Below are 211,327 nucleotides of genomic sequence, written 5' to 3' on the forward strand. Positions count from 1 at the left end.
AGAAAAAAATATTCGAGTGGTCACCTAAAATCTAATATTGTTGATCTACTGAGCTGATGACTAGCGTGATTGGGTACATTAGCAAAATGTCCACTTTATCACTAGGACATTTGGGACTGTTTAAAATGGCACAATCATATCGCCAGTCGATTTTGTAGAAGTTTTTCAGCATTGCAATTTTTGGTGACAGAACTGCATACTTGACTCACATCTCATTTCTCGTAGACTTATCTGATAACGATCTGGACAATCGATATATCGTTGCGCGTCATTTCAAAATCCTCGAGCCCGAGCCTTTACAACGGCGGTCTCGGTGAAAAAAAAATCTTTGTAATTAGCGTAAAATTTTTCAAAATATTTACATTTATATTTTGAATACTTTTATCGATATTAATGAAGTATATATATTTTAAATCTACCTAGGTGTCTAAGGCAAAGATGAACATAGCTCTATGTATATTGTTTTCATTTGGGCGCGCCCATATAGAAGTACGGCCTGTTTATGCTTAATTCCATGTATTTAAAAAGTGTAAAATCCCACAATCTCACACAATATTAGAAGCGGAAATAAATAACCTTTATAGATAAATCACTCATCAAAACGAAACACTTTATTTTGCATTTTTGTAATAAAAAATTAACAAAACGGAGCTCTGTTACCCGAATTACATAAATCATCTTAATTATGTATATTAAAATTTTAAAAATTGCCGAGTATTTATGTAAGTTTTTTGCATGTAGCGTTGCATAGTTATTATAACTATTTATGATGTTTTACACAGCGCCATGTTTGTGAATATCATCTCAAGGTCACTGACGATGCGTGTTATCTTTTTCGTTGATTCATAAATAAATAAATTATATTCTAAACAATTAACAATTTGATTGTTTAAATTCAATTTGATTTCTTCACACCCGTTGGTTCATCTGTTACATAGGGGTAAAGTGATCAGCCTTACGCTTCAAATGTCAGTCCAGGAACATATAATATTGGAGTGTAGAACTGCCTTTTTAATCAATATTTCATGTCAAATTTTCCAGGAATCACGGGCAAGTGTGTAAAAATACTCCATGGTAGGCAAATGTGCCAACCGCTACCCTATGAGGAGACCTGTCTTAGCTCGATTTCCTTATTCAGGATTTTTACCCGGGTGCAGCCTGCGAGTCGACAACACTCGTGCTTCACGTATTCGTATTTCACGCGCACGTACAAACTGACCAACGTATCGAAGATTATTAAACCGTAGAGCGATGAATTGTAATGTTTGCTGTTTGCACGGTGTAAAGCAAAGACAAATTTTAATTATAATCGAAAGAATTTGACAAAAAAATATTTAAACAATTTTGATATATAGGGTCGGATTATGTAAAAAAATGAAATCAGTATGACGATTATCAAAATAGTTATTGAAAAGTATACACTCCTGAGGATTCCTAGATACCCCTCTTGGGCCTGGATGAGTTAAATAAATATTTCATATCAACCATTTCGGGAATCGAACTCGAGACTTCTCGTATTTAAGTAAATGCGCTGACCGCTACACCACGAGGCCGGCAGTCGCCGACAGGCCTACGAGGCATCAGCTTATACCCTTATTCAACATAACGATTTCTCTACTCTAGTTTTCAAATGTGAATTTATTTATGAGTCGACCAATTCAGATCACAACCAACGGTGTTATTATGCATCTAGATAATTAATGCTTCTCTATATGTCTCGGTAACTTGATTTGTGAACGCAGGGACAACCGAGCTCCATCTAATTTTAGCTGCGAAACGGAGCAGTGATATCCGATCTCCGGGCAGATAAAAAATGCCCCTTGTTTTGGTACTTTTGTATTAAAAAAATTAATATACACAACAGTGTTACAATGTAAATTCTCTTGTACAAAGCATCGGTTCTTTCCCAGCCCGCATATTGTAATTAAATGTAGCCAATACGTTTCTGTATAGTTTTTTTAAAACCATTATTACATTTAGGTAGACTTAAATTTTTGGTCCATTTGCGTTTTGTATGTCGATTTATAGAAATTAAATGAAATGTACGTGTAAAAAAATTTGTTAGAATTTAGTCTGTAAGCGGTCTATTTGTGCATAATTGTTACCGGCTGTCACAAAGTTGGCCGAAAATCATCGGCTTTTGCCCGACGGCGAAAGATAAAATGACTACAAATATTTTTGAATAAATTTTATCCATTCAATTGATCAAATTGAAAATAATATTATCAAAGTAGTTTTTCTGACTGCATTAAATTACCCCACACATTATTGGGAGATCAGTTTGCGACGTAATCTATTATTACGCTGTTACGACAAATAAAAATGTGCTAAAAATTAAAGATTAAATTATTTTATTTTGAGTTTGTCCAAATGTTTGCAGACTAAAGACTGGGTTTCACACTCTGGGAGTCATTAAGATGAACAAATTACAACAGCGATGGAGAACATTTTAGAGAAGGGAATATGGAAGTCTAGGCATCTACAGGGCTTATGACCTGTCATTGGCTGGTTTAGGTGGCCACTTTACACACTGTGACATTCACCATTTTACCTATTATTATGGATAACTTATATAGCGCCATTTTTGTAATAAAATACCTCAAGGGGCTTCACAAAGTGATTATATAAAGAAATAAATTTAATTTTAACTTTTTGAATTTGTAATTTAAGAAAAACAATGTACTTTGTCATCACATACTAAGGATTCATTCAAATGATTTAGAGAACAAGTGGGTTTTCAGTTTTTCTGAAACATCACTTCGCTCTCACAGTTTCGCACCTCTCCTGGGAGAGCATTCCATGCCGTAGACCACAGATGCGCGTTCGCCAAATTTAGTACGCTGTGTGCGTAGAGGTATAATAACTTTTCCTTTCGACGTAGATGTAGCTGATATAAGCGTAAGACGTCTGTCAGCTAGTTCATCTGGAATGCAGAGTTCCCTTAGATATTCTGTAGCAGAGCCTATGCTCAAACATCCGTATTTCTTCCGATTCTTCAAAATGAAGTTAACTTTTAAAAGACCGTGGTAAATAATCTCCTTGCGCGTGGTGATGGAACATCGTGTTACCACTAGTAAAAGACGGAATATTCTAAAGTTCAGCAATTGAAAAAAAAAAACATGGACGCATACTGTTTTATAATTCCTATTCCATAATTCATGCAAATAAATATATAATTTAGCCCCAAAATAGATTAATTATCATTAATACGCCGCTCATATTACGCGCGGGCGTCCCTCATCCCTGTCATCAACCGACTGAAGACTCAAATCTGTTTTACACAACACTTGCCACAGAACAGTGTCTCTGTCTTCCTTGTTACGAGTTCTATCTTTGTGCTCTCTCTTATACAGATGTGTTGCTGAATTAGCGGACATTCATTCTTCGCGTAGCAAGGATAAATATTTTTTTGTATTAAAATCCAGCGCAGTTATACAAATTTTACTTTCCAAATCTGGTGTCGAAATGTCCATTTGAAGATTACAAAAATAAAACTTTATCATTTAATAAAATAAGAGAGTTATATCGAGTCTTGTGTCCTATGTCGACTAGTGTGACATCACAGCCACACAAGAGTTAAACAGCTGGTAAGGAGTCGACTGGTCCAAGAAAAAGTTTAAAAAATTTAAAAATTGTTTTCAGGCGTTGCCCAGTATGTGAAATAATTCGATCAGACGAATCTCTTCGCAACAATAAAGAATCAGCTCTTTAACTTCACTAAAATCAACACATGGAAGAATTGAAGAAATGTGGATGTTTAAACATAGGCAAAATAGTGAATGTCACACAGTGTTTAGAGTAGCCACTTTAACCGGCCAATGACAGGTCATAAGCCTTGTAAATGCCAAGACTTCCATATTCCCTTCTTCAAAATGTTCTTTATCTCTGTTGTAATTTGTTATTTTTTTAGTGGTTATATCTGTTTGGTTTCTCGAGCTCATTGTCAAACTTTCGAAACGAAACATTTTAAATCATGAAAACAAACGTATTCTGTCGCAAATTTTTCTTCTTCATTTTTAATTGACTATGCAATTCTATATAGTGCAATAAAATATTATTTAAAACATCTTTTCCTTCACTCGGCGCCCGGGCGCGAGTCGTTTCATCCGATCGGTCGATTCTCACACCGCGGTGCGCCCCGCCCCGGGCTGAGTGCGCGCGCGGCGTAGACGTTTATAATTTAAGTTACACGTAAGTATTTAAGCGGGAGACTAAAAGAAAGAAAATGAAAAAAAATATAAAAAAGGGCCATCCAAAAAGAACGCGGAAGGCGGGGAAAATTGTAAAATAAAATAAATAAATATTAAATTATAGTCAAATGCCCCGCTTGGCGTTATTTTTCGATCGTCTGTACAAATGTGTTCCTCGTTTTCCATTTTTTACAATGTTGTTTGAATGAGAGCGTAAATGAAATCATTGCATAGATTTATACATAAATATCTAGCGCGGTGCGGTCGACGCCATCGCATCTGTGAATGCGGATATCTAAATTGTTTGAAAGGTTTCAGTGTTCGCTGTAGCGAATAACCGATCCCGTGCGCATCTTGTACGCGCTGATCCTAAAAAAATACATTTAAAAAAAACTAAAAATATGTTTATTGATATATTTTGCTTAATTTGACAACTTGTTACGTCGTGTAATAACGCTTTTTTAATGCAATGTTCCGATGTTATTTTTTTAACTAAAAAAATCTATTGAAAGATGGCAAAACATGATACAGTGACTTGTTATAAATTTTTATGTTAATTCTAGCGTCAATATGCTTCTTTTTTGCTACCATCGCAGGAGCCATCTTCAGGGTAAGCCGAGTGGCGGCCGAAACGTCGGAACAAATCCATCACACGGTATCACCAAAAAATGAAGCATATTGATAACAGTGACCGTGAAAACCTTCGCACCTAATTCTAGCGTCATTGAAAATTTGTTTATCCGATTTTTTTCTCACCATAGCGTGTTTTTACACAGTGCTCAAAAATTGCTGAAAAATCCGGTAAAAAATACTTGCACCAGGTAACTTCCACATTAGGATTCTTGAGTCACTAAAAAAATATATTTTATCTTCCTCCAAGACTGCCACAAATAGACAAGTCGTGATTATTATTAAGGATAACTTATATAGCGCCATTTTCGTAATGCCTGTAATGTAATTCTCAAGGGGCTTTACAAAGTGATTAAGAACTAAATTTAATTTTAACTTTTTGAATTTGTAATTTAAGCAAAACAATTTAATTTGTTATCACATGCTACGGATTTATTCAAATGATTTAGAGAACAAGTGGGTTTTGGGTTGTTTCCGAAACATCACTTCACTCTCACAGCCTCGCATCTCTGCTGGGAGAGCATTCCATGCCATAGTGCAAATTTATAAATTTTAAATATCGCAAATTTAGTGTGCTGTTTGCGTAGAGGTATAATAACTCTTCCTTTAGACGTAGATGTAGCTGATCTAAGCGTAAGACGTCTGTCAGCCAGTTCATCTGGAATGCAGAGTTCCCTTAGATATTCCAGAGCAGAGTTGTGCAGTGACTAATACATGAGTCATCAGAGTTTGTATTCCACCCTCTGTGGAAAATGTAGCCAGTGTAATTCTATAAAAGTAGTGGAGTGATATGACTGAACTTAGAGATTCCAAAAATAAGTCTCGCTGCGGCATTTAATACATACTGTAGGCGAGTCATTTTGTTCATTGGTAGACCTGCCATTACAATAATCGACTCTAGACGCTACAAGCGCATTTATCATTTCAATATTATGATGATTTGAATGCACGACTCATCTATTTGTAGCATCCATGGAGGAGGAAACGAAGATGTGTTTTTAGTAATTACGAAGATGTGTTTAAACTCGGTATGCGTAAAAAGTTCACGTCATATTTAGCCATCTTTCAACAGAAATATAATTTGTTTTTGCATTATTACTCGAGTACGTCACTAAACACGTACATATTATTGTTTTTAAATTGCTTATTCGTGAGAAGCGCGTCCGAGGTTGCTCGCACATTGCTACTTTTGTGCCATCCTTTGTCCAAAATGTGAATTGAAATACGGCTGTGGAGTTTCTAGAGACATTCTTTACCAAAACACGATCGGTTATTCGAGACCTCACACCGAAACCTCGAATTAAATTGTAAATCTTTTTAGTTTGGTAAGTGTATGTTAATTATTACAAAAGTCTACATCTACCATTTGGTAAATGATAAACATTATTATAGAAAGTGTCACCACTACTGCGATTGTAGGAAATATTCATGTTTGTCAGATGTTTTAATTATGAGCTTATTAAATAAAGTAGAGATATTTTGAACATTAAATAAATGTGGTGTTATTGTTTTAATTATTTACCCCTTTTTTTATAATACTCAAATTCATCAGTCACTTTTCACTATAGCTGCCCCAGTGCCTCGATTATGAGCGGACTAACTTAACTTCTGTACTATCTGTATCTACCTCGGTATGTTCTACCTACTTGTCATATCGACATCATATGATCGAAACAAGCCAATGGAATGACCGCAAACAATTAGTCCGCATTCCTTACGTCATTAACATTTAAAATTGTTCTCATTTATATTTTAAATAGGCTTCTGTAATAAAAAGTGCTCATTTCAAAGCGATTATAAACTCCAATAAATCCCAATTCAAGCAAAAAATACTCGCTTGAATATGAATTTTGCATGACTTTTGGAAATCACCTAGACGGTACGCTTAACAATCGTCTGTATGTATCTATCGATCGACTACAATGCTGGCTCCTTTAACGCCTCGATACATACACTCGGAAAGATAGTAAAACAGATGGAAAAAATATAATGACTAAATATTTTTTTTAGAGTGGTAACTTTCTGACGCATATAATCTGTGTCTGATGCCTAGATACTCTTATTTGTTAATAGGACAGAACCTAGCGACATTATTTTCACAACTAGGCGTTCGTTTTATTAATGTGACAGTTATGTCGGAATTTAATTCGACTTCAAAACTTGCTTATTTCTCTCTCATATTTTTAATACGATCAAAAATTTTAATAAATCATAATCAATTGAAAAATTGCTCGGTGGAACAAAACTTTTGACGCTTTTAATGCGTAGATAAACGTATCGAGGGGTTCTAGACCCGTCGGTATAAAACGATGTACTTGCATCAAAACTTGATGGTAGGGGTATCGGTACCATACCTTTGTAGTCGGTCGGGAGACTTTTATCTTCAACTATGACGTCATACTGAAGCTATGTCATTTTAGAGATATGTGTACCGTGACGTACGCTTCCCCTTGTTTCATATCGATGTACCTACCCAAAATTGAAGAGGGGGTCGGTAGTATATCTTTGTAATCGCTAGAGGGAATTTATCTTTAACTATACCGTCAAGGTGAAGGTATGACGTCTTTATCTTCTCATCATAATCGAGGCCCAGGGCCGCGATTACAAACGCTATCTTCATCGGCACGTATCGAGACGGTAAAAACTAACATCGATATTTATGAACGAAAATTCAAAGTATCTTCGTTGGTAACCTGTAAAGAGAATTTTAAGCCCTTAGTGGGTACAATTTTTGTTTTCTTACGCGTGGTAAAAATTAAGGCATTAAATTATGCAGCATAGTTTCTTGAAAACGGAGATATTCTAAATCAGGTAGAAGAATTTGTGTATCTGGGAAGTATATTTACTAGAGATGGAAAGACTGAGAAAGATATTGAAAGGAGGGTGAGTGCCGGGAACAGGGTGAACGGTGCACGGAAATCTACTTTGGCAAACAAATGTTTATCGCAGGAGGCAAATCTAGCAGTTCGCAATGGAGTCCTAGTGACAACTCTAATGTATGGGAGCGAAGTATGGAATTGGAAAAATGATGATGAAATTAGGTTGAATGCTGTCGGGATGCGATACCTCCGGCGAATGTGTGGTAAAACGATGTATGATAGGTGCATAAATGTCGAGATCCGTGAACTGTGTAAGGCTGAGACATGCATTATCGACAGGATCAAGAAAGGGGTGCTGCGTTGGTCTGGACATGTAGAGCGAATGGACAGCGTAAGAACGGCTAAAAGGATCTACAATGCAAAACACTTGAAGATGGACTTGTCAAGAGTAGGAATAATCGGCGTGCGTGCATGAGAAGATGTATGAATGTAGAGGAAGCGAGGTCTGTATGTAAAGACAGAGTGATATGGCGTTTTATACTCTGCGTAACCCCGCGGAAAACGGCGTGATGGTTTGTTTTCTTGAAAATGTACAAAAAAAATATTTTAATAAAAACGAACTACTTTGAACGACGTCACCAGTTCATACGAATCAACCAATGATAAGAGAGTTGTGGAAGATTTCCGGTTTACTTACCGTCAATGGACTAATCAGCAGAACTGACCGAGAAGAAGCGGAAGAGAACTTGAGACGTCACACGCGGAGTAATTTGAGAACTACAAAACTTTAAAAAATCGTAGCGCTGAAGAAGCGATACATAAAAAAAAAAATTGGCTTAATTTAATAGTCTATTTTAGAAATGTCAAATACGCCTACAACTAACTCGTTGAAATAGATTCAAGCAGTGGTGTAGTCGGGCCGGAGCGCACCGGAGCGGCGCTCCGGCACTTTTTATCTGAGCGGAGCGGCGCTCTGGCTCTGGTCAGGGACAAATATTACGTTTCATAAAAATACCTACTCAAGTCTCTTCAAACAATTCGAAACAACAACAGACGTATTTATTGCCGATAAAAGTCTAAACACGTGTGTCCCCCCCCTCTCCCCGCCCACTTCCGTACAACTTCGCCACAGTGGTGGCGGTGCGCTCTGGTACTTTTTTTATTTAGGACTACACCACTAAATTCAAGCTCATCAGTTTTAAGCTACTCCTTGCTGTACGAGGTATATTCAGAAAATAAGTTTCATTTGTATTTCTTGCCATCGCGGCACTTACCCTGACTACTATGAAGGATTTATTTATTTTATTCGCAATTTTTTTATTTTTTTAGTTTTAAACCTTTTTTCTTTAAACCCTGTCATCCGAAACTCCGATGATCAGTATGAGCAAGAAGACATATTGGCATATTTCAAAAAATATTTAGAACGAAGAAAGTTTGTAAAAATTAAATATTAAAAAGAACAAATGGTTGCTTACTTCTGCAGGGGAGCGGTTAACGGTGTATCAGACTCCCCTTCCCCCCTTTTTTCTCCCCTGCAGAAGTAAGCAACCATTTGTTCCTTTAAATATTTTATTTTTGTAAATTTTATTCATTCTAAAAATGTATTTTAATGTGTCAATATGTCTTCTTGCTCATACTGATCATCGTGGTTTCGGATGTGACAGGGTTTAAAGAACAACCTGTATTTGGACCCCTGTATTTAGTAGCCTTACGTGTCATGTACAATAGGGTAGGCCGAAATTTTTTTTCCGAATTTAGAAATTAAAGTGGTCTAAAAAGATGCCTTTTGGATTACTCAGAATGCAAAAAATATTCGATACTACTTTTGGGCCTCAACCAGAGCTTGAAGTTTTCGAAAATGTCGATATTTTGCTCCAAGCCGGCTGTCATTTCGAATTTGAGTAAGTAAATCAGTCCTTATAATGTGCATTAAATCTTATTAATTAAGCATCTAAGGGCGTGAGTTGCACTTTGTTTCGTAATAAATGGGTAGTATTGTTTTAATGGGCCACTGTTTTCGTCAATATTAGTCAGGCGCTCGACGGAATCAGTTCCGCGGAGTGTAAACTTTTTGCATTTCGGTAGTTTTAAAGCGTGTTCGAATTTGTAATGTAATTAAGTTATTTATTTACTGACAAAAAATAATTTTATCGATATAGATAATTAACAAAATGTTCAGACAGTGATAAACTTCAAACCTCGGTTGAGGGCCAAAAGTAGTATGGAATATTTTTTAAATAATTTTTACGTTCAATGTGATCTAAAATGCAACTTTTTAGACCCCTTTCACTTTGATATCAAAAAAAATAAAAAACCTCATACATCATCGGCCCGCTATAATGTACAAGGCTAAGGTACTCGGAAAAAATCGTTTTTGTTTGTCTTGGAAATGGGATGTTCGATCACTGATTTTGGCTTATTACCTTTATGAGTCCAATCACCATTGTTGTAAAGTCCAAGAACAATAGCGCGTGATAACTACTTTTAACTACAGTGTGGATATCTGTTAAGGATATTCCATCTTTCCTGCATTCTGCTTCAGGATTATGGCGTTGCAAACTGAAAAATGGGCACTGAAATAACAGATGTTCGATACTCTGAAGAAATATCATCGCATGGACAATAGTCATCATTCCTTAATTTAAACCTATATAGGTAACTTCTCATAGCTCCGTGTCCGGTAAAGATTTGGGTCGTTTCGAAAGTACTTTGGTGATGATGACGAAGTTTGCTGCATCACAATTTATTTATGTAACATTAATTGAGACAAAACTTAACTCCATGCAACCCAAGTCCTGTGTTGAGTTTGGGAGAAATTGACGTCAGTTGTCGGAGTGTTGTGTATGCTTCGCGGTGCTTGTTTTAAATATCAAGTAAAATTTATAAAAAAAATGTTATTTATAATCCGTTCCCTTAATGTGAAGAACATTAAATCAGTCCACATTCATCAGCAGATCTGTGAGGTGTGCTTATTATTATGGATAACTTATAGAGCGCCATTTTCGTAATATGATACCTCAAGGGCGCTTTACATAGTGATTCTATAGATAAATAAAATGAATAATTAATAAAACATTTATTTTGGTATAACACGCTACGGATTTATTCAAATGATTTAGAGAACAAGTGGGTTTTAAGTTTTTTCCGAAACATAACTTCACTTTCACAGCCTCGCACCTCTGCTGGAAGAGCATTCCATGCCATAGGGCCGGCGACCGCAAATGCGCGTTCACTGAATTTAGTGCGCTGTTTGCGTAGAGGTATTATAACTTTTTTCTCGCCGTAGACGTAGCCGATCGAAGCGTAAGACGCCTGTCAGCTAGTTCATCTGGAATGCATAGTTCCCTTAGATATTCCGGAGCAGAGTTGTGCAGTGATTTATACATTACCCAACAGAGTTTGTATTCCGCCCTCCGTGTAAAACGTAGCCAGTGTAATTCCCGAAGTAGTGGAGTGATATGACTCGACTTAGAGATTCCGAAAATAAGTCACGCTGTAGCATTTATTACAGACTGTAGGCGAGTCACTTTGTACGGGGATTACATGTGATAAAAATTATTCAATGGTAAGATGTTCAATCGGAAGAACTCGCCGTAGAGAACTAGTGACGTCACTCGCGGAGTAATTAAAAAATTCAAAACATAGAAAATCATAACAATGATAATACTCTAAATAAAAATAAATAAAAAAATAGTTTAGTTTGATAGTCGATTAACAAATAAATATATATAAATAAAAAAAAACATTGAACTTCATAATGAGGAACTTTAGCCCTACGGAAAATAGGATACAATAAATGTTTTCTTGCGCGCGGTAAAAATTGGAGCATTACATTATACAGCAAAGTTTCCGGAAAATGTACGAAAAAAATACTACTTTGAACGACGTCACTGGTTCATATAAAACAGCCAATGATGAGAGAGATATGGAAGATTTCCGGTTTGCTTGCCGTGAATGAATGAACGTGAATGGCAGAACTGCCGAGAGTAACCAGAAAAGAACTTCTGACGTCACACGCGGAAAAATACAAAGCTTTAAAAAATCGCTGCGCTGATAATACGATGTAGAAAATTAAAAAAAAAACTTGGCTTAGTTTAATGGTCTATTTAATAGTCGATTTTTTTTTAAACCACTGTATTTCCACATTGTCAGATTTCTTGTTATTAAAATATAAAATTAGTAGATTAAAATCAGTGTGATTTAATATCTATTAAGAGAACTGTATTCTTAATACCGCCAGGACACGGGAAACTTTAAATTATTAATAATAATTTAATAATAATACTCCAATAAAAATGTCTTTTGTCAAAATAAGATCCGGGCTGGATCGTTGGATCCTCCCTCATATTGTGTAAGGCTCCCATAACACGCAAATAAAGAAAATGACCTATTGTACTAATGTAATATTTATTAAAACAAAATAATCGAATCGAACATTTGTCAATAATTTTACGTTTCTATTTCAGAGGTTATGTGATTGAAAACGTAGGTAATGTAATTTTTATTGTAATAATTTGGACGAACAATGCCATGGAAAAATGCAGCCGCCGAATTATGCAAATATTCAACCGATTGTCAAGATGGCGGCGCACATTACAGCCAGAGGTTAGGTTATGTCATGTACTGCGGAGTATTGACAGGACAATTTTCCGCCTTGGTAAGCTTTATTGGATATTAACCTTGTCTGAAACCCGCCCACATTTTATTTACCGACAATTTGGAGGCCGCTATTCACGGCAAGAATGAAACGCCGGCTCTGAATTTAATTTGAAGACAACACGATTCAGTTAGGTTTGATTACTGACGTATAGGCCATATAGTACCTACGTACAAAGACACCTTATTCTTTTATTTATTTTTTTGACATAAACGGCATGAATTCAACATGATACAAAAAAAATGTTTGGTATCATAGAATTAAGAATAGAAGGAGCGTAGAAGCATATTTGAGTACATCGGACTGTGTCCAATAATTCCCCCACTATGCCCTACTTTCGCCGCGCGCATTCGTGAGGTCGCAGAGTAATGTTGCTTGATAGGAAAAAAAATCGTAACACAAGGGAAAAAAAAGCAATCTGTTAATTTCTCTAAAATTTTATTGTGCACGCGGAAATATTGATCGACACAACAGAGTAGATAAGTAAAGGGTCATTTAATAAAAGTAATTTAATTAATGAACTTTAAACTTAAAATATAAAACAAATTTTATTTTACATAAAACGGATATTTTTATATAATTTTAAATAATATTTGATGTTTTGAAGATAATATTGATCAAATGTCCACTACAGAGTTGTTTAATCCGAGATCCAATTTCCATTAATTCTCTCATTAGATGAGCAAAGTATGGTAAAAAAAATTACTACCCTGGCAACACTATCGAAATTTCCATTTTGTTTCTTCGACAATCTGACAGATGGAAAAATAATTCAATTTTTAAATAATATATTTGTTACATACACATTAATTTGCTAATTACACATGAAATGTGATTGCATCCTGTTTCTTTAAGATCCTAACAGTATTTCTACCCTTCAAACGGACACAACACTGCATAGTTAGACATTTTCGAGACTGGTATCATTATTTATAATAAATCCAAATTTGTTCATTTCAATAACATTCGTCTTTTATTTCTATAATAAATTATTATTTGTTATAAGCATACAGCATTTGCTGGTGCGCTTTTATACCGTGTTCTATCTTCCATCAAAAAAGCTTCAAAATTGTTTTGAACGTTGACCTGAATAATATATAATGAACTCCTAGAACAGTGTTTCAATTTGTGCGAAGCCTTCCTTGGGGGGTCGAGGGCACAGGCGAGGCAAAAAATAAACTGGGTTGTGGTTCAAATCCCACTCTACCACAACTAGTAGAGTGGGATTTGAACCTTCAAGTATTTGTCTTTGAACATGGAAAATTCATATCAACAATTAAATTAGCAAAGTGGCGACATTATTGAGTCTTTTTTAAATCAAAAATTTTGTTCCAAAAACGGAAAAAATTCTAATGTATGAAGCCTTTGTAAAAACTAAAATATGTTATATGCAACTACTATGAGGAACAGGAAATCATAATGAAATAAACAGACTACAAACGCTTCTCTTCGGACATCTATCTCCCTTTGTTAACCATGGAGTTGAAACAGTGTTTGATTTATTTAGTTTTTTATTGCTTACTTCTTGGCATGAACACTTGACTAATTTACTATTATACTCTGTTTTTTATAAATTTATTGATATTGTTTTAACTTTGCTGGAATTCCTCTCGTCTTGTAGCTGCACGATGATTGGTTATCTAGCTTTCATAAATCAACTTTAAAATACCTAAATTTTGTAAATGGGGTCTAGAATTCCAATCGTCTATGCGCTTAGTAGCTGCAAGACGTGTTGTAATCTTACTCCCTTTTATTATTCATATTATTATTATTTTTTAATACACAAAATTTATTTGTCAATTTTTAAAATGTGTAAATGGGGGCTAAATTTCTAACTGTCCATGCGCTCTGTAGCTGCAAGACGTCCTGTAATTTAGCTCCTATCTGTTATAATTTTTGATTGATCTTAATTAAAAACGAGGAACTAGAATCCCAACCGTCCATGCGCTCTGTAGCTGCAAGACGTACTGGGATATTTATTAATTGTACAGCGCCCTTGAGGTGATTTTCACAAAAATGGCGCTATATAAATTATCCAACTATATATATATATATATATATACAAAGACAGCAAAATAAAATGCTAAAGTTGGTACATGACCTCCCCTATCTAACAGCAACTAAATAACTCTTTATACAAACTAAGCAATGAAATATAACTGAACTCTTGAAACTAGAATCATTAAAATTCATTCATAAATTAGCCACCGATGTAATTGTAGACGAAGAATTAAAACTTGAAAAAAATGTAGTAAACATGGACACAATACGAGAATATCAGAAAAATATCATATTCAACCTTCTAAAACGAGACAAGGATAATTGAGACTAATAAACCAGCGACTAAAATTATATAATAAACTACCAGACAAAACTAAACAAAAGACTCAGACAATCTTATCAAAAGATGTAAAGAATATTATAATTAACAGAGTATGAATAAAAAAAAAGTATTATTTTTGTAAAATGAATAATCCGTAAGGGTTAATATATAAATATTTAAAAAAGCAAAAAGTAAAGAGTAAAGGATGAAAATCTGGCATCCAGGAGGGGGGGGGGGGTGTGATAGCATTTTTAAACTTTTGCATTGCTAGTGACAGCGGCTTGAGCGAGGCAGGGGGTCGCCAGCAATTTTTTCCACTCGTATGGGGGCGCGTATGAAAAAAGGTTGATAAACACTTTCATAGAATATCGCATTTGCGCCTGCTAGTAAGCAATACTCATAGCTGTCAATATTTATTTGTTTAAATCTGTTGCAACAGGAAAATATTTTTGAGAAGGAAATATGGAAATCTAGGCATTTACATAGCTTATGACCTGTCATTGGCTCTTTTATTTTTCTTTCTTTTTTTACAATAGAAATAATAAGAGGCAAAACAGAGTATTAAAAAAATAAAGGATAATTACATATCAATGAAATATATTTGACAGTAAAAATAATAAAAATAAAATCCCACAAAGGCATGGCCTGTTCGTGGGTATACAAGAAATGTTTATGAATAAAAGACAGTTATAATATTTTCGTGTAACATAAAAAAGAGAAAAGAAAATATTCTGTAAAAGATTTAAGGTACCTATTTTCTTTTTTTTATAGTAATTAAAAAAGGAAATAAAAAATATAAAAAAACACACAAATATTCCTTATTATTAAAGGGCAACAAATTAAGTGGCCACTTTGCACACTGTGTAACATTCACATTCTGCCTATGTTTAAACATCCACATTTCTCCAACTCTTCCATCTGTTGACTTTTATGAAGTAACTTTAGAAGATCGCCGTCTACTGTTGGACATGGGGGTGCTTCATGACATACTCAGTGGACGCCTTGATAGTCCGGCTCTTTTGTCGGAGTTATCATTAAATGTCCCCGGCTACCGCACCCGTCACACGTCGAGCTCTCTATTTCATGTGCCAGCAGTTCGTACGAACTATGCCCAGAATTCTCCACTTATACGTTTTGTTAGTGAATATAATTTGAAATTTCCCCCCATTTGATTGTAAAAAAATAAAATTCATTTAAAATGCGCGTCTTAAAACATACTTTTTTGTCTTATACTTAGTTTCAATAATAAAGTCTTATTTTTTTAAATTATATTTTATCTATAATTCTTAATATTTAAAATATATTTATATTTTCGACACTTGACACTTGTGCAATATTTACACACATGTCTACCCTCATTCCAATATAACACCCACCCTCTCACTCACTTACACTCACACAAACACACTAGTATGTATTGTACGTGTATTTAATGTATTTCTGTGGATATCTGTCATTGGTTTTATTCTCTGTATATTTTATTTGTTGTATTTTTGTTACATGTATTACTGTTGATATCCCCAATAAAAAAAATAAAAAAAAATAGAGGTGAAACCTTTATCATGCGGGTGAGATTCATCCGGCTGAACCAATTCACCTACTAGGTAACGCCCTCCCTTCTCAAAAACGTTTTCCCTTCATGTTGCAACAGATTGAGATCTAAATATGGAGTCCATCAAGAATGGATGACTATGCTCAGAGGCGGCTATTATCTTGTCACCAGCTCTTACGATTAATTAAAAAAACTCCAATAATTATCTCCCCAATTAAATTGAGAGCTCTTAGTTAATGATTTTACGTTGTTCTAGAAGGTTACTTCAGATCACCCACAAAGTTGTCGTTCTTCATTACAGAGTGGTATGACCAATAAAATTAAATTACGCAATTGGGGAAAAATATTGCAATATTCCATAACACGGAAATGCTATTATTACGTAATGGCCGTTTGGTTTTGATATACATCTTTATATATATAATTCCTCTATACGTGTGATGTCACTGAACTCCTCCTGAACGGCTTAACCGATTTGCGTGCGATTTTCGGAGAAATATAAATCTTTGCGCTGTGTGTGTTCGTAGATATTAAAATCTTCAATCGAATATGTAAAAAAGAAGTTAAGAGCATAAATGTTTAATACATTGATCTAACAGGGCTGCATTCAAGGAGAATGCATTTACAAAAAAATGGAAAGTTGTTTTTTGTGTATAAAAAAAGTTTGTTTTTGAATGTTTACAAACAACATTTGTATTTTGTGGATTGTTTCATTAAATTCCTCATACTTTCTACCCATTTATTTGTTTTTATTGGATTTTTGGTTATACTAAAATAATAAAAAAATCAATACACTTTTAAAGATCTATTTCTTAGATAAGTACACCCCTCTGTTGGCGAGAAGACCGGCGTTTGACGTTTGCAAAAAGAATGCCATATTTGAAAAAATATTTATTTTATGTTTTGGAATCAACCATAAACAAGTACCTACCTAAATTAAATATTTGAATATTAATATTTTTTAGTTTTGGAACTCTATCACAAACAAGTACCTAGGTACTTATAAGTAAATTAATAAAAAGTTTTTTCCAAGGCAAGCCAACGTTCGGGCAGGACAACGTCTGACTGGTTCGCTAGTTATATATATAATTCTTCTGTACGTGTAATGTCACTGAACTCCCCCAAAACGGCTTAACCGATTTATGTGCGGTTTTCAGAGAAATATAGATCTTTGCGCTGTGCGTGTTCGTAGATATTAAAATCTTCAATCTAATATGTAAAAAATAAGCCAGGAGCATAAATGTTTTATTAATCGATCCACCAGGGCTGCATTCGAGGAGGACGCATTTACAAAAAATGGATAAATGATGTTTTTTGTGCATAAAAAAGTTTGTTTTTAAATGTTTACAAACAGCATTTGTTTTTTGTGGCTCTCAATCAGATTCTTTCCTTAAATTCCTTATTTATAATTTCTACCCATTTATTTCTTTTTACTGGATTTATGGTAGTACTAAAATAATATTAAATTCAATACATTAAAAAAAATCGTATTCCTACATAAGTACACCCCTCTATTGGTGAAAAGAACGGAGTTTGACGTTCGCAAAAAGAATGCCATATTTGAAAAGATATTTATTTTATGTTTTGAAATTCAACCATAAACAAGTACCTAGGCACTTACTTTTAGTTTAGGAATTTAATCAAAAACAAGTACCTAGGGACCTACTTATTAATGAAAACTCATTTTCCAAGCAAGCCAATGTTCGGACAGGACAACGTCTGTCGGGTCCGTTAGTATATGCATATTTTAGATAACCTTTGTGAAAAAAATATGGTGTACACTAGAGGTGGTATAAAAAATGGAAACAGATGTAATTGATTGATTCGACATTAACTTTGTGGAATAACATGATAAAATATATATATATATATATTAATTAACTAGAGGACCCGACTGACGTTATCCTGCCCGAACGTTGGCTTGCCTGCAATTAGACTGAAAAAACACTTTTCATTGATAAGTAGGTACCTAAGTACTTGTTAATTATAGAATTCCAAAACTGAAAATTATTAATATTCAAATATTGTATTAAAGTAGGTATCTGGGTACTTGTTTATGGTTGAGTTCCAAAACATAAAATAATTCGTTTTCAAATACTGAATTCTTTTTGCAAATGTCAAATTTGGCTCTTCTCATCAACAGGGGTGGCGTTTAATTTTTAATTTTTATTTTAATATTTATAATTTATCATTAATATAAGATTATGTTTGTTAATATTTTGATTATTTTGTTGAAATTTTTCTAGTTTTTAAGTTCTATCTTCCTTTTAATATTACTGTAAGTTTCTCTTTTCTGTTAAATAGGCACTATCAGGTTTTGGTGGGTTTTTCTGTTAGTGCCATTTCAATTTATGTTGAAATTTTGTTGGTTTGGTTATATGTTTATTATTACAATTGACATTTTGATGTTATTCTTGTACTTATATTTTTGTTGTCTATTGTTTGTATCTATTTTGTTATTCCTTTCTGTATATGTTGTTCTTATATTTATTAATGTAACTTGTTTTTAGCCGATGTTATCAAGTTTTGGTAGAAAGCAAGGAAAAAAAAAACGGCTGCACCTACCTCAGGAATGCGATTTTCAAAAATGTATTGAATGTCAGTCAATATTATTTCAGTATAACCAAAATTCCAGTTAAAAGACATAAATGGGAAGAAATTATAAAAAATGTAAGTAACGAATCTGATTAGGATCCATAAAAAGCGAATTTTGTTTATAAAAATTAAAAAACATTTTTTTTTCAAACACAAAAAAAAAACAACATCCGAACATGCGCATCGCAAAGATCGACATTTCGCTGAAAACCGCACGTAAATCGGTTAAGCCGTTTAGGAGTTCAGTGACGTCACACGTACGGAAGAATTATATGTATAAAGATAAAGCACTTTTGCAGATTTCAAAGCACTACTAGTTTCGGAAGGCACAGTTTCTTCCATCTACATGTGTTATTATATGTTATTATGTTTCTTCTTTGGCTTAAATGATTGATGTGTGCGTGAATCAGCAATATCACAAATAACAAATCCCACGTGTCACTAGAGCGGATGAAATTCGATCAAACAATTATGGCGTAATTATAATTTAACGGAGAGTGGCGTGTTAGTAATTATTTCCCCTGTTATGTGACAGTAATTGATCCGAATGGCTACTTAATTACCGTTCGATATTGAAACAATAGCCAATCGAATTATGTAATATAGAGGCGAATAAATAACACAACATTTTAGAAAACAATTTTGTTCAAGGTATACTTAACTAATTAGTTGTGATATTTGCATTGCTAATAAGTTATTTTTATCTTTATATAGGATCAAAGCACCAGTTAATGACCACCCCCCAGTAAATGACCATTGGTTAATAAAACACAATATAATAAGAATTGATTCATGTGTCCAATTAAAATAGCTTTGTCTTCAAAGGTATAAAAAATTATAATAATCTTCCCAATGAACTAAAAACTATTAAAAATAATATATCAATAAATAAATTTAAAGTTAATCTAAAGATTTTTTTTAAACACGTGTAAAAACCACATTAAATTTAAATTAGTATGCATGTATTATTTTTTTATGTTTTTTTTTTATATATCCTATGTTTTTATTTTTCTTTTTCATGTACTCGTATTTAAAATTATATAAACTCTTATAAATAAACAACGAAAACAGTGTAGGTCACTCTCCAAGCACAAGAGTTAGTCTCTTTTTTGGAGAGTTACAGTGATAACATTTACTAGACGTGTAAAAGTAGACATGTTTAGAATTTTACAAAAACATGTACTTTTGATGGGATTTATTAATATAACTTTTTTTTTAAAAAAAGATACTAAATTTTCTTCAACAAAAATATTTTTTTAAAAAATTGACTTATTGCGTAATATATTTATATACCAATGAAAAATGCGCTTATAATCGCAACCCAGGAATAATCATTATTTATTTTATTAAGAGGGTCCAGAAAGGTGCGTGCGGACAGATATAATGATGTGAAATACATTCAAAAAAACATATTTTGCTACTTTTACAAACTACTTCTCTCACATATTTAATTTTTACAGTCTAAATCAGAGGTCCCAAACTTTTATGCCCCGTTGACTATGTGTCGACTTTTTCTGGTAAGGATAGAATCCCCTGCTTTCCTAATATTGAATTTATACAAATTCATAAATTTCAAATGTGTTTTTAAAGCTACACAGAGCTCGTACGTATATTTTTTAGTAGTCCCGGGTAAGTTGGATACGTTCCGCTGTTTCGGATACCATTGCAGGAGCCATCTCCAGAGTAAACTGAGTGTTTTGTTAAAGAAATACAGTCAGTATGTTTATGAGAATATTATGTATGTGCGTAAAAATATATCTCTCTTTAAAAAAAATAGCGACAAACATAATCATAATACTAGAAGTAAAGACAAATTAGTAATCCCGAAATTAAAGCCAAGTAAGGAAAGCACATCGTTTGATGGAATACCCGACAATGTCCTAAATATGACGGACAATAAATTCAAAATTTTAATAAAAGGCGTACTACTAAAAAGGCCTATTATGGACTTCATGAGTACATGGAAGAGAGCAGTATATGGAACTGGCAATACTATTTTATTTGATTATTTTTAGAATGTGTAGTTATTTATTGAAACCTGACTATCTTCTTTTGTTTATTAATTTATATATTGACTTTCAATAATCGTGTGAATTATACCTACATTGAAGAAAAATAAAATAATAATAATAAGATTTTGGTTTATCCGATCATGCCACGTCTTCCTTGGTCGTCGTCGTCTCACGTTACCGTTCATTTCTGCCATTTATACTTGTTTTGCCATTCGTTTTACTCATGTCATCCAAACCATCTCAGATACTCTTGCTTAATCTTATCAATTAAACTTGATTCAGATTTACACTCTCGCCCGATTTCATCGTTAGTAACCCTGTCATACATTGATTTCCCACATATTCGTCTAAGAGATCGCATTTCAACCGCGTTCACTCGGCTTTCATCCTTCCTCTGCCAGTTCCATGTTTCACTCCCAAACATAAGCTATGGAACTAAAACTTCATTGTGCACTGCCAGTTTAGCTTCGATTGACATATTTTTATTAGCAATTACTGTGCTTAGTGCGCCGCTCATTTTGTTGTCCGCATTCATTCTCCTTTCAACATCTTTTTCTACTCTTCCATCTCCTGAAAACATGCTTCCCAGGTACACAAATTCTTCTGCTCGTATGCTTCCACTTTCCATAATGTTGTAACCCAATTCAACTCAGAGATTTAAAACATTTAAGTTAGTAAGTGAAAAATCTTGATGTTGGTTCATTGTAATTTATTATATAAATAAAATACGAATTATACTTTAATACAAAAATTTGGAATATCCAGTGACCGGGATACCACAAATTTGGAACAACTTTATTTAATTTACTTTCATATGATTTTGAATTATCTATCCTTACCTCTGTTTTGGATAAATACATTGAACTCCTTAATAAAGATACCAGTCTCAAGGATGCCGCGAAAGCGATAAAACCGGTCACTGGATATTCCAAATTTGTGGATTAAAATATCACTCGTCTTTTATTTATATAATAAATCAGAGATTTAAGTTATTATTTTATTAAAATAACTTTCAATAGTAGCCATGTACTTATGATCAGATTCATTCACAATGTTATGTACATAAATACATACATATAAAAATAAAATATAATTGACCTCGATAGTGTTTCCCACGCTCCAAACAATGAAGATGACATGCATATTATGTATATGTATACTCGTATATTGATAATAAGTATTTTAGAGCAGAAGATAGACTACGGTTTGTCATTAATTCATTCATAATAAAATAAAATTATTTGAACTAAACAACTACAATTTGTCGGCCTCGCGGTGTGGTGGTAAACGCATTTTTCCTATCATATAAGAGGTCTCGGGTTCGATTCCTGATATGGTCGACATGAAATATTTATTTTAAAATGTGTTTAATTATTTATTTATTTATTCTTCTATTTATTATAAATGCTTCTATTCATTTTAAATAAACGTTTAGAGAATTATATTAATTGTCAAATTCCTTGCGACTAGCAGGTTTTGTGGCAGGGAGGGGTACACGGGAGCAGATCCTAAACATACGACAGCTGATTGAGAAGTGCCGCGAGTTCAATGGGCCAATGTTCCTGTGTTTTATTAACTACACAAAAGGCTTTGACTGTGTATGTTGGCAACGTTTGTTTGAGATCATGCTAGAGACGGGTGTGCCATAGCATCTCACATTACTGGAGAAGTAAGGATGGAGAATGCACTGTCAACTCCATTTAAAGCAGAAAGAGGTGTGCGTCAAGGTTGCATCTTGTCGCCAAAACTCTTTAATTTTTACGGTAAATATATAATGAGAAGAGCGCTGGATGGATAGAATGGTGGTGTCAAAGTGGGAGGTCAACAAATATCAAATCTGAGATATGCAGACAACACGACACCGATTGCCAAAGATGAAACCGAGATAGCAGAAACCTTCAGACGGATAGAGTTGGAGAGTGAGGCTCTGGGTCTGAAAATAAAAAAAAATAAGACAAAGACCTTGAACTGACAGATGACTTTGTGTACCTCAGCTCGCTTATCTCTAACAACGGCAGTTGCAGACCTGAGATCGGTCGCAGGATTCAAATGGCCAAAGAAGCAATGCACCGTTTGGAGAAGATTTGGCGAGATCGAGGTATATCAATAAACACAGAAAAGCGGTTGATGGAAGCCCTGGTATTCTCCGATTTCCTATATGGGGCTGAAACGTGAACAATGCGTGCCTACGAGAGGAAGAGGATCGATGCATTCGAAATGTAGTGTTGGAGCAGGCTGCTGCGTGTGCCTTGGACTGCCAGAAAAACGAATACTGGAAGAGCTCCATATTACAACTCGTCTGTCAGTGATGTATTTGAGAAGGATACTGTATTTTTTTGGATATATTGCTAGACGTGAGCCAGACAAACTAGAAAAGGCAATGTCTGGCCGAGTTGAAGGTAGGAGAAGCCGGGGTAGTATCCCATATAGATGGACTGACCAAATAAAGTTGGCTACGGGGCTAAAGTTTGGTGAGTCAGTTCCTCGGGCTGAGGACAGACTGGAGTGGAACAGACTAATCAGAAGTGTTCATGGTGATCACGATCCTCAGCATTAAGAGACTGACTTGGAAGAAGAAGAAGAGATTTATTTATTCACACAATAATATTTGTATCAATAATAAAATTAGAATTCAAAAGGTTTTAAATTGATTGTTTAAAATTAATACATCCGAACCTATTGTTTTTTTTCAAGATATATTTATTACAAATTAAGTATTTACTTAGGTAAACAAATACTTGTTTTTTTCATTATTATTATTTTTTAATTTATTATTGGGCGGATACAGTTAAATTACTGCTCCTTATTTTAACTTTAATAGTTCATGTTAAGATATTTATTTTTAAGTAGGATTAATATTTATGTGGATAACCTTCACCAACAAGCCACAAAAAGTGGCTTGGTGAGGTTTTTGTATTTATTAGATGTATTCCTTGTTTGTATTGCAACAAGTCCTGTCCTGACCCCTGATCAGCCTCTCTATAGTAATGGCCAGATGATTGAGAAAGTTGACAGCTTTAAATACTTGGGAGTTCACATAACTGAGGATGGAAGCATGCACAAGGAGCTCGCAACCCGCCTAGGAATTGCTGGAGCAACCATGATGCGTGTTGTCTGGAACTCTAGTCTGTACTCGGTTAAAACGAAATGCAGATTGTTCAACTCTTGTAATAATGCCAGTACTCCTATATGGGCACCTTACCAAAGCTCAAAACACCAAACTTCTGAGTTTTGAGAGTAAGTGCTTGAGAAGAATATTAGGTATAAGGTGGTTCGATTTTATAACTAACATTGAAGTCCGAGAACGGACGCAGCAGCCTCCTATAACGAGCGTCTTGAGAATGCGGCGGTGGACCTGGCATGGACACGTGCTGCGCATGCCTCAGGAGAACCTAAACCCAAGTTGCCTCTTCTTTAAACCTGCGGGCTCACGCCGTCCTGGAAGGCCGTCGATGACGATATTTCAACTTTATTCGGCGGAACTAAGGGGCGATGGATTGACGCGGGAAGTGGGGAAATGCTGGCTGGATATGGTCCCCTGGAGGCAACTGGTGATGTCCACATGCTCCACTTAGGAGTGGATGTGGAAAAGAAGAAAATTCTTTGTTTTTGTATTTTCATTTTTATCCATTTGTACTTTTTAATTTAATTTAATATGCATGCTTCCACTTTCCATTATGTTGTATCCCAGCTCAACACACGGCTCTTGGCCTCATAGAGTTAGGAATACGTTATTTTTTTGTAATATATGTATTTGTATGTATATATAAGAAATAAAAAAAAAAACTAGTCTGTCTTAAACATCTCAAAATATTGTTAACTGCAGACTAAAAGTAGGATCACATTGTTGTGGGGTGTTGTGTTGGGCAGTTAGTTATCTGGCGCATATCGCTTCTGTGAATATTGTATGGGCAGAATTACATATCTTTTTTTATTTTTTCCATCTTTGTTGCGTTCGAACAATAGTGTTCGTCAGCGCCGGCGCTCTACCCACCTGGTCATTTATCTACCTACTCGTTAATTTAACGATATAATAATCTATCGATAAAAAAATACTAACAATGAAAGTATCTACTTAAAAATCAGGTGGGTGGAAATTGGATTATAGAGAAGCAATTACGGAGTGAATTGTAATTAGATTATTTATTGCGTTTTTAGATTGAATGGATGATAAAACATATTTTAAGACCTTACAAATCTCGTAAATTTATTTTAAACAGTTAAATATAATGTTTTAATGTTTTGAGTATGCCTAAATGTTCGTAGATAGGCTGGACTGTTCATTTAACTAATTGGTACAAAAATAATTTAAAAAATTGAAAACTGTTTTTAGGCTTGGCTTAGTATTATTATTATTGTTTATTTATTTATTCATTCAAAATTACACTCGTTTAAATTTAAGTGAACTTATTAAGACTTTTTATGCTGTGCCCGTGTCAAGCCATAATAAATAACAATAAAAAATACATTGTAAAATTAATTAGATTTAAATAAAATGACATGTGATGCAATATAATTACAATTTATAAAAACAAGGGATAAGTAATAAATAATTAAATTCCAAAGATTACAATTTAAAAAAGATAATTAGACATAAATATTAAAAAGTAAATTATAAAATATACAAATTTAGATTCATACATAATCAAATATACATAATAACAGTAGCATTGAAATCAACAAAATAAAAGTACAATAGTTTTAAAATATAGTAGTATTGGAAAAAAAAAACGAAATAATAGTATCGTTGAAATCAATACAAAAAAAATATATGAACACAATTGAAATTATAATTGAGATATGGTTTCTAGAAACTTACTCTTCACTGTAGTAAGAAATAGAAGTAATAAAAAATATGCCAAATAAGATTAAGTACTAAATTAAATAATACAAAAATACATAGTGAAAAAACATTAAAATATCAAGATATATAAAAAGCAAATAAAAGTAAAAGCCAGGAAGGAAAGCAGATTGGTAAATTTTTGTTAATCTCGAACTTAAAAAAAAAAAATTATGGATAACGTATATAGCGCCATTTTCGTAATTTAATACTTCAAGGGCGCTTCACAAAGTGATTATATAAATATATAAATTTAATTTTAACTTTTTTAATTTGTAATTTAAGAAAAAAATAAGGTGCTTGTCACCACGCTAAGGATTTATTCATATGATTTAGAGAACCGAAACATCACTTCACTCTCACAGTTTCGCACCTCTGCTGGTAGTAGGTGAAATAATTCAGCGAGATGAATTTCACCTACGTCAATAAAGGTTTCAAGCTCTTTCACCTCACAAAAGTCAACAGATGCAAGAGTTGAGGAAATGCGGAAGAATGGTGAATGTTACACAGTGTGTAAAGTGGTCACTTAAAGCAGCCAATGATAGGTTGTAAGACTTTCATATTCCTATCTCAAAAATATATTCCTTATAAATTTATACATTACTCATGTATTTATTGTAACTTATTTTGATAAAATTTTAACGATAAAAAATCATAACTTTTTAACGTTCAATCATTTGTTTCATAAGTTTTTTACGTCTATACTAACATTTTATTTTATTTTATTATTTATGGTTCACAAATAATCAACAATACATACGAAATTGGTATAATATTCACAATATATTATGTTTAGATATTATTTGACAATTATATGTGAACACAACATGCGCAAATAAGTAAAAAAAAAAATTTTCCATATAATTTCTTCTTTCTCTTTATTTAAAAATTATTTTACGTATCTAACATTATTTTTGATTTAATATATTGCATTACAGTTCTCCTATAATTATTTAATGTATCCTTAAAGATATCAATATCAGCTTGACTTTCTAAATAATTATATAATCTCAACAATAAAACGCTTTGCACATAGAGCCAATCTTTTTTTTACCCTTGAAAATAGACGCACTTGCCCTAAATTATGCTATTTATATAAATTATTAAATAATAATGTGGACTATTTTAACCTACTCTCCAAAATTAATCCTCATGTCCCCTTTCGCGTGACAAGAAATAAGTATTTATTCCATCTGCCAGTATGTAGCACTAACTATGCACAACACTCTTTCCTCTATCGTTTTTGCTCAAATTGTAATGTTTTTTTTTCTCCATCTATTGATATACATGCCCCTTAATTTATTAAAAAATAAATTAAGACTATTTTTTTCTAGCTGCGATACGCTCCCACTTGCTATTTAATGATGCTCACGCTTACACACACCCGAGCACTTACTCCCACACACATACACACAAACGCACTTCTACACTTAATCGCATACAAATACACAAACACACCCTTTTGTTGTACCACAATTTAATATGTATGATAACATAATACAACAGAGATGAAGAACATTTAAGAAAAGGTAATATAGAAGTCTAGGCATCTACAGGGCTTATGACCTGTCAATGGCTGGTTTAAGTGGCCACTTTACATACTGTGTAACATTCACCATTCTGCCTATATTTGAACATCTATATTCCTTCAATTCTTTCATCTGTTGATGTTTGTGACGTTAAAGAGCTGAAACCTTTATTTATGCAGGTGAGATTCATCTAATTGAATTATTTCATCTACATACTAGGCAACGCCTGAAAATGTTATTTTTTCAATTTCTATACTTCTTCATGGACCAGGTAATTTATCAACAATATTTTGAGTTTGTCCAAATTTTTGTAGACAAGGACTGGATTCAACTCCCTGGGGAGCTGTTATCTCTGTTGTAATATGTTATTATAAATAGCTCCCCAGGGAGTTGAATTCAGTCCTTGTCTACAAAAATTTGGACAAACTCAGAATATTGATAATATGTATGATTTTAATTTAGAATATTTAATTTAGTTTGTTTCTGTAAAAATAAATAAATAATAATACGTGATATATAAATTATATAAAATACAGTTAATGAAAAACACACAATCAAATATTATCATTATCATCAGTGACGCTACGGCCTGTTGGGGGCCCTAACCTCCTCCAGAATCTGTTTCCATTGCTCCCTACACCCTGGGGCTCTTCTCCAGTTCGTCAGACCATTCGCTCCAATGTCACTCTCCACATTATCTAGCCATCTTAATTTGGTCTACCTCTGGTTCGCTTGCCATCCGGAGTGTGATATTAATAATCTTTTTTGGGGTACGGTTATCATTCATTCTGTGCACATGGCCCGACAATTACAATTGTAATCTTATTATTTTGACGAATTTTGCAGTGTTGGATTAACCATACAGTGCCTCTAATTCTTAATTGAACCGTCTCCTCCACACTCCGTTTTGATTGACAGCACCTTAATATTTTTCTTTCAAATACTCATTCCATGTTTTCATCTCTTTTGGTCACAACCCAGCATTTGGCACCATACGCCATGACTGGTCTGAGAAGAGTTTTGTAAATAACAACAAAAAACCACTACGCCGTTTCCCCGAAAGGGTTAGAGGCAGAGAGAATACGTTATGACACGTTCTTGATGTTCACATCAAGAATATTGAATCAGTTCAACATCGATTTTTGTGAGACGATAGTTGCTGTCCATGTGATGGCATCACTGAGCAGACTGTGGAACATCTTCTTATATACTGTCCAATGTTTGATAGGCCGAGGTGGGAGCTTGAATGCAAAATAAACACTCGGATTGCTGCGACTAATAACCTAGCTGAGCTCCTGAACTGTAATGATACACGAAGAGAGACTGTTCGATTCATTACAGGGACGATCAAGCAGGCTAAGTTATTCAATGGTGGTAACTAGCTCCTTTTGTTTCTTTGTGTCCAACTTTTACGATTTTTTCTTATTTTTTTTATATTTTTTATTATTTGTTAGTGTAATATTTCTAGAATTATTTTGTTTATTCTGATTCTGCTTTATTTTTATTATTGTAAGTCTACGGTGAAAAATGTTGAAGTCAACGGAAAATAATTTAAAGATAAATATATTCGATAAAACCTTGCACATAACAAAAGCAAGGTACAAATAATTTGCAACTACAAAAAAAAAAAACATCGATTTTTGAGAAATATAGGCTGGAGGCTGGGCTTATCCAGAGACCAATATACGTATAATGAGTTAGAAACTAGCTAAAATATATCTTCTCTTCAAGACCGTCGAAATAAATTCGACATTCTAATCCTATTTAAAATTCTCAACTCACTCTTTGATGCGCCTAAACTACTGAGCTTAATAAAAGTTAACACCCCAATTAGAAACCTCAGACAAAATTTACTCTTTCATACCGATAACCATAGAACTAACTATGGTTTTCATTCTCATATGCCCAGAATTTTTAGGTCTGCTAACAAACATACCAGTCTTGATTTCTTTGATAACAAGTTGTCTTCTTTCAAACGACCACTGAATCAAATTCAATTATAAACACCTCTCTCCCGCTTCCACTTCCACAAAGTTTAATATATACCATTGTGTCTCTCTAAGGAAAGCCTTTATAATAATTTTCTATGCAAAAAATATGTCCTTAAAAATGCCCATTGGGCGTATATATAAATAAATAACAATGGAGTACTTGTCAATAAACATTTATGCATACAAAGTATTTCACGCGCCTGGTAGTATGCAAGCCGCATAACATTTTATTAGTTTGTTTTGTGTGTGGAATGAGATTTTTTTTCGGGATAAAAACTAGCCTGTATTGATTGCCGGTTCTCCAACTATCGCTACGCAAAAATAAGACGGTCGGTTAGTCTATGACGACATAGCATCTTTCTTCTGTTTTGCTGTAAATTATTTTTTCTTTTAAGAATTTTCCCTATGGAATGAGAGAGAAGATGAAAAGTAACATGTGACAACAAACATGCAGACAAATATACTTTCGGATTTATTTTATTAGTCTAGAAGTATGGATATTGTAAATAAATACTGTACTTTTTTATGTCTTTAAACTGTATTTCTTGAATTTTATGTTGTTTACGTGCTCTTGATATTAAATTGAAAATTAATATTAACATATTACAACAAAGATGAAGAACCTTATACAAAAGGGAACATAGAAGTCTAGACCTGTCATTGGCTGGTTTGAGTGGCAATTTAATCGTGTTTATAATTTAAATTTATTCATATTTTTTTGATAAAAAAGAAATATTTTTGTTTTTATGATTTATCCAAATATTTAATTTCGAGGGCCATTTTCAACGAGATGTAAATAACTTACGAATAGAAAATGGGAATCAAGTTGCGGTAGAGTGGGATTCGAACCACAAATTTTTAGTCGCGAAGCCTAGACACTAGCCATGAGACCACAACCCGCTTCAATGATAAAGTTTTCTTTATGAATTTAAAATTTTGGTTCGCGAATCACAGCGCCCCGCGGGGTGCGGGCCGCGGCCGCCCGAGCCTATAAATGGGCTCGCGCGGCTCCCGGCGCGCATTCGGGGCACAGCATCCCGCGGCGCGTGTGCGGAACATGCAATACGAAGACCCGCAGCCCTCTGCAGCCCTGGACATCAGCATCGGCAGCCTGACCATGGCCGCGAGAGACGAGGGCAGCAGGAGCCGGGCCGGGAGTGCGGCGAGAATAGGCTCCACGGATTCTGCTAAGCATCAGGTAAGTGGAATTGATTAATTTATATATTGTTGGCCTTATCATGACACAACAACAACAAAAAAATACGCCATTTTACCGTAAGGTAAGGCAGAGATGATACAATTACATATCACTACGTTTTTGCATACGGATATTATATTTAAATAGCCCATGCTTGTATTTATTTTTTTTTAAATGTCTTTGTCCAGACGGATGAAGAATACAGTTCTGTGTGTGAAATAGAACCAGGATTCTGAATAAGGAATTGAGTAGAGATAAGTCCGACTCGCTGTGTTGTGGTAAGCGCGTTCGTTTATCAGTCTTGAGATCCTGAGATCAATTCTTAGCAAGGTGGACGTAAATGAACGTAGTAATTGTAAAGTTTGTTAAAACTGCTATATTTCATTTTTCCTGGACTGATGTCTAAACTGAAACTGAAGCGTAAGACTGATCACTTCTCCTTTATAAACAGATGATATTAAAAGGCTTTATTTGGTTTAGAAATGAATAGCTGGTATAAATATTAAAAAAGATTAAAAAAATACCGTAGAAAAAAAATATTTACAACCAAGATATTATTCCGAAAAAACGACACAAAATATAATTGCGTATAATGGGTTTAAATTATTTTCATTTCATTTTTCATTTCATTTTTTTTGCACCACAACAGGCCAGGAGACCCAATTACAGTGGTGAATTACATTACAGAACAAGCAGGCTTGAGAAAAATCACATTTTTAATTTTTGTGTTCTCACCGGGAATCGAACCCAGAACCTTCCGTGCGCGAATCAAGCGTCTTGACCACTAAACCACGTAGGCCGCGCAATTAAATAGTTTTTTATTAACAATTTTTGAAGAAATTAAGAAATATACAAAAATACAAAATAGTTTAAAGTACTTTTTTAAAACGTAATTACATGTTATTAAAAATAACTTTTCTGTTTTTAAATAACTGTATTATTTTTTAATACACATGTTTTTTTCTTAAGGTTTGTCAAAATTTTTTTAGACAAGCACTGGATGTAATTCCCTAGGGAGCTGTTAATATTAACACATTACAAAAGATTTTAACTTAAATTAGTTTTTTTTGGTGGATAATTTCACGAAGAATAAAATAAAAATAGCATTAAATTTTTGTAATTTAAAATGCTTTTACTTATTTTCAAAAACTATAATTTAAGATTTGGCCTCAGCAATCAATATATAATCTATTATTTTTAAATCATTAGAACAAATTTCGTTGTAGTCTTTATATGAGAATCAATGTACCAAGGTATGGTCTAATTTTTTTAAGCAGTAATCTGCCAAAAAAAGTCATTATTAAAAGTCATTATCAAAAAGTCATTATAATTCAGTTCCATAAAGCATTTAAATATGTTATTTAACAGAAATATTTAAAAAAATGTTTTTATTCAATGCATGTTACTATTTAAACATATCGTTGTAAAACGGCTAAGCTGTACGATTTTCTAATTATTTTGCGTTTCAAGAGACTACAGAAGGCTGTCGACTCTTCTTGTAGTTTTTCTGAACTGTAGCTCACTCACAAATAACAATATGTCGCTATGGTTGTTTATCGTATTTGCGATCACAATGCAACATCCTTAAACACCTAATATTAAATGTCAATATATTTACGTTTCGCGACGTATAATCCTGCTGCGTAATCACATATTTGAATTTCACCGGTGTAAATATAGTAAATAGTCCGAAACTGCTATTTTAATTTATTATTTATCATGCTATTCATTGTAATTAGCCGGCGATTGGCAAGCCAAATGTAAAGAAAAGCAGTCGCCATAGTAATTGTAATTTATTGATTGATTTGGTGGTCATTTTGTAGAACTCCATATTTAAACTTATAATTAGAAATCAAACACTGATTTGAGTCCACTGAACACTTTATTTTATTTTTACAAATATAAACATATAAAAATAAAAACTTCGTGTCAATTTTTTTGCCTTATTAGGGCATTTTCAAACGAATGTGAAGATTATTTGGATTGAATGTCCTTATATAGTTATATAATTCAAGGTACTTAAGTAGAAAATAAAAATAGTCTTATGAACTATAGCATGTACATTAATCATAATTGAGGGAATAACCAATGGTTAAGGGCGAGGCTAAATGTTTAAAAGGTAATGGGGAATTTAGGTATTTATATTTGAATTTCGGGGAAAATATAACAAAGTAAGTATTTATTGACATACAAGTATGTATTGCGAGATAATTAATGAAACTTTATAGTTTTGTAAATTTAGATAATTGTTGTCGAAAAAATATCAATAATATTATAATAGGTTGCTGTTCATTTTAATTTTAAAACATGATTGAAATATTATGAGGAAATTTATATAAACATAAATGTATTATTATACAATATTTCTATTTTTAAGAATTTCTTATCAAAATTGTAACATGATTCATCTATTAATTAATTAAATGCCCTAATAAGGCGAAACGATTGTCACGAAGTTTTTATTTGTAAAAATAAAATAAAGTGTTCAGTAGACTCAAATCAGTGTTTGATTTATAATTAAAGGTTTAAATTTTAAATTAATTTTCACATTTTTGTATTAGACACTCCTTACTATTTTGCTTTTTTTTTATAGTAAACGCTGATTTTTCGCTAGTAAATCCGTATGAGGAAAACAAAAACAATCCGACACGAGCGTTGACTTATGACTGCGATAACTTAAGCATGTTCATTATTGTTCACTGTGATCGCTCAAATGTTTAGCATGCTTTTAAGCACGTCGATAGTTATTTGTCATTGAGCTACTGGTCAGAGTGTTGTAGTGTATTTTTTCTTCCTTCTGTATTCCCCTTTTTTCACCTGTTAAAAAACCTCTGAAAAAAAGTCTGAAAATAAGTTTTAAAAAATCATAATAAATCGTTAATAAATTCATTCATTGAAAACGCGACGACACAAGCCATTATTTTGACTAATGCACCGGAAGCAATTTGGGTTCCTGTCTCCAAATAACAATAATGGAACTTGCAAATGATCGCGTCTACTTACGGTTGTGTTGAATAGTAAGGACTGTGGCATCTGCCCCCAAGAAACGATCAGGGCGGGGTTCGGCCGATTAGAAGCCATCGGACCGAGAAATTTAGGCACGGCTTTAGGACATGGGAAACTGAATCTCATAACTTGTAATTTTTGATTAATTTATTTTTGATTTTAAGTTTCAATTAAAAATATATAAAAGAAAATTGAGTGGAGATAAATCCGCCTCAAGCGGTGGACGCATTTGCCTAATTTCTCGAGGTCCTGGGTTCGATTACTGGCAGTTTGTGCGGGAAATGGAACCTTTTAATTTCCTTTTTATTTATGGATGTAGCCACTCCACTGGCCCACAGGCACGTTCTGGAGTGTCGGGTGTATTATTTATTTTATACGTAATAGTACATAATTTCACATCAATTGTTGTGTAAAAATTCAAAATAAATATGAAAAAAGATTCTAAAACATACCTACATTCATAAAATGAGAAAAGATTTTCGAGAAATTAAAATTATATTCTGATATATGAAACATATTCCTCAGCTTCTTGTCTAGTCTTGATATGAATATTGAATATTTTAGGGTCCAGAAACCTGAAATTTCTTTGCCCGAATTCAGAGATTGCGGTAAACCCCATGACCCATCCTCTAGTTTGACTTCTGGTAGTGTGGGAATGTTCCTTTTGGGATTTAGTAGAATAATTTGCTCTCACAAATATTATTATTCTAAAAATATATAATTGCCTTATATCTAAGATCTCAAATTCCCCAAATAACTTAACGCTGGGGTACCTGAAGGGCTTTTTTAAAGTTATTTTAATTATTGATTTTTGAGCCAATTTGATAGGTTTTAATATTATGCCCATCCTATTATGCCATAAGTTTTAATAGAGTTACGTTAAATAAAATATAGTTGTTTGAGTTTAATGAATTGCTAGATACTTTTATTAATAGTTTTCTCATTTTCATTGACGAAAAATTGTATTCTAATATAAGCACTTATTTTTCTATTTTTTGATATCTATCGAATGTTTCCAATAGCCTTTATTTATATTTAAAATAAAATGTATACCCACACACAGGCTATGCTTTTGCGGGTTTTTAAAAAAAGTTTTTTTTTGTATTTGTGACCTATGGACTCGTATACCTATTATAAAATGCAAAGAAAAATTTACAATGAATAAAAAATAATGTAATTATTAAAATATTTTTTCTCCAGATGAACGACTCTCACTGGAAAGAACAAGTCCACACCCTGGCGAAGAGCGATTCAGAGTCGGAGCTGTCGGACTCGGAGCACTTCCTCACCAAGGGGGCTTTTTTACTGACCCCCTCGCACGATCTATCCATGGAAAAGGCGTCCACCATCTGCGAGAAGATGACCTTCAAGGGCTGCTTCAGCCTCACCAAGACGGCCACGGGGATACTCTTCAAATTTTCCGACTTCGATGACTACCAGAGCGTGTATAGAAAGGGGTTCCACAAGGTCACCAACTCGAGATTTTACAGAAAGGTGAGAAACAGACGTAAGAGATGAAAAAATTGTGTGGGAGATGGATTGATGTCTGTAGCTCAAACAAAAATAACTACAGTGCTAATAAGCGACGTGATAACAATTTATCATCATGGTTGTTTATCGTATTCGCGATTACAACGGAACATCCGTGAACACCTAATATTAAATGTCAAAATATTTCAGTTTCGCGACGTATAATCCTGCTGCGCAATCACATATTTTAATTTCACCGGTATAAATATGGCAAACATTCCAAAACTGCTATTTGATTTATTTATTTATTATTTAGCGACCGATTGACATTTTTTTGTATAGGTATAGGCCGGAGACGTGAGAAGTAAAATAGGAGACTAATTTTTTGTCCCGAATAACAAAAAAATCACAATGTTAAAATATGTAATAATCGTATATCAATGTGGGATGTCAAAAAGTCGATTGACTTTATCTATGGTTAGTTTGGTTTGCTTTTTGTTTTGGTTTTGTAGCAGGATTTTTGATTTGTAGACGTAATAAAGATAATAAGTAATAAAGACATTTGAATTTTTTCAAAGTGATAGTTGGAGACTACAGGCTACTTTTTATCCCAAAAAACACATAGTTCAATCGGGAAAATTCTAATTAGAAGGAGAAGATTAATAATTACCTAAGTAATTTCGCCCTTGTGCCGCGCGAGCGAAGACGCGGCGAAGAACAGCTAGTTAGAGTATAAATTAAATTGACTTAAGGGTCCTTTTATTGGCTATTGAATTAGTAAATAGAAAGGGAAAAGATGGAAAGAGAAAACAGGAAATATTAAAAGGGGATCAAGTGTACAAAATATTAAAATAATTGCGTTATAAAGGAAACGACCAAGAAAGGCTTAGCATGATCGGATAAAGATCATTAGAACAGGTTGAAAAGAGATTTTTGCGCTGTTCGTATATTAAATAATATAATTATTATCCATTCTTGTAACAATCATTATTTTTTATAGGGATGCTGGATTACAAAACTTTCGAATCTCACCATCGTGTTCTTTTTAGAAACATTTTCATTAGCTGATTTGGTGAAGTATTTAATATAATCTAAATATACTGAGAGACCAGTTTGTATGTTTTGCTGAACAAATGCATATCAGAATTGACCCAGAGCAATTTGCTTGTTGAATACGGCTTCTGCACCTAACGTGGACATATTTTTATGTAAATGTTGGCAGTTTAGCAGCTGTCGGCTTTCTATTCATTAACTTTTCACTTTTAATGTTATTCTGCCTGATATCCATAGTCTGCATTACGAGTTATAGAATTCGTAAAGTAATGGCGACCACAGTTGTTATATAAATCAAACTCTCAAACTGTCATTTCTTGAAGGGTCCACATTCCGTGGCTAAGCCTCAATCAACAGTAGACAACTTGGATTATTAGATCGAACAATAATTAGCTTTGTAATGTACCCAAGTGTGATGTAGGCTCTGCAGTGCAGATGAGGAAACACCTATACACATTTTATGTGAATGTGATGCTTTACATCATAAGGTGGGGAAACGAATTCCCACGCGGATGCGGGGCGAGAAATTGCGGGGGGCGAGCCCTAGGGATTCTTCGATATTATCTAGCGGAGTGAACTGTATTTTAATTTTAATGAAATAAGTGAATATCCTCGATATGCGGTATGCAGTGTCAATCGGTCACAACCCCGACGAATGAGATGGATTAGGAATGGATGCCACTAACCTGGTTCGTTCGTGATGGAATTACGGTGGTCCGACAGGTCAATTGAAAACGGCGCGAGGCACGCAACGATACTAGGACAGACCCCCGATCTGGAGCTGAACACTGGTGGTTTTGTGGAAACAAAGTCTATGATGCGGCACACGTTCAACAAAATAAACGCGCAATTCACTACACGAGATCTTATTGTGACGGATGAATAAAGGATACTGGTGGGAATTAAACAAATGTTGTGGGTACAAAGGATGTTGAAGTTGTGACAATAATTCGAACAATGCGCACCCACACAACTATCATAAAAAGAGCCTGGTTCTCGGGGGACCACTGGTAAAACCCGAGGATGTTAAAAAGCGAGAACTTTTCACGGGGACCTGTCACAATAGATCTTTACAGGTTGCAGTGATGTCAGAAGCCTGCATGACACTGACCCCCAAGACTAAGAACGAGAATGCAAGTGTAATTAAAGTTCCCACGTGGCATCCACAGTAGGTGTGCTAGACAACCATATCTGCTTGATGATAAATTAAATAATATAATATGTAATCAACTGAAACAAATTTGTTCGCAGGTGATCATTCCATGCAGGCCGCAGAAAACCTTCACCGTGTACGTGTTTGACATTCCAGACGACCTTCCCGAAGAAGACGTTCGTCATTCCCTGTACAAGTTTTCTTCCATTGTGGAAGTTGTCAGAATTCAGCTCGCCAGCTCTTCACCCAGCAGCAGTCCTATTGTCAACGCAATGGTTCCAGCCAAAGGTAATGTTCTTATAAAATTGAGTTTTTTAATGATTTAACGATAACTATTCAAATCTACTATTTATCAAATCTTCTTAGATCAACTTTGGTTTTATGCCCCAATATCCAGAATGTGTAGATTAGTCAATTCGTCAAATAACTTTCTTTTCTATCCCAAAATAAATTCTTTGGGATAGATCTTCCGGCTTTTTGTAGATAACTTCGCCATTAACATAGTGTGGAATGAACGTTGATTAGCATGGGTTAAGCTAGGGTTTCCTAGGACAGCGGTGCCCGTATCTTAACGGCCGTAGTGAACGGTGATGCGGTGGACAGCCGTCGTAGTGGTGACTAGAGAGTGGTTTTATTTTTTAACGGTGTTATCAACACCATTTTTATAGGAAACCACTTTCTAGTCGCCGTTACGACGGCTGTCAACCGCATTAATGTTCACTACGGCCGTTAAAATACGGGCACCGCTGTCCTAGGAAACCCGAGCTTTAGCTCGAAGTCTTATATGTTGATCGTATTTATGAATATATTTTATACTATTATTTTATTGCATCTGTTTGTCTTTGCTACATAGTTTTATGTTATTTTTGTTCAATTTTTTAGACACATATTTCTGTATATAACTGTTGTAATTATTTAGCTTAGTCTGTATATATAATAAATAACACGCTCTAGTTCATTATTTCACAACGCATTAAAAAAAAGAAATTCGAAGAAATTCAGTTATATTTTGATTCTCTGATAAAACGCCGCGTTATTTTCGCTATAAAATTTCAATTTTTTTCTTCTAATTTCCAGCTTCTGCATCTTCCTCCAAAAGCACCGGAGTCCGCCGCACTAGCGTGGCTGAACCCGAGGACCGCTCGTCTTCCACCCCGAGCGCCGGCCCCCTGGTGCCGCCCCCGTCCGCCCCGTCCGCAGGGTACGCCGTCAGGGTGACCCTGGCCTCCATCGAGGAGTGCAACATCCTGCTGCAGAACGGGCTCGACTTCTACGGAGCCACGTTCTTCCCCACGGAGCTGGCCACCGCCCAACAGGCGGCGAGGCTTGTGAAACCCAGCAGGTAGGAAATCGAGAACGGATTCAATTTTTTTAACTTTTTGTAAATGTGTGAAATGCACGGCGATCTAGGAGCATATTGTCGCCGTTCGGGCATCAATCACTTACCCAAAACACGTCATTTTAAGAAATCCCAATTTGAAAGTTTGGAGACAAAGAAAACATCTGATTTTAGACAACAATATTTTGAGTTTGTCCAAATTTTTGTAGACAAGAACTGGATTCAACTCCCTGGGGAGCTGTTTATATTAACATATTACAACAGAGATTAAGAACATTTAGGAGAAGGTAATATAGAAGTCTAGGCATCTACAGGGCTTATGACCGGTCAATGGCTGGTTTAAGTGGCCACTTTACACAATGTGTAACATTCACCAATCTGCCTATATTTGAACATCTATATTCCTTCAATTCTTTTATCTGTTGATGTTTGTGAAGTTAAAAAGCTGAAACCTTTATTTATGCGGGTGAGATTCATCTAATTGAATTATTTCACCTACATACTAGGCAACGCCTGAAAATGTAATTTTTTTAATTTCTATACTTCTTTATGGACTAGGTATAAATTTCTATACGTGTTGATAAATTACCTGGTCCATGAAGAAGTATAGAAATTGAAAAAATAATATTTTCAGGCGTTCCTAGTCTAGTATGTAGGTGAAATAATTCAATTAGATGAATCTCACCCGCATAAATAAAGGTTTCAGCTCTTTAACTTCACAAACATCAACAAATGAAAGAATTGAAGGAATATAGATGTTCAAATAAAGGCAGAATGGTGAATGTTACACATTGTGTAAAGTGGCCACTTAAACCAGCCATTGACCGGTCATAAGCCCTGTATATGCCTAGACTTCTATATTACCTTATCTTAAATGTTCTTAATCTCTGTTGTAATCTGATTTTAGAGTTTTGGAGGTTATATGCACACAAAATAATTCATTCATGTCTTTTTAGTAAATTTCACTGGTGATTTTTCCTTCCGATACATTAAAAAATATCTAGAAGGTTTTTAGTGAGGCAAGGTGTCTAAATTTGGTTAAATTAATAAAAACGACTTTAATCAAAAATCACTTTTTTGAACCACATCGCAAGTTTTACATTGAAAAAACAAGTTATACCTTCTCCAAATATTTGTATCCACACTACAAAATGCAATATAGGATATCAGTTTCATAGTGATAATTGCCTCCAAATCACTAAAAAAATGTTTCGGCATTATAATTGATAAAAATATAAAATATAAGGAGCAAATAAATAATACTGTTAATATAATGAGAAAACGTATATATGTATTTATTAGATTAAGAAATATATAATTATTGAAAAATTAAAGTCAATTTACTTTGCATCAATCCATATTATAGTACGGACTAATTGGATGGGGTGGTGCTTACCGGTCGAATAAATACAAAAAAAAAATTTATAAAAAAAAGTTATTTGAAAAAACCGTCTACTTTTTTCACTGTCCATTATTTTTATATTTTAGGGTTTAGATTAGATATAAAATCGTTGTTTAAAAATAATTGTTTACTTTAAATCCATAGACAATATAAAACGTAAGAACGCGACCTAGAACAGGTGGTAATATCTTAATTCAAAAATTAAAAACAACTACAGCACAACATCATTATACTTACAGAGGAATATTTTTTGTTTGTGAAATGATCAAAGGAAATAAAAAGTGCAGCCAGGAATACAAAATATTTAAGAAAGAAGCGTTAAGTTATATTTATAATTCTTTCTGATGAATAACGGTTCTGAATTTTTTTAATGTTCTCTTTGTATTTTAAACCTTAGTGTGTCTCGCATTTCAGAGTGATTGGAGGGTCCATTTCAGCCAGGGTACGAGACCTTCTCCCGGTCTTTGACAACTCTGGTTTCGCTAAACTGCCTCCGCCCGCCATGAAGATGATCAAGCCGGCACAAAGGGGGAAATAGTCTGCTGAAGAATCACCACATCATCATAAATATGAAGAAAAAAAGCAAGAATTTTTAACCAGGAAAATATGCTAACCAAATTGACATATTATAGTTAGGGGAGGGTCCGATGTCTTTCAGGAAACCGCTAGTACAGCGCGGGTTTAAACTGGTTATAAGCTTAGACTATACTCTGTGTAATCTATAAGTTTAAAAGCACTACAGTTAATGATATCAATATATTACAGGTGGATATATTACAGGAAGGTAAGGTGATCAATCTTACGCTTCAGGTACCAGTTCAAGAACAATGAAATATTGCTAAAAATAAAAAAATATAAGACATAAAATGGAACCGGGCCACCAAGGTGTATAGTAGTTTGTTTTTCGTTATTTATAAAGTTTTTTTTATTTATTTTTTATTTTTAGTAACCATGTATATACATTTACTGGGGACAGACACACAATCAAAAAAGACCCATGCCCGTAAACTTGTTTCGACTCGCTAGAAAATCCGTGTTGAGTTGGGGCACTTACAATGCATTCATAAACATACGTACTAGAGTGGGCCGATGATATATGAAGCTTTTTATTTTTTTATACATCAAAGTGAAGGGGTCTAAAAAGTTGCGTTTTGGATCACATTGAACGTAAAAATTATTTAAAAAAATATTCTATTCCACTTTTGGCTCTCAACTAAGGTTTGAAGTTTATCACTGTCTGGACATTTTGTTAATTATCCATATTGATAAAATATTTTTTTTGTTAGTAAATATAACTTAATCACATTACAAACTCGAACACGTTTTAAAACTACCAAAATGCAAAAAGTTTACACTCGGCGGAACTGATTCCGTTGAGCGCCTGGCTAATATTGACGAAAAAAATGACTCATTAAAACACATTAAAACAATGCTACCCATTTATTACAAAGCAAAGTGCAACTCACGCCCTTAAATACTTATTCAATAGGATTCAATGCACATAATAAAATTTCATTGGACTGATTTTCTTACTTAAATACGAAAAGACAGCCGGTTTAGCTCAAAAAATCGACTTTTTCGAAAACTTCAAGTTCTGGTTGATAGCCAAAAAGAGTATCGAATATTTTTTTTGATATTTTTTGCATTCCAAGTAATCCAAATGCAACTTTTTAGACCCCTTTCGTTTCAAAATTCAGAAAAAAAAATTATCAGCCCACCCTAAATTACATCCGAGTATATATTCACACATACATATATATATTATAATATAATATAATAATATATATATATTCACATATATATTCACACATACATGTATATATTATAGTATAATATAATAATAATACACATATATTAAGTTTATACGTATGATGATGATGAAAATATATTAATACATAATCATCATTCCCTTTCCGCACCTAATGGTACATAGGGCACTGCATCGGTAAACTAATCGCAGCGTATCTTGATAATTTATTTGTTACATAAAGGTAAGATGATCAGTCTTACGCGTCAGGTAGCAGTCTAGGGACTTTAAAAAATATACATAATGGATACTAAATGTGTAAAACCACCCTTTAAAATAAATATTTTTTATCAACCATGTCGGGAATCGAACCCGAGCCTCTTGCATGGTAGGCAAACGCGCTGACCATTACACCATGAGGCCGACAATTTATTACTACTACTACAATTACCATCACGCCATTTCCTCGTAGGAGTAGGCAGATATAATGGATCGCCACACACGTCAATCCTGGCATACAGTCCTAGCGTCTTCCTCATTCATACATCTTCTCAAACATGCCCTTCGGTTCTGTCTGCTTTTGACATGAACAGACAGAATAGAGAGAATGGACCACCACACACGTCTATCCTAGCATATATTACTAGCTTCTTCCAGATTCATATATCTTGACATACATGCCCTTCGGTTCTGTCTGCTTTTGAAATGGCCTGACTTAAGATTTTGGTTTATCTGATCATGCCACGTCTCCCTTGGTCGTCTTTGTCTCACGTTGCCGTTCATTTTTTCCATATAAGCTTGTTTTACCATTTTTTCGTCGTCCATTCGTTCAACATGACCAAACCATCTCAGAGACCCTTTCTTAATCTTTTCAATCAGATTTACTCAGAATCACACTCTCGCCCGATTTCACCATTCGCAACCCTGTCGCACATTGATTTCCCTACATATTCGTCTAACAGATCGCATTTCAACCGCGCTCACTCGGCTTTCATCCTTCCTCCGCCAGTTCCACGTTTCGTTTCCATACATAAGTGCTGGGACTAAAACAATGTATTATTTTTCCTTTTATATTTTTCACTACAGTTTAAAAGTTAAAAGGTTGCGGTTTGGCAATCTTGGCCTTTAATTCAGATATGTTAATCTATTTTTGTAAACTGCCTACGTAAACGAATAAATAATGAAGTGTCATCATATAAAATATTATTTGAAAACAATGAACTTCTACGAAATAATCAATAACTGATTTTGATGTTCTAATTTACTGATCTTTTAAAAATATTACTCTCCAAAATGTGATAATTTTGTATAAATACTTTCTGATATCAAAGTCATAATGACACTAAATACTTAGAGCCAATTGTCTCTAATATATTCTTAAAGCTAGATTATTTAGAGCCAAAGATACTCGCTAAGAGTAAGCTATGTTCGTAAGTCAACCATATTAGGTGAGTGTTGGTAATCAAATAAAATTCTTGCTATTTCTAAGACCTCATAAGTTGTATTAAATTTAATCTAGCCTGCTTACTAATTATCGTAAGTTTGTTACCCAAGGTGCCATAGTGTTAAGTTTAGAACTTGATCATATATATTTTATAACAATTTTATACTTTTTATAATGAAATAAATAATATTACGTATTTATTTAAACTGTTTTACTTTTGAAATGTTTATAAACTACCGTTTATACAACGCAACAATGGTAAGAAAGCGTAGTTGGATACAAGTAAGACCTCAAGAGTAATGGTGAGGAATTCCACTGCTTTCTAATTTATTTATTTTTTATTAGCGTACTATTTAAACTAAGCAAAAATATATATACATTTTTTTTGTGAGTTATTTACAAAGATATGTCATTAGGTGATCTGCTGTCATTGGGTGATCTGCTGTTGCCTACAGCAAAAAAAAGTGCAATATCACCAGTCGTATGCATAATTATTCTGTACGTGTGATGAATTATTAATATTCGAATAAGTACATACCTAGGTGCTTGTTTATGGTTGAATTCCAAAACATAAAATAAATATTTTTCAAATATGGAATTCTTTTTGTAAACGTCAAACTCCGCTCTTCGCACCAACAGGGGTGCACTTATTTAGTAATAAGATTTTCAAAAATGTATCGAATGTCAGTTAATATTATTTTAGTATTTTCAAAAATCCTATAAAAAGAAATAAATGGGTAGAAATGATAAGGAATTTAAGAATAGAATCTAATTGAGATCCACAGAAAATAAATGCTGTTTGTAATAATTCAAAAACAAACTTTTTTTAAGCACAATAAAAACAACGTCCTTCTGTTATTATTATTATTAACAATTATTTGTACATGCATTCTCCTCGAACGTAACCCCGATAGATCAATTAATAAAACATTTATACTCCTAACTTACATTTCATATATAAGATTGAAGATTTTAATACCTAAAAACGCGCTCAGCGCAAAGATCTACATTTCAATAAAAACCGCACGTAAATCGGTTAAGCCGCTTTTTTAAATTTATTTTTTTTATTGACAATTTTAAAAAACCCGTTAGGGTTACATTAGAAATTTAATATTGTCTAGTCATTTTATGTCTCGTCTAGTCTAGTTAGTTCAGTCATCATGTGCTTTTTCAGATTGATTTTAAATTTGTCTCCATTAAAAGTTTTCAAGTAGTAAGGTAGGTCGTTGTAGTGTTTAAGTCCATTATGTAGTATTTTTGACTGTCCTGTGTTTGTCTTTGCTTTTTCAATATGATAGTGTTGTTGTTGTCTGGTGTTATATTTGTGTATGTCAGCTTTTTTGACTAATATTATGTCGTCGTCTAGTATGTTTCCCAGTGTTATTTTGTGCACAATTTTTAAGGTCTCAATTTTAGTCAAGTAGTTTATGTCAAACTGGTGTGTTTTTTTGTACAGTTCAGTCGTAGAGGTCAGGTAGGGTAGATTGTATGTTAGTTTAAGAATTTTATTTTGTTGTCTTTGTATTCTTGTTATGTCTGTCTTGTTACCAGTTCCCCAGAAGGCGATCATGTAACTCAATTTACTTTTGACATAGGCTTCGTACATCATAATTTTTTCCTTTCTTGGTATAAAATCTTTAATTTTGTAGAAGAGGCTATGTAGTGATGCCATTACTTTAGTGAGTCCGTCTATGTGTTTTGTCCATTTGAATTGTCTGTCCATTGTGAGTCCTAGGTAAGTCACATGTTCTAGTTCTTTAAAAGTTTCGTTGTTTATTTTTATGTTCATGTTATGGTTCTTCTTTTGTGTTTCGAAATGTATTATATTGCTTAGGAGGAGTTTAGTGACATCACACGTTCAGAAGAGATATATTTATAAAAAAGGTGAAAATAAAATAAATATGGACAAAACACGGAGATAGTGGGAAGGAAAAGAAGGAAATTGATGAGTAGTGGTGAAGGATGAATGAAGGAAAGTAGGAGTGGATATTTTACTCTATCCTCGCTTTTGTGTATTAATATGTCAATGATTAGTACTATAGATTATGTAAATAATATAAATAAAACACAATAAACACATTGGACAGATTTATTTTTTATACATAATTCACCAGGCATTGTTAATTTGTCATACCATTCATTGACTATAATTGTATTAAATTAATTAAAATTTTGTTAATTTTTCATACAAATGAAATTGTGCATACGTATTTACAATACAAAAGGTCTCTAAGGGCCTGTTGCATATGAACATAATGCTTTAAAAATATTTTTTGTTTTGTTAAATATACGTAAAAAAAAAAAATATATACGTAAAACTGATCACATTTTCATTGATTTTGCTGTGCGTATGTTTGCGATATTGAGTCGCATAAAAAAAGGGGTAGGTACTAATGATATGTTTTAATTTTAAGGGTATTTTTACAAATTGTGTTGAATATATATAAAATACTTAAAGCGAGTATTTTTTAAATAAGAAAGACGATCAATACACAAAAACAAATTTTCATTCTTCATTTTCGGGTTTAAAAACGACCACTTACAAAACGGCTCGCAGTTGGCGTCACTTCACTTTGACGTCACACGTCATGCCCGCCGAGTGTGCACCTAACAAAAATTGCGTACAAGTATTGCGCAGTAACGGGATACATGGCGTTTGCCCCGTAGGGCGCAACGTTTTGCCTGATTTAAGAGGATACGCGATGCAAGACAATTTTGACGAATAGGGATTTGAACATTGTTTTTCTGACACTCTCTCGTAAATGCCTCCCCGGTACTGTGCGAAAGAGAATAACAGAACAAAAAAAAAACAACATCACGCCATTTGCTTTTTTTTTTTTTTTTAGGCTAGTCAGAGAGGATAGAACGCCATATCGCTCTATCTTTAAATACAGGTATCGCGTCCTCTATATAAATACATCTTCTCATGCGCGCGCGCCGATTACTCCGACTTTTGACACGTCCATCTTCAAGTATTTGTTGGATTTGTTCATGCCATGTCTTTCTCAGTCTTCCTCTATTTCCGCATCCATCAACATTCGTATCGTAAATATTTTTAGCCGTTTTTTCGTTGTCCATTCGCTCTACATGTCCCAAACCAACGCAGAACTCCTTTCTTGATTTTGTCGATAATGCTTATTATATCGCCTTACATAATGTACGGATGTCAACATTTGTGCATCTATCGTACGGAGTTTTACCACGCATTCGCCTAAGAGATCGCATTTCGACAGCATTCAGCCTACTTTCATCCCTGTTTTTCCGAGTCCATACTTCGCTCTTATACATCAGAGTTGGGACAAGGACTTCAATCAATCAAAATCGATAAAATCGAGGTTTCGTTGTCCCGTTTTCCGCACCACAAAACTGAACTGATTTTGTTGTTTTTTTTTTAGAAAGAGTATAAGAATGGAATTTTATGCATCCACAGCTTTTTTGTTTTAAAAAACTATTTATCAGAAGGACGCAGGGGCGCTTTTTGGGTTTTCGGATGGTCCTGGAACCCATAAGAAACATTTTTTTAGAAAAACCAATCAACAGAAACACGCCAATGTTAAATATCTTTTATGTGTAAAAAAATCATTGCTCTAGTGATATGATCTAGAGAGAAAATACGGGAATATGTTTGTATGAAGTAAAGTGAGACTGCGTTTTTTCTTAACATTCATGAAAATAAGAAATACGTGTGCTTCAACATACGAAAAATAACGTGCAATGAACATGAAGCGTAAGTTTGACATACGCTGTAACTGGTGTGTTTAATTTCAGTGCTTTGTGCACCATTTAAAACTCAACAATCAATGAATGGTAGGATTTTTCTACATACATCAACAATCCTCTGAATGTGTCTTAATGCAGTACATTTAATATGAATAGTGCAAACGTTTTGTGAAAATACATACAGTTATTTTTCATACAGTTAGTTCTTCATACAGTTTCAAATAAATATCTAATAAGTCATTTTAAAACTAAACAAACTAACTTAACTTATGTTCAGTGTTATATTGTACACTGTATAGTACTGAACGATATCAATTAACTGAAATAATAACAATGAATACTTTAAAAAAACTATTTTCGTAAAAAAAAAAATAATTTAACTAAAAAAATATGTTCGAAATAATTTTGAGAATACCAGATGCATTTTTTAAACTGTTTGAAAGTACTGTAATATTTAGCCTCTATTTAAGAGGTTCGTCAGCAGGTGGGAAAGAGAGGATATGGAAGGGTTATGAAATAACAATATCACGAATCTTGACGTCACCACAGCCAAGGCCAAACACGTCGCGTTTTTCTACGAACGTATTTTTATTGAATTTCTTTTTTACGTTTATGTATGAAAACATTTCTCCACGATATCCATATTGATTATGAAAATACAATCAATTGTTCTAAATCCATTTCATATATTTTTATGGGTATATTATTTATTTGTAGTATGTAACATTCCCTATTGAACGTAATTATGCAGAAAACAGCCAGCCACAGAAAAGTGAAACTGAGGTAATAGCGCTTTCGTGAAAAGAGTGAATAATCAAATCTACACAACGGTTGGAATGTTTTTTACTTTGATAAATGATAAATGCCTACATATTTAAAAAAAATAATTTAAATATGAATTAGAAAAATTTCAATAATTTTTAGTCAGCCTGGCTGACCACACAACCTAAAATACGCATTTTGCCGAAAACAGCGAGATCTAATATTAATGATATCCCATTGAAACTTTGAATGAATGTGGTGACATTCTGTATTAAAACATGTGTTTTTATACAGGTATTTTAAAATGAATTAGTTTTTATAGACTGTTATTTATTTGAAAAAGTCGGTGCGTCTCGATACTGACTTTAAATATAAAAAAACTCAAATAACTATGCTGGGGGAATATCGTGTTTTGAAAAAACGATCCTTATTCGAGAAAAAATCTTTATTGATTTCAAGTTATTTATTTATTGATTTTTTGACAATCGTAGTCTTCATTACTTTACGGGCTGTTAATCCCTTTACATAAAACAGACTGTATATAAGTTAGAAGTTAATGAATAGAAGATTGGCGGCCTCCCTGGTGTAGTGGTCAAGGCGCTTGACTCACACACGGAAGGTCCGGGTTCAAAATTTCATGACAAATTTTACAGGCAAAATTGACTAAGTTTTTTAATTTTTAATTTTATTTAAAAGTTACAATGTTTTTGAAACAAGTTTATACTTCACATTAAAGTTGAAAGTACCGTACATATAATGTACAATTATCAACCGCCTACTTGAAAAATCTGATCTCTGAGAAGCAATTGAACTCTAAAAAACACTAAAATGGCTCCACTGAACATTATTGATATTGTCACTTGGTCAATTTCTTTTGTATGATATAAGTCCTTCAGTATAGAATTCAAATTTTGCATCTGGTATCCTCAAATATTTGAAAACATATCAAATAATATAAGACATAAAATATATACACAGTTTATCGTTTTATAATAACTCACTAAAAATTCTTTTGATTTCTTACTAAGTTACAAGTTACTAAGTACATTCTTTTTATTCAAACATTTCTCTACACAAATTAACAAAAATCTTATTATAATATTCACAATTATTTATGATATGTTCGTGTTGCGTAAGTGTATATGTTTAAATTGATATGTTTTTAGGAAGAATCGTCATTTTTTCCTATTTCTAATACTAAAAAAACTAAACAAAACCACTTAAAATTGCACGTTTAAAAACTAAAATACACTAGAACTTCAATTATCCGAATAAATTGGGACCGGACTCCATTCGGATGGTAAAAAATAGGATAATTGTTTAGGCTTGTCAGTACCGAGGTTTGTCAACAAGTATGGCCAAAGAACATTTCATTATATAATTACTAAAATTTTCAATAAGATTCCTAAGCAGATCTTAAAAGAAAATGTTGACAAAACTTATAAGAAAAAAATAATTAAATGGCTCATATGTAACAAGGTTTTATATTGATTATTATTTTATGTTAATAACAGTCATCCATTTAAATTTCTGTGTAAAAGAAACGTGTGCTTTTAGTTCTTAATAATGTTTGTATTATTTTTTAAATTTATATAATTTCTCTAACGTTTTTCTTTATATAGGAAAATAAGAAACCTGCTTACAAGCCGGTTTTGTGGGCTTCATTATTTTTCCTTTTATATTTTTTATGTTCACGTTTACCTTCTTAAATAAAAATATATCCAAAAGATGCAATTCCAAAAAGGGGATCTATTTTAATTAATTACTGTATGTTTGTTGAAAATTGGAGAAAAAAACATTTTTAAATAAAAAGAGTTATTAATTAATTAAATGAAAAGGCAACACTTTTACATGTTAAGCGTAGTTACAAGTGCTGTACATTAGTACAGTATGTACGTACCGTAGTGTAAATGAAAGTCATCGCTTGCTGAACATCTCGGTCAAAGTAAGCTGTCGCGAACAGTGAAGGAAGGTAGGACAATTCGCGGAGGCAAGACAATAGCGAGCGTAGGCAGAATCATGACCATTAATACGTTTGCCGCTTAATTTTTTATTTCTGAAATTATGAAAGCGATTCGGATAGTCAATAATTGGAGTTCTACTGTACATGTTTGTAAGTTTAAAAAACTTAAAATTAAATTCATCAAAATTAAAAAAGGGTACACGGCGAAAACGGGTTGATTGCATTTTTTCGAATGCCATTTTTATCTCCATTATGAGTATGCAATTCTAAAATAATTAAAAAAAAATAATAAGGGTACAAATGTGCTATTTTTTTTTTTATGGATCGGAAGGTCTGCTGACGAACGACAACAGTCCGCCTTCTTCTGGCGAGTTTTTTGTGGTTTACACGTCTCTAGAGCAAACGCGGAAAAGCCTTTAAAGCAGGCCCTAGCCAAAACATTTATAAAGTTTTAAAAAAAATAAATAAAAACAATTAAACTATCCACTAGAAGTAAACATGGTGAAAATGTTAAAGGCGTTTTGAAGTGGCTTTGTGAAGTGTGTCCCTTTTAAAATCTAACAGCGGCTCATAATTATTACATTATAAATTAACTTAGTAAAATATTAAATTATATAATTAGTAAGAACAATTTATCAATCCACACATTTATAATGGCAATTTTATGCAGATACATACACCTAGGTACATTTTATAACTATTCAACCAAATAGAATTATTTTCAGACATTCATATTTTTCCTGCTTTTAATTTTGTATATTATCATACAGATTAAAATGTTAAACAGGTTAAGTAAAATCAATAACAAATTTAATTATTTTATTTCACAATTGTATGAATTACTCAGTTCAAACAATATTTTAAATTGTCGGGCAACATTAAATTTATTTTTTATGAAATTGAAATCACGCACCATCCTTACAACAATATTATCTCAAACCATAGGTTTATTTTCATAGACTTTTACCACAATGCAAAAAACAACATTATCACAATTTTGATATGTATGTGAATTGTATATATATATAATTATGTTTGTATATTTGATTACAATATTACTAAAATCAAATTGAATTAGTTTAAGAAATAGCACTTGGTATGATATGAGTTTTTGCAGTCACAAGAAACGATTTAAAATCCACGATGTTTTGAGTTTGTCCAAATTTTTGTAGACAAGAACTGGATTTCACTTCCTAGGGAGTTATAAAGATGTATAATATATTAGCGGATCCGACAGACGTTGTCCTGCCCGAACGTTGGCTCGCCTGCCTTGGAAAAAGACTTTTCATTCAAGTAGGTACCTAGGTACTTGTTTATGATTGAAAAACAAAACTAAAAATAATTCATTTTCAAATATAGAATTCTTTTTGTAAATGTCAAACTCAGCTCTTCTCATCAACAGGGGTGCACTTTATTCATGAATGCGATTTTCAAAAATGTATTAAATGTCAGTTAATACTATTTTATTAGTATTACCAAAAATCCAGCAAAAAGAAATAAATGAGAAGAAATTATAAGGAATGTAAGGAAAGAATCTGATTGGGATCCATAATAAGCAAATGTTGTTAATAAACATTCAAAACAAACATTTTAAAAACAAAAAAGGAGCATCCTTCCATTTTTTGTATGTGCATTCTCGTCGAATGAAACCCGGGTAGGTCGATGAAAAAAAGATTTATGCTCTTTTTTTACATGTTCGATTGAAAATTTTAATATTTACGAACACGCGCAGCGCAAAGATCTTTTTTTCGCTGAAAACCGCAAAAGTTCAGTGACATCAGACGTACAGAAGAGTTAAATATATAAATATTACAGCAGATAAAGAAAACATTTTATTGACGGCGTATTCCGTGAGGCGATGCATATGGGCAAACGTGTATATTTAAAATTCTGTAATGTCCTACCGGTAAAACAACTTTGTGACTACAAATGGATTGTAGATCACTTTGCTGATCCGGAATTCAAAAATTGAGTTTCTCTCACTCAACACTAGATTAAAAACTATTGGTTTCCAGGTCGTTCCCGAATTACGAATAACTTTAGAACGAACATTTAATTGCGTTATTCCAAGGTTGTTCATTGGTCTAAAAAAATACCCGCTTAATACTTAAATAAAGTGTCTGTTAAAAAATAATAAATAAATGTATGGGTATTTATAAAAGTATGTAAAATAAACCTGTCTTCCTTCGAAAAAGTCTTTAGACTTAGTGGGCAATTAGTTATAATATGTAACTAAAAATACCAAATAAACTCTGTTCTTCAGCAATGGAACTAAAAGGAAAAAAAAATAGGCTTTAACAAAGCTTTTTGGATCTCTGCTGAATATCATTTCCCATTTTGCCTTTATTTTAATAATCCAAAATGTATCTAGGAAGATTTGGACAAACCCAAAACATTGCTAAAAAATTTCGTGATGAGGAAGCTCGGTATTTTTTTATTATTTGTAAATAGACTATTGAACAACGCCAAATAAAACGAAATGTGTCGTGTTATCAGCGCTATGAATTTTTAAAGTTTTGTATTTCTGAAATTACTCCGCGTGTGACGTCTCATGTTTCTTCTCCTTTTCTCTATGAGTTCGCCTGATTGGTCAGTCGAGTAACCGTAAACCGGAAATCTAACACAACTTTATCATTGGTTGATTCGGAAGAATTAGTAACGTCGTTCAAAGAAGTTCGTCTGTATTAAATTATTTTTTTTCTTCGCTCTACCATTAAAAACTTTAATTTTACCGCGCCTACGAAAAAAATTTATATCCAAACTTCCCCATTAACAAAATCTAAATTTGTATGGATTTAGATATTTTTAAAATTCAGAGTGACAACATTAAAAATTACTATATACGAGTATATGAATATTGCTCCAAATTGATTTGATATGTTTTTTAAAAACTTTTTTGTGTATTGCTTACAAATAAAAGTATAAATTTAACAACTTGATATGAACTTCGTCACATTAGTGTTGCTTTTTATCAGTGTCCAGGCTGATGAAGAATACAATTTTGCATGCGAAATAAATTCAGAACCCCGGACGAATATTTTCGACTCGATAACTACTCTCAGGAAAAATTAAAAAGAAAATCGAATGAGTGTAAGCCAGCCTCTTAGTTTATTGGTCGGCGCATCCGCCTACCTTGTTTACGGTCCCAGCTTCAATTCCTGGCAGAGTGGACTTGAAACATTGTTTTTAAAGGTTGTTTAAACTGCAATATTTCACTGTCCCTGGGCTGGCACCTGAAGCGTAAGACTGATCACCTTACCTCCATGTACCAGACGATCAAACAACGCTGCATTTGGCTCACCAATGCAGTGCCCTATACACCACTCGGTGCGAAAAAGGGAATGAAACATAACAAATATAAATATTTTTTAAGTCAATTTTGCATAATTGTTTACCCGAGATTCTCGCAATTAACAGTGCCCTATGCATCATCTTCCAACATGGAAAACAACGATCTAATCTGATATATTTATTTAAACAGTAAAACAAGACGGAAATATCTGTTCGACAAAAAAAATGTCAAAAAAAATCTCTATAAATTTTTTATTCAAACGTTCATATCATCTTAACGATAAAAATTTGTCTACCTGTCAACATTGGTAAATATATTTTTTGTTATATTCATTACTTAAAAAATAATAATTGTACGAATAATTTTTTCAAATGTATGTTTTTAGTATTGATATATTACAGTCCATTCAAGTAGATCTTTTTGAAAAGTGTATGGTTTTCACTGCCCTTACGTTTAAAAAATATTTCAATAATAATTACACGATAAAAAAAAATAGCTGTAATTTAAATACATGCATATGGTTATTTGAACTAAAAGCAAATGAAAATTTTTGAGCAATGTTTTAAATTTAACATTAAACATATACGCCCATAATTTAACACTGTCTATAGTCTGTGCATTCGTGAGGTTATGGGTCGATTCTGAATGTACATGTAAAGCCATCAGGAAACCAACATTAAAAAAGTAAAAGTTGAACACGTAGACACAAGAATGAACATTACAATTAAGAATTTACTTGACGAATTGCAGATAAAATACAAAATACATAAGTTATTGTATAAAAAGTCTTCGGGGAAGATAAGACCTCGATAAAGAATATCCAATTTATCAAGGAAGAGCAATACTTTCAGAATCGAGGCCCCAGCAATGTGCAAACATATTTTTCAAACATTCATGAGGTGTCGATAAATTTGCTGTAAATTCCTGTCTCATTCACAGAGATGTTAAATAATTTATTCGGTTCCTATTTTAACTGTCGATTTCTTATTTTAATCTGACAAGAATCGTGATTCTAATGAATTCTAAAAAACAGCAAGAAAAACAATGATTTTGATACAAAAAAACCTTTTAATTCCAGCTAAAATCTTTATTAATTGACTAAGTGAAATTTATTATAATTCATAACCGCTGGGGCTTAAATGTCGTTGAAAAATTATGTCACTTTGAAAATGTTTAAAATTAAATGCCTCAATTTATATTTTGTTTTTAAAACATTTAACCTTGATACATATTTTGTTTCTTCTTCTCTTAGTGCCCTGTCAGGTATCCCCAACGTTGGCAATCACTCTGGCAAAAGTACCTATGTCCTGTGCTGCCCGGAAAATCTGCCCCACAGTCCTGAAGCCAGTCCAGTCTCGTATATTTCGCAGCCAGGACATATGTCTTCTTCCAGCCCCTGTGTGACCCTCAATTTCAAAATTAAATGAAGCAAGTGGTACTTTTCTCCACGCATCATATGCCCAAGATATGAAATTTTACAAACTTTTATGGTGGTTAAGAGTTCTCTGTTTGTTCTAGCTCGACTTAAGACTTCTGAGTTCGTTATCAGGCCTGTCCAAGATATCTAAAGCTTTCTGCGATGCAACCACATCTCAAAAGCCTCCAGCCTATTCATCGTGTTCACTTTCAGAGTCCAAGTCTCACAGCCATACAACAATACAGGCCACACATAACAGTTTACCAATCTTTGCCTCATTTTCAAGTTGAGATATTAGCATTGCCGAAGAGGGATTTCATTTGAATAAACGTAGTTTTTGCTGTCTCAATTTGTTTAAAATCGTTTAATTAAACGTGATGTTTCTATCGGTTTCGGAACATGACTGTGAACTACGTCAATGCTTAAAATATTGTGCAAAATAATTCAAGTTAAATACAGTTCAAATATTGTGTTCAGTACTCCATATATTTATCGTCTAGTTACATATTTTAATATTTATTAAATCGATTTAAAGCAACATAAATGTTTATTTTTATTTTTTAACGTAGCCATTTACAAAGTTAGTGCTGTATAGGTATATATTTATTTTGAATTGATTTGATTGAGACAGGAATTGAACAAATTAGCATAACCATAGAAGCGATTTGTGATTGATCTACTCATATAAACCACAGAGAAAAGAACCGAAAAAATGTGGTAGTTTTGCTCTATGGTAGATTTGGTTATCCGCAGACAAAAAGTGTCAAAATGTGTCCTATAGAGAAAATAAATTCTATGCTACATAGTAAACAAATGAACGAATATTTCAAACCATCTGTCAACTGTCACAGTATTGTTGAAATTTTAAATATTGTAAAAAAATGTAACAATTTTTTTTCCCTTTGTTTATGTTCTTACGATTTACTCAAATGTTTAAATTTTGTGGACCATTTTCAACATGAATAGCTTATTATTAAAACATGATAATCGAGTGGAGTTCGAACTCGAGTCCGCGACGCTAGCCGCGGGACCACAACTCGGTTCATTTTACGTAGATTAATTATTTATGTTGTATATTTTACTGATTTCAGAATATTTTTCACCAAATAAAACAAAAGCATAGAATTAAGAATAGTCCAGAAGGAGCGTAGAATCATATTTGAATACATCGGACCGTGTCCGAAAAAAACCCCGCTTTGCTCCACTTTCGCCGCGCGCATATGTGAAGTCGCCGCGTAATGTTGCCAGATCGCGAAAAATATAATCATAACACAAATGTAAGATATTTTTAAAAAAAGCAATTCATTAATTTTTCTAAAATTTTATTGTACACGCGGAAACCTTGATTGACACAACAAAGTAGATAAGTAAAGGGTCATTTAATAAGAGTTAATAAATAAATTAACTTTGAACTAAAAAAATAAAACAAATTTCATTTTACAGAAAACGGATATTTTTATGTCATGTTAAATAATATTTAATGTTTTAAAGATAATGTTGGTCAAATGTCCACCACGGCGTTGTTGCATCTAAGAGGTCCAATTTTCATTAGATCTTTCATTAGATGAGCAAAGTAGCGTAAAAATATTGACTACCCTGGCAACACTAACAAAATGTCGATGTTGTTTTTTTCGACAATCTGAAAGACGGAACAATAATTTAATTTTTATGAAATGCATTTGCTACTTACACATGAAATGTGATCTCATCCTGTTTCTTTAAGATCCCAGATAATGCTGGGATCTTAAAGAAAAGTCGTTGTGTTGTTTTTAAGTGTAGAAATAATTTTCTACACTTAAAAACGACACAACACGGCATAGTTGAATTTAAATCGGGAGTTGCGTACTAAGCGACGTCTACAAAGAAACTAATGGGTCAAAAGGTAAAACTATTCCTTTAAAAGTAGTTTAGTTACCTTCTGTTTGATGCGCGCTTGCGGCTTGTGGACTATTCTTAATTCTATGGCTTCATTGAATAAAGGAGGGGATGATTAGTCATTAATATTATTTTTTACATTTGAGGAAAAAAAAGAAAATTATTTAACGATTTTTGATTACTCTGAATCGAAGACAGATAATTTAAAACATTCGTTTATAAATAAGGAATCCGCCTTAGAGGTACAGCGAACCGTGTCAGGAGATATCACTGCACCAGCGGATATTATTGATTATATTTTGAGCATCGATAGAAAAAATAAAGACTTACCAATGGCGATGTATATCGCTAAATTGTAATTACAGAATTGTACATCTTGACACAGGGAACACTTAGAGGAATTGACAAATGTGGTGTTTACCCAAACAAGAATCGCGTGTAAATAGTATTTTTGATATGTATGCGTTCCGATTCTATGAAAACATCATCTAAAGACAAAAACTGATGATACACGGAGACGATCTAAACTATCCCTAGCTTAACATACAAGACACTAACTACAGCCAATTTAAAGCTTTCTTGATTATCTAACAAGTGGGTGGTGAAATGGAAACGTGTCGGACGAACGTCGGCGTGTATTTTCGTTACCCGCGGAAACATGTTCGCCGACTCGCGAGACGTGCGCATGATGCACCGGAGTGAGGTTAGGTTCACGTTTGACGTTTGCCGACAAGATGGCTGCCCGGGCTGCGCCGGCGGCGGCGAGAGGTGTAACACAGACTAAAATATTACCCCAACGAGTGTTATCTTGAAACCCTTTATAAAACAGTAAGATATTTTCAGTCTTCGTTGGAGCGCTAGTGGTAAAAGCTACAGCAGAGTCGTCTACGAGAGGGCATGCTGGCGCTGTGCAAACTACGCTAAATGGGACACTCAACATGACGGCCGGTCGGCTCTCGACATGCACGTTAACACGACGGCTTACGACTAAAGTGCAAGGGAAAATACTCCCTTTTAAAGTGTATCGAAAGCACATATTTCCAAAAGACAGTCTTGCTGCAGGCGCGTGGCCTGGCGGATAGAGTAAAGAATGAACGCGGGAAACAATCCCCGCTATATTTATGTATACAGAGTAAAAACAGTGAGCAACATTTTGTAACATTAATTTGTGAGTTTCTACAGCTAGGACGACGTAGAACAGTGCGCTGTAGAGGGCGGCACGGCTGTGCAGCGCGAGGGCCAGGGCCAGGAGGGCCGGGGCGGCGCCGGACGCCCGGGGGGCCGTGCTGGAGGGGGGAGGGTACACCACGTCCACCTCGGCGATCTTGAAGATGGACAAAAGCAGGTGGGACGATATGGCGTAGTCCTGGGAGTTGATCTTCGATTTGATCATGTCCAGGAGACCGATGCATTCAATCTGCAAATACAGCTTTTTTTTAATTGATTATCTATATATTTAAAAAAAAAAATCTTTTTATTTATTAAGGAAAAACAACAGTTGTTATATAAGAATACAAAATATAAAAAAAGTACATACATACAGTTAAAGCTTTTCACAAATATAATGAGAGAATATGTTACACAGTAAAGAGAAAAATAATATATTATTTACGTCATGAGAAAAAAAAGAGCTCGTACGAAGGTTAAGGGATGAGGAAATAGGAGGAGTGGAGTAGAGGGATTTTCAAATTATAATTGACCAATTCAACATTTTGATATCATAATAAAATAAACATATTTAAAGGAACACAAACTTATTACACACTGACAAATGTTTTATTTTACAGTGTTTCAAAAAGTTTTTTTTGAAGTCTCAAAATTTTGCATTAAAAATATCTAAATGGGGACAAAGTAAATTAAATTTGGAGCAGCTACGATAAATAAACGAGTTTTGAACATAATCATACACCCAGAGGGCTTTTACACGATAACTAAAAAAATAAAAATAAATAATTTTATCGTAACACGTAATAATACGTAGGTACTTATCTGATAAACGACAATAAAAAATAATTTAAGAGTGTTGAATGACATAAATAATATGACTATAGAAATATATTAAAGATGAAATATTGTACAAAATTAAGTTAATATAATACATAATTAAATGTGTTTTCAAAATATACAGTTAGTATTATTTCAATTTAAGTGAGCAAAATAGAAAAAGTCGGCGATTTTTACGGCATTTAAACAGTGTAAATTATTTTGATTTTATTACCGTAAGAAGTTTTTCTTTTAAAATTGACAATGAAAAACTTAACATAACAATTTTTCCATACTCGTTTCTAAGCCAGTGTAGTCTAAAGATTGGAGAATTCACAAAATAATTATTCCTACCAGACGCTTACGGTGATGCAGTTTATGGTGAATCATAGTGTATCTATTATATATTAAATAATTAATTTAAAATGCATTTTTTTAAAATCACGCCTTGTTTTATTTGAAATTCAAATTTTCAGTCGTAGAAGTATACCATATTATTAAACTTGTATATTATATGAGACTTGGATCACTCGAAGCCAGAATAAAATAATATATTATGCGAGGTTGATATTCTCCACCCCTGAGGTATTCCGAATAATAAAACATTTCGACAAAGTCCCTTAGACTTGCGCGCACTTTTTTCAGCAGTTTTGGGAATAGCTAGTGGACACTGGAGGCTAGATCAGCTGAGGGATGTTCAACCGATTCAAAACCAGCTATTTGTGTGCTGGAGCATGAGTGGTGTGTGCAGATGAGGAGTCGGAAGGGTCGGACAAATGTTAACTAGGATACTATATAAATGTTGGAGCATCGCTAGAAGAAGTGTATACAAGGCCAAGGGGATGACACTAAAAAACAAGGTACAAAAAACATTTTTTATCAACTCCAAAATACATATCATTCAACCCCTGTGTGCCCTGTAAATGCTAAGGCAAGAATGATTTAACATCTAGAGTCTAGGTGAATTATTTTTTAAATCATGACTCTCAATTAGTTTTAAAGCCATTACAAACATCAGGCAGATAAATTTCCAAATAATTTTAAGAGAATATTTGTTTTGTAGTTTGATCCTTTAAATTTTGTGGTATAAGAATGATGATTAAAAATATACAAGCATACCTTGTCATTATCTAGCACAGCCAGTGGGTTGATGGTCCTCTCCTTCTGTGTGGAGGGAACAGCTGCTGTGATGATCATATTCTCGTTGGTAACATTGAACAGTGTCAGGGAGCAGTTTGTCTGTAAATTACCAAAAGTGTTATTCATCAAACAGGAACAATATATTGACTTTTTTTGGTGGAACTGTATTTTAATTATGTATTTTAAAACGCTTAAAAATGAAATTAATATAACAAACTTAAGTTATGCCTCTAATCCGGAGACTTTATATTGGTTGCACTGTAAAAATGTGAATACAAAATAAGTAGGCACATAATACTCCTAACCATACGCTATATACAAGTACATGTGCATCATTTGGTGCAAATGAGGTAATGATGCATCGTTAAGTTAGATGTTTAACTCCAACACCACGACCAGTTAAAGTTCTTCAATCTGAAATGTGTGGTGTTTCTTACCCCTTCATCAGCTAGAGTGAGCATGTACTCTTGGAGGATCCTCACAGCATCTTCTAAACCTAGACGAGTGTGGGGGCGAAGAAGGGCCTCGTCCTGAGAGCTAAACCCTAGCAGAAGGTACACTCCTGGAGGAAGACTATATTCTCCTGGAAATGGAAAGAAAAGTTATCACGTGAGAATAACGGTTTACGAACCAACAATTAGAGTCAATGTGGAATCATTTATTCATGAATCAATTTTTGCCTAATTGCCAGTCATTTGCAACCAGCTTGGCTTGCCTTTTTTCATCTCGCTCTCTCGTGTTAAATATGTTTTATAATTAATACCAACGTGACCATCATAGGTAGTGCAAAAAACACCCATGTACGAGCGGATGAAGATTATAAGTTCAGTGTGTGGAAAAGAAACCAAACCTGGATGGAGGAGATGGAGTGTTTTCGACTCGATAGCTACTTTCATGTAAAAATCATGAGGTTGGGGCATTTACCTACTATGATTTAGGGTCTGCGTTGAATACCTCCATGGTAGACGTGAAATACTGGTTTTAACCTGTCCGGGAGTGAGTTTCTGCCGACAAAACTGTATCTGGGGAGTGAGTTTTTTTTCATGTTTTTTTTTTACTTTTTATAATTTTATAATTTTATATCATTGTCAATGCTATGAGCAACATATTTTCTTGAATAAAAATAATAAATTATACCAGTAAATATGAATTATATCAAAATTATCGATGTTTTATTTCATGGGTTGTCAACCATCGGTTTTACAAGCCCAAATAATATTTCTGAAAATAATCGGACGTACATGTACGCCCATACTCCATTGATGAAAATTTTGTTTGGACGACCATGTACGGCCATACTCCCGGACAGATTTTATTTTAATGTTTTTATGGCCCAATAAAAGCAAAAAAGCTCCGCAACACATGACAGAAGAGCGAGAAGTTATCTAAACATGCCATAGTTTACTAGACCTGCGTTTTGGTGCTAATTTTTATCCATAAGAGTGACTCTTACCAGGGTTGGGTCTCATGCAAATGAAGGAGCCGCTGTAGCAGTAGCAGCGGCCGCGGTACGCCTGATAGGCTGGAGCAGCGTGACTGTAGAAGGCCAGGGCGGTACGGCAGGGCGCGTGGCGCACGCATACCGCGTGGCAGGAGACCGACAGGTGACTGTCGCAATGGCACAGTTCAGAGCAATCCAACTCCGCGTCTCGATAAAGCTGGAAATTTCAAATAAGAAGTCTTTGATAGCAGAATTTAAATGAATTTTTTAAAAACATTTAATATCATTTTTTGTACCGTATGTTAATCGCACTCTTTACTTATCATTTGGTGCAGTAGATCACGATATTACCACTGACGTATCTCTTACGCTGCTTAAGATGACATAATTTTTTTGCTGTGTGTCACCAGAAGTCAAAATCTACTATTTATCAAATCTTCTAAGAGCAACTTTTGTTTTTACACCCCAATGTCAAAAATGAGTAGGTTAGTCGATTCGTTACATGACTTGGAATTTTTTGGGATAGATCTTCCGGCTTTTCGTAGATCTTTTTGCCATTAACATACAGTGTGGGTTGAATATTAATTGTAATGGGTGAGCTCGAAATCTTATATGTTATTCGTTTTATATATATATACTATACTTTATTGCCCTTGTTTGTATTTGCTACATAGTTTTATGTTCTTTTTGTTCAGTTTCTTATTCATATGCTTTTTCATATAACCTTTTGTCACTGGCTTAGGCCATATGTGCCTGTACTACAAAGGGAAGTTAACGTTAATCCTAAATTTTATCTACAAAGTCAAATTAAATTTTTTGTATGAAAATCAGAATGTGCACACAATTTTTTCGTCTAAACATGTTTAATAACAGATTACCGACGAAGATTAAAATTTTATTTAAATAAACACATTTTTATACATAAATATCGATTTTACTTCACACCATCTCGATATGTACTGATGAAGATATCGTTTGTAATTGTGGCCCTTATCTGAAATATTAGAAAAAAATGGCAAATCTAAATCAACTGCAATAAATTAGTTAATTTATACTACAATATATTTGTTTTTAATAACTTACTCGTCTTGTGTGCCCCTTCTGCACAAATTGATCATCCAACTCTGGTCTCTGCACCACGCAGTACTTCACAGGTTCCGGAGTGGTTGAAGTAGTAGTAGTTCTTGTGGTCGTCTCTCTCTCCGTTGTCGTCGTCGTCCTCAGCGTCGTTGTCTCCTCTTCAGTTGTCGTGGACGGGGTAGTTGTCTCCGTAACTATAACTTCCACTTGCTCCTTCGTTCCCTGGTTGTTGACGATCTCCACTTCAATGTTCCGCCCGCTCTTGACTTCTTGCTCCATGTTGGAGTGGGTGGACCTCGGAGTGACAATGATCACAGATGGCGGGTGGGTTGGATGAGTAACCGTGATAGCCGTGGTTTGGCGAGTAGTCTCCGGCTCGAAAGACTCGTGGATTGTGCGGATCCCATTGTCAACGAAGGTAGTGGTAGCAGTTGATCCGTAGGTTTTGATGTGGAAATCACTCTGGGACTCGACTGCAAATAAAGAGATATGTTTGTAGTTATGATTATTCTAGATCTCTACCTAAAAGCTTTTATTGTTATTACGTCCTTAATGAGCTGAAAAAAAAAACTAAAAACTGTATAAGAAAATAAGCACAAATGACAACTTAGCATTATTTAGTTGATTTCGCAGTCTGTCAGACGGAGAGCCAAAGTTGCTGATGTCATGAACAGTATGGTAAAACTAAAGTGGCAATAACCAGGACATATGGTTAGATAGGGAGGCATCAGAATATTGGAGTGGAGGCCTTAGACAAATAAAAGGAATATCAGAAGGCCACCAAAGAGAAAGACAAACAACATTATGGAGATAGATGGTGACGCCCAGACACTAGATGTAAAGAGGTCAAGACAATGACAAGTGATAGGAGTTAGAAGTGGTCTATATCCAGCAGTGGAAAGAGAAAGCCTAAATAATAAGGAGTCGTACCTAATATACGCAAACGGGAATAAATGGACGGCTAGCTATCATATTGTTTGTTGAGTTTACATAAATAAGTTCCTTAAAGGACCAACAAATTGATACCATTTTTATAAGGATATAAAAAAATTAGGATGAGGTGGCATGGAAATAAATATCCTTTCTTAGAACCTATATTCCTCTTGATTGCTTTTCATCTACTTCCAAACTCGTTACCTGATCCCACATTTTTCTTAATTTCACGTGTAAAATATAATGTATTCATATTGAGCTGTCAAACAGCTGTTTTTTTTAATGAATTTAAAATTAGCACAAATTTTGACCATTCCGTTTTTTAGTTGGCTGGAAGATATTGCTTTTAGCAATTAGTCTGCCATAGCACTTTTATTTTGAACATGAAGATTTTATTTAAAAAAAATCAAAGTAAATATTTGCGTCCTTATGATTAACCCAAATACTTTAATTTTAGGGCATTATTTGAAAATGGGAATAAAGATGAGGTAGAATGGGGTTGAATCTCGGACCTCTAATCCGTTAGTCAGCAACAGAATCGTAACCCGATTCTTAAATAAATAAATCTGGATCGAATCAGCGTTTTCAAAAAATATATAGATTCGCCGTGCTTACCGACACAGGGGTTGAGCCAAAGCAGCCTCTGCCAACCGAGACAGTCGTGTAGTTGAGAGAAGTCTGTCCCTTTGCAAGCGCAGGCGGTCCTCAGCTCGGTGCCCAGCATGGCCAGCACCGCGGCACGACACGCTTCCGCGGAGCCCGCGCAGCGCTTCGTCACCGAGTCCACGGCGCAAGATTGCTCGTACAATTCCAGGTGGCTCCTGGAAACCATGAAATAAGGAACGATAACAGTCAGATCGAAAATACGCAGTGCATTATAAATTATTATCGACTAATCGAACCGTGCAGCAAAACTTAAATGGCAGTGGGCAGGACCCAAAATAATAAAATAGAGACGATGGGCAAACAAAAAGGGCACGAAAACGGTGGGGTAACAACAATACCTTGATAACCGTAATAACAATAAAAAACAGTGGCTGTTTTGAAAGTGAGACTCCGCCTCACTAAAAAATCATACTGCATTCTCCGCACGTTTGCAATGAGGCGCGTTGAATAAAAAGCTTTAATATAAAAATACATCAACAGTATTTTGAGATTGTCCAAATTTTTGTAGACAAGGACTGGATTCAACTCCCCGGGGAGCTGTTAACATTAAAATATTACAACAGAGATGAAGAACATTTAAGAGAAGGTAATATAGAAATCTAGGCATCTACAGGGCTTATGACCTGTCAATGGCTGGTTTAAGTGGCCACTTTACACACTGTGTAACATTCACCATTCTGCCCATATTTGAACATCTATATTTCTTTAATTCTTTCATCTGTTGATGTTTGTGAAGTTAAAGAGCTGAAACCTTCGTTTATGCTAGAAATTATGATAGAAATTAAATAAAAAGGAATCAATTCATTAGTTACGTAAACCTTGACAAAGAAGCTTGTTTGCTTTGAAACCGGTCGGTGAAAAATAAAAATTAGTGGTTAAAAACAAAGTTGTTTTATTTATTTTATTAGTTAGAAACTAGCTTAAATATATCTTATCTTCAAGACCGTCGAAATAATTCCGACCTTCTAGTTCTATATAAAATTCTCAACTCACCTTTTGATGCGCCCGAACTACTGAGCTCAATAAAATAAAATATCCCAACTAGAAACCTCAGACAAAACTGACTTTTTCATACCGATAACCAATTGAACTAACTATGGTTTTTATTCTCTTATGCCCAGAATTCTTAGGTCTGCCAACAAACATTTCTTTGATAAAAATTTGACTTCTTTCAAATGATCACTGAATCAAATTTAACTATAAACACCTCTCTCCTACTTTCACTTCCACTGTACGAGACGCGTTTCCGCCTCGTATAAAGAATAGTGAGACTGTAAAATTTCGGCAAGGCGCAGGTATTCTACTGCGAGCTGCGATAGGTATCAGTAGCCCGTAGGTATGAATATTTATTCAAAATACTGTCGGCTGATAGAGGCGACTAGCAGGTTGCAAATCCGCTTCGGGATTTGGCCTAGTCCAGGAAGATTGCAGTGAAGATCTGAAGACGAAGCGGCAGAGTAATCGGACAGAGTAGAGTTAAACGAGAGTGTTTACTGTATTCGATCGATGTCTTTATGTTTACCATGTGCACATATTTATACAAGATTAGCAAAAGATCGGCAAACCTACCAATACTGTGGCAACAATACTTCGACATCATATGGTAAAAATGCAGTCATCAATAGACTTCACACTCTAGGCAATGAGTACCAGGACGTTGGCGACTCATTTCACATGAAATTTAGTACATATAGAACGGCTCTTCTTCTTTATTACATTAGTAATAATAGTTCTAGGTAACTATTTGTTACTATTGTTAAAAAATTGTTTTAAACTTCTTTATTAGTGTTTTTTTTTTCTTTTTTCGTTTCTTTTCTTGAATTAATTTATAAGTTAAAAATATTTCTCTTTATCATTTTTTTTACTTCAATATATATTTTCATACATAAACATATACTATTTACCTAAATATTAGTTTTAAATAATAATACACAAATATGTATTTTTTAATGTTATTCAAAATTGTTTTCTTAGTTTTTTTTTTATCGATAATTCTATAACTGGTAATATTTTATTCTTTTTTATAGTTTATATTTCTTAGACTTTCTTAATTAATAATATTGTTTTAAATGCTCTGTATTACTTATGCTTACATGTATGTATATTTAATTGTATTTGTAACTAATATGTAAAAGGCACCAAGTGCCGTTTATTTCAATAAAATAAAATAAAAAATTACAAAATCTGACCCTACGTTTAACTTAGGTATGGGAATCGTGCCGGCCCCCCGCTCTAGTCAAGTATTCTCCCGAGCGGCCAACGTAAATAGGCGCCCTCTGGCCAACGTATAAAGCTAGGGTTTCCTAGGACAGCGGTGCCCGTATTTTAACGGCCGTAGTGAACGGTGATGCAGTGGACAGCCGTCGTAACGGTGACTAGAGTGTGGTTTCCTAGGAAAAAGGTGTTATCAACACCATTTAACACCGTTTCCCTAGGAAACCACTCTTTATTCGACGTTACGACGGCTGTCCACTGTATCAACGTTCACTACGGCCGTTAAAATACGGGCACCGCTCTCCTAGGAAACCCTAGCTTAAGCCCCGACCTCCGCCCCCGTTCTTCCATTGCACAATCAAGCGTCGACCAGAGCGGCGTGAAAGGGCCGCTAGCTTGCCACGCTCCGCTCAAATCGTCTTTATACGGCGGCGGCCGGTTAGACGCGGAATTAGCCTCGCAGACTCATACATACTGGTTACATAATATTAAATACAACTAAAATAATGAATGAAACATTTATACTAATATACAATAACAAAGGAAAGGACTATGACGTCAGCTACACCCACCAAGTCTACTTTATACCATTGTGTATTTTTACTTTTCTTCATAATAATTTTCTATGAATGAATATGTCATTAAAAATGACCATTGGGCGTATAAATAATTAAATTAATTAATTAACAACAAAATTTGTGTTTCAAACATAACTTTTTAAATAATGGACGATTGGCGTAACACCAACTCACCTGCACTCCGGTTGCTCCCTGCAGGACTGCGCAAGAACGTGACAGGCTGGTAGAGGAGCTCCCGGCTCCCTCTGGGCGCACATCGGGTGGAGCTTCTCCTGGGCATTCATGCACGGGTCTTCTTTGTTCTCAGTTTTCCTAAATAATATAAGAAATTGTTAACCCTGATCCAAAATTAATGAATCAATCTTCATCATCATTTTACGTATGAAGAGTCCATGGAAAGAACGACCAGAGAACCCCAAAACATGTTTTGAGTTGAACAGCTAGCATTCAGAAAGCAGCCAGCCATAGAAAAGTGAAACTGAGATAATAGCACTTCTATGACAGGAGTGAATAATTGAATCCACACAAGAGTTGAAATGTTTTTATTTTTGCTAAATGATAAATAATAAATCCTTGAGTGGTCCGATGATGCATGAAGTTTTTTATTTTTTTAGAAATCAAAGTTTTTTATTTTTTTAGCATTTTGCATCACATTCAACATAAAAATTATTTAAAATAATATTTCATCCTACTTTTGGCCCCGTACCGAAGTTGGAAGTTTATCACTATCTGAACATTTTGTTAATATTGATAAAATATTTTTTTGTTAGTAAATATATTATTTCATCTCATTACAAATTCGAACACGTTTTGAAACTACCGAAATGCAAAAAGTTTACACTCTGCGGAACTGATTCCGTTGAGCGCCTGCCTAATATCGACAAAAACAATGGCTCATTAAAACAATGCAACTCATTTATTACAAAACAAAGTGCAACTCACGCCCTTAAATGCTTATTTAATAAGATTTAATGCACATTATAAAATTTAATTAGGCTGATTTTCTTACTTAAATACGAAAGGACACCCGGCTTAGTACAAAAAAATCGACGAGAGCCAAAAGTAGTATTGAATATTTTTTGCAATACGAGTAATCCAAAAGGCAACTTTTTAGACCCCTTTAATTTCAAAATTCGGAAAAAAAAATATTGGCCCACCCTAATGTTGGTCTCCTACCTATTTAAGGTCAATTTATGTAAGTAAAACTTTAAACTTCAGAACGCATAAAATTATATGTACCAAGAAACTATTTATATGGAGCCAAGAGTTTTTTCTGAATGCAGGACAAATTTACCGTTGATGATGCCTGTGGGGAGGATAATTGGTCTGTTGAACAGCCTACCGAGAGAGGTGAATCTTTTCCACGCTGGGATTACCAGCTTAAGACTCTTCCTCTCTAACTATGTATCATAATGTGTATTAGTGACTTATTGGTCATTGTTTACCATTGTTTTTATGGACTACAATGAAAACACCCACCCCTTTCCCGAAACTGTTCATACAGACTTGTGTCTTTCTTCAGTTTCGCATATTCAATATCAATTTAAAAAAAAAACTAACTAAGCGAAAATTTAATATTTCTATACAATCAAATAGTAGATATAACAAAACAAAAAATCTTTAAAAGCATTCATTGTACCCCTCACTGCAGTATTGTCAATTTGTGATCAATCAAATACACATGGTCAGTACAATCACCCTTTACTTATTTCCCAGTATGACAGTGAAGAAAAACAGCGGTAGTTCCAAATTGAGACGACGGCCGCATGCTCCTGTTGCATGTTTTTATGGACTATATGTTGGTCCTTAATAATCTATTGTGCTTTAAAATATGTTTTTGTAATTACCTAATCATAGTCTTATTATTTTTATTCTTAGAGGTGGAAGTCAGTGCTATTCAAGCTCCTGACGTCACTGCGACCTGTGAATATCTATTGTGACGGGTCCCCGTGAATAGTTCTTAATCTCTAAGCCCAGGTCTATAAAGAGCGGGTGGAAGGCGAGAGTTTAGATTTTGCTAAATCTCCCCCACCAAGCCCAGGTCGATAAAAAGCCTAGCTACTGCCTGGAAGACGAGAGATTACACTTTGCTACCCCTAATCATAAATACGTGCATTGTAATTGGCATTCGTGCTGTATTGTACATTTAAATCGAAGAAATAAATAAATAAACTTCTCCATTTGTAATTTTTGACTTTACCTCACTAAAAAGATAAAAATTCGAAGCTTAGCTTAGAAGTAGATTACACCAAATATATGCTCTTAGTTTGTTGGACTCAGAAAATGAATGTAATGAACCGATTGGAGGCATTTGAGATGTACTCGTATGTAAATACATCGCAGAATGCTGCCTATATCACGAACCGACATGGTCAGTAACACAGACGTACTACAGAGAGCCAGAGCCAACAGAGAACTGTAGTCGAGTGTGAACGTTAGAAAAATCTCATATTTGGATCATGTACTGAAGGAAGATAAATATCACTTCATTCAGTTGCTAATCAAGGGCAAGATTAAAAGATGGCGGAGAGTTGGCAGGAGGCAGTTGTGCTGGCTGCGGAATATAAGGGATGAGACAGAAGTGAGGAGAGTTGAAGACCTGTTCCGAGTAGCGCAGGACAGGTGCTTTTGCTGCAGTGATCACCAACGTCACGTCGAGGGGACCTAAGGAGACCCCGGAAGAAGAATAAGAAGTTTGTTATTGACAAGGATTGACCTTGATTGGATTATATCACTAAAGTAATAAAGAATCCCACTATTTTCTAATTTATTTTTTTCTATTAGCGTACTATTTAACAAAGCAAAAATATTTTTTTTTTGTGCGTTATTTAAAAAGATATGATTTTTTAAAGTTACATTTATCAAATATTGCGCCAAATGAATGTAATCAGTGTGTCACTTTTCAGTAGTGACGTCATGGAACGGTTGGCTTTCTTACTTTCACTGACCGCGGGTTGTATTTCTCCAGCCAATAATAAAACTGACAAGAATCTATGGAATATTGCTTTGATTACTTCATTTAGTTGATCGTAATTTGCTAATTTCTATGTTATGGTTGTTTTTACGAACGTTTCGATTTAGAAAAACGTAGAAAGTTGACGTAATCTCTGGTTGAAAAAAGAGTATAATGAAAATTATACTCTTTTTTTTCTATAGTTAAAACGTTTCTTATAATGTGCGGGGGCTTTAAAGCGGAAACCGGAAATACTACACGTGGATATAAGGAGTGACGTCATTATTTACGATTTTAAAATGAATACTATTTTTAACATTTTTTATTTATTTTTGCGTGCGTTTTTGAGATATTTCATCCTACTCCAAAATTTTTAAATGTTCACGTGTACACCAAAACATATTTAAAATTTAATTCCGGGTTGGGCTGGAATTCCTCATTCCAGACTTTTTAATTGTTAACCATCATATCTGTATCGTACCGGAACCACGAAATGGAAACATTCAGTTGCTTATCATAAAGCACTAATTTACATGTAAGTGTTTATAAACAGGTATTTTTTTTAATGAATTACTTACTTGCACAAGCAAAATGCGATCTCTAAGTTCCATTGAACATTCGGGGTCCTGTAAAAGTTTCTCAGGGAAGTCATGCAACCTTCTCTATCACACCTAAAATACGTGAAATTGAAAGACATGAATTCAAGAATCAATAAATTATTACTAAAACGATTGTGTATCTTAACGGATGGTGAAGTATAAGACAAACAAACCTGGAAGCGTCACATGTCTGCAAAACGGGAGTCAAAGAAGTGGTGCAAGACTTATCCCTGATGCAGCGATCCAAGGCCAGATGACAAGTGCTATGGAGAGAAATCCTGGGAGTACTTCCTTCCTGACCTTCATTTCCCTCTCCAGAACCGATCCGTTCTAGTTCCCAGGAAGCGTTGATGAATAAAGCGAATCAGTTATAACAATGATAAATAAATCTGTTTTCAACCAAAAGGACAATGCGTAATAAAAATAAAAATAAATACAGATTTTGACTTTGATATTATCTACAAAATATACGAGTAATAGATTCATTATTTTTGTTTACATTTTCAAAACGAAAGTACTTTTATCAAAAGAAGTTTGGATTTTCGCTTGAAAAAATAATAAAAAGATCTTAAAAACAATCAGAGTTTATATATAAATAAAAATATAGAGTTTCTAAAATATTTTTTTATTACTGTGGTTCTCTACGTGATTACTTATTTCAAATTTTATGTTAAAAGAACTTGGATTAAGTTAAAAAATTCAAAAATATTTTAAAGTTAAAAAAAACAAATGAAAAACTATCTTACAGGTCTTAATCCATTTTATTTGATTTTGTTTTCATCAGCAGAGATCTTAAGAAAACTAAAAGATTACAAACATGAATAAATAAGGACTGGTTAAAATTCGACTCGATTATCTCAAGCTTTCGGGACATGTGGTGATATTCATGATGATGATGACAAGGATTCCGATGAAGATGGATTTATTACTAATGATGAGTTGATCTAAAATGCAGGAATCGTTTCTAAACGCCACGGATTTGGAACCAAACTAAAGGCAAAATTCCTGTGCTGTGCACTTCTAGCCTGTGCTCTCCTCGAGACCGAAATCTCCTCAGCATCTCACCAATGTACCAGCAGACTCCAGATAGTTCCGTGGAGCTATTAGCTAAAGCTAAATAAACAAGTTAGTTTGCTATGTTATTTCAAACGTGAGAATGGGGTCAAGGTAGCAACTGCCAAAGCTGTTCAGGGTGATCGAACATGCCAATAACTTCAAAAGTATCATCAAATCTCGGAGAAAAAACATGACAGGGGAAATAGACGGGACATAATAACTAAGGGGTACTACAACCAGCTAAAAAGCAAATGGCGTCTTGTAAAGCGTTCACAAAATGGCGTCAAGATGTCAAACGTGCCATGGACTAGTCAATGATTGAGTCAATTTTTGCGGATCTAAATAAAGGTTTTATTAACAGTCTAAACACTACAATATACACATAATTGTATGTATTAGGAAGGGTGTGGTTTTTGTATAATTTTTATTTTACTACCAGTAAAAAATGAGGATACATAAATAATTCATAATTTGATAAAATAATTGAGTTTTTAGTGACAAAATTTGAAACTTTTTTACTGTTTGCCATTTGGTTTTAAGCTGGTTACAAAATTTATGATAAAATTTTGAAAACTTCAACGCGTTTCAAAAAATTTCAATAAACCATTATCTACTTTGAAAGTAAACATTTTAAAAGCGGTACAAAAATTTCATAAAAATCTCACGAAAGCTATGATTTGGAATATATCAGCTTGTGACATACCAAAATTATTTTACTCAATAAAATTGATTGGAACCAAGCATAAAATAGATGCATAAATTTTAATAAAAATTTCAAAAAATCCAAATGGTTGAAATATCATAAAAATGCAAAAGTCATGCAAAAATGAATTCATCGTTTAATTTTGTTTTTTTATGACAAATAATACAATTTTGAAAAAAAAAACAAGTAAATTATAAATTAATTAACCTTTATTTATATATTTAATACCGAACCATGTATTTTTAAAGATATATGGTTTATGTGTCTGATGCTGCCCAAACATTGCGTGGAAAGGTATGTAAGGGACTCATGTAAAATCAGAAATAAAAAGCGCGTAAAATCTTTCAGGGTAGATAGAGACACTTAGTAAAGGTGTAGAAGGTGTAGAGGCAGTAACACCAGTTGGAGAAGAGCCAGAACAACAACCGTCCAAAAAATTGGCACATACTCGTCCCATCATGGTTCTTGTGGTGTGTTCCCCCCTTTCGCCTCCCGGGTCTTCCAAATAGTCTTCTGTGCCCTTCTTCCATCATGTGCGGACTGATATGGTGTTCGTCTATTTCGAAGCCGTCTTCGGGGCCAAGATCAGCTCCGAAGAACCAGTCGGTCGAGGTGGAGGAAGTGGTTTTGTTGTAGGTTTGGGATTTCTTTCCATCAGGAAGTGCGGAGTTAACTGTAAGGGGTAATTCAGCTGAAATGCTGTCAACGTCCGACAAAAGTCAACCATACTTAGATTCGAAACCATTATCAGAAACGATTTGATTTCAAAACTATTCATTCTGAAACACACTGCTATCCTCAATAATCTTTAAATCAACATTATTATTTCCTAGCTCATAATTCAATCAATAACATTAAATAATCCTTTTGGCTTTAATGTTCGTTGTTTAAATGTTTCATATTTAAAAGTATAAGTTATTACATATTCATTCAAATTGTATAATCGCTAATTACACAGAACTTTTTTTTGCGCTCCTATACCGTCTATATAATTATCAAATGGCTTAGATAAAATTTTACCAAGGGACTGAAGTAAGTATAATTTCATTGAGTTGCTAGAGTAGCTCTTGTGTAGCTGTGACGTCAATGAGTCTACAAATAATATAAGACTTGAAATACTGTTTTTATACATTTCGTTTTAAAATACCTGTATTACAAATTACCCCATCTTTTGCTCAATGTAAAAAGAGGTTACAGCACCGTTTGTAGAGAGATACTTTAGCAGTATTTTAGCCCTCCGTTTCCGGTGATGCGTTCATAGTACACATTGCATCTTACGAGGAGATTTATAAATAACACAATAGTTTAAATAAAAAGTCGATAAAATGACATCACATATCACTCGTCACACGGGCTGTAAGAACTGATTTATTTAGGTGTTTTCTGTTTCTTTTTCTGTTGGTCCTAGGTTGTTCGCAAGTTAAATTATTTGACGCTCCTGTATTTATTTTATGTATGTTGTAGTTAAAATTAAATTTAATATTTGTCTTTTTTTATTCTTTTTCATCTTAAATATCATTTGTAATTTTTTCGTGTAGATTAATTCCTCTAGATTGAGCATTTTTGTTATTCTATATAAATCTGTGGTTCTAGTTTATTTATTAAAATTAAATGTTACTTTAAGTGCATTGTTCTTTGTATTGATTCTTGCATTTGTTCACTACAGTGGAACCATATTATTAATCCATATACTAAGTGTGGAAGTATAAAAGCATTGTATATCATTAATTTTGTACTTTTACCAAAGACTTCTGTTCTTCTCATTATTCCAATAATCCAACTAGGTCCAACCTAGTTTTTTTATAACTGCTTTGAAATGTTTTGTCCAGGCTAATTTTTCATCCACTTCCAAACCCAAGTACTTTGCATTTGCTGTTTGTTTAATTTGCTCATCTTTAATTGTTAGGTTAAGTTTTATGGGTCGCTTGTTTTATGAACAATAATATTTATTGGACACGAAAAAAGCAATTAAAACTTTACCAATGCGTCGCATCGTCACGGCGTATGAAGTAAAAGAGTACCGAGTGTACGATCAACTCAGTACGTCTCACTCTCGCTACTATAGGTATATTCGTGAGCGAGAGAGATAATTTCGCGCGTCCGCAGGTCAGTAGTCAAGTAACCAGTACCACTCAAGTAGCTCGCTAGTAGCTATCGGGGCTTTGTTGGGGATGGTCCACTCGCTCGTGGTATAAGCTTTAGCAAATGGTTTTTTCGTGTTTTGAGCGATTACATTTAAAATGTTACAACTTTCGTCTAAAATATTTTGAAATATTGTTGATTGAAACAATTTGCATATGAAAACTCCATTTTTCTGATTTTAAAACTCTCATTTTTGCATGTTTATTGACTACACAGCTCAGGCACGCGCGAATTTTTTGAGCACAGTAAGGAAAGAGTGTAGGTTTAGTGAAAACTAATAAGTCACGACATACTTTTACCCGCGTCTAAGAAAGTTGAGGTTTTCTTAATCGCTTGTTTTCTTTTGGTTTAGAAAACTTTCCAAGTCCCCGCCAACAAAATATCTTTATTTCATATTTAAGTAGTTTTCTGTTCGGGCTAATTCCCTGTTTCCGGTTTGCCCAATGTCTCCCAGTTAATGTTTTTGCTAAGTTCCGTAATACTTCCAAAGCGAATTACTTCTTTCTGCCCCGAGGGATTTTTTAATGTCAACATAAGTTTGTTGTCAATACTCAGAAGAGAAAAGGGTTTGGAAGGAAAAGGACGCTATTAATCCGAAATTGTGTAGGTACTAAAAGAAACGAGGCGCTGAAATTTCCCCAATAAACGTAACAATTGAGATAGGCAACATTTAAGAGAAGGGGTATGAAAGTCTAGGCATTTACAGGGCTGTCATTTGCTGGTTTAAGTGCGTAACACTTACCATTCTGCATATGTTTGAACATCCATTTATCGTGTATTCTTCCGTCAGTTGATTTTTGAAAAGTAAAAGTGCCGAAACCTTTATTGATGTGAGTGAGTTTCATCTTACCGAATTACTTCACAGACACACTGGGACACTACTGAAAATATTAATTCATTTTTTCACACTGGTAAACCTTTTTTTTAAAGGAATAACCGGCTAAGCCTCTGTTTTGAGGCTTGTCAGCAAGTAGGATTGAGAATTTGGAAGGATGTAATGAAAAATACACCACAACACCTAGACCAATTGAGAAAAAGATCTTTCTTGGATTTTTTTCTTTCAACTGGCGGGATTCGAACCCGCGACCCCAATTTCACAGTTGGCCGTCTAACCTACTGCGCCACGGCACCCTTCTCTGTAGTGTAATGGTAAAGATAGTTATCCCAGGTACACTCCAGGTTCAATGGGGAAATGACCCATATTTTTTTTACATTTTAAAAGCAATAAAGGCCTATGAAATACTGTCCAGTAAAAAATATTTTTTTGCCAATTATTGGCATGAATTAGTGGCATGAAAAATACTTCTAAATTTGTAATTTTGAATTCCCACAAAAACGGTCATTCTATTGGCCACGCCCCTAGTACGTGGCGATTCATATTTATTTGTTCCTGGCCACTGAACTTTGTTAAGAACAATATCGCGAATATTGACGTCACAACAAACAAGGCCAAACACGTCGCATTTTTCTAGCAACAAATTTTTATAATAATAGTCATGGATTATTAACAAAAAATTACAATTTCTTTATCTACTACACACATACTTAGGTAATAAATTTCTCTGGTTTGCCTAATATATTTTTGAAAAATTGGAACACTGTACAGTCCTGCTCAGAACAGGTTTTCTTAGTGAGGAGGAGTCTTAAATTACCTTTGTATTCTATATTATTTTATTTTTCATATTTTTATATTTATTTTATACGGTAAAAAAATATTATTCGAAAAAAATTTGACCCAGCAAAATAAACAACCGAATTAAATCCCATTTCAGTAAGATTATGATATTAAAGTAAACATTTTGAAATATCACATTTTTGGCAGCATCAAAACAAACATCAAATTTGAAATTACTTTGATCAGTCCCTTGGTTTTTTGACAAAGCGCTGAGTCCATTCTATCTCCTTTGACAATCTGCTCTCCATTTTGAAAATTTTATTTACCATTCACAACAGTCACTCGCTCTTAAATTATTTAATTTATTACACCTAATTTACATTATTTTTCTTTATTACAGTAGGTATAAAAAGTACGACATAAATAGTTTAAAATTGTACGTCTACATTTATATAAACATTTATGTTAAATATGAAATTTTAACACCAAAAGCACAGTTAAAGCGTAAAGCCAAACCAATACAAAAATAAGACCCTCGAATTAAACAAGAATTTTAACGATTTAAAAGAAAAACATCGCGAATTTTTTAAATTTACCAAAATGCCACCTAACCATTAAAAAACGTGATGTGTTGTTTTTGAATTGTTAAAATAATAATTTTTACTGGTACAACCGATTTTCAGGGCAAATATTTTACAAAAAAACCTCAATAAGTCAATTGTTTGGATTGGAGTTGTTTTCTTGAATTAAATTAAATCATTCATGTCAGATTTTGCCTTATCTCCTTAGATATTTTATGGAAATATTTGAGTATTTTAAAAAAAATAATGTGTATGAAAAATATATAAATATTATGTTGTTGCATCAGACAAGAATGAAGAAGTTTCAAACCAATACCAAAACATAAGTTCTTTAAAATTTTAATGGATACAGTTTTTTTACTGTATTTGCTAACAAAAATGTGATAATGTTATATTGCAGATATTTCTGTAAAATTTTCAGGCATACATATACACAAAATATAAAATAATTTAAATATTTTTTTAAAGAAATCGACTTTCCCGTTTTTATAGATTGTAACTATCAAACTTCAAACTTTCCATTAATAAAGCTGCTTAAAATTTTAATATTATTCAAACGCCCCTTTGACCATTGGCACCGTTTTCATTCGTTCTAAAAAGTAGTTAAATAAATGATTTTATTCAAGGTCTGAAAAATTTATATCACTTAGTAAAATTGTTTTGATTAGTTTAATATGTATATTATAATTTAATAAATAATAATAGTATACAGTGTAAAAATAAATTGTTTTTGATGTTGTCCATGTGCATTTTTCAAATGTGTAGTGAGGAATGAAAAAAGAGAAGAAGAAGAGTAACACATCAATTCATAGAAGTCGTAAGATTTAGAACTAAAGAACGAACAGTAGAAAATCCAAAATGCCCCAAAATATAATACTAAAAGTCATGCAACAACATGCAACCATAACAACAATCCATGCTTTTCAAATCAACTCTTTCCAATGTCATACGATAAATTATTTTATGATAAATTAGCGATTGCATTTATAGATTCAGAAAATTAAGAACGAAGGTACTTTATGGTCGATTAGTAAATAATATTTGATCAAAAAAGTTACGCAGCTGATACAGACAATTGAAACCTCGAGGTATAGGCGAGGGCCTATAAATATATGGAGTTTGAAAGATTGTAATTATCAGGGGTAAGAAAATAATTCGTTAACCTCGTGGTCTAAAAGTTAGCGTGTTTACCATGCACGAGGTTCCGAGTTAGATTCCTACATGAAACATTTAATAAAAAAAAAAATCCTATGCAATATTTCATAATATCTGAAGTGTTTCGTGGCATAGAGCTTGAAATAGTGAGGGTGAATTAAAAAAAAAATAGTAGTAATTTTTTAATTTATAAAAAAATTTAGATTGCTATTTTTTGGTTGAAGATCAAAATATTGAAACACTTGCATTGCCATAAGTATCGCAAGTAAAGTAACAATATACACGGTTTTTCAGGGCCAGACCGCAAAACTTCAGAGGAGCATTCTTCACGGTTAGCTTTTTAAAAAATCCTAATAAAAGTTTTCCTCAAAGTCATTAAAAAAAAAAGTTTTTTTTGTTTTAATCTCAAATTGAGCGTCCCTTCCGTAAACTCTTACCCCTCAACAACAAAAAAAACAGAGATAAAACTTATTTGACCAAAGCCAAAAACAGACGCGGACTCGGAAGCGGCTGGGTAGAAGAGGGGTAGGGGTTTGTGGAGGGACTCCTTGTCCGAGAAATTAAGGATTAACTAGATTTTGAGATCATATTTTTTTTTTCAAAATCACTTTTTGGAAAACATTTAACAAATTTTTTTTAAAGCTTACCCCATGAGGAATGTTCCTCAGAAGTTTCGTGGTCTGACCCTCAAAAACTGTGTATAAACTTTGATAACAGTCAATATAGTACCATGCAAAACATTAAAGAAAAATATGACACCACAAAGAGTTGCAACATAACAGCATAACACTTAAAATTTTACGTTTTTCGATAAGATATTGGACACAGACAAAAGCAGCCTTCCAAAGATCCCGAAAGGCTGACATAGGTGAAAAATGAAGGTGTTGAAGATCTAAAAGACGCGGAAACAGACGAAATAGACACACGTGGTCGGTGAGAAGAAAAAGCTGCAGTGTGAGAGAACAGAGGAAAAACTAACATTTAGTGATGCAAAGAATAGTAGTGAATAGAAAGAATCTGAGATCATTGTCGGAACTTAACAAGAACGTGGAGTGCTCTAAACAACAACAAAAAAAACATTGCACATACAAAATATAGTAAAAGAGATGCATTTAAGTTCAACACCACAGAATATTGATCTTTAAAACCAAAATATATTTCATATTTAAGGTAATGTTGGAATTCAAAAGTGTTGGACATGAACAAACTAAAACACTGAAAAGAGATGTGTATTTTTGTAGTTTCTATCTACAAATGCAGCAGTTTCACTCACCAACATTTTGGTTGAAATGTCCCTTAGAAAAGTTATGTTGCTTTCTGCGAATTATTTAATAAAAATCGTGCCGTTTGAGAAAGCAACTTAAACTTTACTGATTGACAGGGAACAAAGAGAGCGGCATTTAAACCTCGCTACCTTCACCTTCAGACCCTTGTAGCGACCAGGAACTTACAATAGATAATAAAGACACCAAAGCACCAATACATTTGGAATTCATTACGATTAACGACGAGCCTGAGATTCCATCCTTCCCTGGAGGACTCAAGCGTCGAACGAGAAGAAACAGATCTTGCACAAGAGGAAAAAATAATTTAAAAGCTCATCTGGCGAGGTCTCACCCGACTGAACTCTGTTTCGGGACACATTCGGATGCCTCCTGCTTGCTGACGCCGCTGCTTGGGATCTAGACCTTTGGCCCATCGCTTTGATTATGGCTTGGATTAGGTCGCCACCCCCCGTGTTTGTTATAACTTCCGTTCCATTGTCTGTGACCAGCAGGATGGTTCCGTCGGGGGCCACGTATCTTGTCACGTTGGATTTGAATTCGAACGATATCGATTTGTGGTGTTTCTGGTGGTTCGGAGGTGGCTTGGTGGAGCCGAGTTTGCTGGGGTGGAGATTAAAGCGATCTGGGTGGCGGTCCGTCGGAGGAGCGGGGGTCGGACGACGTGGCGAGTGTCGCTGACGGAGTAATCTGGTCAGGAACAGATCTGGTCCTCCCCGGTCTCGCCTTCCTTCTATTCAAGTTAAACTCTCTTCTCATCCATTTCTTGTGCCTTATCTTATGTGTTAGGAATATATTGATGTGAGGTTTGTCCACTGTTTTATTTCGGATCAAGTATGTTTTTTTAAATTCTGTCTTTTTTTATAATGTTTTCTCGATCGCGTTGTAGTGATAATTTATAAACACTTCGAAAAAAAAATGTATCGAAGATTTGATTCAGTTTAACTCAGACATACATAATAAAAATCAACAAACATCCAAAACATAATAAAAACCCTGATTCTTTTAATCTTGCATTCACGCCCCAATCACACACGTCAGCCGCAAACTATTTATACAATGAAATTATAAATATTTATTTAAACAATTAAAAATATAACAAAATAATTCTTATAAAAAATAAAAAGAATAGTACAGTGGTATCTACTCGAAAGATTTGGTTACATTTCTATGTTCAAATGCTTTTAAAACGTTATAAGCAGTTAATTTAACCGTAAAAACTTTTAAAAATTAGTAAAAATGGATTACTAACGAACCCATTACAAATTTACTATTATGCTCAATGTTAATTTTTGTAAATTTGTTGATAATTTTAAGTTGCTAGAATTTCACACTCCATGCACTTTGTAGCTGCAAGACGATTAGTAATCTAGCTTCACTAGGTAAATGTTATCGACGATCAAATATATAAACCTAGTAAATGGGATCTAGAATTCCAACCATCCATGCGCTCAGTAGCTGCAAGACTTGTTGTAATCTAACTTCTATTTTTGTAAATTTGTTTTTTATTTATTTTTTTAAATATAACTAAAACTCACTAAGAATTCTTACTGTCCATGCGCTCTGTAGCTGCAAGACGTGTAATCTGTAATCATATTTGTAATATACCATAGTTGGAGACGAGGAACTCGAATCCCAACCGTCCATGCACTATGTAGTTGCAATACGTGCTGGGATATTTATTTATTGTACAGCGCCCTTGAGGTGATTTTCACTTAATGGTGCTGGATAAATTATCCAAATATATTATAGAATTGTATGGCGAACATGTGAAATCTTGCGAAATTACAGTGTTTCGAGTGATTTCAACGCTTTGAAAGTGACGATTTTGATGTCAATGACAAAGCGCGGTCTGAACAGCCGAAAAAGTTTGAAGATGAAGACCAGAAGAGAGATGTGTATTATGACCTTCTAAAACCGGGTGAAACCATTACTGGATAGCTATACCGACAACTACTGATTCGTTAACAGAGAACATTGAAGGAAAAACGGCCAGAATGGGAGACCAGAAATGAGACATTGATTTTCCAACCTGTTAAAAACTATTTGAAAAATATCAGATGGGAAGTTCTGCCCCACCCGCCAAATAGTCCAGACTTGGCACCTTCTGGCTTCCATTTGTTCCGGCCGATGCACAATGCACTTTTCGGAATACGCTCAGTCCAAGGCATCAAAAATTGGCTTGATTCATTCTTTGATTTAAAAGAAGATCGTTTTTTTGTGATGGCATCCAATTGCCGGAAAGATGGGGAAATATTGTGATTTCCAATGTACAATACTTTGAGTAATAGAATTCTAGAAGATTTTTTCTTCAATAAACGCCTAATTTATTTTTTTTAAATCCGGGTTTTAAGTTACAGATCTAATATTATCTCGTATAACCAACCCCCTTTTCTGGGATTGCTTGAATATTTATTCAATTTGTAGTCTGCAAGACGACAACTTTTCCATTGTCTAGAATCAATTTTGTATTTACGAGTTATGATTGATTTGATTTGATTTAGTTGAAGACTACCCAGCTATTACTATTTTTTATTACTGATTCAATTAGCATCTGCATGCGTAAGTGTTTTTTATTGTGTTACTATGTCGAAGCAAAGTGAGGTAAATTGCTATTTTTATTTTGTAACTAAACTGTAAATCCTATAATCTTTATATATATAATTCTCATGTACGTGTGAGGTCACTAAGCTTCTCTTAAACGGCTTAACCGATTTACGTGCGGTTTTTAGCGAAATGTAGATCTTTGGGCTGCGCGTGTTCGTAGACATATTTTTTTTTAATCGAATAAAAAAAAAGTTAGAAGCATAACTCTTTTTTTCATCGACCTACGAGGGTTGCATTCGACGAAAATGCATGTCCCAAAAAAATGGAAGGATGTTATTTTTGTGTGTTTAAAAAAAAATGTTTTTGAATGTTTCCAAACAACATTCGCTTTTTATGGATCCCAATCAGTTTCTTTCTTTTCATTCCTGATAATTTCGTCCATTTATTTATTTTCACTGGATTTTTGGTAATACTAAAATAATATTGATTGACATTAAATACATTTTTGGAAATTGTATTCATGAATAAAGTGCATGCCTGATAGTGAGAAAAGTCGAGTTTGACGTTTGCAAAAAGAATTATTTTATGTTTTGGAATTCAACCATAAACAAGTACCTAGGTACCTAATTAAATTCAATATTTGAATATGAATAATTATTAGTTTTGGAATTAAATCATTACAAATACCCAGGTACATATCTACTTATCAATGAAAAGTCTTTAGCCAAGCTAATAGCAGGCAAGCCAACGTTCGGGCAGGACAATGACTGTCGGGCCCGCAAGTGAAAATATATAATACGAATCTTCCATCATAGACGATACAACCAAATTACCATTCTTAACAAACTAAATAATAATTTATAATCGAGCCAAACGTCTTTATATATAAGATACTTCACTTTGTCCACCCCTCCCCTACATTGAAAATAAATTGTATCTAAAGCGACTTTAAATTGAAGTCTCTTCTTCAATTTAAGACCAGCTGCTAGCTTTTAGAATATTTACCAAATAACGTATTTAAATTTCAAAGATCTTTGTGTATGTATCTCTTATTTTTTTGGCCGAAAACGTCCTTAGACTCGCGGGGGAATTTTGTGTAAACTTGTCGAAATTTTATGTTGACAAATATTTATCAAAGAACACAAACGACGAACATCAAAGTTTTTTGATAATGATCTCAACATATTTACCAGAGACGTTTTTACATTTCAATACATTTCTGAATATATTTTGAGAGAACCAACGTACATAAAAGCAGAGGGATAGCGTATAGAATCCCCCTAGTAAGTCGTGTAGTACTAAAAAAACGACTGTTTGATAAAATAAATGTTTCGTTTGAAATATTGGCTATTTTGAAAATTATACTTGAACTCAAATTTATATTATTGATTGATTTGGTGTTTATTTTGTAGAACTCCATACTTAAACTTATGATATTAGAAATCGAACACTGATTTAATTCAATTTAATTCAATTAATTTATTTTAAATATAACATATACATTACAAACATACTCGTATATTCAATGCGTACAAATTATAAAAAATAAAGTAAAAAACACAAAAGAGACTCATGTCAAAGTAGCAGGAGAATCCTGCTCCAGAAAACCCCCTCGGATACATGGAACTTATCAATATCCAGAGCGATGTTGTTCAGCATAGCGGTAGCCCTTCCAACAGGCATAATCAGGGGCCGGTTGGTCCTGAATATCGGAATATGAAACAATCTATGCTGACGCTGTCTTAGATAATCATCAGGAAGATACAAATCAATGCTCATCATAATATCAGAATTATCCATCATACCGCGCAACAATCGATAAAAATTTGTAGTCAAATACACGTTTCTTCTAGTCTCTAAACTGTTGTAGCCAAGCATACCCTGAAGAAACTTGGTCGGGTAGAGCCGAGGATAACACCCGCACTCTCTCATGCAGAGATATCTCAGGAACAATCTAACAAACCCTATTGCTGTCGGAATTGGGAAAAATTGAGTTAGGGTGAGGATAATACTCGTGCTCTCTCATGTAGAGATATCTAAGAAACTTCTTTTGGATTTTCTCTATCACAAGATAGTATTTCAGTTCATGTGGCTCTCAAATCATCGAGCCACTCTCGAGTCTATTTCGCACCGGGGAGTTGTACAGAGTTCTCAGTACGCGAGTATTTCCGAAAACCCTGGCAGTACGCAGAACAAATACTTACATCTTTAATGCATTACCACTGATTGTTTCTATGTGTTCATGAAATGTCAGTGCTCACAAATCTAACGCCCAGATCCTTAACATTCGATGTTCGTATTAGATTCTGGTCATTCATTTTGTAGCGAAAAAAAAATTTTTTTTTGGGCTAGGGCCCAAAGGGTGTGACCGAACACTTGGAAACATTAAACCAAAGTTTGTTTCACCTTCCCCATTCAGATATATTAAATATATCTACTTGGAGAAGACAAAAATCGTCGCAAACAACAGAAAACGCGAGTTTAAAATTACATTTTAATATTATTAATGAAAATTGAGAACATCAATGGACCCAGGTTAGAGCCTTGCGGGATACCCGAGAAAGTATGGAAACAATCTTACGCAAATAGACCGTAGGAGACGTGTTGGTTTCTGTTTTGGAGGTATCTCGCCATTAGTTTTAACATACCATCCGAGAAACCGATTTGAGTCTACTGACAAAGACTGTTCAGTAGACTCAAATCAGTGTTTAATTTCTAATAATATAAGTTCAAATTTATACTGTGGTTATCTTTATATAAATATATAATTCCTCTGTACGTGTGACATCACCGAACTCCTAAACGGCTTGACCGATTTACGTGCGGTTTTCAGTAAAATATAGATCTTTGCGCTGTGCCTGTTTGTAAATATTAAAATCTTCAATCCAATATGTAAAAAATATAAATGTTTTATTCATCGATCTACCAGGGTTGCATTTGAGAAGAATGCATTTACTGAAAAATGGAAAGATGTTTTTTTTTGTGTATTAAAAAGTTTGTTTCTGAATGTTTACAAACAGCATTTGTTTTTTTGTGGATCTCAATCAGATTCTTTCCTTAAATTCCTTATAATTTCTACCCATTAATTCTTTTTCTGGATTTTTGATAATACTTAAATAATATTAAATTCAATACATTTTCAAAAATCGTATTCTAACATAAGAACAGAGGGGTGTTGGTGACACGACCGGAGTTTGACGTTTAATAAAAATTCCATATTTGAACAACTATTTATTTTATGTTTTGGAATTCAACCATAAACAAGTACCTAGGTACCTATTTAAATCCAATATTTAAATATTAACGATTTTTAGTTTTGGAATTTAATCACAAACAAGTACTTAGGTATCTACTTATCAATGAAAAGTCTTTTTCCAAACTTATAGCTGGCAAGCCAACGTTTGGACGGGAGAACGTCTGTCGGGTACGCTAGTTCACTATATAATTAAAGTCAAATTCAATGTGCTGTTATTTAGCTCCTTTATATCATAATTAATTTTTAGTATAAATACTTTACAAAATGACTTTTATGCTCAATGTTTATTTTTGTAAACTTATTGAAAATTTTAAGTTGCAAGAATTTCATTTCCTCGCGCTTTGTAGCTGCAAGACGATTAGTAAATCAAGCTTCAATAGGTAAATTTTATCAACCATCAAATCTCTAAATTTAGTAAATGGGGGAGAATTCCAACCGTCCATGCGCTCAGTAGCTGCAAGACCTATTGTAATCGAACTTCTATTTTCATAAATTTGTTTTTTTATTTCTAAACTTCATTGTCAAGTAAACAAAATGTAAATGGGGGCTAGATTTCTTACTGTCCATGCGCTCTGTAGCTGCAAGACGTGCTAAAGCACAATCTAGCTCCTATATATAATAATTGTAATATACCATAATTGTAGAAGAGGAACTAGAATCCCAACCGTCCTTGCGCTCTGTAGCTGCAAGACGTGCTGGGATATTTATTTTTTGTTCAGTGCCCTTGAGATGATTTTCACAAAAATTGCGCTTTATAAATTATCCAAATACATATATAAGATGACCAGTCTTACGCTTCAGGTACCAGTCCAGGGACTATGAAATATACTAGTGTAAAAACACCTTTTTAAATAAATAATTCATGTCAACCATGTCGGGAATCGAACCCAAGACCTTTTGCATGGTCGGAAAACGCGCTGACCACTACACCACGAGGCCAACGATAAAACGATAAAAATAAAACGATTGCTTTGTGGTTATTTATCATATAATTTAAATTGAAATAAAAATACTTTAACAAATTACAACAGGGATGGAGAATACCTTAGAAAAGGGATTATGAAAGTCTAGGCATTTACAGGGCGTATGACTTGTCATAGGCTGGTTCAAGTGGTCATTTTACACACCGTGTAACATTCACCATTTTGCCTATGTTTGAACATCCATATTTCTTCATTTCTTCCATTTGTTGATTTTTGTGACGGTCTTAAGCCCTGTAAATGCCCATACTTCCATATTCCCTTTTCTAATGTATTCTCCATCCCTGTTGTAATTTCTTAATCTTAATGACTCCCGAGGGGGTGAAATCCAGTAATTTGTCTACAAACATTTGGACAAACTAAAATATTATAGTAAAAATACTTTGTTTTACCCCGCTTATTATTTATTTGTTAGAAGACCGGTTTCTGAATTTTTATGAGACAAATGAGCACGTAGTAGCAGAGAACCGGTCAAAACAAAGTGTAAGAAAAAAAATAACTATGGTAGATTAAACTTTTCCAATACAAAATATATAAACAGGACGATTAAATATAAAAATACTCGTACACCTCAAAGATTTTTATTTATGTTTAGAGTGGACTGTACTTTCGGACGGATGTTCTCTACTAAAATGGAAAACTTCATTCTGAGAAACATCATTTTAATGTTTACGACTCGTCTGTCTTCTGTGTAGTTGGAAATTGTATATCATTTGAATACATTATATTTTTACAAAAAGGTCAGAAACCTTTATATAAAATATGAATTCCTAATTCGGACATAAATTAGAACACCGAGGTTGCTTTCAAATATTCGTTGACTGAATTAGTATCAACGGATGCAATGCAAATTGTGGGGTCCATGATAGATGAAAATGGGAGAGGATACACATTAAAAAAAATAAAAATAAATGCATACTGCAAATAAATCATATTTTCGTAATTTCAGCAAATGTTAATTTGGTTTTTCTTTTGTTTTTCTTATCTCTTCTTTTCTTTTCTTTTCTTTTCTTTTCTTTTCTTTTCTTTTCTTTTCTTTTCTTTTCATGGTCATGTCATACCATATATATGTACTATAAACTATTTAATACTTAAAAAGGACTGGCCCACGCTCAGACGCTGTAGTCTTGTAGGAATTTTTTCCAATTCATGTTATAGCTTAATTTGAAATTGTTTTTTCCAACGTGTATTTTTGTAATTATAGTATATGTCTTTAATATGTGTATGAAAGAAAAAAAAACGTGAAAAATAATTTCACTTGAATTAAAGAGCAAGATCGATAAAGCAAGTCATCGTTTTGTATTGAACTAGCGGACCCGACAGACGTTGTCCTGCCTGAACGTTGGCTTGCCTGCCATTACCTTGGAAAAATACTTTTCATTGATAAGAAGATATATAGGTGCTTGTTTATGGTTGAATTCCAAAACATGAAATAATTGATTTTCAAATATATAATTATTTTTGCTAATGTCACACTCAGCTCTTCTCGCCAACAGGAGTGCACTTCATTTATGTCAGTTTATATTATTTTAGTTTTACCAAAAATCCAGTAAAAAGCAATAAATCGGAAGAAATTATAAGGAATGTAAGGAAATAATCTACGGATCCATAAAAAAACGAACGTTGCTTGTAAACATTCAAAAACAAACATTTTTTGAAACAACATCCTTCCATTTTTTTTGTACATGCATTTTCGTCGAACGCAACCCTGGTAGGACGATGAAAAAACGATTTATGCTCCTAACTTTTATTTTAGATATTAGATTGAAAATTTGAATATCTACGAACACGCACAGCGCAAAGATCTACATTTCGCTGAAAACCGCACGTAAATTGGTTAAGCCATTTAAAAGACGTTCATTGACATCACACGTACAATGGAATTATACATAAATAAATTATGGTATATAAAAGGTCCGTCTACATATTTAGTACATTCACGCTATGGAGACATGGAGAACAAAATAATTATCTTGGACTGCACCATATCATTTCTCGAAGCCTGTCCCACCATCTTTTTAGTGGTCTTCCGGGGAATCTGCAGTCTCCACGTGCTCTCTCCAAAAACCTCTTCTTGATCTTACCCATCGGACAACATCTCCGACGTCACAGATCCTTCTTATTTCGGGGTTTCTCACTCAGTCTCGGATTGCCGTTCCCGCAATGAGTCAGAGGGTTTTGATTTCACTCATTCTTAGGACGATTCTTAGAACGCATGGAGTCACGTGGGGTTGAGAGTTGTGTCTCAATAAATGTACCAACTGAATAATTATTATAAAAATCAAATAATATTTATTAATATCCGTTTCATGGTGTAGTGAAAAACAAACAAACGCCGTTCCCCGTAAAAGTAGACAGAGAGGATATACGCCATATTACTTTACAGACTTTTGTCCATGTTTTTAAAATTATTTTTTATTTCATTTGAAATTTATTTATAAACCTTTATTGACTACATTCATTTATCAAATTCATATTCAATATATGATAATATTTAAAACACATTTTGTGAAAATTGTCTGAGTCTTTGGTTGATGCAGCAAACTTCCGTCATCATCACCAAAGTACTTTCGAAACGACCCAAATTTTTACCGGACACGGAGCTATGAGAAGTAATCTATAAAGGTTTAAATTAAGGAATGATGACTATTGTCCATGCGATGATATTTCTTCACAGAGTATCGAACATCTGTTATTTCGGTGCCCATTTTTCAGTTTACAATGCCATAATCTTGAAGCAGAATGCAGGAAAGATGGAATATCCTTAACAGATATCCACAATGTAGTTAAAAGTAGTTATTACGCGCCATTGTTCTTGAACTTTGCAACAATGGTGATTGGACTCAAAAAGATAATAAACCAAAATCAGTGATCGAACATCCCATTTCCAAGACAAACAAAAACGATTTTTTTCCGACTACATGTCACGTACGGGTACTAAATACAGGGGTCCAAATATATATATATATATATAAAGAGTCTTTGGTTTGGTTTTGTCTGGTATTTTATTGCATAATTTCAGTCCCTGTAGCTCAATTACAAATAACTATCGACGTGCTCAAAAACATGTTAAGCATTTGAGCGATCACAATGAACGATAATTAACGTGCTTAAGTTATCGCAGTCATAAGTCAACGCGTGTGTAATCTCTAAGTCAACGCTTGTGTCGGTTTGTTTTTTGTTTTAATCGTAAATAAATACAGTTCACTGGCAAAAATCGGTGTAGACTTTAAAAAATAATACAATATATTGCATTTGTAAAAAAGTAAGCAGTATCTAATACAAAAAAGTGAAAATTAAATTACAATTAGTATGGCGACGGCTTTTCTTGACATTTGGTTTACCAACCGCCGGCTAAATACAATAAATAGGATGAACAATATTTTGAGTTTGTCCAAATTTTAGTAGACAAGGACTAGATTCAACTCCCTGGGTAGCTATTTATATTAACATATTACAACAGAGATGAAGAACATTTGAGAGAAGGTAATATAGAAGTCTAGGCATCTACAAGGCTTATGATAATTTGGACAAACTCAAAATATTGTTGATAAATCCACCTGGTCCACGAAGAAGTACAGAAATTAAAAAATAACATTTTCAGGCGTTGCCTAATATGTAGGTGAAATAATTCAATTAGATGAATTTCACCCGCATAAATAAAGGTTTCAGCTCTTTAACTTCACAAACATCAACAGATGAAAGAATTGAAGGAATATTGATGTTCAAATATGGGCAGAATGATGAATGTTACACAGTGTGTAAAGCGGCCACTTAAACCAGCCATTGACCGGTCATAATCCCTGTAGATGCCTAGACTTCTATATTACCTTCTCTTAAATGTTCTTCATCTCTGTTGTAATATGTTAATAAATAGCATGATAAATGATAAATAAAAATAGCAATTTTTGAATATTTTCCATATTTACACCGGTGAAATTCAAATAATTGATTGCGCAGCAGGATTATACGTCGCGAAACATAAATATTTTGACATTTAATATTAGGTGTTCACGGATGTTCCATTGTGATCGTGAATACGATAAACAATCCCCGTGAGAAATTGTTATCACGTCGATAGTTGTTTGTAATTGAGCTACTGATATTCCCGTATTGCGTCCATGTTTACTACTATTATTTTCACGTTTTTGTTTTTCGTCTACAATTACATAAGTGGCTAGTTTAAGAATGCATTTTAAGGACTCTAGTTGGAAGAATTCAGTTATATATTGAATTGTTTTGTTTGTTAAAGAGTTCTTTAGTTGCTGTCAGACAATGGAGTTCATATACCAACTTTAATTTGTTTTTTGCTGTCTTTGTAGTCTGTTTATGTCATTTTATTTTTTTGTTTTTACGTAGGCTTCATACATTATATTTTTTCCGCTTTTGGAACCGAGTTATTAATTTTTTTTCGTTTTAATGATTATTTAACATTTTTTTAAAAGCAATTTAAGATCGCAGAAATGATTAAAAATTAATAAAATAAAATAGATTACTTCCCGCTATTTCTCAAACAACCCCTTTGAGGGGTTATCACCGGGTAGTTCCCGATTGCGAATTTGATATTAAATTTGATTTACAGGATTCGTGTCAATACTACGGAGACCACTCCGTTCTTGTGTATGGCAGGATATGATTATAGTCGGATATATCCTTGTCTCGAACCTTCATCATTCCGAATTGCCTATCAAGTTTGGTATCTCGGGATGGGATGAGTCTCTTCGGTGGAAAATACATAAATCATCAAAGCTAATTCCGGGATGAAAAAGCAATATACGTTGTCTACAAGACGTTGAAATTATATTGAAAATTACCTAATTACTAATAGGCAAACATCACGTATTTTTTTTTTCAATTTTTAATTTTTTACAAGGGTCTATGAAATCATTATTTTTTCATCATTCCCTTTCCGCACCTAATAGTGCATAGGGCACTGCATTGGTACACCAATCGCAGCGTATCTTGTTTTTTTTTTTTAACATAAAGTCAGGTAAAATATTCTCTAGTCCTAATATATCTTGATTAAAATGACAGCTGCCAAACTAGGGTCTCTAGTGATGGGATTCTACTGATCACTGATCATATACCGATCAAATCGATTTTATCAGTTTTTTCGTGCAAACATGAAACTTGGTTTCCGAAAATTGATATAAAAACGCAAAAAAGCCTATTAATGTGTGTTTAAGACTAAATTAACTAAAAAATAAGACATAAAATACTTTTTTCATGAACAACAACAAACGAATTATTTTTTATTCGATAGATTTACATTGATCAATTTGTCCCATCTTTAACATTTTTGCAAAATGACGTAACCTTGTAAGAACGTCGTTAATTATTAGGTTTATTTTAGTTTTAAAACTGATTTTACATAATTATATTGATTTATATGTCAAGCATTGTATTAAATATTCAATTAACACGCCAGATATGAATGATTTTTCGTGTGTCAATATAAATCACTTCTTAGACGTCACTACAAAGTTATGTCCTCACTTTTGCTGACAACTGTCATTCTAAACAAGCTATATTTTAAGGACTATAGTGTGAAACACCCTTTTAAATATATTTCATATCAACCATGTCGGGAATCAACCCTTGTCCTGTGTTATCGGCCTCGTGGTTAGCGCTTTTGGCTACCATGCAAGAGGTCTATGAAAAGTAAAAAATAAATTTTTACTTTTTATTGGCATAAAACATATATTTTAATGTATTTTTTTAAATTCCCGCGAAAACGGTCAATTGCATTGACCACGCCCCTAATACGTCACAATGTGATTAAATTTTGAACTTTGTTTGTGAGCGTTTAAATTTAAACAAAACATCGTCACGATTTCACGATCTCTGTTGTAATATGTTAAAATAAACAGCTCCCCAGGGAGTTGAATCCAGTCCTTGTCTACAAAAATTTGGACAAACTCAAAATATTTTTGATAAATCCACCTGGTCCATGAAAAGTATAGAAATTGAAAAGATAACATTTTCGGGCGTTGCCTAGTATGTAGGTAAAATAATTCAATTAGATGAATCTCACCCGCATAAATAAAGGTTTCAGCTTTTTAGCTTCACAACCTTCAACAGATGAAAGAATTGAAGGAATACAGATGTTCAAGTATGGGCAAAATGGTGAATGTTACACAGTGTGTAAAGTGGCTACTTAAACCAGCCATTGACAGGTCATAAGCCCTGTAGATGCCTAGACTTCTATATTACCTTCTCTTAAATGTTCTTCATCTCTGTTGTAATATGTTGATCGTCACGATTCTTGACGTCACAGTCTCAATTATAAAGGCCAAACATGTCGCGGTTTTGTAGGGACACACTTTTTGATAATTTATTTTTTAAAGTTATTTATCGAAAGGCATACTAAACTCAAAACTGACTTTTGTAGGGTTAGTGACTTTTGTCTGAACGGCGGCAATATGTTTTTATTTAAATTTATTTCAACAGAGAGGGAAAACGTTTTTGAGAAGGGAATATGGAAGTCTAGGCATTTACAGGGCTTATGACCTGTCATTGGCTGGTTTTAATTGGCCACTTTACACACTGTGTAACATTCACCATTCTGCCCATGTTTGAACATCCACATTTCCTCAACTCTTCCATCTGTTGACCTTTGTGAAGTAAAGGAGCTGAAACCTTTATGATGTTGGTGAGATTCATCCGGCTGAACCAAATCACCTACTAGGCAACGCCTGAAAACATCATAAAGGTTTCAGCTCCTTTACTTCACAAAAGTCAACAGACGGAAGAGTCAGAATGGTGAATGCTACACAGTGTGTAAAGTGCCCACTTAAACCAGCCAATGACAGGTCATAAGCCCTGTAAATGCCTAGACTTCCATATTTCCTTCTCAAAAATGTTTTTTCTCCCCGTTGCAACAAATTTTGATCGAAATAACTCCCTAGGGAGAAAATCCAGCCAGTCTGCAAGCATTTGGACATACTCAAACATTGTTGTACAATATGTTTTATTTATTATTGTAGTTTTTTTCCATAGCCGATTAGCCAACAAAAAAACTCGATGTTAACTATCACTGAATAGATACTCGCGTACCCAAAGCATTCTTGTAGACATCAAACGTCTGTAAGTTTATCTATAAATTAACTAAAACGGGAGAAAAAACGTGGAAAGTAATTCGAATAAAACTTTTACTCTTCAAGATCTCTTCTTTAACTTGCTATAGACGAAACTCTGAAATCTACCAAGTAAAGGTTTATTTTTGCACACCCAGTTGAGGAACTTCGCAGCAGGACTGGACTAAGGCATGAAAACGGTTGGCAAACAAAAAATGAACGTTTATGATGTCAACAATATTTAGAGTTTGTCCGAATTTTTGTAGACAAGGACTGGATTCAACTCCCTGGGGAGCTGTTAACATTAACATACAGAGATTAAGAACATTTTAAAGAAGGTAATATAGAAGTCAAGGCATCTACAGGGCTTATGACCTGACAATGGCTGGTTTAAGTGGCCACTTTACACACTGTAACATTCACCATTCTGCCCATATTTAAACATCTATATTACTTCAATTCTTTCATCTGTTGATGTTTGAGAAGTTAAAGATCTGAAACCTTTATTTATGCGGGTGAGATTCATCTAATTGAATTATTACACCTACATACTAGGCAACGCCTGAAAATATTATTTTTTCAATTTCTATACTTTTTCATGGACCAGGTAATTTATCAACAATATTTTGGGTTTGTCCAAATTTTTGTAGACAAGGACTGGATTCAACTCCCTGGGGAGCTGTTTATATTAACATAATTGGCTAATAACTTCACAAACATCAACAGATGAAAGAATTAAAGGAATATAGATGTTCAAATATAGGCACAATGGTGAATGTAACACAGTGTGTAATATGGCCACTTAAACCAGCCATTTACCGGGCATAAGCCCTGTAGATTTCTGGACTTCTATATTACCTTCTCTTAAATGTTCTTCATCTCTGTTGTTTATGATGTATTTTTAAAAAGCTGACGAGCCTCTTCGAGAAGAGAATATACATAAAAACAAACCCTGAATATGGATGTTGACAAAAAGAACTTAAAAATCAATTCAATAGACTCTCATAGTATGTTTGATAAAAACACTCTAGAATTAGAATGACTTTACTTGAGATAAGCACAAATCAGTAGCGAAAGGTGATTTTGGTTAAAGGTAAGCTACAAAAAAAGTTCTTAAATTTGTACCTACGTAGCACATAACAAATACAAGTAGATAATAAATCTGTACCTCAGAGGTAGACGGATGTAAATCCAGAATTTAATGAAATGAAATTTCGATTATCGTATCCAGTTTATGATCATGTCCACTGATTTTGAAGAAATGTAAGTCGTATAATGAAAGAACCACAGTCACAGAAAGAACAGCAAAGCTAAAATGGCAGTGAGCGGGCGCATTATGAGACAGGACGGTGACAGATGGTCATCTAGAATCCGACAGACGTAGGAAGACCACTAAAAGGCTGTCCAGCTTACAAGTCGTAGATGGCAGTAGATACCCCAAGAAATAAAATATTAGAAGAGTTTATTTGTTTAAAAATTTAACTCCGAAAGTCGATGAAAATGAACTTCTGCCTACAGGACTTTTACGGCAAAGGCATTGGTTGAGCCGATAATTTGTTTCGATGTTTTTTAGCCAGAATAACCAAGTGTAAGTAAAAACTGGCTTATTTTGGTTTCGTGAGGTTGCTACGTCTTACGGGTCATTTTTGGTTTAGCTGGACTGTTTGACCCGCGCTCTCTCTCTCTTCGCTTTTTCAGCTAGTTATGTTAAGCACGCCTTTTTGAATTGACAAAAGTATTTCGCTATTTTCACCGTAAAAGTTATCATAACTTCGCCTAAACTCACACAACGCCGCAAACATTTCATCATTCATTGCCGTTCATCATCATACGCCGCCTCCAGACAAAATTTGTGTGCCTGCAGTGTTCCTGATCTCAAGTTTCCCTGATTCCGTGAGCTGATTGCCGACAAAAAAGAAGTCTCAACGGCCGGCCCAGGTCGGCCAGTGTTATTACATGTTGATTTTCTCTGGTCCGAGTACATCTTTAATGAATTATTAGCTCACATTGTCAGTTTAGTAAAATTAATTTAACTGTCCACTATTTATATTTCTTTTTAAAAACGCAAAGGTGAATATATTTACAAGATTCACCAGGTATTAATCAAGTACCATTTAAATGGCAAAGCTATATGGATAATATAGGACAATATTTCGATTCATTCAAAGCCGGCCTCCGTGGCTAATCTTAGTCTTAATCTAACCTAAGCATCTGCTTGACCACGCACGGAATGCTCCGGGTTTGATTCCTGATAAGAACACAAAATATAAAGAGATTTTTCGCAAGCCTGGGTGTTAAGTAAAAAAACAGCATTTATCGATACTATTCCTGGCCGATTACCTTTCTTTCCCATCCTTCCTTGACCCATCCTCATGGTACCTACCTAACAACAAGATAGAAGAAATTCAAAATTAGAAGATTCGGATTTAGAACAAAAAGAGTGGTTGGATTCGTCGCGCGTCGTTGAAAACATTGTTACATTTTATAGTGCATTTTGTCATCCAGTGCACGAAATTGAAGAACATTCACACCATATTAAAGGTAGGTATTCATTCCATGTTCCTATCCTTTCTTCAAATATTTACCTATCATAAAACTGAATGAAATTCGGTTTTCATTTACGGTCCGGTCTGCCTTTTCGTTAACACTGAGTGTTCTGTGATATTTTCAAGTATAATTCGGCCTTCTGGCAAATCTAACCTATCGTTATACGTATATGGTTATGGTGTGACTCGTAACAAATTAACGAAAAATTTGTTACTATGGAAACAGTACAACAGGTTCTTATATAACCTTTAGACCGGGATAGACGAACACAAGAAGAAACATAAATTATTGTTCAGATAAAGAAACGTTTTTTTTTCTTCTGCGATTCTCCTAGACGGGCCTGTTTTTCAGGGAAGAGCGGGGTATCTCCACCTCAAGGCTTTATTTCTTAAATTTTACCGCCTCAGGAAGTCGAGGAGCAAATATTTGCGTACACTGATAATTGGGATGGTTCGGATACCTGCTAAGTGCGGCATGGAGCTGCTGCCATCTAGCGGAGAGCTTACCAATTTCTGTTTGAATACTCTTTTAATCCCCAAATAATCTTGGTTCGAATTTGCTGTTTATAGAGGACGGCGAATAATTTACTATTTTGCTAAATTAATGTTGACAGTTTGCCAAATTACCTGGGAAATAAACCCCCGAAGGGCAGACGCGGTTGAACAAATTTTGTTTTAACATGTATTAATTCTAAATTATTTATGTTTAATTTGCGGAGACTTCTTAAAACGCATTTGTTTTGTTTCGACTCTCTCTTCTCGGTGATGTGTAGCTAGTACATATTGCATCTAATAACTTTAATATCTCCATAAATATAATAAATGATGGGTTGAAATTCTCGGTATTTCTTCGTTATACATTTACGTATCGGTAAAAATATTTTTTTTCTTAAATAATTAATGCTTAGTAGGAACATGAATAATATCGTGCAGGATGATTTATAATTCGATTATTGTGACTCATATAAATTAATGTAGAAGTATTTTGTTTTTGGCAACTGAAGGGGACAAACATAAACTTACTGTTCTGCAGAATAGGGCTATGAGAGTAATTTTGAAAAAAAATAAAATATTAACATATTACAACAGAGATGAAGAACATTTAAGAGAATGTAATATAGAAGTCCAGGCATCTACAGGGCTTATGACCTGTCAATGGCTGGTTTAAGTGGCCACTTTACACACTGTGTAACATTCACCATTGTGCCTATATTTAAAAAACCTATATTCCTTCAATTCTTTCATCTGTTGATGTTTGTGAAGTCAAAGAGCTGAAACCTTTATTTATGCTGGTGAGATTTATCTAATTGAATTATTTTACCTACATACTAGGCAACGCCCGAAAATGTTATCTTTTCAATTTCTATACTTTTTCATGGACCAGGTGGATTTATCAACAATATTTTGGGTTTGTCCAAATTTTTGTAGACAAGGACTGAATTTAACTCCCTGGTAATATGTTCATATAAACAGCTCCCCAGGGAGTTGAATCCAGTCCTTGTCTACAAAAATTTGGGCAGACTCAAAATATTGTTAACTTTTTCAATTTGCAATGTTCCCTTAGATATTCCGGAGCAGATTTGTGCAGTGACTTATACATAAGCCAACAGAGTTTGTATTTCACCCTCTGTGGAAAACTTAGCTAGTGTAATTCCTTAAGTGGTGGAGTGATATGACTAAACTTAGAGATTTCGATAATAAGTTCCGCTGCGGCATTTAATACAGACTGTAGGCGAGTTATTTTATTCATTGGTAGACCTGCGTAGATACCTAATGGTAATCAATAATCTACTGTAGACACTACAAACCCATTTATTATTTGAAGACTTATGGGTTTAAAAAACAATAAACAATTTTAATGAATAATTTTAATGTTTTCAATACGCTTAAGTGCTTGTTTTATAATAAATAATAAAAACAATAAATACATTAAAAAAACAAAAATGAAACATTCAAATCACAATTTCCTCATTGAAAAACAACAGTCATCCATACAAACAAGTAAAAGTTATCATTTCTAGAATAATATTTCTTACCAATTAAATATATTTAAAAAACTGTGACATTTTAAATCACTTTAATTTCCACTCATACTTATATTCCAATTAGATTGATTTTATTTTCAAGTGAGTTTTATTGATAGAAATTTTAAATTGAAAGGTAAACTAAAATTTGGTATTTGACAGAGGTTGTCTTTTGTTATGTATGTTATTTTGAAGTATTGTAGAGTAATTTCGTAATAAGATCATGTGTGAGTGGAAAAAATTGTTTACAAAATACAAAACAACACAAATATATTATTTAATTACCTTCCGAAATTCGTAGAAGAATCAAATTTAGTTAGAGAAGCAAACAGTTGCACTACACTCGTGAACCACAAAAATCTAAGTCATTTAAACATGGTGTGAATTTTTTAAAACTATTCTAGAGTTTTTAAAAATACCTTATAAAAGAACTTAGATATTTTTTGGTTTTGTATCTACGTGTTTATTGTGCTTTGTGTCTAAGTGATTGTATTTTTCTTAATGAGACATACCATTTAAAAAAACGATAGATTAAATACAGTGAAAAAACACAATTCATTAAGAACAAGAGATTGAGATTTATCAAATACGGTTTTTGTGTTAAATTTACGTAAGTTAATAATAATTTTGTCTGTTTCATAATTTTTTATTGAAGTTTTGTTAAAATTGTATTTTTCTCAATATAATTTAGTCTATCGAGAGGTTTTCGTGAGCGCAAAAAGCTGGTTGTGTTAGGGTGGTTAGAGTGTGCAGATGACTAGTGATTTTTTAACAAATATCTGAGCACGGAAGCTTGATAAAACCGTAGACTGAAAAATTTTTAATTACGATTCGACAGAATGAACAAAGGTTGGAAAAGCTTACCTTTGAAACTGGCGTGTTCAAATATTTGCAAATAATCAGAGACGATTATGTGTCAGAAACTACAAGTGGATTTTTCGAGTGCTGGATCGAATCAAAAGACACAAGGCGTAAAATAATATACAAAGAATTTCAAGAGGTTATTTGAGTATAAGTATTTGAAATTCAACTGTTATTTCTTTGTTTCCTTTTTAGCCTTCACAAGATAATGATTTCGTTTTTAGTTTATTCAAAGTGATGTGCTGTTTTCCTTGCCAAAGAACTCAATACTCGCGTTGCCATTGGAGCGATTAAACTCGTTTCATTTCTTGGTGTACATAAAAATGAATAGGCGCCCATCAAACTGGCGCCCCATTTGGAATATGAATTTCTTTTGTAGGAAACAGACACATTTTATCAAAGAGCTAACACAATTCACTAGGGTAATTGTGTAGAAATAACGAAAAAACGAAGAAAATTTTTCCTGGCATTTTAGCAAACAGCTCCAATCAAAATTCCAATAATTACTTACGTTTTTGTACGTCTCTTCAATGCGAAGTAAAGCCTACTTTACATGGTTTTGAAAACTCGACAAGAAATTGGTTTGTACTCTTGAGAAGTATGCCATTTTGATGAAAACTTGAATGTAGATGCTAAACTTAAAACATATTCTGATTTGCACAAATTTTTCACACGGATTCTTCGAAACATTCCGATATGGCCATTTTTCGTTACTAAAAACAATTTCAGATCTGCATACCGTGACGTTTCTCAATATTATAAAGGAAAACATCATAAAGTATAAAAGTATAGAGGTAAGATTGTATTGAAAAAATATTGTCTGAAATATTGAGTATACGGAGAAACTTTAAAAAATTGTTTGAAATTGCGTACATTGAACGCAAATTTTAGGTCCAGTTGCATAAAAAAAAAAAAAAAAATATTGTTGTGTTTTTTTCTAAATCGGTTGTATTATAAAAGCAAAATAAAACAACCCATTCGGCCCGTTTCGACAAAAACTACGAAATTACTTAATATTGAACTCATTTAAACCAATTTTTGTTTGCAACTGTGTCAATGTTCATCCTATTTTCGACTATTAGTTAGCCAATCGTAAACCTGTAAAATGGCGACATTTTTATCAAACAAACAAACCATCCCGCCGCTTCCCCGGGGTAAGGGTAGGCAGAAAGGATAACGCCATATCACTCTATCTTTGAATACAGACCTCGCTTCCTCTACATTCATACATCTTCTCACGCACGCACGCCGATTATTCCTACTTTTGACATGTCCGTCTTCAAATATTTGATGGACTTGATCGTGCCATGTCTTTCTCGGCCTTCATCGTTTTCTGCATCCATCAACATCGTAGATCCTTTTAGCCGTTCTTTCGTTGTCCATTCGCTCTACATGTCCAAACCAATGCAGCGCCCCTTTCTTGATTCTGTCGACAATGCATATTGACTCGACATTTTTATCTATTTATAAATTTGATAATCCGTTTGGGTTAAATGCAAATATAACAAGGTCAAGTCAAGTTTAATTTAATTGAATTTTTAATTTATTTTTTTGCAGCAACAGGCTAGGAGGCCCAATTACAGTTGTGATTTACATCACAGAACACCCAGGCTTGAGAATAATCACATTTATTTTGTTGTGTTCTCACCGGGAATCGAACCCGGAACCTTCCATATGTGAGTCAAGCGTCTTGACCACTACGCCACGGAAGCCGCCTGTTATATGTCGCTTGGTTAGTATAGTCATGATGTGATTTGAATTCGTCGCCGATATAATTCTTCAAGTAGTCAGTCAGGTAAATCATTGTAGTGTTTGTTTGTTTGTTTTAGTCCATTGTTTGGTAGTTTTTGCTCTCTTGTAATTGTCATTGCTTTTTTAATATTGTAGTGTTTTTGTCTGGTATTATATTTGAGTGTGTAAGCCTTGTTTCCTTATGTCGCGTCAGCGTCTTGCATGTTTCCCAAAGCAATTTTGTGTTAAATTACTAATCAACCAAACCAAAGTTTTCGGCATAAATGGCGAAGTTACACTTGGGACATTATCAATCCAAGAGCGGATTTTAAAACGTAAATCATGGTGCTTTTTGATAAATGAATTGTTAAATCTTTCGTCTGGATTCTTAAATACTCGATGAATACTTTGGTGATTAATAATAAAAACTCTCATATGACATACGCATAACAGTTATATTAGAAAGTTCAATACAATTCAAATAGCAAGGACGTGTGACCGACTAGGAAGGCAAAACCCGAAAGAATAGAGCCGGCCGCCTCGCGCCGCCCGCAACATAAGCGAATATAATATCATCATCATCGCTCCCTTTCCGCACCTAATGGGGCGCATAACTAGCACTGCATTGGTACTCCAATCGCAACGTATCTTGATAATTTTTTTTGTTACATGAAGGTAAGATGATCAGTCTTACACTTCAGGTACCAGTCCAGGGACTATGAAATATTCTACTGTGACAACACCCATTTAAATCAATATTTCACATCAACCATGTCGGGAATCGAACCCGAGACCTCTTGCATGGCAGGCTAACGCGCTGACCATTACACCACGAGGCTGACACATTACTATGTTAGTGCCTATAATGAACGCATGGACACTACATAAACATATGTGTTTTAAATTTACAAATAATTCACAAAAATTTCCTATTGCCTACAAAGTTTATTATTTAGTATTCTGACCAATTTCTCGTATTGTTTTCTGTTCCGTGTAATTTGGGCCTTAATACTCATTCATAAAAAGGGTTATTTTTATAGCATGTGTTTGGTTGTAATGCAATGGTGTTTAAGTAGTCCTTGTGTCTTTTTCTCGATCCCGTAGATATTTCCATCCTATTCTATGGTGTCGGCGAAATTGCGACAGTGGCAGAAGATAGGTAGACAGATAGAGACAATCGAGTGTTGGAAATGAGGGAAGGGTGTGCCATGTCATGGTGACAAAACTGATCCAAAAACAGCAGAAATTACGCCGTAAAAAACACTTTCGTATTGATTTATAATTGTAAAAAATATTCGTGTTAAATTATTTTAACCTTACTATTCTTAAAATTTGCAATTTTCATTTCTTTTGAATTGTTACAAGTTAAAACTTAATAAAAATAAGCCTATTTTCAATATAAAGATGTTTTAACAGTTAATCTAACGAGACCTTGATTTAGTGTTTCAAGCATTTTATCGGGACGAGAATACTGATTTATTTATTTATTTATTATCATTATATTACATACACAAAATTATAATTTATGTAAAGTTGCTTTGACTGTCTAACTAGGGTTATTTACCCCGTTTTAAGACAGTCAAAAAAATATAAAAAACCGTAATCAATTTATAGAAACAGTTATAAAGATACAGGACAAAGTGAAAAACAAAGTAAAAAATAGAGTAAAAACATGGTAAAAAATGTAGTAAAAACATAGTGAAATTGTCGTAAAAACATAGTAAAAATATAGTAAAAACATAGTAAAAATGTAGTAAAAAAAAACGTAGCAAAAAAAAGAAATTATAAAAACAAAGTAATAAATGCAGTGAAAACATGGTAAAATGCCATGAAAATATATAAATATGTCTTTAAAAATATTTTGAAACTCATTAAAATGCGAAATAAAAACAAAATACATAGTAAGAAACATATTTAAAGTCATAATAAAAAAATGAATGTATGTTGTATAGCAAAAAGCATATTTAAAAAAAGAAAAAAAAAAATTCTTAAAAAAAAAAGATTCTTAAAGCATTACTCAAAAAATCACTAGAAGATCTGAAATTGAACATCTATTAATGTATTTTTTAGTATCCGCACAATACTTATTTCGATATAAGCTCCTGACGGCACTATGCCTTGTGTATCACGTCAGGGTCACCACTGTTATGATCCTATCTTAGATAATTATCCCGATTTAATATTAATCAATTACAGTTATTTAAATATTTTTTTTAAAGAAAAGAAATTAAAAAGTATTTAATTTTGAGGGCCATTTTCAACGAGTTGTTAATGAGCCACTATTAGAAAATGGGAATCAAGTTGGAGTAGACTGGGATTTGAAACACAGACCTTTGAGCCGTGAGTCCGAAAAACTAGCCACAGGACCACAACCTGTTCAATTATGTCTGATCGATTCTGCAGTTAATAATATCACAGGCAATTGAGATAACTCATCATACATGATATTCATTTTTCACTGAATTTAAAAATGGCTGAAATAATTAACAATCAAGAGTTTTAAAGATAAAAAGTAACATGTAAGTTCGGAAGCGTCGGTGTGGAAAAGAAAACGATCGTTATTGCTTTCTTCTGGCGTCGAGTCACTAAAACAATAATAATCCGGTTGCCATTGTATTTTTTTGCTTATTTTTAAATACGTGAAAATACTTTGATGGTAGTTTACAAGTAAAAGACCTCCTTCATGTAACCCAAAACCATTTTAAAGAGCGTTTCCTTATCGGTTTCTCTTATCCATAAATGACTTTATTTGTTAAAAATCTAGTTTTTAAATTTTTTATTTCGTTTTCTAAAACCACGATTTCAAGTTCGGCAATTTGTATGGAAGGCTATTTAGGATGTTATCATTCTTTTTCATGACCGTATTGCAATTACACAAACAGTAGTTTCAAGTGTAGTGAAACTAGTTTCTCGTAAAATATACTTCCGGGAAATTTCGACAAATCGAAAGTTTTGTTACGAGTTTGCGTGCATTAAATAAAAGACGTACATAAAATAAAATAAAATAAATAAAACTGCTTAGTTTTTTACCTTAGATGTAAGAGTATTACACTGAACAATTCTATTTCAGGAAAAACTGTAATTAGACAACTTTTGACTTTGTTCTGGGATTGGATAAATGTATGCAAATAACTAACAAATTTCGAAAAAAGTCACGATTCTACGACTAAATTTCGTAATTTTAAGAAAGCAGATTATATTGCATAAATGCACCTATGTATATTTAGTTTTGTTAATTCTTGTATTCTATAAAAAGCGCAAAGCTGTGTAAAAAATAATATTAAACAGTTTACTATACTTTATACTGGTATACGTAAAATTGTTGTTTTTAAATACCTCTTTACATTTCAAAATATCTTGTATTTGACTTAATGTTTGACAACGCGACAGCACCGTTTGCTAACGATTTTTTTTGCGCAGTTTACGAATGTTAATCACTATTTCGTGGCATTTTAAATGGACGTAGCAGTAAAAAAAAACATGTGAAAACAAAAACGAAGCTAAGCTTATTTTAATGGTTATTTTTTTGTTTCTGCGATGAGTTTTTGGATCAGTTCCGTCTGTTGGTGTGTTATAAGGGTTTGGTTCTGCCCTGGTTGGGCTCTTACCGACACACGGGTTATGGTTCACCATGGCGAAGATGCGGTCGCATCGCTTCTTCATGTGGTTATTGGGGCAGATGCAACCAAACAGGGGAGACATCCTCAAACCTGCCCAGGCTTCGCGACATTGATCCCTGCAAAAAAAGAAAAAAAAAATGTCAAACATGAGTAGTTACTATTACTCTGCAGCGCAATCCCTAAACCACCGTAACTCGTTACTATTAGTTATTAACTTAGTTACCATTTTTTGTCGTTTTATTTATTAGTTTTAATAATTTTACTATAAATTTATATATGTATTACTATATATATATATGTATATAGTTGGATAATTTATATAGCGCCCTTTTTGTGAAAATCACCTCAAGGGCGCTGTACAATTAATAAATATCCCAGTACGTCTTGCAGCTACAGAGCGCATGGACGGTTGGGATTCTAGTTCCTCGTTTTCAATTAAGATCAATCTAAAATTATAACAGATAAGAGCTAGATTACAGGACGTCTTGCAGATACAGAGCGCATAGACAGTTAAAAATTTAGCCTCCATTTACACATTTTAAAAATTGACACATAAATTTAGTGTATTAATGATACTAAAAAAAATGATAATATGAATAATAAAAAGGCGTAAGATTACAACACGTCTTGCAGCTACTAAACGCATAGACGATTGGAATTCTAGACCCCATTTACAAAATTTAGGTATATATGAAAGCTAGATAACCAATAATCGTGCAGCTACAAAGCGCATGGACGAGTGGAATTCTAGCAAAGTTAAAATGATATCAATAAATTTACTAAAAATAGAGCATAGAGCGTAAGTTTGTCAAGTGTTCATGCCAAGAAGTAAGCAATAAAAAACTAAATAAATAAAGCACTGTATCAACTCCATGGTTAACAAAGGGAGATAGATGTCCGAAGAGAATCTTTTGTAGACAGTAGGTAGATACCGTCGCCATGTGACCCACTGCTTGCTTGATAATTTATGGAAACGCACGTGTGTAGACTGGGGGATTATGCCTATTATTCCAACGACTTGGTGTCCATTTTAGTCCGTATTATTTCATGTATATGCATTTGTGTTTACGTATATGTTCATGTGTTTAAGTGTATGTATGTATATATGTATGTTTGCATGTTTATGTGTGTACATGTATGTGTATGTATGTGTATGCATGTATGTATGTGTGTATATATATATATATATATATATATATATATATAAATATAAATGTTTTGTCCTACAAATTGATGTTTACACGTGGACAATGGTCGAATCCTGGGATAAAACAATATTGTATCGTTTACGTGAAAAGGGCATTTTAGAGTTTAAAGTTGCATAATAACTAAAATAGAGTAAACATCTTTGACATCATACGTTTTTCTTCATGAAACAGGAATTACTGTGCGATGATGATAAATACTCCCTCTAGGAAGTAAAATTCTGTTTTTGACTACACTTATTATCGACAATATTTTGAGTCTGTCTAAACTCCTGTAGACAAGGACTGGATTCAAACACGTCAACAGATATAGATGAGTCGAAGAAATGTAGATATTCAAATATTATTTCAATTACTTTTACAAATTTTCTTCATTTTTTTAACTTTAATTTTAATTTATAAACAACTTCTATTTTGTTTTTTGTCCTTCTCTTTTTTGTACTTTGATTAATAACCTTACATATAATTACTTTATAATATGGAAACTTCACTGGTTAGGTTAACTGTGTAAAATATAAAACTGTGTAGCTGTACTGTATGTTTCCTAAATAAAAGAAAAAAAAATAAAGAAATAAAAAATAAAAAATAAAAAATAATAATAATAGGCAGAATGGTAAATGTTACTCACTGTGGATGCCTAGAAGTCTATATTTCCTTCTGTAAAATGTTATTCTTGTCTGTTGTTATATGTTAAGATTTCATATTTCCTTTGAATACCAAATGTGGAGCCGGGAGTAGCCTGCCGAGTTCGGGCTGGATTTATGTAGGATGGATCCAACATGGATCCCACATGTGCGAGCCGCAGTAAACGATGACGGACCGTGCATATTTATTACACCGCAGTTCATGTCTAAAACTGTGGCTCGCGTTGTTTGAGGGCGTTGAAATTAATGGACATTAGGTGTGGCGACCAGGGGCGAATCGTTCAAATAAGCGATTATGCACAGCCTACCATTTATTTGACTTTCGATAATAATATTTTTAGTAATTATTTTTATGGGATGATAAATAATTGTTATTTTTTATAAATTGCCACCACTGTTTTAAAATATATATATATATACAGGGCTATTGGCAACTCGACGTATTCCCGGCAGGACGAGGTAGGGGTACACAAATGCAAGAAATTTAAGTACCCCAATGAATTGCCGAATGTTAATAGTTTCTGTGATCTTTGAAATTTAGCGATTTTCCGAAAAATATCAGTTTTTGGGCGTTAGTGACAAAATAAAAAAAAAAAAGGCTTTTGTATGAAGTAGCCTCACGTGTCATGTACAATAGAGTAGGCCGATGATGTATGATTTTTTAATATTTTTTTAGGCATCAAAGTGAAAGCGGTCTAAAGAGTTGCATTTTGAATCACATTGAACGTAAACATTATCACATTATGAATTCGAACACGTTTTAAAACTACCGAAATGCAAAAAGTTTACACTCCGCGGAACTGATTCCGTTGAGCACCTGGCTAATATTGATGAAAACAAAAGCTAAAATGAGCCCATCAATGCTACCCATTTATTACAAAATAAAGTGCAACTCAGGCCCTTAAATGCTTATTCAATAAAGTTCAATGCACATTATTAAATTTTATTCGACTGATTTTTTTTACTTAAATACGAAATGACACATGGTTTAGCACAAAAAATTGTCTTTTTCGAAAACTTCAAGTTCTGGTTGAGGACCAAAAGTAGTACCGAATATTTAGAAAAATATTTTTTGCATTTCGAGTAATAAAAAAAGCAACTCTTTATTCCTTTCATTTCAAAATTCCGAAAAAAAAAATATTATCGACCCACCCTAATCTACAAGGCTAAGGTACTCGGAAAATTCGCTTAAGTTTATCTTGGAAATGGGATTTTTGATCAGTGATTTTGGTTTATAACCTCTATGAGTCCAATCACGATTGTAGCAAAGTCTAAGAAAAAAGTTTTCACTTTTGACATAAACTTTAACTAGATAATTGAAGTAATTGCCAATGAATATTCAATTTTTCCGATGCAAACTCTCATTTTTTTTGCATGTGTAGACATAAGAACCGAAACGCGAAGATGTTTTTGACACATATAGTAAGAGAAAGGTTAATGAGTGCCAATTGTTTTAGACAGTCCCTTGTAAAGTTAACAATCTTAAATAAATGAACTAAAACTATAATTTTTCTACTCTCAGATTTCATAAAAATGACGGTACATAAATTATCCTAAATAAATATGTACATCTCCTCTCCCCTCCTTATCTTCTCTTCAAGCATTTTTGTCCTTATCCCGCCCAATTTACAGTAACTTAATGTTCTTAAAAAAATATTTAAAAAATCTTTGATTATTGAGTACATGAAAATAACATTTTTATATGTATAAATTGTATGTATTTATTTGATAGGTAATATATTTTCTTTACTAACTTTGTATACTATGTGGAAATCTGTTATTAGTTCTGAGTTTATACACTATGTCTGTTTGTTTACTAAAAATATGTATGTAGAACTGTTGATTTCCCAAATAAAATAAAATAAAATAAATAAAAGATAAAAAATAATTTAACATCTACGCGCATGTCACAGAATACGTGCATAATCATTATGGCCCGTTTTTGCGATTTTAAATAAACACGTCCGCTCATATAAAATGGGATATATTTTTTTGGCCGACATAATGAAACAAGCTGTGTTTTGACGCGCCTGCAGCTATATTCGCTAAGGTTTAAGGCCCGTCTTCACAATATGCTCTAGAAGCTAGGCTACAACGTGTGGCCTTCCACGTAACTTAAATAGACTGCCCGATGAAAAAAAAAGTGGAATCATTAAAAATAAACTAAATTCAGTGTGTAAAAAAAAAACCATTACACCGTTTCCTCGTATGATAGAATGCCATATCACTATATATTTGTATACAGACCTCGTCTCCTCTACATTCATACATCTTCTCATGCACGCACGCCGATTATTCCTACTCTTGACATGTCCATCTTCAAGTATTTGATGGACTTGATAATGCCATGTCTTTCTCAGTCTTCATAATTTTTTGCATCCATAAACATTTGCATCGCATCAAGGATAACGCATTCCGCGAACCGGCATTTTGAGCGTTCGTCTGCTAACAAGCAAGTGGCGCGATCACAGGTTTTTTGTCGATAATTTTAAATGGTTTTTCATAGGACAACGGTCGATCACTTGATCCCGGGACGCATTGTGAATTAATAATACAAAATTATTGTTATGACGGTCAAGTGCTGTCAGCAGTGTAAGTCAGAACCACACTAGAATAAATAAAGATGGAACGCGAGTTGTTGCTGCAAACCGTTCCCAGGAATTGCGACCAGATAAAGAATGACGATCGTTTTAGATGTCGCATAGTGAAGAGGGGTCTTAATGCAATTTATCCTTTCGGATCAAAGGGCGGCGCCCGAACCTAAAACACTTTCTAGATGTTATTATTTCCGCCTTTCTGCCCTAGGGCGGGTATGAGAGGGCGGGAAATGAGATTCAGTTCGGAAAACAAAGCCCCGAGTCCGCGGTCTATTAAAATTGCATCGGGAGAGGAAACTAATTGTATTATAAATTCGCCCGCAAAAAAGTTTAATTGACAAACGTCCCCCTAAGAGGAACTAACCTTCCTTCAAAGTTTGATCTTCAGTTACCTGCTAAAGTACCAAAAGTTGTTATCACTCAAAGCAACGCCATCGTATAGAAAAAATACAGTAAACTGTTACATCGTTGACTAATTTAAAGAATTGTTTTTATCATTTTTTATTTATTTTTTTATTTATTGGGGATATCAACAGTAATACATGTATCAAAAATATAACAAATAAAATGTACAGAGAATAAAACCAATGACAGATATCCACAGAAATACATGTACAATACATACTAGTGTGTTTGTGTGAGTGTAAGTGAGTGAGAGGGTGGGTGAGTGGGTGTTATATTGGAAAGAGGGTGGACATATGTGTAAATATTACTGCACAAGTGTTGAAAATATAAATATATATAAAATATTAAGAATTAGAGATAAAATAAAAAATAAAATAAAATAGAATAGAATAGAATAGAATAGAGGAGTAGAGTAGAGTAGAGTAGAGTAGAGTAGAGTAGAGTAGAGTAGAGTAGAGTAGAGTAGAGTAGAGTAGAGTAGAGTAGAGTAGAGTAGAGTAGAGTAGAGTAGAGTAGAGTAGAGTAGAGTAGAGTAGAGTAGAGTAGAGTAGAGTAGAGTAGAGTAGAGTAGAGTAGAGTAGAGTAGAGTAGAGTAGAGTAGAGTAGAGTAGAGTAGAGTAGAGTAGAGTAGAGTAGAGTAGAGTAGAGTAGAGTAGAGTAGAGTAGAGTAGAGTAGAGTAGAGTAGAGTAGAGTAGAGTAGAGTAGAGTAGAGTAGAGTAGAGTAGAGTAGAGTAGAGTAGAGTAGAGTAGAGTAGAGTAGAGTAGAGTAGAGTAGAGTAGAGTAGAGTAGAGTAGAGTAGAGTAGAGTAGAGTAGAGTAGAGTAGAGTAGAGTAGAGTAGAGTAGAGTAGAGTAGAGTAGAGTAGAGTAGTAGTAGTAGTAGAGTAGAGTAGAGTAGAGTAGAGTAGAGTAGAGTAGAGTAGAGTAGAGTAGAGTAGAGTAGAGTAGAGTAGAGTAGAGTAGAGTAGAGTAGAGTAGAGTAGAGTAGAGTAGAGTAGAGTAGAGTAGAGTAGAGTAGAGTAGAGTAGAGTAGAGTAGAGTAGAGTAGAGTAGAGTAGAGTAGAGTAGAGTAGAGTAGAGTAGAGTAGAGTAGAGTAGAGTAGAATAGAGTAGAATAGAATAGAATAGAATAGAATATAATAGAATAGAATAGAATAGAATAGAAAAGAATAAGACTTTATTATTGAAACTAAGTATAAGACAAAAAAGTATGTTTTAAGACGCGCATTTTAAATGTTATTTTTTTACAATCAAATGGGTCAATAAAGGGAAAGTTCAAATTATATTCACGAGCTAAACGTATAAGTGGAGAGTTCTGGGCATAGATAGTTCGTACGAACTGCTGGCACATGAAATAGAGAGCTCGACGTGTGACGTGTGACGGGTGCGGTAGCCGGGGACATTTAATGATAACTCCGACAAAAGAGCCGGACTATCAAGGCGTCCACTGAGTATGTCATGAAGCACCCCATGTCTAATGGTAGACGGCGATCTTCTCAAGTAAGCAAGTGGTGCTTTTTACAACAGAGATAAGGAATATTTCAGAGAAGGTAATATGGAAGTCTAGGCATCTACTGTGTAACATTCACCATTCTGCTCACATTTAAACATCCACAGTTCTTCAACTCTTCTATCAGTCGACAGTTGTGAAGTAAAGGAGCTGAAACTTTTATCATGTGGGTGAGATCCATCCGGCTGAACCAAATCACCTACTAGGCAACGCCTGAAAACAATTTTTCAATTTTTATACTTCTTCTTTTACCAGTTAGCAGATTCAACAATGTTTTGAGTGCGTCTAAATGCTTGTAGACAGGCTGGATTTCCTTCCTAGGGAGTCATTCCGATCAAAATTTGTTGCAACAGAAAGGAAAAACATATTTGAGAAGGAAATATGGAAGTCTAAGCATTTACAGGGTGGTAAAAAAAAGAGTGTTGTCAAGTTGCGGAAGGTGTTGACCTCGCTTTTCATGACATTGGTCGTGGGGAGTCAGAGAGGTTGATGCATGCCGCGGATTGAAGATTCTAACTGGATATTGAAAATAAAATATGAAAATAAATAATAATTTTAAAAAATATATTTACGAATGTTTGTATGTACGAGTATATCATGAAGTTTCGCACTATATTAAATCAATTGTCTATATTTTATGAATGTATGTATGTGAATGCGCATGAGTGTATGTACGTGTGTGTATGTACATATTTATATATGTGCATGTATGTTTATGTGTATATACACATAAACATAAGTGTTAAAAACCGGAAACTGTCATATGTCATATGAGTTTGATTCGCAGATATATTGAGTATGCCTCATGCGTATGGAGTCCGCAATATCAAAACCATATAAATTCAATAGAATCTGTTCAAAAAAAGTTCTTAAACTACCTTTTGTATAAGTTCCAAATTTCTAACCCACGTTCAAATTCAAATTACGAGCAACTTCTAACTCTTTTTCATTTTAATTCTCTGATAAAACGCCGCGTTGTTTTCGATATAAAATTTCTGTATAAAATATTAAACTACCAAGTAGATACTAACCTTCTAAATAAAATATAAATAAATGCAGGATTGAGAACACTCAGACATCGAGAAAAATTTAAACTGACTTTGTTTTCAAATAATGCTACATACCACACACCCATGGCCCGCATGTGTCGGGAATATAATATATACTGCCGAAACAATAAAATTGACATTTTTCATGATACTCTCTCAGCTTTTGCGAATAATCTCTTAGGAATAAATCTTATTTCAATAAGTACGCAAGTACAACTTATTTTTTATTGCATTGTATCCTGTATAAACAAAAATATTAAAAAATATGTATTACAACTTAACGTATAAATCTATTTTGTGTAATTCTATAATTGAAGATATATATGCATGTTGAATTATTTCGACGAATGCTTTAAATTGTATGTTTTCTAGTATGTATCTTTGTTGAATTACCTAATAAAATAAAATAAAATAAAAATAAATAAAAGTGTGTATGTATAGTATATGTATCAAAATGTTTATACGAGTAAGTTTATATTTTATTAGTCTGTGCTTTCTTTTAATTTGTAAATTATTATCATGTATTAAAATGTAATTGCCTAGCTTGGAACGGGGTTTGTACCCTTGTTAGCTGGGCAAAGTGAACATAAAATTGTATTTATGATAAAACGTATAAATAAATAAATAAAATATGATGACCGATATGACTCGAATGAGCTGAAGATACATTTGTTCAATTGAACTAATTAAAAAATTATAATCACTCTGGTGATGCAGATCAAGTGATACGTATCATCTCAGTGACAGGGTCTTATCCTACCTCTGGAGGGTAATAACAGGAATCTCTAACGTTTCATTTAATTGATTTTTATTAACAAAGTTTTAATATGTCCAAATGTTTACAGACTGGCTGGATTTCCTCCATAGGAGTTATTTTATTTTATTTATTTATTTTAATTTTAGTTTATTAGGTAATTCAACAAAGATACATTATCAACGTTCGCGTATTGTCAAACCTTATTTTATTGTTGTCATTATTTCGTATTTGCTGCATTTTGTGGTTACCTACTGTATTGTATAGGACTCGTCGCACATTATTCATTTGATGTGTATCAGTTAAATTTTAAAATAAAATGCTTTTTTTTTTCAGAATACGGATTTGAAATTTAACATACTTAAAAAAAAAAAATACAATTTATATCATTTCGTCATTTGTATTTTAACAAAAAGGTTTCTAACTTTTTACTAAGCTCTTTATTGTACCATTTTTAATACAATTTACAAGTTTTAAACAATTATTTTTTTCATACTTACGCACCCACACACACGCACCCTCTCCCTCATTCATTCCCACACGCACATCTATCCTCTCCCTCATTCATTCACGCATACACACATTCACATACACATGAATACAAACGTCACACAAATACAATTACTAAACTTCTTTTCTTATATATTATGTGTCATTATATTTACAGTGGATTTTTTTAATTGGCTTTAGTATTGTTAAGATTTTTCTAATTATTTTGTCTATGTAATAGCTGTAAAAATCCCAAATAAAATAAAATAAAATAAATAAAAAACATACAATTTGAAAGCATTCGTCGATACAATGTAACATGCATATATATCTTCAATTATAGAATTACACAAAATGGATTTATACATTAAGCTGTAATACATATTTTTTCAATATTTTTTTTTTACATAGGATACAATGCAATGCAAAATAAGTTGTACGTGTGTACTTATTGAATAAGATTTATTCCTTAGAGATTATTCGCAAAAGCTGAGAGAGTATCATGAAAAATGACAATTTTATTGTTTCGGCAGTATATATTATATTCCCGACACATGCGGGCCATAGGTGTGTGGTATGTAGCATTATTTAAATTATTATTCATATTTAAATTTATTTCAAGAGAGAGGGAAAACATTTTTGAGAAGGGGATATGGAAGTCTAGGCATTTACATTTAAATAAACCAGCCAATGACAGGTCATAAGCCTTGTAAATACCTAGACTTCCATATTTCCTTCTCAAAAATATTTTTCCTTTTCTTTTGAAATAAATTTAAATAGATTTTCATCAAGATTGTCGCGCATATTCAAAAAACTCCGCCAAACAATGAAACGCTCAATTTATTCCGCGTGTAAGAAAACATCTTTTAAATCCAATTTTCCGTAGAACTAAACTTCAGCATCATCCATTTTAAAACGCACCAGAAAAACATTTGTATTACATATTTAATAATCGTTGAAAACAGAAACACCGCTTCGTTAAGAAATGATGATGTAAACATATTTTTATAAACATGTTTTCCGCCCTTGATTCGCTTTTCCGCTTTTAAAATCCGAAACATAACACCCCCCCGAGAGGACATCCCCGGAGACCGACAACCCTTAGCATACTTTGGAACACTTTTCATGAAATTCAAACGGCCCTAAACATTTTCTACGAATTAATATTGTTAGGATGTCGATGAAAAATATAACATAGCCTCTAGAGACAAGTCAGTACTTGCTTAAATTTACAAGTAACAGCATTTGAAAAAAAATAAACATTCAAATTAGGAACAGTATTACACTCGTAGGTAATCCTAAAAAAATAAAAGCGATTTGCTTATGAATGTTGATAAATCGAAAGTGATGGTTTTTGAAAGGGATGAAAATATAACTAAATGTGAGATCAGCGTGAACGGAGATATTCTGAATCAGGTAGAAGAATTTGTGTACCTGGGAAGTATGTTTACTAGGGACGGAAAGGTCGAGAAAGATATTGAAAGGAGGGTGAGTGTCGGGAACAGGGTAAACGGTGCACTAAAATCTACTTTGGCAAACAAATGTTTATCGCAGGAGGCTAAACTAGCAGTTCACAACGGAGTTCAAGTGCCAACTCTAATGTATGGGAGCGAAATATGGAATTGGAAAAATGATGATGAAAGTAAGTTGAATGCTGTCGAAATGCGATCCCTCAGGCGAATGTGTGGTAAAACGATGCATGATAGGTGCACAAATGTCGAGATCCGTGAAGTGTGTAAGGCTGAGACATGCATTATTGACAGAATCAAGAAAGGGGTGCTGCGTTGGTTTGGACATGTAGAGCGAATGGACAGCGAAAGAACGGCTAAAAGGATCTACGATGCAAATGTTGATGGATGCAGAAAACGAGGAAGACCGAGAAAGACATGGCACGATCAAGTCCATCAAATACTTGAAGGTGGACATATCAAAAGTAGGAATAATCGGCGTGTGTGCATGAGAAGATGTATGAATGTAGAGGAAGCGAGGTCTGTATGCCAAGATAGAGTGTTATGGCGTTCCATCCTCTCTGCCTATCCCTACGGGGAAACGGCGTGATGGTTTGTTTGTTTGTAATCCTAATATTTGAAGAAATTTATGTCTTTTTTCTTCTTCTTTCTCTCGGTCTGGGTCGTATCACCTGTTTGTGATAGAAAACTGTCTTTTGATGATGGGTGCAGCTGCGGATATCCAAATCAATCTTCAGAACACATTCTGCGGTCATGTTCTTTTCCTTCTCTCTATGAATATTAAACGGAACTTCCGCTACTATACATAATCCTGTTATAGGTCCTGTCTGCAGATCTAGTGGCTCCCAAAAATAATTTTAAGGCTTTTATAAAGTTTTGTAATCACTTCGGCGAATTAATCATCTTCAATCCTCCCACGCATAGTAAATAGACTCCCGAAAGAAATAAATAATAGTGAAATAAATTAAAATTTGTATTAAAAATCTTTATCTTAAATTCTAAGTTTGGTGAGTAAAAAAAAAGGGAAACCAAACAATTTAAAACACTGTTCAAAAAAGGTTTTTTTTATTATTTTTATTTTCGGTATCAAAAAAGACTTATTTTATTGATATATTTAAGTTTCTTTATCTTTTTATGTTTTGTGTTACCAACATATTTGTTGGTAACACAAAACTTTAAGAGAGAAATTCCTGCAAAAGAACTTCTTTTGCAGTTTGACGGAATTAAATAATTGTTCAAAAAATGATTAGGTAAAAATTTTCAATAAAAAAAAATATTAAAAAAATTCCAGTCTGTGAAAAATTTCCTTCCCTCTTTCCTCAAACCAATGAAGTAAATATTATGTAGTTCTGGATTACTTTCCTTGAGCATAAAGATGCTAAGGCTACCAGATTATAGAAAGCTCTCTCAATCAGATTTTATCGATCCAGAACGAGCCATTTTACCTTGTATGTGGGCACTGTCTTGGAGCCCTAAGTACTCAGATGCGGTGTGCGCTATATGGTGGTCGAGCTGTCTTGGGATGATGACGTCAACAGTCCTTCCGTCTTTACGGCGGTCTTCCTGGTAGTTTTCTGCTGCTAGGGTTTTCAGATTTAGTGATTTTCGCAGGTCTTGCATATTCCACGCGGTGCACACGGTCCCTCCAAAAGCACCCTTTCTTTCTCCCCCACTTCACTTGCTTCAGTGAAAGTACTTCCTCCACATACCCGAAGATCATTTTAAAGACCCTGGGTCTTTCTATCGGTTTTGCTAATACAAAAAAGCTTTGTTTTTTTTAGACAATAACACTTTTACTTTTAAAATGACAATTTTAAAGCAACAGCCATTTTTATTGAATTAAACTCTACTGCTTTTTTTGGCCCTTAAACTGTAAGTTGCACGAACCGTATTAAAGGCCAACGTCACATATTTAATGGTAGCAAATTCAGCATTGTCCATATATGTACAGCGTCCATACGAAAATGTAGAATATCGGTTGTGACGTTGTGTTTCACGCTAGTACCAGCGCTGAACGGAGAAAGTCTGGCTTCCCCGGTTTCCGTTTTCTTGCGGCTGTTAGGGTGTTAAATATGTGTGTGGATCGCGGTGTGTAAATTATCCACAATAATAATGATAATAACGCCATAATAGTATTACCCGACCGAAAAATCTAAGATAAAATATCTGGAAATAATAATCGACTAAAATATTAAATGGAAAGAACAAATAGATTCAATGTGCAAAAGACTAAGAAAATTCTTCCGCATCTTTTTAAACCTTAGAGGTATCTTATCGACGGATCAACTGAAGACAGTTTATTATGCTCTAGTACAGTCAATCATTCAATATGCAATAGTTGGATGGGGAGGGGCTTATAACGCTCACCTTAGACCCTTAAAAGTTCCACAGAAAAAATCATTAAAATAATACTATATAAACCATCCTTGTTCTCAACTACCGAACTGTTCAATGAATTTAATGTTTTAAGAGTGGAGGATATCCACGAAAAGTGTTGTTTGCTCCAGGTGCATAAGGAGAGCCTCCCATCGGACCGTATTACGGGAAGGTTAAGAACAGGATGACTCGCTCTACAGAGAATTAAAACTACCACGGCCAAACATCATTTTACGTACATAGTACGGAAGCTTTTCAGTAATTTACCACAAATCTACGTCAAGAAATAAATTACGGAAAATTTAAGGATAAATTAAAGAAAAGCTTCTTGACATAATTAACACTAACTGTATTTTTAAAATAAAGATGTGTGTTTTATATGTGCCTGTGTTTATAAATTTAGTGTTTTTGTTTAAATTTTTTTTCTGAGTTATATTTTCTCAATTTTTAAAACTGTTTAATTTTTTATTTTATTTTATTATTTTGTTTTGCATTTTTTGTTTCTTTTTTATGTTATTTTGTAAACTTGCTAAACAAGAGAGCCAGACTCTTTTTTGGCAAGTTCAACCTTAAGTGTTTCATTTTTTACTGAATGTATTGTTTATTTATGCTAATAAAGGTTTTTATAAAAAAAATATCTTGTCAATGTCACAAGATTAAAAATATTTTTCCGTCGGAAAAAGACGGAAAAAGACAAATATATACGATTATATGTTCTACGGATTGACGCAAAAAACTGCTAAATAAACTGAAATTCCCAGAACGAGATAAGAGAAACATGGAATAAATATCTTAAAATGTTCATCTATATAAGGGAATTATTATGTCTTCGTCAGGACCGGAGGCCATTCGAAGTTTTGTCCAGATTTCCCAAAAACAAGCGACTCAATTTACATTATTATTGGTACTGGAATCATGGGAGCACGGTGAGGCAAAAAAAACATATATTTAAAAAAAAAAACAATATTTTGAGAGTTTGTAAATATTTGTAACATATTAAAACAGACACGAAGAACAAGTCTAGGCATCCACAGGGCTTATGACCTGTCATTGGCAGGTTTAAGTGGCCACTTTACACACTGTGTAACATTCACCATTTTCCCTATATTCGAACATCTATATTTCTTCGACTCATCCATCTGTTGACCTTTTTGAAGTTATCTTTTAGGGACACGTGGTAACAAAGGTCTACGATGTATGCAAGGGAAGCGATTTGCTGATAAATGTCGATAAATCGAATGTGATGGTTTTTGAAAGAAATGAAAGTATGACTAAATGTGAAATCACTTTGAATGGGGTTATACTAAAACAGAAAGAGAAATTTGTGTTTCTGGGAAGTGTGTTTACTAAAGATGGATTGACTGAGAAAGATATTGAAAGAAGGGTGAGTGCCGGGAACAGAGTGAACGGTGCATTTTAATCAACCTTGCCAAAAAAAGAGTCCTGGACCCGACCCTAATGTATGAGAGCAAATAATGGACTTGGAAAAACAGGGATTACGTAGGCTGAATGCTGTCGACATGCGATTTTTCAAGTGAATGTGCGGTAAAACTGTGTACGATAGATGCACAAATGTCGAGATCCGTACATTATGTTAGTCTGAGATGAGCATTATCGACAAAAGCAAGAAAGGAGCTCTGCGCTGGTTTGGACATTTAGAGCGAATGGACAGCGAAAAAACGGTTAAGAATTTCTACGATGCGAATGTTGATGGATGCAGAAATAGAGGAAGACCGAGAAAAACATGGCATGACCAAATCCAACAAATACATGAAGATGGACATGTCAAAAGTCGGAATAATCGGCGCGCGTGCATGTGAAGATGTATGAATGTAGAGGAAGCAAGATATGTATGCAAATATATAGTGATGTGGCGTTCTATCCTCTCTGCCCACCCTTACGGAGAAACGGCGTGATGGTTTGTTTGGATCAGGCATTCGCTGTACATGTCCGGCTCAATTATTGTAATTTGTGTGCAAGGGTTTTTATGTATTAAAAATATTATACGCGTATGTTCACTTCAGAACGTGTCTATTGGCCAGAGCAGGCCAAGCTACACTCACAAATAATGTTTAATACATAATAATGAATGATTGTGATAAAATTATAAATAAACTGATTAATGAAACTTCTTGGTTTAGTTTTACTTTTTATTATTTTGACCAACGAGCGCTTTCGCCTAAGTAGGCATCTTCAAGAGTGGAGAATTGTTTACAACATTTACAGTTTTTATGCTATTCTTAACATATTTTGGATATAAGATCAAATAAGTATTTTAACAGGGGACAGAAACATAAATATTCACAACTAGTTTGGTAAACAGTTCATTTTTGGGAGTTTTTGGACCGAAATTGGGATAAGGCTTTTTAATTGAAATTCAATTTAATTAAATAAAATGAAATGAAATTAAATTTTTAATTAAGCTTTTTAATCCCAATTTCGGTCCAAAATTTCCAAATATAACTAGTTGTAAATATTTGATTTCATTTTGTTAGATAATTGAAATAAATAAACGCCCCAAGAGTCAAATGTCACCGTGTTTGTACTGGGAAAAATCGAAATTCAGTTGGGGAAATCGCTAGGATATATTTTTCGCATTTTCGTCTTTTTAGGGATAAAAATTCAAGTCGCGTATAACATTATAGCAGAAGTTTTCCAATAGGTAACGTTTTAAAGGAAATTCTTAATGAAAATTGGAAAAATACTGCTATAAATACGCGGTGAACTACAACTATTGAGCTTAGGTTTAAAAAATACATTTATTTATTTTTAAAATCATTTTGTATACACACTAACGTGATACACACAGTTATTTAAGATTAAATAAAAATACTTCTTCTTTTTTTTATAGATTCGATTGAAAATTTTAATATCTACGAACATGCGCAGCGCAAAGATCTACATTTCGCTGAAAACCGAGCGTAAATCACACGTACAGAAGAATTATATATATATATGAAGAACACTCGTATGTACATACCTGTCATCCATTCGGCAGTCTCCGTCGCGAGCTCGGCAAGCCGACTTGAAGGTGTCAAAGAGCGATGCGCAGGCCTTCTCACCGTGACACACGTTCAGGGCGTAGTTGCAAGTGGGCAGGGCCTCCACGGGGTACGGGTCTTTTTCTGCAAAAATATATATTTTTTTTTTATCACATTAGCAAGATACCTTGCGTTAGATCAATCAATGCAGCGCCTTATTTATGATGATGATTTTTATTTTTACTTTATTTTAATATGAACGCATATAATTAAGAATAGTCTAGAAGGAGCGTAGAATTATATTTGAATACATCGGACTGTGTCCAATAAACCCCCCACTATGCCCCACTTTCACCGCGCGCATTCGTGATGTCGCCGCGTAATGTTGAACGATGGGAAAACATATAATCATAACACAAATGTAAGGTAAAAAAAAGCAATCTGTTAATTTCTCTAAAATTTTATTGTGCACGCGGAAATATTGATTGGCACAACAGAGTAAATAAGTAAAGGGTCATTTAATAAGAGTAATTTAATTAATGAACTATGAACTTAAAATAAAAAACTAATTTTATTTTACAAAAAACGTGTACTTTTATATCATGTTAAATAATATTTGATGTTTTAAAAATAATGTCGGTCAAATGTCCACCACAGAGTTGTTTAATCCGAAGTCCAATTATCATTAGTCTTCTCATTAGATGAGCAAAGTAGGGTAAACAAATTCACTACTCTGGCAACACTAACGAAATGTCCATTTTGTTTTCTTCGACAATCAGACAGATGGAAAAATATTTCAATTTTTAAGTAATGCATTTGCTACTTACACATGCATTTGCATGCACAAGCAGTTTTATTAAGATTCTAGCAGTGTTTCTACACTTTAAAAGAACACAACACGGCATAGTGGAATTCAAATCAGGAGTTGCGTACTGAGCGACGTCTACAAAGAAACTAATGGGTCAAAACGTAAACCTACTCATTTATGAGTAGTTTAGTCGCCTTCTGTTTGATGTGCGTATGCGGTTTCTAGACTATTCTTAATTCTATGTATGAACGTAATTTTTGTAGAGAGCAACCAGTCCACAATAAAAAAAAAATAGGATATTGGTGTCATCGGGTGCAAAAAGTTAGTTCTGCTAAAAACAGCAAAGCCGCTTTCATTAAAAAAACGACATTTCTCAATTTTCAGAATACACCCACAGCCATATAATTAAAATAGTCCAGAAGCAGGGTACGCGAATCGAACTGAAACCGACTAAACTACTCATGAATGAGTAGTTTTACGTTTGGCTTTAAGTTACTCTGTAGACGTCGCTTTGTACGCAACTGCCGATTTAAATTCAACCATGCCGTATTGTGTCGTTTGTAAGTGTCAAAATACTGCTGGGATTAAAGGGGAATAGGGTGGGATCACATTTCATGTGTATGTAGCAAATTCAAAAATAATTTTATTTTAGAGTTTGATTATTTTACCGCCTGTCAGATTGTTAAATAAAACAGGGGAGACATTTTGTTAGTATTGCCATGGTAGTTTTTTTTTATTTATTTTTTTTCCATACTGTTACATATTATGCATGTATTAAATTACATATTTTATACATTATATTTATTAAACATTAGAAGAGAAAAAGAGAAAAAATACATATTCTAAAAATAAACATAGCCTTAAATTTGGAAAAAATGCCCACAAAGACTTAAACGTCTGAGCGTGGGCCATTCCTTTTATATTGTTTTTGGTGAATTTTTTGGTATACAAACACAAATATGACAATGCCATTAAAAATCATACAAAAATAACAGGAAAATGACATAAACAATGTAATTAAGACATCAAAGTTTAGAATATGCTGTTGTACGACTCTTTCACAATAGGTGTATATCTGTATTTTCCATGCTGATCCAAGTCCTCAAAGCCAATTTAAACTTTGGAAGGGATTCTATATTTTGTATTTCCTTGGGTAGAAGATTAAAAGATCTTGGACCAACATGGAAAGAGTGTCTCTGTGCGAACTTAGTTCTGCATCCTGGAACCGACAGTACACTTTCTGATCTGCTACTAGTCCTATTTAAATTATTGCCAAACAATTCCCTATTTTTGTGTACATATTTTAAGCATTGTAATAAATATAACTTTTTTAAATTAAGGAGTCCGCTCTCTATGTACAATTCGTTACTAGGAAATAGTCTATGCTTTTTGTACATTATCTTAACTATACTCTTCTGTGCGATTTCTACAGGGTGACTATGTGCGTCCAAAACTCCACCCCATCCAATTATGCCGTATGTAACAGAAGACTGAATTAGAGCGTAATACAGCATTTTTAATTTTTCATAAGTTAAAATATTTTTTAATCTTTGGAAAACGTAAGATAAATATCTGATTTTATCTGTTAATTTAGCTATATGTGTTTCCCATTTTAGCCTATAATCTATGTGGATACCCAGATATTTATAACTTTCACCTGAGCTAATTTTGTAACACTTATTACAGATATCTATATTACAATTTAAATCGTGTATTTTAATTGACAAATTTTGTGAAGGGCCAGTCTTATGATTGTTTTACGGTAATATAATAATAAATAAATGCGTTTGTAATGTCTAGAGTCGATTATTTATTTATTTATTAAGAAAATCATATATTATTTATAAAAAACAAGGAACAAAAGAACAATTAAAAAAAGTAAGTCCAATAACAGATTTCACACTAATTTATTATGAATGCAGGAGGATAGGGGAAAAATAATTGAATTCTAAAAATTATTGTAATGGTATCTACGCAGATCTACCAATGAATAAAATGACTCGCATACAGTCTGTATTGAATGCCGCAGCGAGACTCATGTTTGAAATCTCTAAGTTCAGTCATATCACTCCACAACTTCGGGAATTACACTGGCTACGTTTTCCACAGAGGGTGGAATACAAACTCTGTTGGCTTATGTATAAGTCACTGCACAACTCTGCTCCAGAATATCTAAGGGAACTCTGCATTCCAGATGAACTAGCTAACAGACGTCTTACGCTTATATCAGCTACATCTACGTCGAAAGGAAAGAGTTATTATACCTCTACGCAAATAGCTAACTAAATTCGGCGAACGCGCATTTGCGGTTGCAGGCCCTACAGCATGGGATGCTCTCCCAGCAAAGGTCTCGGAAGAAAAGGTTTCGGAAGAAACTTAAAACCCACTTGTTCTTTAAATTATTTGAATAAATTCTTAGCATGTGGTGACAAAGCACAATATTTTTCGTGGTCAGCCAGACGTTAAATATTATCAAAACTGGTCAAATAGATAATTAAATTATTTTATATGTATCTAAAAAAAACGAATGTATGCATTATCACATCGTCAAAGTAAATAAAATTCCAACTATTGTGTAGATTTGATTATTTATTTAATTATTTATTTATTTATGTATTTATTTATTAACGGACATTGTCCATGTATACAATTTATAAGGTTTAAATATTACAATAAAAGAGTAGTTGAAAACATTTAAAGAAAAAAGAAAGAAGCATTGACAAACATAAGGGACATCGAGACAAGATCTGGACTATTTATTATACACTCTTTCCACAGAAGTGCTATTATCTCAGTTTCACTTTTCTATGGCTGGCTGCTTTCTGCATAACTACGTTTAATTAGACCCTTTTTACGTCGCTTATTTTGGTAGGTGCCTATCCTATCTGTAATCCTATATTACGAAGCCTGACCTGACTGCCATTTTGACAGATAGATTTTAATTTGCCGGCCGCCCGACACCCCTGACAGCTGACAACCTGTAGCCAGTAGCCAGTTTCTACCCCGGGACACAAAATGGCGGATTTTCAGTGACACCTTGACGGTATCATTGAGTTACATTTTTAATAATTTTAAAACAAATAAAAATTATATCCAAATTTGTCAAAATTTTTGCACAAGGACTGGATTCAACTCCCTGGGGAGCTTTTAACATTAACATATTAAAAACAGGGATGAAGAACATTTTAGATAAGGTAATATAGAAGTCTAGGCATCTACAGGGGTTATGACCTGTCTTTGGCTGGTGAGATTCATCTAATTGAATTATTTTTTTTAATTTTTTTTTATTTAAATCTTAAAGTAGGGCACACATATCATACATATTGTTATGTGTGTTCTAATAATAACATTGCAAATATATTTAATTTATAAATTGTTTATCACATATGTCTTGACCATTATTTTAAATTATTATTTATCCATTATTCAAATAGATCAAGTCAAAGAAGGAATCGTGTGTTAGAAATAGCACATTGTAAATCGGGGCTCGCACAGAGACATGCATATTTTATAGGCCCAAAAATTTAAAATTATTTTTTTACTGATAATATTTCATTGATTACAAACTTTCAAAATTTTCCCTCTTTTAAAAAACACGCACTATCCTGGATTCAAACTAAAGATACAAACTCTTTTTTTCTATGATTTATTTTGTTGCCCTTTAATAATAAGGAATATTTTTGTGTTTTTTTTGAATATTTTTTATTTCCTTTTTTAATTACTATAAAAAAAATACCATATTATCTTTTACAGAATATATTATTTTTTCTTTCTTATGTTACACAAATATATAATAACTGTCCATTATTTATTATCGGAGCGAAAATTCATTAACATTTTCTTGTATACCCACGTACAGGCCATGCCTTTGTGGGATTTTTTCGTTTACTATTTTTACTACTAATATGTATTTCATTGTTATGTAATTAAGCTTTATTTTTTTTATACTCTGTTTTATCATTAATGTTTATAGTAAAAAAAAAATAATAGGGTAGGTACTAGGCAACGCCTGAATTTTTAATTTTTTTATTTTCAATTTCTATACTTCTTCTTTATTGCCGGTGAGATTCATCCGGCTAAACCGTTTCACCTACTAGGCAACGCCTAAAAACAATTAAGCCACTTAAACCAGCCAATGACAGCTCATAAGACGCGTAAATACCTAGACTTTCGTATTCCCTTCCCAAAAATGTTTTCCTTCTGTTGCAACGAATAAAGATCTTAAATATTTTAATTTGCCTAAGACCTTTATATTGTGAGCCTGTATACAAATTAACGTAGATCCAGTCATATCTACATAGGGTGTTTGTCGACAAAACATCTCTGAGATCCCGAGAGACTGTGTAAATAAGATAAACACCTTAAAGTATCGTCTATTCATGAGTAGGGCAGTTAAAAAGAAACTAATTTGAATAATGAAGAACGAAATGTTTCATCAGCTAAAGGTATTTTATGGAGTTAAATTATTTTCCAACAGATGTTCAGCTCAGTGTATAAAAATAAATTAGACGGGATGAAATTATAAAATATTTGCCTTTATTTATTTATTTATTTAAATCTTAAAGTAGGGCACACATATCATACATATTGTTATGTGTGTTCTAATAATAACATTGAAAATATATTTAATTTATAAATTGTTTATCACATATGTCTTGACCATTATTTTAAATTTTGATATGTTTTTTCTTCATAAATATTTTTTTCCATTTCGTAATACTTTTTAATTGCTTTAAATAAAATTGAATTTTGTGACTTTGCCTTTTTCCTAAATGGAAGTCTAATTTTGTTCTTTTCTCTAGTATTGTGATCGTGTTCATGCTGGTTCCGATCAATTTTTTTCCAAAATTCTGTTTTTTTATTAGAGTTTATAATTTTATGAACAAATATCATTGTATTGTAAAATATTCTTTGTTTATATGTTAATAATTTCATTTCATTTACCATCGACTTTACCCTCGTATATCTGTTTTTTTCAAAATGATTCTAAAGGCTTTATTTTGTAATACAGTTAGTTTATCTATGTTTTCTTTGTTTGATAAAAATAAAATGCTACTACAGTAGTTAACGTGTGGTTCAATAATTGCTTTGTAAATAGTTTTGCAGGAGTCCGTATCAATAAATCTTCTGATCCTTCCCAAAATTGATATTTGTTTTGCAATCTTATTTATTACCATCTAAGCGTTTTGGTGAAATGTAAGTTTTGAATCCAACATTACACCTAAATATTTAATTTCAGTGACTTCATTAAGTTTTTCATTTTCTATTACAATTGATGGTGTAATTTCTATTCTTTTGTTTCCTATATTCATATATTTAGTTTTGTTAACATTTAATTTTAATTTATTAATTTTTAGCCACAGTGATACACTATTAAGATCATGATTTAGTCTGTCCATAATTGTTTTATAATTTTCTCCCGATATATATATTAAGGCATCGTCTGCAAAGAGTCTTATTTTTGAATATTTTAATGTTTCGACAATATCATTTATGTATATAATAAACAAAACCGGTCCGAGAACCGATCCTTGTGGTACTCCTAATAAAATTTTGAGCGGCTCGGAAATTTCATCATTCACCTTCGTTATTTGGTATCTATCGCCAAGGTACTCTTCAAACCATTTTATAGTTTTTCCCTTTATTCCTATTTTTTTCAATTTTTTAATAATTATTTCTCGGTCTATTGTTTCGAAGGCTCTTTTAAAATCCAAAAAAACTGCAATTACGAACATGTTCTTATCGGTTTCCTCTTTCCAATCTTTTAAAACCAAGTTAATAGCCATTTCACAAGATTGATTTGGGGCACGATTTCAGTCTTTCGGGATGAAATTATAAAATATTTGCCTTAAGGGCGCAATTTCAGCCTTCGGGCACAACATCAATTTATTTGTCTTCGGGGCTACAACTATTTGCCTTAGGGGCGAAATTTAAGTCTTCGGGCACAATATCAAAGTATTTGCCTTCGGGGCTACAAGTATTTGCCTTCGGGGCTACAAGTATTTGCCTTCGGGGCTGAAATTATAAAATATTTGCCTTAGGGGCGCAATTTCAGCCAGAACAACACTCTTCTACTTCTGCAGGGACGCTGAAGAGTCAGGATGCCCGAACTATTACGAGCATTTTGTAGCGCTGCGAACGCTAGGATCACGTGGTACTAGTTATCGTGCCGGCAGCGCCCCCAAGTGGCGACGAAGGAAAGTCACGAAGCAGGTCACGTGGTAGACGACCTAACCGGGAGCATGGTGTGTATATCGTGGGTATTCTGCGAATGGTGTGGTATCGTGGGTATCGTGACATAATGATGAGGTAAAAAATACTCTACAATATGCAAAAACGCACTAAGTCCTATCTAATAAATAAATAAAAAAGTAAAAAAACAAACAAAAAAATAAATAAATAAACAAACAAACAAATAAACAATTAAATATATAAAAAATAAATAAACAAACAAAGAAATAAATAAATAAACAATTAAATAAATAAATAAATCCGTTTAGGGAAAAAGCACCGGCGCCGTACTGGTGGGCCATCAATAACAATATTTCGGCTGTAATTAATAAAATAAATAAATAAATACCACTATGAATTCAGTCGATTTTAGGTATCCAATTGAATTGTCAACTGGCCGCATTGTTCTAGTAATTAATAGTGCTAAAAACGGCCGCGTGGAGCGCTATATGTCTTGCAATATGACGCATTAAAGTAATTATGGTCTTATGTTAAAAGTACCATCTCAAAGAAAAATAGTCCTTAAGATACAATGTTTGAAATACTGTTTTCCAAATCAAGAATCTTCAAATAATTTGTGTAATCTGCAAGTTTAATCTAGCAGTAAAAAACCCGCACTGGGGTTAATAGATTCAAATTATAGTATACTTATTTGTATGAATAAATAATCTGGAATAATCGGCTAGTTTCTTGGCTCACCGCAAGCGCTGGGCGCGCATTATTAAATTTTATATTTATATAAGGATAAAAATACAAACGGTGGAAATGATTTAAGATAAATGTTAATTATTTATTTGTTTTTCTGTAAATAAAGTTACAATAAATTATTATTATGGTTAATCAAATATAATGGTAAGCTGCGCATAATCGCTTCTATACACGGTTCGCGCCTGCAGAATGTATGAGTGTGGCGGTCTGTCCTTTCTGCCTACCCGTACGGGGAAGTTGCGTAACGGGAGTGGTAGTAGTAATTAACAATAAAGTTCAATGAAAAAATATTTTTCAAAATGTATATTTAATTGGCTAACGATCACCTTGTACTTTGAAAGATCCAATACACTAATGGAAATAAGGAAAATATTACCTCAGCTATGCTAAATGAATTCTTACCTTGATACCTTAGGGCTGTTAATTCTTCTTAGCCATCCCCCATATTTATACAAACCCTTCGTAATTAACTCTAAAGGACTCTTACAATAACTTACGAATCCTTTTATCTGTTTCAAATGATTACCTTGATGTAAAAACAGCCCCTAAATAAACCATTCATTTTTTAATGTTTCGTAATTAATTACAGTGTTATAAGTGCATTAAAGACATCTTTACTCGTTCAGATCTGAATTGATTTCAGTCGATGGTCAAAAGACATTTTAAAACACAGACTTTAAAGAGTAAAAAAAATACGCACATTTAATACACATTGTCTATATATGATAAAAGTTGGATCGGGTTATGAGTTTGGAAGGAGACAAGAAGAGAAAAATGAAAATAAATAAATAAATAAATTCGAAAAAAAAGAGGTGAGTGCTTTATGGATTTACACATGACGAGTTGAACCCGGCAATACTTTGCTATACTAGATTTGAGTACATATTTGTACATTTATATATATATCAAATGAACACAATCGAAAGTTTGATTTCAATTATTGTATTTAGTCCAAATGAAATATATAAACAAACCAACTATCACGCCGTTACACCATTTCCCCGTAGTGGTAGGCAGAGAGGATATAACGCCACATCACTCTATCTTTGCATACATACCTCTCTTCCTCTACATTCACACATCTTCTCATGCAAGCACGACGATTATTCCTACTCTTGACTTGTCTACCTTCAAGTATTTGATAAACTTGATAGTGCCATGTCTTTCTCGGTCTTCCTCGTTTTCTGCATCCATCAACATTTGCATCGTAGATCCTTTTAGCCGTTCTTTCGCTGTCCATTCGCTCTACATGTCCAAACCAACGCAGCGCCCCTTTCTCGATTCTGTCAATAATGCATGTCTCAGCCTTACACGCCTCACGGATCTCGATATTAGTGCACCTATCATACATCGTTTTACCACACATTCGCCCGAGGGATCGCATTTCGACAGCATTCAACCTACTTTCATCATCATTTTTCCAATTTCATATTTCGCTCCCATACATTAGAGTTGGAACTAGAACTCCGCTGTGAACTGCTAGTTTAGCCTCCTGCGATAAACAGTGGACGTCCAGGACGTCGAGAACCTGATGCCTTGTAAAGTAGGCAAGCGTGGTTAAGGCTCTCAAAAGGCATCTGCCGCACACGACCAAGCCAACCTATCGCCTCCGCTTGATGACGGTTGTCACGGGAGTTTGCTGCGTCCATTCTCTTACTACTTCATTCCTCACAAAGTCAAACCACCGCACCCAATTTTCTTCCGAGACACCTGTTCTCAAAACTGTTTTTTTTTGCTGTTTTGGCCCTAGTGAGGTACCACGATTCACATCCGTAGAGAAGAAAAGGTGTTATGCAGGCATTACATAAGCGTCATTTGGTTTTCACTGAATAAATATATCGTGGTTATATAAGTAAAAGTGAATATTTGCAAAAAAAACGAAATTGAGATTATCGACTTTTTGACATCGTATTAGCATAATGCTTTGCTGGTAAAACTGAGTCAATCTGACACTCCAAAAAAACTTAGATTTTAAAATACGTTACCATTTGATAGAGGCTCACTGATTTTTGACAAGTAAAACTGACCAACACACATCATCACTTTTATTAGTAAATTTAAGATCAAAAGAATTGACCAAATAACATTTTACATGAAGGTAGATGTCACCAGTAAAGAGTTAGTTAGAGTTAGTAGTTAGTAAGTTATTATAGGTACGTTTTGTATTTGACAGATATGTTTTTTTTTATGAAAAGTTCATTAATAAAATGTATTCTTTAGATTATTACGTAACACTTCTTAATTTTATTATTTATGTTTATTATTATATTTTTTATTTTTTTTTATTATTTATAAATTTCAAAAGAAGTACATGTTTTTGTAAAATTCTAAACACATCTACTTTTACACATCGAGTAAATGTTATCACTGTAACTCTTCAAAAAAAGAGACTAACTCTTGTGCTTGGAGAGTGATTTAAACTGTTTGAGTTGTTTATTTATAAGAGTTTATATAATTTTAAATACGAGTACATAAAAAGAAAAATAAAAACAACAAACTTTTATAAATTTTTAAAAATTCCAAAAACATTATTTATAGTTATAAAATAAAATAAACTAAAATACTACCTCCCTCAATGGACGAAACAAAAATGTTTATCTGCAAAATTTCATGACAAGTTTTTCAATTTTTTATTTTATTTAAAAGTGATAATGTTTTTTTAAATACGTTTATACTTTACAGTAAAGTTGAAAGTACCGTACATATAATGTACAATTATCAACCACCTACTTGAAAAATCTGATCTCTGAGAAGCAATTGAACTCTAGAAAAACACTAAAATGGCTCCCCTGAAAATTATTGATTTTGTCACTTGGTCAATTTCTCTTGTATGCCCGCCCACGATATATGCATTTTAGTCGAATGCAATCTTGGGGAATCGATGAAAAACACAAGCATGCTTCTTGCTTTTCTCCCACTCAACATTTGAAGATGTTTATATTTATAAACCTTGAGGACGTAAATTTCAACATTTCGCAAAAAACCGTACGTAAATCTGTCAACTCATTTTTGAGTTTTAGCGAGACTATCCCTAATTTAAAAAAAAACGGTACGTACCTTTCTTCTGCACAAAGACGCAGGGGTGGTCAAATAGAAAGTCGCGGAAGGAATTACACTCCGGATCCACGTTCGGTTCCCGACAGAGACATGTAGGCTTGAAGAAAGGAAACGCCTGCAGCGTCCGAAGCGCAGCCTGGCACTTGGTCACCGTAACGGTAGAACAAGCCACTGAAAAATAAATAATAAACAATTAATTAATTTTATGCTCAAATGCTTGTGGCCAAGGACTGGGTTTCATCCCCTATTAAATAAAGGTAAACACATCATAACAGAGAAAGCGAACATTTTAGAATAGGGAGTACATAGGTTTGAATTTTTTTTTCCAAATCTTACGAAATGTGAATGACTAGTGTAATTATGGCTAATTACCAAGGTTTTTAAATAAGTATTGCCAAAACACACCATTATACAATTTCTAAAATTCAATAAGATTAAGCAGATCTCAATAGAAAATATTGATAAAACATTTAAGAAAAAAAAAATCAATGGCTAATTTGTAGCTAATATGCATTGAATCAGTACACCAATCGCAGAAATCTTGAACAATTTTGTTAAATGAAGGTAAGATGATCAGTCTTACGCTTCAGGTATCAGTCCAGGGACTATGAAATATTCTAGTGTAAAATCACCTTTTTATTTTTGTTTTCTTTTTTTTAAATTTGTTTATTTTTCTATACATATATTATTAACATAGAAATATAATTTAAAAAAATCATTTTAGAAAAATACATCTTAAAATTTAGATATAACATGAATTGGAAAAAATGCCCACAAAGACTACAGCGTCTGAGCGTGGGCCACTCCTTTTTTAATTATTAAAAAGATTATAGCACATATATATGGTATGACATTTTAATGAAAAGAAAAGAAAAGAAAAATAAAAGAAAAACCAAATTAACATATGCTGATATTACGAAAATATAATTTATTTGCAGTATGAATTTTTTTTTTTTTAAGAATGTGTATCTGCTCCTTTCATGCTAATCCAAGACCTCAAACCTACTTTAAACTGTACCAGTGATTTAATGTTTTGTAGTTCCTTAGCTAGAATAAATATTTCATCTCAACCATGTCGGGAATCGGACCCGAGACCTTTTGTATGGAAGGCAAACGCGCCGACCACTACACCAAAAAGCCGATTGCCCTACACTAATCTTATTTTTCAATATTTCTGTACGTACTGTTTGTTTACCAAATAAAATAAAATAAAAATTAAATGTCAGATCGGCTAATTACTGTCGACTTACTTACTTCTGTAACTCAATCACAAATAACCATCGACGTGCTTAAAAACATGTATAGCATTTGAGCGATCACAATGAACAATAATCAACATGCTTAAGTTATCGCAGTCATAAGTCGACGCGTGTGTAATCTCTTAGTTAACGCGTCGGTTCGTTTTTTGTTTTCCTCGTAAATAAAGAAAGTTCATCGGCGTTAACTTTAAAAAATAATACAATATATTGCATTTGGAAAATAGTAAGGAGTGTCTAATACAAAAAAGTGAAAATTAAATTACAATTACTATAGGGATTGTTTTTTTTGACATTCGACTTGCCAACCGCCGCCGCCAGCTAAATACAATATTTTCTTTCTTTTTAATCCGTGCCTCATGTCTGAGGATGGTGATTACGCCTGACTCCAGGCATGGCTCGTCTGTGGACAGTCTCCCTCCATCTGGAACGGTCTTGGGCTCTTCTATAGGCATTCGTCAGTGATGATTCTGATAACTCAGTGACTACAGCTCCATCTCGTCGGTTGACGTCCACGCGACCTTGTCCCTTCGACACTTCCCAGGAAAATAGTTTTCTCCAAACTATCAGAATCTCCCCTGGAAATATGCCTAGAGAACTGCAGGATTCTTTTCTCGCACATGGATGTCAGTCTTTCTTCTATGTCCAGTTCCTGGAGAATAGATGCATTTGTACGTCTGGCCGTCCACGGAATCCGCAGCACTCGCCGCCAACACCACATCTGGAAAGCTTCGATTTTTTCTTTTCAGATTCCCTCAGTGTCCAACACTCCACACCATACATGAACACTGAGAAAACCATGGCCTTCTCACCAGTCTCTTTTTGGTGGTAACGGTTATACTGCGATTCTTCCAGATCTTCACCAGCCGATTCATAGCACTTTTGGCAATACCAACACGTCGCCGTATTTCACCTTCACACCCACCGCCATCGCTAATGAGAGAAAATGCAATATATAGCATGGTAAATAATGAATAAATAAATAAAAATAGCAGTTTTGGAATATTTTTCATCTTTACACTGGTGAAATTAAAATATGTGATTGCTCAGCAGGATTATACGTTGCGAAACGTAAATATTTTGACATTTAAAACTAGGTGTTCACTGATGTTTCATTGTGATCGCGAATACGATAAACAACCATGGTGAGAAATTGTTTTCTCGACGCTTATTAGCACGTCGATAGTTATTTGTGATTGAGCTATTGGCGAGCGCGGTACGGTACACATTCTTTATACAACTGCAACACTACGTCAGTAAAACTGCATCAACTGATGGATTCTGTAACGCACTCCGAACGCTGGTACAACAACCCAAAAAATGTCGCAATTATGCTTTTTATCTGTTTTTCTCTGACAGGGTAAAGCCGGGTGAGTCCTCTACACAAGTAGCCGGGTTTACCGGAAGGCGATCTACTCTCCACACACACTTGGGCGCCTCTCGGCATGGCTACCGGAAGTCGAGGACCGGAAGCAGGAACAAAATGGAGAGGCGCACCCGCGCGGGGTGCGGACAGGGCCGGATATTTAGTAGCAATTAAAATATTAATAATAAAACTAATAATAACAAAACGATATTTTTAATGAAGAAATAACACGTTTGATAAATGATAAATTTACCAAAGGGGCCGTGGATTAATTTAAGCTTTATTCATTTATTTTTCTTGAATTTTAAAAAATGTAATGTGGAGGAATTTTAACATATTACAACAGATATAAACAAGTTTTTAGAGAAGGGTATTTTTATTTTCTTTTATTTAGAAAACATACAGTACATGTACATTGTTCATATTTTACATAGTTAAACCTAACTCTAATGGACCAGTGAAGTTTCCACAATATAAAATAGTGAAATTTAAGATTTATAATTAAAGTACAAAAAAGAGAAGGAAAAAAAACATAAAAAGAAGTTATTTAAAATAAAGCACTTAGTAAATTTACCACTCATTAATGTATTAAACTCTTGTGTGGTAAATTTACAAAGTGTTTTATTTTAAATAAATTCAGAATGTTTTTCCAACAAAGTAAATACTGAAACAATAAATCATATAAATAGAAGTTGTTTAAAAATTAAACATAAAGTAAAAAAGTTAAGAATTAAAATAAAGAATGAAAAACATGCTCAGATGTAAAAATAAAATAAAATAATAACATTAAAAAAAAGGAAAAACATAAATATACTCATACATATTTTAAGGGATTCAAAGAAACGATGAGAAGAATCGTTAAAGAATCTTTAAATAAGACAAAACATTAAGGTGAATTTAAAAACATCTTTAAAATTAATGACACATTATAGTAAGAGCAGCAATATATTGATTTTATATACATATACAATATAAGTAATGTACTCCTTGCTAATAACAAAGAGGAACTGCAATTCTTGGTAACAAAGGTCTACGATGTATGCAAGAGAAGCGATTTGCTGATGAATGTCGATAAATCGAATGTGATGGTTTTTGAAAGAAATGAAAGTATGACTAAATGTGAAATCACTGTGAATGGAGTTATACTGAAACAAGTAGAGGAATTTGTGTATCTGGGAAGTATGTTCACTAGGGATGGAATGACTGAGAAAGATATTGAAAGGAGGGTGAGTGCCGGGAACAGAGTGAACGGTGCACTTAAATCGACCTTGGCAAATAAATGCTTATCACAAGAGGCAAAATTGGCAGTTCACAACGGAGTCCTGGTCCCATCCCTGATGTATGGGAGCGAAGTATGGACTTGGAAAAACAGGGATAAAAGTAAGCTGAATGCTGTCGAAATGCGATCTCTCAGGCGAATGTGTGGTAAAACTATGTACGATAGATGCACAAATGTTGAGATCCGTACATTATGTAAGGCTGAGACAAGCATTATCGACAAAATCAAGAAAGGAGCTCTGCGCTGGTTTGGACATGTAGAGCGAATGGACAGCGAAAGAACGGCTAAAAGGATCTACGATGCAAATGTTGATGGATGCAGAAAACGAGGAAGACCGAGAAAGACATGGCATGACCAAATCCAACAAATACTTAAAGGTGGACATGTCAAAAGTCGGAATAATCGGCGCGCGTGCATGAGAAGATGTATGAATGTAGAGGAAGCGAGATCTGTATGCAAAGATAGAGTGTTGTGGCGTTCTATCCTCTCTGCCTACCCTTACGGGGAAACGGCGTGATGGTTTGTTTGTTGTTTGTTTGAAAAGTAGTTAAAAAGTATAAAAACTTGTCAATGCAGCAGAGAAAAAAGAAGAAATAACAGGTAAAGCGAGTAATATTTAAAATTTGAAAAAGCAATAAAAGGAGATTTTTTTTAACCAAAGGTAGTTGATAAAATTTCATCAAAGGTATGCAGGTGAAATAATTAATTCATATGAATTTCACCCGTAACAATAACAGTTTCAACTCTTTAACTTCACAAACGTCAACAGATACAAGAATCGAAGGAATAAAGATGTTAAAATATAAGCTGAATAGTGAATGTTACACAGCGTGTAAAATAGTCTCTTAAACCAGCTGATGACAGGTCGTAAGCCTTGTAGATGCCTAGACTTCTATATTACCTTCTCTAAAATATTCTTTATCTCTGTTGTAATATATTGATTTGATTATTGTTGACTATACGTTTCTTTAAAATAAATAAATAATAAATCCGACACTGTTCATGTTAAGAATAGAGGTGACAGAATGATAAGGGCCACTCCTTCTGTATTGGAAAAGTTGGAGGGGGAGCTCTGGCGGGAACTTGCAGCTATGTTCGAATTTAGAACACGAGATAAAGGAAACTCTTACGTCACGGACAATACGTAACAGCTAATCATTGGACCGAAGCCGCCTAGGAAAATCTTTTGGGGTTCTTACTACGGGCCTATTCGGACAAAATAAAGGTTATCAACAATATTTTTAGTTTATCCAAATGTTTGCATACAAAGCCTGGGTTTTATCTTCTAGGGAGTTTTTTAGTTGGAGCATATGGTGTCCACAAAAATCCTCCAAACATCTCTTTTGGCTGTCAACTCCTATGCATCCTCTCATGTCAGGTTCGCGACCCGTAGTTCTTACACGAACTGCCGACGAACAGTCAGCACTGAACGTCCAGGACGTTGAGAACCTGATGCCTTGTAAAGTAGGCAAGCGTGGTTAAGACTCTCGGGGGGCATCCAAAGCACAAGATCAAGTCAACCGTATCGCCTCCGCTTCATGACAGTTGTCATCGGAGTTTGCTGCGTCCGTTCTCATATTACTTCATTCTACCCTAGATTCCTATTCTCAAAACTCAGAATTTTGCTGCTTTGGGCCCTAGTGAAGTCCCACGATTCGCATCCGTAGAGGAGAATAAATGTTTTATAGGCGGGATTCGGTTTTCACTTTTTCACTTTACCCTGAAGATGGCTCCTGCAATGGTAGCCGAAACGTCGGAACACTTTATAGACAGCGGGCATTTTTTCGCCTGCTAACCGATGATTTTACAGAAACCCAGTAATAACAGTGCACGAATAATAAAAGATGCAATTGAAATACACAGACACTCAAATAACCCAAACAAGAACGACGGGCTCAAATTAAACTCAACATGGTTCCCAGCACTACATACTACAAGTACGAATAGAAATATGCCTATGGCCAACTGAGACACGGTAAAAATTACTTGTAATTAAACACATACTCTTTTCTACAAATAACTCAGTTAAGGCTGAAGATGGCTCCTGCAATGGTAGCCGAAACGACGGAACAAATCCAACACACACAGTATCACCCAAAAAATAAACATATTGATAACAGTGACCGTGAAAACCTTCGCACATACTAAACAATCTATTGTTAAAAACTAAAATTTCTGTGGTTTCAATACTGTTATATAATCTGCACATTCTTGATATTGAATCATCATCATCAGTGGCGCTACAGCCCGTTGTGGGCCCTGGCCCCCTCCAGAATTGGTCTCCATTCGTCCCTGCACCCCGCGGCTCTTCTCCAGTTCGTCAGGCCAATTGCTCTTATATCACTTTCTTTATTATCCAGCCATCTTAATTTTGGTCTGCCTCCGCTTTGTCTGCCTTCCGGAGTGGTATAATAATATTTTTTGGGGTGCGGTTATCATTCATTCTATGCACATGGCCCTACCATTGTAATCATCTTATTTTGATGAATTGTGCAATGTTGGGTTCGCCATACAGTGCCTCTAATTCATGATTAAACCGTCTCCTCCACACTCCGTTTTGGTTGACAGCACCGAAAATCTTCCTAAATATTTTTCTTTCGGATACTAATACCATATTTTCATCTCTTTTAGTAATAACCCAGCATTCGGCACCATATGTAATGACCGGTCTGAGGAGAGTTTTGTAAATAATGGTCTTAGTTTTTCTAGTGACCAATTTGGATCCCAGATGTTTTAACAAGCCATAATAACACCTGTTTGCTGCCGATAGCCGTGTTCTAATCTCGGTACTATAATTGTTATCACTAGTCATTTGATACTGAATAGGACAAGTTATTTCGTTATTCTTTGAACGAATCTATCATGAATGTTTTAGCCATTTAGGAACACTAATTTTTTTATGACTCAAACAGTATGAACTTTCCAATTCACCATTAACAATCTTATAAAAACACAATATGTCATTAAACTTCTTTCTTGTTTTCAACATTTTGAAGTGCAATTGTTGAAAGCCTCTTTTCGTAACTACGAGGGTTATATTACAGTTAATATTATAAATTAGGATATTAAGTGTATAATAGTGATAAATAATGTTAGAATAAGTATAGATGTAAATAAATATTAGACTATGTTACATAGAACTAAATAAATAAATAAAAAATAAGAAAATAAGTATGAATAGCTTAAAAACATTAATTTTATTTCCTTCTCCAAAATATTCTCTACCCCTGTTTAAATATGTTTCTAATTTATTATTTGCTATATTTTCATGAGTAATATTTTATAATGTTTTATTTTGAATTTGACGTCAAAGAGTAATTGACAGATCACATCGCCGGCCGCCATTTTGTGGTAGTTAATTATTCAAATCTGAAATATCGAACACTTTTCACAAAAAACTAGCTCTATCTGGGGTCCACTGAAACTACTTCACTCTAGTCCAGTCTTTCTCAAAATGGGTGGTTACGCTTCTTTGTAGGCGCTGAAAGCCTTCAAAGGGGCGGAAGAAGGCCTAGCGATGATTTTAGGGGGGCGATGCCTTATTTGGAATAAAGTTATGTTTTTTTTTTCTGTTTATTTCAAACTGAAATGAATTTTGTTTTTATTCCCGCCTTGTTATCGTTTTATTTAAAACGTTTTTTTAACCCATGTGCCGTGTTTGTGGCAGTAAGTCTGAATAAGTTTTGCTAAACTTAATGATTGGTTGCGAATTATGTGGGTATGCATTGTTAAAATATTGTCACAACGTCAACATCCTTTTTACCCACAACCACTATTCACTTCCCACCTTAGTATCCTTTGATCATCCGCCACAATAAGACCTCGTGTAGTGAATCGCGCGTTTATTTTGCTGAACGGGTGCCGCATCATAGACTTTGTTTCCACCAACCACCAGTGTAAAGCTCCAGATCGAAGGCCTGTCCTAGTGTTGGTAGACTACCGCAATTCCATCAAGAACGAACCAGATTAGTGGCATCCATTCCTAATCCATCTCATTAGTTAGGATTGTGACCGATTGACACTGTATACAGCATATAGAAGATATTCACTTATATATAATAAATAATATCGTAGAAGCCCTAGGGCTTCGCCCTTCGCAATTTCTCGCCCCACATCCACGTGGAAATTCGTTTTACCACCAATGATGTTACCAATGTACATCGAATATGCATTAAATTCATCCTTCACATTAGATAAATTTTTAAATTCGTTGTTTTAAATTTATTTTAAAAAAAATATTATTAACCCTTTTGTTGATTATAATTATGATTTTATTTTTGCATAATCCTTCCCAATAGTGTTAAGAATATATAAAACAAAAATTTTCACGAGTAAGCTTTTTTTTCTTTTTTTTTGCATTGTCTTTACTTATACATGGTGACTGAAACTGAACCCGTCACAGCAAATTCGCATAGAGAGAATATCATTTGTTAATTAATAAACCTTACTTTCCTCAACTAAAGTTTTATAGTTTGGGAGATAGGTCAATTTTTATAATTTATTGAAATTTTTCCACAATTTTACCTTCAAGCATTCAGAACTTTTTTTTTTTCAAAATTTTAGTATTTTTTTACTATTTATTGGTAATCAAAAAAACTTGTCGAAATCTGGCGCTCCCCAAACACTAAGAGATCGTGCTTTTGCCGTTGCTGGCTCCTCTGCCTGGAACCGATTGCCTTTAAACTTACGAATCATCTGTCCCATGACAGTCCCAGTTGTTTTGTCCTCCCCTTACGGGGGTGGTATTCAGATCCTCTACCTTTGACCACCCAGGGAGTTCTTCTTTATTCAAAGCCGTTCTCTCATTGTAAATATCCATGTTTTTACTTATGTTTGTTGTGTTAGTTATGTTTGTTGTGCTACTATAGTTTTAAGAAATTGTTTTTATATATTTGGATACGTTTATTTATGTAAATTGTTTGTGTATATACATATTTTTTAAATAAAAAAAAGGCATTGAGGGGATCCTGAGGGGTAAGGACGACGTGTTGGCCTCTGTCCATACATCCTCCTCCCCCCTCTTTAATCTGCATGGAGTTTGTATTCCTTAGGAATATTTATAATAATTTTCCTCTATGCGCAGCTGACAGAGAGTCCCCCAGGACTCTATAACAGCAGCCGCCGGCTGGTGAGCTTTAAAATCTCCCTCAGACAGTCCCAGTCAGTGTAGATCCCAACTAAAATCTCACTTCTTTAGTTTATCATACCTCCAAATTTAAATCAGAAAAAATAATATGTCACTTTAGCTTAGTAAGAATGTAAGTGAACGTATTCAATTGTAAAGCGCCCTTGAGGTGACTTTCCACAAAAATGGCATTATATAAATCAGACAAATGTGTATTTATTTCTTGTACTTAATCAAAGGATGGCATAATATACCCCCATAAATATATATTTTTTCTTTTGATAAAGAATTACCAGGCAGAACATTTAAATTAGACTATTTCTGATCAGTTTTTCAGGCTGAACTACTCGCAATACGAAAAGCTCTCAAATGGTTATTAAAAAAACCACCAGAGGTGGGTTATAGCAAAAATATTATCAGATTGTCGTTCGGGCGTTCAAGCTATAACGGTCGGTAAAACCATTAATTGTAGATATTCAGAGTAAAATTAAGCAATTAAAAATCAGAGGGATGATTATTCAAATATGTTGGATTAGAGGACATGCTGGTATCGTAGGAAATGAGAGGGCGGATGAACGAGCAAGGGCCGCAACTAGTAAAAGAACGGCACCTTTCTTCTCAGAATTTCCCCTTAGCTTTGCTAAACGCTGTTTAAAACAAAATACGCAGCAGCGTTGGGAGGATCATTAACGCGCTTCTTCTACAGGTAAAATCACTAAACCCAACGCTGGCTGATGCAGCAAACATCCGTCGTCATCACCAAGGTACTTTCAAAACGTCGAAAATTTTTACCGGACACGGAGCTATGAGAAGTTATCTATATAGGTTTAAATTAAGGAATGATGACTATTGTCCATGCGATGATATTTCTTCAGAGTATCGAACATCTGTTATTTCAGTGCCCATTTTTCAGCTTACAACGCCATAATCTTGAAGCAGAATGCAAGAAAGATGGAATATCCTTAACAGATATCCACACTGTCGTTAAAAGTAGTTGTCACGCGCCATTGTTCTTGGACTTTGCAACAATGGTGATTGGACTCATAAAGGGAATAAAACAAAATCAGTGATCGAACATCCCATTTCCAAGACAAACAAAAACGATTTTTTCCGAGTACCTTAGCCTTGTACATGACACGTAAGGCTACTAAATACAGGGGTCCAAATATAAATTAAAAATATTTATATACATATATATATATATATTTATCAAATAAAACTATCATGGTTGAGGTATCAATAAAATTCGTCAGGAGAAAATGTCGTCATGTAGCTTACCCAGTTCAGAACCGCAGACCCTCGGGATGATCTCCAAGATGGCGGAACAGGAAGCATCCTCAAAGCACAACTGCCTCGCCAGGAGACAATTCAATATGGCGATCGACGTGCGGACGTTAAGTCCTGGAAACAAAACAAAAATACAAATTAATAATTTAGAATTAACGTGTTTCTTGTACTTTGAATACGCCTATAATAGTGCGGCATCAAAAAATAATATTTGAATACAGCTAAATGGTAGTAAGGAGATATGAGGTATTAAAGAAACTTGAGCATAGGTTTTCTGTCACTTTCTCGCTGATGCCTTCCCGATATTGTGAGAAAATAAAACTACTCAACGGGCTGATTATCCCCAACTAATATCAGTCCCATTTTCCGCACCCCAAAACTGAAAAATATATCTTAATACTTTGTTTTCTTTATAATGTATTAATATTGTAATAATATGTATATTTTATTGAATAAAGACTCTATAAAACTAAAAAAAATAAAAAAATACTAGAATTAAAGACAAATTGCTTATCCTGAAATTGAAGTAAAGTAAGGTAAACACATCGTTTGTGGGGCGCTGCGTACGCTTCTACAATAGAATACCCGACAATGTCTTAATTATGACAAACAGTAAATTTAAAAAAATCACAAAAAGCGTACTTCAAAAAAGACCTATTACGGCCGCAGTATATGGAACTAATAGTATTATTTTATTTGTGTTACTTTATTTGATTATTTTTGGAATATTTTATTTTTTTATTTTATTTTATTTTATTTTATTTTTATTTTTGCACCACAACAGGCCAGAAGGCCCAATTACAGCGGTGAATTACATCACAGAACACCCAGGCTTGAGAAAAATCACATTTAATTTTTGTGTTCTCACCGGGAATCGAACCCGGAACCTTCCGTCTGTGAGTCAAGCGTCTTGACCACTACACCACGGAGGCCGCCGTAGTAGTAATTCATTGAAAACTGACTATTTCTTTGTGTTGTTTTGTTTATTTATTTATATATTGACTTTCAATTGGCGTATAAATTATACCTATATTGAAGAAAAAAAAATGTTTCTCAGGGTTCTCTTTTTTTGTCTACAAACATTTGGGCAAACTGAAAATATTGCTATGTTCTCAATTTCTCCGGACACGGATATTTTTTGTAATTAATTTTAGCTATCTCTGAATCGACAATAAATTTGAAATGATATTACGATATGCAAATTTGCGGAGATTGAAAATTCCAGAGCATTTTCGACATGCTCTGCGTTGGCTATAACTCTTAAGTACTGGAAAATGAATGATATATGAAATGAATGCTAACACGTGAATGGCAATAATATACGATTAAATAAATAATATTTTTTTATCGCTGTGAATCGGTTGATGGTAAGTTCTTCTCGTGAAGAGGATGATTCTGATTTTTGAAAGCAATATCATCATGCCCATCTGCACTAATTTTATTTTTTAATAAATAAAATTTAAGTGGCACGACCAGGTTAACGAAGTTAGTCGTAAACTTTATAGCAGTTTGCACTCCCTTAAAAGATTACAGAATTTCTTGCCAATGAATGTTAAGCAAACATTAGTCCAGAGCTTACTTCTTCCACTCCTTGACTATGCGGATGTATGTTATCCAGACGCTAACTCTGAAATACTTGATAAGGTAGAACGGTTGCAGAATGTTTGTATACGTCATATCTTTGATCTTCGCAAATTCGACCACATAACCGAATATCGCACGCAACTACACTGGCTCAGCATCAAGCATAGAAGAAACATTCACATTCTATCACTTCTTTACAATATTTTTAAAAATCCTACTTCGCTTGTTTATCTGAGAGAGCTCTTCCAACTTCTATCACAACACGGACTATCTCTTCGTTCTAGTGACGAGAGAACCCTTTTAATACCCTTTCAACGCTCTAATTTTCTTGCCTCCTCTTTCACAGTAGTAGCTGCTCAATTGTGGAATAATCTACTCACTAATGTTAGAGATGCCCTTTCTTTATTTACGTTATAACGTTTAAGTCAAGATTGAAATGTCACTATCTAAATAGTCAAGTTGTTCCTTTATCCTTCTTCTTTCCTTCCCATCCCCTCTTCTCTCTTCATAGTATAGAGTAACTTTTTTGTATTTTTTTTTTGTTAATCTTTATTTTTTATTTTGTATAAAATTGTAAGATTCAATGTGTCCAAGTACTTGTAATTTTCTCAAACTGAACGGTTTGGGTAGGTAGGAAGAAATTACCTTAAGGCAATATACCCGCTTTTATACATAAATTATATGCATATAAAGTGTTAAATATATAAAATAAACAAACATAAAGAAATAATAATACATTTTTTTTTTAATGTGTGTTTAATATTTACATTCTTACAAACTAGAACCTCGAAAGCCTGATAAAACAACTGGTGTTTTTGACATTTGTAACATTTCAATGCTTTCTTTTATTTTCTTCATTTTTAATTTTAAAATTAACCAAAGACGTTTTGTTGAGTTGCTACATGCACAACCATGTTTGAAATTGAAATAAATTTATTGATTGAATTGGGGTTGACTTCACAACACTAAATGATAAATTATTATTAAATGAGGATGTTCAGTGCCATTGAAAATTTGATTTAAAAAAATATTTCTTAAGTATATATATGCGTATATGTATAGTATATATGTGAAACTGAATAAAGACACATGTTTTGGGAAAGGAGAGGGTGATTTCATCGTCTGCACCCAGTGGTACATATTAGTTAAAATAGTGGTTTTACACAGCAAATAATAATAAATTAAACTAGACGCATACCAACTGGTAGAACAGGCCGGATTTAGGAGATGTTACAGCAGGAACGATCATATACAGACCCTAAAAAATATCACTCAGAAATATAATTAATATAATATGTCATTACATTCATTGATTTTGAGAAAGTTTTTGATTCTGTAGAGATATGGACAGTGATTAAAGGTTAAGATAATTGTAGAGTGGATCACAGATACTCATAACTCCTAAAAACATAAACAATGCCACCTGTATTGTACAGCTCCATGGACCATCCGAAAAGTTCCGCATAAGAAGAGGAAAAAGACAGGGTGACACAATATCCCCCAAATTATTTACACTAGCTCTGGAAGATGTCTTCGAAATTCTTCACTGGAACGACAAGGGTATTAACATCACCGAACTCATTGACAATCTCAGATTCGCAGATGATATAGTCCTATTTGCTGAAGATGAGAAAGAGCTTGAAAACATGATAAATGAAGGTAATACAGCATCCTTAAAAATAGGCTTGTAAATGAATGTTTAAAAAAATAAAGCAAAGAGTGATGCAAACCAATCATGTAGCATCTTAGTAGATGGACAAATCATTGAAAGGTTTATTGTTATATAGACCTAGGACACGAAATAAAGCTCGGGAAAGATAATCAAGAGGTAGAAATAGACAAAAGGCGAAGTCCAGCATGGACTGCCTTTGGTAGGCGTTCATATGTCCTGAAATCTCCGAAGTGTTCAGATTACTTGAAGAAGGAACTTTTTGGTGCTTGTTTTCTCCCTGTACATATAGCCGTGAAATTTTTTCAAAAATTTGAAAAAAAAAATGCACAAATTATCAGTAACACAGATAGCCATTGAAAAGAGAATGTTGTGTATTTTGTCGAGAGACAGAAAAACCAATACATTGATTAGAGCGAGAACAAAGGTGTGGTCCACAGGGCTGCCATTCAGAAATGGAGCTGGGCTGGTCAGATCGCCAGATCTACAGACTCTAGGTGGACCAAATAAATCCTGTAATGGCGACCCAGAACGGTTAGATTAAGTGTCGGCAGGCCACAGACAAGGTGGCCTAATGACATAAGACGAGTTGCAGGAAGTGGTTGGATGCAGTCAGCTCAGGGAGATATGGAGACTAAAGGGGGAGGCCGATGTTCACCATTGGAAAAGAGACGGCTGATGATGATGATGATACTGCAACATTTCATACTTCTGGACTGGCACTTGAAGCGTAAGGCTGACCACCATACGTTCATGTAACAGATGTTTGAGATACACTACATTTGGTGAAGTAGTGACCAATGTACCATCGAGCGCGGGCAGGGGTATGCGCACGACATTTTTACTAACATGGACGCAGGTGAGGTTTGAAATTGAAAACCTCATATTTTCCCAACAAATTATAATGCAAGAAAATAAAGGCTGGGTTATCAAGGGGTTTGTGTGTTTTCATACAGCTAAATGGGTATATTGAACAGTGAACTGCGGAATTGAAACGCCAGAGGGTTAACAGCTACAGGGAAAAAGTAAACAATAAATCGGTTGAAAATTAATTGGTACATGGAACGATTTAACAAACGCCTAGAGAAACAGCATAGCCAATTCACATAAATGTATCACAGTTATATTTTGAACAAATGCGTAGGAAAACTTTAACAAAAACAAGAAAAATTATAGGTAGATAAGAATGTTGTAACAATTTATTTTTTACTTAGAAGATGCGCGGTCTGTTAAAAAATCAAAGCGCTGACAAACTATAAAAAAAAAATGATCTAGTTAAACCTTTCCGAAAAAAAAATGTAATGTCAAAATGTCGTAAACCCTTAAATTTTAGGACAAGCAGTTCCTCCACAAACCCCTACCCCTCTTGTACCCAGTCGCTTCAGTTTCAGTGCTGCAGAGCAGCGTTTATTTTACAATTAAAAAATACATACAAGAATTTATTACCCATTAATCTAAAGACTTTTCGGTCAAAGTCCGAGAAATGAAAAAAATTAACTAACATTTTAATTCTAAATCGTTTTGAGGTTGGCACTTTTTTTCTTAAAAGCCTATTCAACATATATGTTTCTCTCTTATAAGAGAGAAATAATTAAATTTTGAAGTCGAATTGAATTCTGGCATAACTGTCAGTTTCCAAAACGAGTGGCTAGATGTAAATAATAATATTGTTAGATTCTGCCCTACTAACATATAAGAGTATCTAGACATGAGAAAGTTGCCCCTTTAAAAAAATAATTAGTTAATATATTTTTTCCGTCTGTTTTGCTATCTTCCAGAGTGTACGTATCGAGCCGTTAAAGTAGCCGGCTTTGTAGTCTCTCGGTAGATAAAAGTACATACGATATAAGGATATCGTTTGGTAAAAGTGTCAAAGATCTTTTAAAAATCATGTTCGAGCGAGCATTTTTTGCTTGAATTGGGATCAATTGGAGTTTATAATCGCTTTGAAGTGGGCACTTTCTATCATAGAAGCCTATTTAAAATATGAATGAGAACTATTTAGAATGTTAATGAAGTAAAGAACGCGATTTGAGGTCATTCATATGTTCGTTTCGATCATATGATATCAAGATGACAAGTTGAACATATCGAGGAGGTTACAGATAGTACAGAAGTAAAGTATAACGTCTCGATATGTACAGATGAAGATAGCGTTCGTAATTGAGGCCCAGGGACTGTGAAATATTCTGGTGCGAAAACACCCTTTTAAATAAAAAAAATATACTAACCATTTCGGGAATCGAACCCTCTTGAGATCTCTTGCTTGGTAAGCAATAGCGCTGACCGTTAGACCACGAAGCCGACATACAGTATACCAATATTATTATTTTACATGAACTTTTGGAATAAAAATAAATAATGCGATTTCGCAGTTCAAAGCAATAATTTGAAAGTAATCGAGCCGTGTCCAATTATTATGGACCTACCGAGGGATGACAGTTAGGGGTGGTGGGTATGGCTGAACAGTAAACAAGCAACAAATAAAAGGGATGTTCAGCTTCATTGCCAGTCCGAATTTGCATATTTATGGAGGTTTTAAAATGGAAAATATTTTAGGATCAAAGGCAAAATGAAAATATTGAATTTCTCTACTGACCTTCCTGTGTAGTACTGACTGCATTTTAATGGAAGGGTTCAAAATATATTAAAAAGGATGAATTCCGAATATTAAAGTTTTGAGGTAGAATAACGTTTTTAAGTTTTTGAACTTCTTGGATATTTAAATAAACTTAAAAAAAGAATCTTTATATATCAGGTTGGGGAAAAAGTAATTTCGTATTCCGCGTCTTTTTTTTTAACTAAGTATATCTCGTTCATTATTCGTCACATCGAATTATACGATATGTCGTTGTAAAGGTGTGAGTGTATACTACATTTTGTTTACAGTATTGCGCTTGGTCGGTTCAGTCGTGAACTATCGTGGGTCGTGTGTGGAAGTCTCAAAGGAATAAATTCGCCATATTTTACATTTTTACTACCTGAAAGGGGAAAACGCGTCAAAAGCGACCGAAAAAAAATGTAATGTATACGGGGCCGACGTTCTTTCGTTTCGTGCTGTACAACAGTGGTTCGAGCGATTTCGTTCTGGTGGAGTTGAGATGAATGATGCACCACGCTCTGGCAGGCCTGTTGTCGAAAACGTCGATAAAATCATGGTAAACATCGAGATAGACCGTCATTTTAGTAGTCATGGCATCGTCCAGAAGCTGAACATTAATCATAAAATCGTTTTGAACCATGAACAGAAGGTGAAATTTTAAAAAAAGCTCGATGTTTGGAAGCCACACGAGCTGACGCAAAAAAAAACCTCATTGACCGAATTCCCGTCTGCGAATCGCTGCTGAATTGCAACAAAATCGACCTATTTCTGAAGCGTATGGTGACTGATGATGAAAATTTGGTCACTTACGACAATGTCAAGTGACAGAGAATGTCAACGAAGCGGTCCAGATTGTGGCCAAGCTAAAACTGGCGGCCAGGAAGGTGTTGCTGTGTGTTTGGTGAGATTGGCAGGGAATATTCTACTATGAGCTACTCTCCTGTGGCTAAGCACTCAATTCTGCCCTCTAATGTTAACAACTTGACCGTTTGAAGCTGGCAATCGAACAGAAGCGGCCAGCATTGGTGAATAGGAGAGGAATCGTGTTTTATCAGGACAACGTCAGGCCGCACACATGTTTGATGACGCGCTAGAAGCTCCGGGAGCTTAGATGGGAAGTTCTTATGCGCCTCCACCCTATAGTCCAAACCTAGCACCAAGTGACTATTACCTGTTCCGGTCTATGGCCAACACGTTTGAGGGTACAAATTTGGTCTCAATAGAGGCCTGTGAAAACTGGTTGTTCGAGTTTTTGCCAATAGGGGCAAGGGCTTCTACGAAAGGGCCAATGCCAACGACGGGTCATAAGCCCTGTGGATGCCTAGACTTCTATATTCCCTTCTAAGTATTTTTTTATATCTGATGTAATGCGTTAACAAAAAATACATTCTTCTTTTAGGACAACGCATGCCATTTAAAAGCAACGGACGCCATTTACTTTTTTTACAATCGTTTAAATTTCATATTTTTTGATAATTTCCGTACAAATAACTTACATTACATAAAATAGCCTACCGTTTGTACGTAAGCGTCCCCACTCAGCTCAGTCTGATTATACAAGGCTACAAATTATATACTGGGAGCCCATAAAGTCGTTTGTCTGACATTTTTTATTATACAGCTCGTGAGAACGAGGAAACACGCACGGTTTTTTCCGTAGAAGGCTTTGGTATTCACGTTTTTCTCTTTTCTCGATTAAAAAAACGATTTCGTATATTGAGATCGTTTTGTATGTAATATTTCCTAATGCGGTCATTTTTTAAATAGAATTACTAGCAAATTAGTGTCTTAACATCGCCAGAGATTGTCAGAGGAAGGAAGCCATTAAATAAGTACTTAATCATAACGAATGTAATTGAAATTGTTATTAAAAGTGGTGTTGTATGTCCATCTTAGCTTGAGCCATGTTGGATGGAGATTCTCCTAACTGGAGGACGCTCCGTACTCATTTTTTAATTCACTAAATGATTTTTCAAATCAAATAGGCCAAGTGCAGTCCAGCTAAATATAGTCAGATGGGGCCAGATCTGGCGAATACGGCGGGTGTGTAGCAGTCCCCATTTCAGTGTTTCGCTGGTATCCTGGATGAAAGTGAAATGACAAGGTTCGTTGACGTGCTGCAATATTATTATTGGATAACTTATACAGCGCCATTTTTGTAATAAAATACCTCAAGGGCGCTTTACATAGTGATTTTATTGTTTAATTAATTTAATTGAAGCTTTTAAATTTGTAATTTAATTAAAATAATTTATTAAATTACAAATTACGGATTTATTCAAATGATTTAGAGAACAAGTGGGTTTTTGGTTTTTTCCGAAACATCACTTCACTTTCACAGCCTCGCACCTCTGCTGGGAGAGCATTCCATGCCATAGGGCCTGCGACCGCAAATGCGCGTTCACTAAATTTAGTGCTCTGTTTGCGTAGAGGTATAATAACTTTTCCTCTCGCCGTAGACGTAGCTGATCTAAGCGTGAGACGCCGGTCAGCTAGTTCATCTGGAATGCATAGTTCCCTTAGATATTCCGGAGCAGAGTTGTGCAGTGACTTATACATAAGCCAACAGAGTTTGTATTCGACCCTCTGTGGAAAACGTAGCCAGTGTAGTTCCCGAAGTAGTGGAGTGATATGACTGAACTCAGAGATTCCGAAAATAAGTCTCGCTGCGGCATTCAATACAGATTGTAGGCGAGTCATTTTGTTCATTGGTAGACCTGCATAGATACCATTACAATAATCGACTCTAGATACTACAAACGCATTTATTAATTGACAGGCGGCATCAACCGGCAATTTTTTGCGTATGCATTTAATTTGTCTCAGCTGGTAGAAGCATGAACTTATCGTTCTACTAATTTGAGCGTCAAGAGATAGGTCAGAATTGAGTAAAACTCCCAATAGTTTAACGGTGGGTAAAACGGTACTCCCTACATTGGGTAGAGCCGTATCCTGGATCAAATTCCGTCGTCTGGTTGAAGCCACCCCAAGTTGTTCAGTTTTTGATGGGTTTAATGTTAGTCTGTTTTCAGCCATCCAGTTTCCTATTTTCTTAATGCATCCATCAATTAAATTGACAAGCACACTTCTCTCGCCTGGTTTGCAATAAAAATAAATCTGCGTTTCATCTGCATAGTAGTGAGACCACAATCCACATTCTATATCACTCGTTCATGTCTAGTGTTCCATTCTGGCCGTTTTATGATCAATATATTTTATTTATTTATTCATATTTTACTCTTACGAAGTATAAATAATAATAAAAAAATGAGACCTCACTGGGGTTACCCGTGCCGAGGACACTTAACAATATACTTTTTTGAAATGTTTTTACATTTGAGAATAATCAAAGAAGACTAACTTAATAAACAGAGATAATAAACAAAATATTCAGACTGTTTTAAAAACTAGGTATATATGTATGTACATCTTTGTTATTTATATTACAAAACGCACAATGAAAATAACAAAAACCTAACATAAGCTATACACTTGTGGAGCAGTTGATTCAATATTGGTTTGGGCGAATGAGACAATCCATTTTACTTCTACCTAGCTTCACTACCCATTTTTTTATAGCCCTTAAGTAGGTTATAGATTTTAATTGTATTCAATTACTCAAAATCCCTTTGTCCAAAAGTGGTATAAGTTTGTATGTGTTTAAGTTGTCTTTGTGTTGAGAATCTAGTGATTATATTATTTCCATGTGATGTATTGTAGGGGTTATGTATTTCATTTGAGTAAGAGTAGTTTTTGAATCTGTAAGTGAATATTGTTTTAGCGTATAATTGTTTAGGTGCCATAAGTTGTGATTTGTGGAATATTTCTTCAAGTATGATTCAAATTGATTACTTGTTGTTGGTAGCGATGCTCATTGACAGTTTCACTCATTTTCAGCAGCTCACAGTACACGATTAATTTCTAGTCCAACCAAACGCAGAGCATTGTCTTCTTTCCGAAGCAACTGGCCACGATTTTTATACTACACTCGAAATATATAAATTTTTCATCGCCATTAATAATTCTATGCAGGAAACTAAAAGCTAACTCCTGAGACTTTGAGTTTCAGCTATTCTTCCCTCTTCTTGGTGGTCTTCCGGGCAGACAGCAAACGGCCGGAATTTCGTGGACAATGGTAGGGAGTAGGGGATTTGAAGCTGTCCATTAATGGAATTACTGACGTAGTCTCTCCACAATCTATTTACTATGCAATGGGTATCGCAAATCTGTCTAACTTCTTGACTCTAGAATCTGCCTCTTTTGGGTTTCCCTGCGATTGCCTTAAATACTTTCATCTCTGACGTTCTGAGCAGTTATTTGGTTTTTTATTTAGTTTTTCTATTTAGTTTTTCTACTTGGTTTTTCGTATTTTTTATTTTCTCTCTATCTATCCTCGCCTCTGTTGTAAACACCATGATTTGGTCTGACACACGTTTTGTATATCCGAATTATGATTCTAATGATCATGTGTTCATCATATTATACGACATTTCTTAAGCATCCAGATGTTTACTAACTGAGATGGATATGTTCTCATCATCATTATGGCAGCATCATCTGCATGGCATGTGATGTTAATGATCTTATCTCCCTAAGTGGATTCACTCCTTTTTTTTAATTCTTAAAAGCGTTTTATTATGCTTATTTATTCTGCTTGTGTAAGAAAGGGGTTTAGGCGTATGTATTGTCGTTGTATATTTAGTTATAAAGGTGCTAAACTTGCTTTGTTTCTTTGTTGTTCTCAATGTGTGTTATTTTCTAAATGTTAATATTATTTATGTTCCGAATTGAGTGGTTGTAACGCCTGGAAATGTAACTCAACGTATTGTACTTGTTAAATACTTTGTGCTATATGATTTATACAAATAAAAAAATAAAAAAAACAAAAACTTTCTCTGTCATGCCGCAAAAGAAACATTTTAGAAGCGGCTATACGATTGTCCATGTCATTCACGCGGCACCCGTTTACCCTCTTTTCGATTTTTTCCCGTGGAATGAAAATGTTTGGAAATACCTTGTCGAGTCTTGTTTAATGCCTCTGCAAGTTGATTAAGTGTTTGCGTAGTATCTTCATCCAATAACGCTTGCAGATCAGCGTCCTCAATCGTTTTTAGTCTTCCGGAGCGTACTTTATCCTCAATATCTAAATAGCCTCTTCTGAGTGTCACTCAGTCAACTCATGCGACACCCGTTTTCCTTCTTTTAAACCTTTCCCATGGAATGCACACGTTTGAAAATACCTTTCCAAGTACTGTTTAATGCCTCTGCCAGTTGATTATGTGTTTGCGTAATCCAATAACGCTTGCAAATTAGCGTCATCAATTGTTTTTGATCTTCCGGAGGTCGTTTTATCCTCAGTGTCTAAATAGCCACTTCTGCAGCGCTTAAACCAATTTTTACGGGTAAACTTTGATAATGCATGTTTGCCATAGGTCTTTTCAAGCAAACGACGAGCTTCAGCTATAGTTTTTTTTTAATTTAAAGCAGAAAAGCAAAGCTTCGCTGTGCTGTTTATTTGGCCCAAAATTCGACATGTTCGTAGTTAAAATAAATATTTTAGCGTTGCGATATGTGCTAGTTTTACGACTGATTATTGTTGACAGCTGTTTAAACTATAAAACAAACACCACTTCTGACATTTATGTTCACTACAGATGCCGCCAGTGCCATCTATGTGTGAAACCCGGAAATTTTTGTTGCGCATCTAGTATATGAGCAGTTATTTTTATTTAAAATGTGTTTCTCACTTTCAGTATCTTGGTACCTTGGTCCTTGGTATTGAGTACTTGGCAAAACACCATTTAATATTTTTGGAGCAATTACATTATACTACAACCATTCAACAATGAAAATATTATTTTTTCAATTTCTATACTTCTTCATGGACCAGGTAATTTATCAACAATATTTTGAGTTTGTCCAAATTTTTGTAGACAAGGACTGGATTCAACTCCCTGGGGAGCTGTTTATATTAACATATTACAACAGAGATGAAGAACATTTACAGGCGTTGCCTAGTATGTAGGTGAAATAATTCAATTAGATGAATCTCACCCGCATAAATAAAGGTTTCAGCTTTTTAACTTCACAAACATCAACAGATGAAAGAATTGAAGGAATAAAGATGTTCAAATATACGCATAATGGTGAATGTTACACAGTGTGTAAAGTGGCCACTTAAACCAGCCATTGACAAGTCATAAGCCCTGTAGATGCCTGGACTTCTATATTACGTTCTATTAAATGTTCTTCATCTCTGTTGTAATATGTTAGTAAAAATAGTTCTTAATTTATTAACTATTTTTGGTTTCACAGTTGGAAAGTACATTTGGGGCGCAACCGGACGGGATAAGATCGAAGTATCCGAATTCGCCCCATCCAGTTGAAATATTTTTAGAATCAGCCATTTAAAAATTGTTCTAATTTATTATTATTATCATTATTATTTTTATGGATTTGCTATTTATTTGCTAAAGTTTAGGTTTCAAATTTTTGCAGGTAGACTACTGTTACAATGCCTCGACATTATGTAGCAAAATCAAATCGATTGCAGTGGTCAGAAGCCAACATGCTTCTTGAGATTAACGCTGTACTTAGAGGAAAAATGGGTGGCTAGAATGCAAGCAAAACATATGAAGTTCCAAAATCATCCTTAGAAGATAGAGTAAAAAAAACGAGTTGTTGGATGGCAGTCCACTTGGTACCATAGCCATATGCCATCCAAGTGGATGAATGCAACAACATATCTTCACGGAATGGCTGCGACATTTTATAAATCAGGTGAAGCCCAATCAGGAAAATCCAGTACTTTTGATATTGGATAGGCATGCTACTCATACCAAAAATCTAGATGCCATAGAAGTTGCTCGAAACAACGGTGTTATAATGTTATGTCTTCCTTCACACTTGAATTGGGATTTATGGGTCTCTAAGTACATACTACTCTCAAGAGATACCATTTTGGTTACGAAATCACCCTGGACGTGTACTTACTCATTTTCAAATAGCGTCTTTATTTGGGTTGGCTTACCAACGGGCTGCAACTATGCAAAACGCAATATCAGAATTCCGTAAAACAGGAATATGCCCATTAAATACGAATAAATTTTGATGATCACGAATTTGCCCCATCTTTGACAACAAATCGACCAGAATCTACGGAGATCACCATTAATTGCTCATCTGATTCTATCCAAGAACCAATACCATCAAACTCCTTTGATAACGTTCAAAAACCACAATCATCAACCTCGTTTGAATGCCAAATTCGCCAAGATTCTTGTTTGCAATTTACTTCAACTTAACCAATAAGTACTTCGAATAAACAGTTGACAAATAAAAAAATAACATATTGGCTACAGTTAGTCTACATATTAGCCCAAGTGATGTCATGCCATTCCACATATGATGAGAGAACCAAAAGTATCTACAAATCGCCATGGTAAAACAACTGTTTTAACTGAATCTCCACACAAAAAACGAACCTATAAACAAGACTATCAATAGGCCAAAAATACCAAAAATAAACAAAAGAAAGGAACAAAGAAAAATAACATAAAAAAACAATAACAAGGAGGTAGACGATTCTCAATGCTTGATGTGTTCAGAGAAATCTGGCAGCACAAAGTCAACTGATGAATGGATTCAAGGCACGATATGCTTAAAATGGGCACACATTGGCTGTGTATCCAATACCACTCATGTCTTGACATTTTTTGTTTGCAATAAATGTTGTAATTTATGAAAGTTGTATTCGAATCATCCCGGAATTAATATCCGGTTTGACCCAAGGGTATGGGGTGAAATCGGAATTCCCATTTTTTTTTCAATTCTACATAAAGGATTGCTCAAGTTTCTTTTTATTTTATTGTTCTATATAAAACTGGTGATCAAAACGTGCCTTTTAACAATAAATAAACTTATCCTAAAGTCGCTTTTCTTTGACGTTTCCTTAGCCGTCCGGCTGCACCCTACCTTTCTCTAATTTGAAATGAATAAATAATTAAGAAATTTCGTGGGTAAGCACCTGATACATCAATAGAATAAAAATGAAACCGCTCCATTAGCTTTCCAATTGAATGGCTTGATTTGATGAGCTACAATTAGGTTCTAAATTAAACAAACATCCGCACCCAGCTGTACGGTCGCGTCTGAAACATCCGTAAATTGATCAATCAAAAATCATAATTGCAAATTAATTGGTACAATCGGATTGTCAAAACAACACATCTCTTCTCTGATTGCATTTTATTCGTTTCGCTTGCGAATCATTCCAAATTTGTGTGACCATGTGTTGCAAAAATAAAGTTCAATGTTACGGGAAATTGGTTAAAAATAATCATCTTACACGCGGTAAAAATTAGAGCATTTCGTTGGGGTAGCGCACGATGTAATTAAGTAACCAGAGACCTATATACGTATAATGAGTTAGAAACAACAATGTTTGAGTATGTTCAAATGCTTGCCGACTGGCTGGATTTCCTCCCTAGGGAGTTATTATTATTATTTAAATTTATTTCAACCGAGGGAAAACATTTTTGAGAAGGAACTCCAGAATCAAGGCTAGACTTTTTCTACTTTTACTTCACAAAAGTCAACAAAAGGAAGAATTGAGGAAATGTGGATGTTCAAACATGGGCAGAATGGTGAATGTTACACAGTGTGTAAAGTGGAAATTTAAACCAGCCAATGACAGGTCATACGCCCTGTAAATGCCTAGACTTCCATATTATCATCTCTAAAATATTTTCCCTCTCTGTTGAAATTAAATTTAAATCTGAATAACTCCCTAGGGAGGAAATCCAGCCAGTCTGTAAGCATTTAGACATACTCAAACATTGTTGAATTACTACCTAGTGAAAGAAAAAGTACAAAAATTGGAAAATTGTTTTCAGGCGTTGTCTAGTAGGTGATTTGGTTTAGCCGGGATGAATCTCACCCACATGATAAAGGTTTCAGCTCTTTTACTTCACAAAAGTCAACAAATGGAAGAGTAAAGGAACTGTGGATGTTCAAACATGGACAGAATGGTGAATGTTACACAGTGGGTAAAGTGCCCACTTAAACCAGCCAATGACAGGTCATAAGCCCTGTAAATGCCTATACTTCCATATTCCCTTCTCAAAAATGTTTTCGCTCTCTGTTGAAATAAATTTTAATTTAGAAACTACCTTAAATATATCTTCTCTTCAAGAGCGTCGAAATAAATCCGACCTTCTAGTCCTATTTAAAATTCTCAACTCACTCTTTGATGCGCCTGAACTACTGAGCTCGATAAAATTAAATATCCCAACTAGAAACCTCAAACAAAACTAAGTCTTTTATACCGATAACCATAGAACTAAAAAACACACTTTTTTGTCTTATACTTAATTTCTATAATAAAATCTTATTTTATCTCTAATTCTTAGTATTTTATATATTTTCGACATTTGTGCTATAATATTTACACACATGTCCACCCTCATTTTTTTATAACACCCACTCACCCACACTCTCACACACTTACACTTACACAAACACACGTGTAGCGCGTAATGTACGAGTATTTAATGTATTTCTGTGGACATCTGTCATTGGTTTTATTCTCTGTATATTTTATTTGTTATATTTTTTTACATGTATTACTGTTGATATCCCCAATAAATAGATAAATAAAAACTATCGTTTTCATTACCCTATGCCCAGAATTCTTAAGTCTGCCAACAAACATACCAGTTTTGATTTCTTTGACAAGTTGTCTTCTTTCAAACGATTACTGAATCAAATTCAATTATAAACACCTCTCTCCCGCTTCCACTCCCACCAAGTCTATTATAAACCATTGTGTCTTTGTACTTTCTTTTGTAATAATTTTCTATGCATAAATATGTCCTTAAAAATGCCTATTGGTCGTTTATAAAAATGAATAAATAAGTAACATTTTGGGCAAAATCGAGTTAGAAGTCAGTATGGGTTATTTTTTATGTAAACTACTAGCTGAACCCGGCCACGCTTCGCAGTGGCTTTGTCTGATATTAATTATTAGGGGAGTAAATAAAAATAGTCTCGCAACTAAACGTTTACTGAGAAACGCATTGCTTAATTTATCATCTTTATTTGCTGTGACTATGCTGTAGAATATAAGGAAATGCAATTTTCTATAAAACATCTAAGCCAATCCATTGAAATCTTTCCGAGATTTGCGGCCACAAACATATGGAACCTAAATTTTAAAATATAAAGATTATTAAAATGACAGTGAAACGACTAAAACCATCAACAATGACGTGCAAAAACTATTAGAATGGACAAACAAAAACTTCTTAACACTAAATGCCAAGAAATGCAATATAATACATTTCTAAACACAAAAGAAGAACCATAACATGAACATAAAAATAAACAACGAAACTCTTAAAGAACTAGAACATGTGACTTACCTAGGACTTACAATGGACAGACAATTAAAATGGACAAAACACATAGATGACTCACTAAAGTAATGGCATCACTACTACCTCTTCTACAAAATTAAAGATTTTATACCGAGAAAGGAAAAAATTATGATGTACGAAGCCTATGTCAGAAGTAATTGAGTTACATGATCGCCTTCTGGGAACTGGTAACAAGACAGACATAACAAGAATACAAAGACAACAAAATAAACTTCTTAAACTAACATTGAAACCTACCCTACCTGACCTCTACGACTGAACTGTACGAAAAACACACCAGTTTGATATAAACTACTTGACTAAAATTGAGAACTTAAAATTGTGCACAAAATAACACTGTAAACATACAAAACGACGACATAAAATTAGGCAAAAATGCTGACATACACAAATATAACACCAGACAACAACAACACTATCATTTGGAAAAAGCAAAGACAAACACAGGATAGTCAAAAATACTACATAATGGACTTAAACACTACAACGACCTACCTTACTACTTGAAAACTTTTACCGGAGACAAATTTAAAATCAATCTGAAAAAGCACACGATGACTGAACTACTAGACTAGACGAGACATAAAATGACTAGACAATATTTAATTTCTAATGTTACATTAACGGGTTTTTTAAAATTGTAAATAAATAAAAAAAATAAAGAAAATAAAGTAACTTTGGCTAAAACTGATAAAATAGCAGCACTGTGTAGAACTGTCATTCAATACTTGTTAACTATGACAAATTATGAGTTCCTAAAAAATGTTCCGTTTCCTTTGGAACTTTCGAATAAAAAGTATATAAAACAATCTTCAGCTAAAATTCAAACTTCTGTAAACATTAATCCAATCATCACATTCCGAGATTTGCGGCCACAAACATACGAATCCTAAACTTATATATATTAATAGATAAAAATAAAACAAAAAATTTATATTTTATTTTAGCTAAATACGAATGTCCTTTTTATTGCTGCAATTCTTGCCATTTCATAAAATAATTATTGTTTCCACAACTAATAAATGTTGCCAGAAGTCATCAAAATAATTTATTTTTGGATTTTTTTATCATAAAAATAAAGTTAAAAAAATACTTTTAGGTGCAAATAATGCTTGTTAACATATAAATGAATATATAAAAAATAGGCTAACATCTTTCTATTTTAAATAAGTATTGCAGATTAAAGGCATAGAAAATTTGGAAGCGATTTGCCAAAAAAACGAGAATTTGTTACTTAATGATTTTTTGCATTACACCGTCGATTTAATTGTACGGCAAAGTTTCTCTAAAATGAATGAAAAAATTAATAAGAATAAATAACTTTAAATGACATGACAATTTCTTCAAAATCAACAAATGTTATTGTGTTTTGATAGATTTCCGAAAAGTCACCCACCAATCAGAACAACTCATCAAAGAGAACAGTGACGTCATGCGCGAAGTAATTGAAAAATTACAGAACTTTGAAAAATCGTAGCTATGATAATACGATACATTTTTAACATATTATAACAGACATGAAGAACATTTTACAGAAGGTAATATAGACCTGTCATTGACGGGTTTAAGTGGCCACTTTACACACTGAGTAACATTCACCATTCTGCCCATATTGGAACATTTATGTTAATTCGACTCTTCCATCTGTTGACGTCTGTGAAATCAAAGAGCTGAAACTATTATTGTTGCGGGTGAGATTCATCTTATTGAATTATTTCACCTACATACTGGGCAACGACTGAAAATATTATTTATTTTTTTTACTTCTTAGACTAGGTGGATTCATCAACGATGTTTTGAGTTTGAGCAAATTTTTGCAGACAAGGACTGGATTCAAACCCCTAAGGAGACGTTAATATTAACATATTACAACAGACATGAAGAACATTTTACAGAAGGGAATACAGAAGTCTAGGCCTAGGTAGTCAAGGTCTATAGAATCCAGTCCTTGTCCGTTAAAAATTAGACAAACTCTTAACATTGTCGAGGGAATAAAGCAGTCAAAGCTGCTCGCGATATTTGTGCAGTGTACGGTGAAGATGCTTTGTTGTGTCTTCTTGCTCTCTTCATTTCAACATGGTTAGCAGCAAACACAAACATTCGGAAAATCATCAAGGAGTTTGCCACTCAAATCCCTCCCACTAAGGAAAATCCAGTCCTAAACTCTTCTCTTAAAAATAGTTTTGTCCCTGAAAGCTCAATACGCTCTTCCTAAATATTGAACACTTTCGGCGCGATAAATGAGAGATGACTCTGAGCAAAAGTCGTACGGGTTTTGGGTATGACATAATTTGTGCTCTGGGAAAACCTCGTACGAACATTTTGCTGATCTCTCCTTATTGTTCGACCAATTTGACTAATTTGTTGTTAAATAATGACGGGGAATACATTTATTGACAACTTTTTTTGTAAAATAACGGAAGGGAATACAATATAGACTAATTTATTGTAGATTAATGACGATGAATACGTTTTTGACTGGTTTGTTGTAAAATAATGTTGGAGAATACATTATTGACGAATTTGTTGTTGAATAATGACGAGGAGTACATTTATTGACAGTTTTTTTGTAAAATAATAAAGGAGAATACTCTATTGAATAATATGTTGTAGATTAATGACGATGAATACGTTTTTGACTAGTTTGTTGTAAAATAATGTTGGAGAATACGTTATTGACTAATTAGTTGTAACATAATGACGGAAAATACATTATTGACTAATTTGTTGTAAAATAATAACGGAGAATACATTATTGACTACTTTGTTGGTGTTAACATAAGTTTTATTCGTTTTTAACCAAATCAAGAAAACAAAAAATAATTACAACAAATTAAAATTAATAAACGAACAAAAGTTTTGTCTCGGTAATTTAAAATTATGGTCTCCATATGTTCATACATTCAAATAGATCTGAACAGATTATGGTAATCAAAATTTTACTGGTGAACCAAAAACCTAATTGTAATTAAAAGCATAAATAACATATTGTTCATGGACAAATAATGTTATATAAATACTAGATTTAATATGGGGGATTGTGGAAAAATGTATGTAGCAGCCAATTCAATATAATTACTGTTCTTCTTTGATAGTTGACTAGGATCTCTCCCCCCAATAATATTTACAAATAAACCAAAATTATAGGCCAAATCTAGTTTTCTATATTTAAGATATAAAAAAAGCGGAACCGTTAAAAGCCACTCCGAATAATTTTTGTGTTATTATTTTCGATTTTTTAATGTAATATTTTAAAATACATGTTTTCACACTTACTGAGAAAACAGTGTAATTAAGGTGAGGTGTAGACGTAAAAGAGCTTAAGTGCGAAATAGTAAAAAAAGCATTTAGCGACTATAGTGCCTACTAAGGGTTAAATAATCCACTATAAGATTGCAGTTAAACAGGCATTATTCGAGCGAATATTAACCCTTTGAGTGCTGCGTTATCTCTCCGTGTTCATAAATACTAGCGCTTAATATAACTGTGGCTCGTTTTCTAAACCACACTAAATCATTTAAGTTTGTAAGTGAAAATTCTTGATGGAAGTTCATTGTAATTTATTATATAAATAAAACACGAGTGATACTTTAATCCACAAATTTGAAATATCCAGTGACCGGTTTCATTGCTTTCGCGACATCTTCGAGACTGGTGTCTTTATTAAAAAGTTAAATGTATTTATACAGAACAGAGGTAAGAATACATAATTCAAAGTTATATGTAAGTAAATTAAATAAAGTTATTTTTATCTTAAGGATCATTATCAACAAATTTTCTTTGGGTTAACTTATGAATTGATATAATGCTATTTTAATGAGTTTAAGTATTTTATTTTATTTTTGGTGTCCCATCCTTCGTGAGTGTGGTTTTGTTTCAGAAATCATTATTAACAAAACCACACTCACGAAGGATGGGACACCAAAAATAAAATAAAATACTTAAACTCATTAGTATAGCATTATATCAATTCATTAGTTAACCCAAAGAAAATTTGTTGATTATGATCCTTAAGATAAAACTAACTTTATTTAATTTACTTACATTATAACTTTGAATTATGTATCCTTACCTCTGTTCTGTATAAATACGTTTAACTTTTTAATAAAGATACCAGTTTCGAAGATGTCGCGAAAGCGATGAAACCGGTCACTGGATATTTCAAATTTGTGGATTAAAGTAACACTCGTGTTTTATTTATATAATAAACCACACTAAAGCATTCAATTTGTATTATTTTATTATTATTGTTTTTTTTTTGCAACTAGCCGGATTAGAACCCGCGACTCCAGTTTCACAGCAGGCCATGAGCTGTGACACTCTTAATGAAAAGAAAAAAAACATACATACTAACCTTAAGAGACTCTCAAGGGAGTCCAATAATAATAGACCAATATTTGCGAAAATCTTGAAAAAATGACTGGAATTGTTGATAAGTTATGTTTTGACCAAAGAGCCCACTGTTCCTCGTTAATTATTTATTTATTTCACTGTTTTGTAATGTAAAGGGGTTTTGTGTTTCATGTCCCGACAAGCAAATATTTTCCTTTGTTTAGGGAGGACCTTATTTGTTAGATGCGATTTTTTATTTTTATTTTTTGATTTTTATTATTTTATTTACAATACGCCCAGGGGGCATTTGCAAAAATAATACAGGTAAGTACAAACATAGCAATAATTATTTTTTTCAATCTTTTCTTTTTAAGACGTGAAGAAACCAAAAAAGCATACTGCGATGCAAAATCAAAATTAAAAACTTTGCGTAGTAAAAAAGAGAAAAATCTGAATATAATGTAAAAAGGTACAAAAATATGCATTAAAAAAAATAATAATAAAAAACAGTAGGTGTATAAAAGTAAAGAAAAAAAATTTAAATGCAAATTTTTAATCACCTTTCTTTATTTTCTCCTTGTTAAATACAAAAAAAACATTTAGAAAAATGGTATCAACAAATTGATACTGTAATAAAAATCAAATAACAGTAAGTGCATTATAATGGTACACATATTAAAAATATTTCAAAAAATAATTTCAAAAAAAGGACAAGACAATAATAATACAAATCAAGAATAGAGAAAAAAATGTAGGAAAAAAATGTTAAGGGTAAACTGAAGATTGCTCCTGCAATGGTAACGGAAACGTCAGAACAAATCCAATACACACGGTATCGCCCAAAAAAGATACATATAGAAAAAATACATAGTGTGTAGAAATAAACACTTTAAATAATATAAAATAGATTAACGAAAAAAATAGCATAAAAATTTAACATGAACATATAATACACAGTGGTTTCATACAATGATCAAGCTAACATATTGTGTAAAATATAAATAATTAAATATGAAAAATAAAATGTTGGAAAAACTTTTTTTTAAATAAAAATTTAAATCTAAATTTCTTTACACGAAAAACATTCACTGCAAGTGAAACCGATGGGAAGACCCACGGTCTTTAAAACGATTTTTCCAACCACGCTGTTTTCCGGTAGGGACAGGCAAAGAAAATTAAACGCTACAGGCTCTATTAAGATGCAAACATGCTCAAAAATTGATCAGGATAATGTGAGCAGCGCCGTAGCTAGTAGCAAAGCGTAGGGTCGTAAGCGCCCTTGGCAAGATGAAAATTTTGCATATTTTCTAGAAATAGTAGAGAAGGCTTTGGACATAGAATTATGAATAGTCCAGAAACCGCATACGCACATCCAACAGAAGGCGACTCAACTACTCATAAATGTGTAGGTTTACGTTTTAACCCACTAGTTTCTTTGTAGACGTCGCTCAGTACGCAACTTCTGATTTGAATTTAACCATGCCGTGCTGTGTCTTTTCAAAGTGTAGAAATACGCTAGGATCTTAAAGAAACAGGATGCAATCACATTTCATGTGTAATTATCAAATTGAATGTGTTTGTCACAAACGCATTACTTAAAAATTGAATTATTTTTCCATCTGTCAGATTGTCGAATAAACAGTATGGAAATTTTGTTAGTGTTGCCAGGGTAGTAAATTTTTTTACCCTACTTTGCTCATATAATGAGAAAATTAATGAAAATTTAATCTCGAATTAAACAACTCTGTGGTGGACGTTTGACCGGCATTATCTTCAAAACATCAAATGTTATTTGACATGATATAAAAATATCCGTTTCATGTCAAATAAAATTTGTTTTATATTTTAAGTTCAAAGTTCATTATGACCCTTTACTTATCTACTCTGTTGTGCCAATCAATGTTTCCGCGTGCGCAATAAAATTTTAGAGAAATCAACAGATTGCTTTTTTTTACCTGACATTTGTGTTATGGTTATATTCTTCGCAATCTGGCAATATTACCTGGTGACTTGAAGTATGTCTAAGGGGGGGAATTATTGGACACAGTCCGATGTATTCAAATATGATTCTAAGCTCCTTCTGGACTATTCTTAATTCTATGGCTGTGGGTCTGTAAAGTGCGGCTCCCTGCATGTTGCGCACCTGGCAACCGTCCGCCTGGCCAGCCCCTAGCTACAAAGCTGAACGTGAGAAAGAAACGGCTTAACCGGCGCTGAAAAACCGTTCCCTTTTACAGCATAATTCCGTTATTTTATCGTTACGAACGCAAACGAACATAGGGGTTAAGAATTGAGGGTGGCAATATAAAAACGTATTGCCAACAATATTTTTTATAACAGCACTCAAGGAATAATATGCATCGCATTGCTATTCAATAAAAAATGTATAACAAGGCGCCCGGAAATTCAAACACGCAATTAGATTTTGTGATTTTACCGGCAAAATTTATGTATTAGGTGTTAACGTTAGTTCCGTCTATTTTTTTTCAAATTGAAATATCAACTCCAAAAGTAAAACAGAATGGTAAAACTTATACGTCATTCGAATAAAATGTTGCATCGGCTTTTCCGTTGAATATATTTTATTTGATTATAAGCCTTCAAACTGGTATGTCATGTAGACGAAAAGGAGCATTTTGGACATCTTTTTTCAGGGAAATTAGCTGCTCGCGACATTTGCGCATTGCACGGAGAAGATGAAAAATAATTAAGGAGAATACATTTTTGACTTATTTGCTGTAAAAAATTAAAGATAATACATTATTGACTTAATTGCTGTAAAATTATGACGGAAAATAAATTACTGACCAATTTGTTGTAAAACAATGAAGGAGAATACATAATTGACTAGTTTGTTGTAAAATAATGAAGGAGAATACATTATTCACTAATGTGTTGTAAAAAATGAAGGAAAATACATTATTCACTAATGTGTTGTAAAAGAATGAAAGAGAATACATTATCGACTAGTTTGTTGTAAGATAATGAAGGAGATGATTACACAATTTTGTTTCAACAAAATAAAATTACGTATTTTTCCTCTTTCTTATTAATAAAAAAATCCATTAAAAGGTACATTGTTTAAATTGTCTCTTATTTTTTTTTTAATGTTACCAGATGCAAGGACGATTTACAAATGTACATTAGTATGAATGATTTTGTATTTTATCACGATATTGCCATGGGTAATTTTAATTTCATGTTAATTGTGACAAGATATTGCCACCATAAATGTGTGTGTAAATGTGAGAATACATTATTGAATAGTTTGTTGTAAAATAATGAAGGAGAATACATCATTCAATAATGTGTTGTAAAAAATGAAGGAAAATACATTATTCACTAATGTGTTGTAAAATAATGAAGGAGAATACATAATTGACTTATTTGTTGTAAGAAATAAAGGAGAATACATTTTTGACTTATTTGTTGTAAAATAATAATAGAAAATACATTATTGACTAATTTGCTGTAGAAAATTAAAGAGAATACATTATTGACTTATTTGTTGTAAAATTATGACGTTAATATATTACTGACTAATTTGTTGTAAAATAATGAAGGAGAATACATTTTTCACTAATGTGTTGTAAAAAAATGAAGGAGAATACATTATTGACTAATTTGTTGTAAAAGAATGAAAGAGAATACATTATCGACTAGTTTGTTGTAAGATAATGAAGGAGAATACATTATTGAATAGTTTGTTGTAAAATAATGAAGGAGAATACATTATTTACTAATGTGTTGTAAAAAATGAAGGAAAATACATTATTCACTAATGTGTTGTAAAATAATGAAGGAGAATACATTATTCACTAATGTGTTGTAAAAAAATGAAGAAGAATACATTATTGACTAATTTGTTGTAAAAGAATGAAAGAGAATACATTATTGACTAGTTTGTTGTAAGATAATGAAGGAGAATATTATTGAATAATTTGTTGTAAAATAATGAAGGAGAATACATTATTGACTTATTTGTTGTAAGATAATGAAGGAGAATACATTATTGACTAATTTGTTTTAAGATAATGAAGGGAAATACATTATTGACTTATTTGTTGTAAGATAATGAAGGGGAATACATTATTGACTAATTTGCTTAAAAATAATGAAGCAGAATACACTAATGACTAATTTGTTGTAGTTTTTTTTTGTCGTGTCCTCTTGTTTTCTTAATTTGCCAAAAAACGAATGCAACTAACGGTATCATTTTATAAAAGTTTTCTTAAGATTTTTGTTACATTTTTTTAAAAAAGGCTAAAGGGCTTTTAAAATAAAGATTGAAAACGTGGTTCTACACTGCAATATTTCATGTTCTAGGACTGGCGGGTGTTTGTTTAATTTGCAGTGCGCTGTAAAGGCTCTATCATAACCCTCAATTGATTTCGGCTGAGCTATATAAGGTCAAAGTAAAACTTTGCGAGGATCCTTTTATCGGTTCCTTCGCATGGTGCTGACCAGGCACATTTTGCCAGTTGCCTTTGCATTATACTCTGCTTCCTGGCCCATGGCCAAAGCTCATTACGAGGAGCACATTTAGGCAACCCACAGTAGGGTTCAAGGCCTATTGCGGCTGTCAGCTCACAATCTTGCCAGCTGCGCAATTGTTACGGCAATGAGAAGTTGAAGAGACTGCACTTGAACTACATGCTGGAACTTAGTGACTGCGTCGAGCAGAGTCTTCGGGCTGGCTGGGCTGTCTTAACTAAACTGCCGGGCGTTACCACGTCCTGTGGTCTCTTTATAGGCCACGTTCCGTTGTTGAAAAACTAATAATAAAAGTAGGTTAAATGCTGCAGAAATGCGATCCCTGTGTGGTAAAACGATGTATGATAGGTGCACACATGTCGAGATTCGTGAACTATGTAAGGCGAGACATGCATTCTCGACAGAATCAAGAAAGTGGTGCTGCGTTGGTTTTGACATGTAGAGCGAATGAACAGCAAAAGAACGGCTTAAAGGATCTACGATGCGAATGTTGATGGATGCAGAAAACGAGGAAGACCGAGAAAGACGTGGCACGATCAAGTCCATCGAATGCTTGAAGATGAACACGTCGAGAGTAGGATTAATTGGCGTGCGTGCATTAGAAGATGTATGAATGTAGAGGAAGCAAGGTCTGTATGCAAAAACAGTGTAAAATGGCGTTCTTTTCTCTCTGCCTGTCCCTATAGAAAACGGCGTGATGGTGTGTTTGTTTTATTTTGTTTGTTTTGTTTTTTTGTTGTTCATTTCTCCATGGTAGGAACGATGATAATGTACTGCAGAACGTTGATCTCGTGTTTCGCAGAATGTGATGAATTGAATTCAATAGAAAATGCTGACTTGCTTCTTGGAGTCATGACTCTTTATTTCAGGTGAAATTATTTAGCACGTGTGAGTGTGTCATCAATCATGGACTATGAACGCCACATACCTAATAATCAAAATTGTCTGGCATCAGGATCATATATCCTCTTAAGCGTAATACTGATCATCATCTTCATTTAGCGAAAAGATAATCGCTTCGGTTGACGTACGAATGAAGTGCTCTATGCACCATCAGGTGCGGAAAGGGAGCAGTGAATGAATTATAAATAAAACTTGCGTCAAATAGAACTCTTACACGTTTTGATTGCGTGATAATCTGGACGTAATCCGTAATGTCTAGAATCGCCTGCCTTTCATGTCGCTCTTATCGGCGCTATCAAACAAATCTAGACCGATCGATAAGGGAAAATGGGCTTTCAAGTACTTTCTTTCTTCAAGATCAAATTCGATCGGTGGAAAATTAATATAATTCTTATGGACGGGGCCATAAGGTCCAAATTTACTTACTGTTATTTTGAACGTGTGTTACAAAAGTAGCTAAATAAGAACGAAGGTAAATTTATTTATTTATTTAATTTTTTGTACATAACATTTCTATTTTTGTTGTAACATGTTAAAACTAAGTTTTTTTAAAACCCTGTTTACAAATTCACAAGCGTTTGAACAGTACACCTATAAAATCAACGTTTTTATAATCCAATATAGGAATAAAATACGAATTTTATGATATAATAATCAAGTGGCAAGGTAAAACCAAGTTTGCGAATCATCCGTGACCTTTATGCCAAGTGCAATTAAGGTCGTTTATCGTGCGGCTATTCTTAGTCGATTGATTTTGAGTCGGCACGCTCTATGAGAACTGATGTATGGGGCCGATTTGTTTCTTTGGAATTAGGCATTTTAATATTCTTGACGTTTTCGAAATTAAAACCGAGTTATTATTTATTTATTAAGTGTTTCATTAATAAAAAAATAAATCATCAGCTGTGTTTAACATTTTACAAGAGAAATGGAGATTTTTTTGGAGAATAGAATTGAAATATGTTGAAAATATATTAACTACTAGCGGACCGACTGACATTGTCCTGCTCAAACATTGTCTTGACTGCTATTACCTTGGAAAAATAATTTTCATTGATAAGAAGGTACCTAGGTAGCTGTTTATGATAAAATTCCAAATATAAAAAAAATGTTGATATTCAAATATTGAATTTAAGTAGGTACTTAGGTACTTGTTCATGGTTGAATTCCAAAACATAGGAAAAATTATTATCAAATACAGAATTCTTTTTGCAAATGTCAAACTCGGCACTACTTACCGACAGTGGTGCATTCTGTGTAAGAATCTATTTTTCAAAAATTTATCAAATATCGGTTGAAATTAAATAATTTTAATAAGCATTTCTAAAAATCTACTAAAAATAATTTAATATGTAGAAATTAAGAAAGCATTTTTTTTTTAAACGTCAAACTCCGGTCTTCTCGCCAACAGAGGGGTGTACTTATGTAGGAATACGATTTTTAAAAATGTATTGAATTGAATATTATTTTATTATTACCAAAAATCCAGTAAAAAAAATTATGGGTAGATATTATAAAGAATTTAAGGAAATAATCTGATTGAGATCCACAAAAAACAAATGCTGGTTCAAATCTTTATTAAACAAACTATTTTTATACACAAAAAAACTTTCCTCAATGTGGATGTTCAAACATGGGCAGAATGGTGAATGTTACACAGTGGTAAAGTGGCCACTTAAACTAGCCAATGACAGGTCATAAGCCCTGTAAATGCTTAGACTTCCGTATTCCCTTCTCAAAAACGTTTTCCCTCCCTGTTGAAATAAATTTAAATATTAAGGAAATTCTGAAATATTTTGTCAATTTTATAAAAATCGTTTTTTTTGGCGGCCTTTATAGGTACCAAGCCAGTGTATGCTGGCTTTAGTGTTATTTGTGAGGGATTTTTTTTTCGGACTAAAAATGAGTCCCATTGACCCATAAAGTTTTACTGGGCAAGAACTTCGCCCACTCTATCTTTGTCTATTTTGTATTTTCTGATTTTTCTTAACTCAAAGTTTTTTTCCAAACCACGGCTTAAAGGATTGTTTCAAGAAATCTTTCATATTATTAAAATCCGATGATTCTGGCTTGACTAATATGCTATGTGTCAATTCTTTTACTTTGCAAATCTCATTTTTTCTTTTTTACACTCTTAAATAACCCTTTTTTTAGGTTTTTGAGATACTTGCACACTCAAAACATCCATTGTAAATAAAACGATTCAGTTTTAGTACAAAATAGGCTTAAATTGAACGTTTACTTTCAAACTGCAAACTAACAATGACAAAATACCGTTTTTAAACAAATCGTGAAGGACATTTGTTGTTTTTTTTTATTTAAACAATTTTATACATTTTATAAGTGATAATGATGTGCTATACGACATTGAAGTGGATTTTAAAGGTGTCAGCGAATAGTTTTAAAATCTTTCTTTATACAATTGTTATTTTTTCTCTTTTCCGTTTTTAATAATTTTGTTCTTTTAATAATTTTTCATCGTCCATTTATTACAAAGGTTTTATTCCTCCTCAATACATATAACATGTAAAATCTTAATTCTTGATTAGATAAATTAAGCATTTTCCTCATTTTCTAACAAGATGAGTGCATTTTTTATCCACCAATTTGGTGGAAAAACAAACAATTTTCCTAATTTTTGGAAAAACAACAAAGTCACACAATTATTTTCTTATGTATTTTAAATTTGAAAAAAGATATTGACAAAAATGAAACGTTTTTTATGTTTTCATTGTATTGCCTACATTTTGTTGGTAAAACGATGTATGATAGGTGAACAAATGTCCAGATCCGTGAAGTGTGTAAAGCTGAGACATGCATTATTGACAGAATTAAGAAAGGGGTGCTGCGTTGGTTTGGACATGTAGAGCGAATGGACAGCGAAAGAACGGCTAAAAGGATCTACGATGCAAATGTTGATGGATGCAGAAAACGAGGAAGACCAAGAAAGACATGGCACGATCAAGTCCATCAAATACTTATGCTGGACATGTCAAAAGTAGGAATAATCGGCCTGCGTGCATAAGAAGATGTATGAATGTAGAGGAAGCGAGGTATGTATGCCAAGATAGAGTGTTATGGCGTTCTATCCTCTCTGCCTACCCCTACGGGGAAACGGCGTGATGGTTTGTTGTTGTTGTTGTTGTTGTTGTTGTTGTTGTTGCCTACATTTTACAAAATCAACAGCAAAGAAAATCATGTGTCATTAGAAATTGAGAAGTTTTATTGCTCTCCTGTGAAATTTTATGTTTGTGACATTTGTTGTTTCTCCGTCAAGGTCTTCAATTATAATCTCCTGAGATTTGAATGTTGTATAGCCAGGTGAGATATATTATGTTTCTTCTCATTTCAAGGATGTTTACTTTGAAAAACGTTGTTCAGAACTGTATTTTTAATCCGCCCGTACACAGATAATAAAGGTTTACTAGATGAACAAGAAGTAACTAAAGAAACGCGAACAAGAACACACATGCCACTCGTCTACACATTTTATGTCGCCAAAGTTTTAAAGAATATCCTCGAAGGGTGTGTTGGCAAAAGAGCCCCCGGCCGGGGTAGGGGAGGCAGGGGTAATAAGAACGATTGTTGGTATTGTTACTCCTTCTGGCCAAATTACCCCGCGCGGGCCTGTGGCGTCTTATTAATTACGCCAAGTTGTTTTGGCGCCGGGGGACACAGAAAAGATTATAAACTTTCGGAAATAAAATTGCTTCACTCGATTTCACTTCGTAAGATGTCAAGGAAAGCGGAAAAACACAATAAGCATTTTGTAATTTATTTTTTGGATGAATTTTATTTGCGCCTCCGCATTATAAATGATTATTTGGTAGATATTAATTTTCTGCAATGGAGAGGGTAAACATTGAAAAATAAGTTTAAAAAAAAACCCTTTTCATCCGGCTTGAATCGAAAGCTCTTTTACTTCACAAAGTCAACAGATGGAAGAGTTGAGGAAATGTGGATGTTTCAACACAGGCAGAATGGTGAATGTTACGCGGTGTGTAAAGTGGCCATTAAATCAGTCAATGACATGTCATATGCCCTGTATATGCCTAGACCTCCATATTCCCTTCTCAAAACAGTTTTCTTTCTCTGTTGCAACAGAAAGAGGTTTTAGGCCCCGATTACAATGCAGCGGGGAGACTATCACTCCCTCTCACTTCTGTTCAATGTACTTCATGGTCCTAACGCTCCTATATACCTGCGCGAAAAATTTTAACGCTTGTCAGTTCATGGTTTACCTCTTCGTTCTGATTCTCAAGGCACTCTCTTAATACCCATCCAAAATTCCTCTTTCTTCTCTAACTCATATAAAGTCCATGCGGCTCAACTGTGGAATCATCTCCCATCCATTATCAAAGATGTTACTATCTTATCTCTGTTTAAATCACGTCTGAAGAAACCTGAATCATACAACCATTTCTCTTCCTTAATCTCTAGTCCTTTCCTTTTTTTCGTTTTTCCTTTTTCCTGTTGAGTAATAGTTTTGATTTAAGGTAATTTATAAACAAATACGTTTATTTTTATATATCTTTAGCTTTTAAATCTTTATTTTCTATTTAATATGTTCTGTAAGTTGAATTGAAAATTAAACCTTTTATTTTATTGGTTGGTTGGAAGAAATTGCCATTTGGCAATAAGCCCGCCAATGTACAAATAACACTATGGACAAAAAGTTAAATAAATAAATAAATACAATCGGAAGTTAACATTTATCTTTGATTTATCTACAAAGTGAAATTAAGTTTTCTGTGTGAAAAGCAGAATGTGCGTACATTATTATTTTTTAAACATGTTCAATTTTAAGTTACCGATGAAGATACTTTAAATGCTCATGCAAATATTCCCATTTTCGTACACAAATATCGATTTTTCTTTATAGAAATAAATATTAAATAAAGTTTTAAACAAGCATCATTCTTTTCTCTTTGAAATTAATCAAAAACGGGCATCTTCAGACTGGTGAATATTAAACAGTATAAGGGTGATTTATATAAAACTAAATATTATCTTAAGTGTAGGTACATTTAAAAACAAGTTGAAAAAGATACAATACGCAATATTGCAATGGAACAGAGTGAGACAAATTATTGAAACATAGCTAATTGGTCAAAATAAATAAGTGGAAGTGGCCCAAGTATTTTTTAAATAAATAACTTATATGGAAATATAAGTTATTACATCATTACAATGGAATTCCATCAAGAATTGTCAACAAATAATTTAAATTAAATAATCAAAAACGTTTAATTTAATTTCAAGATATAAACAAATAAAATAAAATAATTAGCAAGAAAGAGCGTAGCACGCTTTACGGTTCCAAGTTCTTAGACCTCTCTTTAATTTATTCGCCATTTGCACCTTAATTAGAGGACGAATGATGTCTTCAAAGGCGAAAAGAGAGAAAGACTTTTAAAATAGAATGAAAAAGGGGACCTCTCAAGGAATATAATCAAAAAGAGTATTTTTTACGTCTGGAACTATTACTTTCATAAAGTTTAAAGGAGATAATTGGTATAAGGATAGTAAAAACAAAGAAAAGAGTTTAAGTTCGGAGTAATTTGAACGTAAAAATCTTCTTTTGAAAGAAAAACTTTGTAAAAAATTTAATGACTTCTGAAATGGACGCTCGTTCTAAAACCTTTTAGTATTAACTCCCGTGTCACGGTTATATTTCACTCAGCTTTCATCATCTCTCTATCAGCATCTAACAGTGCATAGAGCACTGCGTCTAAACAAGCATTATTTCACGTCGTTCCTGTCAGGAGTCGAACCCGGGATCTCAAGCATTGTAGGCAAATGCGCTACTCGGTGTCCTTTGTCAAGATTCTTACCTGAAATTAGCTATCGAGTAAAAAACACTCGTCCAGGGTTGTGGTTTATTTCACACACAGATAAACAATAAAAAAACTCACCCACCCCTTTTCCGAAACTGTTCATAAAGACTTTTGTCTCTCTTCAGTTTTACACATTCACTATCATTTTTTTAAAAACTAGTTAAGCGAAAATGTAATATTCTTTACAATCAAACCGTGGAAATGAACAAAACAAAGAAATTTTAAAAGCTTTCATTGCATTTCTAACTTTTAGCACGGACATATATACATATGTACAAAAACTAAAGTCTAGATTACATAATGCGAATATCGGATGAATACGAGGCCAATGCGGAATTCAATGCAATGAATTAGTAGATGAAAAGGCTCGAGAAGCTACTCTCAAGAAAAAAGCTCCTGATTTTGCGAAATTTCCTTTAAGGTTTGCCAAAAAGAAAATAAGCAGAACTCTAAAGCTCTGGGACAACCTGTATTTAACTGAAACTACTGGACAGGTAACTCAAATATTTTTACCAACAATCTTTCATGCCTTTAATTTCAGGAAAACGCAGCAAGTTGGCGACAAACTGACTCAAATCCTCATAGACCACGGAGGTTTTATGAGCTATCTTCACCGTTTTAAGCTCTCAATGGCTGTTCATGTGATGACGAGACACCCCAAATGTCCTTTGTTTGTTGATGCATGCGACGAGGAAACCGAGGAAGACGTGGCATGATCAGATAAACCAAAATCTTAAGTCGGGTCATGTCAAAAGCAGAAATAACCTAAGGGCACGTATGACATGATGTATGAATATTTATTTATTTATACATCAACGGTTCAAAGAACCTTTTACAAAAAACTATAATTTACAGAAATAATCACATCAGTGCACAATAATCATGTATTACATTATATGAAATAATAGAACAATCAAAACTAAAAAAATTAGTGAACATATAATACAAAAAACAAAAAGTAAAAAAAACACATAACATCTCTAAATAAAAGATAACAATAATCACGAGAAAATCTCATGTACTAAATATAAATATAACGCAGTAAATGTGAGAATAACTAGATAATAACAATTTAAAAAAATTATACAACATTAGTATTTAAAAAAAAGATAAATTTTTTGAGCATTAAAATAAAATAAAAATAAAAAAGGCTAGGAATATATGCCGGGATAGACGCGTGTGGGGGTCTTATCTCTCTGCCTATCTCTTTGGGAAAATGGCGTAATGGTGTAATGGTAGTAGTAGTAGTAGTAGAATAAATAATACAAATATGTATAAAATGTAATACGTGACAAATTGATTATTAATTTACATAAAAACGTTGTTCTACACATTTCAATGAAATATTTAAATAATGAATTTGACTTTTTAACCCTTCCACAAGCGCGTTTGCCTTAATGGGCCTAATATGTCAAATGTCACCACGAATGATAAATCGTTATGTCAAAGTGAGCGTATATTAACCCTTCACAACCTCGCGTTCACGAAGAAATATTGTTAAAAAAGTGAATTCGTATATTGTGTGATAAAATGGAATACTTTTCGTCTGCATAATTTAATAACATCAAGTAAATGGTGATAAGAATAATTACAGTATTTATTGTATGGTACCTTAATCAAATACGTGAGGTCGGGAGAAAACAGGACCCACGCGATAAATTTTCTCCGACGAAACACCATTTTATTTTTTTTAAATAAAAAATATACTAACATATTAAACATATTAAAGTATACAAATTGAAAAAATAACATCCTTAGGGGTTTGAATCCAGTCCTTGTCTACAAAAATTTGGACAAACTCAAAATATTGTTGATAAATTACCTAGTCCATGAAGAAGTAAACAAATTGAAAAAATAACATTTTCAGGCGTTCCCTAGTATGTAGGTGAAATAATTCAATTAGATGAATCTCACCAGCATAAATAAAGGTTTCAGCCCTTTAACTTCACAAACATCAACAGATGAAAGAATTGAAGGAATATAGATGTTCAAATATAGGCAGAATGGTGAATGTTACACAGTGTGTAAAGTGGCCACTTAAACCAGCCATTGACAGGTCATAAGCCCTGTAGATGCCTAGGCTTCTATATTACCTTTTCTTAAATGTTCTTCATCCCTGTTGTAATATGTTAATATAAACAGCTCCCCAGGGAGTTGAATCCAGTCCTTGTCAACAAAAATTTGGACAAACTCAAAATATTGTTGATAAATTACCTAGTCCATGAAGAAGTAAACAAATTGAAAAAATAACATTTTCAGGCGTTCCCTAGTATGTAGGTGAGATAATTCAATTAGATGAATCTCACCTGCATAAATAAAGGTTTCAGCTCTTAACCTTCACAAACATCAACAGATGAAAGAATTAAAGGAATATAGATGTTCAAATATAGACAGAATGGTGAATGTTACACAGTGTGTAAAGTGGCCACTTAAACTAGCCATTGACAGGTCATAAGCCCTGTAGATACCTAGACTTCTATATTACCTTTTCTTAAATGTTCTTCATCCCTGTTGTAATATGTTAATATTAAACAGACATTAAGAACATTTTAGAGAAGGTAATATAGCCCTTGAGGTATTATATTACGAAAATGGTGCTTTATAAGTTATCCATAAAAATAATAGAAGTCTAGGCATCTACAGGGTTTATGACCTATTATTATTATATTGGCTGGTTATTTTTTTTTCTTTATTTTTTTTAATTTTTTTTTTTACAGTATACATAAGAGGTAAAACAGAGTATTAAAAAATCAAGGATAATTACATTGCAATGAAATACGAGTACATATAAAAAATAAAATGAGTAAACAAAAATCCCACAAAGGCATGGCCTTTTCGTGGGTATACAAGAAATGTTTATGAATTTTTGCTCCTATAATAAATAAACGGGTATAATATTTTTCTGTAAGATAAGAATACCTTCACTTAATCCTCTTATTGTCAATAATACCAATATTCAATACATGAAATCCGTGAAAAATCTAGGAGTACTAATGGATGAACATCTCTGCTGGCGAGCTCATACTAATGAATTAAGCCGCAAAATATTTTTCAGTCTACACTCACTTAGAAGGTTGCTAAAATTCTTACCCATTAGTACTAAATGCACTCTTGTACAAGCATTACTACTACCCATTCTAGATTACGCTGATGTTTCCATGACTGATTTAAGCCGTGAGCAACTCGATAAACTTGAACGACTTCAGAATACATGCATAAGGTACATTTTTGGTCTTAGGAAATATGACCACATTTCTGATTATCGTAGGCAACGGAAATGGCTCAAAATTAGACAGCGGAGAGACTATCACTCCCTCTCACTTCTGTTCAATGTACTTCATAGTCCTAACGCTCCTATATACCTGTGTGAAAAATTTCAACGCTTATCAGTTAATGGTTAACCTTTTCGTTCTCATTCTCAAGGCACTCTCTCAATACCCATACACAATTCCTCTTTCTTCTCTAACTCATATAGTGTCCATGCGGCTCGACTGTGGAATCATCTCCCATCCACCATCAAAGCTGTTACTACACTATCTCTGTTTAAATCATGTCTGAAGAAACATCTCTTTTCTCTTCCTTAATCTCTCCTCCTTTCCTTTTTCCTCTTTCTTCTTTTTTCCTTTTTCCCATTGAGTAATAGTTTTGATTTAAGGTAATTTATAAACAAATACGTTTATTTCTATTTTTAACTTTTTAATCTTTTTTTTTTCTATTGAATATGTTCTGTAACTTGAATTATAAAAATAAAACTTTTATTTTATTGGTTGGTTGGAAGAAATTGCCATTTGGCAATAAGCCCGCCAATGTACAAATAACATTATGTACAAAAAAATTAATAAATAAAAATAAATAAAAGAAAGAAAAAAAATAAAATTATGCAAAAGATTATACGGTATTTTTTTTATTTTATAGTAATGTCGGCCTGGTAGTGTAATGGTCAGTGCATTTGCTTACCATGCAAGAGGTCTCGGGCTCGATTCCCGATATGGTAGATATGAAATATTATTTAAGGGTGTTTTTACACTTGAATATTTCATAGTCCCTGTCCCCTCGTCCCATATTTGAATATCTTCTAATATAATAAATTAATATATAATTAATATATAATATCGTTTAATAAACGCGAATGATTTTTTTTGTTTTGTAATTTTGAAATCACTCCGTCGTGACGTCACGAGCTTTAGTCGGTGAATTGTACTGCTGTTTTAAAGTAGCACCCGTAGCTGTCAAAATATACTTTACGTTAAAAAAAATGGCTACCCGGAAACTGGAAATCTATCACAATACATAACAACGCCATAATTGATTGTTTATTGTTCACCCGAACCTGTGACGCGACAAAGTTCGTTTTGTTAACACCATTTTGATTTTTTTTTTCATACGTTTTCAAGAAACTTCGCCATGCAGTAAAATGCTCTTATTTTTACCGGGCGTAAAAAAACAATTTTTGCCTCCAATTTTCCGTAGCACTGAACTTCCTCACTCAAAAAGAGGAATTCAATTTTATTCAATTCAATTTAATTTATTCATATGTATGTACATTACATAATGGAATATCTTAATTCACATATATAGATCATTAAGATAAAAACAACTTTATTTAATTTACTTTCATAAAACTTTGAATTATCTATCCTTTCCTCTGTTTTGTAAAAATACATTAAACTCCTTAATAAAGATACCAGTCTCGAAGATGTTGCGAAAGCGATGAAACCGGTCATTGGATATTCCAAATTTGTGGATTAAAGTATCACTCGTCTTTTATTTATATAATAAAAAAAATATACAGAAATAATTGAAATAGTTAAATAATAATAATAATATTATTAATATTCAAAGCATTAACTTTGTGGTCCAACATTTTAATATTATGTTAAAAAAATTTGTATAAAACCACTCACCGACTTATCTGTCTACCAGTTTCGAGACGTAACCCGTCTCTTCGTCAGGAAAACAACACTATACCAACATGCAAATACCACTACACACCTTCACCATAGTAGATTTGCAAAAATATAAAATCGACATGCAGGTTAGACACATGCTTCACTACGCCACCACCGAGGGTTAATGACTTATGAAGCTAAAATTTCAAAAGGATTGACAATCGGAAAAGGAGGAAAAAGGGAGGGGGAGGGTAGGGGGACCATTACAGTGAAATATCGAATAATGGACTATATTGGAAAGTTAATTGATTATTAATTAATGGGACATTATTTTTCAAAGCCTTCTTTATGTAAAAAATCTCCATATTATTTACTTTCAGTCCTTTATTATTTATGTGTAAAACTTGAACACCGGTATCTTTATTAAATTCATGATTTGAGTCTATAATGTGGTTGGCGAGTTCTGAGAAGTTATTATTACTAAGACATCTCACGAGTATGGAAATTTCTTGACGTTCTTCCAATGTAGACTGAAGAACAAGAATTGCAATTTAATTGGTAGAGTGTTGTTGTCCCGACGAAGAGACGGGTTACGTCTCGAAACCGGTAGACAAATAAGTCGGTGAGTGGTTTTATACAAATGTTATTAACATAATATTAATAATAATAATGTTTGGATAATTTATATGGCGCCGTTTTTGTGAAAATCACCTCAACGGCGTAAAATTAGGTATATATAAAAATAACACATAAGTATACATAATATCTTCTAACGAAAAACTCCCTCAGAGACGTGAAAAATGTCAATGTCCAAAGTAATATTGTTCAACATAGAGATAGCCCTTCCAACAGGCATAACTATTGGTAGATTGGTCTTGTATATTGGAATGTAAAACAGTCTATGCTGACGCTGTCTAAGGTAATTATCTGGAACATAAAAGCTAATGCTCCGCATAATTTCAGGGTTGTCAATAATACCGCGCAACAATCGAAAGAATTGCGTAGTTAAAGTCACATTCCTTCTGGCCTTCAAACTGCTGTGACCGAGCATACCCTGGAGGAACTCAGTAGGATAAAGCCATGGATAATATCAGAATTTATTTATACTTTTACATTGTTTGTATTCTTTTTTTATACATAATAATGTTCCCTTACGGGGGTGTCCCGTGCCGAGGGAAACATTTTACAAAATGTGAAACATGCCTAAGATTAGCTATTTAACAAAGTTAACAAAATAATAACAGTAAAAAAAAAACATAATTAAACCAATTAACCTAATTATAATTAAATAAATTAAATAAACAAAATAATACTAATAAAAAAACGTAATTAAACCAATTAACCTAATTATAATTAACATAATTAAATTTATTAAATAAATCGCATAAATAAATTGTCTATGTTTTTATGAATGTATGAATGTGTATGCGCATGGGTGTATGTACATGTGTGTGTGTGTACATGTGTATATATGTGTATATTTAGATATATGTGTATATTTAGATATATGTGTGTGTATATGTGTATGTCTGTATGTATATGAATCAAAATGTGTATCCGAATAAGTTTATATTTTGTTTGTCTGTGCTCTATATTAATTTTTTAACTATTATAATATATTAAAATGTAATTGCCTAGCCTGGAACGGGGTATGTACCCTTGTTAGCTGGGCAAAGTGAACATGGAATAGTATTTTGATAAAGAGTGTGAATAAATAAATAAATAAATAATTAATTAACAGTAAAAACAAAAATATTCATAAAAAAACTCTTCACAGCAATAAAAGTTTCCGTTCTTTAATTAACTTAAATCAATAAATGGAAGAATTGAAAAAATATGAATATTCGAACGTAAAGTGGCCATTTAACCAGCCAATGACAGGTCATAAGCCCTGTAAATGCCTGGACCTTCATATTTCCTTTTCTGAAATGTTTTTAATCTTTGTTGTAATTTGATGGCATTAAATAATAAATGTTATTATTTTTATTTGAGGTGGTTTCTGTGAATTCTGAAGCAATTTCTTTACGTGATATGACGGTTTAAATTTAATCCAAGGTCTCGTATTATGACCTTATTATAGTGAGTTAACTTTTGGCTAAATAAAGCTTTATTATAATTTACTACGCCAAAACACGAATGTATTCAGGCTAATGAATATAAATTGATTTCACGACACACTTTGAATGTGCTAAACCAAAAATCGCCATCATTTTACGGCGTTTCAAAAACATACTGTACTAACGTTTAACATTAAAAAAAATGTAAAATGTATTAAATTTTTATTTTTCTTTGGCCAAGCGAATGAAAAATACAGTTGTAGGGTTCAAAGTCCATAATCAATGACACACACGTGCTAAAACGTTTCACCTGAAATAGTGCGATGACCGAAGAAAGCAATGTCATCATTTTCTATAGAATCCAATACAACATAATAAAAAGCAATTTTTACTTAGGCTGCTGACAACATAATATTATTATACAGGATTTATTATTATACTCTACTTGATAGTAGCTATTTTTTAGTTCATGTAAAACATATTATGATTGAATGGATTTAATGGATTTAATGGATTTAACCTCAAGGAATAAATAAATAAAATAATTTAAGTTACTTACAATTTTTGGTTTATTACACACAAAAATACAAAGATTACACAAATAATATTTTAGGGTGAATTTGAATACTGGTGAAGACAGAGAAGGGTAAGTGCCGTGTTACGCGCCCCAATATATGACTAATTATTTAAAAAATAGCACTCTACGAAGAATACAGATTACCTATAATGACAGTTTTAGTGACTTCGACATACTACATTGTAAATACCATATTTTTATCAGATTAGTTAAAGACATTTTAAATTTATCTCCTGTTTGACTTTTAACTTTTAATTTGATTTTTAATTTTGTCTTTCAATTTTAACTTTTTAATTTTAATTCTTAATTTTGACTTTTAATTTAAACTTTTAACCTAATTTTAATTTAAACTTTTACTTTTAATTTTAAACATTTGATTTCAACTCTTAATTTATACTTACCTACATCTACTACCTGCATCGAATAATTTATTGTTGGTTGTGATTTTTTACAATTAAATTGAAATGTTCATGGAAGCAGAGAGAGAGGGAGGAAAGTAGAGAAGCTTTACAATGTCTTCTCCATTTTATGAACTTTTTATGTAATATTTTTATTTTTACTTTTTTAGAATTAAATTATTTTTCCCCTCTCCTCCTGCATTCATTAGTGTGAAATCTGTAATCGGCCTTACTTTTTTAAAATTGTTCTTTTGTAATTTTTTTTATATCAAGGCTGTATGATTTCATTAATAAATAAATAAATAAATAAATAAATATAGGTCCATTAGGCACTGTGGCCATAGACAACAATTCTCTGGTCCCCACAGTAGGTTTAATATGGTTATTAAAGGCTCCCTCCATCTAACTATTCCATAGGAAAGCGATGACTGTACAAGTACATTATTTATTATTATTTATACATAAATTTATTGCAAAAAAATAATATACACACTTAATAACAGGGAATCTAAATAAAAGCAATTAATGTAAAATGAAAACGGAGTAATCTCTGTTTATGACAGTCTGCATCTTACATGGCACAGCCTGTTCTAAGATGGAGATTTTCTATCTTTAGAGCATACGTAGATATATTTAATATAACACTTTTGAATTTTCAAAGACAGTGTATTAATTGACTATCTTCAAATTGTCATACCTAAATAATACTAAGTTGATTTCAATTGTTTACCGTTTATTGACTTATATATGTATTCTAAATAAGTATTTTTCTAACTTCTTCTAATTTTAAGATTATTTAAAAACAACTTATACGTAAAAATGTACTCCTGTTCTCCACTGCAATTCATGTATGTATTATTATGTATCCTCATATATTTTCAACTAATATGTAATGATTTTTTTATTTTTTAAATTTTATTTTTATTTTTCTTTCTCTTCTTAATTCATTTTTATTTTTGCTCCTTTCTTTGTGTAAAATGCATTTCTGTCTTCATATTTAATAATGCACTTCTGTTCTTTCCACTTTTATACTAATATGTAAAGATGATATTTGATATATTTCTTTTTCTTCTAAAAATCATTTGAATATTTTTTGCTACTTCTTTGCAAAACACATGTCTGTCTTTATTTGTATATATGTATGTAAAACATGTAAAAGCCCAAAAGGCGTTTAAATAAATAAATAAAAATAAATAAAATAAGTAGTCCTATACTAATAAAACAACAAAACATTATTATTGATAGACAAATATAATGGTTAGCTGCGCATAATTGCTTGTATGGACAATTCGCCACTGTCTCATTGCCCTCTTCTGTGTGTAATAATATAAAGGATTACTTGCTCATTTACATCTATTTTGTGTATGTCTAGTTTTTTAGTATTGCTATAATTTGTTATCGTTCCTAAAAAACGCATAGATGCAATACACAACATCATTATTCCTTCACAGGAAAAACAAACAAACAACTTTGACTTACAAAAATTTAATATTACTGTCTCACAGACAAGTTAACCAAATTCAAAGCGACACTAGCGCCACATCCTGGCGGTGCTAGTTTTGGCAAGCTCGCTTAGGCGGTCGGGTCAAATCTCCATACATTTCCATACATTTTCTTCCCGCAAGGGTCAGGCGTGAGGGCACCAGCACCATCTATGAACAACTCTGGCAACGTCAAAGGCAGCGGCCATTTTGCATTCATGTATTTCCCGCGCGAATTTTGGTCAGAGGTGAGGCTTTGAATTTTAAATCGCCACATATTCCGACATTTTTATTTTATACGCGAAGCTATTTCTGCTGTCGTGGCTTAATATTTTATGAAATGGTAAATACATTTTGATGTTTTAAAGGAGACGCAAATATGTCGAATATGTATAAAATACCACTGCATTCGAAACTATGGTATAAGACACACTTTTTTACTCTAAAAAATTGAACTATTGAGGCGCTTCTTCTGGTCCGACGCGTCTTACCGTCAGCAAAATACCATTTATAACATGAAGGTAAGGTGATCAATCATACACTTCAGGTGTCAGTTCAGTAACATTAAAATATTGCAGTTTTGAAAATCTTTAAAATCAACATTTCACGTTCACCCTGCCAGGAATTGAGATTTAGAATTTTTACCTGGGAGCTGCCATAAACTTAAAAGCACTGATTAAATTTGTTGCAACAGAGTGGGAAAAGACTTTTGAGAAGGGAATATAGAAGTCTAGGCATTTACAGGGCTTATGACCTGTCATTGGCTGGTTTTAGAGGCCACTTTACACACTGTGTAACATTTACCATTCTGCCTATGTTTGAACATCCACATTTCCTCAACTCTTCCATCTGTTAATTTTTGTGAAGTAAAAGAGCTGAAACCTTTATCATGTGGGTGAGATTCATCCGGCTGAACCAATTCACCTACTAGGTCCTGAAAACAATTTGCCAATTTTTTATACTTCTTCTTTTACCAGGTAGTCAATTCAACAATGTTTTAAATATATCTAAATGCTTGCAGACTGGCTGGATTTTCTCCCTAGGGAGGTGTTCACATTTAAATTTGTTGCAACAAAGAGGGAAAAAACTTTTGAGATGATTTGATTTGTTGCAACCAATTTAAATATGAACACCTCCCTAACAAGAAAATCCAACCAATCTGCAAGCATTTGGACATACTCAAAACATTGTCAAAAGCTCTCGTTTAGAGTTCTTTTTTATATACGGATTTGTATTCTATATCCGCATGGAGACAGATAATTTGCCACCCATTTAACTTCATAAAAGTCGACAAATAGAAAAAGAATTTTAGTTAAGTTGTTAATAAACGATTAATAATACACGACCGTCTAGTAGGGCCACCCATACGGACAAAAACCATGCTATAATTATTAACTACAATGTTAGCTACAGCTTATATTAACGTTTCACGTTACTCATAAGAACAAAATCATTCTTGGAAAGCTCTAATAACGCACTTCTCCAAGCCACTGCAGGTTGGATCCATTCACCGTTGTTTGAGCGATGGCGGAATATGGTAAGACCACCATAAATGCTGCAAATGTAAAATTTTGTTAAATGTTCATATTTTTGTTTGTGTTTATGTTTATATGGTAGAATTGGCTCTGCACTATGTAGCCATTTTACTGTAATAAAAATATATGAATATTTTTTATTTTTTTTTATAAAAAGAAATATTTGCGTTCTTGTGATTTACCCAAATATTTAATTTTGAGGGCCATTTTCAACGAGTTGTAAATAACTCACTATTAGAAAATGGAATCGAGTTGAGGTCGAGGGGGATTCGAACCACGGACCTTTGGTCCGTGAGTCCGAGACACTAGCCACAGGACCACAATCCGATAAAGTTTTTAAAAAGTAAAGCGAAGTGATGTCTTACAAAAATTACAATATCTTTCACTGCTTTATAACATTCATCACAACCTTTGCGCTCCAAAATATCTTGCTGAAAATTTCATTTACCTATCTGATCGTAGTATTTTGCTTCGCTCTTCTCAGGAGAGAAAATTTCCATTCCCCGACATAGCACATCATTTTTCAGCTATTTCTTTTCCGTTCAAGCTGCTAGACTTTGGGATGAGCTACCTTTTAATATAAAAATGCACCATCTCTAGCCACCTTCAAGAAACGCCTGAAACATTACTATATATCCTCAGAATCCTGAACTGCCTGTATTTTACTGTTTTTTTTCACCATATATTTTTATCTCTTTTCTTTCTTTGGTACCTCTTTCTCTCTCCTTTCAAACTCATTATCTGATTCCACATTTCTCATTCTTTAATATGTATAACATAATCTACTTTTTAAAATTTAATATGTGCAAGTCTTATTTTCCAATAAAAATTAAAGACAGCTGCTATTTTAAATTAATTAGTTTTTTTAAATTTTTTTATGTATTTTTTGATATTCATTTTTGTTTTTTAGTACATATTTTGACCAACCAACTAGTCTTTTGACCGGTCTGTTTTTTGGTTGGCTGGAAGATATTGCTTTTGTCAATAAATCTGCTAAAGTACTTGTTATTTGTATTTTAAGTTTTAAATGAATGATACAAAATAAATAAAACAACGCAGTTATGATACTGTCCAAGTACGCAAACTGCTCTATTCCCCTTGAAACCACCTTTACGCTGGAGATTAACATTTGAATAACTCTCGGCTTAAATTACACGTTCACAAAGGAATCCTGGTCCCGACTCTGAGGTATGGGAGCGAAGTATGGTCTTGGAAAAACAGGGATAAAAATAGGCTGAATGCTGTCGAAATGCGATCTCTCAGGCGAATGAGTGGTAAAACTATGTACGATAGATGCACACATGTTGAGATCCGTACACAACGTAATGCTGAGATAAGCGTTATCGACAAAATCAAGAAAGGAGCTCTGCGGTGGTTTGAACATGTAGAGCGAATGGACAGGGAAAGAATGGCTAAAAATATTCACAATGCGAATGTTGATGGATGCAGAAATAGACGAAGACCGAGACGGACATTAATTACTTATAGATAGCAAAGATAGTGATGTGGCGTTCTATCCTCTGTGCCTACTTTTATGCAGAAAAGCGTGATGTTTTATTGTTCGATTTTTTGAAATATACTAATAAATACTGTTCTGCAGAGTTGAAAGTAATGACTTTTGTATTTTCAAATGACAGGTTTTGGAACTCGGGAACTCAGACATCAGCTTACTGAGCTAACCACTGTTCAAATAATGGACTATGTAAACTGTGCTTCAGTTTGAAGAAGACAAACAAAGAGTCTAAAAAAAATCATTTAAAAAATGCAGAAAAGTAAAAACAGTGTTCTCGTACAAGACGTGGTATGCTTTATTCCTTCGCCGCAATTTTTAATGAGTAAAAACTTTTTAACCCCTTGGAGCGTAAAATCGTCTGAGGGTTGCCGGCGCGGAAGGGTTAACGATTTTTCCGTCTGCGCTTGGGAAAGCTCCAATTAAAAATCTATCAGGTTATTTTTGGAAGGAGTCACTCATTACCTGCCGGGGCAGGCAGAGCCGTACTTCTAATAATACTAGGAAAAAAATATTTGCATTATTTTTATACCGAAGAATAAGCAGCATAAATTACTGTATTATCTGTCAAAAACACTGTTTTCATACGAAACTTGAAAAAAATATACATTAGAAAATATGTCCGTACAAAAACGCGACATGTTCGGCCTTGATAATTGTGACGTCAAGATACGTGATGATGTTCTGTTTAAATTTTAGCGGTCACAAACAAAGTTCAAATTTTAACCGAATCATGACGTATTAGAAAGGTGGCAATTGCAATGGACCGTTTTAGCGGGAATCAAAAATAATGAATAAAAACTTTTTTTTTACTCGACGGTATTTCATAGACCGCTATTATTTTAAAGCTGTAAAAAAAGTAATATTTCCTTATTAAGCCAATACTCAAATGACTGGGCTGAATGTCCGACATCTGAATGACCTAGGCCCGGAGGGCTGATAAAATGCCGGGGGACCCCCTTTCCTACATCCATTTTTTTGGTTCGTTTTACATTTATTTTCATTTTTGTAAATATATATATATTTAATATTGTATTAACATTTTGTTTTTATTACATAAAACAGGTTTTTTAAAGATACATAATTTTCTATCGTATGGAATTCAGGATAGGGTGGGTCTCATCTGTTTTTTTAATGTAGATTTAAATGTTTTTATATTTGGTATTGATTTTCAGATTTCTGGAAGATTATTAAAGTGTTTTTTCCCCAAAATATGAACAATCATTTAAAGCTGCAGTTGTCTTGCATCTACATATGTAAAATCAAATTATATTAATATCTAGGGTTTGGAAAACTTTTTAAATTAGTGTTATTTTTCTCTTTTAAAGTGCGTATAATAAATGATTTTTCCATTGGCGCGGGTAAATTTTGACGGCCCGCGGTGGCTATTTTGTTTTGATGACATCTGCCAAATATTTATTTTATTATTCAATTACTTATGCCAAATCACCATGGCAAGTTACACAATTGAACAGCACGTTTAAATTATAAAACTTTATTATCAAAATGAGTGTTCGTTAGTGCAGACGTTGCGCGCATTGCGCCCATTTTACGGTAGACGTGGTGGCCCTTCACAGTAAATTCTTCAACGTTTGGTGGCCAAATTTTAGACAACCGGTTTAGTAATCAATCAATTAACACTTGTACGTTCAAAGAACGCAAGACCGACTGAGAACATCATCGCTGTCCATGAAAGTGTACAGCAGAAGGCAGTCAATTTCTTGCCGTGCACAAGAACTCGGCCTTTCGCAGACTTTAACTTGGCGAATATTGCGTCGCAACTTAGACTTACACCCGCGTAAGATCCAACTGACCCTAAAGTTCAAAGTTCATGACCATCAACAACGCCGTTTGTTCGCTGACTGGGCTTCAAATCGTTTCGAAGACAACCCCAATTTTTGCCAAAAAATCATTCTTAGAAACGAGGCGCATTTTTGGATAAATGGCTGTGTTAACAAGCAAAATTGCCGGACGATACCAACCCACGCAAGGTTCACCAGGTGATAGTACATACTCAAAAAGTTTCCGTTTGGTGTGAATTTTAGGCCGGCGGCGTCATTGGTCCGTACTTTTTAGAAAACGACGTCGGTGAGGCGGTCACCGTCTATGGCGAGCGCTACAGAACGATGATGACCAATTTCTTATGTCCCAAATTGAATCATATGAACCTAGACGAAATGTGATTCCAGCAAGACGGCGCAACGTGCCACACAGCAAACGCTACGATTGACATTCTGCATGAACGATTTGAGAGTAAGGTTATCTCTCGCAGGGGTGATATGAATTGGCCACCAAGGTCATGCGATTTGACCCCGCTAGACTTTTTCTTGTGAGGTTTCTTAAAGTCACAGGTCTATGCAAATAAACCACAATCAACCGATGCCCTAAGGGCGAACATAGCACAGGCCATCGCTCAAATTCAGCCAGATCTACGCGGAAGAGTCATTGAAAATTGGACCACTCGGATTCGTGCCACCGAAAAAAGCCGAGGCCGGCATTTAAACGATGTCATATTTCACAGTTAGGGCCTTTCAAATAAAAAAAGAATTTTGTTAATACCTCAAACAAAACTCGTTTTATTTCATTTCAACATCGTTTGATGGTTTCATACGATAGATTTTCAAATGTTTTTAGGCAAGCACTGCCTACATCGCTTCTAAAGATGGATCGTCACTGCGTTTGTATGAAAAAAAGTCCTAAAACCTAATACATAAACTAGGAATAGATTTTTTTTGTCTGACATTCGGGGTGCTGAGGTACAGTCCGACCCTGGTGGCGACCAAGGGAAGGGCGGGGCGGGAAGGTGACTACTAATGACGTCGCTTACGTCTCAATCTGATATTAAAACGTATTTTTAAATTAAGGCATCAATCATTTCTTTATCTGTTTGATCGAAGCCGGATTAATATAGAAATAACGGCAAAAATTGATTAGGGAAAATAATTTACGGAAATTTTAGTTAAGAGTCTTTAAGAGAAATACTTGATCGGAACGAAAGAAACAATTTAAGCATTATTAATAATGCTTTGAGTATGCAGAAATGTTTGTAGACAGGCTTGATTCTCGCCTTACGGAGTTATTTAAATTAAAATTTGTTGCGACAGAGGGAAAACATTTTGAGAAGGGAAGATTCATGGACTGAAATGGGATTCTTTTGTCAAGGATATCTACCGACAGACAAATAATACAAATATACTCAAGGTGATGCCACTGCATGACATAACTAATACTATTTTGAATATCAAAAACTTTTCTGCTCACACAAATTTAAAATTCACATTTGGTCGTGATATTTATAATTACAATACGCGTTAATCAGGGAATCTTCATGTCTAATGAGCTTGCCACACACTCGACGAGTGGCATGGGAAGTAGCGAGGAAAGGAGGCAGAGACGTAGTGTGGCAACATTACTCGTCATGCCGCACGTCTTGCTCCTCGTCATGCCTACCGCTCCCTATTTTGTCGGTTTTTTGAGCGCGAGTCAAAGTACCGAAAATATGAGCGCGAGTGGGTGGCCACGTAATCGCGTGGTCGCAGTACGCACCGAGTGCTTACACAAGACGCACGCGTAATTTTCGAATGATGTATATTTCTTTGTATGACTTTTTAAAAAAAAAAACTTTTTGTGTTATTTTTTTTACAATATTCATAAGAGTAAGTATTAAAAAAATAAAGGATAATTACATAGTAATGAAATACATATTAACAGTAAAAATAGTAATTTCTTACTAGATACCGATTTGATAGTAACTACCAGAAAAGGCATTTACATTCACATAATACAAGGCTAGCACAACGTGAAAGCTTGTCAGTACCGAGGTTTGTAAACAAGTATGGCCAAAGAACACTTCATTATACAATTACTATGATAAATATTTTTCATGATTTTATTTTTTCTATGCATGTATAAGTTTGAATCAATAAGAATCATTCAAAGAAGTGGTACAATAAATGATTAAAGGGCGTATATAATTCGGTTAGTGAAAAGTCCACCGTCCAGTCACGAGTAAAAGCGATCGATTATTCCAGTCACGTGGTGTACTCGCTATCACGTGACAGTTCACGTCTCCACGTGGATTGAGCAAGGAATACATAGACATAAAAATAGTGTTCTTGTCCATTTTACGCTCAAACAATACTCGCTTACAGATTTACTACTAAACTATTCTTACTCAAACAAACGACATTACCCTAACAATACACAAATAAATAATTTAATCACTAGATCCTCAGCAAAAAGACAGCTTGTCCACCACATACCGCTCACCGCATCTGAGGACATAAGTCACCTTGGCGGTGCCCACATACACGGAAAATTTGCTCGTTGTCAAACGAGAAAAGCTGCTTGGGCAGCTCTCTAAAATCTGGTAGCCTTAGCATCTTTGTGCTGAAAAAAAGTCATTCAGAAGTACATAATATGTACTTCATTGGATTGAGAAAAAAGGGTAGTGAATTCTTCTCTGACTGGGATTAAATTGATTGAACATGATCAATTCGCCGAAATGATAACAAAACTTTTTAAAAGCCTCGAAATTCTTTTTGGAAGCCACCAGATCTGTATATCTGACAGGACCTATAACAGGGCCACGGATAGTAGCGAGAAGTTCAATTTGGTAATCATCAATAAGTCCACCGGATGTGTTCAAAATATTGGTTGGGATATCCGCAGCAGCACGAAGGGGAGTCAACAATATTAAAAACAAATCATTTTTTACTAAATTTACCATGACTTAATAAAAACTGCGTAGTCCAGTGATCAGGGATAACCCAAGAAGATTTTAAGCGCTGACGGATTGAAGGAAAAAAAAAGGTAACCTTCCCTGAAGGGGAAGATTCCCATCGCGATTGCCAAGCATAAAGAAGAGCATTTGAAGTCATTTTTTTAATATTCGATCGAGACATTCCTTCACTTGGGAGTAGGGATGCCATCAACACAAAGACAACTTAAACAAATACAAACTAATACCACTTTCGGATAAAGAGATTTTGATTATTATGCTATTAAAATCTATAACCTACTTGTTCTTGTCCCATAGAAGGGAAATGGTAAATTACAAATCTAAATAGTAGACTAACTCAAGAGAACCACGCGCCGACCATGCTCTAGGACCCGTTTCGTCTGCTTTAAGGTCTGTGAGATTGTTAGGACGATTAAGGTCTTTGCATAGGATTGTTTCTACTGTTGGTATTAGAAAAATGGTTTTCGCGAGGAATTCAGTACTATCACGAAAAGTAATTTCGCCTGAGTTCGATAGGGATTATGTTAGGATTTGTGTAAGGATTTTGCCGGTAGTGTCTTGAGAATTTGATGTTCCTCTGTGATTTGTTATAGATACGTATTGTTTTTCTTCTGTCGATTGAGTGCATGTTGTATAGGGCAAATTATTCCAATGTTTCCTATATGTATTTGGGTTTCGTGTCGTTTGATTGATTTGTTTGTATTACTACGTTCTTCTTCCTTTCCGATGCGGGATCTGGAGCGCGCGGCCGCGGTCTCAATTTGGAACTAACACTGTATTCCTCCACTGTCATACTGGGAAATTAGAAAAAGGTGATTGTGCTGACCATGTGTATTTGATTGATCACAAACTGACAATACTGCAGTGAGGGGTACAATGAAAGTTTTTAGAGTTTATTTGTTTTGTTATTTTCGCGGTTTGATTGTAAAGAAACATTAAATTTTCGCTTAATTAGTTTTAAAAAAAAAATTGATATTGATATGCGAAACTGAAGAAAGACTCAAGTCTTTATGAACAGTTTCGGGAAAGGGGTGGATGCTTTTATTGTATAACCTACTTTTGCTGTCCATTTAAACAATTAGTAGTAAGAGAAAATCTTCAAAAAGGCTATAAAAAAAATTAAAACTAGAGTTGGGTAGAAGAAAAATGAATTGTATATTCGCCCGAACCAATATTGAATCACCTTTACCACAAACGTACAGTTTGTGTTAGGTTTTTGTTCTTTTATTGTGCGTTTTATTATTATTATTTTTTTTTTTTTTTAAAAAGAAATATTTGCGTTCTTATGATTTACCCAAATATTTAATTTTGAAGGCCATTTTCAACGAGTTGTAAATAACTCACTATTAGAAAATGGAATCTAGTTGGGGTAGAGTGGGATTCGAACCACGGACCTTTGGTCTGTGAGTCCGAGACACTAGCCACGGGACCACAACCCGATTTAATATATATAAATAATATATCCACAATATTTTGAGTTTGTCCAAATTTTTGTAGACCAGGATTGAATTCAACGTTTTGGGGAGCTGTTAATATTAAAATATTACAACACAGATGAAGAACATTTTAAAAAAGGTAATATCGAAGTCTAGGAATCTACAGGGCTACAGTGAATTAAGTCTTATTTAGTCTTATTTGTATATTCTCACATGTAAAAAAGTATATTGTTGAGTGTCCTCAGCACGAGTAACCCCAGTAAAGTTTCATTATTTTTATTATTTGTTATTGTTAACAATGTAAAAAATGAATAAACAAATAAATCGATAATTCTCGAATTTTAAAAATAATTTTCAACATTCAATAAATAAATCCCTCAATCATGCATATGGCACCGCTCATTTAAAGGTTATTAACTACATCAATTTAATCAAGTCACACTAAATGGATTGTTAGTAAGTAGGTACTACGTTTAACAATTACAGCACCAAGGGTTAGTATGACTACTTTCCTTTGATGGAAAAGAACGGGACAAAATATTGTCAAGGCCTGAAGTTTACCTGTTACTGAAGGAAGGTGGTTTTATGGTGAAGCAAAAAGTGGTTAACGTAGGAATGAAAAAGTTCACTGGTTTTTTTATTTTTTAATTTGTTAATCTTCATGCATAAAATTCTTCTATACGTGAGAGGTAGCTGAACTTCTTCCAAATGGCTTAACCAATTTATGTGCGATTTTTAGCAAAATGTAGATCTTTGCGCTGCGCGTGTTCGTAGATATAAAAAAATCAATCGATTATGTGAAAAAAAAATTAGAAGCAAAAATACTTTTTTCATTGACCTACCAGGATGTTGTTTTTTTTTGTGTTTGAAAAAAAAATGTTTTTGAATGTTTACAAACAAAATTCGCGTTTTATGGGTTCCAATCAGATTCTTTCCATACATTACTTATAATTTCTTCTCATTTGTATCTTTTTACTGGATTTTTGGTTAAAACAAAATATGATTAACTGCCATTAAATACATTTTTGAAAATCCCATTCTTGTATGAAGTGCACCCCTGTTGGTGAGAAGAGCCGAGCTTGACATTTGCAAAAATAATAATATATTTGAAAACGAATTATTTTATGTTTTGGCATTCAACCATAAACAAGTGCTTAGGTACATACTTATCGATGAAAATACTTTTTCCAAGCCTATAGCAGGCAAGCCAACGTTCGGACAGGACAACGTTTGTCGGGTCCGCTAATAGACTATTAAATGAAGCAAATTTTTTATTTTTAAATTTAAATGTATATATTTATCAATTTATTTTAACAATTTATATACACATACAATATATATACATATAACTGTACTGTAGATATATATACATGTAATACATATAACTGTACTGTATGTTTCCTAAATAAAAGAAAATAAAAAATAAAAATATATATATATATAAGGGCGGGGATATTGCCTTAAGTAAATTTTTTCCTTCTTACCCAAACCGTTATGTTTGAGAAAATTACAAGTACATAGACTTATTCTAAGGAATTATACTGAATCTTATCACCACTCTGGTCATCTTTTTCCAGAAATCACCATGGCGAGTACATCCAACAAGCAGTTGTCCAAGCTTCGGAGTAGCTCAGGACCAAAATGCTTTCGCTGAAGTGATCGCCAACGTCGGAGCGACCTGATAAGTCACTAAAAGATACAATTAGTCCCAAGAGGGCTCAATGCCATTTTCAAGAGAAGTGTACAAATTTGCATTTCGTCGAAGAGACCATTGTAGGAAACTGCTGCAAGACATTGCATAGGAGGCGGTCCACTCCGGGGATCCTGCCTATAGTAATTTACTACCACTAGGTGATCTCCTTGTTATGACGAAGGAGAAGCAACTTCGCACATGGCAAGAATATTGGGTAGCCTCTTCCCAAGCCAAGGGTAAACATCTTTTCCAACTGAAACCAAATGTAACAGAAAAGCCTTGGTTTTCCAAAGTTATTGTGAACAAGTTTGAGACATCCTCCATATGCAGAATGCGCATTGGGCACTGCTGCAATGGTTCTCACCTGTTCAGAATCCATGTCCGGGACTCTGCCATTTGCGAATGTCAGCTAGATGAGGAAGATTTAAACCATATTTTTTTTGGATGCCCCATAAATGATTGTTATCCTGATTTCCTATCCGACCTCTCTGATATTAATATCCCATTCCCTATTCATATTCTAACTCTCCTGTCCCCACCCAATAAACATGTATTTAAAATCCTATGTAAATATCTAGTTGTAAATGGTGTAAAGCTGTAAATATGTTTTATTATTATATGTATATATTATATTAAATACTAACATACTAACTTGTACATACTATATTACTAACACATGTGTATATATATGTAAAAAAAACACAAAAATACTCGACACTGGCCAGAACACCCGAGTTGAGATGTGAAAAGGCCATGAAAAAACGAAGAAGAAGAAGAAGAAGACATTGCATAGATTTAAATATAGTATTATTGCATAGCATAAAAAAAATGTTATTACTGTTTTATTTTATTTTTACATCTGAGCATGTTTTTCATTCTTTTTTTCAATTCTTAATTTTTAATTACTCTTACAAATTTTCTTTATTTTTAATATTATTTCCATTTGTTAATACTCACTACAAACTACAAACTTTAAAATACATTTTTTTCAACAAAATTTTAATTTTTAAACAACTTTCATTTATGTTTTTCTTTTTTCTTCTCTTTTTTATACTTTCATAATTAACCTTACATATAAATTATTATGAAAATAAAACTTTGTTATCAGTGTTACACAATTTTATTATTTTACAAGAACACAACTATAGTTTCGGGAGAGCACTCCTCCCATCGACGGGTGATATAACGGGCGACGAGTTTTATATCACCCGTCGATGGGAGGAGTGCTCTCCCGAAACTATAGTTGTGTTCTAGTAAAAAAACAAAATTGTGTAACACTGATAACAAAGTTTTATTTTCATGATAATTTATAATGAAGTGTTACGAAGTGAATGCCGATTCAATTAAAAATATAACCTTACATATAATTGCTTTATAATATGGAAACTTCACTGGTCCATTAGAATTAAGTCTAATAGTGTAAAATATTAAACTTTGTAACTGTACTGTATGTTTCCTAAATAAAAGAAAATAAAATAAATAGCATAGATTTACATATCCAGTGAGGTATTCATATTTTTTTGTGTTATGTAAAACGTGAAATAAAAATAAATAAATATACTATTTAACACGGATGTTTTAAAAAGTAAGTTCTTCAAATATAAATTTTATTAGTAATGCGTTATTTAAGAGTATTTAGGCACCAAAGGGTTATCGTGCGGTTTGACTACGGCCGAACCTCTCCTCTCCCCTCGCTCCGCCCCCCCGGCCTTCACACACCGCCGGAGTGCGGTTTCGCCCGCTGCTGCGGACATCGTCGGTTTCAGCCGCCGTAAATAACATTTTAATATTAAACACTAGAATTAACTACCCCTGTACGTGAAATGTGGGCCAGGAATACAAAATGTATTTTGGTTGAATACAATAACAATCATTTTTCAAATGAATTAAATGCGATTTATTATACTGAGTAGCATTTCCACGTAGTGTGTAGCAGTCAGCACGTCGGGCTAGTAAAAAATATTTAATTTTTATCTGCGCAAAAAATGTGTATTAGCGTTCTTATTATTTCAACAATGTTTTGAGTATGTCCAAATGCTTGCAGACTGGCTGGATTTCCTCCCGAGGGAGTTATTCATATTTAAATTTGTTGCAACAGAGAAAAATCATTTTTGAGGAGGGATTATAAAAGTCTAAACATTTACAAAGCTTATAACTTGTCATTGGCGGGTTTAAGTGGCCATTTTACACACTGTGTAACATTCACCATTCTGTCCAAATTTGGACATCAATATTTCCTCAAAACCAGCCAACGACAGGCAATTATAAATGTTCAATTCTGTAATTAATCTTTGTTTTTAATTTTTGTATAAAATTGTAAGATTCAATATGTTCATGTATTTATAATTTTCTCAAACTGAACGGTTTGGGTAGGTAGGAATAAATTGCTTCATTTGCTGGTCAAATACTAGTTAATTAAAGAAAAAAAAAATTAACTTGTTTTAAAACATAAATTTAGTAAAGAAAAATAATGTTTTTAAAAGTTAACAATAATAAAACAAAACAAAAAACCGTTAAGTTGATTTTACGATTTATTTTGTTGGCTGTATATTTTTGAAACAATGTTTCTAATTCGTGAAGTTGGTTTTTATAATTTATTTTATCGGCTGTACTTTGCAAATAAAAGTTTTTTTAAACATTGGAATTCTTAAGAAAAAAATAAAGTTTAATATTGATAGATAACAAAAATAGTTATAAGTTCGTGTGAATGATTTATTTTGCTGGCTTTGCTTTTTAATGAAAGTTTCTTTATATTATTTGCTCATATAAAGACATTTTAAAAGTTGAAAAACTAAACTTTTAAATCGTAAAGTTAGTTTTGTGACTAGTAAATTGATTTTGCTTTTGAAACTTTTGTTTCATTTGCAAAAATGTACTCAAAACACGTAAATAGGACATTTTTAAAACAGTGAAAATCCCTTTTCTTAATATATGTACTCAATTAGAAATTGAAAATATATACAAAGTGTCAAATAAATAAATAAATAAAATTATGTTTGTTAAGGCTGTAGTCCTGCTTTTAGGCCTGTTGTAGGCTGTAGGCATAATTTTACGTAGAAATAAAGGAAAATGTCACAATAATTTATGTGATTTAAAATGCTTGTAATTTTTTTTTAAAACAATAAAATAAGATTTTACTTCAGGCACTTTCACGTTTAATTTATTATCTTAAAATCATTACAATATATATTAGTTCAATTTTTTTTTTTAGGCCAATCAACAGACTTACGTAAGCCCTAATAGATTGGCATTAATGAGTAATACTTTATTTAAACATTCTTAACTCTTAAAAGACTGTGGTAAATAATCCCTTTGCGTGCGGTGATGTAACATCGTGTTACCACTAGTAAAAGACGGAATATTCTAAAGTTCAGACATTTGAAAAAAAAAATACATATAAACATTCTGTTTAATAATTCCTTTTCCATAATGTATGCGAATAAGCATATAATTTAGCCCTGTTACAGCAAAATAAATAAAAAATAAGAAATACGCCGCTCATGTTATGCGCGCGCGTCTCTTATCACTGTTATCAACCGACTGAAGACTGAATCTGTTTTAGACAACACTAGCCGCAGAACAGCGTCTCTATCTTCCTTGTTATGACTTCTATCTTCGTGTTCTCTCTTGTATAAGGTATCTGTATAGACGTGTTGCTGAATTAGCGGACGTTCATTCTTCTGGTAGCAAGGATAAATATTTTTTTAATTAACATTTAGCATAGTTGTACAAATTTTACTTTCCAAATCGGGTTTGAAAGTGTCGATTTGAAGATTACAAAAAGTACGAATTCATTACTTTTAAAAATAAGAGAGATATATCAAGTCTTGTGTCCTATGTCGACTAGTGTGACATCACAGCCACACAAGAGTTAAAATCTACTTAAATTAACAAAGTGTATAATTAACAAAAGGTATGTATATAGCAAAATCTAGGCAAAAATGGCAAGTGTGACATCGCGAGTCAGGAGAGACAACACCGCTTGCTTCTTAAATGCCTGCCCTCGCTGTAGGAACACATCGACAGTACCGTTTAGTGAGATTTCGTTCACTGTTCTGAGGATCCTCAGCAGAGGGGAAAAGAATCTGATGTTAGTTTTATAATTTCCCACAGCAAAGACAGAATTGGTACGCAAGTTACGGCGAGGTACATTAAGGTTTATCTGAGCAAGGATATCATGGGCATCTATACAGTTAGATATTTATTTGTGCAAGAATATCAATTCTGAATTCTGAACTAAAGATATGAAAGTACTCTAGACGATCATAATAGTTGATTATAAAAGAATTTGATCCGATCCTAAATATTAACGATTTAAAAAAATTACGTTGCACCGATTCAATCCGCATTATATGAATATTATAATTAGGAGACCATATTATAGAATCAAATTCAAACAAACTACGAACAAATGATTTATACAATGTAATTTCAATTTACGGGCTTTTGAATGGCTTAGATATTTGCAAAAAAATCCACAGATTTTGGACGCTTTCTTTGAAATGTGGTCAATGTGATGGTTGAATTTAATAAATACTTATTATTTATATGAGAATCCAGATACCCAAGTTTAGTCTAAATTTGAAATGGTGCAATCTGCTGGTCTAAAAGTAATTATATTTTAGTTATAAGTATATTTTTAATACAAATACCTTCAAAAATTATTGTTTTTATCTCATTTTTGATTTTTTTAATTATTGAAATGGAAAAATCGAATGGTTTCCTCATTTCGCGTGCGTTTTACTCGACTACAGCCTTAAGTAAAACATTTATGTGTAACCATGAAAATTCTTTGAAGGATTTTCAAAAACTTTGAACTCAAACTTCAAAGAAAAAAATGTATTTTTCTTAAGAATTTTCAAAACTTTGGTGGAAACTCATAATACAAGAAAAACGAATGGAAAAAACTTTTGATAATAATTATAAACTTTTTAAAGAAGATTTCTTAGTAGGCACAACTCATGAGTCAACCAAAGATAATAATATTTCGGTGATTTATTTAAAAAGTAATTTTTAGAAATAATACAATTATTTAAATACAAATAGATTTTTCAAAATATATTGAAATAAAATAAAATCACTTTGTTTTTATGTACCACTTATATTTTTTATAATTTGACAACCAACTAGTTTCGGCACTACTATGCCTTCTTCGGGGTTAATTACAAACTAACATAACATATATATTTTTCACAGTGACTGTAGAGTGGGCGTGGCTACGGGGGTAGAGAAGGGGGGGGGTTTGTGTGTGGATTTAGGGAGAGGAAACATTTCAAAACGGGACTATTACTCAGATTAATTAATTAAAAATAATATTTAAATTTTTATTTACAGCCTTTCTAATCTCCAATATTTCAAAATGATCTTATCTTATAATAAAAAAAAACAGATGGAAAAGTTAAAAGAATATTGATATAATAGGTAGAGAATAGTGAATGTCACACAGTGTGTAAAGTGGCCACCGGCCAACCGGCGCGCGGCATTGCCGGCATTTTTCCATTTCTATACTTCTTCATGGACCAGGTGGATTTATCAACAATATTTTGAGTTTGTCCAAATATGGACTTCCATATTAACTTCTCTATAATGTTCTTCATCTCTATTGTAATATGTTAATATTCACAGCTCCCTAGAGAGTTGCATCCAGTCGTTGTCTTAAAAAATTTGGACAATCTCAAAATATTATTGATTTCAAAAATACAATTAAGTCAACAATGTTTTAAGTATGTTCAAATGCTTGCAGAGTGGCTAGATTTTCTCCCTAGGGAGTTGTTCATATTAAAATTTGTTGCAACAGAGGGGAAACATTTTTGAGAAGGGGAATGTGGGAGTCTAGGCATTTACAGGGCTTATGACCTGTCATTGGTTGGTTTGGGAGAAAACATCCACATTTCCTCAACTCTTCCATCTGTTGACTTTTGTGAAGTAAAAGAGCTGAAACCTTTAATCATGTGGGTGAGATTCATCCGGCTGAACCAATCCACCTACCAGGCAACGCCAGAAAATAATTTTTCTTTTCTTTACTTCTTTTTTTACCAGGTAGTTAATTCAACAATGTTTTGAGTATGTCAAAATTTAAATGTTTTCCCTCTTTTTTTCAACAAATTTAAATAAAATATGAACAACTCCCTAGGGAGAAAATCCAGCCAGTCTGCGAGCATTTGGACATACTCAAAACATTGTCATGTTTTTAATTTATCCCGCTTTTGATCAAGTCGGCACGTTTACCTTCCCCGACCGTAAGAGTGAAATTGAGTATCACACGCTTCAATAATCCCATCACCTGGCTCCCCGTAGATAAGTGTTGTTAGTGGTAAGCCAGCTACGTCAGCTTTATTGATAGCTTAATTTTAATAGACTTTTAATTTATTTTTAGCGCTAAGTATCAATTTTATCTGCGTCATGATGAAAATCCTGATTATTTTTTCATTTTTTTTGACATTTTTTTACATTTACATTTTTTTGTACATTTTTTTTTTTTGTTTTTTTTTTTTGCACCACAACAGGCCAGGAGGCCTAATTACAGTGGTGAATTACATTACAGAGCACCCAGGCTTGAGAAAAATCACATATTTAATTTTTGTGTTCTCACCGGGAATCGAACCCGGAACCTTCCGTGCGTGAGTCAAGCGTCTTGACCACTACACCACGGGGGCCGCCGTTAATTAAGGCTGTAGCATGATAAAAAAGTAAGGAAAATACCAGTCTGTTAGGAAGAGCTGGCGCGAACTACACATTCACACATTTAGTCCGGGAGGTGCGTTGCAAATGAAAAAGTCATAGTAAGCCGGCTGATCTCGATTCGTGTGTGTGGGTACTTAAGTATAAACAAATATATAGAATCGGGTTGTGGCTAGTGTATCGGACTCACGGATCACTTTCAGACATAAGACAAATATATTGTTTTCAATGTTTAAAATATATATTTAAGAACCAAAATTTATTTACAAGTAATTACAATAGATCAAGTCAAAGAAGGAATCGTGTGTTAGAAACACCACATTGTAAATCTGGGCTCGCACAGAGACATGCATATTTTTAGATCCAAATTTTTTAAATTCTTTTTTACTGATAATATTTCATTGATTACAAACATATTTTTTTTTTTTTTTAAAACATGCACTATCCTGGATTCAAACTAAAGATACAAACTCTTTTTTTCTATGATTTATTTTGTTGCCTTTTAATAATAAAGAGCATTTTTGTGTTTTTTAAAATATTTTTTATTTCCTTTTTTAATAACTATTGTAAAAATACCATATTATCTTTTACAGAACATTTTATTTTTCGTGTACCCACGAACAGGCCATGCCTTTGTGGGATTTTTGTTTACTATTTTTACTATTAATATTATTTCATTGCTATGTAATTATGCTTTATTTTTTTAATACTCTGTTTTGTCATTTATGTTTATTGTAAAAAAAAGGTCCGTGGTTTGAATCCCAATCTACCCCAAATTGATTCCTATTTTCTAATAGCGAGTTATTTACAAGTCGTTGAAAATTCCCTTAAAAATTCAATACATATTTATGAAAATCATAAGATTGCAAATATTTAATATATGATTTAAAAAGTGTACTTATATTGAAAAAGGTATGAGAGAGTTTTGTAAGAGGTTTAAATATTAAAACAAAAATTGTTTATACCTACTTTCGAAGCCTTTTAAAAATACTTTTGTGAAGTAATGTGATTGTATTCTTAAAAAGTATAATAAATTTCAAAACATTTTTCTGAAAAAAAAAATGCTATGGTAATAAAAAATATACAGGGTTATCTTGCGTTCGTCTAAATTTTGCTGAGATTCTTAATATAATAAAGAAAATAATACATGTTTAATGTATGGGTTAAAAACACTGGTTTAAAAATACAATTTCTCATTTAATCTAATAATGTATATATGGGTCGATTATCTAGAACTAGCGCGTGCAAAACTGTACTCTAAACACGAGTTTCTACTCAAGCCTTGTAGATGCTTAGACTTCTATATTTACTTCTCTAAAATGTTCTTCATCTCTGTTGTAATATGTTAATGTTAACATCTCCCCAAGGAGTTGAACCCAGTTTTTGTCTACAAAAATTTGGACAAACTCAAAATATTGTTGATAAATCCACCTGGTACATAAAAAAGTATAGAAATCGAAAAAAATACACATTTTCAGGCGTTGCCTAGTGTGTAGGTGAAATAATTCAATTAGATGAATCTCACCCGCATAAATAAAGGTTTCAGTTGTTTTGTGTTACGTAGCAAAGAAAATGTATTCTGGTTTTAAAAATTAAATCTTTCCCACGAAGCAAACTTGCATAAATATTTATTTAACAAGTTCATCGTTAGACTTTTAGCACGCCTCTCGCAATTTCCGTGCGATTCTGACCCTTAAACTAACCTGACCGAAGGACCTTTCCATCGAGGCGTACTTAATGGCTATTAACTAATGACTTCCTCGCTGCAAGTTTGTTCAAACTTCGGTACCGTATGTTATATACGGCCCTCGCGAGGGTCGTTCAATTAGTCTAACGATGCTTGCATCACAACTAGATTGGTGGCACTTTGTGATAAATGGCTCCGAGCTTAAAATCCTCCTTTCTCGCAACTTTTGCTATTTTCAACACGATAAACCAGGATAGAATCACCGCCATCGTCATCACCGGAGGAAGATCAGTACTACGGGAAATTGGATAAAAATGTTTTCTAGCACGTGGTAAAAATTAGGACATTTAATTGAACGGCGAAGTTTTTTAAAAATACACTTAAAAAAAAGTATTGACCTACGGAAACAAGATTTTCAGCCATTTCATTAATTTAAATAAGTTAGAGGTAAAAAATTGACATTCGTTTGAAAATGCCCTAACAAGGCGAAACAACTGTCACGAAATTTTGGTTTCTATATTTGTAAAAATAAATTAAAATAAAGTGTTCAGTAGACTCAAATCAGCGTTTGATTTCTTATATTATTTTAACATATTACAACAGAGATGAAGAACATTTAAGAGAAGGTAATATAGAAGTATAGGCATCTACAGGGCTTATGACCTGTCAATGGCTGGTTTAAGTGGCCACTTTACACACTGTGTAACATTCACCATTCTGCCTATATTTGAACATCTTTATTCCTTCAACTCTTTCATCTGTTGTTTTTGTAGAGTTAAAGAGCTGAAACCTTTATTTATGCGGGTGAGATTCATCAAATTGAATTATTTCACCTACATACTAGGCAACGCCTAAAAATATTATTTTTTCAATTTCTATACTTCTATATTACCTTCTATTAAATGTTAATCATCTCTGTTGTAATATGTTAATATAAACAGCTCCCCAGGGAGTTGAATCCAGTCCTTGTCTACAAAAATTTGGACAAATTAAAATATTGTTTATATTATATGTTTAAATATGGAGTTCTACAAAATAAACACCAAATCAATTAATAAGTTAGAAGTCTTTTTCTACCGACTGGTTTCAAAGCAAGACATGCTTTTTTATCAAGGTATAATTAACTAATAATATAAATCTTATCGTATTTTATTTTAACAGTGATCAATAAATATTATCGAATAAATATACACGATTCGTAAATACAATAAATTATAATATGTTCAAATAAGAATGTTTAAGAATGCTCTCTCTGGTGTCAGGAAGAGAATAAGATTTAACGGCAAAATTATCAATAACATCAAATATGCTGACAATACCGTTATCCAGGCTGACAGTGCATGTGTCCTTCAGGAACTCCTTGGTAAAATTGACGAAGCTGGTAGAGTAATGGGCTTGAACATCCATGTGGCTAAAACAAAGATGACGGTGTTTAGCCGAAACCCTCACAATAATGCTGTATTGCGAATAAATGGTTCAACAATCGAGAGAGTGACTAACTTTAAACACCTCGGCAGTCAAATCACTTCTGATCTGGATCCAGAAAGGGAAATTAGATGCAGAATAGAGATAGCACGATCAGCATTCAATGGAATGACATAATTATTCTGAAGTGATAGTCTTAATTTAAAACTGAGACAGAGGATGGTCAAGTACAATGTGTGGTCAATACTGCTCTACGAGGTTGAAATATGGACTCTCAAGGTAAACCCCATGAACCGATTAGAGGCTTTTGAAATGTGGCTTCACCGAAGAATGCTGAGAATTCCATGGACGGATTTAGTGACCAACGTGAAGGTGCTGAGACGAGCCATTGCCGAAAAAGAACTAGTGTCCTCAATAAAACAGAGAAAACTCGCATATCTGGGCTATATCATGCGCGGAAGCAAATATGAGCTTCTACGGCTGATCATGATGGGAAAAATCGAGGGAAAGCGTGAAGTTGGAAGGCGACAGATGTCCTGGCTGAGAAACATCCGCGACTGGACGGCAGTATGCGGGGTTCAGGCGCTGTTCCAGTTGGGGCAGGACCGGAATGCCTACTCTAGAGTGATCGCCAACGTCGGGGAGACCTGATATGGCACAGTAAGAAGAAGAACGTGTTAAAATAAAAAAGGATAAGATTCATTAGTTAGTAAATTATACCTTGTGATAGAAAAATAAGCTTGTGTTGTTTTAAAACCGGTTGGAAAAAAAATGAAAAAAAGTTGGTATTTAGATAGCAAAAAAAACCACCTGTAATTTTCAAAAATGTTCACGAGAGCTAAATTAAGACTCAATTTCAATACTTTAATCCACAAACTAGAATATTAATGTATTGAATTTTAATAGTTAATTACCATTTAAAATTATGCTCTTTTTTTCAATGTGTATTTACTGACATTTAGCCTAAAACAATCTCATTAAACTAAGAGTTTAATAAAATACAGAATTAAATAAAATGCAAAAATTTAATGGTTCGTTGTTATGTAATACGCGGTTTTTCAACGAAGCGATACGCACCAGATGCGGACAAGGGAAGCGGCTGGGTAGGAGAAGGGTAGGGGTTTGTGGAGGGACTGTTTGTCTGAGAAATTAAGGATTTACTACATTTCGAGATTACATTTTAATGACTTTTTGGAAAAATTTTAGTGGGATTTTTTTTAAAGCTTACTATGAGGAATCTTCCTCTGGAGTTTTGCGGTTTGGCCCTGAAAAACCGAGTATATTCACATTCTATTACTTCTTCACAATATTTTGAATAATCCCACTTCGCCTGTTTATCTGAGAGAGCTCATCCAACTCCTTTCACAACACGGACTATCTCTTCGTTCTAGTAACGAGAGAACCCTTTTAATACCCTGTCATCGCTATAATTTTTTTGCCTCCTCTTTCACAGTAGTAGCCGCACGATTGTGGGATAATCTACCCACTAATGTTAGAGACGCCCCTTTTTAATTTACAATTAAGTCAAGATTGAAATGTCACTATCTAAATTAAAATTGTTCTTTTATCCTTCTTCTTTCCTTCCCATCCCCTTTCCTCTCTTCATAGTATAGTGTCAATTTTTTTAAAATATATTTATTTTTGTTAATCTTTGCTTTTAATTTTTATATAAAATTGTAAGATTCGATATGTCCATGTATTTATAATTTTCTCAAACTGAACGGTTTGGGTAGGTAGGAAGAAATTGCCTTAAGGCAATATGCCCGCCCTTATATGTATTTATATTGTATATGTATATAAAGTGTCAAATAAATAAATATATTTAACTTACTACTGTGATAAAAAAATAGGTCAAAAATATTCAGGAAGTGACATTTCTTAGGTGATTTTAATGTAAATAAAGAACGGTTATTATGCTGTTATATATTAACAAATATAAAAACTGTGAATCATGGAAAATTACTAAGTTATCGCATCGAATGTTAATTATAATAATTAAATTAAATACGTCCTGTCCGTGTCCTTAAGTCATTAAAACTGTAATCATTCTACAGGACCCTGGAATCAAAAGAGGTGATTTGCATTTATGGTTTTTAATTTCTACTGCGCCTTTTCACAGCCTTCTCCGGCCTTACAACGCCCCCCTGAGGTCGAGCGGTCACACATGTTAATTGCTGCTAATTACAGCACTGTCCCTTCTGTTAAGGACGAAAAAGGATGAAACAAACATTGAGTACCTTCAAAATTTTATTTACTTCAACGCTGTGTCGTACCATTTTTTTATTTTTTAATAATAAATTTCATTAAAGGTACCTATGTGTTTTTTTAAAATTCTGTACAGATCTACTTTTATATTTATTTATTAAACTTTTTGCATATAATGTTATTTGTACATTGGTGGGCTTATTGCCAAATGGCAATTTCTTCCAACCAACCAATAAAATAAAAGTTTTATTTTTTTTAATTCAAGTTACAGAACATATTTAATAGAAAAAAACCTTCAAAATTTTATTTACTTCAACGCTGTGTCGTACTATTTTTTTTATTTTTTATTTTTTAATAATAAATTTCATTAAAGGTACCTATGTGTTTTTTAAAAATTCTATACAGATCTACTTTTATATTTATTTATTGAACTTTTTGTACATAATGTTATTTGTACATTGATGGGCTTATTGCCAAAATGGCAATTTCTTCCAACCAACCAATAAAATAAAAGTTTTGATTTTTTTAATTCAAGTTACAGAACATATTCAATAGAAAAAAAAGATTAAAAAGCTAAAGATATATAAAAATAGAAATAAACGTATTTGTTTATAAATTACCTTAAATCAAAACTATTACTCAAAGGGAAAAAGGAAAAAAGAGGAAAGAGGAAAAAGGAAAAAGGAAAGGAGGAGAGATTAAGGAAGAGAAAGGAGATGTTTTTTCAGACGTGATTTAAACAGGGATAAAATAGTAACATCTTTGATGGTGGATGGGAGATGATTCCACAGTCGAGCCGCATGTTCACTATTTGAGTTAGAGAAGAAAGGGGAATTGTGGATGGGTATTAAGAGAGTGCTTTGAGAATTAGAACAAAGAGGTAAACCATGAACTGTTAAGCGTTGAAATTTTTCACGCAGGTATATAGGAGCGTTAGGACTATGAAGTACATTGAACAGAAGTGAGAGGGAGTGAAAGTCTCTCCGCTGTCTAATTTACACATCTAGTACATGTTATTACTGTAACTCTAAAAATAAAAAAAACTCTTGTGCTTGGAGAGTGACTTACACTATTGTAGTGTTTTATTTATAAGAGTTTATATAATTTTAAATACGAGTGCATGAGAAAAAAATAAAAACATAGGATATATAAAGAAAAAACATAAAACAATAATACACTCATACTAATTGAAATTCAATGTAGTTTTTACACGTGTTCAAAACTTTTCTTTAGATTTACTTAATCATTATTTATTGTTATATTATTTAAAATAGTTTTTGGTTCATTGGGGAGATAATTATAATTTTTTACACCTTTGAGGACAAAGCTATTTTGACCATGACTTGTGTGGAATTTAAAAAATTTAATATTATATTGGTATCTGAGTGACTTATTCATCTCAAATTCATTTATTTTTTCTACTTTATAAATTTGTATAATAGAATTTATTTCATAAAGAGTGTCTACTGTATGAACCTTAAATATTATATAAAGACTTTCCGTATTGAATGTTGAGGGCTTCTTTAAAATTACTTTCATAATTAATCCTCGTAATATTTTAAGAGGGTTTAATATATATTGGCATATGCACCACTCCATTCTACAATACCATATTGTAAGAAAGATTGTACAATTGAGTAATAAGCTATTTTTAAATTATTGATTTTTAAAATGTACCTTAATCTAATAAATATGAATTTACATTTTCTAATTCGTTTAACTAGTTCACTAATATGGTCTTTCCATTTTAAGTTTTGGTCTATGTATACACCAAGATATTTAATTGTATATGTTGTATCAAGTACTGAACATGTTAGATCACAGTTAGTTTTGTTGCAATTGCTTTGGTGATTAAAACTAACTTACTTTTACTTTTTTTTATGTGTTAAGCGGATGAAAAATACAAGTATGTGGGTGAAATAGAACAAGATCCCTAGATGAGTATGTTCAACTCGATGACTGCTTTCAGGTTGAAATCCTGAATAAGGAAATCGAGTGAGGATAAGTCTACATCGGTTAGCGCGTTTGCCTACCATTTTTGAGGCCCTTGATTCAATTTCTGTTAGGGTGGACATAAAATATCTAGAGTAATAATTTTGGTTTTTTATTATTTTTTTTATTTTTTATTTATTGGGGATATCAACAGTAATACATGTAACAAAAATAAAATATACAGAGAATAAAACCAATGACAGATATCCACAAAAATAAATTAAATACACGTACAATACATACTAGTGTGTTTGTGTGAGTGTAAGTGAGTGGGAGGGTGGGTGAGTGGATGTTATATTGGAATGAGGGTGGACATGTGTGTAAATAGTGCACAAGTGTCAAGTGTCGAAAATACAAATATATTTAAAATATTAAGAATTAGAGATAAAATGTAATAAAATAAAATAAAATAAGATAAGATAAAATAAGACTTTATTATTGAAACTAAGTATAAGACAAAAAAGTATGTTTTAAGACGCGCATTTTAAATGTTATTTTTTTACAATCAAATGGATCAATAAAGGGAAAGTTCAAATTATATTCACGAACAAAACGTATAAGTGGAGAGTTCTGGGCATAGTTCGTACGAACTGCTGGCAGATGAAATAGAGAGCTCGACGTGTGACGGGTGCGGTAGCCGAGGACATTTAATGATAACTCCGACAAAAGAGCCGGACTATCAAGGCGTCCACTAAGTATGTCATGAAGCACCCCCATGTCCAACAGTAGACGGCGATCTTCTAAAGTAAGCAAGTGGTGTTTTTTGCAGGAAGACATATAATTGAGATCGGTATACCTGCATCTCCAGTTAAGATGTCTAAGAAATGTCCATTGAATTTTCTCGAACTTTTCTTTACGTGTGACATATTGTGGAAACCAAACAGAAGAGGCGTACTCGAGCAAACTGCGAACATGAGCAAAGTAGACCATTTTAATACACGCGATATCTTTAAATACCTGACATGTACGAAGTACAAAATCAAGGTTTCTATGTGCACGGGTCAGATTATCATCAGATTTAAAGATCGTCAGATTTAAATCGTCAGATTTAAATCCGTTATCGCTCTCTATAACCCTTTAATTATTTTATAAGGCATAAGGTTCTCGACGCTGCTGACGTTCATCGGTAATTTATGTCGGAACTATGGGACGTGAACCAGACTTGGAAGGATGCACAAAAGCTGGCAGCCGAGAGAGATGCCTGGAAGATCTCTGTGAAACCATATGCTCCAACTAGGGAGCGGACATGGAATGATGATACTGATTGGTTTAACAATCACGGTGTGATCTCATGTCTTTAAGAACCTGCTAATAAATCGCATGCTTCAATTAATTAGAACTTTCAACAATGTTTTGTGTATGTCCAAATGCTTGCAGATAGGCTGGATTTCCTCCCTAGGGAGTTATTCAGATTTAAATTTAATGCAACAGAGAGGGAAAACATTTTTGAGAAGAGAATATGAAAGTTTAGGCATTTACAGGGCCTATGACTTGTCATTGACTGGTTTAAGTGGCCACTTTACATATTGTGTAACATCCACAATTCTGCCGTTATTTGATCATCTATATTCCTTCAATTCTTTCATCTGTTGTTTGTGAAGTAAAAGATCTGAAATCTTTTTTTTACGGGTAAGTTTCATTTAATTTAATTGTTTTAATTCAATTAGATGAATCTTATCATTTAATTAAGTGTTTGAACATCCACATTTCCTCAACTCTTCCATTTGCTGACTTTTGTTAAGTAAAAAAAGAAAAGGAGTGTGTAAAATGGACACTGTAACCAGCCAATAGCAGATCATAAATGCCCTGTAAATGCCTAGACTTCCATATTCTCTCCTCAAAAATGTTTTCCCTCTCTGTTGCAACAAATTTAGAAGTAGAACTTTACTTGAAATTTTTTTTTTGTTAATATTTTATAGTACCTGTGTAGATTTTTTCAATAAAAAAATAAACACACTTTTAAAAGTTTTTCAAAACACAGATATTTCGTTCAACATAAACGTGATTTGATAATATTTATACCCATTTCTTACAAAGGTGTCAAGTAGGACATATTCATATGCTAACAGTACCTCGCTGTAGACACTAATTATTTATCTGACTAAAGGTGTGCTTCGTATATGAACGGTAATTCCAAGGGTTTTAATTGCGCTGTGTATATTAACGTATATAAATATATTATAATCTGAGCAGAGCAACCCTTTTCTGGCGGTGAAAAACAAACATACTACAAGGCTTTGCTATGAAATAAAATAATCTGCGTGTTTGTTTTGCTGAACAAAAAATATTTTTTATTTAATTATAATACTATGACACCAGATCAATCGGAATGGGTTGATATTGTCACTGGAGTACCTCAAGGTGGAGTTTTATCACCATTACTATTTTTCCTGTTAATCAATCCGATAGCAGAATGTCTCAATTGTTCATATCATCTCATGCAGATGATTGTATAAACTATATTAACTCTGTTGCAACATCATCAAAACCTTGCGCTTTTCCGTTCTTCATATATTTGTCAGCACTTCTTATTTCTTCCATTCTTATCTCAGTTGTACCATAATCTGCATTTAAATTTACTTGAGGAGGTGCTGCAGTGTTTATGTTTCCTGTATGTGTTTCATACACCTCCTCGAAATATTCCTTCCATCTCGTTTTTGTTCCACTATCATTCGTCACCATTTTTCCATCTTTTCTTTTTATCGCTGTCATACATCCACTTTCATTACTGTTTCGGGAATTTTTTACCACTTTCCATAATATCTAAATATAAGAAGTAAAAAGAGTCTAAAATAAGAGAATAATTAAACATAAACATAAAATGGCTACTATTTAGCCAGGTAATAATGAAAAAGAAAAATAATGTTACAATAATACCTTATAAATAATTAGTTTTTGGAGCAATATGAAAACATAAATAATCAGTTGGTTGGAAGAAGTTGGAATTTGGCAATAAATCCACAAATGTATAATTTATATATATAAATAAATAAACAAAAAAACGTATCCAAAAAAACAATTTTAAATTTAATAGTATATTTTTTAATAAATTTATTCCTTTGCTAAAAAAATAACGAGTGAGATTAAATTTTAATGCATTAACAGAGTTTGTATTGAAAATATTAAATATTTGTTCGAACTTATTTCCATACCTATGTACCCTGGATAAAGGAGAACGCATTTCAAAGTTGGAACGAGATTTTTTACAAAAAAACAATTAAAAAAATAAAAGTTAAAAAAACAATAAAAATATTAATTTATTCTTGTTGTCAATGCCTTGAAATATTTTTGTTATGTACATAAACGTATGTAAAATAAATAAATTGAAATTGAAATCAAAACACATGCGGCGCAGTTCAAATCATCTCGCACTTGTTCTAAATACTCCCGTCGCGACGGGGCAAGGGGGTGGTTTCTATAATTTGTCCCCTCAACCATTCCCTCTATTATGCCATACAGGAGACCCCATGGCCTTGTCTCTCTGAAATGGTTGTGCCTTCGTTCTTTGATTCTCCTAAAAACCTCGTCATTAGTGATGTGGTCTTTCCAGGAAATTCCTTATATTATTCTGTAGCACCACATTTCAAAGGCCTCTAGCCTTTTTGTATCTCTTTCATCAAGGAACCATGTCTCACAACCGTACATCAATATGCTTCATACATAATATATTTCTTGGAAAGTTGTAAAAAACAAAAAGAGATTGAGAAAATATAAGGGAAGGAACTTTTGAAAATCGAGGCATTTACAGGGCTTATGGTGTGTCATTAGCTGGTTTGAATGGCCGTTTTACATACGGTGTAATACTCACTCCATTCACAGTGATTTCACATTTAGTCATACTTTCATTTCTTTCAAAAACCATCACATTTGATTTATCGACATTCATCAGCAAATCGCTTCTCTTGCATACATCGTAGACCTTTGTTACAAAGAATTACTAAAACAAGTAGAGAAATTTGTGTATCTGGGAAGTATGTTCACTAAGGATTGAATGACTGAGAAAGATATTGAAAGGAGGGTGAGTGCCGGGAACAGAGCAACTTAAATCGACCTTGGCAAATAAATGCTTGTCACAAGAGGCAACATTGGCAGTTCACAACGGAGTCCTGGTCCCGACCCTGATGTATGGGAGCAAAGTATGGACTTGAAAAAACAGGGATGAAAGTAGGCTGAATGCTGTTGAAATGCGATCTCTCAGGCGAATGTGTGGTAAAACTATGTACGATAGATGCACAAATGTTGAGATCCGTATATTATGTAAGCATTATCGACAAAATCAAGAAAGGAGCTCTGCGCTGGTTTGGACATGTAGAACGAATGGACAGCGAGAGAACGGCTTAGAATATTTACAATGCGAATGTTGATGGATGCAGAAATAGAGGAAGACCGAGAAAGACATGGCATGACCAAATCCAACAAATACTTAAAGATGGACATGTCAAAAGTCGGAATAATCGGCGCGCGTGCAGTAGAAGATGTATGAATGTAGAGGAAGCGAGATCTGTATGCCAAGATAGAGTGTTGTGGCGTTCTATCTTCTCTGCCTACCCTTACGGGGAAACGGCGTGATGGTTTGTTTGTTGTTTGTTTGTTTGTGTAATACTCACTATTTTGACTATCTTTCAACATCCATTTTTTTTATTCTTTTATCCTTCTTAACATGTTTTCAGGCAATAGAAGAATATAATTATTGATACAATTATAGAAAAATGTAAGTAATGGTGCGTAGATATTTACGGTCATTTTTGTCAATATTTATATTTTTTTGGTGATCCCCGACTGCGACACGGTACAAATTACTTGCACATAACTTTTTTACTGATTTAATTTTTAAGATCCTCATGACTTTTTAACTTGTTTTAACTATGTATTTATTTTTTTAAATTTTTATTACATCTTTTACTTTATTTTTTTAATATGCTGTTTTTTTTTTTCTTTCTTTAAATATGCTTTTTGCTATACAACATACATTCATTTTTTTATTATGACTTTAAATATGTTTCTTACTTTGTATTCTGTTTTTATGTTTTCACTGCATTTATTACTTTGTTTTAATAATTTATTTTTTTTGCTACGTTTTTTTACTACATTTTTTACTATGTTTTTACTACATTTTTACTATGTTTTTACTACAATTTTACTATGTTTTTACTACAATTTTACTATGTTTTTACTACAATTTTACTATGTTTTTACTACATTTTTTACCATGTTTTTACTCCATTTTTTACTTTGTTTTTCACTTTGTCCTGTATCTTTATAACTGTTTCTATAAATTGATTACTGTTTTTTATATATTTTTGACTGTTTTAGAACGGGGTAAATAGCCCTAGTTAGACAGTCAAAGCAACTTTACATAAATTATAATTTTGTGTATGTAATATAATGATAATAAATAAATAAATAAATAACTTAGAATTTATCATGGTTTTTAAATCACGATTTTTTACTAAAAACATTGGGTTTGTTCAAACTTAACGATAGAAGCAAAGTTAAAGACCATCTAAATTAATTCCAAATTGTAAATTCAATATGGTATTGCCCTGAACTGTTATCTCGCATCAACTTCAGGGTGCCTGGAAGAATGACTAGACATGTGTCACCGTTTTGTAGCAACAATTCACGGACAGTGTATACTTGTAATGCCGATTATATTCAATATACTTCATGAACTCGACAATAGTTATTCCCACGTATCTGATATATTTAGTGTAGGGAATGTTCCTATAGAACAAACCCTTTGAACTTTTCAAAGATGGTGAATGGTAATTATAGCGATTTATTTATGAATTTCATAATATATACAATTTTTTGTTTACTTTGCA

General features: G+C 33.4%; 2 protein-coding genes across 2 annotated transcripts; one reads left to right on the forward strand and one right to left on the reverse strand.

The window, feature by feature from the left end:
- Positions 1 to 30,164: 30,164 nt before the first annotated feature.
- On the forward strand, positions 30,165 to 40,933 carry LOC148283822 (uncharacterized). Its single transcript, XM_088243160.1, has 5 exons — positions 30,165 to 30,336; positions 34,543 to 34,836; positions 37,117 to 37,306; positions 38,096 to 38,360; positions 40,174 to 40,933. Exons 1-5 carry the CDS (start codon positions 30,196 to 30,198, stop codon positions 40,295 to 40,297), a joined length of 1,014 nt encoding a protein of 337 aa, XP_088099286.1. The 5' UTR covers positions 30,165 to 30,195; the 3' UTR covers positions 40,298 to 40,933.
- A 15,448-nt stretch (positions 40,934 to 56,381) lies between these two features.
- On the reverse strand, positions 56,382 to 201,287 carry Gfrl (Glial cell line-derived neurotrophic family receptor-like). The gene is made up of 16 exons (XM_088243161.1): positions 201,200 to 201,287; positions 139,330 to 139,452; positions 129,026 to 129,196; positions 118,221 to 118,365; positions 102,731 to 102,858; positions 78,436 to 78,834; positions 71,774 to 71,998; positions 69,740 to 69,896; positions 69,546 to 69,638; positions 66,189 to 66,326; positions 63,172 to 63,377; positions 61,627 to 62,096; positions 60,556 to 60,760; positions 59,540 to 59,685; positions 59,082 to 59,201; positions 56,382 to 57,396 (listed from the first exon to the last, which is right to left on the reverse strand). Exons 1-16 carry the CDS (start codon positions 201,285 to 201,287, stop codon positions 56,563 to 56,565), a joined length of 3,648 nt encoding a protein of 1,215 aa, XP_088099287.1. The 3' UTR covers positions 56,382 to 56,562.
- Between the last annotated feature and the right edge of the window lie 10,040 nt (positions 201,288 to 211,327).

The sequence above is a fragment of the Micrasema longulum genome, unplaced genomic scaffold (genome assembly GCF_059751315.1).
Source record: "Micrasema longulum isolate JH-2025_06_02 unplaced genomic scaffold, ASM5975131v1 h1tg000193l, whole genome shotgun sequence".
Lineage (NCBI taxonomy): Eukaryota > Metazoa > Arthropoda > Insecta > Trichoptera > Brachycentridae > Micrasema > Micrasema longulum.

Bases quoted from the DNA above. Each gene is read 5' to 3' on its own strand.
- LOC148283822 (XM_088243160.1), top strand. From the start codon at position 30,196: ATGCAATACGAAGACCCGCAGCCCTCTGCAGCCCTGGACATCAGCATC. The intron at 30,337-34,542 runs GTAAGTGGAATT...TTTTTTCTCCAG, and splicing joins CGGATTCTGCTAAGCATCAG to ATGAACGACTCTCACTGGAA. The intron at 37,307-38,095 runs GTAATGTTCTTA...TCTAATTTCCAG, and splicing joins CGCAATGGTTCCAGCCAAAG to CTTCTGCATCTTCCTCCAAA.
- Gfrl (XM_088243161.1), bottom strand. From the start codon at position 201,287: ATGGATGTTCAAGCCCATTACTCTACCAGCTTCGTCAATTTTACCAAG. The intron at 62,097-63,171 runs GTAAGCACGGCG...CTTTATTTGCAG, and splicing joins TTGGCTCAACCCCTGTGTCG to TCGAGTCCCAGAGTGATTTC. The intron at 59,686-60,555 runs GTAAGAGTCACT...TTCCATTTCCAG, and splicing joins TTGCATGAGACCCAACCCTG to GAGAATATAGTCTTCCTCCA.